The sequence below is a fragment of the Arvicola amphibius genome, chromosome 6 (genome assembly GCF_903992535.2).
Source record: "Arvicola amphibius chromosome 6, mArvAmp1.2, whole genome shotgun sequence".
NCBI classification, from domain to species: Eukaryota; Metazoa; Chordata; class Mammalia; order Rodentia; family Cricetidae; genus Arvicola; species Arvicola amphibius.
The window spans coordinates 145,315,976-145,604,333 of NC_052052.2; the positions used below are offsets into that span (position 1 = coordinate 145,315,976).

A 288,358-nucleotide genomic window follows, 5' to 3' on the forward strand; every position below is an offset into this window, starting at 1 on the left:
GGGCAAGGTATGCCAGCCATACCCTGTAAGAGGTAGGGGCTGAAGGATGCTGGGAGAACCATGGTGGCCAGCCTCCGCTTGGATATATTAATAGACACCTCAGTTTGCCATTGTCCCCAGTCTGAGACTTAACAGAAACAAGACACAAAAATTATGTTGTGTGGTCTGTTTACACAGATGTTCAGAGCTGGGAGTTCCATTGAGGAAGCAGGATAGTGGGCTGTCAGAGGCCAAGGCAGGGTGGGATATCTACTGATTACAGGGTCTTCTTTTGGGGCGGTGACATTTTTTGGTCTTAAACAGTGGTGTTAGTTCCTCAGCCTTATGAATGTCATATAACCCAGTGAATTCCTTTCTTTGAAAAGACACAGGCTGCCAGGTGTGGTGGTTGCTTGTCTGTAATCCCAGGGATTGGGGGGGGGGGGGGGGGTGGTGAGACAAGAGGATTTTGATTTAGAGACCAGCCTGGCCTACATAGCAAGGCCTCCCTGTCAGGTCTATTTTATGATGTCTGAATTGCGTCAGAATCCTAAAAAGATTTGTTTAATGTGAGAGCATGTTGGCTCATTTCCGAGCCACACAGGACTTCTGGCAAACCCCAGTACGATGGTCAGCATTTCTGCCCCATTCCCAGGCATGTTCCTCGTCCCAGCCGAAGCCTGCTCTCTGCAGTGTACGAGGCTGCAGCCAGGGACTGACAGGGCATCGGGGGACAGGGCCGTTCCCTGTCTTAGGGCTGTGATGTGGGGTAGTAACACACACAGCTGTGTGTTGGAGTCTGGGAGGGGCTTCACACACCTGCTAGACCGGTGGGTTCTCAACCTTCCTAATGCTGTGACCCTTTAATACAGTTCCCCATTTGTGGGGACCCCCAACCATAAAATTATTTTATTGCTACCTCATAACTGTAATTTTGCTACTGGTTATGAATTGTAATGTAATATCTGTGCTTTCCGATGGTCTTAGGCGACCCCTGTGAGAGGCTTGTTTGACCCCCAGATGGACTCATTGAGAACCTCTGTGCTAGAGTTTAACTTCCCTTCATGCTCCCACAACACAGGCACATTCTGTGTGTATTTGTGTGTGTGTGTGTGTGTGTGTGTGTGTGTGTGTGTGCTTGTAGAGGTCAGAGGTCAACCTTGGATGGTGGTCTTCCCCTTCTGCTTGTTTGAAGCAGGGTCTTTTGCTGCTATGCTGTGTACTTCAGGCTAGCTGGCCCTGGCCACTTCAGGGATTCTCTTGTTTTTGCCCAACATTTTCACGCATGGGTGCTTGGATCCGATACACGCTTCAGTAACCAGCTTTTACGTGCTTCTGGGGATTTGAGCTCGGGTTCTCACACTCTCACAGAAAGTCCTTTTTTACCTCCTGAGCCAGCTAGCTCCTCAGGCTGACATGGGCAGGTTCTTAGAACTCCGAAGTTGAGAGTGTGCCTTGGAGTTTGAATATATTCCCCTGAGCCTAGAGGCAGGGTGTGTATGCATGCATGAGTGCTGCCGGAAAAAAAACAAATCCCCAAAAGGAATGAAGCCCCATGTTTGCAGCCTGCCCTCCTGCAGGCCCACCCAAGATACCAGCTTTCAGCAGTTTTGATGGATTTTGCCTCATCGCTGGCTATGACCCTCTCAAGGGCAAAGGGAGCCTGTGAAGACTAGTCTTGGGGACCGAGGCCATGCAGAGAGTATGCCATAGTAGTGTGCCAGGGCTGGAGCCTCACAGGTGGCCGCAGGAGATGAGAGAAGTTGCTGGCATCTGGGCTTGACTCCCAGCGTATCTCAGTAGGTCGCTCATGCTGCTCGGGTCCCTCCCCTCCCCCTTCCCTCTCAACTCCTCCTTTCTTTCTTCTGTCTCTCAGCACACTGCTGGTCCTTTTATTCTCTCAGATCCCTGCCCTGCAGATGAGGAGGGGTTCTCCCCATAGTGGTGGGTGAGGCCTCCCCATAGATAGGAGGTGTGAGTACAGGGTGGGCTCAGCTCTCCCATCTTGTTCTAGAGTGGTCAATCAGCAGGCTGGGAACACAACCATGAGGATAGCCTGGGCTACATGGCAGACAGCTTCTTGTGGTACTGAACCATGAATGTCCCTGTGCCTCCTTCAGGGCAGCACCCTCACCCACCAGCCCAGGGTAGCACCACCACCATGGACTGGGTCCTCCCCCAGTGATCATTAGTTGAGAAAATGCCTTATAGGTAGAAATCATGGAGGCATTTCCTCAACTGAGGCTCCTTCCTCTCTGATGACTCTAGCTTGTGTCAAGTTGACGCACAGAAACCAGTCTCCGGTTGTACTGTCTATGATAGCTAACTGATCGTCACCTATCGGACAATAACACCTGCCCCTCTTGCCCTCCCCTGCCCTGATTTAAAGGCCACTGTGAGGAGGACAGTCGCAGCCCGTGTGTTCTGGGAACTGTGGTATTATTGCACCATGACACCAGGCTGGCCCCCAGCACCCATGGGAGCCTTGAGATACCCTGAGAATACCTAGACCTGAATACCTGCACCTAGGGGGTACTCTCCATTGGCATTGGTTCATGAGATGGGAGAACCTGTGGTCTCTGTCACTAGGGCTGGCTGCCTTGACAAACATGGAGCTGGATGCAGGCAGGCTTGGGTCCCCTGCTGCCTGCTGCTTGCTGTTGGGGCTCCTTAGAAAGTGCCTGGTGGCCAGTAGAGTAGGGCAGTGGCCAGTGGGGACTAAGATGCCATCAAGCCTTCTTCCACCACCATGGTCCAGGAGACAAGGAAGGAAAGGGTGGTTAGCTCCTGTGCTCAGCTGTCTGGGTACAGAAGGGGAAGACTCGGGGGACGGGAACAGAGGGTCCTGGCTCCGTGGAGATTGCAAAGGCTAAGGCTATAGCCTGGACCTGAGACATTGGTCCCAAGTTCTAGAGACATTGCTTGTTCTTTGTGTGTGAGCAGAGCCCAGGTTCTGTATACAGAGGGTAAACTGAGGCTCCATGGCCATCTCTTCCTTAGGCAGGTGTAGCTATCTTGGCCTGGCCCTGAGTTAGGACTTAGATCGGGGCCCATTGGGCCCAGAGGGAGGGCACATGATGGAAGGCCACTACTCGACCCTGACTTAGGCTCAGAGGTCATCTGAAAAGCCAGGCAGGTCTCCACATAGCTGAGACCCAGGAAGGTGGAGCCAAAGTGATTTGCCTCTAGTGGCTCAGGTACTGGGGTTTAGGTGCTCTGTCTGACCTGGCACGGCCTGGGGGTATCGCAATGTTCTGTGGTAGTGGTGAGGGTATGGGATCAAGGCTTTGGCCAAAGAGGTTACAGGGATCACAAAGGGAACTTCTGTGTGGCGGGTAGCTTTTGAGGCACCGAGCAGGGGAGGGCATTGAGAGAAGAGAGAGGGGTAGATTCAAGGTTCCAACAACACCCTCAGTGTCAGCTTCCCTGTACATCTGCAATAGCTACATAACAGGTGGGAAAGGAGCCCACTCCAGTTGGCAAGATGAGGGGCCGGGACTAGCCACATGTACCCAAAACTCCCTTCTCCCTCCTCCCCCCAATCAGAGTGACCATAGACTGCATCCTCAGCACACGAGGAAGCGGCCTTACATTCAGCTTATGGCTGTCACCTGTCCTGTGGGAAGGTTGCTGCGTCCAGGTGAACTTCTGTGTTCTGGTTGTTGCCCTCCCCCCGACATGGACAAGACTTTTGCGGGAGTTCCAGAGCTCAGGGCAGGGGTGGAGACAGGTCAGTTTGCATGAACAGTTGGCTGGGAAGGGATGTAAGAACAGCCCCTGACCCGGAAATTGCCTGCCGTGTTTCCTGACATGGAAATTGCCAGTTCTTCTCCTAATCCCAAATTCAATTATCGCATTCTGTGGGCAGTACTGTGGGGACGGATACTCCCTGCCTTGCTGGCACAAGTGCCAATTGGTATAACCTCTCCCAAAGGGCAATTTGGGAAAAATCTATATCAAAATACAGATGCATCAAGCTTTCAGCTCGATAATCCTGCTTCTGAGAATTCTTCAGATGGGCTCAGCACGTGTAAGCCACAGACTCACTGCAGACAGGCAGGTGACTTAAACCATTGTCTTTCTGGACAGCAGAATATTCTCAGCTATCCAAAGAACTGGAATTTACAGTGGAGAACACAACATGAGGACAAGCAGAGAATTCTGCCTGTTCTCTCAGGTAAACAAAACAAAATGAACTAACTAGAGGTGGAGCTGGGGCGGTGGGTGGCAGTAAACCTTTAATCCCAGCACTCAGAAGGCAGAAGCAGGCAGATCTCTGTGAGGCCAGCCTGGTCTACAGAGCTAGTTGCAGGATAGGCTCCAAAGCTGCAGAGAAACCCTGTCTCAGAAGACCCAAAAGAACAGAGGCGGGGCCTGAAAAGCTTCTTACTTTTGCAGAGGACTGGAGTTTACTCTCCAGCATCCATGTGAGACAGTGCTTAGCTGTCTGTAACTGCTCTTCCAGAGACTCTGGCTCCCTATCCTGGAAAAAAAAATAATAGTATAATTGTAAGTCCCAGTAGGCACTCAGGAGTCAGAGGTAGGCAGATCTCTGTGAGTTCAAGGCCAGCCTGGTCTACAGAGAGAATTTTAGAACAATCAGCCTACTAAGTGAGTCCCAATAAGGACCAAAAAAAGTTTTAAACAAACAAACAAAACAACCACTAGAGTCGGTGCTGTCTGCCCGTGGATATATAGTGGATATATAGTGGGATATACAGTGGATATACAGTGGATATACAGTGGATATATAGTGGGTATATAGTGGGTTATATAGTGGATATATAGTGGATATATAGTGGGTATATAGTGGACATATAGTGGATATATAGTGGATATATAGTGGCACACTGAGTGGGGGGTGCCAGAAAGGAATCTCTATTACCCTTTTTTGTATTTTGTCTTTGAGCCATGTGAACTATCAATGTCTATTAGAAATTTAACATCAGTGACAGTAATAAGTGGAAGATTTCTCCCAGCTTCTCTTGGACTCTGGGAAAATTTTACAGCAGATGTTCAGTGCTGTTTATGAACACATAGAACAAGGTGCAGCTGTGGCAGTCTGTCTGTAAACACCAGAATAGCACACAGGAAGAAAATAGAACCCCCACACACAGGAACAAGCCTTGCTGACATTCAGTGCTTGGTCCTATAACTCTTGTCTCTGAGATCATTCCTTTTTTTAATATTAACTTTGTTTTATTTCTGCGTGTGTATGCCATGCATGTGTGCAGCTACCCATGGAAGCCAGAAGAGAGTGTCGGATCCCAGAGGCAGGACTTACAGGCATCTGTAAATCTGGTGTGAGTGCTGGGGTCTGAACTCCTGTCCACTGAAAGAGCAGTAAGCACCCTTAACAGATGAACCATCTTTTCAGCCCTGACATCGCTTCTTTTCTTTTCTTTTCTTTTTTTTTTTTCAAGACATGGTCTCACTATGTAGTTCTAGCTGTTCTGAAACTCACTCTGTAGACCAGACTGGCCTTGAACTCAGAGATCCACCTGCGTCTGCTTCTTGAGTTCCTGGATGAAAGGTGTGCACCACTACACCTGGCCTGAGATCATTTTTTTCATCTGCCCCTTTGACTTTTTCCCTCCATGGAGCTTTTCTTGTAGTGCCAAGAGCCCAACTCAGAGTGTATCAGTTAGTGCTTGCTGTGTAACAAATGTCACACACACACACACACACACACACACACACCTATGACTTAGGGCGGGAACAGTTTACTTCTGGTACACTTTACTGAAGGGCCATATGATAGCCACCGTCTGTTCCTGTACCTTCCCATCCCAGAGCCCAGTTTGAGTACAGTGGCTAAGATAAATGCCAATGATGTCATAAGCTCTTATAGACTGGGTGCACAGCCTCCAACACTCAGATTGCAGGGAACAGCAAGGGTCTTAATTGTCTCTTTTGCTGAGTTGAGGAGCATCTGCCTCAGAGAGGGGCAGCTTACGAGTGGATGACAAGATAGAATAAACACCCCCCTGGAGGCAGGGCAGTCAGCCACTCTGTGACCCCACCTCAGAGAGCAGGAAGTCCAGCGTATTCCGCTCTTTAAATCACAAGCGTTCTGTGCTCTGACCAATTCCCTCGCCTTGAGAACTCAGAGGTTCCGTGTTCCAGCTGTTACGTGTTATCCAGCTGTGAGAATTCCTCCTTTCCCTGAAGCCTGAAACCACTCCCCACCTTCCAATCCTTTGAATAACTTAGGTTTCACTACCTTATGATTACATCTTTGCCTCCTCTGAGGTAAATCGCTAGAGATGGTGAAAAGAGCAGGCGCGGCTTTTACCAAATGGCTCTCCTAATGAATTTGCATGCCTAGGTAGCTCCCAGCCCTGTTAGAACAAGATGCTGAGTTCATAGGTGAAGACACTGAGGAGCCGCCTGGCCTCGGAACACCGCCTGGTGAGACCGTAGGGCTGTGAGATCTCAGCGCTGTCTCCAGGGCACGGTGACTGTGGAGCTTGTGTGTGCATGTCCTTCATTGAGCATTCCGGTTTCCACTGTGGAGTCGCACGAACTACAGGCCTGTAGATTGTGATAACACCCTTTCCCACCCCTTCCCTCTGGAACTGACGTTACACGTAGTTGTGAGACCAGCACTGTGGGTTCTAAGAACTGAAACTGGATCCTCAGCAAGAGCAGTATCCACTCTTGTCCTAAGCCACCAGGGCACGTGAGCCTCGTTCTTCCAGTCAAAGCAGCTGAGACTTGCTTACGGTGATTGGCTCAGGGATGGTCACTTCATCTAAGTCAGTGAATGAAGACCTCTGTTGGGGCTACTCTGATGTGTGGCCGATGGAGGGGCATTGTGAGGCTTGTGTCTAGCAAGAGTCACTGGAACCTGCGCCCCTTTTGCAAAAGAAACTGGAAAAAGAGCAGAGAGAAGGAAATGCGAGTCCGGGAGCTGTAGGAGCTATGCTTAGGTGCCTGGATCCAGCTGTTCTTGAAAGTGCATCTGTTGTTTGTTAAAAAATGCTATAAAGTCCCAGGCGCCAGCTGTAGGCAGGCAGCGGACTCTGGGAGCAGCCAGTCCCAAGGCAGAGACAACTGTGGTCCCGCAAGATCCCCGGGGGCCATGTGAGCAGGCAGTGAGCAGCAGGTTGGGAGAGCCACCCAAGCGGGCGGTGTGGACATGCAGCCGGTAAAAGGCACATAGACACAGTAGGCAGGCGATATAACTGGACATTTATTACTTAGAGGAGAGAGGGAGAAGGGGAGAGAGGAGGGGAGGCGGGAGAGGGAGGGGAGAGAGGCGCACCAGCCCGAGAGGACAGGAAAGAGAGGGATCCAACGATGGCGGGCAGGAGTGGGGGGGGGGGGGTCTGGGAGTGGGCGTGGCTTGCCCCTTAAAGGGCCAAAAGAATAACAGCATCTTCCTCGAGTCTCTATGAAGAGAAAGTCCCCCCTTTTAGCTTCAGCTGGCTTGAGCCAGTATTTTGTCATATGCAGTGAGTATCCCTTCGAAGGGGGCACATCTTGACTCAGGCCGGTCTCCATGGGAGAGCAACTGAGGCCAGCTGGAGACCACAGTGGACAGAGGTAGGGACATCCGAAGATAGTCATGACTATTGTTATGGGACTCTTGAAGAAGAAGAACTCCCACGAGGCCTGAATAAATTGAATGGAGTCTTTATTAACCGTCAGTGGAAGGACTGTCCCAGCAGATTGGCGGAAGTAGCCTGGACCTCCCAGCTCTAGTTGTTAAGGAAAAGCCAGTAATTGTGATGGATACAGAAAGGCAGCTCTGGATACCTGCAGCAGGCAGTGTTATTTACTGAAGCTAGAGTTAGTACTTAGGTGGTCAGACAGTTAACCGTTTAGTTCAGGGTCACTTGTATAGGAATTACATCAGTTTACCTTAGGAATTTAGGGCTGATCTAAGTTACAGAAACCAGTTTTTCCCAAGATAGTTTTAGCAGTTAAAGTATTCTTAGGAATACATTTCTTGAGATGACATAACTATAGTTCAGTACCTACTACAATATTGCAGGCTATGGGAGTACTTGGAAAAAGAGCAAAACGGTTAAATATCTTGCAATATCTCGCAAAAGAATTTATCATATTATTATTTCTCCTTGGGCCACCAACCAGCTTCCAAATCATGACATGGAAACTTATTATTAGTTATGAATGTTTGGTCTTTGTTATGCTTGTTCCCACTAGCTCTTATAACTGATTTAACCTGTTTTTCTTCATCTATTGTTTTGCCTTGGGGCTTTTTACCTTTCTTTCGGTCTGTATATCCTGCTTTCTTGCTTCCTCTGTGTTTGTCTGACTGCTGGCTCCTGGTGTGTTCCTGGCATCTTTCTGGCACCTCCCTGGCATCTGCCTGGCATCTCCCTGGTGTCTCCTCTCCCTCTGCCTCTTGTTCTCTCTTCCCGAACCGAGATTCTTTCTCCTACTTATTCTTCCCCTGCCTGCAAGTCCACCTGTCCCTCTACTTGCCTCACTATTGGCTGGTCAGCTTTTTATTATAGACCAATCAGGTGCCTTAGGCAGGCAAAGCAACACACCTTTCCGTGGTTAAACAAATGCAGCATAAACAAATATAACACGTCTTTGCCTAGTTAAAGTAATATTCCACAACATTATTATTAACTATTATTACTCTGTGTGTGTATGTGTGTGTGTGTGCGTGTGTGTGTGGTGCGCGCGCGCGCGCGCGCGCGCACTCACGTGCAGGTGACTGCAGAGGCCAGTAGTAGAGGGCAATCGGATCCCCTAGAGCTGGAGTTGCAGACAGTTTGAGTGACCCAAGTGGGTGCTGGGAAATGAGCAGTGCCTACTATAAGCACGGAGCAGTCTCTCCCAACCTGCAACTTTTCTTTCGAGGTTTGAAAACCGTTCAAAGGAAGGTTGAGGGGAGGAAAACAGAAGCAAAGCATCAATACCGTGGCTCCGTTTCATTTTCACTAACCCTATAGAATCTTGTTGGGGGGCTGGGGGGGCTGCTATTTCAGGAGCCCTGCCCCACACTGAACAGCCACACTTAAGCAGCCTTCACTGGCCAGAGCTCAGTTCTTCCCTAACCTGTGAGGCCCAAGGAGCTTGGTAACGTGTAGAGCTGTGTAGAGCCTGGCTCAGAGCCATGCCCTCAGCTTTTGTCTGTTCCCTGGGGGCCAGCATGTGACCTGGGTGGTGATGGCTTGTCACATAATCTGGCCTTGTTGTCACGTCTAGAAGGCAGACATGAGGTTCTACTTCATGAAGCTTTTGCGGGACTTTAGGTCAGCGCAGGGACCAGATCTGGGCAACCCTGGGTCAGATGGTGCTGGTCAGGCCCTGCCTGGACATTAGAAGAATACCCCCTATGCACTGGCATCTGACTGGGACCTCCAGGTTGGGATGCAGAGCACCTGGGCGAACTCTCCTAGATCTACAGGCAGAGCTAGAGGGGAGGAGTTGGATCTATCGCTTAGCATTTGTGTGGAAGAAAGAAGCACACCCTACCCTGGCCTCAGGGCAATGAGCTCATCCTGAAAAAGCCTCTTTCTGGAACCACTCCCTTCCCCTGCTGCACACCTGTGGTTCCCTCTGGGTCACTGGACCCCACTCTCCACTAGAGACTCCCAGGTGGTTGGGTTAAGGCTGCCTGAGGGTAATGTGTTGGGCTCCACCCCACAAGTCAAATGCTGCCCAGACACCAAGGTTAGCGTATGTCCCCCAAAGTCGTGGGCTGGAAACTTAGTCTCGGTGCAGCAGGAAGGAAATGGGCTTTCTGGATGGAATGGCTCCTGAGGGCTCTAGTTTACACAAGGTTTAATCACTCAGGGATTAATGGAGACTGGGTTGCCAGAGGTGTGGCTTTGTTAGAAAATCACTGTCTTTTGCTAGCTTGCTCAGTTTTGCCACTGTTGTGACACAACAAGGCCAGCATCTGTGGATGCCATGCCTGCTAATATTCCTGCAAAAAAAAAAAAAAAAAAAGACTATGAGGCAATATACCTCTTTTTAAAATACCCCAACTTGGGTATTTTGTTACAGCCACTGGAAATGGATCAGAAGCCTGGAAGTGAGGGTACGGAGACCACGGAAAGCCCCAATGTATGAACTCCAAGAACAAGATGAAGCCCGGGAGGCAGGGAAAGGTTTGGAGTGGAATCCTCCACTGAGCCCAGTTATGCAGGTTCCAGAACACACTTCTAATGATGGGGGCCTTGAAGGCGGGGGGGGGGGGGGAAGGAGAGGGTCATTTGTGACTTTCAGTGTTCATGGGTGACTACTGTCCCTCCCCTCTCCAGCAAAGGATGGGTGTATCCTAGCCTTCTCCCAGTGCTCTCTCTGCTCAACACTGCAGTGTAGAACACAGCACCGCGGAGACACCCACTATAGGTTCAGTGTGTAACTTTCCTTTCATGGTTAAGTTGTACTTTTTAAAATGTCCATGCTTAGGAGCCTCTCATATCCTGTCAATTCTCTGTCTCCATCCTCTCTTCTCTGAGAAAGTCTTAATCTGCCTGGATGAGAATAGGACCATTACCACAAGTTTTTTTTTGTTTTTTGTTTTTTTTTTTTCGAGACAGGGTTTCCCTGTAGTTTCTAGAGCCTGTCCTGGAGCTCTTGTAGACCAGGCTGGCCTTGAAATCAGAGATCCGCCTGCCTCTGCCTCCCGAGTGCTGGGATATTTAAAGGCATGCGCCACCACCGCCCGGCCTACCACAAGTTTTGAGTCAAATTTGAAACAAGTTTTATTAAATTACTGGCCAGGCCCATTCCCGGGATTCCCAGAGAATGTCTTCAAATTACATTAGTCAGAGGCTTATAAGGGTAAACCCACTGAGCTATGGATTTCTGCCTTCGTCCAATCAGCGGCTAAGCATACATCCGACGTACTTCCTGCCTATGCATCTCCCTCCTGTGGTCAAGGCACCTCCTGTGCAGCTGTAACAACCGACCTTGTTTACAGAAGTGAAGAACTGGGTTTGTTATCTTATGTGAGCATCAGCCCCCAACATTGCAGGAAGTTACCTGTCCGTGGGCAAGTGGGGCTCACAGGTTAGAGCGTTTTTGTTTATAGATCTCTTAAGCACAGTAATTAAAACTTTAAAAACAAACTTTGACCATTACAGTTCCTCCTAACACCCATAGCCGGTCTTACTGTCCAGGCAGTTTTGCCCAGGGCCACAGACAAGCTGTCAGCCCAGCTGTGAGAGGCAGACTGACTCAGACCTGGGCCAGCAGGGGTCTCTCAGCCCAAGTTTCCAATTAGAACCAGCGACCTCCAAGGCTGCTGCATCCTCCTCCTTAAGAAAGCCGAGGGGTTTTTTTTCCACTTGTATGTGTGTAGCTGCCTGGCTTCTGGTGTTTTTCCAGCAGATTCAGTCCCAAGTGCCCGTGTCTGTCTCTGGAAGCCCCAGCTCACTCAGCTAAAGCTGTGTGAACATAAGGCCTTTGTCACCAACAGGTCTCCTGTGCACAATGAGTAGGTCATATGACCGATCACTTGGTGGGAATCCCTTTGCCTGGGGCAGCAGGGATGCTGTCCAGAGAAGACCTTGGGGCCCCAGATTGGGAGACAGCGAAGATATAAAGAGTTGTCCTTTTCTAAAGGATCCAAGTGGGAGGATAGAAGAAATGGCTCAGCAGTTAAGAGCACTGGCTGCTGCTCTTCCAGAGGACCTGGCACCTGCATGGCAGCTCACAACCATTGTAACTCCAGTTCTGGGGGTCTCTCATTATTCTTTTCTGGCCTCCAAGGGGCACTGCACATGTGCACAGGCATGCAGGCATCAAACACTAATAAATAGATAATAATTTAAAAAAATAGACAAATGGAGTGGAGGAGGTAACTCAGTCCGTAGAGTGTTTTACAAACGTATGTGAAGCCCTGAGTTGATCCCTGGGGAAATGCATGGGATAAATGGAGATAGTGCACACCTATCATACAGACAGCACTTGGAAAGATAGAGGCAGAGGATCAAGAATTCTAGGTCATCCTCAGCTACACAGGTCGTTTCAGGCCAGTCTGGATTATGGCTAAGTTATGTTTTAAGTTTTAATTACTGTGCTTAAGAGATCTATAAAACAAAAACGCCTCTAGCCTGTGAGCCCCCACTTGCCCCACGGACAGGCAACTTCCTGCAATGTTGGGGTGTTGATGCTCACGTAAGATAACAAACCCAAGTGTCTCACTTCTGTAAACAAGGTTGGTTTCCCAGCTTGCACAGGATGTGCTTGATCACAGGAGGGAGGTACATAGTCAGGAAGTACGTCAGGATGTGTGCTTGCCTCTGATTGGACGAAGGCAGGAAATACATAGATAGCCCTGTGGGTTTTACCCTCATATGCCTCTGACTAATATAATTCGAGGCCATTCTCTGGGAATTCTGGGTATGGACCTGGGCAGTGTCCAATCGTCCTGGCCAGTAATTTAATAAAGCTTGTTTCAAATTTGGCTCAAAATTGTGGTAATGGTCTTATTCTTGCCCAGTGGGATTAATAGACCTTGTCCTAGCAGGTGCTGAGACTTGTTGCTGCCTGGCTTTTTCTGCTTTGCACATACACTCTGCTGGCTTTGTGGTGACCATGTACCCCAGAGTCTCCATGGGCCTCCACGTGTTCCAGAAACAGGGAGATAGAGGTTTGTCCCCTGGTACAGTGGATAGTTCTTCTGAATTGGTGACTAATCATCTGTTTGTGGGTAGACCTGGCCAGGAAGAAGAGGGCAAGAGAACCAGTGTGCCCTGGCCAAGGTCTGAGTTTGCAGTCAATGAGTTCAACTCAGTAAGCATGGACTATTGTGGAATATTGCTTTAACTGTGTAAAGCTGTGTTATATTTGTTTATGTGGCATTTGTTTAATTATGTAAAGATGTGTTTCTGTTTTACCTTGCCTGCCTAAAGCATCTGATTGGTCTAATAAAAAGCTGAATGGCCAGGCCAGTAGCTAGGCAACAGAGGGCTAGGTAGCGCTGGTTGGCAGAAGAATAAATAGGAGGAGCAAGCTAGACTTGGGAAAGAGGGGGGAAGAGAAGAGCATGAAGAAGAAAGGAAGGAAGACGTTTGTCCTGGGCCAGAAGTCAAACAGCAAGCAGCCGCCAGCAAGCTCCACACAGAGGAAACAGGAAAGTATGATGTACTGAATGAAAGATAAAAAGCCCTGAGCAAAATGTAGATAAAGAGAAACAGATTGACAAAGGGCTAAGATAAGGCTGAGCATTCATAACTAATAAGAAGTCTCCATGTCGTGATTTGGGAGTTGGTTGGAGTCCAAAAGAAAGCCTGCTCCAGTGGCCCTATGCTGTCCCCATTACACGGGATGCCATCTCCGCAGCAGTCAAAATCAATTCTTCTTTGTTTTATTATGTGTGTAGAGGGATGAGGATGAGTGCGTGTGTGTGTGTGTGTGTGTGTGTGTGTGTGTGTGTGTGTGTGGTGTGTTTACACGTAGAGATCAGATATACAACACTGAAGAAACACTGCCTGCCTCTTTGAGGAAGGGTCTCTCATCGGCCTGGAGCTCACCAATTAGATTGGACTAGCTGGCCAGTGAGTTCCGGGGATCCTCTTCTCTCCACCTTCCCAGCACTGGGATAGTAAACCACATGTCTGGGGTTTTATGGGGGTGCTGGGGTACTGAACTCAAGTCCTTGCACTTACCATCAGAGAGCCACACACCCAGTCAGTCCCTCCCTCATGTTCTGAGCACTTTAGGGGGTGTTCAGAATTCCAGGGGGTGAGAGTCAGATCACTCACAACCTCAGTTGTCCCTGTTGATTAATGAGAAAGCAGAAGTTCCGAGGAACTGATGAATATATCCAGAGTCACAACTAATGGGAGGTGCCGGGATCCCATCCACGAGCCTCCACTCCAGTCTTTGGGGTATCCACTGCTCGTTATAGAGCATCCTACTGCATTTCACCTCTGGCGAGAGACCAACTTCTCCTTTTCTTTTTTCTTTTTAAATATTTATTTATTATGTATACAACATTCTGTCTATGTGTATGCCTGCAGGCCAGAAGAGGGCACCAGACCCCATTACAGATGGTTGTGAGCCACCATGTGGTTGCTGGGAATTGAACTCAGGACCTTTGGAAGAGCAGGCAATGCTCTTAACCTCTGAGCCATCTCTCCAGCCCCCACCTTTTCTTAAGACACAGACTAGTACTGCTTTGACCCAAAGTGCAGTGATCAGAAGCATTGGTGGGCAGTACACTGCGGTAATCTCTCCTAGCTCCCCATCCCATGCTGGTCACCTCCCACTTTCTCATCGCAACCTCCACAGACAGCACTTATAGGGCTCGGACATACTTGATCGTTGTGAACCATTTTTCCAGCTGTGGCTCCTGATGATTTCCAGGGCTTATTATAAATAATCCTCCTGTGAGTGCCTTCGTCTATCACTGTGTATCACCGGAGCAAATTCTGCAAACGGAATTACTGACTTAAACGGTAAGAACCGTATTCGGATGGACTGCTGCCCCGGCTATAAACTGTTTTCCAGAAGGCCTGTGCCAGTCTGCACGGCTGCCTCCATTTAAGGGCAGTGGTTACAAGACAGAGACCACATGACAAGCTAGGGCTGTGTCAGGCGGCAGGGCTAAGGGGAACTCACACAAAAGCAGTGCTTTGCTCTCAAGGGCAGTGAGCAGGTGGAGTCGCCCGCGGTCAGGGTGGGACTGAGGGGTCACCACGGTTTGTCTGCCTGTCTTCAGGAGAGAGCACTGAAACAAAGCCTCCAGGGAGCTAAGGGTTTCTCTCAGCAGCTTGGGGAGGGCCCTGTGGCCGCTTCAGGGTGGTGTGGCAAGCCCTGGGTCTTCAGGTATACACCTGCTGGGTGGTGTGCTTTGTAGGTGGGTAGCTACTCAGTGCCTTGCTCCCTCCTTATGCCTGTGTTATCTCTAAGTGACCCTCAGGCTGATATGAAGGCTTTCCCAGAAAAAAAGAAAAGAAGAAGAAACTAGCTCATCACCTGGCCCGTCTGAGTGTCCGGGGAGTGTTGGCTGTATTTATTGTAACTGTTCATTCCCTGCTGCAAGACTCACTGGGTTCTCAGCACTCCCCCTGGGCTCAAGATCTCTGGATTCAGTTCCTGGGAAAGAAGCTGCCTGGTGCAATCCTGGGAATAGTAAGTGGAGGATGGGAGCACAGTACCTTCCATACCTCAGGTGCCCCTTCAGCAAGAGTTGTGGGTGGGAACCTGAAACATTAGCTCATCCTACGTCATTCAGGGGTTAAGGTCTTTCACTCTATACTGAGGGTGAGGCTGGACGCATATATGGTTCTAGATTTAATGTGTGCCTCATTAGCTCAAATTAAATACCTCTGTGCTTAGGGGAAAAGAGATCAATTACATTTGCCTGTTTGATAGGCAGTTGCTGGGCATTGCCCGTGGGTCAAGCTGTCTGCAGATAGAGTGTGGCCACCAGAGCCCATGCAGTGGGAATCACTTTGGGTAGTGACACTGTGCACAGCTTAAATTTATTGTTTTATTTTTTTTTTATTTTGGAAGTGCTGGGGATGGACACCGGAACATCACATAGGCTAATAGTCTACCCTTGTGCCTCACCCCCAGCTCCCAAAACATTTTTATTTTATTGATTTACTGTAAATAAGCATGTGCTTACAAAAAAATAATCTAGACCAGGACTGGAGGGATGTCTCAGTGGTTGAGAGTGCTCGCTGATCTTCCCAGCATCCTCATGGGATTGCTCGCCAGCTCCAGTGGATCTGACATCCTCTTCTGGCCTCTGAGGGCACATCCACTCATGTGTATTTACTCCCACAAGGGCATATATATTAAAATATCAAAAACACATACTTTGAATTTAAAAAAATCAACACAGGAAGCTGGTGAGATGGCTCGGCCAGACACAGTGGAACCATGCTGAGAACCCGAGTTCCATCTCTGGAACTCAAACTGTAGAAGAAGAGACGTGGCTTTCATAAATTTTTCCCTGACCCTTACAGGGTGCACACACAAATAAGCATAATAGATGTTTAAGGAAAACAACAGAGGGCCATTGAGATGGCTCAGTGGGTAAGACACGGCCACCAAACCTGATAACTGAACTCCATCTCTGGAACCCACATCAAGATGGATGGAGAGACCAGGCTCCACAGAGTGGTCCCCTGACCACACATGTACCTTGACACATGAGCCTCCACCACACACACTGTGTGTGTCTGCACACACATACACAATAATAATAAATAAAACACTAAAAAACAATATGTCCCTATATAATACTCAGATATTGTTCAAGCAGGAAGGTGGCCATGAATACTGCAGCACTAATGAGCCTGGTGACGTTGTGCTCAGTGAAGGAAGGACAAGTGGCCAAATGCTATGATTCCACTTAAAGCATCCAGAGGAGAAAAATCTCTTGAGACAGCCTTTGCTGAGATTGCTGAGGGCCGGGGGCAGCAAAGGGCAGGGTACTACTAACAGGATGTGGCTTCTTTGTGGAGCAATGACATTTTCTGGAATCAGAGGTGTTAGCTACACCACGTTGTAAATGTACTAAAAGCCCCTGATGTATAAGCATGAAAAATGAATGACCGTATCTGATGGATATCTCAATAAAGCCATTTTTAAATTCTGCATATATTTGTTTTTACTTATTTTATGTGTTTGCCTGCATGTATGTATATGCACCACATGTGTGTCGATGGTGCTATTTTCTTAATAGAATCTTTTATGTTTTTACAATTTTACACATATAAACAATGCATCTTGATTATATGACCCTAAAGCCCCTTCCAACTCCCCCAAACCCCCCAAACCTTCCTTCCACTCTTCTCAAGCACCCCTAACACATCTTTTCCCCCTTCACATTCTCTCTTTTTCTCTGGATAAAATATTACTTTAAAAAATTAATGTTAAGAGGAAATTATTTTTTAGATTGGTTTAGTATATGTGTGTGAGTCTTTGGCCTTATGTCTGCATATGTGGCATGTGCACACCTGGTGCCCACAGAGATCCAGAAGAGGGCATCAGATTCCCTAGAACTGGAGTTACAGATGATTGTGAGCCACCATGTAAGAGCTGAGACCTGAACCCGGGTCCTCTGCAAGAAGGACAAATGCTCTAACCACTGGGTCATTTTCCTAGCTCTCAACACACTTATTTGGGGAGGGGGATGGCAGAGTCTTCAGCAGCCAAGATAGCCCCTAACTCATTATGTAGCAGAGAATGATCTTGCACTACTGATCCTCCTGAACGCTGGGGTTCCAGGTGTGGAATCCCACTAGACCCAGTCCATGCATTGCGGAGGATCAGACTTGTGTATATGAGACAAGTACTCTACCTGACCTTCCATGTTCTTTTTAAATTACACTTAAAAAGAGAAAATAAGCCCCTGTTCTAGAATGTTCTCTCTCCCTCTAGACTCAGTCACTGACTCCACTCACAGGTTGCCCTAGCCACAAGAACCAGTCCAAGCCAGGTTCACATCCTTTTCCACTACAATGCACCTGGAGCTCCCTCTCTTCTGGGGTTCACTCTCTCATCTGGGCTCAGACACAGCTCTTCTGCCTCAGCCTTCTGGAGTGCTGTGGTTGTAGGTGTGTACACCGTGCTTGGCTTATGCTTGTATCTTTGGGTGCTTTCCATATACTTTCCAGTGGTAGTTTCAGAGTCTCGCATCTCAGAGTAAGGTCTTTGATCCATTTTGAGTTGATTTTTTTAAATTCAGGATGAAAGATCCATTTTTATTCTTTTGCATGTGACTATCCAGTTTCCCCAGCATCGTTTGTTCAAGAGACCTTTTTCTCCAGTGCATGCCTTTGACGACTTTATAGACGATCAGGTGGCTGTGGCCACGTAGGTTTGTTTGTTTCTTGATCTTCTATTCTATTTCATCTCAGCACTGTGCTGGTTTTGTTTTTTTTTTTTTTTTTTGTTACCCTGGCTCCAAAGTATAGTTTGAAATCAAGTTTGAGGATATCCCTGCCATTATTTTCTTTAGGATGGCTTTGGCTTGTGTGTGTGCTTCCGTATGAACTTTAGGATTGTTTATCCTATGGCTGTAAAGAAAGAATGGTATTAGAACCTTGATGAGGATCATGTTGAATCTGTAGATGTCTTTTGATAATATAGACATTTTCAATGTTTTGTTGCCCTCCTTCCTCCATCCTCGAAACAGCTAGGTCTGGAACTAGCTCTTGTAAACCAGGCTGGTCTTGAACTCACAGAGATCTGCCTGCCTCTGCCTCCCAAGTGCTGGGATTAAAGGCATGTACCACCACTGCCCGGCCATTTTCAGTGATTTACAGCTTTCATTAAAGAATTCTTTTACCTCTTTGGTTGGGTTCATTTCTAGGTATCTTGTTTCTTTGGGGCTACCATGAGTGGGGTTCTTTTTCTATTTCTTTCTCATCGTGTTCAATATAGATCATTATTTATTTTTGCAGGTGCTAGAGAGCAAGTCCAGGTCTCTGTGCTCATCAACTAAGCATCTTACCACTGAGCTCCACCCCATGCCTGACATTCCTGCTTTAAACTCTATCATCTGCCCATCAGAGCTGTCACCTGAAACTTACTTGCCCCTAGGATCACAAAGAGAGCCAGCCCTACCTCGTAATCAGTATTTACTCAGAAGACTTTTGGGCTATTTTCTGATTTATATGCCTTATTCTAGAACTTTATTTTTCTTTGTCTCCATTTTTTTCTTTTCTTTTCTTTTTTTTTTTGATTTTTTTTTTTGAGAAGGGGCCTCATGTAGCCCAGGCTGCTCTCCATTTGCTATGTTAGTTAAAAATAGCCTCAAACTTCTCGTGGTCTGTACCTCCTGAGTGTTAGGATTACAGGTAGGCACCACTATATCTGGTTAGTGCAATTCTATTTTGCTTTCTGTGGCTATCATCAAACACCAACCAAAAGCAACTTGGGGAAGAAATGGCTTATGTGGTTTATAGGTTACAGCCCAAAACGAAAGGAAGCCAAGGCAGGAGTTTACGGTAGAAACCTGGAGGTCGGAACCAAAACAGGAGTCACAAAGGAACACTTCTTGTTTGCTCAGCTGGTGTTCTTTTTGTTTGTTTGTTGTTTCGAGACAGGGTTTCTCTGTGTAGTTTTGGAGTCTGTCCTGGAACTTGCTCTGTATTCCAGGCTGGCCTCGAACTCATAGAGATCTCCTGCCTGTGCCTCTGGAGTGCTGAGCTTAAAGGCATGCGCCACACAACCTGGCCAGCTTGTATTCTTATATAACCCAGGACTACTAGCCCAGGAGTGGCACTGCCCACAGTGGACTGCCAAAATAAGCCATCACTGCTTTGTTTCCTGTTAGGTGAGCTTTCTACCAACAGAGTTACATACTCAGCCCACGGTTCAGAGAATTCTAAGTGTGCCTCATTGTTGGGAGGAAGCATGATTCCTCACTCCTTCCTGTAGCAGGGTAAGGTCATTGCAGAAGTGGTGGGTGACCCTGTGCCACCCAGTCCACTTCCCAAGGCTCTTCCCAGGAAGAATGCCTATCATGGAGAGTGAGATGCAAGCCCGAACAACACTGTGGCATGGCCATGCCCTGCTATCATCCCCCAGACTGAAGCTCAGGCCCCTACCTGCCCCCATATTGGGTCACTCACTGTTCAATGGTTGTTCTTTGTCCTGCCTCATCCCTCCTCAGATCTCAGGGAGGGCTTCCTGGTACCCCTGGCCACTTGCTCTGGCTTTCTGGGATCTGTTCTCCAGAACTGTCTCCTCCCATCTGCTGCGACTACCAGCGTGTCCTCTGAGATGGTCCCAGGGAAGACTTAGAGAACTGGCTGTGCTAGACCTGAGTTCTAGACAGACCGCTACGCCTGTACAGTGAGACCTGCCCCAGACCCGGCCACCTGCTTCCCACTGGCAACACTCACTCCTCTCTCTAACTAAGGCTTCATGGGCTCTGGTATGAAAAGGACAGCAGGATTGGCCTGTCCTCCTATGCTCCTTCCCTTATTTGGAGTTTGATGAGCACTTACTGTGTGCTGACAGTGTAGGATATGACCACTGCACTCACCTGTGGGTGAGCAGATGGCATGTCCTCTGCATGGAGCAGACATATCTTCAGGTGTCTGGCCTTGGGCTCTTGTCACCTGGCGGCTCTTAGGCACTGAGGTCGTGAGGGCTGAGGAGGCTTAGGTGAAAACTACAGAGCGAAGTCACTATAGTCCTTCTTGGGTCTTGAGCAGTGATAAAGGTGGGACTGCCTGGGATCAGCCTCTGAATCCTCATTGTCAAGGGGAGGGAACCTCGAATACAGTTCTCATTGAGCATTGAAAGCAGAAGCTGTATCTAGTGCCCCAGGTTGATGCTTTCTGTAGGGTATCCCCATGACCTTGACTTGTGAGCCCTAGGAAACCCAGCAATGCAGTGGGAAGTACTTAGGATCAGGTAGACAGAGACTCAGAGATGTCCAGGGACCTGAATTAGGGTACGAAGAGAGCCCCTGGCTTCTAAATTCTATACAAGGGACCCCTTGATTCTATATGTTGGAATTCCAGGGCCTGTTAGTGACACCAGTCTGAAAGTCCTCGCAAAGAGATCAATGGCTTTATCCAGTAGTTTCATAGCTGTGAACGCTGAAGACCAAGGGCTGGCATAGGGAAGGAGTTCTTCATCATAGGAGGTATATAAACATGGCTGTGCAAAAACACTCCCAGGAGTTAGACAACACATGGTATCCAGTCAGACCTAGGCTCCCCCTGACCAGCCTCAGCCTGGATTGTGCTCCGGGTTTGTGGGTAGGGTCCTAATTCTTCGCATACATCTATGAGGGTGTGGGGGGCAGCAGCTGTAGAGATGGCTGAGGTTTCTCTGTGTAGCCCAGGCTGGCCTCAAACTTGCAGTGATCTTCCTGCCTCTGCCTTCTGAGTGCTAGGGTTTTAGGCATGCACCACCATGCCTCTACTATGTGTTGTAAGTGGCTGGTTGCTTTCATCGCTAGTCACCCAGCAGGTATATGCCGCAGGCTTTCCCTGTGTTCTGTTGGAAGCAGGAGACAGGCAGATTAGTGACTGTTGACCCCAGCATGAGCTGAGCTCCTTCTACCGTGATTTCTCTTACATAGTCCTTCCATATACCTTCTCTGCACAGGCCAGTACTCAAAGGGACTTTCCTGGAGGGATTGGGCAGTCCATTCTGTAGGCTCAGGTTAGGAGAGGCAATGCTGGGGTCTTTAGCCTCCTTAGGGAAGATGTAAAGGTCCTCACCCAGCCTGACACCTTCGGGGAAAATAGGGCCCCTCAGGGTCCACAGTCCTGCGGACGATTATCCAAAGATCTCCAGGGCCAGGCGTTTGTCTGGGGCCAGAGCCGCAGGTGGAAGCCTTGGGGAGCATCCCGCAGGTGTCGGGGCTCAGGCGCAGCCAGGTGGGCGTGTCTGGCCCCGCCCCGCGCGCAGGCCTTGGGAGGGTGGGACGAACGGAAGCCCCGCCCTCCCCGCGCTCTTGGTCTGAGCCGGTGCGGAGCGGAGGCGCGCGGAGCCGGCAGGAGCACGCGGGAGCGCGGCCCCGCAGCGGCCCGGCCCGAGGGAGCAGCACGCAGGAGCAGAGCGGTCTGGCGACCCCCGCCCCAGCGAGGACTCCGCCCCATCGCAAAGAGGCCTCGAGAGCGGACTCCGGCCCGGAGCGCGGCCTCGCCTGCCTCGCTCGCCCGGATCCCTGGGCTGCGGGCATGGACAGCGCCCCGCTCGCCCTGTGAGTATCGAGCCCTCCCGCCCGCCGCCTTTGTGTGCGCGCCGCGCCACCGCAGCCCCCTCCCCGCGCGCCCTGGGCCCGCGTCCTTTGTGGAACCGGCTCTTATCTGGTGCTTCCCCCTGCCCCGGGCCTCCTCGTCCCCTCCGCAGCCGCCCGTGGGACAGCCCAGCAGGGTCGCTCCCGGGCTAGCCTTGACCCCTTTCTCCAGTCTCTGTAGCCCTTCCGCAGCTCCTGTGGGCCCTCTGGGACACCTAGCAGGTCGTCCCTCCTGGAGTCTCCGGGATAACCCGAATCAGGCCGTGTTCGTGGCTTGGGGCTGAGAAGAGCAGGGCATCCCCTTGCCATCCGCGTCTCGGGGTCCCGTCTGCAGTCCCTCTCCCCGGAGCCCGGAGCCCGCGGGGGACCGCCCGGCAGGCCACTTCTGCGGCGGGGCTGGGCAGGGCGCGGGCCCAGGGGCGGCGCTGTCTCATCCCGCGGCCCAGGCAGGTGCGGCGAGGCTGGCGCTCACGCGGGGCCCGTGTGTCCTTGGCCCGCAGAGATGGACGGCGATGGCGGCCGCCGAGACGCCCCCGGCGCGCTGATGGAGGCCGGGCGCGGCACGGGGTCGGCGGGCATGGCGGAGCCGCGGGCGAGGGCGGCGCGGCTCGGGCCCCAGCGCTTCCTGCGGCGCAGCGTGGTGGAGTCGGACCAGGAGGAGCCGCCCGGCCTGGAGGCGGCCGAGACGCCGAGCGCGCAGCCCCCACAGCCCCTGCAGCGCCGGGTGCTTTTACTCTGCAAGACGCGCCGCCTCATCGCGGAGCGCGCCCGGGGCCGCCCCGCCGCGCCCGCGCCTGCCGCGCCCGCAGCGCCATCTGGCTCTTCGGGTGCCCCCTCGGACCCCGGTCCGGAGCGAGCGGGCACGCAGGAGCCAAGCCCGGATCCCACCACCGCCTCAGCCACAGCTGAGCCGGTCCCCGACGGCGGCCCGCGGCAGGAAGAGGCGCCAGCCCCAGCCCGGGAGGACACTGGAGCTACCGAGGCGAAGCCCGAGCCCGGGCGCGCACGCAAGGATGAGCCTGAGGTAGAAGAGGACGACGAGGACGGCCTCAAGGCCGTGGCCACCTCCCTGGATGGCCGCTTCCTCAAGTTCGACATCGAGCTGGGTCGAGGCTCCTTCAAGACGGTCTACAAGGGGCTGGACACGGAGACGTGGGTGGAGGTGGCATGGTGTGAACTGCAGGTGAGTGTCAGTACCCACAGGTGGGCTGTCCGCAAATGCGTCCTTGGGTGTGTCCTTGCTCTTGCGCAGGGCTTTAGCAGCCCTGGGGATGGTGGTGACTGGTATTGTCACCTTCTGTGTGGGTGTCCGGCAAGACATGTGTCGTGTGTATGGAAACCCTGTTGGTGCTGTTTCTGGACCTGTGCACAGGTTTAGGCTTGTCATCTTGGAGGGCAAGGCTGGCTATGTGCTGTGCCAAGTTGTGCCCACGGTGACAAAGACACTGTAGTGGGCGGTGGAGCTAGGTCCTGTTAGCCCCTGCCCCTTGGAGGTCCTCAGAACCCACTTTTATTGACTCCGTAGAGACTGGAGGTCGTGAGAAAGAAGGCAGTGTCTGGGTCCTTCTCTAGGTGGCCTGGAAGCTCCCAACTGTCCTCAGATTAGCATCTTCCTTTGCCCTGTAAGATGTAGGTGTGATAGCTGCAGATGCCTGCAAGGGCTTCCTCTGACTCAGGAGTGATGCTTGGTGGCTTTGGGCCCTGCTGGCCAAGGCCTAGAAGCCCGGTCAGCAGCTTCCTTGTGCTCTAAGAGCCTGGTTTGTTCGCAAATGAGATGTGTGAGTGAAAACCATGAAAAATGCCTGCCTTCTCTCTTTTTTTCTCTCTCCCCCTCCTTCTCCCCTCCCCCCTCTCCCCTCCCCCTTCTCCCCTACCCCCTTTTATTCCTTCCATCTCTATTTCTATCTCTGCCTCTTTTTCCCTTTCTTTTTGGAAGCAGAGGCTCAGCATGCATTTTTCATAACCTTGCCCTCACGTTAGCTGTATCAGGCCTGGCCCTGAAGATTATATAAACCGCAACCCTAGCCGTCCTGGGGCCAGCCTTGGAAGAGGAGGCAGCTCCTGTCACAGGGGGTGTTTACAGCCCCTCCCTTACTGGGAGGGAGGGGCAGCTGTCAGGCAGGCAGGGGCCAGCTGGGAGAGTGCTGGCTGGCGGTGGTGTAAGCTTACCCTGCTGGCCTGTGAAGTTAGCTGGCCTTGCAGGGCTGGTGCATCCTGGGCAAGCCTGGGTGAGCTGGGTGCCAGGGCTGCCATCCACTGCAGGATGCCTGCACTTTGGGCCCAGAAATGGGATTCAGGCGCCGTGTTCTTGCGCCTGCAGGGTGCTCGGCATGTGTGTATGAGCTGGGCTCATTTCGAAGGTGTTTGAACTATCAGTCATTCAGAGCCCTTGTCTCCTCACTGCCCTTCGATTCCGTCATGTCAGTACAGCGTTTCATGAGAGAGTCAGTGGTGTCTTTGGGGACTTTCAGCAAGAGTTGAGGTTCTTTCTCTCTCATGGTTCCTATGAGAATCACCCCTGTCCTTTGCCTGGCATGTCCTAGACCTTGCAGAGAGGCAGCCTTGATGGTGCAGAATGGGTGTGGATGGTGGGGGGCATGGCGTATGGCCCAGGATCTGGGAGTGTGCCCCGTGCCCCTGCCACCTGAAGAGGCACAGAGGAGAGGGTTCAGAAGGGGAGATGATTTTCTGTTCTGGAGAACGGCATGATTCTTGGCTCCCCATTTTTCTGCTTTGGCCAGATGACCGGTGTGGTTCTCTGAGCACCTGCTGGTGCCACTACTATGGAATGTCACTAAGGGTAGAGGACAGAGAAGGTGCTACCGTAGGCTGGATAGGAGATAGACTTCCATAGTCCAAGCCTGCCTATCTGACCAGGGCATTGCAGAGGCGGGGGACTCTTGTTAATTCCCCTTCCCTTTAAGGTAAGACATGTCAGTCTTGACCTTGTTGTGGGCGGGGCAGCAGAAGGTGGGACCTGACTGGTGGCCTAGGGTCTTTGGATACTTGGCTCTAGGTAAAAATGGGGTAGCTTTTGGACTTTAGTGCTGTCCCTTGCTTGGGGAGACTAGAACCCCCCAGTAGGGAGGGAAACCGTCCTCACACCTGTTTCAGTGAGCGATGCTGTTCATGTTCAGCTCAGGCTGCCATTCATGATACGGGGTCACCTTCCTCTATCTGACCTACCCTGGGAACGCTCGCATGACAGAGACCTCGACCAACTTAGAGCCCTCTAGATGAGAGCCTCCACATCTTAAGTCATATCGATGATGGGATCATTGAATGACTGCTTGATTCAAACCAGTAGGTGGCTGGATGTCGCAGGATTTGGGAGGATGGCAGAAGCCTGACTGAGCCTTGGGAGAAGCCCACCCAGATGCCCCTGTGTGGTGTCCTGGGCTGAGGAGATAGTGGGGCAGCAGGATTCTACAGATACCCAGATCAGGGTACAGGTTAGGAACGGGGAGCCAGAGTCCTAGTCCTGGATGGGGGTGGGATCCCCATCCATCATATGCGGAGCACGCCAGCAGGGTATGGGCTATAGGTTTCCTGGCATTGGACCCAGGAGGGAGCCTTGTTTATCCACCATGTACTGGGTTCTTCTCCAGTGTTTCCTACTGTTGGGGAGGGTTCCTGGACTTTGGGTGGCATGATGAAGGGAGGGTCTGCCAGGACGTTGTTTTCCTCCAGGGGAGGTTAGTCTCCACTGCCTTCTCTGGACACCCAAAGGGCTTCGGGCTGTTTACCCAGGTGCCTGCTGAGTGACTGCTTCCTTTCCTCACCCCCAGTGGTGGGCCTAGCGTGGCCTCCACAGTGGTAAACTGCTTGAAGTCTCTTTCCAGGGTTCCCTGCCAAGGGGCGGAATCAACACAGTCACAGGCCTTGTGAGTAGCTTAGAGGACACTGGGTTCCCTTTAGTGACTCCGTGTTGAAAGGGTTTGACAGGGAGAGCGGTATGTGCTCGTTCCACATCAAGGGCAGGAAGATGGCCCACCTTCTCAACTGCAGACATGCCGGGCTGGAGCCTGGATTTTTTTTTTTTTAAGCTGGGGGTGGGGAGGCATTTAAAATAATTTTACCCTGTCGTCTATTGTTTGAATGCACTTTTACTCCTGCTAGCAGAGCTCCTTACAGTGGCAACGGAGGAAGCAAAAACGTGTCCATAATCCTCCTTCCTCAGCCTTTCTCCCTGCTTTCTGGAAGCTCAAGTGTCCCCTGCTGTGTGCCCCAGTCTGCCCCAGAAGTCCTGCTGTGTGCTGCTATTGCGGGGAGGGAACTGTCTCTCAGAGGGGTCTGAGCCAGGTGTAGGTCCTTCTGGGAGGTGGAGGTGCGCATCCCTTGGTCCTGGCAAGCCCAGCTTGCCCCTAGCAGAATGGTATGAGGCCTAAGGAGGAAGTGTGGGGGCGGGAGGCTTTGTCTTCTCAGCCCTGCCTAAGCCTTGCTTGCTAAGCAGGGAGAAGACAGCCTCAGGGTGCTCCGGCCCCTGAGTGGGTCCTGCTGTGTGTTATGGGCACCTAGAAGAGCTGTGTGCTCCCACCTCATGCTCTGGCCAGATGTAGAGTGTCCTCAGCTGCCAGTGCTGGGAGCAGGTGTCACCCAAGGGCTCATCCTGTGTGGCTTATGCGTTGGAAGACAACTCAGGTGCCCCTAAGGCTCGAGATGGAAGTCCCAGGTCCAGGGCTGGGAGAGCCCCCAGTGTCATGCTGTGCAGTGATAACCTTGTGCAAGAGGCCTGGCTGCTAACACACCTGCTCTCATCCCTGGCTCCATGGTGTGGGAACAGGAGGCAGTGAGCCACAGTCCCAGCAGGCAATGGTGCTTGTAGGGAGAGGACACTCCGAGACAGCATGGCCTGATTTGGCTGGCGGTCACCTGGTCTTCTTCTTCTCTCTCTTTTTTTTTTTTTTTTTTTTTTTTTTTTATCCCCTGAGTGCCTAATTTTGTTCGAAGAGCTATAATTGACAAGTGGTCTGTTTTAGCGCTGCGCTCACCTCCTTCATGCATGCTGACCGCAGCCTTGGTTCGTGGGAAAGGTTGGCTCTGGCTGCCTGAATGGCCTGTGGGTATGGCTTTCCCATCAAGTATAGAAATGTGGGCACCTGTACTCGGGCCCCTCCCCCCCATCCTCACTCCTGAGCGGTGGTGCGAGGTGTGTGCGGCAGCGAGCCATGTGGTCGGCTTTGGTGAACAGCAGTCCAGGCTGCAGCCATCGTCCCTGGAGTGTGAGGAGGCCAGGCACCCAGAGAGGCAGGTGCTTCGACAGATGGATGCAAACCTGATGGGTGTTCTCGCAGGCTCGGGCCTTTGCAGGTGCCCGGCTGAGTCTGATTTAAGGCCAGATCTCTGTGTGACTCAGGCACGATGGCTGTTTCTCGTCTTAGTCCCATTGAGGACCTGTCTCACCCATGAGGGTAAAACGGCACATGCCGTTTGTCTGACCTGCTGTCCTTGAGCTGGTGTTGCTACAGCTCTGGTTACCCAGATGCCTGTGAGGCAGCTAGATCCACTTCCCGTGGCGCTGGCCTGGGACACTCTGTGCAGATAGTCACATCTCTCTCTGCTCTGTCTGCGTGTGTCCTCTAGGATTGCTGAGCGCTTGCACCCCGGATTATTTTCCTCATGTTAAACATGAACAGGATGTGCAGTCATAAGACTGAGGCCCAGACAACCTAAGGTGGTTACTGGGAGAGCAGATAGGCCAGGTGGGGATTTGGGGAGGAGCCACTGAGAGCTGAAGGAGTTCAAGGTGATTGACTGGTTCCTAAACTGGGAACAGCCACATAGCCTGGGTGTGGGCGTGCTGGTGGTGAGGATTGGGCTGGTGATTGCAGGGTCCAGAGACGTCTGAGGCAAGGATGGCTCCTGTGTACTTGGCCATGTGAGGACCGGGCAGGCTTTGAAGCTTCATGTTTGTAGGGTGCCAGGTAGGGCAAGGCTCTGCAGATGAGTTGCTACCCAGGAGATAACCTCAAGAAAAGGGAAGATGATGGTCTTGAACATTGGTTCTCAACCTATGGGACATGATGCCTTTGGGAGGGTCACATATCAGATATTTACGTTACGATTCATAGCAGTAGCAAAATTACAGTTATGAAGTAGCAACAAAATAGCTTTATGGCTGGAGTTCACCACAACATGAGGAACTGTATTAAAGGGTCACAGCATTGGGAAAGTTGAGAGCCACTTTTCTAAAGAATCTGAACGACCCTGGTCAGAAGTGCAGACTTCTATGCTCATTGGTCAGGTTGGCTTTTGTTCAGTCTGGCCCCTGATTCCAGGCCTGGGACCACCCCAGTGAATGGATCAGGTCATGAGCTGGGAGACACAGAGAAATGTCTGCAGATCTGAGAATGCTGTGGTGGGGACTTGGAAGACTTGTGGGAGGGAGGAATGAATCATTTGGACGGGACACCTGAGTAAAGGCCCAGAACAGGAGTCCTTGAATTGGTGGCAAGGCAGTTAGATGGGTCCCAAGGGCAGCCTGGAGGCGTGGTCAGGACTTTTGTCGGGGTGTTCTGAGCAGAGGAGAGGACAAGAGTACATGGCAGGGAGCCAGCCAGGAGGGTAGGGCGGAAGGCAGGGTCAACTCTGGTGTACTTGATTGTGTTAGCGCGCGATTTGAAGGTGGAGAAGGTGGGAACAGAGGACATGGTGGGGACTTGGGCCAGCAGAATACAGGACCAAATTTTGCTGGCAGAACCTGCTTTTGGGAGCTTCAGGTGTAGATGCAGCCATGGAGCGTGGGGTGGGAGGTGGTGGTGTGGTGTGTGTGGGGTGTCTGAGCTCTAGTGGAGGCCAGGCCTGAAGGGAGGTTCTTAGAGGCCCTGCCTGTCCTGGTGGCGCCCCAGGACAGGTGTGAGTTCTGTCCATTGTCATACAGGAGGGGAAAGGGTTTCCTCACTGCCCTTGCTGTCACAATAAGGAAGTACATATACTGTGACCTCTGTTGTCATTCTCGTGCCTTCTATGTTGCTAGCCAGCTATTTAAGACAGTTTCACAGTCTGAGCGGTGCTGGGCTGTTTGGCGTGTTCAGTGCTGGCTGCTCACCTTCCAGAAAGCTCAGTCTTACTTGTGGTTCCTCTGTGCCCTGTGGGTGTCTCTCAGGGCTTGTGGCTTGGACCTGGCTTTGGGCCGAGGCTGTAATGTGTCCAATGTGAGTGCACAGGGCCCAGGTTACTGCAGTAATGGAGGAGAACTTGACCTGGTCCAGCGAAGGTTTAGGCTGTTTGTCTGGTCTCCTTTGTGGTCTGCCCTGGGCCAGCAGCTGTGGTGAAACCCTTGTGTCTTTTTGCAGAGCTGAGATAGATCCTAGGGCCTCAGCCAGTGCTGCCCTGAGCCGTGGTAGAAAGGGGGCTTTGGGAATGTATAGCCAGGTAAGATATGCCACCAAAGATTCCGGCCCTATACACATAGATACTGTGGGGGGTGGGGCTTGCCATCTGGTGGGTACCTGCTACTGAGAGCCTTAGTGTTTTTACCTTGGGGTAGGGGCATGATTCTGGCCAGTTCTCAGAACTGCATCCCATAGAACATATGGATGGACCTGCAGTGACTCTCTTCCCACCTTCGTAGTAAACAACAGTTTGTAGCTATGCAGAGCGAGTTGATCCTGGCAAGGCTGAGCCCCAGTTCCCACCTTGGGGTGGGGGAACAGAGCCTGGGGCGCTGGGCTGTACCAGCCTCAGCATCCAGGTTGCAGATAAGGGCCGGGGCATGAAGCACAACAGCTGGGGTTTCCGAAGGCAAATCAGAACCTGGATATGGCCCCTGATACCCCAGAGCTGCAGGCTTCTGCAGGCTGGGGCGGGTGGCTGCAAACTCCCTGCTTCCCAGCGTTTTAAAGTCCAGTTTTGTTCTTGGTTCCCAGACTATTGGATTACTACTTCCAAGGTAGCATTCATTAAATATATGTAGCAAGTCTTTCTCTGTCCTGCCACCCAGCTTCCAAATAATGACATGGAGACTTATTATTAATTATGAAAACCCAGCCTTAGCTTAGACTTGTCCCACTAGCTCTTATAACTTAAATTAGCCTTCTTCTATTAATCTATTTTTTTTTTTTTTTTTTTTTTTTTTGGTTTTTCGAGACAGAGTTTCTCTGTGGCTTTGGAGCCTGTCCTGGAACTAGCTCTTGTAGCCCAGGCTGGCCTCGAACTCACAGAGATCCGCCTGCCTCTGCCTCCCGAGTGCTGGGATTAAAGGCGTGCGCCACCACCGCCCGGCCTATTAATCTATGTTTTACCGTGTGACTTTTTTTTTTAATTTTCCTTCATTCTGTATATCTGACTTCCATGTCTCGTTGGCATCTTGCTGACGTAATTTGCATGCTTAGATGATGCTTGCCCGGTTCTCTCTCTGCCCGGAAGTCTCGCCTATACCTCCTGCCCAGCTATTGGCTGTTCAGCTTTTTATTACACCAATCCCAACACAGCCGTACATCTCCGCACAGAGTACAAATATCCCACAACATATATACATATTAGAACTGTGGGAAAGAACAAAAGAAAAGCAATCAAGAAAGTGTGGTGTTGAGAGAAGGGTAGACAGATCAGAAGAAGAGAAGAGAGAGCCTAGAAGGCCCACACAGAGAAAGGTGATGGCTCTGATAAGGCAGTTCTTTTAACAGAGTAGTGAGAGGCTTTCAACAAATGGTGCTGGGGACAGGTGGGCCTTCAACCCAGGGCTGTGGCTCAGCACAGTGCTTGCCAGGTGAGGCGCTAGGATCCATCTCAGCTCTGCAAAAAGACACAAGTAAACAAAACAAAGGTTAAAGAAAGAACATACACATTTGAGACCAACAGCAAGCCACACAGGACCTAGAGTGTATGCCCTTCTGAAGAATCAACCTAAAAAGGATCACATCTAAGTCTAAAATGCTCAGAAGCTAGACAAAAACCCAGGCGATCTTGGTTTTGGCCATGACCTTTTAGATGCCTCACCTAAGGTACAGCCCATGACAAATAATTGATAAGCTGAGCTTCATTAAAATTAAAATCTCGTCTGTGACAGACACTGTCAAGAGGATGAAAAGAGCAGCCACGAACTGGAAGAGACTGTTGACCAATACCTCAATAAAGGAATCCAAAACACACAGAGAAGTTTTCAGAACTCAGCAATAAGAAAATGACCAGACTGAAAAAAAATAATAAGGTGTTGGTGGTACAGTCAGAAGGCAGAGGCCAGCCTGGTCTACAGTAGGAGTTCCAGGACAGTCAAGGTTACACAGAGAAACTCTGTCTCAAAAAAACAACAAAAAAATAAATTTTATTAATTTAAAAAAAGTAGGCTAAAGGCCTAAATAGACACCTGTCTGAAGGAATGATCATACGGCCACTGAGCATGAAATTATGCTTAGTATCGTGTGTTGCCAGGGAGATGCAAACTTAAGTCTCAATGAGAACACACCGAACCCCTATTAGAATGGGCAAAGCCAGAATAGCTGACACCACCACATGCTAATGAGGACATGGAGCAACTGGAGGACTCCCTCATCACGATGGGAATGGAAAGTGGTGACCCAGCAATCTTCCTCTTAGTATTTACTCTGTCTCGAAGCATTGAAAGTTACAAACCCACATTAAAAACCTGTTCATGAATGTTGGTGACAGCTGCGTTTGTAAGTGTTAAAACACAGAAGCACCCAAGATATCTTCCAGTAGATGAGTATATTTTGTGGTATGTCCAGAAAGTGGAGTATACCTCAGCACTAGAAAGAGCAGAGCTGTCAAGCCATGAAAGACGGAAGAATCTTAAATGCGTATGGGTAATGAAGACACTGACCTCTGATGGATCAACTTCATGCATGCTGTAAAAGGCAAAACCAAGGCTGGCAAGGTGACTCAGCAGGTGAAGCATCCAGATTTACAGAGAAAACTGACCCCTGACCTCTGACCTCTTTATGTGTGCTTTCTCCTAGTAAATAAATATAATTAAAAAAAATAAGCTTAACAAAGAAGGCAAAGTCATGGAGGTAAAATAAAGATAGTAAGTGGGGACAGCCAGAACACAGTGAGGCCGTTCTTGGGGACAGCCAGAACACAGTGAGGCCGTTCTGTGTGACAGTGTTGGCTGCAGGTGGCTTTCACTTGTCTGAGGGTACAAGGTGTACGGGAACTGTCAGCCTTGACCAGTGTTTCCAGGGAATAATGACATGTCTATTTTAGCTTGTTGCTTGTAATAAGTGTGCCATTCCTATGGAAATTTTCCAGCACAGGGAACTCCAACCTTCCAGAACCCAGCACTTCTCTACGAAATGGGGTTTATGAAGAGAGAGGAGCCTCTCTACATCATAAAAGGTCACAGAAATAAAAAGCCACCTACTGTCCAACAAACACAGCTGCCTTGATTGTTTTACCTTCCAGTGCTCTGCACGCACGCAGGGTTGACAGGTGTCAAGTCTCTCTTGATTTATTGTTGTTGCTGTTGAGGGCTTCTGCTGCTCCATGATTTTCACCTGGCTCAGGGATACTGCCCCGGTCCTGAGGAGATGTTTCCTGAGAGTGTAGCTCAGCTCTCCTCTGGGTAGGTAGATGGACCAGCAAGGCAGCCCTGGCTCAGGGATTCTCTCAAACAACTGTGGCCCTCACCTTAATGTTTGAGTGCCAGCTATGTCCTCGAGCCCTGGACCTCGATGTTCTGGCCAGGAGCACGATCCCCACCGGAGGGTGAGGGAAGGTGGTGAGAGAGGCTCAGGGCCTGTAGTCCTGGAGGCTTTGCTCAGGGTGGCTCCAGGGTTTTCTTCAGCAGGGAGCCCTTGGCCCAGGCCTCAGCTCTACAGGATCTGAACATATCAGCTAGGCTGTGCATGGTCACAGGCAGGAAGGAAAGGCTTGGATTTGATGGGAACTCCCTTGGGTGCGGAGATCCACCTATGTGCCCCTCAGTCATGAAAAAAAACTTTCAGAGATAAGAGAGGCTCAGTTGGAAGGACCCTGTGAAAGGTCATTTGGCAGAGCAGTGTCAGATGGCGCCGCCCACAATATCTCTGTTGCTTGAATGTCTTGCCTGTATTCAAAGCGTGGCTGCAGAGAGAGGCCTGGGGAGTTCTGGGTTAGCCAGGCATGGTTACTGCAGAACTTCTCAGAGCCTTTAAAATGCCCACTATGCTGTGAAGTGCTGGGCTGTCTGGGAGACTGTGGCTTACCTACCGTCTTCTATTTCTGTGCAGGGTGTCTCCTGGCCAGGGTGGGGAGGAGTTGTGCACTGGTGGAGGGGCTGGTGTTGGAGGTATTCTTGTGATATTTCCCTGCATCTCTGCAAGTGTGTGCTGTCCTGCACGAGTCAGTGGTGCCGTTGATAGCATGCCTTGGCCTTGTGACCCTGTGTGTCTCCCTCCACTGTCGTTCGTGTCTGACTCTCAGTGTATATGCTTTTGAATGGGTTGGGAAGACTTTCAACTGTGAGCCTACTGCATGCTAATCCTAGGCCATGCCTGGAATCTGAAAACTAGAGATAGCCAGATTAAGGGCAGTTCACCAGTGTTGGAAGGGGGCATAAGACATTTCTTCTTTCTCTTTAACTCTCCTCATCCACGTTGACATTTGACCTTTTTTTTCAAGGCAGACTTTCTCTGTGTAATAGCCCTGGCTGTACTGGAACTCACTCTGTAGACCAGGCTGGCTTAGAACTCGCAGAGATCCACCTGCCTCTGCCTCCCGAGTGCTGGGAGTAAAGGCGTGCGTCACTACACACACCACTATACCTGGCTTGTGTTTATTTAATTCTTACAGGAAAATCTTCATAGGTATCTTCTTTGATCTTTCTGGCTGCAGGAGAATCTGTGGTCTTCACTGCTGCGGGGGTGTCTGGGAAAGGCTTGATTTGCATGACTGTTTTTGGTTTGTTACCTGAGACTGAGTACCCCGGATACCCAGGATGGGGTTTCAGGCTGGGAGTAATTTCTCCCTCTAGGGGAGTGTTGGTACTGTGTGCATAGGAGCCCTCATCCATCTGGGTAGGTCCCAAACAGAGCAGCGCACCTGCTAGCTTGCCTGTCTGGCCTTATTCACACCTGGCCCCCGTGGGCATCTGCAGGCCCTAAGGCTGCTGCTCTCTCCCGCATGCCCTGCTTCTTGTTCTTCATCCCCATCTGGGCCCCATTGCAACTTTTTCCTCCTCCTAACTCTCTAGTTTCCATTTCTTTCTCACTTTAAATTTCCGAAAATCCCTAGCTACTGGCAGAGTGGAGTGTTGAGAGTCTCCATCGCTGCATTTCTGTGCATATTATCTGACCCACTTTGGGTTCCTCCTTGAATCCTTCGGCAAGCCTCTCCTGACAGGAACAGGGACAGGTCCCCACAGAGCCTCTGCAGGGTCACGCCCAGGGCCCAGGTGGGTGGATCTGTTGAATGTGTCTGGTGTGTGGCTTTGTGATTCTCATGATTGCTCTCTTTGGGTTCCCTGTTTGCTCCTGGGATCTCATCTGTGAAGAAACTGGTGTAGTGTTTGATTATCACATCTATTTTAATCTAGACTGATGGTTTTCTACCCTCTTAATGCTATATGATCCTTTAATACAGTTTCTCAGGTTGTGGTGACCCCCCTACCATAAAATTATTTTGTTGCACTTGGTAACTGTAATTTTGTCACAGTTATGAATTGTAATGTAAATATTTTATATACATGATATCTGATATGCGACCCCTGTGAAAGGGTCGTTTGACTCTCAAAGGGTCGCGGCCCACAGGTTGAGAACCATTGATCTAGAACAACCGTTTTTCCCTTTATCACCCCCAGTTAGCCTTTCAGTGTATAGCGACCCCGCTGGTTCTGTCTGGTGTTTCTGCTCAGTGGAGTTGGACTGTATGTCTCTGGAGCAGCTGCCACGGGGTGCTGCACGTGCAGGTCACAGGGCTGGCCAAGCTGCTGTCCCTGCGGAGACCTGAGCACTTCTAGCCCAGAAATAGCCGTGCTGACACCCATGGACGCCCTGTACCCTGGAGACTAAGCAGCTCCCATCAGGGACGGCTTCCATTTTCCCTTCTGAGGAGGAAGCAGAGGGACATCAGGGTGGTTGTTCAGTCTTACTTCAGGTACCTGCCTTGAACCCAAGACTGATGGAGCCTGCTGGGTAGCAGGCTGCTGCTGTTCTGGGGTCGCTCTGTTCTGCGTTGACTTTTGGGTAGTGCTAGCCTCCTGGCACTCTGAGCTCCTGGTTAGGAGCCCTGGATGAGAGATCTGCCTGTCCCGGTCCAGTGACTACTGGTAGCACCCCTGTGGCTTCACAGGATGCCTGGCCCACCTGATCAGGGCAGAATATGTCTGAGATGGTCCTCTTCTATCATCCCTGGACCTGCTTCATTGGGATGACACCCTAACAGAGGAGCCACAACCAAGAGGGGCTCTCTCTAGGGAAGGATTGTTTTTTTGGCACCTACGACCTCCTTCCATGCTCTGATGTGACCGTTGTCTGATGTCATCCTCCTGGAAAGTCTTTCCGGGTCATGCTTATTGCATCTTTGCTGACATACGCAGAGGTCTCATTAATCACCCAGGGCCATCTCCACCCACCCTAGCCCCACCTCCCACCTGAGGTTGGTTGAGCAATGTGGGTCCACTACATTGTAAATTATGCCTGGGCCATCCTTACCTGTTGTCACCTTGCTGGGGGGCCAGGGGTGAATTAGAGACTGTGCTTAGCTCCTACCTCTGCCTTTCCATCTGACCCAAACTTCTGTGCTCTTCCAGGCTGGGCCTGGACACGAGGAGAATTTCCTCATCTTCTGGGGTATGGTCTCCGCCTGACCGTGCCTCTAGAAAGATGGCTAATGTCTAGAGTTTGGGGTGTCTCCCAGCTGTTCTCATGCCTTCAGGGTCTCAACGTAGCTCCTGTTCTCTTGCCTGAGCCCAATCCTTGGACCCCATCACCCCCTTTTGGCAGTAGGGTTTGTGCTTCTGGCAGTCAGGGTGTACTGTGGGGTGCTATTACATCTTTACTTCAGGAGGCCATCTTGCTGGGCCAGTCCTCAGCGAGCTGCCAGCATCGCTTCAGACAGGCCCGAGTGTTTCTTCTCTTTAGTAGTTAGTTTTGGCAGAGGAGAGAGTTTGGCCTCTTTGGATGTAGTGTGGAAAACACAAGGTTGGTGGGGAGTGAGGAGGCACAGGGGTCTGTCACTGTCCCTCACCCTTGGGGTAGAGTTTCAGAAGCCCTGTGATCCCCAAGCCTTTGGACAGTGTCGGGGCTGGCCAAATGCCAGAGCTGACAGGTCATTGCTGAGTGAGGTTGCTTTTCTATGGAGAGACTGTGGGGCTAAGAAAGCACGCTGAGAACTCTGCCTGCTGCGCCCGTGTGGGCACCTTTGTCTCCAGAAAGCCAAGGTCCACTAATACTGTGCTTGGAGGTAGGAAGAGGGTCTGTGTTCTGTTTGCTGGCCTGCTGTACTGGCCCAGTGGGTGTGGTAGGTGCTGTGTGTGGGCCTCCACCCCAGGAATGGAGATGCTACTGCCTTTTATAGGAAGTCTCATGTGGACAAGTTAAGGTAGTCAGGTGGATGTTGGGACACCATCAGGGCTTTGAAGTTTGTCCTGGGGTTTCTATATCATTTGCCCATCTTTGTGGAGTTGGGGACAGATGTAGTGGTGGCCCATAGCCTATCTCATCTGGAAGTGAACGTTTATCTTTGGAAGTTCAAGGTGAAAGAGAATGGTGGGTGCTGGGGTTGTAACCCAGTTAAGAGAGTGTTTGGCTAGCATGTGAGAAGTCCTGAGCTCATTTCCCTAGTATGGAATAAACCAGGTGTGGTGTGTATACCTGTAATCCTAGCACTCAAGAGGTAGAAACGGGTGGATCAGAAGTTCAAGGTCATTCTTGGCTACATGATGAGTATGAAGCCAGTTTGAGATACATAAGACCCTGTGTCCCACATGCCTTCCCCCCCTCCCAAAAAAAAAGTGTCCCTAGGGTGGTCCTTCCTTCACAGAAGAGATAAAGCAACTGTAACAGATTGAGGAGCAAGTGTTGCAGGAACCTTTGGGGGAGGTGCTCCCTCTGAGTGCTCTCTGCAGGTGGTTTATGCCCTTGTCACTTCCTCTCTGTGGCAGAACTCATGGGAGCAGGGCCAGAGTGCCTGCCCCGCTGGCTGATAGCCCTGGCTGGGTACCTTCTCCTGAGAGCTAGGACCTAAGCCCCAGGTGAGATGTTGGCTGAGGCCCAGAGAAAGCACCAGCTGGAGTCTCCCCCTTCTCCACTCTGTGTCTGCCTGCATCTGTGTTTACTGCTCCCCCAGCTCTGTCTCCCCTTGCCCTAGGAAGAGCCTGAGAGGTTCGCTTCTGGTCTGTCTGAAATGGCCTGTCAACCTCTGTAAATATTTGATGACCGCAGTGATAGAAAGACAAAGACCTGCTCTGTTCCCTGCAGGGGAGTGAGATGGTGACATTGGAACGTTCCAGCCCCACTGGCTGCTTCCCTGATGGCTTGTGGATGGTTTTCAGGCAGGTTCTTTGTGTCTGTTCACCCTAGGCCAGAGGAGAGCCCCTCCGCCTGCCAGGGCGAGCAGTGGCAGCTGCCAGCTTCCCACCTGTAGTGCTGACTGGGTGAGGAGGGGCTGGGCCTGGCTCAGGGTCTCATTATTCTGACTGTCTGGCCTTGCCCACTGGGCTAGGTTTAGGAAAAGAAGTGGTGACCTGAGCATAGCACAGCCCCTTGGCAATATACAGGGGCCCTTGCTCTGCGGCTGCTCCTGGCCTCCTGTGTGTGTACCACGCTGCTTGCACACATGTGCACACATGTATGTATATGCCCTCTCCTTAGCTTCCTTGGGAACAGACCTGCCTTGGGGTGCTTCCGTGGTAATGAGGAGCCTTTTCAGGAGGCTTTATGGAGGGGCCACCTGTCCCATGGGCCCAGGGGACACTATGTGTGGGGAGGAGCTGGAACTCCTTGGAGGCCCTGGGGCTCTGTAATGGGAAGGTGAACATTGACACAGCTGACAGTCTTTAGACAAAAGCCTCTGCGTCTTTTCTCTCATCTGCTGCTGAGGCTTTGGCAGGCTTCCTGGTGGAGGCTGAATCACAAGGGTTAAAGCTGTGATTGTGAATGGCCAGCCGGCTTGTCCTCCCTGCTCAGCAGGAAGGTTTTCCGGGCTTTGGGGAACAACAAGGTATGTGCAAGCTATTCTTGGCAGAAACTCACAGTTGGAGGGGGCGCTGCAATTCTGCAGACTGAGTAGTGTTGGGATTCACGGTAGGGATGGTTCTTGGCTGCTCTGCTCTTGTAGGGTTCCTATAGGAACTGTGTTCTTGTCTCCAAGGACCATATCTGATGGCATTTGCCAGGTGTCCAAGCTGGTGTTCAAATGGCAACTGTCAGGGCTATGTCCTGGTGCACAGTGCTAAGGTGGGGGCTGAGGCAGGGCTTCCATCTGACTCGGATTGGGAGCCTAGAGTGCCTTTTGCTAACTTAGCTGCCTGAGGATTCAGGGCTCTACATAAATGCACAGAAAGCCCAGCAAGAGGCCTGGCACAGGGAAGCTGCAAGAGCAAGGCAACCTCCCGGAAGGCAAGTACCTTCCCTGAGCCTGAGGCCTGAGTGTTGCAGAGAAGGTGACGATGGGTGATGGCATGTGCTCTGCGACATGGACTGGGAGTGGCAGCATGTCAGGGCCCAGAGAATGCCACCAGGAGGGCACGGCATGTGGTAGGCATGTCTGACCAGTGTAGCAGGGCTGTAGGGCTGAGGAGCTGGCTGGCGTAGCCCACCTTCCCTCCAACACTCCCAGGCAGGGCTGCAGAGCTGTGATCCTGCCTTGGGCTGAGATCAAATCAGAGCAGGTCAGGGGCTGGAGAGATGGCTCAGAGGTTAAGAGCATTGTCTGCCCTTCCAAAGGTCCTGAGTTCAATTCCCAGCAACCACATGGTGGCTCACAACCATCTGTAATGGGGTCTGGTGCCCTCTTCTGGCCTGCAGGCATATACACACAGACAGAATATTGTATACATAATAAATAGATAAATATTTTTTTAAAAAAAATCAGAGCAGGTCAGGCCAGCTGAGGCCAGCTTAGGCTTGGTGGGTAAGGGAGCAGGGCTGTCTGAGAGAAGCCTGACCTGCTAGGCTACCGTCTGAAGTGTGCTGACAGATGAACATTGTGCTCGCCCTTCCATCCCCCGATCCTGTCTCCCTCCTGCTACTTGGCCATCAGATTCAGTGCAGAGCCGATTCCCCATGGCTTCATTAGCAGATCGTTTATACCAGCGTTTAGGGGATAGATACAAGTCATGGTTGAGAGGGCTCTGTTCCTCTTCCCAGGGTCAGGGGCTCTCAGCATATTGTGTAAGCTGGCCACTGCACCCTTTGGCCTCTCCGGGGCTTGTGGCTGTGATGAAGATGGCATGGATGAAGCCCTGTGTCAGAAAAGCGAATGGCTATGGTGGACCAAGACTGACACTCAGGCTCTACCTAGAACCTTTGTCACTTGGGGAGACTGCCTGAAGGCCAGCCTCCTCTGTACCCTCCAGTTCCCTTTCCATATAGTGTTCCATTGACCCCTTCAGCTATAGGATTCAGGCCTCTCCCACCCCTGTCAAACCTGCCGATTCCCCTCCCCCTCCATTCTCTAACTGCTCTGACCAGCCCTTCTCTGTCCCTCTGTCCCTCCCTGCGGCCTGTCTGGAGCCTGGTCTCCATAGCAACAGTTGCTGCTGTGGAAGCTGGCGCCCGCTGAGTCTCATCCCGTGGGGAGGTATTTTTGGCACTGCTGAGGGATTTTATTTTATCTTTGGTGTTGACTTTTACTCTGGGTGGCACAGAGCTGGGGCAGTGCTAGAGGCATCTTGATTTGGGGGCACCTGGTCTTGGAGCGCCCCCCCCCCCTTTTTGTGGCACTTGCATAGGCCTGATCTCTAAGGTTGATATGGATATATTTGGAGGTCTTGGGCCCTAGAAATGGGTGCATATTGATGAAAAGAGGCACTGGGGTGGGTCTGATCCCTGGAGCAACCACAGCCTTGGGTCATGGCCCACTTCACAGAAAAGAATATGGGTGCCGTGAAGAATGGCATCCTGCAGGGAAGGCAGATCTCAGAGCTGCTCTGATGCCTCCCTGCTCTTCAGCAGGGCTCCTGTAGGCATGCTCTGTGTGGTGCTGCTCTTTGTCCCCCACCAGGAGGTCATTTCTGCAGAGCTGCTCCTTTGAGATTGGTGGAAGTTTTGACAGATGGAGCGAGAAGAGAAGGGATGTCATATGGTGCTTTTGAGCCACCAGCAAGTGTATGTGGGCCAGTGGATCTAGGGACCCTCCAATCTCCATGTATGTTGAAGGAGGCTGCTTGTTTGTCCCGGCCACCCGGAACTGAAATAACCACACAGAAACTATATTATTTTAAACACTGCTTGGCCCATTAGCTCTAGCTTTTTATTGGATAACTCTTACATATTAATTTAACCCATTTTTATTAATCTGTTGTATTGTCACATGGCTGTGGCTTTCCTTGCCAGAGTCTTGTCTCTGGCAGAGCTACATGGCTTCTCTCTGACTCCGCCCTTCTTTTTCCTAGCATTCAGTTTAGTTTTCCCCTCCCCCACCCCATCCTCTCCCCTGTAGCTCTGCTATAGGCTCAAAGCAGTTCCTTTATCAACCAGTGTTATTCATAGCATACAGAGGGGGAATCCCACATCACATGTACCCTGGCCTGGGGGAGTGAAGGCTAGGCTAGACCATCTTGGTTCCTCTCCTCATCTGAGTTGCTAGTGACCGCCCAGCTTCTGGTTCATCATGAGGATGATGACCTTGTGGCTGATGAGGAATAGGTGAAATGTCCTACAAGGTCCTAGGTGGATGCATGCCTGCCCACCCTGAGAAGCTGGCCCCAAACATAGTCCACTATGTTACTATGCCCTGTGGTGAGCCCCTGGAAGGTGTACAAGAGGGGCTGTCCCTTCTGAAGAGACATGAAGAGTCTGTCCTGGGGCCTCCCTTTGCCTCTCTTCCTCATCTCCCTGGGAGACGCATGTGGCAGCAGTTGGCTCTAGTGGAAGCCTAGGGTGCAAGAACTGTGTATCCTAGGGTAGGGATTGGGAACAGCAGTGAGCCGTATCAGATTTAGGAAAGACGAGGTACCCCCTAGTCCTCTCTATCTGTTATTCTGCTGGAATGGAGGCCATGGAGATATTCACAGTCCAGCTCAACCTTTTCCAGACCCTCCCTAGACTTGAGGAGGCTGTCCATACATGGATTGTTTAAATCAGGTGGACTAGCCAAATGAAGAGCTAATTGAGGGCGTGGGCAACAAGTTCCTCTATCTTGTCCTAAGACCCTTAGCTCAGGTAACACCCTCCGGTTGTTGAGTGATGGGTTCAGCCTGTCTTCGCCTGCAATTCCTCCATAAGGAGGGGATCCCCAGCTCAGCATCCTCCCGGGGCATGTCCCTTGCCTTTCACAACCCATTCAGTAGGAAGCAGGTGCTCAGTCTATGTTCATGGCAGATGAGGCCACCCCCTCCTTCTCAGCTCCTCCAGGAGTAGCCTGACAGGTGGCGGAAACTTTGGGAGAGGCGGTCACGCTTCGCAGAAACTGCAATTCTCTTTCCAGTGAGTATATTGGTACAAACCCCGAAGCCATTTATAGAGCAGATGCCAAAGGGAGCACTTGAGGAATTAAACTCCATGGTAACCTTGCAGTGGAAATGAAAATAGTCCCGCTGTAAACAATCCTCTGCTGCCTGGGTCATGGCCTAGGTCCTCACACTCCTGAGGCACTGGAGGACGCCTGCTCCCCCGCTCACCAGGTGCTGTCTTAGATTTCACCAAACTTTGCAGATGGTAGAGAATTGGTGTGGGTGGGAGAGAAGCCCTGTGCATCTGTGGAAGCTCGACTGTGACTTTGCTTTTATGTATGAAGCTTGCCCTGCACCTTCATGCTTGTTGTCCACCTCCCCATCCAGGGGCATCATGAGGGTCCCACGGTCCTTTCTCAGTTCTCTGCTGGGCCCTCTTAGGTATCTGGTTCATTCTGCTCTTGTAAGTATCACTACAGGGACAATTCCCAGGCAAGACCCAGAGCAGCATGGTGCCTGAAGGTTTTCCCAGATGAGCCTGGAGCTGACAGTCCCAGGTGAGGGTATACCTTGGTGATAGATGTCTTATGTCTTTGTCCAAGTGCCCCCACTTTGGACTAGGATGGGAGGTTTTCTTTCCGAGAAATACTTTTGAAAACAATAGAGGAAATGCATTGTCCTCGTTGTCAAAAGTGAGGACTTCTGCCTACGTGTCTGGCCATTGAGTTGGTTCCTCTCCCTGCGGTGTATGCTCTGTGCTCTTGTCACAGATGTTTGGGGAGCTGTTCCCCACTGAGTCTGCAGTGATTGTGGTTCTGGAGGAGCCTGGTGCCAGCCTGCTTCTGGAACTTTCCTAGCTTCACTAACCCAGAGCTGCAGCAGCCTGACTGCAAAATGTGGCCCCTTGGAAGTAGCTTTTTTTCTTTCCAGTGGCCTCCAGGGAGAAGCTCTGGAGAGCTGGCGTGTGCATGAAGACCTCTGATCTGAGGAGGCTGGCCACAAGGCCAGGTCTGTCCCGGGTGGGATGGGGCTGAGCTGCTGTAGGACAGTCATTTGTTACCACGGTTGTGTTTGCCCACAGTGGAGGATGAACCTGAGCCTGGGTCAGGACGTGCTGGTTCTCATGCCCGTTGCCCACTTGGAATGTGGACGGATGATGACCTGACTGAACTCCACTGTACTTTGCTGCCAGTGACCTGGGATGTGGCGGGTAATCGTGGCCTTACAGTCACCCTTGGGCTTCACTCCCTGGAAGCAGACTTTGTAGTCAGCTCCAAGCCTTGGGGACCTCAGTTGAGAACAGCCTGGGGTCCCCTTGGTCTTGGTTTGTTCCTACCAATGGGTTGTACTTAGGTCAAGGGAGAACTTGCATTGTGACAGAAGGGGGGCCCTTGTGTCCAACCACAAGGTCTGCAGCTAGTCTGGGCATTGTGGTTACCCCTGGACCCCTCAGGTGAAGGTGGAGTTGAGTGAGTGCCTGTTATACCAAATCTTTAAAGTCTTTAAAATTACATTTACACATTTATTTATTTTGTGAGTGTGTGTGCTCATGCCACCGCATCCATGTAGGGGTCAGAGAACAGTTTATAGGAGTAGATTATAGAGCCAGGGGATTGAACTCAGGTCATGAGGCTTGGCAACAAGTGACCTTACATCTCCAGCTCTGATTTTTACCAACTCTTACCAAAGATTTGATTTTACCATAAAGGGGAAGCTAACTGTGCTTGAGGAGGTGGTGACGTAACCTGATGTGTGGTGTGTAACCCAGGACTGCAGCCAGACATGTGCAGTTGTATGCTGTGTGACATATAGTGGAAACATGGGACATTGTAGTATTTGATGGAGCTTCTTAAACTGTGTTGTGGCCTCATGCAGATCTGACTTACTAGATTGGGGAAAATTTGGTAACAGTTAAAGGTTTCTGGACATGAAGTGACAAAAAATTAATTCAAAATAAAACACGAGTCCCAAGTGTTTCTGGCAGCCCTCACCTTTGTATCGAGTAGTTTTGTACTGTTGATGCTTTCACGTTGGGAAATGAAGCAAAGCCCACCTAAAGTCCCTTGGTTCAACTGTGCTATTGAGCTGCATGACTTTTCTGTGGTACAAAGTCTCTTGCTCTCGTAGGCTGCTGGAAGACCTTGTTATGCAAAAAACAAAACAGAAAAAAAAGTGCTGTTTGTGTTACTAATAGGAGTTTCACAAAAAAACTGTTCAATGAATTTTGGCTTCAGGCTGGGGTAGAATTTCCAACTGTTTTCTGAAAGGGCTTTAAACACACTTCTGCCATGTTGCGCTGTGGAGTTATGTGAACTGGCATTCTCAGCACTGACAATTATAAAATCAAAATATCCGCTGTGAAAAATGCTGAAGATACTCTATCCCTTGTAGCATGGAATCTTCAGCCAAGATTTAATTCTATGTGTAAAAATAAACAAGCACCCATCTCATTAGTATGAAAACGTGCTTTTTTGAATAAATATTATGTACACATACATATATATATATATATATATATATATATATATATATACACTGTATGTGCATAGACATACCAACCAAAGGTTATATATACACATTTATGTGGGGGGTGTTTGCAGGCAATTATGTCTGTGTCTGCACTTATGTGGGTCAGATGTCTGCATCAGGAGTCTTTTTCAATCATATTACACTTTATTTTTTGAGACAGAGTCACGCACTGAACCTGGAGCTCACTGATTTGGCTGGGCTGGCAGATGAGCCCTAGGGATTTGCCTGTTGCTGCCTCCCCAACACTGGGATTACAGATGTTCATGCCATGCCTGGCTTTTACTTGGGTTCTGGTAATTTGAACTTAAGTTCTTTTAATTATCTATGCAGCAGATACCTTAGCAGCTGGACCATCTCGCTGGCCTCTAAAGAATTGCTTTAAAATGCAGTTTCTTATGACTTATTTTCAGTCAGTGTAAAAGATTTGCAGGCCTGTTTTTTGTACCCACATTCCCGGAGTCACGTGACAGTTTCTCAGGCGGAAATGGGTTAAGAAGCCCTGGTATGTGACATATGCCACGTGGTGTGAGTTGTGACATGTGTGTAGAATGGAACTTGGAATGCAGGACAGGTAGGCAGCTGCGGAGGTTCCAGACTGTATGGCTGCCTGGTGTTCTATAGCCTTCATTTGCAAGGAGGGGAGTCTGGGATCTAGGTGCTGACTCTAAACCTTGCTCGTTCTGTGCTCGCCTGAGGGTACTTAGGGAGGGGGCTAGGCTCCGCAGCGTCTCAGTCACCCGCCCACTCACTTTCTTTTTCGTTCAGTCACCCACTTACTCCTCCAGCACTCAGTTACTCATTATTTACTATTCCTTCACTCGCTACATTCACTTATTCATCTGCCCGTTCGTTTGTTCATTCATTCACTCAGTCACTCAGTCACCTGCGTATTAATTTAGTGAGCATTTGTTCACTCATCTGTTTTACATATCATTTCCTTGTGCATCATAACTCAGCTTCATCCGCTCGACAGTCATTTATTCTTCATTCTCCATTCATTTACTCGGCCACATCTTTGGCATTCAGTGCCATCTCATTTATTATCCATTCTCTCTTCTGTCGTGCCTCCATGTTCACTGGCTCATTCACTCATGGTGTCTTCATTCATTGAATCACGTGTGTTCTCACGCTTGAGTTGCGAGAGGCACCCCGAGACGGCGCAGGCAATGAGGAAATGGAAAGGTCTTGAACTCTTCTTCCTGGGTTCGTGTAAGCATCGGTGAAGTCAGCAACTGGGATAAAGAAAGGTTCTCTCCGTTCATTCTTTGGGCTTGGTGTGGCATTCCTGTCTAATGGGTCGTAATGATTGCGGATGGCCCCAGCAGCACCAGAGTCCCAGAGAGACTGCCCTGTGTGACCGTGTGGACAGTGTGCCTGTATGTAAGGCTGCTGGACTCTTGTTTTTTTGATACTTGCTGATGATGTCATTACAGCCAGAAACACCCCTCCAAGACCCGGGGAAGTGGTGCATGCAGGGCTCTGGACCATCTGTCTTGTTACACAATGTGGTACAGGCAGCTGGAGTGAGTTTGCAGGGCTCAGGTTCTGACCTGACATCTGCTGTTGAGTCCCTCTAAATCTTGTTTCTCAAGCAGGACCAGCGTCAGCTTGCATATAGGGCTGAATCCTGAGAGCAGAATTCCTATCTCCAGGTCACTTAACAGGCCCAGGGCATGCATGACCTTGAGTAACCGGTTAAAGTAAGAGAGAAATTAGGCACAGGGGAAGGGCCATTGAGTGAGAAAGAGTCCCCTAACCCAGTTTTTCTGACATGCAGTCACGGCATGTTTAGATTGAGAGTTTCGCTGCTGGGTATCAGAATGTGAAATGTCCTAGCCGGAGGAGGAGCGGCACTTTCCAGAATCTCAGATACAGTTGGAGGTAGAGGAGGGAGGTCTGTGGTTCACTCAGGTACCAACCTCCTTCCAGGAAGGGGACATTGGCAGAGCCCAACTCTACATCACATGTGCAGTTAGTTACTCTGCATCCTGAGGAGGGAATCATGCTCTTCGGAGAGGACTGGAGCAGTACGGACCGTGGGCATGCCCTGGGGAAGGCAAGTGCTGAAGACGGGCAATTTAGTACAGCAGGGTAATTGGCATGGTGGCTCTGAGAGCCAGTGCTGACTTCATATGTCGTCTCATCTCATTCATTGTGTCTGCGCAATTTGGAGGTCATTATTTCATCACATGCTCGCACACGCTCGCAGCGGCAATCTTCACAGCCACTTTGTCTTCACAGGCCTGGGTGCCCTTTAATTAAACAAGCAGTTCTTGGGGCGTTGGGCCCCAGGAAGTTCTGAGTTTGTACTTAGTTTGTTGTGGATCTGTCATTACATTTTTTTTTTTTATTCCAGTTATACTAGAGATTACACTGCATTTCCAGAACCTCCTAAGGCTTGGTATAAACTCACACTTTCTAGGCACCTCCCAGGCTTTTTGGGATTAATCTGCCATGTGTTTTCTTCTTTTAATGTGTGCACATGTGTGTACATGCATGTGGAAGCCAGAAGTCAACCTCAGGTCTCATTCCTGACTTCCTTGGGAGCCCAGGAGCCATCTTGATATGTGTGTGTTATATATGCTTATGTGTGCCCGTGTGTGCGTCATGTGCTGTTTCTGCATGCAGAGGCCAGAGGAGGGTGTCTAGTATTCTGCTGTCACTCTCTTTCTTATTCCCTTCAGACAGGGTCTCTCACTCAGGCTGGAGCTAGGCTGGCAGCCAGTAAGCCTCAGGGATCTTCCTGTCTCTGCCCTACATAGCGCTAGATCCAGGCATGTGCACACATGGCTTCTTACACAGGTACTGGGGATCCAGACTCTTATCCGTAGGCTTGAGTAGCAAGTGCTCTTACCTGCTGAGCCCTCTCCTATCTTATCTTACTTTTCCACAACAGGGACTCATTAGCCTAGAGCTTGCCCTACAGGGTAGACTGACTGGCCGGCCATAGAGCCTCAGAGATCCCGGTCTCCATCTGCCCAGTCGGAGAGGTGCTATGTGTGCCATTCACCTGGCTTTTAAACTATTTTTATTGTGTTTGTTCTTTGGCAATTACATACACATATAGTGCATTCTAATTACTTTCTCCCCCACCCTTTTGTCCCCTTCTTGTCAAGCCTTTCTCCTCTCTTCCTTAGTCCCTTTCCTAGATTTATGACTTTTTTCACCTCATTTCTTTCTTTCTTTTTTTAACTTTCATTGATTCTTTGTGAATTTCACATCACGCATTCTGATCTCACTTTTCTCCCCATCTCTTCACATCTGTCCTCTGCCCTTGCAAGCCCCCCCCATCAAAACCAAATTTAAAAGAAATTAAAAAACTAAACAAAAATAAAAAATAAAAACAACAAAAAAGAATCTTGTCATGGAAATTGTAGTGTGGTCCATTGAAGCACAGATTACCCTTTTGCCCATTCATCTTTACTTGGAAGTGTTCATTGCCTCAAGTCATTGGTCTGGCTTGAGACCTTGGGTTTCTGCTGTACCATTAATAATGGGCTCTCACTGGGGCTCCTCTTGGATATCCTGTCCTGTGTCATGGAGACCCTGCTGTTTGGATCTGTAGGTTCGTCTGCTTCACATGCTCCCACGTTCCTAGATGAGGTGGATGTTGGGGTGGGCCAACTCATAGCCCTGGTTCTGGGCCTGGGTGGTAGCCGGGTTGGCCATCTTGCTTAGCTCTCCCTCATTGCCTCTACTGGGCAAGCTCGCCAGCTGTCTTGGCTAACTCACCCAGTGCATCCTACAGCAAGGAGCAGGGCCGATTCTCCTGCTCTCGGACCCTCAGATCCCGGTCCCCCTTGGTCACATCACCAGGGCCAGCTCTGTTCATCTCAGTTTTTCATGTGGTTTCTGGTGACAGAGCTCAGGACCTTGTGCTTGCACTTTACCAAGTAAATCATGCCTCCTCCTGTAGCTGTGCACACCTGTCTGGTCTCTTCTGTGACAGAATTGTTCTCTTATGTACTCAGTATTAGTTATGAACAACTGATGTGTTCATCCATTGCTTTTAAATCTTTCCTGCAGTTTCCTGACATTCTTTGTTCTTTACCTGAAGATCTCTTCTTTGTATTCCATTTAGTATCGTTTGTCAGTGATGTCTGTGTCTAAAAGCATCTTTATTCTTTTTTGTTTGTTTTTCGAGACAGGGTTTCTCTGTATAGCTCTGGCTGTGTAGGAGTTCACTTTGTAGACAGGCTGGTCTCAATAAGAGATCCGCCTGTCTCTGCCTCCTGAGTGCTAGGATTAAAGGTGTGCTCCACCGTCGCCTTGTCCAAGATTATCTTTTTGGATCTGAGTTTTTTAAAAAATTTTAAATGGTGGGTTGGAGAGATGGCTCAGCGGTTAAGAGCATTGCCTGCTCTTCCAAAGGTCCTGAGTTCAATTCCCAGCAATCACATGGTGGCTCACAACCATCTGAAATGAGATCTGATGCCCTCTTCTGGCCTGCAGGCAGACACACAAGACGGAATATTGTGCACAAAATAAATATTTATTTATTTATTTATTTAAATAAATAAATATTAAAAAATTTAAATGGCACTGTACTCTAGTGTGATATTCTTTTTATCTAATCTTCTTGGGTTTATATATCTATTTTTAAATTAGAGATTCATTTTTTTGGAAAATTGGATGGCGTTGAATTTTGCATATTTCTTTGATTTCATTCGTTATGCTTCCTACTTCCAGAAACCCATTTACAAATAGGCTAGACATTGCCCACTGTCTTCTGAGTCATTAATTTTTTTCTGCATATTTCTGTCCAGATTTCACTCTATGTATTTTCTTTCTCTTTTACATATGTATATATGTGGTATGTGCGTATATGTATGCAGGTTCATGTGTGTGGATGCATGTGTGAAGGTCTGAGTTGATGTTAGATGTCTTCCTTGATTACTCTCCACCTTATGTAGTGAGTCTGGGTTTCTCCTTAAACCCAGAATTCTCTGTTTCAGCTGATCTGGTGTCTTAGGATTTCTATTGCTGTGAAGAGACACCATGACCACTGCAAATCTTATAAAGGAAAACATGTAATTGGGGTTGCTTTACAGGCTCAGAGGTTTAGTCCATTGTTGTCCTGGTGGGAAGCATGGCAGTGTGCAGGCAGACATGGTGCTAGAGAGGGAACTGAGAGTTCTACATCTGGATCCACAGGCAGCAGGCAGAGAAAGACTGTCCTGGTTTGAGCATTTGAAACCTCAAAGCCCACACCCAGTGACAGGCTTCATCAATAAGGACACACCCACTCCAACAAGGAGATACCTCCTAATAGTGCCACTCCCTGTATAACCCATGGGGGTCATTTTCATTAAAACCAGCACATTTGGAAAGCCAGCTTGCTCTGGGGGTCCCCAGTCTCTGGTTCCTACACTCTGGGATTACAGACAGGTCACCCTGTCCACCAACTTTTACATGGGTTCTGTGAGTCTCCGTGCTTGTGGAACCAGCTCCTTCCCTGCTGAACCATCACCTCAGTCCCAGTCTGTGTATTTTCTATGACTCATCTTCCAGTTTGCTAGTTCTGTCCTTGCCCATATCAATGTAAAACCTATGTATTGAATTCCTAATTTTAGTTTTTAGTTCTATATTTTTAGATTCTTTTTCTACAGGTCTTAGTTCTGATTTAATAATTCATTTTCTATATTTTCCTTGCCATATACGCAGGCAAAATACCCATGTGTGCGCACACACATACACACATGTTCACCATGGCATACAGTGCCTGGGGAAGTCAGAAGAGGGTACCGACAGCCTGACACTGTAGTTAGAGATGTTGTGAACCACTATGCAGGTGCTGGGAATCAAACCTTAGTCATTTATTTATTTATTTATTTATTTATTTATTTATTTATTTATTTATTTTGGTTTTTCGAGACAGGGTTTCTCTGCAGCTTTAAAGCCTGTCCTGGAACTAGCTCTTGTAGACCAGGCTGGTCTCGAACTCACAGAGATCCGCCTGCCTCTGCCTCCCGGGTGCTGGGATTAAAGGCGTGCGCCACCACCGCCCGGCTAAACCTTAGTCATTTAGAAGAGCAGCCAGAGCTCTTTTTTTTAATGGAAGATTTATTTATTTATTTATTTATTTATTTATTTATTATGTAGTCAGTGTTTTGCCTGCATGTATGTCTGCACATAAGAAGAGCACACCAAATCTCCTTATAGATGGTTGGGAGCTACAGTGGTCTCATAACAGATGGTTGTGAGCCACCATGTGATTGCTGGGTATTGAACTCAGGACCTTTGGGAAAGCAACCTCTGAGCCATCTCTCCAGCCCTGCAGCCAGAGCTCTTAACCACTGAACTCCCTCCAGCCCCTAATCCTGGTTCTTTTTAAAGTCTGTGTCCATTATTTGGGATTATTATTACTATTTTTTTGTTGTTGTTTTGTCAGTTGGTCTTGTTCCCCTGTATGGTCACTTATTATTGATTTGTTTAACAATTGTAGATAAACTCAAGCTCTGGGTGATCTATCTCCCAAGCCCTCTCTTTGAGACAGGGTCTCATGCCTCAGGCTAGCCATGTACTTTTTTTGGTAGCCAAGGATGACCCTGAGCTCCTGAGGCCCCTGCTTCTACCTCCAGTATTCTGGAATTGCAGGCCTGTCCCACCTGCACTGGCTAAATTTTTCTTTTTTAGAGATTTCCTTTGCTTCTAGAGGTGGTAGAATAAGAAACCATCATCTTAGTCCAACCTAGAATTGAACTGTTCAAGGCTGTAGCTCAGCCTCTTTGAGGGCCGTTGTCTCCTGACTGGAGTCCTTTGGAAGGGCAAATCTGCATGTTTACCAAGGCTTCCATTCTTTGAGAGGTCCCGGGTTCTGGTTTCGCCTTCTCAGCCCCGGTAGGCTGGTCTAAGCCCAGACCCGGCCTCCACCTGCTGCCTTTGTGCGGAAGTTCTGACGTGGCACCATCCTGTGCAACTGGAGTATGAGCTGTGCCATTTTCATTGAGTGACCGCGTTAAAGGCATAAAAAGAACATGTAGAATACTTTTTGTTATATATACCATATATATATCCAAAATAGTCTCTTCTAAACATATGATCAACATGAAATCATGAAGTGGAATTAAAGAATTTATACTCCCCACTTTTGTGATACTGGACATCAAACCTAGGACCTTGCATACTTATGGCAAGTGCTCTACCAGGGAGCCATAGCTCCAGTCCAAGAAATTCTTTTGAAACCACACTATTTCTAGCTACTGCATATTACAGTGCCTCTTGGTTTGCCTAGCCTCGTTTCAAGGGTTCACTATCCACAGGTATGTTTTGTTTGGGGACATACAGCGTTCAGAGGATGAACAGTGACAAATGTGGACCACCCTTCCCTCCAGGAGTCAGAGCTATGACATCACGATGAGTGGAGCTGATGGCTTGTCTTCCGAGCATGTGTACTGCTGTGTACTGCACACCTGCTGTTCTGGACCTCACGGTCCTTACAGATACTAGAGGCCAACAGGACTGGAGAGCAGGCATGGGTAGTGGGTCCTTTCTCAGCCCACAAGGGCTCTCTTTGGCTTCTGTAATCCTGATTGATGTTGCTGGAGACCATCTGCCCACGTCTCTGCCACTCTGCCTGCATCTTAGGGCAGTGTCTGCCTAGAGGGACACCTTGGGTGGTCATGCTCAAAGACGTCCTGCTTGAAGCCATTCCATGGTTCTTGGGTCCTTGCAGCCTGACCTCCAACAGCCATCTCAGGTATTGGTGGGATCACTGAGACCTCTCAGGAACTTTGGAGAGGGGATAGAATACAGTTAGCTTCCTTCTGGGGGGTGTTTTTGTGCAGGGCTTATTAAATTTTGTATATTTGATACCCTGGATTCATAGATATATAAAACATATATATATATTTTATAAAGAAATTTCTTTCAGCCTGGTGGTGGTGGCGGCACACGCCTTTAATTCCAGCACTCTGGAGGCAGAGGCAAGTGGATCTCTGGGAACTTGAGGCCATCCTGGTCTACAGAGTGAGTTCCAGGACAGCCAGGGCTGTTACACAGAGAAACCCTGTTTTGAAAAAACAAAATGAGAAAAAGAGAGAGAGAAAAAAAAATTATTCTAAAATCTTTGGTATGCCTGTAATTTTGCCATTCATCAAAGACAAAAACCATACTTAAACCCTGATGAGATGGATGTACTTGTTTGATTTTACATAATTAAGTCTTGATGAGTGTTTGATACTGCAGGACACAGAGCACCTTCAACACTTCTCAGACTTGACCAATATGATTTTATAATTATTGATGCTGAGAAGCACTATTTTACAAAAATATATAGTAAAAAATTATGGAAATATGCCTATGGCCTTTTCAGAAATTGTTAGAAATTCTGTTTTAACCTCAGGCCAGAATTCATTGAATGATTTTTATTATTTCTCTTATTTTTGAGATTATAACATAAATTATATCATTTCCCCTTCTTGCTCCTCCCTCAAATTCTCCCCTGTACCTATCCTTGCTCTCTTTCAAATTCATAGCTTCTTTTTTTATTAATTGTTACATGCATATATGCATATACATACATACTCCTAACTATAACCTGCTCAGTCTGTGTCCTCTGACTTCTAAGCATGTTTTCAAGACTGACCATTTGGTACTAGATAACTAATTGGTGACTCTTCCCTGGAGAAGACCTTTTCCCCGTCTCAGCATTCTGTAGCTGCCTGTAGTTCTTTGTGTAGGTGTGAAGTCTTGTGGTCTTCCCCCCCATCAACTTTGGCGTGTCTCTTGTCCTTGCACTGCTCTTGGTTGGGTGGCCATGTTGGTGAGACTCCATGGGTGTAGCTTCTGACGTTGCTGGAAACACAATCTCACAGCCAACCTCTTTATGCTCTGACTCTTCTTGCATTCTTTATTTAAAAAAAAAGAAAGAAATACAAGTCAGCAACTCAAACAAAAATTTTAAAATCAAACATTCAAATACAATGTGATCCAAAAAGATGCTATTTTGATACTACTTATATGCTAAGGAGTGACAGAAAATATTTAAAGTCACCGTTTTCCATAATTAAACCGCTGTGTTTCTGCAAGAGCAGAAAATTTTGAACGTACAGGGAAAACATTGCAGTTCAAAACATACTGTAGTCTGTTAGCTGTGCACAGAATTGGTGGTTGTGGCAGCAGGCGCAGTGCATAGTGCTTGTGCACTGTGTTCAGGACCAAGACTGAAGTCTTGTGAATTAACACCAGCAAATGCACTACTGATTCATTGGGCATTGGGTTTTGAATCAGTACATGGCCAGTGCATTGTAAGCCTTTTAAAATTATCTTCCTATTTTTAAATTATATTTATTTTTGTTGTGTGTGTGCTAAATGCAGGCACACACATGCCAGAGCGTGGCTGTGCAGGTCAGAAGACAACTTGGAGGAGCTTGTTCTCTCCTTCTGTAGGTTCCAGGGAACTCACTTGTTGAGCATCCCACTGGCCTCATAAACCTTTTATTGTTGCCAGATTTCTGCCTCCTCAGTCCTTCTTCAGCTGCCCCATTTGGAGTTGTCACACAGTTTAAGAAGTGGGGTCTTAGAGAAGTGATCCAGAACTGGGCTTGCCACAGCTGCAGATACAACGTTTCCCAGCCTTTTTAAAAGCGCAGAGCCTATGTCTGGCCATCAGCTTGTATAGAAGGGTGTTGGCGGTGTTTTTTTTTTTTTTTTTTTTTTTGCATTCTGGCTGGAGCTCCACGGCTTCCCGTACAATGTTAAGACCCTATTCCACTCATCCTTAGATGCCCTGAAGTTTGGGACCTGGTATAAGGATGGGGCAGCTGCCTGGTAAGGTAGGCTGCCAGAGCCCAACCCCCAAGGGAGTGGGGCAGTCCTGCCAGCCTGGCGTCTGAAACTGGCTGAGCAGAATTCCACAGCCTCACCCTGAAGGAGCTGTCCCTGCTGACTGAGCTGTGCTAATCCTGCTGACCCGTGGCTGTGATGCCATCCAAATCTATCTTTAGGTGACCCTGCAGGGGAGAGGCTATGAGATGGGGCCTCCCCTTTCTAGAAATCAGATATATGATATGTGGTGTGGTCAGCTCAAGGGGAACCAAGCCCCTCAGGTATTAATCAGCAAGGTACAAGATGGGCCTCAGGAAGGGTTTCCAGGGCAAGGGGAGTCTGTAAATTTTTTTCCATGTCTTTTTTTTTATTTTAATTAATTTTATTTATTTTTAAATTTTATTTATTTGTTATGTATACAACAATCTGCCTCCATGTATGCCTGCAGGCCAGACGAAGGCGCCAGATCTCATTACAGATGGTTGTGAGCCACCATGTGGTTGCTGGGAATTGAACTCAGGGCCTCTGGAAGAACAGTCAGTGCTCTTAACTGCTGAGCCATCTCTCCAGCCCCTCCATGTCTTGCTTGTACTCCCAAGTCCCTATCTTTATGACCTTCCTGGTCTAAGCAGTGTCCAGGGGTTCCAAGCTGCTTCCTGACTTGAACGTAACGCTGACATTCCCTCAGGAAAAGTAAAGTCCTCTTCTATGCGTGACCCTCCTCCATGGTGGCCCTCTTTTGTGATCCCCCCAACACAATTGCCCTCCTTTGAAGTGACCTCCCTTTATGGCGGCCCACATGTATAGTGTCTGTTTCTGTTGTCAGTTGCCTGCCCTCAGTGCGGGGCTTCCAGTCATGGCCAGGACAATTTATGGCCGACATTCAGGATGGGACAGCTATGCTGACTTCCAGTCTAGCTTTGAAGAGCATTGAGTCTTGTTGAGATCAGGGTGGTGCTAGAGATCAATGCCCTCAATCTCTTTCTCACAATAGCCTGGATAGGAAGGGTCCCTAGATGTCCCTTTAGGGGTTGTGGTATATATGTGTGTCCCTTTCATCTGCAGGCAGGGTTAGGATGGATGGTTTCCAGAGAGATGACTTTCTGCCCCTTAGCTGGCCTCTCCAAACATGTTTGTATTATCTGTTCCAAGGATGGATTACTTATATCCACTTACACCCTGGTCCCCATTGGTGAACACACTGCAGGTGGGGCTGACTACTCTCCCAGACGGCCTGAGGTAGCTCTTGGTGGCAGTGGGGCTAGTTTCTCCTCATCCTCTGTCTCCACAATAGCACACGGCACCATGAACGCTTGGTAACTTTTTCTGAGGGCAGCAGAGATGTTTTCTTCTAGAAAGTGGCTGTGGGTGGCAGAGTCACCTTTCACTTCAGAAGTGTCTGTCACTCCTAGGCTGGCTCAAGGCTTTCTGCTTGTACTTGTTACTGATGATGCCAGTCCCTGGGAAGGTGGCCAGGTGGCATTGCTCAGGGTGAAGTATGGGCTGTGGCTTAGGTCCTGTAGGGCCGCCACCGGGGGGAGAGGAGGCCTTTGGGTGCTGTCCTCAGGAGTGTGAACGCGCTCTAGTTTTCTCTGGAATTGTAGGTCGACTTTGTAAACTGTAACACCTTTACCTGGAAATGAAACGCCCACAGGCCATGTCTCCAGCTCCACCTGTTGTTCCTGGCGTGTCCACCTGTTTCTTTGCTCAGCTGCTCTGTTATAGCTGAACCGCAGGTGCACAGGCTCCCCACTGGCACCTGCCCTCCCTCCCCCAAGAGTGGACTCATCCCAGCTAGTGCTATACTCTTCCTAGATGTGGGATCACTGCTCATCTCTTGGTATTGAGGGGATTGAGCTGATGGGTCACCGTTACCCCATCTGCTTCCTGACTGCAGGACTGAGGGTCTCCCTTGTTTAAAGGAGTTGTTTGTAGGGTCAGGTCTCTCGGGTTTCTTTGGTGAGGGAGAAACCTGGTCCAGGGCACATACTGAGGTTTGTTCTATTGGATGGGGGCTTTGATCTGACAGAGAGTACCTCATGGTAATGTATCTCTTATTTCTAAAGAAGGCAGGGAGTCCTTGGAACTCTGGTCCACTCTGACTGCTGAGTGCATCTCGAGCTTTCACTGGGAGGGTTGTAGCATTTGGGTATGGGCTTGTAGGCTAGCATCAGCTGTCTGGTATTCAGGAGATAAAGGATGGCTAACTTCTCTACCTGCTCTGTCTAGTGTGGCCTCAATCACTCACCTGTACCATTTGAGAAGGCCACAGTGAAATGAAAGGTTGTCTCTAGGCGTTATAGCTGCCTCTCAGACTTACTGGGAAGCCCAAGTCGGCAGTATGTATTGGACGTGTGACTAGGTGGTGTCACCCACAGGCCCTCTGGCCTCCCTCTGCTTCCCTGCTCCCAGTCATTCAGATAACACCTGAATGTTGCTTCTCCCTTCAAGGACTGCTTATAGATCAATTAAAATGTCTGTTCCTTTCCTGTCCTCCCAAGCACTTGGTACTGCAGTCAGCTCTGCCCTGACTCCATAGTGACTTGACCTGCTTATGGAATGGAGATTGTATGGAGTGGTATACAGATGGATTCCCTGTGTAGGTAGAGAACCTCCACAGATGGCATCTGTGAGAGAAAGGCTGGGTATTCACTGTTGCTTCTGTGAGGCCCAAGGCTACTAGGGAAGTGTATGGAGTCAGCCATGCCTGTGTGTCTCCTCAAGAAGGCTCATGTCTCCCATCCACTCACTTTGTGGTCTAGCAATTGGTGCAGACAGCACACAGCTTCATCACCTGGGCCACATTATGGGCCAGGTCTCAGAAGAGCTATTGTGTCTAGATCACCATTCATGTCCTATGCCATCCCCTGCTAACTTTTGTTCTCCTGGTCTTCGTGTGTCCTTCTCTGGACCTTTCCTTTCATGCTGGATGGTGACAGGCCTGCTGTTACCCACAGTGGTCCTCTCTGCCCTGTGACAACTTTAATTTAGGAGATGGTGGCCTCCTGTCCTCAGTGTAGGGACAGTAGTAGCCCTCAGGCTGCCCCATTGTGCTCAGGGCAAGGATGGAGGCTTCCTGATTGGTGAGGTGACTACTGATCCTGGCGTAGGATGTAGGAATATAGGTTCCAGGTCTCATAGTTCTGGGAAGGAGTGTGAAGCCCCTCCATGGCTTACGGACCTCCTGTCTTCTGATTGAGTGGAGATGTTCTCAGAATCTGGGGACATAGGTCAGAAGACAGACTTGTGCCAGGCCTTGATTCTCTCCTGAGATAATTAAAATTCCCCAGTAGGTGCCTGGAACAGCTGGGAAAAGCTCTCCACGGTACAGAAAAGACATCTTTTAAATAGTTTGTTTTCTGTTTGGTCACCTGTGCATTATTAATTCATAATGGTCGTCCAGTTCTAAAGAAGCTCCTCGGAGCCCAGAACAATAGGTACACAAGAGTTTTATTTGTAGAACTGTGTCTCAGAATCTACAGCTTTGTGCTTGAGAGGGCCGGGAGAGTGTCAGAAGAGATTCAGAAAACGCTGCATTATCAGGTTTTGCAGAAGTGAGACTGTGGATTCAGTGGAGTGGGAGGTGACCTTGCGAATGGACTAACTTATGAAGTGGATGATGTGAGAGCTCTCTGACACTTTGATCCCATGGGAGACATTTCACACCGAGACAGACTTGGTATTTCCAGAATGTCGGAAATGGGAGAGGGACCTTGATCAAACCACTCCTGATACCCAAACTTCTGGATTTATTGCTTGCATGAGCCAATAAGTCATTTAAAATAGTAAACTTAATAAGTTGGCATTTTGGTGTTTATATTGATAATTAATCTAAATTACTCTATAGTAGGGCTTGCTTCCTTTCCTTCAGTGGCTGACTGGAGTCCTAGGATCAGGAGCTTAGAGAGAGCCAGGCCTCAAGTCACCTGACACCTGTCATCCTCTCTCTGCCTGTCCTCTCTTCTGAAGAAAACAGCATTATTCCCGAAGGCAGCAAGGCGCCAGACATCCAAGTACAAGATTTCTGCGTCAGATAACCGAACTTCTTGGTGCTCTTGACAAAGAAAGCTAAGTTTGAAAAGTGCCTGCTGGTGCCTTTCCTGAATCTTGAACCCTCAGATTGAGCACATGCTGGACTCACAGGGTAGATAGTGGGACATGGGCACTGACGGCTGGCATCTCTAGGTACATGTCACCCACTGCCTGGATTTCTGGGTCATAGCCCATTTTCTGTTTCTGTCTGGTAGCTGTGAGGAACGTTTTGACCTTGATGGCAGTGTCGTTTCTTAAACGCGGGTTGGGAGGTACACTCTGGCTCCTCGGTGATACGCGTGACTGTTGCCAGGACAAGGCTAAGAGGGGCTGGAGTTCACCCTTGCAGCTGGTATAGGGAGGAGCAGAATCGGGAGCTTTCTCCGCTGGCTGTAGGGGTACCAGGTGTCGGCTGCCAACCCTTGGGAGTATGAGACTAGTTTCCTGAGCCATCCACAAGCGGGCACCCACTGCTGTCCAGAGCCTGTCCCCAGCCTGCTTGCAATATGGCTTCATTTCATCATGTCCTTCCAGAGGCCTCTTTCTGCTGAGACTCTGCCCCTGTCTGTGCCTTACATACAGTGGGGATCCCGGTTCTCCCAGGCTGTCTGCAGACAGGGTTCTGTTGGGGGCCTGGGTGGCATTGACCATTTGTCCCTTCAGCCGTATTTTTGTCTCAGTGGGTAATTACACGTTTATTTTCTCCCTGTTGGTGGCTTTCCCCTCAGGTTTCTTGCTTGCCTAGATCCTGGCTTAGAACAGAGCTAGGAGGACAGAGTAGCTCACCCTCTCAAACATTGTCCCCTCTCTACTCACCCAGCCCACAGACTTCTAGATCACACACCTTCACCTGCTTCAGATCGTGAGGGAAGCAAGCATGCCCTGGCTCCAGCAGGGGTAGTAGACCTGGTTCAAACCCTGGGAACCTAAGAGTGGATGAAGGCCCCGTTTTCCAGGATGGTCTGGAGTGGGCAGGGACACTGAGCCTTCCTGGAATACTGGGTACCTCAGGAAGTGAGGGGGCAGAAGAGACACAGGTGTGCAGTTGCAGCTTTGTGCTACCTGACCAGAAGCCTGCTGGCGCCAGGATGGTGGCACTACTGGGTGTCACACCACTGGGTGTCACACTTAGTGACCCGAGGGAGAGGAATCTTTGAGTAGGCCTGAAGCTCTTCCAGGGACCCCCAGCCCTATTTTGTGAAACTAGTTGGAGCCCAAACTGGGTCTAATCCTGGGTCTAATAGGATAGCTCTAGACCCAGACTCCAGAGCCTTTATTTGCTTTTAAAAAAAAAAATTATTGGGACTAGAGAGTTGGCTGAGCAGTTAAGAGCACTTGTTTTTGCAAAGGACCGGGTTAATTCCCAGCACCCACATGATGACTCACAATGATCTGTAACTCCAGGTATAGGGGCTCTAACACCCTCCTCTGACCTTAGTGGATACCAGGCTTGCACATGGTACACAGACAAACATACACAGCAAAATACTCACACATGTAAAATGAAGAAATTATTTAAAATTTTAAAATTTAAAAATTATTTACTGGGTTACATGAGGTCATTTTCATGGAAGTATATGATACGCTTTGAGCTTATTTCCCCCATACTTCCCTTTGGGGCCCCTTCTCTTCCCAGTGGTTCCCTTTGTTCTCCTAGACAGTTTTGCTTCTCCTTTTCTCTCACCTGTGTGTACATGATTTTATGCGTCTGCATGAATTTGAGCACCCACAAAATGAGAGCAAACCTGTAATACTGTCTTTCTGTGAAGATATAATTCTATGACTATTCTAATTAGATCAGTTTTCTACAAATAACATACTTTCATTCTTCTGTATGGCCTTAAAAGAATCCTCTCATGTTCCTTTGGTTTGACTCAGACCATAAGCACATCCTTTGGAAAGAAGCTTGCCAGCAGTTGCACTGAGCCAGTGTTAGCCAGGGCTAGCCAGCACCCTGCCACACAGCCTGAGTATGGCTCTCTCACCCTCTCTTGGTCCTCAGAAGGCTTGGTTCTCTTCCCTTGCTACAGAAAGACACTGAGCTTCAGGAACAGTAGCTGTGTCCCTCTTGGGCCTGACTCCCTCAGCCATTACCCACTGGGGCTGTTGTGATGGCACTGTGGCCCCGGGCTGCTGCAGGAGTGGCCCTATAGGTACTCTGCACTTTCTAGGCAACAATCTTGCAGACAGGGTTTCTCTGTGTAGCCCTGGCTGTCCTGGAACTTGCTATGTAGACTGGGCTGGCCTCAAATTCAGAGATCCACCTGCCTCTGCCTCCCAAGTGCTGGAATATTAAAGGTGTTTGCCAATAACCTCTGACTTTCTTAATACCAAAAGCCCCCTCTGGTGTGTGTCTCCAGATTGCCCTGAAGCGTGGGTTAAGCCCATCAGACCTGAGCACCCCTGCATGACCCCCTCCCCACCTTGGAGACTGCCATTTTGTCTCTCCTTTGCTTTACCTACCAGTGGTGAAAGCAGTGGAGGAGGATGACTTGCATAATGCATTGAGAGTGGGCCATGCTCAGAAGAGCACGTGAGATCCCATCTTAAATGACCAAGGGGCATGGCACCTTGGTAAAACTTTCTGGTGGCGTGAAACGTATAATATGGTCTCTGCCCCACTTCCTGTCTCACTCCTAGAGGCACCGTGGGTAACAACCTTTGACTTAGGTGTCTTTAATTTATCACTTGTAGCTATTTGGCATCCGTAATAGTGTGCCGGGCTCTGGGTTCTGTAACTAGCAGCACATGCATGCACACACATGCATAAACATCCATACATGCATGCACACACATGCTCACTCACATGGGGAAGGCAGCAGTGGAGACCGTAGGCTACGCGAGGCACCGTCTCCCACTTCCTATTTGAGTTAGTTTCGTTATTTCCAACTTGGACATTGCACTTTGAGCCATATGCTGTTGTTGGCCAGTGTCGGATGCTGTAAGATAGCTTAGACTTTAATGGTGCTCTCAGGCTGCTCTCAAGTCACTAACTAGGCCCATGGGAAGCGAAGTGGAGACAGACTGTTGCTGCCCTGAGAAGGCTTTATGGGGATGTCGAGCTGGCCCAGGATCCACCGTCTTCTCAGCTGCCTCATCAGTGACCCCGAAGATCAATTTGGCTGCATTCCTTTTGTATGTGTTTGCATATGTGTGAGTGGGTGTGGTTTCTGCATGTGTGTCTGCATGCAGGTGCATGTGCCCTTGTAGAGCCTGGAGGAGGATGTTGGGTGTCTTGCTCTATCCTTCTTTACCTTATTCACTTGAGAAAGGATCTCTCACTGAACCTGGAGCTAGGCTGATGGACAAACGAGCTTTTTAACCCTCCCATAGCATGGTGTGTAAGGGGCCCGGATGCATACAACCATACCTATCCTTTTACACAGGTGCTGGGGATTTGAACTCATGCTTGCAGAGCAAGCCCCTTTGCCTACTGAGCTGTTTCTCCAACCCGGACACATCCATTTCTGTTGGCAGTCGCTCGGTTCATGTAGAGGGCATGGGAAGTCACCTTTGAGTTCCTGCACGTGGGAAAGTGAGTCCGGATAGGTTTGCCTTTGGCTGGATTTAGAATTCCTCGTCGGCACTTTGAGGACGCTGCTGCCCTCCCTGCAACCAGTATCGCTGATTCCACTCACTGTCGCCGGGGCCATTTCTTTGCAGATAGGAAATTTTTCAGGCCTCAGGATTCTGAAGTTTCACTGGGACAGATCTAGAGGGTGGGTCAGTTTTCATTTACTGACCTGGCCTCAGTAGGCCCTTTCATCCTAAGTCATTCTCCTTTTAATTCAGGGAAATGCTATTCCACTGTGTATATTTCAGGATGTCTACTCTTAGAGCCACAGTTACATAATTGTCTCCCAGGTAGTTCTTGCATGGCTCTTAATATTTCTCATTTTAAAAACTCTTCCTTTTAGACTTATTTTTCTCATTTGGTCTTTGGATAGTTTTTAACTTTTTAATTTCATGTTACATTTTAAGAATTGAATCGCAGTTTATAAACAGTGAAATACTCATGTTAAAAATTCAAGCTGGGGGCTGGGGAAATGGCTCCGCTGTTTAAATACTCGTCCTGAAAGCGCTAGGAAAAGAGTCTACATCTGTAGTGTAGTGGTTAGTAAGTGGGTGGGTGGGACAGCCTGCTTTTAATCTCAGTACTTGTGAGGCAGAGACAGAATCCCTGGAGCAAGCTGCTTAGCTAGACTAGGCAAATCAGTGAGCTCTGGGTTTAAGAGAGAGAGAGACCTGATTGGGAAAGACAGCCAAGGCCAGATGGGTGTAGTAGCTCACCCCTTCAGTCCCAGTGCTCACAGAAGCAGAGGCAGGCAGATCTCTGTGAGTCTGAAGCCAGCCAGGGCTACATAGAGAGACCTTGTCTCAACCCACCCCACTCTCAGAAGAAAGTAAATGGTTTTCATATGCTTGCATACCTGAACACATGCACATATACATGCTAAAGGAGCACGAGTGGGGCTGTGGCTGTGGCTGTAGCAGAGTGTTGGGGTACCTGAGTCAGGGCTTGCTGCCTGGGAATGATTCCATCCCCAGTTCTTCCCAAACTAACGGAAAACATCTTTCACCACCCCATGCCTGCCTTCCACCCGCCAGGTTCTCAGTTCCAGATCCTGGCCACTCCAAAGGCAGCCCCTGTTCTGAAGGTAACCCCATCGTTATTAGTGTTCCCTATGGATGGTTTCCCACCAGATACACACTTATGTCTGACTTCTTTAGTTCAGCCTGACGCTTTTGAGATTCACACAGAATGTTTTTTGATCAGAGTTTTTTCCCTTCCAGTTGCTGAGGTGTAAACTGTTGGAGTACCGACCGATGTATTTCTGTTCACCTGGTGGGATCCTTCAGCCAAGTGTGGGTGGGGCTGTGGTGAAGCTGTTTGTGTGCCCATCTTTTGAGGACTCGTGTTTCCTTTCTCTCTGTGGATCTTCTCTAGGAGGGGGATGATGGAACCCAGGGCTGGTAGGAAGCTACTGAAGGATCTTGGCCATTTCTGTAGGTTATTTGGTGAAGCATCTGTCTGTCTGCAGGAGTTATGGAAGCTCTCTCTCCATGCAGGAGAGATGCTGTGTATTGTGTATGGTTTCTCCCAGTGTGTAGCTTTGCTTTCATTATCTTAGACAAACAGTGATTTTAACGAACAGAATAGGTTGCCATTTTATTGTCTAGATTAGAGATTAACTTTTTTGTACTTACATTTCATTGGATTATGGGATGTTTTATATATTAAACAAGGCAAGCCCAGCTTTCTGGATGGTTCCTTTTAAAATAGAAGTTTGCTCTTGTATATGCTGGTCTGCTTCCTGGGTCTTCATGGGAAGAGCATTGATTACATGTTTTTGAAGTCTCTGATTGTCTTTCTGATGCTGGCTGCAGTAATGATCTCTCTTGTCTGTTTGGCTTTGTTGATGATGGCTACTGTCTAGTCCCACTGGTGAGCCAAAGGGTCAGGCAAGGGTCTGTGCTGTGGGGCAGGGGTCTGACCGAATGGGTACAGCTGCCATTTCTTAACACAGTGACCCTTGTCATAACCCTGTGGACAACTGCTTCTGTTGGACTCTGATGACATTGTTGGGCCTTCCAAAAGGATTCTGGGGATCTTTGCTTATATTTCCTTTCAGCTCTGATCATCCCTGGTCTATCTCAAACCACCTGCTTCCTGTCTCCTGGAATTCCTCCAGGTTTCTGTGTTTAGTTGTTTTAACAGTTTCCTTTGGAAATAGAAACGCTTCTCTCTTCACACTCCCGTGGCTCTGAGGGGTGAGGCCGGGGAGGCAGGACTAGAAGGTGACTTTAGGCATCAGTTAGGTGGAGCTGAGGTCTCACTGTGCTTCTACAAGTAGGAAGAGGTAACCCTGAGGCCCATGGCCAGAGGCATCTTAGGAGATGAGCTTGGAAACACAAAGCATCCCGTAGGGGCCTGTGAACTCTTTGGGTTTGTTTTGAGTGAGAATCCATTGATGGATTTGGGAAAGGGAAGGGCCAGGGTCTAGGTAAGCTACAGGAGCTAAGAGGGCAGAGTTCACACACCTGATGAAAGTTCCAAGACAGCAATGAGGTTTGTTTTTGTTTTTTCCCTTTAATTGGAGACAGGCTCTCACGTAGCCCAGCTTAACCTCCAGCTTGCTATGTAGCTGAAGATAACCTTGAACTTCTGATCTTCTTGCCTCTAGCTCCCCAGTACTGTGTGGGCCACCAGGCCACGTTCATTGAGTGCTGCGGGTTAACAACAGGGCTTTGTGCGTGGCAGGCAAGCACTGTGCGCACTGAGCTCCATCCTGAGACCACAATGATATGTGTTTACTGCTCTGTTGTAAACTTTGGGACAGCAGATTAGTTCTGATGCCTTGGCCAGGCACCATGGCCCAAGGCCAGGTGGAGTGTGTTTCTTCCTGCTCCAAGGGCCTGGCTGCCTGCTCTCGGGATTGGCTTTGCCAAGTCGGTTCTCCATCATCTTGGTGCTGGTCTCTGGCATGTGTCATCTCCCGTCCACTGCGGCCTCCTCCCCCTACTTGTGTATACTTTAGAAGCAAACTGACCTCTCATTCCTTTAAGAAGTACCCTGAGAGTGAGTGATCACTACAGAGAGCAGAGGCCTCCAAGGTGTTTGGAAGGAAAAAGTGCAAAAGCTTGGCAGCATGGGTCATGAGCTGCTTCTGGCTTCCTGGAGCTATCTCTAAGGAAGGGGCCCCAGGCAGGGGCTGAATCTGGGGTTGTGGGACTCTGGGGGCTAGCAGTGGTGTGTCACTTGTCACTGTGGGTAGAAAGGAAGGGTGGATTCTGCTACATGTCACTGCTGGGGGACACCATTGCCTCTGAGGCTTCTCCTGCTGCCCCCCTCCACATCTTTTGCACTCTCCTGGTAGGAGGGAGAGTTGGCAGCCAAGGCCCATAGCTCCACCCACCCAGCGCACCTGTCTCTGGCTCTAGGACCGGAAGCTCACCAAGCTTGAACGGCAGCGGTTCAAAGAGGAGGCGGAGATGCTGAAAGGCCTGCAGCACCCCAACATCGTGCGCTTCTATGACTTCTGGGAGTCCAGCGCCAAGGGCAAGCGATGTATCGTGCTGGTAACAGAGCTGATGACCTCGGGGACACTGAAGACGTAAGTGCTGCACGCATGCGGGCTGGGGTAGCCTTGGGTCCAGAGCTAGGACAACTAGAGTAGCAGAGGTGTTGGAACGCAGGGTCCATTCAGAGTATCTCTTTTGAGTGATATTCTTTCTCTGGGCCATGGGAAGCCTGTTCCCCAAGTGAGAAGACACAAACCGATTTGCCTTCCTGGCATTTGGCATTTGGCTCCCTCTGGTTTCTCGTGACAAATGAGATTGGTTCTCATGACCACATGACTGTTCCCACTCTCCCTTCCTGTGTGGGACACTGGAAGGCTGTTTACTTCCCAATGACATGGTTCTTTTGTCTGCTCTGTCTGGGACCTTATTTCTGGCCAATGCCTGTTTACCTAGAGGCCAGCCTGGCACGTTCCAGTGTCCTGGAAGCATAATGCCGACGTTAAGGGCCAAACACAATACAGCAAGGGGTTGGGAGCTAGGTGGCCATGCCAGTTTGTCATTCTTCCCTGATGTCTGTACTATGGAGTTAGGGGATGTCCCCTCTGGGAGGCCACAGCTTGGGTTCCTCTGAGAGGCCCTAAGTAGGACCTTGATGTCCTCTGCATCTGGGCAGTGTCATTCTCAGATGAAGATTCGGTGAGGGAGATCCTAGTTCCCACCTATCACTTCCTCCTCCGTGAAGCCAGGCTCGTCACACAGGTACCTTGTAGCCTGGCCTTCTTGACCTTTGACTGTAGGTATTCCTCTGTCACTCATACTTTAGTCTAGGACCCTGCCACATTTGGTGGCCTCTTATCACATCCAGGAGATTAGGGCTGTGCTTGGCATGGGTTTGGTAGCAAGGTCTCCAGTGCAAAGAGCCAGTGGAGGGTGGTGATCCTGGCTCAACTGCCTCTTCCAGGCCTGGATCCTGCTGAGACACCCTGGGTAGGGGAAGAGCTGTTGGCGTCTTCCCTTTCCCTTCGCAGTCTGTCCTACGCAGCTGCCAAATGCATGTCACTGGGCTCTGCCAGACAGGGGCTTCCCAGAGTATCAGCAGGTGAGCTGCTCAGTGAGCTCTACCCTTCCCCCAGGTACCTGAAGCGGTTCAAGGTGATGAAGCCCAAGGTACTGAGAAGTTGGTGCCGGCAGATCCTGAAGGGCCTGCTGTTCCTGCATACAAGGACACCCCCCATCATTCACCGAGACCTCAAGTGTGACAACATCTTCATCACTGGACCCACCGGCTCCGTGAAGATTGGTGACTTAGGCCTGGCCACCCTTAAAAGAGCATCATTTGCCAAAAGTGTGATAGGTGAGCCTGTTTCTTCTCCCTAGACCCAGAGGGGAACCACATGGCATTTGAGGAGCCACTGTTAACTGGTTTTGCTCAGACCTGGTACAGACAGACTCTCTAAGCAGTCTCAGGATTCTGGTAACTCAGCCAGAGGACCTGCCTAGTGGGAAACACGCTTCCAGCTTGCCTGGAGATAACTGGCTCTATTTCCCACTGAGACCCCTTCTGTCAGACTCAAGGCTGGCGCAGTCTCTGCACCATATTCCTGGCTGTGTTGGGTACCGCCAAGGGTGGTGGGCTAGAGGCCAACTTCAGAGCTGTGGCGGACACTGCGGCTGCTCAGGAGGAGGAAGTAGTATTGCCACAGGAATTACACTGCTTGTGGCAGGTGGCATTGGAGCTGTTCCCAGCAGTCAGGGAGAGGAGTACCCCAAGGCTGTGGGATGCAAAGAAATGACAACTTAGTATGTCTGAGCAGAAAGATGGATCAGAGGCCCAGCATGATGTCTACATGGTGTTAGAAGGTGGTGCTGGGAGTTTGGGTCCTTGGCTCCAGGCCTCCCCTCCTCTGAGAGATATCCCTGGCCAACTTTTGGGGGATAATAGCCTATAGCTGTGTGCAAGGATAAGGGGGTCTGGATCATGTGTCCCCAACTTTGAAGTGACTAGCCTGGCATTAGTATCTACCAGATACTGGGGAGGGTTTCGTGGTCGTTAGAACATTGTAGAGGGGTTGCAGTAACAATTGCTTTGGGACTCTTAATTGTCTTGAAACCAGGTGTGCTGATTACCATCAAGGCTGATTACCCACATGAACAGGATAAGGAGTGGTTGGCCTCAAGGCCCCATGAATAGTTTGGGGAGCTAAGGTGGCCTTAGTTCTTGGAGAACTGCTTTATTTGCAGAAGTGTCTTTGGAATGTAATATTTAGGGTAGCTATCTGGGCAGTGGTCCTTTGGAACCTAGATCTCTGGTCTCCTTATCCTGGAAGAATAGAATGGTAGGGAGCTGGGACTGACCTAAGTCTCGGTTTCCTGTCTGTGAAAATAGGTGGGACTAGGCTGGGAAGATAACTAGTAAGAGCCCTTGAAGCATAATCATAGGGACCCAAGTTCAGACCCCCAGAACCTAGATTTAAAAAACCAGGCATTGGGCTGGAGAGATGGTGCAGCAGTTTAAGAGCATGTATTGCTCTTCTAGCGGACCCAAGTTTAGTTTCCAACACCTGTACCAGGTGGCTCACAACCGTCTGTAACTACAGCTCCAGAGGTTTTGGCTTCTGTTAGCACCATCACACATGTGACGCACACACACAATTTAAAATAAATAGTATATGTATTTTTAAGCCAGACATGGTTACATGTACGGCTATAACCCTAGCACTTCAGCAATGTGAGAAGATTGCTGGGACTTTCTGGCCACCAGCCTTGCTCCAGGTTCAGTGAGAGATCCCATCTCAAGAGACAAGGTGGGGACTGATAGGGTAGGACACCAGACATCATCTTACTCTAACCATACACATACACCACACACACACACACACACACACACACACACACACACCATGCACGCACGCACCATGCACACACGCACGCACGCACACACGTACACATACTGGAGACTGATAGGATAGCACACCAGACATCATCTTACTTTTGTGTGTATCCATACCATATACATACACTGCATGCACGCACACATGTATACATACACCATACACATATACCACACACGCACGTATGTGCGCTTCCCTTCACATACAAAGAGAAATGGGTGGGGGCTCAGGGCTGTGGGGGTGTTAACCCTGGCTCTGAGCTCTGCTGAGTTTCTAGCCAGGTTTTATTTTGCCTTGGATGTGACTCCTGATTGCAGGCTTTAGACTCTGACAGGTTACCACCCACCTCAGAAGTAAACATTCAGAGCAAGAATCGCTCCACGTAAGGAAGCTGAGTCCCCATGTCTCTGTGAGCTCTGCCTTTTGGGAAACAAGGCTTCCTTCCCGTTCTTGGGTGATAAGAATAAGTTGAGATGAAGGCCGGGTATTTCTGGTAGGACCAGGAAGGTGCCTCATGAGTATGTGACTGTGTGGGGTGTCCCTTGTCACCCTGGCTTTTGCTTATCGAAGTCCAGGAAGCTAGAGAGGTTAGCATCAGGAGGGTGCTCGGATACTTCTGTGGGGCAGGGGGAAACAAGGCTTACTTACGGGGATTCCCATGGGCACTGACTGGGGAGTCCTGTTCCCCACAAGTGCTAGCATCTGTGCAGGCTGAGGCCAGGTGGGGGCTCCCCCAGGCTTGTACCCAGGTTCTGCAATGGAGCTTCTCCTTCGGGCTGTTAGAAGGAGATGAACGCTGGTTCTCAGGTCACTTTCTCCTCTTACATAATCTAGGGTGCCAGCCCACGGGACGGTGCTGTCCAAATTTAGAGTAGGCTGGACTCAGTGAACTCAATTCGGAAACCTCTTCACAGACATGGCTAGAGTTTGTCTCGGGTGTGTGTATGTGTGTGTCACCCTGGAGCCATTGGTGCTGCAGACCTGTTTCTGCCGCAGCCTTTGGCATTTCCCCTTGCAGGCCCTTGGTTTTTCCCTTGAGTGCTCAGGTTGGAGCCAGCGTCTGCCTGCTGCTCTAGGAGTGCTGTGTATTGTCCCTAAGTCCAGGTGCCATCCTCAGCTTAGGACTGCGATTACCTCAGGCTACTATTGTCTTTATTTTGTATTTTTTAAATATATAGTTTTAAAAAGCCAGATCTGGTTACATACACATCTGTAAACCTAGCACTGCAGGCTACATGGGCTCACACCCTCACAGTGCATTTCTTGCTGCTTTGGAGATCCCCTTGGTCCCTTTGCATGGTCTGAGAATGAAGCGGATACAGTAGTGCCTGTGTTATGTCCCAGGCAGAGCCCTGGTGCTGCAGAGGTGTTTGACCCACAGGGGCCTTCTTGGAGGTGGTAGGGAGCAGGAACTGACTGAGACCTTGCTTTGCTGATCTCTGAAATAGTGGAGCCAGGTGAAGGCCTAGGTATTCTATTCTGGAGACCAGGGCTCAGGCCTCTGTGGGGAGCACACCCTGGTCTTGACCTCTGGGCAGTTTCCAAGCAGGTTTTGTAAATTTGCCCTCGAAGAGTGACATGGGAAAGAGGCCAGTGCGAACTGAGGATAGCCATTCTCAAAGGAGCCTCAGGTCAGTCCAGGATGGGCATGGCATTCCAGGTGGAGAGAAGGGAGGCCGGGCTGTTAGGTACCATGTGGATGTAACAGTAAGCACTTAGGAGTTCCAGGCAGCGTAGGGTCCACCTAGGAGATGGGAGGTGGATTCTGTCTGCCCACTGAGGAGATGGGCAAGGGCCAGTTGTTAATTTGCTCTTGTTATAGAAAAAAACCAAGAAGATAAAGGAAATGTAGGAAATAGAGCTTTTGAGCCCCATGAAGGGAATAATTTGTCTTTCATTACAGACAGGATACAATTCTCATGGGCTATAGGGCTATTGTAGTGTTACGATTAAATGGGTCCCTATCTACTCCACCTCTGCCAGGCTTCAGCATACGTTCTCCTGTTCCTTAGGGGGCAGGGATGCCATGAAGCCACAGCTGAAGTCACTTCTCTATTGGAAAGGAGAAGGTGGCCAGGGGCTGTGCCCACAGGGGTGTTGCCTGACTCTGGCTTGAGGAGCTTGGAGAACAGTGGTGTAGGAAAGTTCCCTAGCATCTGGCAAAACAGCTGGGCCTAAGGTGGGGGTGGGGACTGCCACAAACATCTGCCGGGACCTGGGGATTCCTGGCAGATGTGCAAGGCAGCCTTGGGCCGAGGGTGAGGTAGGTTCTCTGCAGCTGAACATGAAATGGGTGGGTGGGACAGACACCTGGACAGTTGCAGATGTGTATGTGCATGAACACACAAACTAATTATTCCTAAAATTCATATCTAATTAAGTGAGACGAAAAGGAACAATGAGTCAAATGTACCAATGTTCAGGAATTATTGGGGCCTCCTGTCCTGGATCAGGACTAGTTCCAGCTCAACCCGATTCCAAGAGCCAGGCTGTCTGGGGTCCTTGGTTCTTGCTGGTCCCTACAGAGTTCAAGCCCAGGGATACTGCTATCTCTTCACCCTGATGCCATGTGGTCAGCTAATGAGTAACTTCTCTGCTGGAAGAGTTGGGGGTCCCTGCATGTGCTAAGAAATGGCTGGCCCAGCTCCAAGTCCTGGGAGCCTGGCTTTTGTCACAGCCCTCTCTAGGGCCCAGGACACACCCCTGCAGTCTCTTTGTTGGCCCCTCTAGCAGGAAAGGGCTTTGTGGTTTCTCCCTTGTTGTCACAGGACAGCTTGTCCCACACAGTCTCTGGCAGAGGCATCACAGGGTGGCATTATGGGAAGTAGAGGTGGCCCTGGGGAGGGAGCCTTTCCTTCCTGCAACTTGGGGTTTCCGGCCAAGTCAGTTGCCCTGTTCACTGTGTTCCAGCTGCCACTATGGTGGACCCTTCTCAGTGGTCACTGTGCTCAAGGCTCATTAACCCCTCAGGATGTGCTGGGGTCCCAAAGACATATGAAGGAGTGGGGAGGGCCTGGGCTCTGATCCATTTGTAGGCCAGGTAGAGTGGCAACCTGTCTGTAATCCCATTAGCTTTGAGGCAGAGATGGGATTCTCAGAGCATGCAGGCTAGCCAGACTAGCTGAATTTTAGTGAAAAGGTTTTGAAACAAATACTTGGTTACTGTCTATCTCTGGGTTCACTGGCTAACTAGTCTAGCTTCTTCAGCTCCAGAGGCGTGAGAGACCCTGACTCAAAGGTAAAGGAGAAAAGCAGATGCAGGAGACTGCACCTGAGGAATGACGTCATGAGATTATCCTCTGGGTTCCACGTACATGTACATACATGCTCATGCACATGGTGGCCACGGCAGGCATCACTTCACTTTCCTTGTGTTTGGTGTGTTACGAGTAGTCCTTATCTCAACGTCTCTGTGGGATGTGTCAGGTGGATGCCATTTGTTCACTGACAAAGTGATGGTTGCATGCCACATTTATTGTTAGTTAGACCCAGAAGACCCAGTCATTTCCCTCTCTGGGGATCCTCAGGGCCTTCCTGGGTGTTTGCAGTTAGAGGCGGCTTTGGGGTAACCTTTTTGTCATCTCTGGGGGGACTTGAGAAATGGCTGATGTTATTAACCTGTTTTCAGAGGTACAACTTCCACACACAAGCCAGGGTGTGCTCAGAGAGTAGGTATGCCCACCAGGAAGCTATGTTTTCTAACCCCATGGCTTGAAATGGCACTGAAAGCCGGTGGCTGGCCCTAGCCATACAGTGAGGTTTTGGACGCTTCAGTTTGTCGAGAACATCTGCTTGAATCTTTGGGGGCTGTCAACCTTTCTGGTGTCCTGAATGTGCCACAGGACCGATGAGGAGGAGGCTGGGAGCATCTCTGTGGCCAAGGGGTCTGATCAGTAATTGCTGTGTCTGCTGCTCCTGATGCAGGTACCCCTGAGTTCATGGCGCCTGAAATGTATGAGGAGCACTACGACGAGTCAGTCGATGTCTACGCCTTTGGGATGTGCATGCTGGAGATGGCCACCTCAGAGTACCCCTATTCGGAGTGCCAGAACGCCGCCCAGATCTATCGCAAGGTCACCTGTGTGAGTCCACTCAGCCACCTTGTTAGTAAGGACACAGCCTTGGTTAGTCCTTTGGGCAGTTGTGTAAGAGAAAGGGTGAGCATGGGCACCCTAGAGTGGGGATCCCAGACTTGCTTGGGTGAGAAGTCCAGCAAAAGGATGGTACTGTGGGTGATCCTTAGCCCTGGAGGCTGTTACCTGTGTGGAACCAGGAGACCCAGGAAGAAGAAAACTGAGACTTGAGAGACCGTAGCTCTGCTGAGGCCTCCGTTCAGGAAGTGAGCCCCATATTCCTTATCTTAGAATCCCAGTTTGTTTTCCTTTTTGCCAAACCATCATCTTAGCCAAGCATGTCTCTGGGCAGCTGTCACCACCGGGCAGCCTGGAACCTCAATCCCTGCTCTGCTGTCACTGTGATTTCTGAGTTGATTTGAAGGCTTCAGCTGTGCAAACAGATTGGGCTGTCCTTCTTCTCTCTGGTGACCCTTACGCTGGTGGAATAAACACAGCCTCTGAGGTGGAGCAGCTGGGTCAGGGCTCTGCTGTGCTGGCTCTCATGGTGTGTCATCTCTGCGCTCCTGGAGAGGCCAGCAGGCCCTCAGGGTATTCTCTGACCTTGCTTGTTGTGATCCCCAGTCCTTCCTGCATCCTCCTCAGGCAACCCAGTGGGACCCTGTACTTTGTCTCCCCTCCAGGTGCCTGTGTGGTAGAGGTTACCTCTGCAGGTGTGTGTGGCGCCATGCATGGACTAGGCACCCTTGTAGCTCCATCGTGGGCCCAGCCACCTTAATGAGCCCTTTTGCAGATGGTAGGCAGCTCTTGCCTTTTGCTGTTAGATCCAGCATATGTCACTTAGTTGCCTTGAGCCTCCCCTGTGTGCACTATAGATAGGTGGTGACAGGCGAGAGTTCTTGGCTAGAGCCCCGGCCCAGAAGCCCACACAGGTATAAAGTTTCTCCAGGGAGGCAGGGGCTATCTGCCAAGCAGGGTGTTGAAGGCCTGAGAGATCTTGGTGGTATTTGTGTGTCATGTGGGAAAGGAACCTTGGGCTTCAGGCTTGTCCTGTACACAGTAGGTGGCAGTTTGTCCTCTGGCCTGGGGTCAGGAAGGGGCATCTTAGGCAGAAAACTGGAGATGCCCCTCATTCTGGATAGCAGACAGCACAAGGCTGGTCCTTCTGGGCTTCTTTACTCTTGTCTGCCCCAAATGGGACTTCAGCAGCCAGGCTCATTTCTGTAATTTCTGTCCTTTCTTCTCTCATCTCCTTCGTTCTCCCTCCCTCCTTCCCCTCTTCCCTTCCTTCTTTCTGTTTCATATTTTCCAGATAAAACAAAAAGGGCAGGGATTTTAAAGGCTGAATCTTGCCGAAGGAAGAAGCATGGGAGGGTTGACGCTTTCAGTGTATTTTATTTTTTGTAATTAGTTGCTTCCTTCCCCCTGCAACTGAGCAGATTGTAAATGAACCCTGCCAGCTCCTGCTTCTGATAGGGGAAGATATCTCTGCTCTCTGAGTGGCCACTGGTTCCCTCCCCCTCGAAAATCTCTTCCTGGCCTGTGGCCAGAAGCAGTGGCTATAAACAGTGTTCTTGACTCCCTGGGGAGGGGCTGGTGCAGAGAAGAAGCCCAGGTGTGGGTTGAAAGGCCTGACTCTGTGGGAAGTGTGGAATTCACTGTAGCTGAGGCTCTTTACCAGGAGGAGAGGCAGCTTGTGTGGTAGGGCCTGGGGGCTCTGCTCCAGAGGCCCCGCAGCCAAGCCGAGGGACAGCTTTGTAGATGCTCACTGCTGGATCTGAAGCATCAGCATTGGCATCTACATGGCAGGTGAAGGCTGCGCTGTGTGGTTTTGCCAGATGGTGATCCTAGTGACAACACGGATGGGGGGCCTTGGCCTGAGTTTGAGCAGGGGATGCTCTACACCCCCAAGATGTCCTCTGTTCAGACCCGAGTAGGAGAAGCAATGGCTACTGGCCTTGTGCTGAAGGGAAGAGCTTAGAGGGTCACAAGGCTTTTCCCCATTCTGCTTTCAAGCCTAGGGCTTGAGTGTGTTGCATCTACAGGCCTGGAGTTTCTCCCCCACTCCTCTGTGTGTGTTCACCTATGTAGGCATGTGTGGGGCCAGAAGTTACCAATGTGTCTTCTCAATTGGCTCTCCACATTATGTTTGAGACAGGGTCTCTTACTGAACCTGGATCTGAGGACTGGTTGGCCCATGAGTTCCCGGGATATGCCTATCTCTGCCTCTGCCAGTGCTGGGGTTATAGGCATGTGCCAACATGCCTGACTTTTCCTCGAGTGCTGGGCATCTGAACTCAGGTCCACATGCTTCCCCAGCAATCATTGACTGCCTAAGCCATACTCTGTCTTCAAGCACGTCTCATTTTCCTTCACCGCCTCCCATCCCGTCCTTATGGGGGCGTGCTTTTATATGCAGTATGTGCCGGCCTGCACCTCATTAATGTCACCAATTCTGAAGGGAAGGGAACAGAACTGTGTGTCTGTCTGTCTCTCTGCTCCATGCCCAATAGCTCCCATTGCCCTGCCTTCTCTTCTGTGAGGTTTCCATCTATAGTTGGTCCTTTGTATCTATAATTTCTGCTTGTCACCAGACGTTTGGTTCCACCCTCCCCCCGTCTACTGCACAGCTGCTATGAGTTTTACCCCTACCCCATACTTTCTCCCCCATCTACTGCACAGCTGCTATGAGTTTTACCCCTACCCCTTGTCTCCAGCTTGCAGCGTGCTCTCATTTCTGTTGACTTGTTTTTCTGCTGTGTGAAGAGTTAGTGTCTTCTTGCATCCTAGCATTTCCAGTAGTTTCTGTTTGATCGTGACACACTGTACCATTACAACATCCCTGCTCCGTGTGAGCTGTAGGAATGGCTCAGCTGAAGGTCCTTAATGTTTCTTTGCCAAGATCTGTGGTGCTGACTAGGTTCTCATCTTGGTTTTAAGCAAAAGCTTGAGGAGACTGTAGACATATGGGCTCTTTACCACTCTTTCCTTTCCAGAACTCTGCCTCATGGCCTCCTCAGTTTCCCTGAACATAGCTCCACCCTCAACCCAGTGAGGCCCCAGGCTCTACTGGGTCCCAGAACTCAGGCTGAGAAGTGCCCTGGATAGCAAGCTGAGCCTGGGGAGTCACTGGGTTGTGTTGATGGTTCCTCCAGCTCTGGGTCGTGCCAGATAACTCTGCTCTGTTCTCAGGGCATCAAGCCAGCCAGCTTCGAGAAGGTGCATGATCCCGAGATCAAGGAGATCATTGGCGAGTGCATCTGCAAGAACAAAGAGGAAAGGTGAGCTCGGCACACATGGGCTCGGGTGAGCTCCGGTACCCTGGCCTCTGGAGAGCTTGGCACCCTGGGCTCGGTTGAGCTCCAGCACCGTGGGCTTGGGTGAGCTCCAGCACCCTGGGTTTGGGTGAGCTCTGGCACCGTGGGCTCGGGTGAGCTCCGGCACCCTGGGCTCGGGGGTTCTCCAGCTGGCGTTTTGGGCCGCATTCTCTGTGCAAACTTCCCAGGCCAGGCAAGCTGGCTCAAGCTATGTGACACCAAGCTTGGGAGTTGCTGTGAGCCGTGTAGCACTCAACATCCTTTCCTGACTCCTAACCCAGCCTCAAGTGCTGGGGCACCCAGACCTTTGCTCTGTCCTTTGCTTTCTCTCTAGTTGTCCCCACGTCCCCTTAAGGAACATCTCCATCCCAGGTTCCTCATGAGCCTCAGCCCCGTCAGCCCTTCTGAACAACAGGTTGTACATAGGAATGTACTCTTTGCAGCCGTCTCTCAGGCTGCAGATTTCACCTCTGAACCTCCCCCCCCCCCCCAGTTGTTCTAGAAACCCAGTTCCTCTTTGGAACAGGATTGCCCTTCCCAGCTGGACAGCCAGGAAGCTAGGGTTGCCTTTTAGCCTTCCTAGCCCTCAAAACAATCTGGGATATACTCACCCATCCACGTGACATTCTCAAGGATTGGTGGGGACGGGTAGTTGGTGTTCATTGCCATCAACACGATGCCCAGAGGAAGCCAGATTTATGATAGAGGATGCTGTATGATTAACTGCATTTGTACTGGAGAAAAGTCCAGACACAGTGGTTAGGGACGTGTGTTAGGGAGGTGTGACTTTCTGGACCTAGAAGTGATCATGTAGCAACACCTAGCTGCCAGATGACCTGGCCGGCTGGGTGGAGCCTCCTGTGGCTGGGTTCTGGCTCCAAACCCCTCAGTCTAGCAAGTCCTTGCTTATCTTTGTCTGCCTCTCTTCTTCCTCACTCCTTCCTCCCTACCCACCTCACTGCAGCAGCGAGGTCCAGCGACCTTTGTGTGTTCCTTGTGTGTGGGGGATTCTACTTCCTCTCATTTACCCTGAGCCAGGAGTCTCTGATGAGGATTGAACACTCACCTGTACCTCAGCAGGATCCATTTCTAGCCTAGCAGGTGGCCTGGCACAGAGTGTGATTTCTTTTTATCTTAAAACATGATTGCAACAAGAAACAAAAGCATATCAGATCCTAATTTCTCAGCATCTCCTGGGGATTAAGGAATGCTCATGTGCACACCTGTGTCCTACCCCTGGGGGCTGAGGCTGCCCACCAGGAATGAAGTGGAAGAACTTTCTAGCATAACCTGCTCAGCGTGCTGGGTGCTGACCTGATACTGCACCTGTAGGTGGGTGTGAAAGCCCCTTGTCCTGAGCCCTGCCTGGGAGTCACTTTCTCTCCAGGTATGAGATCAAGGACCTGCTGAGCCATGCCTTCTTCGCGGAGGACACGGGTGTCCGGGTGGAACTTGCAGAGGAGGACCATGGCAGGAAGTCTACCATCGCCCTGCGGCTTTGGGTGGAAGACCCCAAGAAGCTAAAGGGCAAGCCCAAAGACAATGGAGCCATAGAGTTTACCTTTGACTTGGAGAAGGAGACCCCCGATGAGGTGGCCCAGGAAATGGTAATGTGCATACAAAGGGGCTCAGGATAACTGTGGGCGAGTTTGGGATAAAACAAAATTGAAAAAACAAAAATCACAAATCAATTGCTTTTCCAGAAGGGCATGTGTCCCCAGGGGAATGGCCAGCATGCATGGGAGGGTTGGGGGCAGTCCTGAGAAAGGGCTTGGGGTCCCTGTGGTGCGGTCAGGTGTGTATGTGTACAGTGGCAGGAAGGCTAAGGCTCTCCACTGCACAGGCCCTGGGAGACAAGACGAGCATCTGGCACACAGTCCAGGGAAGGCATCTGATGCAAAGGGGAGAGAGTGACAGGCCCTGATTGCCTTGACCAAACTCTCTGCCAGTTTGCTCCAGGACTGCGGCTTTGAACATGGGGTTTGTCCCTCCTGCTTTGGAGGTATTCTTGTTTTGTTTTGGGTTTTGGTACTTTAACACCTCAAGGGGTGATGGGAGAGCACAGGTGTGTCACACTGCCTGTGGATGAGGAGGGGAGACCTCTTTTCTGCTTGGAATGTCAGACTGGGCCTCAGGAAGGGACATTGAGCCTGGTGAGGTGCCAGGGAAGGAGAAGGAACAGAACAGCCCTTACAGGGCAAGGAGTGGCTCGGGCCCAGGCTCTGCAGCACTACTGCGGTACCCTAACGTCCAAAGAGGTGAGTGGCCAGGGCGTACGAATTTCTAGGGCCTGGATGCCAGACTAGATTATTCTACTCAGTTCTCTGGGCCAGCAGCATCCAACATGGTAGACATGATGCACAATTACCTTCTAAGATTTAGGTGGTTTAAAATTAAATTGCAGTTTAAATTATGGTCTCATTGGCCACATTTCAAGTGTTTAATACCATACAAGATGGGTGACTCTTCAACAATATGGGACATTTTCATTATAAACTTGTGCCACTGACATGCTGCTCTGGGTCTGAGGGAAGTCAGAGAGAGAGAGGGAGAGGGAGAGAGAGGGAGGTGTGTGTCTGTGTGTCTGTGTCCTTACCAGGTTGAGGAGTGTGTTTGCTGGCCATGAGGCAAGGCACAGAGGTGAATGCCTGGTCGCCTGGTTTCAGGCAACAACAGGCTGAGGGCACCATGCTTGGCCAGGAGACCAACATAGGTGCTGTTGGTTACAAGGGATGAATCGACTTAGATAAGAGGAGAAGGATGCAGACATGAAGATCTGTGTGGAGCTAGTACAAGCAGCAGAAGCACTCCACAGGGGACAGGAGTCCAGAAAGGCCTCCAAGGCTGCAGTGAAGGAGGTGGCAAATAGAAGTTAGGATGCCACTGATATCCAGAGGGAAGACAGCAGGCATGAACCAGAGCCTCACATGGCTGTCACAGAGGTTCTTTAAATTTATTTTAAAATAAGATTTTTTTCTTTTCTGTTTTTGGTGGTACTGGGGACTGAACCTAGACCCACTCGGCCTCTGAAGTGTATTTCAGCCCCTGTTTTACTTTTACATCCCCCCACTCCCCGCTAAGGTTTGAACCCAGGGCCTTAGAATCCAGTTAGGCAAGTGTTCTACTACAGCGCCAGGCTGCCTTTTGACATTTTATTTTGAAACCCTTCTCACTAGTTTGCCTAGGCTGACCTTGAACTCACTCTATCCCAGACAGGCCTTGAACTTTTGATCCATCTGTCTCAAGTCCCCAAGCAACTGGGATTATAGTCTTGCCCCACTGTGCCCAGCTCCTAAATGAGCTTTCTACTGAACAGAGCACATCTGTTGAAAACTTAAGTCTCAAGTCACAGAATGATGGGTTCCTTGTTTCTCCTGTCTGGAGAAATGGGCACGTCCCTGTGAGGCTGGTTTCCATGGAATGTGTGAGTGCTCAGAGTCAGAAGAGAGGGGCTCTGTGAGCCTTGCATCCACTCTGCCTTAAGACTACATTTTTACAGCATGTGGCCCAGGGTACATGGTGGGCTTAGTTTTTGTACAGAGGTCAATGCAGGAAGGAGAAATGGCTTGGCAGCAGGGCCTCGGCATCCATGACTCCAGGGGAGCTGGGGTGGAAAGGAGACACTCAGGATGAGCTTAGGTCCTGGTGCCACAGCCGTAGGCTGGAGTGCTCCTGGTGGACCCTCTCGATGTGCCCTTCTAAAGTACAACTGAGTGCAGGGTCTCACTTCCAGCTTCTGGAGGGAAAACAGACCTCCAGGGCTGCCAGTGTGCTAGACAGGGCTGTATCTCCCCTGTGCAGCAACTGTGTGGTGTAGTAAGGATGAGGATGGATGTGACGCATTATTGCTGAGCTGAAGTCTAGGCTGGCTTCTCTGGGGCAGGCTGTATCATCATCTCAAAATGCACAAAGCAGTCACCCGTGTGACCAGGCCAACCCACTCTCTCAAAGCTTGCCTCAGATCCCATCCCAGGCAGAAGAGCTTCTGCTGTGAACACATTCCACAGGACTCTTTAGCTCCATGCTTCCTGAGGGTCTTCTGTGGCTCACACTGGTAGCCAGTAGTAGCTAGATATGGTACACTGTGTTTTTCCAATTCAGTCGTCAAGAGTGACTGTATACATTCAGCCGGCTACCAGCACACGTTTCTATTCACTGATGCTAACGGCTGTCATTCCATGCTTTTTATTGAGAACAGTAAGCCTCGTGTGAAGTGGCATGCCCCCTACAGACAGTGTGGCAGCTGGAGTTAAGTGTCAGCTACTTCCTGAGAGCTTCCTGTGGACACTGTGCTGGCCCTTGGTACTGGCCTGTGAATGATAGACATGGGAAGGATTGGAGGGAGAGTCTCCTGTGTGTGTCGAAGGAAGAAATCCGGGGGAAACCATACTGCTGGCTTTGCAAGGAATGTCTGTTGAGGCCACCAGAGTAAGAATGGGGATCATAATTGGTCATTGTAGTTTCAGTATGACAGAGTCTCTTTAGGTAAAATAACACGCTTGCCTTCATAAATGAGGCCAGCGTTGCATTGCAAATGTGCTTCTGCCTGCTCTGAACTGGGCCAGGCAGGGCATGAGGTATTTGGGAGCAGAGCCTTGGACCAGGGGCTACAGGATATCTACAGTGTGATAAGGGGCTGTTGGGGCTCAGTGTAATTGATTCCAGCATGGATGGTCCTTCCAGGATGATGCCCAGGATCCCCAGCAGGTAGATTCTGAGTATCTGGGCTTCACCCAGACCTCAGCTTCTCATTTGTCTTCAGTTACCTGAAAGACAGTGTCCTAAACCCAGGTGAACCCTGTGTGCCCTGCCTGGATGCTGCTTCACTGCTTCCAGAGCAGTTGACACCCAAGGCTCTATCCTGTTCCTGCTTGTCATCAGGTGGGAGACAGGACTTCCCACAGGATAGGGCTACTGTGGGTCAGTCACCTTAGCTGGTCCTTGCCTTCTGGCTGAAGTCCCAGGCTATGTTCCTGTATTAGTTCCAGGGAAGTTCCTGGGCCCAGCACCTTCTCGTGAATCTTCTCCCCTCCCACACCTTATCACCATCTCCTGCCTCAAACTGTGTTTTCTTTCCATTATAAGGCATGGCATCTATAAAAAGGGCACCCATGTAGAAAGGACATGACTTGTATCAACTTAAAGAATAATAATAAATGCCAGGTGGTGGTGGTGCACACCTTTAATCCCAGCACTTGGGAGGCAGAGGCAGGCGGATCTCTGAATTTGAGACCAGCCTGGTCTACAGAGCAGGTACCAAAACAACCAGGACTACACAGAGAAACCTTGTCTCAAAAAATAATGTAATAGTAATAATAATAATAATAATAATAATAAATAATTTAAAAAAACAGTGTGTATCCCCACTCTGACAAGCCTTGTTGCCACATGTTGCAAATTGAAAGCTCTACATTTCCCCTATGAGGGCTCTGTTTTGTGAACAGCCACACATGGCCCATCTCCTAGCTCTGCCGGGCTCTTACTGGGCCTTAGGATGGGTCCTGGACCCTAGGAAACTTGTCAAGTTTCCAACTTTGCCCTTCTTCATTGTGCGTATTTAAAACCCTAAGGTCATTACTGTCCAGGCCACTAGTCCCTCCCTGGGCTGCAGAGAGAGTCACCAGGTAGCAACATGTGAGTCTGGCTAAGATCCTAGACTCCGGAGGCTACACAGGTGTGAGGTGCCACAGGCACCCTAGAATCCAGATGAGACCTGGAGCTACCAGGAGGGGGATGAAGATGAAGATGTGTTATAGGGTGGGGATGTAGGTCCGCATGGCAGAATGAGGTTAAGTATGGCAGGTTCTCGGGGTACTGGGCAAGAGGCAGCTAGGCCCATCCTGGGGATGACGGGAGTGTTGCAGAAAATGGAAATAACTGTAGCGTATGTGAAGGGCGTTCTCTTTGCCAACCCTGGTCAGGTAGTCCTTGCCCAGTAGAGGCATGGCACCTCAGAGCAAACATCCTACAAAATGGCAGGAGTGGCCAACTGTCTTTAATGTGAACTGAGGCTGCTTGGGATTTTGTGGATGGCATGCTTCCTGCTCTGGCTGCCTTTGTAGACCTGCTCCAGGGATCAGCAACAGTTATTACCCGCCGTGGGCCACTCACTCTGGATCACAACTGACTTGGGTCATTCTAGCCTGTCCAGCCCCAGCTGCCTCACAAAGGTCTCTGTGGTCGGACTTGAAGTCCTTGGAAAGAGGCTGCTGCTGGTTCTAAGGACAGAAGACCCCTCATTTGGTCTCCCCTGGGGCCTCATCTCTGGGGGTGTGGACTGTCCTGCTGTTGGGAAGCTTCTCCCCCAAGATGGCGGCTGAACCACAGGCCCTGAAAGTATGCGGATCCCACAGAGGATTCTGTGTCCTCTGGCCTCCCCTCTTTGGACTCTTTCCTTGGCCACGTACCCAGACTGCTTATGCCCATGCTGGGGTCAGTGAGGCTTTCACCTGGGACATTTTCCTGGGGAATCTCTCTCACCAGCACAATTGTCTTTCAAAATAAACAGCGTTGAGATGACCTGGACCAGCTCCCTGGGAGGACTCCCACCTCCACCACGTACTGTTTGAGAGTGAGCTGCTGCTTAGCACCCGTCACCCCGAGTACATTCCTGCCTGTTGTTTCCTAGGAAGCAGGGGTTTTCCTGCGTTCAGAACCTAAATGTCATCAGCACGCCACCACTATCCCTTCCCCGGGCTGCACAGATCTTTGGTGTCCAAGCGTTGGGCCACTATTATGGGGCTCCTCAGGTCTTCAGTCCCCTGCCTTCTGTGGCCTGACACTTGGGAGGAACTCAGATGCCCCCTAGGGTAGGTGATACATCCTAGGAATCTCAGAGAAGGAGCCTCTTTGTCACTGCGGCCTGCCTGGGGCTTATGCTTCTGTCCACTCTGTTGTGGAGGATACTTGCTCTGAGGGAACACAGTACAGTTCTACTTAGATGTTAACAACCTCACAGCAGACTACCCCAGCCATACTGCTCAGAGTGCTCCAGCCTATGCAGTCCTCAGTCTGGGGGAAGCGGGTGGCTTAGGGCCTCTCATGAGGCACAGTCAGGTGTCAGCCAGGGCTGGTGGCCCGTGTAGCAGAGTTCCCTGCTGGTGGGTCTCCAGAGAGAGCAACTCATGATGTGGCTTCACCCCGAGCAGTAATGCCTTGAGAGAAAGGGGGTATAGGAGGTGTAGGGACATGCAAAGAGACAGTCGTGGAAAGAAAGAAATAGAAGGGGTGAGTGAGACCCTCCGTACTTCCCTACCTGATTCCAAAGGATAGATACCCTGTCCTTCCTGCTCCCACAGGTGGTCTGCAAACTGTGTGCTGTGATTTGCAGGAATGCCCTTTACAGCATCACCGTGTTGCTGCTCATTCTGATGTTCCCATGTCCTGGATTTGCCCCAGTACCAGCTCCCATGCCACTTTGCACGTCCCTGTCCTTCCCTGAGCGTGTCCAGGCAGTTGGCTCATCTTCCTTGACCTGCCCCAGCCCTGAGCTACCGTGCCAAGGGCAGCTCTGGTTTCCTGTGGCCTCTCAGGATTGTGGATGTTGTTATTGGGCCCTCAGGGTAGACACACTTGACGGGGACATGTTATCTGCATGTTCATACACAAGTGCCATCCATGTGCCTCCGGGTTCATCCATGACTGTAGTGTGGGGACCAAGCAGTACCATGGGTCTATTCCACATTCCGGCCTTTCTGTGTGGGAGGAGCCTGGCTGTCTCACGCTGTCACTGCCCTCTGACTGTGCTGCCCATCACACGTGTTCTTTGTATATCCCAGTTCCCACACTAGGACACCCCTGTATCCCTACCCTGCAATGTTCCAGTCAAGAGCCCATCTAGTCTTTTTAAAATTTATTTATTTTTCTTGTTGGGCATGGGGGTGCACACCTTTAATCCCAGCTCTCAGGAAGGAGAAGCAAATGGATCTCTGAGTTCAAGGTCAGCCTGATCTACATAGCTAGGGATACACAGTAAAACCTTGACTTTAAAAAAAAAATTTATTCTGGGGCTGGAGAGATGGCTCAGAGGTTAAGAGCATTGCCTGCTCTTCCAAAGGTCCTGAGTTCGATTCCCAGCAACCACATGGTGGCTCACAACCATCTCTAATGGGGTCTGGTGCCCTCTTCTGGCATGCAGGCATACACACAGACAGAATATTGTATACATAATAAATAAATAAATAAATAAATAAATATTAAAAAAAATTTATTCTTTTTTTCTTTTAAAAAAGATTTATTTTTAGTGTATGTGTCTAGGGGCAGGGTGGTGGCAGTAGCGGTAGGTAATACATCCATGTGTGCAGTGCCCCCAGAGTCCAGAAGAGGGTGGTGGATCCCCTGGAGCTGGAATTTCTTGTGAGATTGTGAACTCTGGTCTTCTTCATTGAGTTCTCTCTCTCGCATCCCCACAAAGTCTCTAGTACTGAGGTCTTCATGAAGGGAAGGAACCTAATCCTGACTCTTCACCAGTCCCTGTCAGCCCCTGTAGTCCAGCTAACAGAGCTTTAGTAGGGACCTGTCTCAGGAAGTGACTTTGCCACAGATATTCCCAGTGAGCTCACTGTGTTTCTTGGAGATCGTGGAATACTCTGCTGGTGGAGGGGGTTTAGGGTTTTGCCAGGCCCATATGGTCCCCATACTGCTTTCCAATGACCAAATGGGTCTCCTCTTCCCAGGTCAGGGTTTATGAGGTCGGTGAATATTTGCTGGGCATGAACTGCCACCCCGCACCTGGAGCCTGTAAACCTCAAAGGCAGGCGTTGGGAGTCGGCACTCATGAGGGAACTGAGAACGACGGTAGACAGTAGGGTAATCCTAGGCAGTAGGGTGTGTACGTGTGTGTAAGTGGTGCGTGCAGGATGGCTGATCCCCAGGATGCTTGACTGTGTGTCTACCTTTGCAGATTGATTCTGGATTTTTCCATGAGAGTGATGTGAAGATTGTGGCCAAGTCCATCCGTGACCGGGTAGCACTAATTCAGTGGCGGCGTGAGAGGATCTGGCCTGCGCTGCAGTCTCAGGAGCCAAAGGACTCAGGCAGCCCTGACAAGGCCAAGGGTCTACCAACACCCCTGCAGGTCCAAGTGACCTACCATGCACAGAGTGGTCAGCCTGGACTGCCAGAACCTGAGGAACCTGAGGCTGACCAGCATCTCCTACCCCCTACCTTGCCAGCTAGCGTTACCTCCTTAGCCTGTGAGTACCTGGAATGGGGTCACCATGGCCAACTGTGTCCTTCCTTCTACCACAACCAGCATAACCAACTTCAGGGCAAAGTCAAACAGAGTCCTTATCTTTTATTACTACACTCTGTGAGAAAGGCAGGTCCCTGGTAAGCTCCTGCCTCAGTCTGGTGAGCCCCAGGCTGTTCTCAGGTAACTGGGTCTATTGGTTTTAGCTATAGGTGGTCCCCTGAAGCTTTGGTCTCCTGTTCCAAGGTCACTTCTTGCTAGCTACCTTGGTGCCAGGGGCACATGATGATCTTTTAAGGGGCATATCAAGGGGCAATAGGGCTAACAGATGGCCCCCAGGTGCTAGGACACATGGGGGCTGGTTCCTTGGCAAGCCCAGGCTTGTTCCCACTGCCTGCCCTATAGGGTTTGGATGATTGTTTCAGGGAAAAGATTGGGTTTTCAGTACATTTCTCAGTGATTCTTGACCAGAGGGGTTAAAGCTTGCTGGAGTCTGGCTTCTCAGGTCAGATGTGCGTGGCCTCGTAGGCTCTGAGGGAGCCATTTCCACCTCGGCTTCACGTTGTCAATCTGTGGGCTGGCTACTGGCTCTTTATTCTCTGGGAGGATCAGTTCTGGCCTTGTCAGGTCAAGCGAGGTGCCATCACCCAGTCTTTGAAGTGGGTGACTGCAATGGACTGAGTGGTAGCTGTCTTTTCTAGGGTGCTTATCACTGGGACTCTTATCTCTGCTACTGTCTTCTATAGAAACCTCTGAGACCGTTTGTCCCTCCACAAAGTGTTGTTTTTCTTGAGGTAGATTGGATGCAGACTTCATGAGAGGATCCAGTACTTTTTCAGGATAGGCGGTCAGTGCCCTGCTTGCCTTCCATGTTTGAAAACTCAGCAGTGAGCTGAGACAGGAGACATGGCTTTTCCCACTCTGTGAACTAGCCTGGAACAGATCCGCAGGGCCCAGTGACCTGCCCAGGCCAATATTTGAGATTGTTCATGTGGAAAGACTGAAACCCTGTTTATTTAATATGCAGCCCTCTTCATTCATGGCTCCAGTAGCTTCCAAGACAACTACTTAGATGCAAATGAGCAGCCCTCACTTTGAAGTGCTTTGCCCACTATTTACTCCGTTCCAAGCTGAGCTCTGCCTCTCATACCCAGTTTGGGATCTCTAAACAATGTCCCTCTTGTGGTTAGATGCTGAAGGTTGGGGTGACCCAATATGAGAAAATCCCACGGAGATGGAGAGAAGGCCATGAATTCATGTTCGGTGTAGGACTTCTCTGCCACCAGATCCCTTTCCTATGTGACTCAGGACACCCAAGGGCTAAGTACAGAGGCCATGGCTGGCCTTCTCAGAGGGCTTTTGCTCACTTACTATATTTTCTTTAAAATAGATGGCTGGTACTTATCTTTCAGAATTTTAAACCCCTAAAGGTTTGCAGGCAAGTCACTTACCCTCCCAGAGGCAACAGATGCCGCAAGTCTTTTAACTGCTTTCCAGAGGTGATCTGCATGTATCATCCACATGTGGACACACACACAGGCAGACAGATAGCATGTATGTACAGATGCATACCCAGTATGCATACCCTTATATACAGATACTCCACGCTTATAAAAACATACATACATCACACATCATACTGACACAGACATAAGTGTATAGGCATTCACATACACAGGTGAGAATATGTGTGCACCTCCACACATGGAAATATTCATGTGGACATGCATGAATATACTTGCTAGGCGGTAGTGGCACACACCTTTAATCCCAGCACCCAGGAAGCAGAAGCAGGCAAATCTCTTAAGTTTGATACTAGCTTGGTCTACAGAGCAAGTTCCAGGACAGCCAGGGCTACACAGAGAAACCCTGCCTCAAACAATAAAAACAAACAAACAAAAATGAATATACTCATCTGTCCTTGCATGTGTGATATGAAGATATAATATGAACACATACATGCACACCCTCATTCCCATTTCTTTAGTCATGGACAGCACCCTCAAATGCCCTTCTGCATTTTCTCACCTGGCTACAAGAGTTTGACCTTTCTGCAAGTGGCTGACCATTCTATGCTTCATGGCTGATAAGGGCGCCAGACAACACATTGCCTGAGCAGGACCTGCACTCTGCACTTTACAGGCTGTCTCTCTCTCTCTCTCTCTCTCTCTCTCTCTCTCTCTCTCTCTCTCTCTCTCTCTCTCACACACACACACACACACACACACACACCTGTGTTGGGCGGTACCTTGCTACGTGAACTTTCACTATTTTTTCCACCAGCAGTCCCGCCTAAGCTGAGCAGGTAGCTTCTACTGCCATAACACTTGTGTTGAGGACCCTGACAGTACAGCTATTGTAGGGGGCAGTAGCCATCTCCAAAAATGAAATTTTAATTATACAAGTCATCTGTACAAATCACTTGCGGTATTTAAAGTGTTGCGCACATGGCGAGAGTTGGTGCCTCTTGAATCTTGTTAGCCTGACGGTCACCTTCTTTTCTTTCCCACTTCCCTCTTCCACTCCCTTTTCTCCCCCCTCCTTTTCTGTCTGTCTAGGTAGAAATGGTCACTCTAATGAGCAGTTGGCTCATTAAAAACTAGAGCCGCTTGTCTAATTGGTTTTGCCCAATTAAACATCAGCATTCCTTATGTTTTCTCTAGGTTAAAATCACTCTTTGGAAAAATTAGTAGTGCAGAGCCACAAGACTTACCCTTCACTTGGCTTAAATTATCAGTGGACAGAGTACTCTCTCTGAAAGGCAACCCCTTGTGCAAATAGCTTCGTGTTTTGGTGGCAAATTGTAAAGCCTGTGGCTTTTGGAATCTGGAAGCAGTAACCTCAAAGTGCTGTTTCAGATAGGTTTCCGGTTTTCATTCTTCACTGGATGACTATGTGGGCAGGCTGTCTTGCCAAGTACCATCCGAGAAGGGCAGCCTCTGCACCTGTAAACCAGAGTGGGCAGGGAATGACAGGATTTGTTTCCAGTGGGATAGCTAACCTTGCCTACCAGAGCTTCAGGCCAGGGGCACAGGAGGCCTGAGACCTCCCGCTGCTGCCTAGCAGGTAGCAGTTTAAACAGTATTCATGAAAACAGCCCAGACCTAGTCTTGATGAAGGAATCCAGGAACAAGCCATTCTGCTTGCCTGAAGCGCCAGGGAGATGACATTTAGAGGTGTACACACTAACTTCTACTTTGGTCCCCTGCAGCGGACAGCACTTTCGACAGTGGCCAGGGCTCCACTGTGTACTCGGACTCCCAGAGCAGCCAGCAGAGCATGGTGCTCAGCTCCCTTGTGGACACGACTCCAACCCCAGCCTCGTGTGTATGCAGCCCCCCTGTGAGTGAGGGGCCTGGCCTGACCCACAACCTGCCTGCACTAGGGGCTTTCCAACAGCCGGCCACTGTGGTAAGTTTGAGAGCCACCCCTGCTCTGTCCTCTTTGCCTCTTGTCTGGACCGTGTTATGGTCGGGTTAGAGTACCCGATAGTCAACTCCCAGCCACATTTCCTTTTGCTGGGAGCTGAAGAACTGTAGGCTGAGGGGCCTTAGTTGTGAAGAACCCCTGGATAGAGAGTGTGGAATATCTGGAAACAGACCTTAGGGTACCCGTGACTCGGGGAACTGTGGTAGAACCAACCAGCCTTATCCTGAGGTTGTCACCAATACCACACAGGTGCATGATGCTGGCACATTGGGGTCTTTTCTGGTCTATCCCAGAGATGACAGAAATGTATCATTTGTGATAACAGAGCTTTGGAATTTGTCTCTGTCCATTGTCCTAGGGAATAGCTGAGACCCCCTGGCATGTCTCCCTTAGGTAGCAGAGCTGTTGAAAGTTGGGGAGGAAAATGGGGTTGAAGCAGGAAGGCATTTTCAGTATTTGCACAGGGCAACAGAGGCTCAGGCTTTGAGGATGTCTGACAGGCCGTGTGAGATCTGGGAAGTGGATGATGGAGGAGGGGTCAAGCAGGATATTTATTCTGTTTTATGTTTGTGTCTGTAGCGTATGCAGGTACACACACCCTTGCATGTACACGTGGAGGCCTGAGACCCATGTCCGGAGTCTATACCTTACTTTTTCAGACAGGGTCTCTCACTGAGCTTGGAGCTCACTGGCCGGCCAGCAGGTCCTGCTGTCTCCCATCTCCCAGCACTGAGCACAGGTGTACTCTGCTGCCTACCCTCTTACCTAGGTGCTAAGGATCCAAACTTAAGTCCTTGTGCTCCCATGGCAAGCCCTGTCTTTGATTGTTGGCTTTTTTCTAAACATTGAAAAATGCTTGTTTCTCAACTCTGAGAGCTCAGCTTGAGAATTTGCCTGTGACCTGGGTGGTCGAGCTGGGTCCTCAGAGGGTGATTTAGACCCCCCGCCCCGGTGGGTCTGTCTTCCCGGGTCACTTGGGAGCCCCCCCTCCCCCCCGTAAGCTGGTAGCCCCTGTTGTCGCACAGTCTTGGACTGTGGTAGCTTCTGGCACAGTCTGAACACTCGTGCTGTGATCTCTGTCCTCTGCACACGCAGGCGCTCTTCTTCCCCATGTCCACGTCGGATCAAGCAGTTAGAAAGGCCCAACAGGCCTTTTGGAAAAGCAATTGACACCGTGGATCGTGTCTGCCTCTGCTTCTCTGAGCCCTGGGATTCACCGTGATGCACACATTTGCAATTTTATTTGCAATTTTATTCATTTCCCAGAATGAAATGAGGTTTGATTTTAAATGGCCGGAAGACCTCATGCAATAGGACTTGCTGCCCCAGAGGCTGCTCGGCTAGGGCTGAGCCAGAATGTCCTGCCTGTCTCTCTCAAACCTTCATTCATGGTCAGCGCTACCTTAGGCCTTGGGATGTACTAGCTGCTCTGGTCCTCACCCCATCCACGTTGTCCTATGCTTCCTTATCGATCTAGCTGATCTTACTATCCACATGTTAATCAGGAGACTGAGCAGAGAGATCACAGCTGCAGACTCGGGTCAGAGTTCTTGGTTCTCTTTCCCCGCCTCCTGATGTAAAGACAACTTGCACAGGAAGGATGGCTTGTGGAGGGTACATCCCCACCTCTTGGTGTTTCTGGAGAAGGCCACTATGGCGATAGCTTCGGGATCCAGTGGGGTAAACAGACAGGGGCAATGAGGAGGAGGAGGAAATGGAAGACCATCAGGAGTGAGGGGTCACTAGACCCTGCCTTAGCTCCTGAGCCATGGATAGTGGCCGGAGCTCATAATGGACAGTCTCTCCTGGCCTGGTCTAGTTGGACCGACTCATCTGTCTATGGTTTTAGGTGAACCCAGCTTTGAGACGGGATCCCAAACGTGCCTGCTCCCCACATTCTTGCACAGAGCACCAGGAAAGGGGAAGTGAGAGTGTGTTTTAGAGATCCCTGCCTCTGTGCCATGCAGCACATCTTAAGAGAAGTCCGCTGGAGAGCAGTGGACATCAGTCCCTCTTCCGAACCTGAACTTGTGTTCAGATATGTTCCCCACAGCCTTCCACTGCCAGTGTCCTCATTGTTGTGAAGTAAATCCTGCACAAGCAGAGATTTTCCCATAAGTACTACAGGGTCTGTCTCTGCACAATGAATATGATTGGAGAGCTGAACTTAGTAACATGGCACTGCGGAGGACATGAGGTTTGTTCCCAACACTCACATGGTGGCTCCCGACCATCTGTAACTATAGTCCTGTGAGCTCTGATACCCAATTCTGGCCTCCTTGGGTACCAGGCATGCGTGTGGTACATAGACATACATGCAAGCAAAATATCATACACATAAAATTAAAAAACAAAACAAAGTCCGAAAAAAAACCCACAGAATATTGACAAAGTAGCAGCAGTCCCTTATCCTCGGCATTCTTGGGCTGATTTCCTGTTCTTTTGCTAGCTGCGTGGACCAGTGCCCTCCCCATGTGCTGCACTGTTTCTGTCCCCTTGTGACTGAGTCTCAGAGGGCCTCTCCTTGCCAAGGGCCTTACTGTTCTAGTTTTGTTCCCATGGCTGTGTGTTCTTCCCAGCAGCCACAAACTGTGATCCCATCTCTCCACACGTATTGGCTCATCCTTCTTAGTCCTAATCATCACTGTAAATGAACTGCCCACAGTCTATAGCCTAAGGAGTCTTTCTCCACGGTGCTGAAAAACCTCTATGATGATCTTTTTACATGGTTGCATAATACTCCATGGGGCTTGTGTTCTAGAACATTCCCTGGCTGGGAGCTGTGGCCATATGTGGCTTTTCAGTCTTGTTGATGGCATTGTAGGGCCACCATACCTGGCTTCTGTTGAGTCACCTTTCTGAGAACAAGGTTCCTGGTGGCGAGGGGGCTGGGCACAGGGACAAGAAGGAACAAAGGCAGCCCCTGAATATGACCTCTATATTCTCTGCAGCCTGGCCTGTCAGTAGGCCCTGTGCCACCCCCTGCGCGCCCTCCACTCATTCAGCAGCATTTTCCAGAACCTCCCATGAGCTTCACTCCTGTACTACCACCACCCAGTACCCCTGTGCCCATGGGCCCAAGCCAGCCAGCACCCCAAGTCCAGCAAGTAAGTGTGATACTTCATTTTGTTCCCTTATGAGGGATATAGTTCTGCAGCCAAAGCCTATAGTGGCTGGCATGGGTGAAGGATGTACCTATGCAAGCATTAGTGTTTGTGTGTGTGTGTGTGTGTGTGTGTGTGTGTGTGTGTGTGTGTGTCAGAGAGACAGAGGGGGATAGGTAGAGAGAGAGAGAGAGAGAGAGAGAGAGAGAGAGAGAGAGAGAGAGAGAGAGAGGGAGAGATCTGTAGTTTGTAATGCAAGGCCTGCACATGGAAAACTCTGCTTATTCAGAATGTTTTTACAAGCTGGCTCCGGATTAGCAGGAGCTTGGCGGTCTGCGTGTGTTTGTGTGAGCAGTGTGTAGATGTATATTGTGACTGTAGTTCACTGTGTGTATGAGTGTGATGTGTGAAAACGTGCAGTCGTGAAGTTATGTGGTTGTGTTTATGCAAGTGATGTGGCTGTGCGTGTGAATCCGAGTGTGTATGTGGGAGTGTATATGCAGATGAATGAGTGTGAGCATATGAGCACACATGCGGGGGTCACTGTGGATTTCTTTTGTGTCTGAGCACAAGGCTCCCTTTCTTCCTCCAGCCTCTTCCAATGGCTCAACCACCTACCCTGCCACAAGTCCTGGCCCCGCAGCCCGTGGGCACTGTCCAGCCAGTGTCCTCTCATTTGCCTCCATACCTGGCTCCAACCTCCCAGGTAGTGGCCCCTGCTCAGCTGAAGCCTCTCCAGATGCCGCAGCCACCTCTGCAGCCTCTCGCTCAAGTCCCTCCGCAGGTACCTCTGGCCCATAGCCTGCTCACCTTGGGTGGGTACCAGGACATGGGCTGGGCCTGTTTATGCGTGTCACCAGGGGCTACTGGCTAGGGACGTAGACTTGGAGCATAGTGTCATACCTTGTATATTATATGTCTAGTGCTTCACGTCTGCTCCTGTAACTACTGCAGCAGGCCAGGGACCCTGGGGACAGCCTCCTTTGTCTGGTTTCCTTCCTTGGGCTTCACCTCTTCTCTACCCTGGCAAGCTGTCTTCCCAGGCTGAGATGCCTCTGTATGAGGGTGGTGTATATAGGGTCCGTCCCTCAAGGAGTGGGTGGGACAGCTGTCATTTCGCCATCTACTGGATTGCCGTCCAGGATGGGGGAAGGGCTAGTCCAAGCCAAGGACAAAGCTTTCCTTGTGACCATTGAGTGGGCATAGGAAGCAATCTGCTTCAGATGATTGTCCAGCAGAGCTCTGGGAAGTAAGCTAAGGGCAACTCCTTACAGGTGTGCTTATCACTGCGGGTGGCATTTAGCTGTTTGTCATGTGCATCACAGTGGATTTGCACATGTTTGTGCCCTCATAATTGTACAGAGGGGTAGTTAACATGATGCTTGTGAGCAAGCAGAAAGAAAGCATTGCTTAGGGGATAGCTATCGAGTAGAAAGTGTTTAACCCACCACGCCAGGTACCACCTGATACTGTGAGAGATCAAACAGAAGGTTTTAGATTATCTGCTGTTGAGAGGCTGAATGCCACAGGGAGTGGCATTGCCTCATCTATCACAGAAGGTTATACTGAGAACTCTCCAAGGGGCTGGCTTCCATGGAGTTCACAGGATGAGACTTCAGGCTGATGAGACACTGGGTGACTGGTCCAGCCCGGGAGCTTTGATAGTCTCAGCCTTCCCAAATGAAAGTGCTCCGAAGCACCAGAGCCCTGTGGTCCTTCTCTGGTTCCTCTTAACTGAGCGCTTCTGACTCCCTTGGAGCCACCAGCCCCTTGGAAACCTGGACACACCGGCCCCTCCATGCTGGTGCCAAGGGAGAGAGTCCAGCAGGCAGGTCGCCTGTTCTGCTTGAGCACATTTATGATGCTGTACAATGACTTGTTGAGATCACCTCATCGCCAGCAGCTGTTTGGAAGACTGAGCCACTTCCCGCTGATGCTGTGGGCCCCTGACTAACATGCCACTGTACCTTTTACAGATGCCTCAGATGCCTGTGGTTCCCCCCATCACTCCCTTGGCAGGACTCGATGGCCTCCCTCAGACCCTCACTGATCTGCCAGCTGCAAATGTGGCCTCCGTGCCACCACCTCAGTATTTTTCACCTGCTGTGATCTTGCCAAGCCTCACGACACCCCTGCCCACATCACCGGCCCTGCCTCTGCAGGCTGTCAAGCTGCCTCACCCCCCAGGAGCACCCCTGACTGTGCCCTGCCAGACCATCGTGCCAAATGCACCAGCTGCTATCCCCCTGCTGGCTGTGGCCCCGCAGGGTGTGGCTGCACTGTCTATCCATCCAGCAGTGGCCCAGCTCCCAGCCCAGCTCCCGGCCCAGCTCCCGGCCCAGCTCCCGGCCCAGCTCCCGGCTCAACCTGTGTACCCAGCAGCCTTTCCACAGATGGCATCTGGAGACATCCCACCCTCACCCCACCACACGGTGCAGAGCTTACGGGCCACCCCTCCACAGCTGGCCTCACCTGTGCCTCCTCAGCCTGTCCAGCCCACCGTCGTCCATATACCTGAGCAGGCTGCTCCAACTGCTGCCTCAGGGACCCAGGTAATTCACCTGTGGGAGTGGACTTACTACTCACTGCCTGGAGACCCTCAGGGCCAGGTTCCCTTTACACAGAGCTATGGCTCTTGTTAGTACCCAGACTCAGGGACAGTTCTGTCCTGTGGTTAACCTTTAATCTTTTTTTAAAAATTGTTTTTAGATTTATCTATTTAATTTTATGTGTATGAATGTTTTGCCTACATGTATGATGTATTTGTACTCTCTGTGTGCCTGCCTGGTGCTGGCAGAGGGCAAAACAGAGTGTCACATTCCCTGTAACTGGAGTTACCGATGGTTGTGAGTCATGGTGTAGGTGCTAGGGAATTGAATCCAGGTTCTCTGTGAGAGCAAGTGCTCTTAACCTCTAAGCCATCTCTCCAGCCCCTGGTTGACCTTTCTTATGAAGAGAATGTTGGGGCAGAGGCCTGAACCATGGTAGAGCATCCACTGCCTTCTCAGGAGCTGTGAGCATCAGAATGGCTGATGTGTTCCATGCTCCTTCCCTGCTTCTGCTTTGTGGCTGAGCACTCCCTCACCTCATGCCAGTGCTGACAGTCCTGTTGACCTGAAGTGGCTCCTCTGTGGATACTTGTGTGTACCCCAGGCTATCCTTGACCAGAAGACAAAGCAAGGCAGAATGGACATTCCAATTTGAACAGAGAGGAAACAAAACAGCAGTAAGGGGTATATGTGCCACTGGGCTGCCTGCCGGGTGGGATATGATTCTAGCAGGACAGATAATTGCCCTGGTGTTAGGTGAGGATCCATACAGTGTGCCAAGTTGCCAATGAAGGGATGCTGTGGAGTGTAGGGTTATGTGCCTTGTATCAGGAGGCCTGCCATTGTGGCTTCACATACCTGCCCAGGACATTCATGTTTGGAGTTCCTGGTCTGTTCTGTTTAAACCCAAATGAGGGCAAGGAAGAACAGACCTGATGCTTCCCACTCGAGTCCGCTCGTCAGAGGCCTTCTTTACTGGGGTGTCTCCCAGCAGGTACCGGGTGAAGATGCTCTCTCCACCTGGCAGCGCCCCCCCCCCAACACACACACTTGAGCATCTATCTTCCTGCCTGACAGTTTTATCTGGGCAGGGGGCAGTCTCTGAACCTGATCTCACCTCAACTCTAAGCTCTGCCAGCTCTGAAACTGAGGCATAGCCCCGGCCACTTGAACCTCAGGTTCCTCTGATGTGAACCAGCACCTCCTCCTGGCTTTGCCGTGAAGAGTGAATGGTCCAGGGAGCACCCGAGTGTCAGGTGCTACATGACTCAGTTTTGTGCTGCTCAGCTTGGAGCTGCTCGCTCAGAGTGTGTCCTCTAACTCCAATGCTTGGAGATGGGGTGGGAGTGGTGTTTATTGGCCAGCAGAAAGCATCTGTCTAAAAAGCCGGTGGGAAGAAGCATGCTGGTCATGTGTTCTCATGGAGTGAGCTACTAGAACGAGAAGGTGTCAATGACCACTAAGCTCATTGATTAGTTAGGATGAGGCTAAGCAGCAAGAGAGCAGGGTCTAGCACCATCTGTGTGTTCTGGGTCTTGTTTTCTGCTGCTGGCCTTTCTGGGTTCTGCGGTTGCTACAGACTGGTGAGCTCTTCAAGTGGTTGGCTGGTAGAACTTCTAGAAGGTTTTTTTTATCTTTTTTTTTGAGACAGGGTTTCTCTGTAGCTTTGGAGCCTGTCCTGGAACTAGTTCTTATAGACCAGGTTGGCCTTGAACTCACAGAGATTCACCTGCCTCTGCCTCCCAAGTGCTGGGATTAAAGTGGTGGGCCACCACCGTGACCCAGCAAATTTTTTTAAAGATTTTTTTTTAAAAAATATTTTTTTATTTACTATGTATACAATATTCTGTCTGTGTGTGTGCCTGCAGGCCAGAAGAGGGCACCAGTCTTCATTACAGATGGTTGTGAGCCACCATGTGGTTGCTGGGAATTGAACTCAGGACCTTTGGAAAAGCAGGCAATGCTCTTAACCTCTGAGCCATCTCTCCAGCCCCTATTATTTTATTTTTAATTTTAAAAAATATTTATTTTTATTTTTAGTTATATGTATGTCTGTGTTTAGGTATTTTCATATATATGAGTGGAGGTGGCCACAGAAGCCAGAGGCATTGGATCCCTATAGAGCTAGACTTACAGGCTGTTGTGAGCTGCCCAACATGGATGCTGGAAACCAAACTTGGGTCCTTTGCAAGAGCAATATGTGCTCAACTACTGAGCTAGCTCACCAGGCCTGGTTTTTTATTTTTGAATTCCATTTATTTGTTTGTGTAACGGGGGGAGCTAGCTGCTCATGTGTGTCGCAGTACACATGCAGAGATTATTGGACAACTTACACAAGTTGGTTTTTTTTTCCTTCTACCATGTGGGTCCTAGGAATCAAACTCAGATCTTCAGGTTTGGCTGCAAGGCCTTTACCCACTAAACCATCTTGCTGACTGTCTTAATTAGGGTTACTATTGTTGTGATAAAACACCATAACCAAAAGCAACTTGGGGAAGAAAGGGTTTATTTGGCCTTCACTTCCACATCACTGTCTCTCATTGAAGGAAGTCAGGACAGGAACTCAAACGGCAGGCACCTGGAGGCAGGAACTGATGCAGAAGCCATGGAGGGGTGCTGCTTAACAGCTTGCTTCCCTTGGCTTGCTCAGCCTGCTTTCTTATAGAACCCAGGACCACCCGCCCAGGGATGGCACCACCCACCATGGGCAGGACCCTCCCCAAATGATCACTAATTGAGAAAATACCCTACAGGTTTGCCTCCAGGCTGAATTTATGAAGGCATTTTCTCAACAGAGACTCTCTCCGATGACTCTAGCTGTGTCAGGTTGGCATCAAACTAACCAGGACACTGACCTCTTTCTAAAAAAAATTTTAATTACATTAAGCTTCAAGAAGTTTATTGATGAGCTGGGCTGGCTGCCCCACAGGCATCCCTTCCAGCAGAGGGGATGTGTCCAGAAGAAAAGTGAGCTCTCTGATCCTGCAGAGGCTGTTAACCAAGAGTAGTCTAAGTGAATGTTGCTGTTCCTCTTCCTGAGAGACAAAAAGACTGGATGCCCAACCTCTCGGCCTACCTGGGGCCGTGGAGGGTGTGTTCTCGCATTGAAATCTATGAGCCCTGTTTTCTCTTGTTCTTACTTTTTACACCCACAGGGGAAAGTCAGACAGAATTCCAAATCACCTTGTGAGAGATGGCAGGTGTTGAACACGCTCAGGGTGACTGGGTATGGCTACCCCATGCTCTCAACTAGGTAGAAGGCCAGGGAAGCAGGGTGCTGATGTCCCAGGGAGACAGCCAGAGCCCAGTCTAGATACTAAGTGTGTGTTGCATTCTGACTGTTTGCCTGGGCTTTTTTTGCAGTTTCTAGGAGTGTGGGTCTGTCTATTCGCACATAGAGGTGTCTGAGGAGGCTCATGCCTGTTTACCTCTTCCAAATTCACATTCCAGATGTGCTCTAAGACAACGATTACCTTTGGGGAATGTGTGGATCGGAGAGATAGTCCTTATCCTCCCAAACCTGTGTGCTCACTGATGCCTCTGGGCACAGCCTCTGCCGTTGTTCCCTGGTACCCAGCCTGCATCTTATCCCTTCTGCCCCCAGGTCCTGCTGGGCCACCCTCCTTCGTACACTGCGGATGTCGCTGCTGCTACTCCAGTCTCTGCTGTGTCCCTGCCGCCTGCTGTCCTTTCCCCTCCTCTGCCAGACACTCTGCTGCCTCCTGCCCCTGAGCTCCTGCCCAAGCTCCCCAGCTCCCTGGCCCCCACAGTGGCCTCCACCTCTCAGAGTGTACCCACCCAGACCTCTACGCTACTCCCGCCAACAAACCCACCTCTGCCCACTGGTCCTGCGGTCGCTGGTCCTGCCCCCGCTGTCCAGCTGATGGTGGAAGTGGCTCAAGAGGTGTGTGCCCTTGTTCCCTGCTCAAGCCAGCGGGGGGGCTCAGCTCTAGAGGTGAGGGAGGCACAGTGTACTCTGGGGACAGCTACTCCAAGCTGCTCGGCCTCTTTGTCTACACTGGCCCACATCAGGAGGGAGAACATGAATTTCAGAAATGGGTTTTCCTCAGAGAGTTTATACAGGTTGCCCAGGGCTTTCACAACCCTGTGTGTTCTTTTCGGGGGAATGATCAAAGTAGGTTAGCGATTTGTGGAAGGAAGCCACCCTGGGTTTCAGGAATCTGCTTGCCTCTAAGCCTTTCAAAATCACGGCAGCCACACACTGGGCCCTGTGTGGAGAGAGCCTCAGAGGAGGTGGGGAAGCAGCTGCATGCTGTGTCTGACCTCACTGAGGCGAGGTAAGGTAGGTCAGCACAATGTAACCCTGTTCTCTGTACTCTGCTTCTTATTTTAGGAGCAGGTTTCACAAGACAAGCCCCCTGGCCCCCCACCAACGAGTGGAGAGGTACTGTTCTCCCTTGCTTCAGGATGGATTGTGGGGGGCGCAGGCTCAGCAGCCAGCTCGGCCCTGCCCAGCACTGCTTAGCATTTTTACTCAGGTCCTGCTCCAGTTTGCCAGGACACCATCAGGATTTTAATAGGTGTTACCCCCCCTTTTCCAAATCTGACCCAGTAGTGGTTCAGGGACCCCTTGTTTGTTATCAGCCCATGCTGAGCTATGCTGCCTGGTCAGTCCAGGTTGAGTTCTGGTTATTGTTGGTCCCTGCTGAGCTGTGCATCCCGGCACTAATCCTTGTGCCGAGGACATTCCGGAAGGGGAAGGCCATGGGCAGAGCCTCAGTGCCCTCGGGTGTGCCCAGGTCCAGGTGTTCAGGCTTCTCCTCCTGTGCTCTGGGGTGGCAGTGTCGTTCTTACAGAGGTGGGTATGGATCCCGTCATCCCAGGGGACTGGAACGTTGTGGATACAGGAAGCTTAGCAGACTCCACATCCTCACAACAGCTTAGAGCTCCTGGTTCCTTGTTTGCTCAGATGGGGGAAATGAGGCATGTTAGACCCCTTTCACAGGCAAAGGGCCTAGAGAATCAGGCCGTACAGCCCACCAAAGGGAAGGTATGGGTGGTACAGGATGGGTACTGGAGGAAGAGCATCTTGGGATCCCCTTGTAGGCTGGATGCCATCTCTGCAGGTCCCAACTTTAGTTCAAACCCCAAGGCTAGACTGCCTAGAGTGGATTTTCTGGTTCTCCAGGTGTGCTGTTAAAATTTTTGGTTTTTCCCCTCAGCTTTGGAGGTTCCGATGTCACCTCTGGAAGAGACCTGAGTGATAGCTGTGAAGGCACCTTTGGAGGGGGCAGGCTGGAGGGCAGGGCTGCCCGGAAACACCACCGTAGGTCCACTCGTGCACGCTCCCGGCAGGAGAGGGCCAGCCGGCCTCGGCTCACTATCCTGAATGTGAGTGGCTGTGGTTTGGGGTACATGGGTGTGAAGTCCTCTGCAATCTGATCGTGACTTCCTGCAGGTGTGTAACACGGGGGACAAGATGGTGGAGTGTCAGCTGGAAACACATAACCATAAAATGGTGACCTTCAAGTTCGATCTTGATGGGGATGCTCCCGATGAGATTGCCACATACATGGTAAGGCTGGGTCAGGGGATGAGGCCACCTCCTTGAGGTCCTTAGACCCTTGTAGGAATTAACATGTTGAGTTTAGTCCTGCATGGAGGTGTATGGGTGGCCAGTGCTAGGCCTAGAGCATAGCAGCTATCCCCAGAGCTGTGGGTATCCAGGTAGAACATCATCTATGGGGGAGGGGGGTTTCTGTAGGTTCCTTCCCTAGGCTCCTGTGTAGGACAACAATTCAGGGATATTAGCCATACCTTTTCCTGTCCTTCTGAGGAAAAGGAGGAGCTTGCTGGGTGCCCTGGATAAGCAAATGGAAAATGTGTTCCCGGTGTTTAAGGTCCTGTGCTCCCTGCTTCGAGTTGTCTGTCGGCCTCCCCAGCTTCTGGAAGTATAGACCCAGGCCCTGGACTCCTTCCTTGATCCCTGTAGCATTGCCAGCACCCCCACCTGGCGCTAGCCCATCCTGCTGGAGAGAGCCTCTGGGAACTCCTTCTTACCTGCAGACTTCTTTAGATTCCTTACCTACGTTCCCAGGAAATACTGCTATCCCCAGCACCTAGCTCTGCCAGAAGAGGGGAACTTGGATCTCAAACTGTCTATGAAGACAGAAGACATTGGCAGGAAGGGCCCATCCGTATCTACCAGACTCCCTGAACTATCTATGACCACAGACGTCCTACAGCAGGACATGTCCTAGACCCCCAGTCACATATGTTCATGTGCTCAGGAAGCAGCTGGCATTGGGCCACCATACAAGTATATCTAGTAGGATAGTGTAGGGTAATATGAAATTTAACTTAGTATAAATAGCCCCACTGACTAGTGACTACTGCACAAACAACTTAGATGTCAGCAGTAAGTGGCTCTGCCTTTATATCACCTGGCCACCCTGGCCCTGGCTTCATTCAGTGTGGATATGAGTTTCTCAGGAAAATCCTGCTGTCTGCTCCCCAGAGATTCCTCTGACAAGCTCTTCCTCAGGCCAAGGCAGACCACAGTCCCCTCAGGGTGAGAGAAAAGATGATTCCGATGCTTGCCACCATGGTTGGGAAGGCTGGCCAGAACTTTTGCAGCACACAACAGAGAACAGATTCGGCTCTGAACAAAGCAGGAATGGGGGCGGGGGGGAGGGGGGCAGGACGTACCGCTCAGGAACAGGGTGAGCATTAGGAAAGTAAAGAAAACACCAGAATACCAAGGCCAGCTGGATGGTCAGGTTATGAGAACACTGAGCATGTGTGCCCAATGTTCCAGCCACTGATGTCCAGGATGGTCAGAGAGGGTCACCTGGCCCCCTCCTGCCTGGAACAGATGCCCATTCACACTGCCTGCATCTATTGGCTTCAAAGGTGCCTCCACAGCTGTCAGTTTAGACATGGCAGCCAGGGGTCTCTCTTGACTGACTGAGTGGGACTCTTGCTCTAACTGAATTAGGCCCAAAGCAGAAGGGACCAAGGCCTGGTGAGGAGTTATAGGAGATGCCTGAATCTAGTTTGGTTAGAGAGGGACCCTCAGACAAAGTATCTGACTGGTTTCTAAAAAGGTCCTTACTCTAATACCCAAACTTTGAGACCACACATCTCTCTTGACTTTCGTGTGTGTGTGTGTGTGTGTGTGTGTGTGTTTCACTAAATTTATTACAGATAACCTGTAATGAGGATGATTTTTTTGTGAATTTCACATTGAAGTTATCTTCATATAAACCCACTATAAGGTAAAGACAGACTATCGGAAGACTTTAACAGACATCCCACCAAACAGGGTACCTGTGACAAATAAGGGTATGAGAGAATTTCTCAGTTCTTGACAAAAATGACATAAGCAAGGATTGGATTTGATTGGCTCATGTTTTGTAGGGTACAATCCCACCTGATGGGGAAGTCACCACAGGCAAAGCCTGAGGCAACTGGTTGCAACACTGTCTTCAGTCAGAAAATAGGGAGAAGTGAAAGCTGGCACTCGGCTTCCTCCTTATAATATAACCCAGTCCATTGCAAGGTGACACAGCCCACAGTTAGGGTGGGTTTTCTCAACAGTGTATCATGTGACTTTATATGTTGTCATGGGAGCTTTTCCTGGGAAGACATGAACAAATATTCACATACCCCCGGTAGGGTACCAACAACAGACCCAAGGCTAGTTTGGCAAACTGAAGGATGTATTAGGCATACTACAGAATGGGTGATCCCCAAACAGCACATCACTAGATGCCTTCCCCGTGGCTCTTAGTTAGCCTTTTATACACCACTTCCCAAGGGCATGTAGTGGTTGGGATGCAGGAAGCTGAGTAGCCAAAATCTCAAGGTTCTAATGACCTCCCAAAACCTTCCTAACATGCGGGATGTAGACCGGCCCGATCATTGGAGAGACTTGTGTGCGTAGTCACAACCGCTCTTGTTAGGATGGAGGTGATTGTTACACTGAGAGGACAGCATTCCACAACATACGTACATACGTGTTATTTATGCACGTGTGCACATTGGGTGTGAAGACCAGAAGACAATTTTAGGTGTTATTCCTTAGGCACCTCCTCAACAGCGGAATTACAAGGATGTTTTTTTCTGTGTGGGTCCTGGGTATCAAATCCAGGTCTTTGTACCTGCAGGGCAAGAACATTTCTGGACTGAGCTGTAGATGTATAATAATAATAATGACGCAGATGCTCCTGAAGTGGTCCCCAGCCTGCCTGCTCCCCACTTACCCTGCTTCTGCCCTTCCCTTCATGCTCACACAGCACAATGATTAGGAATTATGTATCCACGTGTTTATGGCATGTTTTCAGTAGCACGCTCCCTGTCTCTGTCTCTCTCTCTGTGTGTCTCTGTCTCTCTCTCTCTCTCTCTCTCTGTCTCTCTCTCTCTCTCTCTCTCTCTCTCTCTCTCTCTCTCTCTCTCTCTCTCTCTCTCTCGTGTGTGCGCGTGCGTGCACGCATGTGCTCTCCAGCATACACACACACAGCCCCTACACAATTTCTCAGCCAGTTATTATTTTGTTGAGCTTTGTAAACTGCATCTTTTTTGATCTCAGGTCCTCTGGATACCCTGACCCTCCCTTCTCCCTTCTCTCTCTCTCTATTGTGCTTTCTCTTAGAGGATTGAATCACATATTTTAAAGTCAAGTTATCTGAAAGCTTTTCTCCAGCTAAGCAGGATGTGCATGCACAGACGTTCTGTGTGCAGTCCCTGCTTCCTGATGGCTCTCTGCCTTGCTGCCTCCCTGCTTCAGGGCTGGAGGCGTCAGGAGGCTGCAGGGGATGCACGGGTGTAGGTGGTGGACAAGGGTGCTGTGTTAGTTACCTGTGTCGTGGCTATGACAAAATACCTGGCAGGAGCCAGGAGGAAGTGTTTAATTTAGCTCACGGCATGGTGGGGAAGGTCACAGCAATGGGAGCTGGCCACATTGCACCCACAGTCAGGAAGCAGAAAGAGATGAATGCTGGTGCCCAGCCAGCTTCTTCCTTTGTGTTCAGTCTGCAACTCCAGTCCATGGAACGTGCCTCCCACATTTAGGATGAGTCTTCCCACTCAGTGAACCTGAGGTAGGAACTCCATTATAAACGTGCTCAGAGGTTTGTCTGCTAGGTGATTCCAGGTCCTTTGATTCAATAATATTAATTATCACACCTGTGTTGATTAATCAGACGAACATTGCCCCGTCTGGGACCACCTCACCACATGAGAGACGCTCCATTGCTTGGGTTGTGGGCTCATTACCCTGGCAGACCATATGTTTGAATTAACTTCACTTTGATTTAAGTTTATGCTTGAACCCTGAAATTTTAGGTTTATCTCTTTTTTTATTTTCAAATTTATTTTTGATCTCTTCAATTTCTTTTTTAAAAGAAGAAACATATACCTATCAGGGAGCTATAGAGAGCTTGTTGGGGGCTTTCATTTAGTTTTGCACAGATTTAGAACACTTCACATGCTCTTGCATGCCTGTGTCACACCTAAGTGCTCTGACTGCAGCCACTGCACTCTACGCTCAGGCAGCTTTGCACGAGCAGGCTGCAAGCCACGCCTTCTGCGCCAGTAGCTGTGCTCCTGGGGGTGTTGCCTAGGTGACTGGAGGAACCCTGCTCTTCAGCCATCTTGTTATAGGCGCTACAGGCCCACCCACAGAAGGTAAATGGTTCAGGTGTGTGTGAGGCTACACATTTGTAGGAATGGGGAGAGATGCTGTGGCTAGAAAGGGCAGGTACCGGAGATCCCTGGGAAAGAGGACAGCTGACTCCTCTTCCAGAGGTCTTTGTACAGGGAGACTAAATCATACCGAATTTTCCTGAGGTAGCTAAGACACAAGGTCACCCACAGGAGCATTAAGTAAGGACAGTGACTGTATTTTGGTGATCCCTGTCTAGAAGCCCTATTATCCAGGCTATGATGCAAACCTTCTCGTCACTCCACACTCCAGACCTGGGCTGTTCTGTTGTCCCCACTGCTGGGTGACGGGTGGAAAACAGTCCTTCCACAAGAGTTCCTTGGCCATGAGGAGCCAGCCAGTGGAGGCAAGGCAGAATCATGGGTTCCTGGACTCAGTCCTGGCCTGCCAGGAGGACAGTTCTGACATGAGTGGATGCTGGACAGCCCTGTGTTTGGCCCCCAAGGTCCAAGACCATTAGCTGGAAAGACGGCGGTGCTGTTCTTAGCAGCACCAAGTCTAGGACCAGGCATCTACCTAGAGTGCCAGTTCACCTTAGTCCAGCTTGGCCAACTTTGAAAGATCTGTCTGGACTTAGCATTTAGAAGAGCCATGTGATTCTAGGGCAAGAGCTCTGTGAAGAAGGTGAATTGGAAAGATTTCTGGGGAACCAGTCATGGTGGTGCGTGCCTTTAATCTCAGCACTTAAGAAACAGAGGCAGGGTATTGAAGTGAGTTAGAGGCCAGACTGGTCTACATGGTGAGTTCCAGGATAGCCAAGGCTACTCAGTGAGACCTTGTCTTAAAATAATAGGTGTGGCTCACTGTCTAGTGCTGTGTTCCAATTAGGCCTTCTCCCCTAGACCCAGTTAGTAGTGGCCCTATCTTTCTTGGAGATTGTTGGGCTAGCCTGAGGTTCCATGACCAGCTTTTGCTCCAGGAAAGCAGTCAACATGGAGCTGTCTGGTTGTGTGGAGTAGCATTTTCAGCCTCAACATCATTCCTGTGTCTCTGGGGCCATTAACTTTCTCCCTGACCAGGGGACACAAACTTTGTCGTGACTTTCTGTTGGATCTAGGGCAGGATAGAGTATCTATATCCCTGTTAGAGCCCCCATACACCCATGATCTATGGAAGGTTGTCACCAGCAGTCCCGTGTCCCTTTGCAGGTAGAGCATGACTTCATCCTGCCTGCTGAGCGAGAGACATTCATCGAACAGATGAAGGATGTCATGGACAAGGCGGAAGACATGCTCAGCGAGGACACTGATGCTGATCATGGCTCTGATACAGGGACCAGCCCTCCACACCTGGGTACCTGTGGTCTGGCCATGGGGGAGGTGAGAGCCCAAGTCCCCAGGGCATGCTGGTAGATGCAGCAGGCAGGAGGCTCAGAAAAAAAAGCTCTCAGTGAGGCTGCTGACCTGCAATCCCTTTCCCTCATGCAGGAGAATGGACAGTCTCAAGCCAACGCCCCTGTCTATCAGCAGAATGGTAAGCCTATCCCGACAGCTGTACCTGGCCAAGTAGCCAGCCTTAGGAAGAGCCATTCATTTCCTTGTACCCTCTTGCTCTGAAGCAGGCATTTGACTGAAGGTCCCTGTTGAGCATAACAACAAGGACTTTGGCCACTGCCACCAGGATTGTGGGAGTGTAATGAGGACTCTCAGCTGGTAATAGCTACCCTGTCCCACTAGCTGCTATCTTGGGGGCCTACAGGCACCCCAAGGATGAATAAGGCTCTTCTGAGAGTCTGTAGCTGCCAGTGAGGCCCCCTGGTCTGGGTGTCCACCCTACGCCCTTCTGGTTGAGAGGAGCAGATGGAAGGCCCTCCCTAAGGCCTCATTTGCTAAGGGCTTGGAGGGTCACCTGAGTCATGGAATGAAGCCATTTCGGCTTATAAATGAGAGCGTGAGCCCCCTGCCTACTCCTTTCTGGAGAAAACTCCACAGGCGGAATGTGCTCTCCAGAGCTCCTTATGGGGTCTGGTTACAATAGTAGGTTCCCCTGGCCGAGAGGTACTGGGTCCCTCTCAGTGCTTTTTATGCTCTGTTTCTTAGTCTTGCACACGGGGAAGAGGGTGGTTTATATCTGTCCAGTGGCTGAACACCCAGCAACAGACACTCTGAATCATCACCCCCACTTCCTCCAAGCTCTTTGCAGCCAGAAGCCAGCCAAGGTAGGAGTACACAGAGCCCAGACCCCCTGCCCCGTAGCAACCTAGAAACTTCCCTCTGTGCAGCTCTAGAATATGTTGGGTACCTGGCATTGTGCAAGGGGCTGCTGCCCCATACTGTCACCCCAAAGCTCAGGGCAGGCGACAGGGCCATGTTACCATTTCTCCCTGTTTTCTTCTGGATCAGCCACCAGGCAGCATTGGCTTGAGCTGGCCCTGTTGTCTTCACCACTCAGGTGATTGTGTGCTGATGGGCTCTGGGCTTTCCTACTCGGTGACCCAGCCTGTCTTTGTCACCTTGAAGTACATCCATGGTGAACAGCTCTCTGAACCCTGCTTTGCATGGGATGGTGGGATTCTGAGACCACCTGATTCTCAGTTGTCACATGGATCACGGTACTCTTCACTTGCTCCTGAGACTGCCTGCATCTATCCCCACAGATGTCTGTAAACCTTCAGCACTGTTGACTTTTTATGATATTTAGAAGGATAAAGGAGTCATTGGAACAAACTTAAGGTTTAATTCCTTATCACTTGGCAAGAAAGAGTTGATCATAAAATAATTTGGTTCTCCATCATGCTACACTCATGAAAAGGATATGTAAATCAGTTTTTCTCATTATTATATTTTTTGGTGAATACCTTCATACTTTTGGAGATTTGTTACCACTGGAAGAAGGTCATCTTAATAGTAAAATCCAGTGACATATATGCTGGAGGAGCTGTGTTCTGGCCAGGAAGATGTGCTCAACCTAGCCTGAGAAGCCAGGGTCCAGTGACCTTACCTGGAAGGCTTACCTTCAAAATGAGGGTCTCTTTACACATTCCATTTTCCTTGTCTTATACACACTCCCTGATCCAAGGAAAGCCCTGTTACAAGGCGGGTAAATCTCAGTGTGCCATGGTATGTCTTAATGGATAGTGATAGGGGCTAAGAGCACAGAGTTAAACCCTCACCTTTCATCTACATGCTGAATGACCCTGGATACTATTCACAGCAAGTTTGTATATGGTAGGGGGGCTGGAGTAGAGAAATGGGTGACAGATGTGTTAATTTGAATTAACTATCCACAGAGAAGGACCAAAAAACTTGATAAGTTATGAAAATTACACTTTGAAGGCACTGAAAATCTGAAGATAGTCAAAATGTATCAGATCCTAGTTAGTAGGGAACAGAAACTAGATATAAGACCAGTCTTGGCCCCTTTGCCACTGAGAGCATGTCCCATCCTACAGGAGTGTTTGAGTGGGGTTGCAAGTGTCACACTGGAGAGAGAAGTGATAAAGTCCAGGCCCTCTGTGTCTACTAAGAACTTAAATAGTATGTATATGTGGGTAAACAGGTGGATGAGGGCTGGAGAGATGGCTCAGTGGTTAACGAGCACTTGCTGCTCTTGCGGAGGACCCAGGCTTGGTCCCCAGTACCCACACAGTGACTCACAACTGCCTGTAACTTCAGTTCCAGAGATCCAACACCCTGTTTGGCCTCCACATACACTAGGCACACACATTGGGGTTTACATCTGTGTTACATGTGGGCAAATGTATACATAAACTTTAAAAAATAGTTTAAAAAAAGGAAGGTTGTGGGGCTGGAGAGATGGCTCAGAGGTTAAGAGCATTGCCTGCTCTTCCAAAGGTCCTGAGTACAATTCCCAGCAACCACATGGTGGCTCACAGCCATCTATAATGGGGTCTGGTACCCTCTTCTGGCCTGCAGGCACACACACAGACAGAATATTGTATACATAATAAATAAATAAATATTAAAAAAAGGAAGGTTGTGGTAGAAAAACTTGAAAGGTTGCTGTTTTAACTTCACACAAAATAGACTCTGAACAAAGAAATTATCAGTGCTTAAAGTCATGATTCACATTCATTAAAGGATCGCTTTCCAAAGCACATTTAGAATCCTAAACACGAGTGCATCTAGTAACAGAACTTTAAACCCTAACAGAACTAAGCCTGGCATAGTAGCACAAGCCGGCAATTCTAGCTCTGAAGTCTGAGACAGGAGATCACTAGTTTGAAGCCAGCCTGGGCTATATATTGTAGTGCGACCCTACTCAAAAAAAAAAAAATCAAAATAATAAAAATCTTAACAGGAAACAACCCCCACCAGAACTAAAAGCAGAAGCAGACAGTCTGCCGCTGTAGTAGAGACCTCTACATTCCTCTCTCAGGAAGAAAAAAACAGCTGTGATAGCCAGCTTGACCTTCTTGACTTTATAGATCTTCTATGTGGGTGGAATGCACTCTTTTCTCGGACATGTAGAGCAATTATCCTGAATTATAAAAAAGAATCCAACATGGAAAACGTCAACATTGTACTGATTACCGTCTCTGACAGAACATAACTGAGAGATGAGCGACTGGTTATCTACGGTGGAAAAAAATAGTCCTGAGGAGAGTCAGGACAGTGTGGAATGAACACAGAATATAGGCTAAAGTTATAAGGAAATATTGTAGCACTAAAAAGTTTAACAGGACAGCCTTCTGCTTTTGAGAAATGAGGACAATGAATGCAGAATAAATCCAAAGACAGCGAAGCCAGGACAATAAGAGCAGAAGTCAGGTGACATTTAAAATGAACATGAATACAGGATAATCCAAAGACAGCAAAACCAGGACAATAAAGAACAGAAGTGAGCAACATTGAAAATGAACAAAATAAGTGAAGCAGATAAAATCAATGAAGCCAGAAACTGGTTTCTTTGGTGGAAAATTAGTAAAGTTATAAACTTCTAGTAAAACTGACAAAAAAAAGATATAAAATATCAATCTCAGGACTAAAGAAACATTGTAGATAAGGATAAAGGGTGTTCTTGGAGATATAGAAACAAGTCCACAGATAACGACCCAAACAGCTGAAATGAAAAGGACTAGTTAATTCTGCAAAATCCACCAATTGCTAAAACTCATCTACTCTGGAAAAGTTATACCACCTATTAGGAAGGAGAGAATCTATAGGTCACATTTCCCCCAAAAACTTCTCAAGCCCAGGCAAACACCCCCACGCGCTAGCAAGATCTAACGCGAGTTCTATAAAATCTCTTTAAGAAATATCACTGAGAAGATCAGCATCATCCTCAGTTCGGTTTACAAACTGAGAAATGGTTCCTGCTTCATCCGGGGCAGTCTTTCAATGAGGATGCTGAATAATGACTTATTCGTAGACTAAAAAGTGAACCTTGACATTAAGCCTCACGTCATATACAAAAAATTAATTATAATAAATCAAATATAAAATTTTTGTGTGTGATGTTTATACTCGCAAGTTCTTATTTTATTTAATTTAAGTTTTTTTTTAAAAAAATCTATAAAGTACAAAACTCTGTAACTTTTAGAAGAAGCAGAGAAAATCTCTCTCCTCTTGAGGATTTCTTGGCTCAGTGCTGGTCTAGAATGCTAACAGCCCTGGGTTCAACCTCCAGGACTGCATTGTACCAGGCAGATGTGTAGCGCTCCCTGCAATCCTAGCCTGCAGAAGCAAGGGAATGAGAAGTTCAAGGTCATCCTCGGCTATCTAGTGAGTTCAGGGCCAGCCTGAGACTCCCTCTCAGAAGAAAGAGAAGGAGAAGGAAGAAAAACGAGAAGAAGGGAAAGAAGAAGAGACAAATCAGACAATGTCAAAATGAAAGCCTTTTACTCTAAATGAGGAAATCCACAAACCAGAGAGAAGTTACCAGCAGCGCATACGACCAGCAACGACTCCTACCCAGCAGACATGAAGAGCTCTAACAGAGGAAAAGGCAAACCACGGCAGCTCAGTTGATGGGCAGGTGTGTCAAAGGAGATGCTGGATGACTCGTATTGAGAAGGCATTCATTTAGTCACATGAAAACACAGTTCATGATGACTCAGTGGGTATACGTGCCTGTCACCAAGCACAGTGGACCCAAGTTAGATCCTGGACCCACATGGTAGAAGGAGAGAACTGACTTCCGTGCTCGTGCCACAGCATGTGTGCGTGCTCACACCAGTTGTAAAAATAAAACAAAGTTTTGGCAAGGATGTGGAGAAACGCGAAGCCCTCTGTACAATCGGTGAGAGTGTAAATTAGTGCAGATATTATAGGAAGCAACATGCAGGTTCCTCAAGAAGTCAAAAGCAGAACTCTTCCATGATTTAGCAGTCCCATATCGGGGTGTGTTCAAGTGAAATCGAAAACAAATTCCGGAAGAAGTGTCTGCTCTTCTGTGTTCATGCAGTGTCATTTGCAGTAGTCAAAGACGTGGGAACAAATGGAATGTTGGCAGATGATTGAACAAAGAAGAATGTGTATACCCAGTAGACTGCTGTTGAGACACTAAGGAGGAAATCCTGCCATTGGCAACAACATGAATATGCCTGGGGTGTTATGTTGAATGAAATAAACAGTTCACAGAAGCACAGATACGTTGCAGTTCTACTTGTAGGAGGTTTCTGTATAGTCAGAATGAGAGAGCAGAGTAGAGATCGACAGGGCAAACAGTGGCTATGGATCAGGTCTAAGATTTCATTTGGTTACACACACCAGGACCATGCTGTGTATTTGAGCATTAAAAGAGTTGGTTTCGGGGGCTGGAGAGATGGCTCAGTGGTTAAGAGCACCACCTGCTCTTCCAAAGGTCCTGAGTTCAATTCCCATCAACCACGTGGTGGCTCACAACCATCTGTAATAAGATCTGGTGCCCTCTTCTGGCCTGCAGGCAGAGCACTGAGAATACTGAATACATAATAATAAATAAATCTTAAAAAAAAAGAGTTGGTTTCATGTTAAGGGTTACCACAATCAGAAGGTCTTTCCACTTCCTCAGGGAGGAGGGAAGGAAGGTTCATGAGCATTGAGAGATTGCCATAGAAAGGACCACCATACCCCACTTTGGAGGTACCTCACCACCCTCCTCTATTGACACCAGAGGTTCTCTATGGCCAAGCAGCATCTTTGGGGTGTGCAACTGAGGATGGACAAGGGTACCACTGTATCACTGCCCATGGATAGAAGAACCTTCTAAACCATGGAAACATGTATGTTCTTTAGAAGACATGCCAGTACCATGAAGACAACAGGAAGGAGAACTTGTCAGTTATTGACCTTTGGTGGGGCAGGGATGGAGGATCTGCATGGGTCTGGGCACAGGAGAGGGCTTTGGATCCTGGTAACCAGCCTACTCCCACTGCCTTTTTATGGTTTTCATTGTTGTGTGTATGATGAGACTGTGCAAAGGTATGATGTTGTACATGTCCATGTAGGAGTCTACCTATGTCTGTGTGTGGAGGCTGGAGGTTGATGTTGGGAGCCTGCCTTGGTTACTCTCCACTTTTTTTTTTAAGGCATTTCATATTATTTTTTGAGAAAGGGTCTCTGATTGAACCTGGAACTTTCCAGTTTGGCTAGATTGGTTGTTCAGTGAACTCCAGAGAGCTACCTGTCTCCCCATACCCCCAGTGCTGGGATTATAGGTGCATGCCACCATGATCAGCTTCTGGGTAGATACTGGCAATCTAAACTCAGGTTCTTATGCATGACTGGCACTTTATCCATGGAGGCAGCTCCTTAGCTACAGTCTTCCAAACCATTATGTCCTGTAAATAAAAGGGCACGGGCTTCTGTGAGTAGAGTGAGAAATGATAAGCTTCAAACAATAAAGGCTTGAGACATACCACACCCTATGCCCTCTCTTTAATTCCCATCATAGTCCCCTTGTGACTGCCTTTAGGGCCTGGGTGCTCTAGCCAAATACTGTTGAACTGTGTCTTCATATGATCCCCTGTAGGCAGAGTTTTTGTTGGAATTGCCCGGCTCCAAAATAAATGCAGAAACTTAATTATAAATCGTCAGCCAATAGCTCAGGCTTATTACTAACTAGCTCTTACAACTTAAATTAACCCATTTCTATTAATCTGTGTATTGCTACATGGCTCATGGCTTTAACTATTTTCCAGCCTGTCTTGCTCCCTCTGTGCCTCCTGGTGACCTCTCAGACTCTGTCTTCCTCTTTCCTAGCATTCTCTCTGCTCCAAAAATCCTGCCTAGCTATCAGCCAATCAGCTTTTTATTAACAATGAGAGCAGTACAAATTTACAGTGTACAAAGACTGTTCCACAGCAATCCCCAGGTCCTTCACTCCCCAAATTCTCTTCCAATTCTATGTTCTGAATGTACCAAACACTGGGCATCTGATGGATTGGAAGGTTCTGGCTTCCTCCTTGCTCTGGTGCATGGATAACTCACTGCTTCCCTTAACCCCTTCACTTTCTAAATTCATGTTCCAGTTTTGTCCAGCATAGACAGACAGGTGGTAGAGAAAAGACCATGTCTGACAAGTGCTACAACCAGATGGTGGGAAAGGGATGCTATGAACACCATAGGCTACTCTGTAGGAGCAGAGATCCGTAGGTGAGAACCATCCCTTCAGAGCTGATGACAGTGGTCATGACGGAACTGAGTGGTAAACTGGAACTTGGCCTCTTGGAGGAACAAAGATGAGTTTTCAGGAGCCCCAGCCCACAGGTATTCAGTGTAGGCAGGGAAGAACTGGTTGAATAGGATCAGGGTAAGTGATGCCAATCATTCCCTTTTTTCTTCTAGACCCAGCGCCCTATCCAGACCAGCTGTCCTTGAAGGACAAACCCAGTTTCCCAGCTGCTCAGCAGCTCCTGAGCCAGGCAGGCTCAGCAACCCTCCTGGTGGAGCCTCAGCCCCCTTGGCCCCATCTTCCCCTCCTGTGACTACTGTAATCCCGGCAGCACCAGCCACCAGCACCGTGCCAGAGTCAGCATCAGGGACTGCCGTGCAGGCAGGGGGTCCAGGGACTCATCAAGGACCAGCCAGTATCCACGAGCCCTCCAGCCACTGGTCGAGACTCACCATACGCAGTGTGCTGCCAAACCCCTCAGTGCTGGTCAAGGACCTTGCACCCCGGCTCCAGAAGCTTCTCGCTGCTCCGCAGGTCTGGGGGAGCCCATCTCAACCAGGGATGTCAGCACTCTAGGGGAGCCCTTGCCTGCTTCAGTGCCAGAGCCCAGCCCCCCCATTGGGGCCGGACAGCCTGTACAGGGTCAGCCACCACCCTCACTGCCCATCACGGTGGGAACTGTCAGCTTGGCAGCTCCCCAGCTCCCCAGTCCCCCTCTAGGGCCTACTGCTCCCCCACCACCACCCTCAGCCTTGGAATCAGATGGGGAAGGGCCACCCCCTAGGGTGGGCTTCGTGGACAACACCATCAAGAGCCTGGATGAGAAGCTGCGGACTCTGCTCTATCAGGAGCATGTGCCCACCTCCTCGGCCTCGGCTGGAACTCCCATGGAGGCAAGTGATAGAGACTTCACCCTGGAGCCCCTGCGAGGAGACCTGCCCTCAGCTTTGAGTGACAGGACCCCAAGCCTCACCCAGCAGGCCCAGCCCTCAGTGAGTAGCTTGACTCACTCCAGTATCCCCTCACTGGCTAGGACTGGATGTGGGCAGGCATCCCAGCTATGCAGGGCCTGGCTGGCTCTTGGTGACGCACCCGTGGTGTGTGGTGCCAAGCGACTCAGCTCAGTTTGTTCCTATGGAAGAGGCAGGCAGGCGAGGACAGTTCCGGCCATAGAGCGGTCACAGATCAGTGGTTTAGGGTGTAGTACCTAAGATGTTGATAAGCCAAGCTCACAGTTCTTCCATTTTTCTTCTCCAGTTGGAAAAGTCAGAAACGGGCCCCTGCAGGATGGGCCCTGACCCAGCGGGAACAGGGCTGCGTCTCCTCCAATGACAGGTAACAACTCAAGGTCAGAGTAGTACAAGCTACACTCTGCAGGTGCCGCAGTCCTCCTGGAGCCCAGAGCCTTCGTGCTTTGGGGGATGAAATAGCCCACAGAAGGAGCTGCTCTCACCGTACCTGTCTGGGAAAGTGAAAGAAAGCTAGAAGAATAAGGAAGTGGGGTGCTAGCTGGACAGCTAAGGTTATGGAGAGCAGCCAGACCCCACTGCTTCCCTCTGTTGTCCCAACAGCTGAACCCCTTGAGGGGGATTCTTGCCCAAGTTCATGGTTTGTGTGGTATAGATAGAGGTCAGAGGTTAACTTGTGGCAATGGCTTCCCTCCTTCCATCATGAGAATCTTGGGTCATCAGACTTGGTGGCAAGTATCTTAACCCACTGAACTATCTCACCAGCCCTTTTTTTTTCCTTTTGAAATAGCTGTGTAGCCCAGGGTAGCCTTGAACTTGCATTGATCCCTGCCTCAGCCTTCCGAGTTCCTGAGATCACATGGTTCTTGGTTTGTTACCAAAACATTGAGACTCCACCTAGGGTCTGATCCACCTTCTAAGGTGCCAGATTTCCTCAATCTGGTTTTTCTTAGGGATTGGTAAGGTAAGAGTTATTGTCAGTATCAGGTGGCCCCTCAGGTCTAAACTGTGTTCGTAGTGAGAGGTGCAGTTCAGCTCCACCTGGTAGACCCAAGGGGCAGCTGTGTTGATTCCTAGGCCAGTGCTACTGTTGCCCTTAACCAGCCTTGAGCTGAGGTCAGCATCCCACCTCAGATCTTTCGTAGAAGATATGAGAGCCTCTGTATCATATAAGGGGTGTTACCTTATATATAGAGTGTCACAAATCCATATGCTTCTCAGAGTTCAGAAGTCATGGTAGACAGTAGAGGAATTGTTCCAGAAGACTGACTCATGATTCACGTCCAATCAGGTGAACTTCATAACAGGAATGCAGTTGGCAGTCAGCCCCCTGTCTCTGAAGGTATACAAAGATGAGGAAGGGGATTAAGTCTTGCCTATAAGTTGAGGACATAATAGAGACTGGATTCAGGTCTCCCAGAATATACAGTATACAAAGCACACTTGTGTGAGTCTGTGTGTCAGTTTATGGTCTGTCTTGGTGTGTGGTGGCTCCCCAGTCCCCCTGGAGGCTCATTAGCATATGTGTACCCCCCAACCCCTGTAGCATGTGACCCAACTCTTTACCCGCCCCCGCCTGTGACTTTCCTCTACTGTTGAAAGGGTCTCTGCTCACGCACGCTTCTCTCTGGACTTTTCTCCATAGCTCTTCATAGCAGCCCGAGAAAGCTTGGCAGAAACATTTGTACTGTCCCACTCTGAAAACGGGAGTGGGGTGTGTTGTGTGTGTGTGTGTGTGGTGTGTGGTGTGTGTGTGTGTGCGTGCGCGTTAGTATGTACACGTGTGTAGCAGGTATTCCCTAGCTAGACCCCACAGATGTAGGGCTGGGATCTGCTCTACTGTATCCTCTGAGATCTAGAAACAGTTTCAGCCAGCAAAGTCAGAGTGCCCAAAGCAAGAGTGCTCCATCCCACACCTCTTCCCTTCCCCAGGCTTGTGGATGTCCTCCAGGATGTGAAGTCCCCAAGATAGGGCACCACAATTGCATTCTCATTCTCAGACCCCTGGAATGTCACCCCTCCCTGCCCAGCAGCCGCATTCTCACGGCGTGGGCCTCTGGGCTGTAAGCCATCCTTTACTGTTTTCTCTCCAGCCTCAGTAATGCTGTCATGTTCCTACAGCAGAGTCATCTTCCAGCAACACACTGGGCTGTGACAGTGACACAGGGCAGGTGGCCTCAGACTCCCCCTCAGCACCCAGTGCACCCCAGGTAAAGGTGGCTCAACACTCACTGGCCACAAGGGGGCAGGGCTCTCTAACCTCAGCTGGTTCTCATGCACTCTTTTCATTTCCACTCTTTCCTAGGATGCCTCTGCTGCTTCCATCCCTACACACGTGGATCCCAAAGATCAGAACAGTAATGTTCCCAGAGAAGCCTTGGTTGCACCCGTGCAGAGTTGCCAGGGGACCGTCACAGAAGGCAGCCCAGCCCAGATGCGTGGCGCTCGGGTCTCCGGGTCCCCTCATAAGCGGCTAGGACAGCCAGACGGCAGTTCTCCAGCCAAAACTGTGGGCCGCTTCTCTGTGGTCAGCACACAGGATGAGTGGACTCTGGCATCGCCTCACAGCCTGCGGTATTCTGCCCCACCCGATGTCTATCTGGGACGAGATCCCTTCCAGCCCTGATTGTGAAGCTGGCCGTTGCGGCGGGTGCAGGACAGCCTCCTCCATTGAGGTTGGCGTTGAGGAGCCTTGCCTCCAGTGACTCTGGAGATGAGTGCCCGAGAAGGAGACCAGGTGCAGAAGCAGTCCTCCCTGCCGGGTAGTAGCGGTGTGGCAAGTGACTTCGTGAAGAAGGCCACTGCCTTCCTCCACAGGTCTTCAAGGGCTGGCTCGCTGGGCCCTGAGACACCCAGCAGGGCAGGTGTCAAAGTCCCTACCATCAGCATCACCTCCTTCCACTCCCAGTCATCCTACATCAGCAGTGACAATGACTCAGAGTTTGAGGACGCAGACATAAAGAAGGAACTGCGCAGTCTGCGGGAAAAGTACGTTTTGGGGGGCATGGCTCACCCCGCCAGGTGTGCATGTAGGGAGCTCACCTGGATAGCTTGAGGGGCACAGCTCCCTTGACCAGTATGCAACAGTGAGGCTCACCGTCATTTGGGGGCAAGGCTCATATGGCTAGAGTGGGGCTCACCCAGCCAGCATTGGGAGGAGATGGTGGCCACAGGCCAACATGCTTAGGGACGGCTCATCTGGCCAGGCTGAGCCTGGTCAGTAATGTTGGCTGAAGTTTAGTCCTGGCCATGAAGTGTCCACTGGTGGGTGCTAATCAGAGCAAGGGAACAGTACAGAGGCCTTCCACCTTCCAAGCTAAGGAAAGAGGCCCCATCTAGGATATCATTGCAATGGGACAGCCACGCTCTGCCACTTGCATGATTTCTGACTCCTCTGGGTGGCAATCACCCCTCCTTTCTCTGTCACCTCCAGGAGAACATGCTAGGAGTCAGGAAACCTGTACCTTCTTTCAGCCTTTCCTCCTTCCTTCTCTCTTGATTGCCTCCCCCATCTCATAATCGGTGTTCTTCTCTGCTTGTCTCTCACCCAGAAAGTACTCATTCTGCCCCTCTGAGGTCAGGAATCACTAATGCCCTAAGCTCTCCTTTGGGAAGGGAAGGTGGATTTTAACAGGAGCTCCTGTGGTGGGGCCCATGAGACCCCACCAGTGACTGAAGAGCAGAGGTTTATTGCAGCTGTCTAAATGAGCTCAGGAACTACAGGTACCCTGAGAGGAGGAGACAGTAAGCCTACAAAGTTTGTGCAAGATTGTGGGGGGGGGGGGCAAGGCATGAAGACTGCCAGTCTTGGGACTTGTGGCAAGGTCATCCCAAGTGACCATAGTGGAACTTTTGTTGAGGTGAGAAAGTAGAGGAGTGGATGCCACCTGAGACCCCCAAAACAGATTCTGTGCTCAGAATCTGGAAGAAGGAGTCGTGTCCACTGACCCAAGCAGCCCCATAGGTATCCAGTCTTCCTCTGGAAATAGTGCTGTCTCTCTTCGCATTTTCAGGGAGAAGACCACCTCCACTTGGTGTTTATTGGTTGGTTTGTGTGTGAGTGTTCATGTGTGTGTGTGTGTGTGCACTCGTATGTGTTAGTGTGTATGTGTGCATGCACAGCTCTGTGTGCAAAGGAAGAGCTCAGAGGTCAAAATCAGGAGTCTTGATCACGCCCCCCCCTTAGCATTTCACTGAACCTGGGGTTCACAAATTTGTCTAGACTGCCTGACCTACAAGCCACGGGAATCTTCCTGTCTCCCCAGTGTGGGATTGCAGGTGTGCTGGCAACCCAAACACATGTCGTCATGCTTGCATGGCAGGCATTTTACTGACTAGATCCTGGATATTTTATTTATTTGTTTGAGTGTGTATTTTTATGTGTGGGTTGGGTGTTTGTTTTTTTCATTCAGGTATTTTACTGACTAGATCTTTGATATTTTATTTATTTGTGTGGGTTTTTTGTTTGTTTTTTGAGCTAAAGTCTTTTTAAAAATATTAGAAAACTAGGCTTAACACCTCTTCTACAATTCCAGTACCCTGGAGATTGAGCTAGGAGGATTGCTGAAAGTTCAAGGCTGGTCTAGGCTGCATATTGAGCCCTGGGCCAGCCAGGAGTACATAGAGAAACCCCCTCTTAAAACAAAAGGTTGGCCATCACTGAAATTACAGAAGAGAGGTTCGAAGTTATCCTCTTAATTTCAACTGTGAAAAACACCTGTTTCCCCAACACAAGAGATGGAAGAAATAGTCTAGGTCCCATGTTGGGGATGGTACCAGGCCTCCTAAATGCAGTGAAGTTCAGTTCCTTCAGGAGAGTGGCAAGAGAGGGGGCCACTGAGTCCTTCCCTCCAGCTGGCCTAGAGACTTCCCTACCTACACCTTGTTTCTGCCTGCCTTCCACCTACACCCTAACCATCGCGGTAGCCCTCCGCAGTAGCCCAATGGAACTACACGCCAATCCCAGATCTCATGTGATTCCATCCCTCCTCCTCTAAGTCGGCTTCCTGCTTCTGCAGTTGCCTTGCGTGGTGGAAATAACACACCTTGCCCTAATAAACGGGCAGGCCAGCTGTGCATGGTGCCACACACCCGTAATCCCAGCACTTGGGAGCTAGAGGCAGGAGAATCAGGAGTCAATAAGCTTATCTTTAGCCACATAACAAATTTGAGGTCAGCCTTGGGTACGGGAGACCCTGTCTAAGAAAGAAAGAGAAAGAGAGATGAAGATTTGATTCAAGGCATCTACTAATTTTCCCTATCTGCTCTGATAGGTTTTCATTGCAAGTAGAGGTGTGGGTGCGGAGTAATGCCTGCCTCCTTGACTGTGGAGACAGTTCAGTGGTCATGATTCTGGATGTCTGAACTTAAACTATGTCCTTCACCTTGTTCCCACCTGGCTTAGTGCTGTTGAAAGCCTGCAGACAAGGTAGCCCCACCTTTCCCCACAGAGGAAGCCCACCTACCCTGCATCCTTTCTCCTGCTCCAGGCATCTGAAGGAAATTTCTGAGCTACAGAGCCAGCAGAAGCAGGAGATCGAAGCCCTGTACCGCCGCTTGGGCAAGCCACTCCCTCCCAACGTGGGGTTCTTCCACACAGCACCTCCCATGGGCCGCAGGAGAAAAACCAGCAAGAACAAACTGAAGGCTGGCAAGCTACTGAACCCACTGGTGCAGCAGCTCAAGGTCGTGGCCTCCAGCACAGGTCTGCTGCTTCTAGGGGAGGGTGTACCTGGGCTGAGGAGGGAGGGTACTGGGGGACCCCAAGTTAGCCTGAGAGGCTAGCTATGGGTTGGTGCAATATCTCCAAACCTGCAAGAGTGTGTGGGGTTTTCTTTTTCCTGGGCCTCTTTTACTGGAGCTGAGGGTCTCTGCGAGCCTACGGAAGCCCCAGGCCTCCACACTAGTGCCAGATGGAAAGGCCCGTATGAGAATAGGGGGCTATTCAGAGCCAGGTCCATTTGGAAGGAAGAAGCCAGTCCTGGGCCATGTTGTATCTAGGAAGCCCCAGGGCACCCCATCCCTGCACTTCCATGCAGGATACAACCTGGAATGGATGGAAGTGACTGCTTCCTCTGACCCCGTCACTCAGGCACACATTAGCTCCTGCTTAGTGGATATCAGGTGGCTGCCTTCGTAGGCAGGGAGATGATGGGTTGTTCTCCAGGCTTTGCCATAGTAGTACCCAGTCCCTGGTGCTGCAGAGGCTGGGCACCAGTCCTTGCCCTTTGCATGTTGGGATTCCTTTGAGGCTTCCAGAGCTGTGCTGCAGGGTATGCTCTGAGCGGGGAGGATCCATAAGCCCCAGTACCATCTATGACAGATGGGAAGGCGTTAGTGAATTACCTGCAAGCACTCCCTGATTTGAGCCACCTGTACAAGTGATACAAACCCAGTGCCGGTCCCAAAGCTAAGAGGGGGCTCTGCAGTGACTCACACAATGGCTGCTTTGAGCCCACATCTGTTACCTGCCACTTACTCGCACAGCATAGGTCTGGCATGGCACTGGGATTTAGTGAAGGGGATACTTTCTTTGATTAGCCCCAGCACTTTAGACCAGGATCTTGTCTGTGTACTGGTTTTCTTAAGAAGACTCAACTTCCTCAAGGTCACCCAGCCAGAGAGTAGGAAGCCACCCCAGCCATACCCTTCCCTGCCCATTGGCGCCTCATGGTGCCTGTCACCTCTTCTCCCCCCCTCGCCCAGGTCATTTGTCTGACTCCAGCAGAGGCCCTCCCACTAAGGACCCTGCCCACGCCAGCACGCCCCCGGGCACCAAGGCAGTTCAGACCCAGCAGCCCTGCTCCGTCCGGGCCTCCCTGTCCACAGACTTCTGCTCCGGTTTAGCCAGTGATGGAGGCGGAGCGCGTGGCCAAGGTGATTTCCAGCTTGCCTGTCTCCAAGCATGTGCCAGCCACGTAGGGCCTCAGTGGTGTCCCAGAAGCACGCCTGTGTGTGTAGAGGGGGCCAGAGCTTTATAAAGAACAAACGAAAAAAAGGAAAAAAAAAGTAAAGGTGTAGTCTTTGGGCACAAAGAATGGAATTGTCCTGCCATGTAAGCGGCTCAGAGGCAGGTGATGGGTTTGCTAAAGTGGACCTCAGGAAGTGGCCGGGACCAGGAGGGATCAGCCCGATGACTGGGGAGGGAACAGGGCCTGGCATCTTGCTGTGTTGTGCGATGCCCATTCCTAGGCCCTGGCTACCCTGCCCTGCCTGCTTCCCACAGCAGAGCCAGACGGTGGTAAACACCGGGTCCTTCCAAAGTCCACAGGACGGCTAGGGGACGAGGGCTCAGCTCTCAGGCTGGGATGTCTGCTCATCACTGCCGTGGACGGCGGCAGCTGCTCGATAAGGCGTTTTCCTGTCCTCACCATCTCTGTCCAGAGAAATCATGGTGACTGATAAAGGTGCCCCACCTGCCCCACCCCTCCTCCTCCTCCGGGCCGCTTCTCTTCCGCTCCTACTGTTGCCTCCTCCCATTCTGTGGTCAGTGGCTTTGGTGCTTGGGCTGGGCTAGATGGAGCCATGGATGTTAAGTTACAAGGCTGGTGTGGCTGTTGGTGTGGAGGAGGAATCGCAGCAACCTGTACTTGATAAGTGTCTCTCTGTTTTCTTCCCTTTATATTCATTTGCAGGCTGGACGGTTTACCACCCAACGTCTGAGAGAGGGGCCTATAAGTCTAGTAGCAAGCCTCGTGCTCGATTCCTCAGTGGACCCGTATCTGTGTCCATCTGTCTGTATTCGTTCTTTTGTATTTTCCCACCTCCTGGCCCTTGGTTTCTCCCCTCCCCACCCCGTCTTCATTACCTCTCATACATTTCATAGGATGCCACTCCAGCCCTTGAAGTCACCTCCTCCATGTAAACAAGGTGGATCCCACAAGCCTTTCCTACCACACACAGTGTCCATAGTCACCCAGCTACAGTCAGCTGTGTGCATGCTCTTGGCTGCGCCCAGGCACCAAAATCATGCGCAACAGCATACCTACCTCTCCCGTGGCCCCTCCACCCCACATACACCAGGGCATTCTGCACCCTTCCATCACCTCATTTCTTTTCTTTTCTTTGGATGTTGGACGTAGTTTTCCGTTGTAATTGTGGCCAGTATACATGTCTGCTGTCTCCCAGTTCCAATGACAACAAAAAGACAACCCCAACCTTCTCCAGATACCCAGTGTGTTACACACGTACCTGGACTCCCACAACGTGCATGTAGCAGACCGATGACAGCCCTGATGTCCCTGGAGGGTGTGACTTCTGTGTAGGGCCAAAGGCCAGCACCCAGCCCCATCTCCACCCTCTTTCCCACTCCCTGCATGTGGAGATGCTAAGAATGTGCTTCAGGGGTCTCGGGGGGTATAAATCAGTGGCACAGCCCTTGCCTAGCATGCAAAAGACAGGCCCCGGGTCCCATCCCCTGAACTGCGAAACAAAGGACTTGCTCCAGCTAGGGCTTCCTGGCCCTCTACCCTACCATGCAGGGTAGTCCCCTCTACCATCTCTCCCTACCCTCTGCTCACGCCAACTCAGAAAGATTAATAGATACCTGCCCCATTCCACATAGTTTATACATTGGAGCCTGCATTCTGCCTGGGTCCCTGTTCTTTCCCAGCCAGCTGGGGCGCTCTGCTCTGAAAGTCTTCAGCTGACCCATGTGACCTTCCACCAGACTCATACCTAGTGCCAGCCTCCCTCACATATACTGGGACATGTTTCTAGTACCCAGGATGCTCACCTGCTGGGACCAACTCACCCTGGTGCGATTTGTTTTTAACCCTCACAATGATTGGCAAATCAACCCAAAGTTATAGAGCTTTTAGGGTTTTTATCTTTTTTTTAACTGAAAAAAAAAAACAAGAGTTTTTTGACAATTGGATTGGAGATGCTGGTTTGGGGCACATGACTTTTTGCTTGTACAATAAAGATACATTGTGCTTGTGGGGACCCAGAGACCATGTCTGTGGTAGGTGACCATTGCCATTCCCTATTCCCTGCATCAAAGGCCCATGGTGGGCCATCCTTCTCCAGGTGGACGGGTCAAGGGCACATGGCTATGTGGAAGTGCCAGGGGCTTCCCAGCAACTTCTTTTCTGTTCAGTAGTCTGCCCGCTGTGGCACAGTGACATCTGGCTTGCAGTGCGTCTCTCTAGCTTCTGGTCAGTTACTGAGTTGAGGATGAGAAGGGCTGGGAGGGCTCCCTTTGTGTGTCCCTCATATTTCTGCTGCAGGCGGTCTGTGTACCCACCCGCCTGCAGCCTCATTCTGGCCCCTGCTTGCCTGGTGCCTCTTCTGACTGTGCCTGGTGGGCACACAACTCATAAGAGGATGGTCACTAGGTGTGACAGCACCTGGAACTCTGGGTACGTTCTGTGCCCAGGGCAGAACACGTGACAGTTTGTCACAGCGAGCACAGTCATCCTTCTGAGAGCAGCTTCTCTGGTTCAGGTCATGTTTTTTGTTTCTTTGGTTTTTTGTTTTTTTGTTTTTTTTTTTTTTTTTTTTTTTTTTTTTTTTTTTTTTTTTTTTGCTTTTTGAGACAGGGTTTCTCTGTAGCTTTGGAGTCAGGTCATGTTTTTGAATGGTGTTCATTGGTTTCACTGTGAGTTACTGGCCTGAGACTAAAAAACAGTGGGGAGAGGGGACCAGAAGGAGGGGACATCTGAGCAGGATTGGCTGGGTGGTTTCAGTTGTTACACTGCCTGCACATGGATTGCTGGTCCACAGCCTGGCCTATGAAGGCAGGCTGGGCTGGCTCAGCATCCCCTGACCCTTACATGTTCTCAAGTGGCTGCCAGGCAGAGCTTAGGTGAGTCCCTACTCTGGCACCTCTCACTGTGGTACAGTGTGTGGAGAATCTTGGGCCAGTGCACTCTGGAAGTGAAGCCCTAAAGGCTCTTTTATCCTGCAGGTGCTGGCCTCTGAGTTTTAGGGATCTAGCCTCTCGTTGAGACATCCGTTTGTATGTCTGTGTGCTGGTTTCTGGGTAAACTGCAGAGTGTCTTCAAGAGGAGATACGAGGCCTGTGAGAATCGAGCATGGAGTATGAGTACTGAGTGGGGGGCAGGGGCCAGTGCTTCATGAGTGTGAGAGGATAAACAATGGAAGGGAGGAGCCTGAGAGGAGAGAAGGGCTCTCAGGGCAGATGCTGGAGTCTGCCTGCCTCAGAAGCTGTATGATCCAGGTGGCCTTGATCAAGCCTGCACGGTATCAGTTCGTGTCTTTGGTGTGGGACACCCCTACTTCCTAGAGAGAGAAGGCTCTAAGAAAACAAAATATTCTTTAAACTTTTAGTACAGAAATATCTGAGCTTCCATGAAGCCCAGAGAAGGAAAAAAAGAGCCCCAGGAGGGTAAGTTGAGCTCAGGTCACTGGATGGGCTGGAGGACCTGTCTCAGGTGGAATCGGGCAGAGCATCAGAGAGCTCCAGAGGCAGAACTGGACGTGAGACAAGGGGCAGGTGGAGATGGACCGTGGGTGGAAAGGCCTTGTCATAGAGCTCTATTGAGACACCATTGACCACAGCAAGTCTTATAAAAGAGAACATTAATTGGGGGCTTGGTTATAGTTTCAGAGGTTTAGTCCATTATCATCATGGCGGGGAGCATGGTAGCATGCAAGCAGATATGGTACTGGAGAAGGAGCTGAGAGTTTAACATCCAGATCCACAGGCAGCAGGAAGAGACTGAGATATGAGGCCTGGCTTGGGCTTTTGAAATGTCAAAACCCATTCCCAGTGACACACCTATCTCCTAATCCTTCTCAAGTAATGCCATTCCCCGATGACTAAGCATTCAAATATATGATCCTGTGGGGACCATTCTTATTCAAACCCATCATAGGCCTCCAGGGAGTGTGGATCCTATATCAGTTCCCTCCTCCCAGTCTGGACAGGGTCCTGGCACAGACCCAATGACTCACTTGCATGTCCCTTCCTATGGTAGACAGTGGCATTCAATCAGCCATATTTATTCTAAAAAACAATGGCCATGGAACTGAGGAGGAAAGATTCAAGTCAGAACCCAAGGCTGAACTTGGGTGTCTGCTGGTGAGAAACTGTGGGTACAGCCGATTGAGACACTTGTTTTGTGTCCTATCCTACCCATGCTCAGGCAGGCATGGGCACCTCTTGTTTCTTGCTGTGCCATAGGAAACATGAGGTCTCACAGTGTGTTGTTACTTCATCCTGTTCTCATTTGCCTCCGATCTGGTGTGGGAACCCTCGGAAGCCTTCCCAGCCTCTTCCTCTCTGCATTGTTCCTATCTCTTGCTGGTGGTGAGAGAGTCCAGTGAGGTCCCCCAGCAGGGCACATGGGAGACCCCTTACACACTCTGTAGCCTAGGCTTGCCATAGAGGGATGTGAAAGCAGGCGTGTTGGCTCCAGGCTCTGTAAGACCCAGGATTAAACAGCTCAAGGCCTAGTAAAAATGGTTTCATGATGGACTAAACCATGATACCTCATTTCTGAACTGATGCATCCTGGGTAGTTTTTTAGTTATTGTCACCACTTGAGAATAAGGATTGTTCAATATAGAAACAGCTCTGGGGGTATATTAACCCTTGACATCAGAATGGGGTGGAGGTTGGGGGCGGTTAGTGGTCTGTAGTTAGAGCTGGCCTGTGGAAGGTTGGGATGGGGATGAAGCTGAGACACTTGGGCTGGCTATAGGGGACCTGGTACCAGGAGGGCTGACTCCCCGAGGAGGCTTGTTCTATGAACCTCATCAATGTTTGAATACTGGGATGCAGAGAAGAGATGTGAGGCTGGAGCCCCTCTTTTAAGTATTTGTCCTTCTCTTTCCTCCTGACCTTTATATCTGCCATGCTTGAGAAGTCCTTGTTGTCAGCTGAGGTCCTCAGGGTGGTAACTGTGAGACTCTGGAGAGGATGTGCTGTTGACCCATGAGTGGTTCATGGTTTGAACCAAAGCATTATGCAGAGACCTCACCTCATTGCAGGGACAAATAGGATATCCAGGGAGATCAGGCTGGGACTGGTTGAAACCATCCTGCCTCTGGCTGGTTTGATCTACTCACCTAGTGCTATCCTGAGTAGCAGGAGGCTGCAAAGTACCTATCCTGGCATAGTAGTGACGGGGGCCAAGCTTGTTCATCAGATGCCCCAGGTAGAGACCCTGTCCGTTGGTATATTGGGAGCCATCTAGGGATATGCAGGACTTTCAACATGGAGTCCTAGATGTTCCCCTAAGACTGCACTAAGCCCTGCCAGAGAGCAGTGTGGCCTAAGTGTTGACATAAAATGACAAACACCGACTGATTTGTCCAAAGACTAGCATTGCCTACTCTGGTCAATCCAGGGGCAATATGGAAGATGGGAGCTGATGGCCATGGTCACCTGAGTCTGGAATCCAAGAAGGCCAACCACAGCAGTCCCTCTGGCATTCTACCCGGTGTGACAATAGCCACACAGGGTCCCGCATCCACAGCCCCCTTTCCTCCAAAAGTAGACTTAGATTCCTTCCCCCACAACACACAGTATCTTCCAAATCCTTCCTGTTTATCCTCCTCTTTCAATTTGAAAATTGAATTACTCAACAAATACCCCATTGCCCCACTGTAACCTTAGAAACCGTACAGAATAAACTAAAGTGAGTAAATCCATTGCAGCTGTGCTTCAGGTCTGATACACGGGCTAATTCCGACTGGGGTGTGGCCAGCGGTTATGCACTATCCTATCCCTCAGGGCAAGAGTACCAGGCCTGTGAGCCAGTGCCTTGTGTGAGAGCACCCCCTTCCTGGAGCATGTGTTTAGGAGAAGGGAGATGGGGCTGGAATACAGACCTACTATGCTAGTGTGGCTTTGCCAAGTGACCTTGGGGAAGTCTGAGCTCTTCCTTGCCACTTGTGGCTCCCGGAGTGGCTGTAGGTTAAGATAGAATCACAGCACATGCTGTAGCCCAGGCTAGCCCTGGGTCACTGGGTCACTCTACCCCTCTACACTGCCAGATGTCACATTCTGTAAGTTGCCCACGGGACCCCAGACAAACTCAGGACAGTGGGGCTAGAGCTGTTGTAGTGATGGTCCAGTAAGCCTGCTTCCCATGCCCGTGGGGAAAGTGAGTTGGCAGAGAAGAGGCACGATGTCTCCCCAAATCCTTATCAACCCCAAGATAGACTCACTAATAACCCTTCTAAGATGCTCATCTGACCTAGTCCAAGGCAGCCATCTGGGATCCAGAATTGGCCTCAGACCTGCAAAACAATGTATCTTTTTGCACTTGGAAAACCTCTGGTGGCCTTGGTGGCCAGCCCAGGCTGAGCCTGGCTCCATTCGGGGACCCCATGGCTGACTTTCAGTGGGTTTCCCTGCCTCAACCAGTGGGACTCACAAAGGCCTGGTGTTTGAAACCCATGCGGTGTGCTTTGCAATTTTTTTTTTTTTTGGTTTATTTTTCTGGTTTTTCTTTTTTCTTTCTCTTTTTCTGGAATATGCTTTTAGAGACAAAACACTTCTCCCTGAAGCTTGGGGGCTTTCCCTAGCACCTCCGCCTCCTCAGCGAAGGCCATAAGAGCCTGCACACGACCTCCGGGGATGTCACCCCTTCTCCCAGGCCAGGCTGGCCTCCCTCTCCGACTGCTGCCTGTGTCTGTCCCTCCCTGCACACTGATGACTTTTGCTTACATGTGGTGTGTGCTGTTCTGCCTAACCCTGTGGTCTTGTGTCCTTTGTTCTTCCCTTACAGGGTCAGCCCTGAAGCGTCTCTGCCTAGGCAAAGAACACAGCAGTAGTAATTATCTGGTTTTTGTGGTTTTTTTCCCCCCTCTGTCCCCTCTCATCGCATGGGCTTTGTTGTGGCTAGTGCGTATCAGGGCCTCCCACGGACGTGTGGCCTGTTCTGCCCCTGACCCACAGGGTTCTGCTTCGCTTCTGCCTGTCTGGATAGCTGCTTCCTCCCAGCTCCTCTTTGTGTCTCCATGGTTCCTAGCGTTTGTGCCATCTTGCCAGTCACTTCTTAATAGGCCGGTCCTTCCGTAGTGTCCACATATTAGTGTTTATTAATTGGGTCCTTCCAAAACCTTAGGCAGCAGTGCTTCTTTGAAGTGTTAATGATGAGTGCTTCCCAAGGAGAGATACCCAGACTGGAAGGTTGTTGGTCGCCCTGGGCCACTCACACACATCCCTTTGCACTTCCTTGTCTTTTTGTTTTTTAATCCCCTTCATCTTTTTTTTTTTTTTTCCTGGCTGAAAACCTCATGTAGCAGTAGCTGTGTGTTGAGTCTCATCACTAACGTGTGACCCTTTGTTTATGCTTCCCCATTGCTGGCCACTAAAGTTCACTACATTTTGGAACAGCTTGTTTGAAGAGATGGTCATTAGCTGTCTGGGTTTTGTTTTTTTGTTTTTTTTTTGTTTTTTTTTTTTTTGGTGATGTGTATAAACATTTTAAATTGGCTTATTCAAAATTGCTAGGTGGAATTACGTGCATGGGTAGGGGAGGAAGGGAGGAGGCAATTCAATAAGTCCTGTGTGGGCCATAAAAACAATCTCTCACAGAAGCAGGCAAGCTCTCTAGTCTGCAGAGTGACTCCTGGCTCCCAGCCTCCCAGTATCACCAAGCTATGGCTTGGAGGGTGTGGAGCCCACCCGAGGGACTCTAGGTGTGGTATCTTTTATTACCACCTTTCCAAGTGCTCGGATAAGCAAAGGCACCATTTTCTTGTCTTGAGTTCCAAGCTAATAAGCAGCTAAAATACACAGGAGCACAGTGAACAGTCTGCCCAGGGGGTGCTGGAAGGCTGGTGGTGGCACTCACATGCTGAACATTCTACAAAGTAGGCCAGAGAGTACCCTGAGATTCTGCCTCTGCCCCTGGGATGCCAGTGCCCATGTGTGTCTGGCTGTGCCATGAGTTCCCCATGCTCTCACATGTGTGGGTCTCGTGGAATATGCTGTTGTAGGGCCAATGGGAGACTGTTAATGGAGAATGCCACCTGCTCAGGGTCGTCTTCCTGTCCTGGCTTAAGAAACAAGTGAGGCTGCCTGGCACAGCCCAGTCACCCATAGCCTACACAGAGCCTCATGGTGCCTAACACCGGGCAGCAAGGCCCACTGATGCAGACCGCCTCTTGAAGCAAGGTGTTGCTTGGCCAGAGTGAGGCCATTGATTGTCCCAGCCATCGTGTGAGAATGACTGCGGCCAGCCTGTCCATGGTGCTGAGTGAGTGTGTGGCGTCACCAATCCTGGCCTGTATGACTCCCCAGGGTCTTCCACCAGCAGCCTGGCCCCAGGCCCTGAGCCAGGTCCCCAGCCCACCCTGCACGTCCAGGCACAGGTGAACAACAGCAACAACAAGAAAGGCACCTTCACCGATGATCTGCACAAGCTGGTGGACGAGTGGACGACAAAGACGGTGGGGGCGGCGCAGCTGAAGCCCACACTCAACCAGCTGAAGCAGACGCAGAAGCTGCATGACATGGAGGCCTCAGGCGAGACACGGGCTGTGAGTGAGCAAGGGCACAGGCTCTACTGGGAGGGATATGGTAGGCATAGTAGCTGTGAGCTGTTGCTGGAATCCCGTGTGCCAGATGACCATCATGCTAAGGACTTGACTTTCATGATCAGGGTCCGTCTCCTCCAAAAGAATTAGGCCTTGCTGGGTGGTGGTGGTGGCACATACTTTTAATCCCAGCAATTCACGAGGCAGAGGCAGGTGGATTTTTGAGTTTGAGGTCAGCCTGGTCTACAGAGTGAGTTCCAAGAAACCCTCTCTCAAAAAGAAAGAAAGAAAGAAAGAAAGAAAGAAAGAAAGAAAGAAAGAAAGAAAGAAAGAAAGAAAGAAAGAAAGAAAGAAAGAAATAGGCCTTTGCCCCTGTGGTGAGTAGGAGGTAAAAGTGACTTCCTGTGGTCCTTGTGGCCAGCAGGGAACAGGCTGAGCCTGTGACCCTAGAACTCAGGTACAGCAGAATCCTTAGGCAGTCCCAAGTAGGCCACACACCTTCTTTGTGGACAGACACACCTCCATCTGCATTACGTCCACTTGTCTCCAGGCTATAGGAAGGGCAGGCGTACCCCTCACTCCTGAGTGGCAGCTGTATCCAACTGGAGCCAACATGAGGCAGGACAAGTAGCCACCCTTGCAGGTCTTGGCACACATTACGATTTTGAGAGAGCTAGCTGTAGGAGTGTCCCCATGTCTCCAACTTTCTGGAGGAATTTGTGGAAGATTGGTTGTTATTTCTACCCTAAACGACTCCCAAAGCTCATGGGTGAATCCATCTAGGCTGAAGTATCTTGTGGGTGCTGTTTTCAGTGTGGAAAACATCCCTCTGTGAACTTATGCTTTGAATCCTCCCAAACACACAAGGAATTGGAAGCCTGCTGTGAATATTGCTTGCTACCTCCTACAGTAGGTGATGCTGGCAGAACTCATCACACATCTATCCATCTCTTGGGGAAGGCTTTCCTTAAGAATCTGGTTTCTTTTCCAGTCCTAACGCCGTTTGAGTGTTCTGTCTTGACAGTCTTGTTCAATTCTGCTTCCCTAGTAGTTACTACTTCTTCCCTAAATATGTCTAAACTTTCAAATCAGTTGCCATTTAATCGCTCTAAAGCCTTTTGTTGCTGTTTGCCCGATCCCCAAGCTGTGTGTCGTACCTGGTATTGGTAATTTATGCCCCACTTCCTTCTGTGTGTTTCTGTCTCTGTTCCTCTGTGTGTCTGTCCTTCCTTCCCTTCGTGCCGTTTGTCCTTATATCTTAAGGTTTTGTTAATTTCATGAGCCACTTCAAAGAACTTTATTACCTTTGATGATATTCTCTGCTGTATATTTCCTTCATTTCTAACTCTTACTATTTCTTTCTCTCTCTGGCTTAATGTTCTCTAGAAAGATTCTTAGGTTTGACTGTGAATTGGTGGCAGAGTGTTTGCCTAGTGTTAGTGAGGACCTTGGGTTGGGCCCCCAGCACTAGAGTAAAACAGAAAAACTTCTTAAATTGGCCAGGCCACTAATTCTATCCTTTCTGACTCTTGCAGAGGACTCAAGTTCAGTTCCCAGCACCTATGTCTTGAGGCTCACAACTGCTTGTAACTCCAGCTCCAGAGCATTGGGGGCCCTCTTCTGCCCTCATAGACACCTGCACAGAGACACATACACACACACACACACACACACACACACACACACACACACATAAATAAAAAGTAATTTTAAAAAAAGTTTAAAGTTCTCAGCCAAATGTCTCAGTGATGCATCTCATTTACAGTCTCTTCTGGTTTCCTGGTTTCCTTCTTCCCACAGCTTTGCTCCTTGGTTCCTTGTCTCACCTTGTGAGGTTGTTATATTGTGTGAAGGATATTGTGTTGGAAAAAAAAATTGTAAAAATAATTTGAGATCTAGACTTTAATTGTCTTGATTTGTCTTTGAGCACACATTCTCATTTTTAACAGGCATCTTCTGTAGAGTGCCTGGCCAGGTGTGTGTGTGCGTGCACATGCATGTATGTAGTGTATTGTATGTGTGCACGTGCTTATATGTAGGCATGTTTATGAAACCAAAGGCCAACATCTAGTGTTTTCTCTTTCCTTTGCTACCTTCTCCTTTTTGAGACAGGGTCTCCTCTCTCTGAGCCTGGTGCTTACCAATTAGCTAAACTGACTGCCTGGCCAGTGAGCTCCAGGCATTCACCCTTCTCTGCCCCTCCCCAGTGCTAGGGTCACAGATATGTACTACCACACCAGACTGCAAGCACTAGGAGTCTGCGCGCGAGTCCCCACACTTCTACACAGGAACTCTTACAGATCTCCAACTTCCTCTTCTACTTTTTGGTAGTAAGCATGAAGCAGAAGACTTTTAGTTTTTTTTTTTTTTTCTTCTAGGAGTTTTGCTGTGTTAGCTGTTGTCTGGGCCATAGCTTATCCACTTGTTGCAGTACTTTCCTTCCAGTCCCAACATCATGGGAACAACACTCTCATTGCCCTGCTGCAGCTTTGCAATAAGCTTGTTATTTGGTGGGCTAGGACATCCACTGTTGAACTGCGAGAGTCTCTTGGGTTTCCTGGGTCCTAAATGTTTGCAGTCCTTAAGACAACCCACTGGTGCTTCTCTTAACAATGAATTAAGTCTTTCAATGAACTGAATAGGTTCGCCATATTACCGGTCTTGAGTGTTTCTTTACATCTTTGTAGGGTGTTAATATCTCTCATCAAACCCCTCCCGAGGTGGTTGATGATTGGGAGTGCAAACTGCAGTCCTGAAAATTTCATGTCCCCATTGAGTGTTTCTAGTATGCATAAATGTGACCAATTCTGGTGCCTAGAAGCCTGTGGTCCTGTGAAACTTGCTAGTTCAGCCTTTCCTGTGGGTTTCTCTACACATAGTCTTGTCTTCTGCTATTATACGGTTTTTCTTCTCTTGTCTCACTTTGGCTGGGTCCCCTCACAGTGTTGACCGGAAGTATGAAGGCACTTTGGGGAAGCACCTAACGTTACCCCCTCTGTAGGTATGGCTGCTGGCTCCATGGAGGCCTTCACTGCTGAGCGTGCCTCTGTAAAGGGTATGGGGCTTGATGAGTCTCCATCCTGCCTTGTGTGGAGAACACTGGCTAGGGTGTGTGTTGTCATGTGTATGTGTATGTGTGGTTCAGAGGATAGAAGCCAGGGCCTCATATGTGCCAGGCAAGTGCTCACCAGGGAACTCCAGCATAGGCCTTCCAGTAGGGCTTCTCCTGGAGTAGGTGTCTTCTCCTGTCTCTGTGAGGCAGCAAAACCCACTGGACTGGAATGCTAAACTTTTTGTAGTTACTGTCTTCGGTTTCCCAATTATTTCTGTGTAGATGTAGATGCTGCAGACTGCCAGTTCTTGATCTCTCTCACTGTAGTCACGTCCAGTCCGGACATCAGAGGTGCTGGTTCTGGAAGCCATCAACCGCTCCTTTCCCTGCCTCTAAGGCCACTGCGCCTGACTGGGAGTACAGAGGGCTGCCCCAGAGTTCCTGCTCCTGCACGCCTCCTGGGCTACTGTAGGTGCATAGTGGTTACTAGGCCATGGTGTCACCTGGGTGGAAGTGTGCGAGTCACTCATGTACCCTTCCACACCCAGCAGGTTCTGCTCCAAACCCCGTCTGGCTTATGGACAGCTGGAGCATATGGCCCACAGGTGCCTAGCCCCCAGTGTAGTGATCAGGGGCGGGAGGGCAGCTGCTTCCCACATCAGCCCTTGGACTACACAGGAGACCAACTGACTGCAGCCCCCTGTGCCTTCCTCTTTGTTTCTGTGTCTCATAGACAACTGTGCCTCGAGCAGGAGGGGGGACACCGTGTTTGGCCCCAGCACCCGGCCCTCTGTCCACCACAACCATTCCTGGAGCCACCCCAGCCCTGCCTGTGCCCATACCAGGTACTGTCCTCTCCAGCCTCTCAGGCCCTCCCTGTGCACTGCCTCTGAGTCAGTATGGAGGCCTGCTCCCTGTTCCTGTGTCCTGGGGGCCCTGGGTGGCCTCAGGGAACTCACAGGGCGCTTGGGGAAGTCAGAGCCCTCCTAAGGTCCCTGTGCTGCCAGTGTTTCTGCGGCCACCTGTTATCAGCACGCCAGGCCCCCGGCTCCACATCACGTAGCTCTCTGCCATGCCCTGGCCAGATGGAGCACTCGGAAGCATGTGGTTTGGCCTCCTCATGGCTCCTTCACATGGGCACAGGGCAGAGAGCTCCAGCCCAGGGGGCATGAGAGGGCAGCAAGACACTTCCCCCGCTGCCTCAGACCCCCCTCACCCTTAGGTCCCTGCAGTCAACACAGGCAGTCTTCACACCCCATTGCCTGTCCTTGATTGAGGATTAGAACCTCGTCATCCCCCCTGCAGCAGCCCAGTGCCTTGAATTCCAGCTTTTCTGTTTCCTGATGGAAAGACATGTTTAAAAAGGCCACTGATCCAAAAGCAAAGGTGGATCTCATTACAGTTGACATGCGCGTTGCTGTCTCCACTGTGTTATGTTGCAGAGATGGGAATGGGGTACAGATATGAAGTGGATAGTTAGTTCTAGTGTAAATGCCTAAAAACAGAAACTAAAGTGAACATTGACAATGTGACCTGTAAATGCTGGATGAACCTTGCTCAGTCCGTGATAGAGTGAGGTCACCCTGGGTGTCTTCAGTAACAGAACCACAGGGCCCACCTGAAGTTGACACTCCCTGTGAGGAGGGTCAGCAGCTTTGCTGAGCCATGAGGATCCTGCCAAGAAACAAACGGGTGAATGCCTTGATAGCCAGCAGGCTGTTAGGAGCCCCGTACAGGCAAACACCATCATTCAGCTCAGGGGTCCCCACTCACTTTCTTCCTTATCCATGGTTTTCATAGAAGTCTGTGCTCTGCCCACGCTTCCCTGCAAATTCCTCTCCAGGCCGTCCTCAGGCCTGCCTGCTGAGGGGTGGAGCATTTCTGGAGGCTTCCATGATACTTGTCCTGAGGGGAGATGAAAGCCCCTGACTCCCTCTGAACAAATGTTTTACGCCTCCGATTGGAGGGTGGGCTGCCTGGGGTGACCCTGCTGTGAACTGTACAGTTGAGCTGTACTCCTGAGAACCAGCTCAGTTATTTTGGTTTAAATACACTATTCCATCAATTCAGTTAGAATTGAATTTTCAGGGGGCTGAGCAGAGTCATCTGCCGGGCCACAATACTGCAATAAGAGATTTCTGTTCTCTGTGTCTGGTCTGAAAACCACACAGGCCCACTTCCTAGTGAAGGGGAGCCTGCCTTCTCTCACTCCTCCCGCGCCCAAGTCCTTTCCTACTGTGAGAACGCTAGTGGCATGGGATCTCCACGAGACTGTATGTGCGAAGGAGAAAAATAAACGTTTGCTTGAAAATACTGTGAAATGACAGCTTTTTTCTTGCCCTCTGTTCATACCAAAGCCAAACTATGGCCTTGTAAAAGATAGGTATGGGTCGTCTAGGTGGGCCTGCCCTGACCTCTGCCTGGAGCCAGCAGCCATGCGTCCTGTACCCCGGAGGGTGGAACTCATAGGGCTGGGAGACAAGAGCCAAACCTCTGGTGAGGTTGCCTGTCTCCCAGCAGCGCGCCTGCTGGGTGTGGCCCAGGCCCACTGTCACCAGGCCATTACCTCAAGCCTGGCATTGCAGCCTGCTCTGCAGACTATTGGCTGGGCTGCAAGCCAGACTGCATCTGCATTGCTTTCAGAAGTGCAGGGAGAAAGAGTGCGTCTCACAGAGAGCAGACTGCATTTCCAGTCCCATCAGAGCTGTCACGAGGTCCTAGAAAACCCCCATGGTATGAGTCCTAGGAGCTCCTGGTTACCGCCTTCCTCATGGTTGGGGCTTCTCTTCCAGGCTCTTGGGTTTGCTGAGTAAAGCTGGGCAGGCGCCGACCACAGTCATATGAGAGGCACTGGCCTTCCAGGGAGCCCAGGGCATTATGGAAGGTGATGGTTTAGGGAGAAGACTGCGCTAAGTGGTCCAGCAAGCACTTCACGGACAGCCTTGTGTATGTGCGCTGCAGACCTGGCCCTGACAACATGGGGTACATTCTGCTAGAGGTGGCTGTCCTAAGACACAGCACTAGGCTTCCTTCCTCTGCTCAGACCCCTGCAGCTGTATCATTGTACCTCATCTTGGCATGGGCCCTATTCAGAAGCAGAAATTGAAGGCTACTGTTTTCTCCCAGGCCAAGGCCAGCTCAGTCTAGGATGGTTCAGCAGGACAGGGGTGAAGCCTCGTCTTTCCAGACTTAGGCAGTCATTGCTGAGTGACTAGCTGTTCCTTAGAAGAAGACAACCAGGTGACAGTCAGCCCTGCTCTGTGCAGAGAATAGAATGCTGTACAACGCACAGTCTCGTCCTGGCATGGCTCTGGCCCCATGGTTCTACCTTATTTTAGTAGCTCCTGGGAAAGGTGCCTAGGCAGGGCTGTGTGCAGGGGCATCAGGGCCCAGCCTTGGGTGAGGCCAGTGCCTCCGAGGCCTGTAGTGAGCTGTGGCCATTTTGTTTTCTAGATCCTGAGAGTGAAAAACCCGACTGAGCCGGCCTCTACGCCAGGCCCACAGTGCATCATCCAGGCGAAGAACTGACAGACTCCAGGGCAGCCACTCCTAGCCCACTCACGCTGTTTTGTAACCACTTTCTAACCATTTTTTTATTCACAATTGGAAACACAAATGTAATGCAAGAATAAAACATATTTTGGGGGAGACAGGACTTTGGTATTTCAAACTTCCTCCTTTCCACTGGTCATCGGGGCAGGCAGGAGATAGATGGGGTGGGGAGGGCAGTGGGGGAGGGTTCAGCCCATTCTCTGCCAGGCCCTGGAGGCTCTCATCACCCAGTGCCCCTTCTCAGACACAGATTCAAGGGCCCTTTTGCTTACTCAGCTCCTTGTCACATGATCTTTTCTCTGGCCCAAAGACACCAAAGTCATCCATTCCCATTAAAGGAAGAGCATCGTCGAGGTCTTTTCGTGAGCCTGCTTTCCAGAACTCGTGGGTACCACCAGGAAAGGACTGAGCAAACTCGGAACCTGAAGCCTCCTGGGGGTGGAGGACAGGACTGCTAGCTTCAGGAAGAGTTATATTCCCCATGGCAGGGTATGTCCAAAGCTCACATGGAAAGCAGAAAAACAGGCTGGGGAGGTGGCTCAGTCAGTAATACTTGACCTGAGTTCAATCTTCAGAACCTATATTCAAAAGGTCAGGTGTGGTGGCCTACCTTGTAATCCCAGTGCTATGGAGGTAGAAACAGAAGGACCCCCTGGAAATCGTTGGATAGACAGTCTAGCTTACTTGGAGAGTTCGAAGCCAATGAGAGACTGCCTAGGACAGATAAGTAGGCCTAGGGAAATAGCTCAGTGGACAACATGCTTGCTTATACAAGCTTATGTACCTGAGTACAGATCCCTAGGGCTTGCTGTGATCTGGCTGACCCAAAATGCTAAACTAGGTTCAGAGACCTGTCCGAACAAATAAAGTGGAGAGCCATAGAGAGACAGATAACCCGGAGTTGACCTCTAACCCTACAAGTGCATCATCTCACTAGTGCACGCGTGCGCGCGCACACACACACACACACACACACTATATACACAAGAAGAGAGGTGGAGAGGACTTGAGGAATCACCTGGTGGTGTCCTCTGGCCACACACATGAATTCATGTGCACTTTTAAAGAAATGCTGATGACCTCTGAGTTGCCTTGACATGTGGAGATAATTTTCAGTAGCCCAGCAACTCACAGAAATGGGCCTCGGACAGAGCTCCTAGGGTTTTGAACATCAAAACACGACAAAACTGGACCCGGGTGTTGCTAGTCTGCAGCTGCAGTTCAGGGCGTGCTCCAGCCAAGCATGGGAGCATATGTTCACAAATACTCAGACGTGTCACCACTGGGGACCGCAGACAGTGCTAGGACATTAAGGAGGTTTCTGACATCTCTAGATATCACTTATATCCATTATGACTAAGTGCTCAGCCCCTGAGATTTAAAGTATGCCTTGTTGGAGATCTAGCTGATTCTCTAAGACCCAGGAAACCTCGGCATACAGAGCTTCACATTCCGCCAACATCCCCAGTAGTCAAGGTCACGAGACTACATCTGTGTCGTGTACACCAGCAACTTGGTGCCCTAGACTGGGAGCCCAGCCTTGACTTGCAGGAAACCAAAGCAAATGGTGACTTGGTCATTCAGAGTTGCCATATAAAATACCATAGACTGGTTAGCTCGCTTGTGTATCACTCACCATTCCAGAGGCTAGACGTCCGAGACCAAGTGCCTACGTAGTAGCTAAATTGTAGAGCTGCTCTCTTGGTTTGTACATATTGCCCATCTCACTCTGTGCCCCCATGACCCCTCTCTCTGCACAGAAAGATTCATTTGTGCTCTTTATAGGATATTAGTCTTAGCAGATGAGGGCCCCACTTTTTTTTTTAAGATTTCAAGGTTTTCATTTTATTAAAAATGTGGCAACATAATAGCAGCCTCATTTGATGGCTCTTTACTAGTTTCATGTAAAAGTAGTTCAAGGACCTCACTCTTAGGATTGCATTTGATCTTCATAAAGTCCCTATACAGTTACAGGGGGATTGGGTCCTCAATGTAGGAATTTAGAAGAATATAGCTTTCAGTATATAGAATATGGCTTACTGGTCCTTTGTAAGGTGGAGACTATCTGTACTTACTTGTCTCTACTTGTACCTTAAAGCTAACAAGTGAATACCAACCAATTCTACAAAGAGAACAGAGGGAGGAAGGAAGAAATCCAATGGTAGTAAACTCGGAGCAAGGAGCAACTTCTCTGAGCCCCCACATAGGCACATGAGGTAGAGCCCATGCAGCCTCTTCCTGCAGAATCATAGACTACACAGGACCATGGACAGTGGTTACCCACTCAGCCAGCGGCACATGGGTCAGTTGGCCAGACAGGCACCAAGGGCTACAGAAGTTGTTTTAGAATTTAAGGTCACAGGGCCACAGGAAAAGAGGACCAAAGAGTAAACAAGATCAAAATCAAATAGCAAGGTGATGGGTTAGTAATGATCAATTTTGGAATTACATACATATATATATATATATATATATGTATATATACCAGTTGTAAGAAATTGTCATTAGATTTAATAAACAGCAGGATTCAGTCTGGTGGTGGAGGTGGCGCACACCTTTAATACCAGCACTCGGGAGGCAGAGGCAGGTGGTTCTTTGTGAGTTTGAGGCCAGCCTGGTCTACAGAGCAAGTTTTAGGATAGCCAGGGCTACACAGAGAAACCCTGTCTGGAAAACTAAAAAATTTACAACATGACTCAGACATGTTGCCTATAGTTTTTAAAAATGCCTCAAATATAATAAAGACAAAGGATAAGGTAAAAGTGAACACGGGTTCACCATCCCAACGAGAGGAAGTGGAAGTGGCTCTGGTAGAGATGGACACACGAAAGTAAAAGGCGATCATGGCCATACCATCCTAACACTAACCAAACGGAGGAGGCATGAGTGGGTCTCATCAATGCAGTTTTGACAGTAACTCTTATTGCCAGTTAAAAGAACCATTCCACAATGACAAAAGGGTCAACTCGCTAAGTTCCACATGCCCGTGTGCCTCACGACAGTGCTTCGAACTATGTGAGCAAAACTGACAAACTGCAAAGAGAAATCCGTGATAATCATTTTGGTTTCCAGTTTAATAATGAACGGGACAAGAAGAAGACACACCAGACCAAGAGTCTGGCCCAGTGTCTAATGCCTCACCCCTTCCTTCTTTCCTTCTGCCACCTATCTGGGAAGGCTGAGAGGATAGCATGACTGTTTCTTCCATTGGTAGCAGTAAAGGATCCCATCAAATATGGCCCCCTCCTATGTGTCCTCAGCTTTCCCTGACCCGACCATTGCGAAAGCCCATAGCCAGTATTTTATCCTTGTCCTGTCAACTTGGGATCTACTAAGAAGGCATCCTGTTCTAGAAAGCCTCATTCTGTGGGTTAACAAGCCTCTTGGTGTCTTCTTGGGTGTGTGTATATGTGGTCACCACACTATCCAGACAGCATTTGGGTGGAGAGCCATCCTGTGCCTGGGAGTGACCATGGCTGTCTCTGAGAATATAGAAGACTTGAACACAACTTCTGACCTTACACATAAAAGCTTTATTGATATTTCTGGAATGTTTTTATCGCAGACACACTCCCACTTCCCCTCCTTCCTTCCTTTCCTTCCCCCTTTCCCTCTACTCTTCCCTACTTTTCCTTTGGTTGTTGACTGAACCCAGAGCCTCACCCAGTGGCCAATGCTCAGTCACAGGTGTGTACACTCCCAGCTGAGCACAGTGTCTCTTACGTTCACATGACCTATGTATGAAGATAGATCATATTCAGGGGCATACAAGTGAATGGCACATTAAATATTTCTGATAACACATTTTAAAGAAGTCACGTCACATGAACAAATGTTCTCTGACTAATAGAGAGTGAAGTTTAAAACAATAATGATTCACTATAAAATACCCAAATATTTGGAAATGAAATAACGCACTTCCAAATTGCCTATAAACTGAAGAAAACAGGAGCAAAAATAGAAACAAAAATAAATTCATTAAAATGAAATCAAACTCTGCTACTTGTAAAGGCCTAGAATCCCAGCAGACTCTAGGGCTAAGGCAGAAGGATCTCAAGGTCAAGGCAGTTGACGTGAAAGACTGTACCCCGAGTACTCGGTCAATGAGGACAGGAGGGAGGGACCTGCGTTCAGGGTTATAAATGCTCCCTGTGCTCGGTCCTTGCCAGTCGTTTGTCTGCACCAGTGCCCACCTTGCAAGATCATAAAATAAGCTGCCTTGCTTTTGCTGCTCTGAGCCTCTAGTGCTCACCATTACAAAGCAGGGATCCTCATTCTCCACAAAACGAATGTTCTCATGAACTGTGATGACCAAGAACTGGAAACAATTTAACTATGCCAAAGGTTGGCGGACAAAGCCATGAGCACATGGCGGGCCAGCCTTACATGCCTATGCTGTGCAGCAATGGGAGAAATGAGCTTCTGACCTGTGCCACAGACAACACTGTCAATCTCGAGAGAATCATATCCAAGTGAAGGAGGCCCCACTCAAAAGGGTCCCGTGCCTCAAACCCCTGTATGTCGAGTAAGAGAAAATACAAACTGATTGTGCTGATGAGAGCTGATCCGAAATTGTCTGGGAGGGCTTGGGGCAGGAGTGACAGGGCATGAGGATGCATTTGGAAGAGAAGGGGAAAAGTTGAACTTGGACGTGGTGAGCTTTCTCCCGTGCGTACACATGTCAACTTTACCAAATGGTACATGTGGGTGTTATAGCTTGTATGTGTTACACCTCAATAAAACGGTCACCCTTCGGCATCCCACACACACCTTCAGGGTTGAGTCCAGAGCTTTGTTTCTCTCTGTTTCTTGGTTGGTCTGTTTGCACGTCTGGCTCTAATCTCTTCCTATAAAGATGCCAGCCAGATGAGATAGGGCTTTCTGTAGTGGCCTCATTTTGGCTTAGTTCTTCAAAGCCTGTCTCCAAATATGTCACATTTTTGTCTATGGCCACATCTCCCTGAATTCACTTGGCTTGTCCAAATACTTCACATTCTGAGGGACGGGGGGTCTGGGACTCCAGTGTATGAATTGAAAAACATGAATCAGGTCATTACAGATGATAGAGAAAGCAAGTAATAATCGCCAAAGCCCTGGGGAAATCAACTTAGATGGGGAGAGGGCTTATTTTGGCTCTTGGTTCTAGATGTTGCATTTATGACAGGGGTTCCAGGCTTTGGGACCTGAAGCAAGGTAGATGAGGAACATATTGAGAAACAAAATGTCTTATCTCTGAGCAGCTGAGAGGAAGCGTCCAAAGTCTCCTACAATGGTATACCCCATTGACCTATAAATTCCCATTGGAGTGGGGAGTTGACTCAGTGGGAAACCTGCTTACCATTCAAGCATGAGGACCTGAATTTGATCCCCAACACCCATGTTAAAAAAAAAAAAAAAAAAAAGCTTGGTGTGGCATGCACCTGTGGTTCCAGCACTGGGAAGGCAGACAAGAGGAGCCTGTGGATCACTGGCCAGCCAGTCGAGCAGAATTGATGAGTTCCAGGATCAGTGAGAGACCCTCTCTCAAAAAGGAAGGTGCAAAGCAACTGAAAAAGGCACCCCGAATTGACCTCTGATACACACATACATGCACACACACACTCTTCTGCTAGGCTCTGTCTCCTAAGGGCTCCATCATCTCCCAGCAGTGCCTTAGGTGTAGCAGTTAATTTGTCGTGGTGCTCGAACCCTAGACTGAAGCTACTTAAGAGAGGACATGGTTGTTTTTAATAAGTTTCACGGCAGATAGAGCACAGTGGCTAAGGCAGCTTAGTCTGTGCCCATGGGCACTTCGTCAGGATGCTCGCTCATGCCATGGTAGACAAGACACAGAGAGCTTGGGCTGGAGTCAGAAGTAGATATCACCTTCAAGGCCACCTTTAGTGACATTCTTCCCCAAGTGACACCATAGTCCCAATTACTGAAAACCTTAAAGGGCCTGCTTTAAAGGCTTTCATTTGGGGTTCAAAAAGAGAAGTCAGAGTAAGCATAGGAACTAAAGTCTGATGGCTGTAGGAAAAGAATCTCCTCTCACACATTCTTTCTATTCGTGTGCTCTTTATTTCTTTCTCCTAATTATTTTTAATTTCTTTGCTCAAATTCTGTCTCAATTCTAAATCCAATTACCTGTTATAATACTCTGTTCCAATTCATTCTTGTTCTGATTACTCTGCATCCCTTCTTCTCCTTCTTCTCCTCCATCTTATTTCTTCTCAATCTATTTCTTCTGCCATAACAAATTTTCAAATATATATCCATTAGCAATTTGTAATATAAAAAGCTACAAGGAGGGGCTGGAGAGATGGCTCCAGAGGTTAAGAGCACCTGCTGCTCTTCCAGAGGTCCTGAGTTCAATTCCCAGCAACCACATGGTGGCTCATAACCATCTAGAATGAGATCTGGTGCCCTCTTCTGTCATGCGAGCAGAACACTGTATACATAATAAATACCTTTTTTAAAAAAAGCTGCAAGGAAAATTCTCAGGGACACAGACATTCTTGGAATTATGTAGCAAAACTTATCAGCTAGTTTGTAGCTAATCACAGCAGCAGCTGTGAGGAGATCCTGATCATCTTTTAAAGGGACCGCTACAGGTTACAAATGGAGGAAACTAACCCATTGAGAGAGCTAAGGAAAAGGCAAAGAGGGAGTGCATTATTTTACATTTCTTAAGTGGATTACTAACATCTGGACATGGTTAGTCAGGTAGGTGCTATTGGTCTCTTGAAGGACTAAGACAGAACAAGGACAGACATCTGCAACACCACCCTAATTTATCATAAGTCCTCTGAAGGCTTACGTCTTACAAGGCCAGATGCCTGCAGTTTCATAAGTCAAAGTTCCTTTTGTGATTTGACCAGAAGGATGCATGTCTGGCCAACTGGCTCTGTCAGTAAGGCTAATGATAGAGAACAGGCTTCTAAGTTTCTCACTGTAATGTGGAGAACTTAGTGTAGAGAGAAGCCATCTTTTTGACCATCCACAAGTATGGGTGCCCATAAGATTGAGATGTAATCATGAGATTACATGTACACATTACATGAAAATGCATAGTAATGGTGAGCTATCATAGCTGTTATTACACAAGCGAAATTACAGATGAAAGCAGCAGTTTTCAGAGTCTGCCCTGCTGGCTTTGCCAGGCAGGGTCCCCCCCATCTGAGAATAATTTCTCAGGTGGGTTGACAACTGAGCTACCAATTGCTATAAGCTATAATTGTATCATGGTCCACCATAGCTTGTCACCCAACGGTTCCACAATGTCCTAAGCAGCCTGCACCACCAGCTGATAATCAAATGTTCACCTGCTCAGGCTGTGGGGGACATTCCACATTCCAGCCAGAACAACAGGAACACGTCTTAAACATAAATACCTTCAGGAATATTCTAGAGTCAAACTATAACAGGCCATTAGCTGGCCATAGTCAGAACTTGTCCTTGAGTTCTCGGGATTCATCATTCCGTGATATTCTTTCTCTAGATTGTATCTATTTGAACAGTTCCCTAAATAGGCATGACATTGTTTACAGATCAACGCTGGTACACCAGGCCTCTGTGTGTGGCCCCGGCAGAGGGGCACTGCATTCCCCATGGAAGCCAGCCCAGCCTGCAACTCTGGCTGAACCATCAAAGACTTCATGAGGTTTCGTCCCGTGCTTTCTTTGGCCAGAGAGACACCTCTCATTCCTATACAGAAATTCCTTTGCTTTCTGTGTGATGCACGTTCCAAACTGTCATAACCAGAGTGTGGACATGCCTAAGGGCACCCACAGTTATCCTCAGGAATCCCGTGGAGGAGATGTTGCTCTTGACAAAACATCCCTCAGGGACTGATGTCATTTCTTTCCAGAGGTGTTTGGAAAGGACTAAAAATAATTGCAGAGTATATTTTGAAAACTTCTCGAAAGTGCGGGAATGGGCCTGTAATTATCTTGTCCTTACAAGCTGTTGCTCTTTTTTGTGCAATTATGTGGTCAGCAGTTAGCAGGAGAAAATGATGTGTTTGTGCTCGGTGCCTTGGAGCCATTATCAAAAGCAGCCCCTTCCCCCACCAGGAAGAGTCGATGCTAATCAAGTAAAACAGTAATTGGATTCTGTTTCTTGTCAGAGGTGGGAGTTGGGCTGTTAATCGCCCTGATTTCCAACACTGAAGGTTCCTGGGAACCCTATGGGCTGGATTCTCTGCCAGAACTGTCTGCTAGAAAGGGCAGAGGAAAGCACTTTCTGTGACCTGGGCTGACAGGCAGGTTTCCTCTACCTTCAAGTCATCCCACTTGAAGGCATCAAAAATCTGCCAGCTCGCAAATGCTCCAGCCTGAGCCTGGCTGGGATCAGCTGACAGAACTCCAGCAGGGATAGGTCAGCTGTGTCCATCTCCTCCCCACTCCCACCCCCATCCCCCACCCCATCCCCCACCCCCATCCCTCACCCATATCCCCCACCCCCACCCCCATCCCTCACCCCTATCCCCCACCCCCACTCCTATCCCCCACCCCATCCCCCACCCCATCCCCCACCCCATCCCACTACCCCACCAACCCTCACCCCCACCCAATTCCACCCCCTTCCTACCCCTCACCCTTACTACCCCACCCTTCACCCTACCCCCATCACCCTCACACCCATGCCCCCCACCACTCACCGCAGGACTGAAGGAGATGGTCAAAGAGAGTGATGCCCAGGCTGGTTAGATCACAGAACAACTCATTTCTTGCAGTGCCTCTGCATATCCAAGTAATTGCTTTTGACATAATAAAAGATGATTGAAGGGGTTAAATTTTTGTTTAAAAAGGAAAAGCTGGCCTTGCTATAATCTGTTGTATTATGCTGCCTTGAGAACGCTTTCTTTTAAATGTCTGTAGAGCTTTTCATTATGGATTCTCAGAGTAATTCAGAAACATGAGTTAAGCGGCTGCCAACTGCTGTGTGGTCCAGGAGGATAAACACAATCTATAGAGAGGGACTTAGGAAGCAGAGCGGCTGGTCTCTGGCTTCTGGCAACGGGTCCAGCATGTGGGCCAGCACACTGTGGCTGGGCAGTCACTCTGCGGTGACGCCGCAGGTGTCAGCTTCTCAGCTCCCACACAGACTCCTAATAAAATGTTGCCTTCAAAGGGAAAGTCACTGAGTGGATAACCCCCATAGGAGAGGCGCCAGAGTGGCCCTGTGATGCTGGGAGTGAGTTCACGGCGACTCTGGGACAGCCAGAGCCCAGACATCCTGTCCCTGCATTGGAAGTGAGAGTTCATGAGTTCAGCAGAGCAGAGTGGCTCGTGAGGGAGGCTTGCATGTGGCATTCTCTGGCCGCCAAACACCAGCCCCCACATAATTCCGATTTCTCTTGCCTCCACCCCCGCCCCCAGAGACTAACAAGGCAACAAGAGAATACCTCATTCAACTGCTTCTGTGAATAATATGAACTTTGTTCATTACACTACTTCAAGCTGGTTAGACCCGAGACTGGGGTGTAGCAAAATGCTCAGCTAATGTACAAGGTTCAGCTCCCATCTTTAGCACTCCCAAGAGAAAAAACATGGTGCGTGTAGCATACACCTCACTCAGTATCTGATCCAAAATGAAAGGTAGAAGTAAACACAGCCATAGCCTTTATCCCAAGGGTGCACAGTTCAACTACAGGAGGATCAAGAGTTCAAGGACCTGGGCCTGTGAGTTGGTTCAGTGGGTAAAATGCTTGTCCCACAAGTCTGACAACCTGAGTTTGGTCCCTTACAGGAAGAGAGGGGGACTTCTGCAAGGAGAGGATCCATTCTACAAGTTGTCCCCCACTTGGCTACCTCTAAACTCATATCATATCCATACACAATAACAGTAAATAAAAATGAAAAGCATTCAAGGTCATATTTGGCTACATAATAGGTCTGAGGCTGGGCCGGTCTAAAGGAGCCCTTGTCTCAGAGGAAAAAGTATGTAATAAAATTTGCACTTTATGGTCATTATTAAATAAAATATGGATGACTTTAACATGCAGATGTGTTGCCACAACAATCAATCTAATTGTACACACGACTCTGACATGACTGACGGGCAGGTATCGCATACAGCATGGTCACACTAGACAAAAGAATGACTAAGTTTAAATGGGACAAGTGTGAAACTTCATCATACCACTCAGATTGGTGGACAATTTCAAACTCACAAATTGTTAGCTTCTGCAATTTACCATGAAAATTTTCCATTTTCTGACCAGAGTTGACCACAAGTAACAGAAACCATGGAAACCTGGACAAATGGGAGGCTATTAGCAAAGACCAATCTAGAGGCAGCATGGAAGAGGGAAGGCTCTGGGTGATGTGAGAACCCTTGAAGGAGAGGGAATAGACTGAGTCAAAGACAGATGCCTAGAAAAGCACTCTGTCTAGAGACAGGAGCGTGGCTGAGACAGAGGTTGCTGATGCAGCTGTTCAACAGAAGCCCGTCCAATGACCTCCTTATCTTATGATTCCCAGAGACAAACAACAGCCATGTGGGTGACAAGCTCTTGGGGAACACAGCTGGCTGGTCACAGATGGTCAGTAGCTGTCAACAGGAAAGGTACAGAGGGCGCTCATGTCAGAAAACCAACTCAGAAGAGCCCCAGCTCCTGCTCGCTCTCTCCTGGAAACGGGAGGCACAGAACCGCCCCCCCCACCCATTCCGCCAGCTCAGTGGCCAAAGGTGTTCAGTGCCACAAATCTGATGAGCACCCCAGAGGCCAGTGGGAATGACTGGGCCAATCAGAAGACAGACCAAAGAGAGAGACTGACTAGTGAGGGAGCCTGACTGGTAAGGAAAATGAACCGTTAGGGAAAGAAGCCAAGAGAAGGCACAGTAAGGGAGACTCATCCATGAAGGGGAAAGAAGGGGGAGAGGAAGAAGGGGAGAGGGAAGAAGAGGAGAGGGAGAGAAGAGGGGGAGAGGGAGGGAAAAGGGGGAGAAGGAGGGAAGAAGGGGAGAGGGAGGGAAGAGGGGGAAAGGGAGGGAAAAGGGGGAGAAGGAGGTAAGAGGGGGAAAGAGACAGACAGAGATGGCCAGAGAGTAAGAAGAGACTGACCAACAAAAGTAACTGAGCCCCCTCTGGCCCGTACACGGTGTCTGGCTGTGATCCTGCCTCTGAATCTCAGGTTCTCTTGCCATGCGCGGGTCAGGGTGTCACCTGGAGCAAGGGGCAGCCACCCTCCTCTGCAGGGCCAGCTGTAGGCAGAACGTGTCCGCTTTGTATGAGCAACAGTTCACCCTGTGGGACAGAGTATGAAACCATATGGGTTCCTATGTCCAGACAACTTTAACTTGGACCAGGCAGGCGTGTGTGTGTGTGTGTGTGTGTATGTGTGTGTGTGAGTGAGTGAGTGAGCGTTACTCCATCTGGCAAGATAGCTTCTCCTAGGAGACCAGTGGCGAGAGAAGGAGCCAGCCACAACCTGGAAAGTCCGTTGCCTGGTGCAGGCCTCAGGTCAGTAGTGAGGAGCAGTTCAGGCTGCTCCCTGGCTCCTGCCTGCAAAGCCACCTTTGGGAGCATCAGTGTGACAGGTCACTAGGAGCTGCCTCTCCAAAGCAGCTCCCCAGATGGTGAGTTTGTATTCTTCCCAGACTATTGACAGTTGTTTGGAATGTTATGGTGGGGTCACCACAACGTGAGGAACTATTAAAAGAGTCGCAGCATTCAGAAGGCTGAGAACCACTGTGCTAGAAGTTGCATTTTTTAAATAATATTTAAAATTTTATTTTATGTTTATGAGTGTCTTGCCTGTATGTATGTTTATGTACATGTGAATGCAGTGCCCACAAAGGCCAGAAGAGGGCAATGGGTCTCCTGGTTGTGAACTGCCAAGTGGGAACTGGGAACCAAACTCTGGTCTCTGGAAGAATGTCAGTGTTCTTAACCTCTGAGTCATCTCTCCAGCTCCCAAACTTGCATTTTAAAGAGTCCACAATTTATGATACACAGAGAGGTGTAGAGCCTGGACTTCAGGTAAATGCGAATGTTAGGCGTTTCTTTGTTCTGATTCACATACTTGAAAATGAATGATTTTAAGAATTTTTATTCTATAAAATAGGAAGCACACATAAAAATAGATAACAAAGTGAATCCTGCGTCTTGTCATTAGTCACCTTTTCCCAGCTTCTCTCTGTGCCACATGTGTGTCATGTCCCGCCCCATCTCTGTGCCACGTGTGTGTCATGTCCCGCCCCCCCATCTCTTCTTTCTTTTCTGTTCTCCTTTTTATTTGCCATGGATTTAAGCAGCCAGCACCAGAAGTTACAGCGTTCCACTTAGCACGTACGTGCTGGAGTGCGAATCTCCAGGACAGACAGTGTTCACTGCTTAGGATCGGATCGCTGATCACGGCCAAATCTCCTGGTTCTCTCCCCATTCCATGGTGCATTGTTCCAGCCCACTGGAAAGTAGACTCACAGCTGCTGTGCTCACGTTGTACATAAACATACATGCAGGCAAAACACCCATTCACATAAAATAAACTCTTAAAAATTAAAATAATGCAAGTTTGAACTTCTAGCCCAGTGAGTTTGCAGTCCCTCTCCTCTGAAGGAGGTTTTTCCCTTCGCTTTTTCTTTCCCGGTCCTGTAGGTTGAGGAAACCAGGACACTTGTCCCATGTAAAGACCCCCATTCTGGAATAAGCTGAATGTTTCTGCCCAGTGTCATTTATCATGTCCCTCTGTCCCCACATGTCCCTCTGTATCTTAGTTAGGTTCTATTGCTGTGAAGAGACACCATGACCACGGCTACTCTTATAAAAACATTTAACTGGAGTGGCTCACTTACAGTTTCAGAGGTTCAGTTGGTTACCATCATGATGGGGGAGCATGGCTTCGTGCAGGCCGACGTGGCACTGGAGGAGTAGCTGAAAGTCCCACATCTTGCAGGCAACAGGAAGTTGACTGAGACACTGGGTGGCATCCTGAGCATAGGAAACCTCAAAGCCCGCCCCCACAGTGACACACTTCCTCCAACAAGGCCATACCTATGTCAATAAAGCCACATCTCCCAATAGTGCCACTTCCTATGAGATTTTGGGGTTCAATTACATTCAAACTACCACACTTGGCCAGCACAGCACCATGTGACCCCATGTAGCATACCATCTAAAACCATCTCTCAGGCGATATGCCATGTGCTATGTGCAGAGATGCTAATAAGGTGTCAACCTGATTCAAGTTCTTACAAAGTTGATAAATCACGGGTTAGCGGAAGGACTAGAATAATCTAGAAGGTAGTAAGAGTTGGTAGCGGGGACTGATGAGGTGGCTCAGTAGATAGAGTACCTGCTGGGTAAGTCCAGGACTTCACAGACCCACTGCAAACCGTAAAAATCTAGGCAATTCGACTCATATCTGTAACCCCAGACTTGGGTGGGCTGAAGCAAGAGGTCCCTGAAGTTCATTGGTGATGGAGGATTCCCATTGGCTAATAAAGAAACTGCCTGGCCCATTTGATTGGCCAGCCCTTAGGTGGGCGGAGTAGACAGAACAGGAGAAAGGAAGTGAGGTAGATGGCTCAGAGAATTGCCACGCCTCTCCTAAGTGAGGCAGACCGCCTTGCCTCTCCTCAGAGAGATGCCAGATGCGATGAAGCCAGCCACCAGGTCAGATGTGCTGAATCTTTCCCGGTAAGACACCCTTTGTGGTGTTACATACATTATTCGATATGGGTTAGTCAAGATGTGAGTAAGAGGCTGAAAATAATGGGCCAGGCAGTATTTAAAAGAATACAATTTGTGTGTCGTTATTTTGGGGCATAAGCTAGCCGGTGGCTGGGAGCTGGACGGCGGGAACGCGGCCCGCAGCTCCACACTACAGAATGGCGCCCAACGTGGATAACTGAATCCACAGAAAGCCTGAGAAATCTTGGGAAAGACTAGAGTAAAGCATGTTTTCTTGATAACAGCAATTTCTCGGGTCTGAGCAAGCACTCTCATCTAAGAGAGGCTTCCTGACTCAGCTTCAGCTGCAAAACCCTGCAGCTCATTAAGAGGTCCTGCCACAAAACACTTAAATGGTGTTGATGAAAAGCTTTTCAGTTTTCAGCTGTAGCAGGAAAAAAGTTTTGCTGTTTTAAAATGCCAGCTTTCTGGGTCATCCTACCAGGGCAAACTCTGACTCTTTCAAGCAGGCGGTACTGACTATGGAGCTTTTGATTGTTGTTTAACACTGTTGCAGCTTGCTTCCTGGCAGGGACCTTGAAACACTGTAGAATTGTGGCAATGAACATGGCTCCTGCGGGTACCTCCGCCATGAGGCTAGAAAGCTAAGGCATGGGCTAGATCCAACTGCCAAAGTTACGGCTTTAGTTCTACCGATTTTGGTGGGTAAATTAAAGACTTATGTGGTCACAAAAAGAGAGATATACAGTAAAAGAAAGATTCAGTGTCGAAGAAAACATCAAAATGGTTTACAATGTGTTGAAAATATATGTAGGCTAAAGGTTACAGTTCTTAAAAGTAAAAAAGAAAAAGAGAGAAGGAGTAATTTGGGTGTGATGGTACACACCTTTAATCCCAACACTTGGGAGGCAGAAGTAGATTGACCTCTATGACTTCAAGGTGTGGTAGCACACACCTTTAATCCCAATGCCTGGGAGGCAGAGACAGACAGATCTCTGTGAGTTCAAGGTGTTGTAGAGCACACCTTTAATCCCAGCACTGGGGAGGCAGACGGATCTCTGTGAGTTCAAGGACAGCCTGGTCTAAAGAGTTATTCTAGGTCAAAGATATACAGAGAACCTGTCTCAAAAAATAAAAGTAAAAATAAAAGAAATAGAGGTTAAAGTAAAGTCACATAAAGATGGAAAATACACAGAAAATCTTGATACTGTATGCTATTATGCTCTCTTTGAATTGTTTGAATGCTGAGGAAGAAGCAACTAAAAGATATTTGTTTATAAATGCTGCTGAACTAATCCAAGAAAGATATTTTGAAAATACCTTGACTTCAGAATTTGGATCTAAGGATATGATACTTTGGAAAAGAGATTCTTCTTTTGTTTTTTACAGAAAATGAGACCGTATGGATTGCTTCTATCCCAATATGGTATGATAGACCACGCCCTCCTGAAAGGTTGTCCTGAGCACCCTCAAAAAATTACTTCACCCAACTGATGACTGAGATGAACCTGGCACACAGGTCACACCATGAAAGATCTGATTAACAGCGCCCCCATTCAGCAGGAAGCAGTTTGGAGAGAAATAACTGCGCCCATGTTCCCAAATATTGTTTATACATGTTCTTTTACATTTAAAGGGGGATATGATATAGATATGAATAATTTGCATTGGTATAGATTTTGCTTTATTGATAGAGATTTAAGGTCAATCTTGTTATATGTATTTCTGATACTGATTAAGGTATTGTGATTGTGTAGTTCATTTTAAAAATGTAATGTATAATTAAGAAATATAGGTTGTTAATGGATAGTCATCAATAATAGTAAAACTTGTAGTTATGTTAGATTTTCTAGATATATAGAGAAATATTTAAGTTAAATAGGCATTCTTCATATCTTTCAAAGACTACAGAATATCGCATTTTAGATGTTTTAATAACTTAGGGCTTTTTATGACAATGAGACACGTCAGCTCCTGGCAGCACCAGCTACTTCAAGAGGAAGATGGGCATCGAAGAGGAACCTTATGGAGTTTGATAGCCACTTGGGCAAGAAACTGCTCTTGCCTGGACTGTTGGCATAAACTGGACACAAAGAACCCACAGAAAGAGGACTGCTGAACTTGCCTAAAAGTGAGATGATCTTTCAGGTTTCCTGATTCATGAAAGAGTCTGTGAGACATTCTACAGGACACAGCAGATACTGACTGAACTGCCTTTGAAATTTCCTGCATCATGGAAATGTCTCCTGGAAACTATGGGCCTGTAGGCCGAAGATGGATGCCCCAACAGTACAAAAGAACTTTGGGTGACTGTCCAGGCAGCGAGATGTCTCTGTCATTTCTAGAGTTTGGAAGTTGCTTATTTCTTGTTTACTTAGGTAATATTATATCCTTCTGGAGTCTTTGATGGAGTTGAAGAATGGATAGATATAGTTTTCCTTAGTTATGATAAAAGATAAAGTAGATATAAATACTGGAACTGTAATTCTTACTTGATAACTGTTTTGTTATATGTAATTTTACTATGTTAAAGTTAAAGCCTTTCTTTTTTTTAAACAGAAAAAGGGGAAATGATGGAGGATTCCCATTGGCTAATAAAGAAACTGCCTGGCCCATTTGATTGGCCAGCCCTTAGGTGGGCGGAGTAGACAGAACAGGAAAAAGGAAGTGAGGTAGATGGCTCAGAGAATTGCCACGCCTCTCCTAAGTGAGGCAGACCGCCTTGCCTCTCCTCAGAGAGATGCCAGATGCGATGAAGCCAGCCACCAGGTCAGATGTGCTGAATCTTTCCCGGTAAGACACCCTTTGTGGTGTTACATACATTATTCGATATGGGTTAGTCAAGATGTGAGTAAGAGGCTGAAAATAATGGGCCAGGCAGTATTTAAAAGAATACAGTTTTCGTGTAATTATTTCGGGTTTTAAGCTAGCCGGTGGCCGAGAGCAGGGCGGCGGGAAGCCGCCTGCAGCTCCACACTACACATTGGCCAGCTAGTCTAGCTGAATTGATTCAGTGAACAACTCTATCTCAACATACAGAGGTTGAGGAGGGGCTCGTGTGGCCCTGCCCTTAACTGAGTAACTATTGAGAATTGACGGCTGCAGGAGAAGGGAGTCAGTTTTCTTTAAGGCTGTTGTTGTGCCTGATAGGTTGGCCATGCTCCAGTGTATGGCCCACATCCATGAGTATGTGGGAAGAACAAATTGGATTGTTAAAAAAAAAAAGGACATGGAGTTGGGGGAATAAACGGCAGAAGTGGTTCTGAGAGGAATTAGGGAAAGAACATGAGTAGATATGATCAAAGTACATTGTATACACATGAAAGTCTAAAATAATTAATAGAAACATATTAAAATAAAATAGAGTTTGAAGAGAAGAATTGGTGGTTAAGAGCACTCTGCTGCTGTAGAGGATTTGGGCTTAGTTCCCAACATCTATGTGGCAATCCACAGCCATCTGTAGCTATAGTGCCAAGAGATCTGACACCTTCACAGGCACTGGGCACACATAAACAGACATACCACCATAAAAAGCAATTCTTTAAAATATTTTTCTTTTTTGGTTTTTGGAGACAGGGTTTCTCTGTAGCTTTGGAGCCTGTCCTGGAACTAGCTCTTATAGACCAGGCTGGCCTCGAACTCACAGAGATCCTCCTGCCTCTGCCTCCTGAGTGCTGGGGTTAAAGGCGTGCGCCGTCACCGCCTGGCTCAAATATTTAAAAAATTTTTAATAAAATTGTGGCTGGAGAGATGGCTCAAAGGTTAAGAACACTGGCTACTTTTCCAGAGGCCCTGAGTTCAACTCCCAGCAAGCACATGGTGGCTCACAACCATCATATAATGAGATTTGGTGTCCTCTTCTGGTGTATAGGCACGCATGCAGGCAAAACACTATACATAATAAATAAAATCTTTAAAAAAAGATGTTCTCTGACCTTTACATGCATGACCTGGTATCCACACACCACACCAATTCTGATTCCACCAAAATCAATAAAGTCAATGTAATAAAAAGGAGTCTTCCTTGTCATGCTTGAAAAAAAAATATTTGCCCTGGAGATTTAGCTGAGTAGTGTGGAACTTGTCCAGTGTGGTTCCTAGCACTCAAAAAGGAAAAAAAAATCTTCATGAGTTGGAGGCCAGCCTGGTCTACAAGCGAGTTCCACAGTGGTCACACAGAGATACCCTGTCTCGAGAAATTAAAAAACAAAACCAAAAAAATATTTACTAAAATAAAGATTGCAGGTATGATGAAGGCAAAACACCCAGCTTCAACCTTCACCTTCACAGGCACATGCTACACATATACAACAACACATAGACATACAAATTTAAAAATCAGATAAAATAGGGGCTGGAGAGATGGCTCAGTAGTTTAAGACACTCATTGTGCTTGCAGAGGACCCGGGTTCAATCCCTGGAACCCACATGCTTGCTCACACTGTCTGTAACTCCAGTTCCAAGAGATCTGACGCCCTCTTCCGACCTCCAAGGACACTAGGCATGCATGAGGCGCACATACATATATGCAGGAAGAGCATTCATGCACATAAGAGAAAAGTCTAAAAGTAAAACAGTAAGAAGGAATAGACAGTAAGAAGGATTAACTGAATGTTCTTTCCCTGGACTTTGCTTTCAATGGTTTTGATATTTATTTGTGTGAATTTGGTCAGGATGTAAAATATATTTAATAAAGGCTATGGTGAAACAAACAAAAACCTCTTAGACCCTCCCTCAAGAGCTCTAATGTGTGTTTTTAAGTAACCCTGAGGGAAGGTCTCTTGAGTAGGAGTGTAGGTGGGGTGGCAGACTGGCAGTTTGGAAACATATCAGAATGTTTGGAGTGGCAGCTGTCACTCAGAATAATCTCCAGGTCATGAGCTTCTGGGCAGCTGCAGATTGTGGGGCTTAGGCAACCAAGTCCCAGCTGTCCCCAGCAGTGGAGAAAGGACAGCCACATGTCTCTGGGGCTTAGCGCCCTCCTGCCCCTCAAGATGCTCCCTGGCCAGCTTGCCATAGGCCACCTCTGCTGTGTTTGGAACTTGCAGAGTCATTGCTGAGATCTGATACAGAGCTACTGACTGCCAAGGACATTAATAGGACAAATGGCAAAATGTGAATGGGTTCTGAGAACTAGGTGTTGTGACTTAGCACTGTGAATCTCGACTGTTTTAAATAGTAGAAGAAACTGTCCTTGTGTGGGGGAAAGAGGTATTAAATATTCAGGGTCAGGGAGGAGTGTCATGTGACAGGGTATTTTCAAGTGATTCAGAACAAGCTTTGGAGCCTGTCCGGAACTAGCTCTTGTAGACCAGGCTGGCCTCGAACTCACAGAGATCCGCCTGCCTCTGCCTCCCGAGTGCTGGGATTAAAGGCGTGCGCCGCCACCGCCTGGCGGAATTGTTAGTCTGTTGTGAAATATTTGTTTAACGAGGCAAATATGTGTTATATTTGTTTATGCTGCAGAATATTGCTTTAACTATGTAACGGTGTGTTACGTTTGTTTATGCTGTGTTTGTTTAATGATGTAAAGATGCGTTGTTTTGCCTGCCTAAGGCACCTGATTGATCTAATAAAAAGCTGACCAGCCAATAGCTAGGCAGTAGAGGTAAGGCAGGGCTGGCAGGCAGAAAGAATAATAAGTAGATGAAAGAGAGAGAATGAGAGAGAGACACCTGGGGCTAGTCACCATGCAGCTGCCAGACAGACGGACACAAAGTAAGACATACAGAACGAAAGGTAAAAGGTCTCAAGGCAAAGCGTAGATGAAAAAGAACAGGTTAATTTAAGTTATAAGAGTTAGTGGGGGCCGGGCGGTGGTGGCGCACGCCTTTAATCCCAGCACTCGGGAGGCAGAGGCAGGCGGATCTCTGAGTTTGAGGCCAGCCTGGTCTACAAGAGCTAGGTCCAGGACAGGCTCCAGAAACTACAGGGAAACCCTGTCTCGAAAAACAAAAAAAAACAAAAAACAAAACAAAAAAAAAGAGTTAGTGGGACAAGTATAAGGTAAAGCCGAGCATTCGTAACGAATAAGAAGTCTCCATGTCCTGATGTGGGAGCTGGTTGGTGGCCCAAAAGAAAGCTATATACTGGGGCTGGAGAGAGGGCTCAGAGGTTAAGAGCATTGCCTGCTCTACCAAAGGTCCTGAGTTCAATTCCCAGAAACCACATGGTGGCTCACAACCATCTGAAATGGGGTCTGGTGCCCTCTTCTGGCCTGCAGGCATACACATAGACAGAATATTGTATACATAATAAATAAATAAATAAATAAATAAATAAATAAATAAATAAATAAATATAAAAAGAAAGCTAAATACTGTTCAACCAAAATTGAGGAGCTTTACAAAATGATGTCTCCCTGGCTAACATGAACCATTGACATTCCTACAGATTTCTTCATAAGTTATTCTGTTGTGGAATATTATTTTAAAATGTATTACATTTGTTTATGCTGTGGAACATTTGTTTAATGATGCAAAGGTGTGTTGCATTCTTTCATGTTGTATTTGTTTAACTCTGTGAAGCTGTGTTACTTTGCCTGAAAAAACACCTGATTGGACTAATAAAGAGCTGAACGGTCAAAAGCAAGGCAGGAGAAAGGAGAGGCAGGGCTGGCAGGCAGAGAGAGGAAACCAGGGGCCAGCCACCCAGCAAGCCATGGAGTAAAAAGTAAAGAAAGGTATATAGAGTAGAGAAAGATAAAAGCCCAGAAGCAAAAGGAAGACTGGATAATTTAAGAAAAGCGGACAAGAGCCGGGCGGTGGTGGCGCACGCCTTTAATCCCAGCACTCGGGAGGCAGAGGCAGGCAGATCTCTGTGAGTTCGAGACCAGCCTGGTCTACAAGAGCTAGTTCCAGGACAGGCTCTAAAGCTGCAGAGAAACCCTGTCTCGAAAAACAAAAACAAAAACAAAAACAAACAAAAAAAAAGAGGACAAGAAACAAGCCAAGTTAAGATTAGGCATACATAAGAATAACACTCTGCGTGATTTATTTGGGAGCTGGGTAGTAGGCCCTTGGAAAGCCCAATGAGAGTAAAAAGTAAAAGCAGCCAACTATGTTTTTCCTTTCCTTGAACACACACGTGGTGGTTTGAATGTGGCCTGTCCTTCACAGGTCCAAGTACTTGAACACTTGGTCCCCAGCTGATGGCTCTGTTCTGGAAGATTGTAGAATCTTCAGGAGATGAAGCCCCGGAAGGAAGCAGCCACTGGGGATGGGCCTTAAAGTCTCATTATTCAGCCCCATTTCCTGTCTTCTCTCTGCTTCCTGCTTCAAGATGTGAGGCCTCAGTTTTATTCTCTTGCCACCATGGTGCCCCATGTACAGTGCCTTCCCCTTCAGGATAGACTCTAATTCCTCAAACTGTGAACACAAAAAAGGAAAGGAAGAGAGGGAGGGAGGAAGGGAGGGAGAAAAAAAGGAAGGAGGAAAGAAAGAAAGAAAGAAAGAAAGAAAGAAAGAAAGAAAGAAAGAAAGAAAGAAAGGAAAAGAAAAACCTTTCTCCTCAAATTTGTCAAGTATTTGGTCACAGCAATGAAAAAGCAATTAATACAGAAAGGAAACTTCAGAAGAGAGGTTTTGCAGCTTGAGTTCTCATTGTTGGTACTGCAGCATCTTTGCACCAATATTCTTGCACATTGTTGTCTTAATATAATACAACCAAGTTTGAATATATGAATATGCATTTACATATATGGCCTGTATAGAGTCATTTTTTATTTTGAAAAAATTATGAATTTGCAGAATAGACAAGAAGCAGATTTTTATAAAGCTTGCCCCAAAGCTGGGTGGTGGTGGTGCCCGCCTTTAATCCCAGCACTCGGGCAGCAGAGACAGGCGGATCTCTGTGAGTTCGAGGTTTTTAGAGTTAAACTAAATGCTTATTTATTCGTTTTAATATATACAAGAGGATTTATGAGTTAGCCCCGCACTCCTTCCAAGTATTTAACTCTTATTTGTTGTCCCAAATGCAAGCTGTGAGCTGACACGTGACTTCACAGTTGGTGCACTTGTAAAAATAAGCCAAGCCTGCTGAGCGACCCAGGCATGACAGATACAAGCTGTAAGCCATGTACATCCCAGACACAGGAAAGCCAGGACTGCCTCAGGCTCTGAGCCTGCTGACTGCCTGGCCCTCGAGGGTGGTGGGCAGGCAGAGCACTCTTTGGTGGAGGCTGAGGGCATCACTAATGCTGCGGCTGGCGCCGCCCCAGGAGCGGGGGCGGGCGGGCACCGAGGCTGGGCTGGCCTGGAAACTGGCCCACCAGATGGAAAGCGCGCGTCCCGGACTAAAGGCTCTTTATGCACAAGACAGCCTGGCACTGGGAACACTGTATTCGTTTTCTCGTAGCTGCCTAGCTGCCCCATCGCACGTGCCAAGAGAGAATTAATGTCGCACAGCACGCAGACTGCCATGTCTTCATGTTTTATTTTCTCCCAAACTCCCTCTCCTCCTGTATCAGGGCTGCCCAGGGCCTGCTGGAGGCCAGGCATTAAGAACTTGCACTTGACAGAGAGACACATTCCCCTTTCCCTGACAGAGGCAGAGTGCTTTCGGTCCTTCCGCTTCAAAGCTGAGATCAATTTCTAGCGTGTGCTGTGCCAGCAAAAGCTGCGCGCCATAGTGCAACAAAATCCCTTCCTCCTCCCACCAGTACTGTGAGCTCTAAGGAGAGGAAGCACTGTGCGTGGCAAAGCAGGATTCTGCCACTAGTGAGCCACTCGGCTCTGTCTCCAAGGCCACAGTACAAAAGCCACCTCATTAGGAGTTTCCAGCTAAGGACTTGAGCCCTCAGGGGCCTAATCTGCAAAAAAGCAAATGTCTGGGCTGGAGATATGGTTCATCAGTTAAGAATGCTTGCTGTTCTGGCGGAAGATCTGGGTTTGGTCCTAGCACCCACATCCATATGTTCACAATTGTCTGTAACACACATATATGAACGTGTGTGTGTGTGTGTGCACAACACACACACGAACTCAGGAACATGTACAGACACAAAAGAGTTTTTTAAATGAGTAGCACATGAATAAGCAGTGTGAAAATTTCCGGCAGAATAATTTGCATGTAATTCCCAGCTGCTCTGAGGAAAACGGGCTCCTTCCCACACTGTGGAGCCTGCGGGTGGAGGGACTTAGTGGGAGGAAGATTAGTGGGAGGGGTGGGCTCTCAAAGGGAATATCGGGACACTCCTGTATGCTCCACTCCATCCTCAGCCACCAGGAGGTGAAGAGGGCTCTCCTACCATTACTATCTAGGGCTCTTGATCAAGTTCATTTTCTCTATCAGTTAAAGAATTAAAAGGTGAGGGGGGGACTGCCGGGGGGTGGGGAAATCTCAAGGGCAGCAGATAGAAATCTGACACAGCAGGCAGAATCTGCTGGTGAAGATAGGCTTTTAACTGGGGGTGAAGAAACACACAGCCGAGATACACAGAGAAAAAGACAATCTGCAATGGGGGTAGGGGTGGGATGGTGCTCTTGGGTAACTGAGGCCTGGTCTCTGTAAGGGATAAAGTTTTATGGGTCTTCCCGAATTTAGGGCTGGTCAGGTTGAACAAAGACAGGGAGACTCATGGGTCCACAAGTTTGGAGGAAACATATCTGATCTGGCCTTGAACTTTGTTGGACCAGTTCACAGTCTATGGGCACGGGGCCTTTGTTTGAAGTTGCCAGGCTTTTGTTTCAGGTCAGGAGGGTGAAGAAGTCAGCCATCTAGCCGGGCGGTGGTGGCGCACGCCTTTAATCCCAGCACTCGGGAGGCAGAGGCAGGCGGATCTCTGTGAGTTCGAGACCAGCCTGGTCTACAAGAGCTAGTTCCAGGACAGGCTCCAAAGCCACAGAGAAACCCTGTCTCGAAAAACCAAAAAAAAAAAAAAAAAAAAAAAAAAAAAAAAAAAAAAGTCAGCCATCTTGGAAATCCAGTATCTTTATTATCTAGTCATGGTCTGTCTTCCTGTCTGTCTAACTCCTAATTGAATGTAACTCCTAATCCCTCATTGCCACGTATACCTTGCCATGGTGTTTGGTGTTCAGCCTTCACACGGCCCCTAGACAGCAAAGTCAATGGACTATGATTGAATTCCTAAAAACACAAGTCCAAGTTATTTTTTCTTTCTTTAAGTTGTTTATCTCACATATATTGCCACAGCAACATAAAGTTAGCACAGTATTCCCAAAAAGGGGAAATACTTGGAAAAAAATCAGAACTGAAATATTTTTAATTTTTAAAATTGATAAAAATTGTAAACCCACAAAATGTAAACATCTGACACACCCTAAAATCAAGAAAAGGACAGAAAACTGTATCAATACACAGCATAATCAGGTTTGCCAAAATTAGAAAATGTGAAACCTGCCTCTGAATGGGAATTCATGCCAGCAGGAACATAACAAAAACTCTGTAGACAGAAAAGGCAACAGCACCTTGGAGCAATGGAAGGAGTCAAAACCAGGTGAAAGTATCTTTCAGAAACTAAAGTGTGAGCCTGCCCTGGTGGCACAGGTGCGTAATCCCATCAGACACAGGAGACCAGGGCCTCCAGCCAGTCTGGGGCTGGGTCTCCTTCTCCAGAAACCAAGGCCTAAACTCAGGGGCAGAGCATTTGCCTAGCCCGAAACTGTATCCTCCAGCACAGCAAGAAAGAAACAGAATAGCAAAACAATCAAGGTAGGACTTCCTGTTTCCGGTCTAGATCTTGACAGTCAGCACTCTTTCCTAACAAGCGGAAAAAACGTTTCTTTTTTTATCTGCTCCAATTGAGGTTGCGAGGCAAAGGGGTGGAGTGAAGAGCAGACACTGAGCATCGCAGCAAACAGGAGCTAAAGCCCATCATCGTCAGAAAATCCCACGGGAAGTGCCACCTGGAAGGAAACCACAACCAGAACTGGTTTCTGGGAACGCGTCACGGTGGGTGAATTGGGAACGGTAGCGCTGTGGACACTGTCACGGCACACCCCACACCTGTATGTGATTTCCCTGCTGGGGCACCACCGAGTCTCATTTTTATCTCAGAGCAAAATCCTTTCTCACCTCAGGCAGGGAAGATAAAGAGAACTACGGGGGAAAAAACATGGCTGCGGCTCTGCTCTTAACGTGCTCTGCCCAGGAGCCACTCCCCAAAACAAAGGGTGGCTCTCTGAGAAGAGAGGCCACTCATGGAACCTGCCTTCACGCCAATTACTGATTGTCATGGATCAAAAGAAATCCTTTATACAAAGAAGTATAAAATCAAATTCCTGTGGTTTAATTTAGAAACAAGGCATTCATTCTGTTTCCTTGTGTTTCATAGATTAGAACAAGTTCCTGGTAACTAATACAATGTTTTGACTTTTGTTTTAGGATGTTTTAATACAAATATCCAGGGACGGGTTCTTTAATTGAGTACATCTGAGAGACAGGCTGTTCAGGCATGTATTTGGATTGTCAGCTGCTGGAGAAGTCTGGGCAAAAAGCCCTTCAGTAAGTGGACCCTAGGGATGCTGCTGAGGGATGAAGCTGGGAAGCCTGGGTTTCTGCCCTGCAAGCATCGCAGTTACTGCTCAGCTTGTATTTGACACCTCAGGTAAGACAGAGTAGAGGGAGGGGGCCAGATCTGGGGACACCCCTTCCCCGTGGTGGGCCAGGGTTGGTGAGATGGTTTCTCAAGAGGGGGAGCTTCCTGCGGCACTGCACACATGTACTGCACAGATAGACATGCAATCAAAACAGCCATACACATATAATAAAAATCAATCTTAGGAAAAAAATCCACCGGCTTTCCATCCCTCTGGAGACTCACCGCACCTGCATCTGCTAATGCAGGGAGAAGCAACAGTAGCAGGTGCTCTGATCAGCTGACCCATCCCTGGCACCTGAGGAGACTGCCAAGCAGCCACAAGGGGGAAATCAACCTAAGATGTCCGTCAACAGATGAATGGTAATGACGGTATGGTATATACACACAGTGGAATATTCCTCAGCCTTTGAAAATAAGAGAACTTGCCAAGCTTGGGATCCATGACAGACAGGACTATGTAGAGAAAACTGTCTCAAAAAACAGAGCCAGGTATAGTGGCTCACACTTTTAGTCCCAGCACTTGGGTGGCAGAGACAGGCTGATCTCTATGAATCCAAGGCCAGCCTGGTCTACATAGTTCCAGGACAGCCAGAGCTACATAGATTCTATCTCAATTCCCTGCTCCTCAAAGAGAGGATTCTGTCATTTGTGGCAATGTGGATGCGTCTGAGGGACAAGTCGCATTAGGTAAAATAAGGCAAGCATAGAAGGCCGAGTCTCATACAGTCTTACTTATCTATGGAATATGAAATATAAACTGATAAAAGCAGAGAATAGAATGAGACTCTCCAGAGGCTGGGGACAGGGTGAAGTGGGGGTCAAGGGAGGCAGAGTGGGTTCTTCAGGTTGAGCTCCACTGAACAGCAATAGAACATGTCAAAGAGATATGGGTACATTTCTCATTTCTCCTCAGAAAAGGGGTAAGTGATGTGTTAGACCTGTTAATTAGCTTTGTTTAAGGATTCCAGTATCACCCATCTGTGAACCCTGCAACCTTGTCAACTACTTTTTTTTTTTTTTTTTTTTTTTTTTTTTGGTTTTTCGAGACAGGGTTTCCCTGTAGTTTCTAGAGCCTGTCCTGGAACTAGCTCTTGTAGACCAGGCTGGCCTCGAACTCACAGAGATCCGCCTGCCTCTGCCTCCCGAGTGCTGGGATTAAAGGCGTGCGCCACCACCGTCCGGCTGTCAATTACGTTTTTATATTCCATGTTTTTGGGCCAACAAGATGGTTCAGGAATGCAGGCACTTGCTGCCAAGCCTGAAGATCCGAGTTCAATTCCTGGTACTCACATAGTAGAAGAGGAAAACCCACTCCCAGAAGTTATTCTCTGACATCCAAAGGTGTGCCATGACACATACCTGAATATACACAGAAGAGATAAATGTAATTTAATTTAAAAAAGAAATCCACATTGTACACTTACTCTCAGAACATCAGATTGTATTCCCCAAATAATGCACCAAATAATATTAGATTTTAAAACTACAGAAGCATTTGTACTTGAAGATACCTTCTATGAGGAAAGATAGAGGACAAAACACATACATAGAAGCACCAAAAGAACTGAGAAATGAAGATCTCACAGGAAACATTAATCAATACCTACTAATGGTTGGAAGTCACTAGAGGGGACAGTGAAGCCACTAGTAATTTGTATGTTGTATATAAAACACATTTGATACACATTTATATCTGTAGAGGTGGGGCCTTGCTGGAGGAAGTACATGGCAGGGAGTGGGCCTTAAGGTTGTAAGGACCCACTTTCTGTTCTGATTCTGCTCCTCAGGGCGGTGTGGCATTCAGGCTCCTGCTGCTGTGCCTCTTCCCTGCCACAATGGCTTGTGTCCTCTCTGGAACCATAAGCCACAATAAACCCTTTCTCCCTGAATTTGCTTTGGTTGAGACATTTTGTCCCAAGATAGCACTGCACCTTTTTTTTTTTTTTTTTTTTAAATGGAGGATGTCTCACTGACCCTGGAGCTCAGCAATTAGCTAGACTGTGTGGGCAGCAGCAAGCTCCAGGCACCATCCGTCCCTGCCTCCTTAGCGCGAGGATAATAGGTGCACACCTTCCTGCTTGGCTATTTAGAATCTGAACCTGGGTCCTCATCCTTGCCCAACAGGCTCCATACCCGCTGAGACATCTCCTCAGCCCTACCTATGGCCCTAATGATTCCTAGGACTTTTGCTCTGCATTCCAAATGGCATCACCTTCTGCCCTCTGATCTCACTCACAAAGCTGCACAGAGGCAGACTCTAATCTGCCACCTTACCCTGGCAGTTGGCGCATCCAGCTTCGAACTCACTTCCTTGCTGTTTGTGTACTCATCTTTTTTTTTTTTTTTTTTTTTTTTTTTTTTTTTTTTTTTGGTTTTTCGAGACAGGGTTTCTCTGCAGCTTTTTTAGAGCCTGGCCTGGAACTAGCTCTTGTAGACCAGGCTGGTCTCGAACTCACAGAGATCCGCCTGCCTCTGCCTCCCGAGTGCTGGGATTAAAGGCGTGCGCCACCACCGCCCGGCATGTGTACTCATCTCTTATTGTGATCTTCCCTTCTCCTTTTAGACCAACTGAGCATTTATGGTTTTATGATCCAGTTTTCTCATAATTCTACCCTTATTAGTTTTGAGTCTGGATTTTTTTTTTTTAGGTGATACCTCATGGTTTGCAATATGCATTGTAGTCTATATTTGCCTGACTTGAAATAGTGTTTATGCCACTTGGTGTTTGGTAAAATAGTTTCATAAAACTAGGCATTCATTTCCTGTCTCCTGGCCTTTTGGCTAATGTTGTGCAACTTTATTATGCATATGTCATAAACATCATGCCATAGTTTTATTTTTGCTTTAAATATTCACTTCTACTTTGGAGAACTTTAAACAACGTGGACATCTGTATGTCATTTAGCATTACACTTCCCACCTCTCTTCACCAGTGTCCAGGCACGGGGACTGTCCCCTGGTACTGATTCTCTTCTGTGTGGAAGTCAGGAAGCCACATCCTCTCAGGACAGGCCTGCTGCTCATGAAGCCACCCTGCTCAGCATGCCTTGAAAAGTCTGTAGTATGTCTTCACTGGAAAAACATATTTTTTGTTAGTTACAGAATTCTCGGTTGATAGGTCTGCCTTTTCCTTCTACTGCTCCTAAATTCTCTTTGTTCCTTTGAATTTAAAGTGCCTCTCTTTACTCAGGCTACATTTAGTATGTCCTTGTGATGGCCCCTTTTAAGCAATTTGGCCGTGATGTCCTTGGCTTCGTTTTCTTATTTCTTCTAGTCTTTGGGGTTTGTTGAACTTTCTGGGACTAAGGGTTTATATTTTCACCAAAGTTGGGAATTTTTTTAAATTATGTCTTCAAAATAGCTATATCCTCCCTTCCTGTGGGAGGAGGGAGCTTGTGGGTTCCCAGCCGCCCAGCTAGCTTAGACCCGAAATAATCACACAAACTGTATTAATTAAATCACTGCTTGGCCCATTACCTCTAGTTTCTTATTTGGCTAACTCTTATATTAACTTAACCCATTTATATTAACCTGTATATCACCACGTGGCTGTGGCTAACCAGCTAAAGTTCCAGTGTCTGTCTCGGGCATGGCCACATGGAGTCTTTCTAACTCTGCCTTTCTTTCTCTCAGCATTCTGTTTAGGTTTCCCTGCCTATCTATTTAGTTTATCATCTATTTGTTTAGTTCTGCCCTACCAACAGGCCAAGGCAGTTTCTTTATTCATTAACCAATAAAAGCAACACATAGAAGGACCTCCCACCGTCACCTTCCTTTGAAGATTCCAGTTTAAATGTGCACTAGCACACCCAGGTCTCATAGCCCCGTGCCACACGCTCCTCACTGTTCTCGGCTCCATTCTGACACGTTCATTTCCTCTGTACTGTAGAACTGGCGCTTGTCCTGTTCTCTTGGGCTTTTATCTCAGGCTTTCATTTGGAATGTTTCTCAAATGCCTTTTCTTATGCTTCCATGTCTTCCTTTAAGATACTGAATCTTTCCTGTCTTCTGGAACATGTTGCGTGTATTATAGTATGTATATATATATATATATGTATGTATATGTATATATACATATATATAGATAGATAGTAGATAGATATTATAAGTATATCTTTAAGCAGTTTTTAGTTTATATATTTTATGTGTGAGTGTTTCACCTGCATGCACACATATGCACCATATACATGCAGTGCCTGGGGATATTAGAGCCCCTGGGACTAGAATTAGTTATGGATGGTTGTGAGCCACTGTATGGGTGCTGGGAACTGAGCCTGGGTCTTCTCAAAGAGCAACAGGTGCTCTTAACCACCAAACCATCACTCCAGCCCCTAAATATATATTTAATGTCATTATCTGTTAATTCCGTCATGTCTTATTTCTGAATCTGTTTTTATTGGTTTACAAATTTTCCTGTCTCTTTCCATGCCTGACAACTTTTAGTCGTATGCCAGCTACTATAAACTTCTACTTTTGGGGTGCCCATTATGAATTGTTACCTTTTTGAGGTGCCCACTGTTTTTGTGTTCCAGTAAACATTGCACACTGCTTGAGGGTGCAGTTGATTTACTTAAGCCAGGTTGACTCTTTTGAGACTTTTTAAAGATTTTACTCAGCAGGAAAATAGTGGTTAATACTGTTCAGAGTTCAACACAGACTGTTTGCCTCTACGTCAGCGGTTCTCAGCCTTCCTAATGCTGTGACCCTTTAATACAGTTCCTCGTGTCGTGGTGAGCCCCGACCATCAATTTTTTTTTTTGTTGCTACTTCATAACTGTAATTTCGCTACTGTTATGAACCATAATATAAATATCGGATATGCAACCCCTCTGAACGTGTCGTCCGACCCACAGGTTGAGAGTCACTGTTCAAGAGGACGTATTTTAATGTCTGATTATTTCATCCATCAGGTGAGGGCTATTGCTAAGGTACCCAGTGGGTGGGAGCCTGTTCTGCTGTGAACATGGCTGTGGAAGGACAACCACCACAGTGAGGAGCTGCCCAGCCATGAGACCAGAATGGCCCCAAGGCTAAGGTTCAGAAACCTAAATGCGGAGCTCATTTTTCTTATCCGCTCAGACGGTTCCTTCCTGCTGCCCCCTCCCTGGATGCGGGAACAGAAACTATCCGTATTCCTGTGCAAGCACCAAAGACGGTTTCTTGTGCTTCTTCACCTCTCTCATGTCTGCGCACTGACTGGAACTCGGTTGGAGATTTAACCATTACTAGGGTTGTACCCCCACCCCACCCCTCTCTCGTGTGTGTGTGTGTGGTGTGTCTGTGTGTGTGTGTGTGTGTGTGTGTGATGGTGGCATGCTGGGAGGTCAGAGGACAACTTTCAGAATCAGTTCTCTCCTACCATGGGCTCAGGGGCTCACCCTTACCTGCTGAGCCATGAGTTATCTCATTGCCTCTTTCCCTGAATCTCTAGCGTGTACGGGGTGTTAGTGTGTCCATATTTTTGCCACTACCAGAGGACTTTTAGTTGGGTAAATTAAAATCTATAAAGATTGTTTCGTGTTGGGAGGGTGCAGGGGAGTGGGCATGCCTGTGCCATGAAACACTGGTGAAGGGTCCACGGACAAACAACCCTCAGGTCTTCATGCCTCTGCCTTGTTTGAGACAGGATCACTTGGCCACTGTGTGAGTCAGGCTAGCTGGCCTTTGGACTCCTGTCACCAGCAGCCTCCTCCAGCTCCTTCCTTTAGGCATCTGAGCTCAGGTGTTCAGCTTTGTACGGGGTGACAGCTATTCTTCGTTGTCAAGTTCACTACACCTGGAATTAGCTCCGATCCAAATGGAGAGGGCACACCTGTGAGATAATTTCTGCTTGGTTTGAAGTGGGCGAATCCACTTCTAGTCCAAACCTTTGAGATTGGAAGACACACCTCTGATCTGCATCTTGAGGCAAGAAGACACAGGCTTTTGATCTGGATCTTGAGGTAGGGAGATACACACCTTTAATCCAGATCTTGAAACAGGAAGATATGCCTTTAATCTGGGCCACACACTGTTGGGAGGCTATATAAGGATATTGCTGCACAAATTCTAATTGGTCTTAATAATAAAATCCCAGAGTCACATGTTAGGGGTGAAAACCAAAAGATCAGAGAAGCAGAGCAGCTAGCTGCTAGTTCATACCTCTATGAAATCCTCAGATGGAATGGGGTATCCTGTCTCTATAAGTCCTTAGACTGAATGCCTTGAGCACCTGTCTCCTTCCACCTTATATTCCTCTCTCTGCCCAGCCATATCCCTTCCTGTCTACACTTCCCTAGTGTTGTGGTTAAAGGCATGTGACTCCCAAGTACTGGGGTTAAAGGTATGAGCTATCTGACTCTTTCTCCTTGAAAATGGATCACTTTTGTGTAGCCCAGGGTGGCCTTGAATTTACAGAGTCTGCCTCTGCCTTCCGAGTACTGGGATTAAAGGGATGTGCCACCACTGCCTGGCCTCTATGGCTAACTAGTGGCTCACTCCACACTCAGGCAAGCTTTATTTGTTATAGCACATAAAGGATATGGGAGAAGAAAGCTCTTGCTCTTTGCCTGCTTGCCCCGCCTTGCTAGTATATCCATTCCTCCACTGGCATTGGAGTCTACTTCTTCAGGATTCCAGCATACAGGAAAGACCAGCTGAGACATCAGCCTTGCGGAACTGAGCAACTACTGAATTCTTGGACTTTCTATTCACAGTTAGCCATTGCTGGATTAACCTAACTGCATGCAGCCTGTAAGTGATTCCAGTAACTTCCCTATGTGTGTGTGTGTGTGTGTGTGTGTGTGTGTGAGAGAGAGAGAGAGAGAGAGAAAGAGAGAGAGAGAGAGATTCCTTCAACAAGTGACTCTAGAGAAGTCTGACCAATATAATGACAAGCATTTTTACCCCCTGAGGTGTCTTCCCAGTCCAATATGTAGTTTCTAAAATCAACTCACAGGAAACGGCCTTTTATTTTCACCAAATAAAAAAATTAAATATATAAAAAGCAAAAGCAAAACAAAAAAATTACTTTTAAATTTTAAAAGGGGATCAGCAAGATAGCTTAGTGGTACAAGGCAGCTGCCACCATGACTAACCTCTCAAGTTCAATCCCAGTACCCACATGGTGGAAAGAGAGAACCTGCTCCTTCATAGTGCCCTCTGACCTCCTCACACATGCTGCAGCATGCATCTGTGGACAGACAGACAGACACATACACACGAAAAAAACTTGAAATCTCAAGTGGAGAAAAATAAAAAAAAAACAAGAAACCTAACAAGAAACCATGGGACAAGGTCCTAAATTAATCTTTGGACAATGGTACTAACCTAATGAAAATACTATATGCTTTGGATGGCTTGGAAATGTTGCTTAGGTGTTGGTTTTTATTTTTATTTTTTTGCACTAACCAAAATATATTCAAGTCAGTTCACCTGTAAGGGTTACTCCTGGCAGCCTAAGGCATATACAAAGTCTACACCATCTTAAACTTCTCTGTCCATACCAAACCTCAAAGGTGGCTTTAGTAACAGGAGTCATTTATCTAGTTAAAAATAAATTACTCATGAGTGGTGGCAGTGCACACTTTTAGTCCCACCACGTGGGAGACAGAGGCAGGTGATCTCTGTGAGTTCGAGGCCAGCCTGGTCGACAGAGTGAGTTCCAGGACAGCCAGAACTCACTGAAACCCTGTGTTATACACAGAAATCCTGTCTCAAAACCAGAGAGAGAGAGAGAGAGAGAGAGAGAGAGAGAGAGAGAGAGAGAGAGAGAGAGAGGAGAAAGGAAGGCAGGAAGGCAAGAAGGCAGGAAGGCAGGAAGGCAGGCAGGAAGGAAAAGTGCTGGGAAGACCACAGCAGGTAAAATACTTGCCTTTACCAACTTCAGGTGGGAACCTGAATTTGATTACTAGAACCATGGCGACACCTGCTTGGAATGCCAGCTCTGGGGTGGAGACAGGGACAAGGAAAACTCTGGGTCTACCAACACAGCAGAACTGATAAACCCGTGGCCAGGGGGGAAAGGCTCAGGTAAAAGCAGGTACTGTGTAAGCATGAGGATCAGAAACCCCAGGACCCACATGAGAAATGTCTGTAATCCCCAGCACTCGGATGGGGGAAACAGGAGTCAGGGACAGGAGAAATTCCAGAAGCTGGCCTGGCTCACACAGTAGCAAAACAAAGGGAACCTGCCTCTAGGGAAACATACCTTGTTGTCCTCTGACCTCCACATGCATGCTGTGGCATGAATACACCCACATTTACAGAATGAATGCACGCGCGTGCACGCACACACACACACACACACACACACACTACACTTACATGCACAGGCATAGTAAGTAAATAGAGTGGGTGGCCCCTGAGGAATCACATCCAAAATTGACCTCTGAACTCTTCGTGTACTATGTACTCACACACACATAACACATGTGCTCCTGCATAAGTGCACACACACTCAAATGTGTAGTGACTGAACATGGTAGCACACCTTTAATCCCAGCACTTCAGAGGCAGAGGCAGGCAGATCTCTATAAGTTTGAGGGCCAGCCTGGTCTATATAGCAAGTTCCAGGATAACTTGGATGACATAGAGAGACCCTGTCTCAAAATACATAAATATTCTATCAAAGCAAGAATTAGGGGCAGGCAAGGAGAAATGCTTCCTTTGCCAGCAATTTTGGCCCTACAGAAAGAAGTGCGAGAACCCTTGGGTGTGTATGTCTGAAGCTCTTGCTTGACTTGGAAGTCTTGGCAGTTTCCAAGGAGTTTCTTTCTTCAGCTCTCTGCAGCCCTCCTCTGCATTGCTTCTGCTCCCTGTGGTTTCTGCCCTGGCGGTTCTCTGGGGCTCTTCTGTGCCTCTCATGGCTACTACCACCGCCACTGACCCTGCCACTGCCTCTGTCAGTCTGCTTCATTTCTGCCATCTCTGTGTACCAGCATACTCTGCTAATAATAAAGATTCAAAGTAGGCAGCCGGGCGGTGGTGGCGCACGCCTTTAATCCCAGCACTCGGGAGGCAGAGGCAGGCAGATCTCTGTGAGTTCGAGGCCAGCCTGGTCTACAAGAGCTAGTTCCAGGAGAAAAAAGAAAACAAAGTAGGCAAAAAAAGACCCATCCTAACACCAGACACCAGCACATAGAAAACACACACAGAGAGACACACACACACACACACACCACTTAGCTGCTCCCAAACAGTGATTTTCTAAGTATGTCTATCACTCAGCAATGTAGACCACCTCACACCAGATGTGGTAGCACACACCTGTAACTCCAAAACTTGGGAGGTAGAGGCTGAAAGATTGGAAGTCTGGGGCCAGTCTGGACTACATAGTGAAACCTTGTCTCCAAACAACAACAAAGAGAAAGAGTTTGTGTGAGGGGAGGGAGAAGATGTACACACATCTGAGGAGGCCAGAGGGCAGTCGTTCCCTCAGGCACCATCGTGACAGGGCGGCTTATTGCTGTGCTACGCACTGAGCCCTAGGGATGTCTGCTAATAAAAGGAACCAAACAGAAACTGTTCCATCCATGGAACCTTCTGCAAGGCTGATTAACTGATGGGTTAACCCAGTGCCCCTGGAGAGGTTGGGATGTTACAGGTCCACAGCCAAATTACAGTTTCTCTTGAGCCATCTCTAACCGCCCCCATAGCCTTTCCTTGCTGTTCTGAGTCTGACCTAGCATCCTGTGACTACCAGGTGAAACCTTCTGGAATGTATTAACCGACAAAACCAGTTTCTACTGGTCAGAAGGTTAGGATTGTCATCAGATAGCATCTGGAGCCTCCAGCCGAGATGTCTCTGCTCTCCTGTAATGTCTCCACCAATGTACGTGTGAATGTCTTGATGGATGACGTCTTCGTCCTGTTACTATAAACACTTCACGGACCGGGCCCCCTCTGTCTTCTCCACCCTGGGAGCAGTTCTCCTGCATTGGTCCCTCACCTGTGAAAATGTTTGCCTGCTCCAAGTTCATCTCCACCAGATCCTCGGCCAGGAGTGCCTCCCAGATGCTGAGTTATCTGCTGTCTGCAGTGGAGCTGAACCGACTACAGATGTGGACAGATGAGGCCCTCAGCAGCTTGGCGGTCCCTCGTCCTCTGACCGCACTCATCCCTAGCCACCGTTTCCTAACCAGTGTCATTTCCAGGGGCATCGACACAGTCACCAAGTTCACTGGTTACAGTTGGGATGGTTGGCTCTGGGGCTGGGATTGGGACTGTTTTGGGGGAGCCTCATCATTGGGTATGCCAGGAACCCTTCTCTGAAGCAGCAGCTCTTCTACACAATTCTGGGCTTTGCCCTCTCAGAGGCCGTGGGGCTCTTTTACCTAATGGTGGCCTTTCTCATCTTCTTCGCCATGTGAAGCAGCTGTCTCCCATAGTTCTTTTGTGTCCTGTCTACCCTGTATGTTCCTTTTCCTGTACCTCCCCAGGAAGTCTGGGGAAAGTGCTTGCTTGGCTCAGGGTTTGACAGAGAGAAAACAAAATACGGTATTAATAAGAAAAAAAAAACTTCATGGAATGGTTACCACATTGGAATATGGAGCTTGGGGTAACCTGAACCTGTGTTCTGGGCCATGGTCACTCATATTTAGCTTCAGAATAAGCAGTCACTTCTCTCCTTGGAGGCGAGAGTTGTGTGTTCGCACTGGCTTACCATGGCCAGATCTCTGTGCATGGCTCTGGTCATCATGTTTTCTAGGCAAAGTATTTGACCAACTGAGCCATTTCCCCAGATCTTAATTGTTGCTGTTATTATTTTACTTTGAATAGTTTATGATGTCTTTGATTTTGGGTTTGGGGTTATTTATTGGACCATGGTCAAATTACCGGTGACTACACCCCAAAGAAGAAGGACTCCCCCTCCCCCAGCAGCATTAACTGGACAACTCTTTAGCTAAGGGGGCACCCCACAAGCCCCTCTTCCACAAATGACGTGTTGAAGGGCTCCGTCTGTGCAGGTCTTGTGCAGGTAAGCACAGCAGCTGTGAGTTCCTGAGTGCGGTAGCTGTGTCGTCATGCCGTGTCCAGGGGACATCATTTCACAGAGCTCCTCCTTGCTCTCCAGCTCTTACGTTCCTCCCAGCCACTCTTCCACGACTCCCCAGAGCCTTGAAGGGCTGGTGGATGAAGACATCCTGTTCAGGGCTGGACACTCAACGATTACCTAGTCTTACGTGTGACTAGTCACTTGTCTTGGCGCTAGCCACTCTCCACTGCGAAAGTAAGCTTCTGTAATTAAGCTTGAGAGTAGCACAAATCTATGGGCATAAACATAAGTCTGTAGAAGGCATTTTTACATTTGACAAGAACAATGTCCATTTAGCAGAACAAAGTTAATAGGTTTCCCACTACAGCCTATGCTCTCCCCAGCTATGGGCTTTTGGCCAGTACCAGGCATGGATTCCCTACCATGGAGTGGGCATCAAATCCAATCAGAAAGCAGTGGGTTACCCCACGAACAGTCATGCCACTATTGTGCAGTTGGCACATCTCTTTGTTGTTGTTTTGTTTCTTTGTTTTGTTTTTTCAAGACAGGATTTCTCGGGGTAGCCCTGGCTGTTCTGGAACTCGATCTGTAGACCAGGCTGCCCTCAATCTCAGAGATTCACCTGCTTCTGCCTCCTGAGTGCTGGGGTTAAAGATGTGCACTGCTTCCGCCCGGCCCGTTGGCGCATCCTGTGTACAGTTGGCATTGTCGCATGGAGGACACGCTGCTAGGAGAGACGACTGATGATGGTCCTTCCCTAGAGGCCCCGGAGCACTTGCAGCGCTAGGAAAGCTGCCCAGCAGGGAAGATGGTTCTGGCTCGCTTCCAGCTCCTTTTTTCTATGTCCTGCCACCAAAGTGTCTGCTGTCTTCAACCAAGAGCAGTGACAACGGCCTGTATTGTTTTGGGAGCGTCTAGGGTCGCAAATGTTGTGATCTGAACCTATGAGTTTGACATGAACTTTTCTTTCGACGTTGGACAGATTGCAAGATTGTCACCACATCGTGCCCATCTGTGTTTGTGCCTGCGAAGTGGCGCCCAGTGAACTGAAATGCATCCAGAGGCTGTATTGAAGGAGCTCTGCCCCGATGAGCTTGGAAGAACCCGAATACTCTTTTATTCACACAGAAGACCACAGCTCCACCTCTTGCTTATTCGGGGTCAGACTTTTCTGTAGACAACCTATTTAATCCTCACCCTGCACCTCACAACAGGTACTTCCGTTAGCCCTTTTTTTTTTAGAGACGAGGATTCAGGTAGCTTGAGTCCAGGTGTAGACGCACAGCCAACTGCCTGCAGGATGGCAACTGTCTGGTTGCCCCTACCTGCTGGCTGCTCCCCATGAAGTCCTGCTCAGAGATCTCAATCAGGGCTGTGGTTGGGGGTTCAAGAAGAAAATACGCCACAAGGTGGCGGTAGAACTCAAAAACTCGAGCCGAGTACAAGGAGGTTCCTTGGACTGCCGGAGGTTGGGGAGCACACTGAAGGAGAGAGACCCTTTAGGCTGGGGGAGTGCTGAGTGCTGGCTGGGCGATATGACTCAGCAGCCTGGAGGGGGACACTCTAGGTCACAGAATCCCAGAGGCAGTGGAATGACTTAGGGTCATCACAGTTTGGGAGTTAATCTTCACTTTAGCAGATGCTGGGCAGAGGTTTTCCCAGTATGCAAACAGGCAGGTTCCAAGGGCCTTAATCTGTTTATCTGAAGGATGTTTACAACAGGTGGGTGTGGGCAAATCTGAACCTGGTGTTGGTAGGCATTTGGCCAGCCCATCTCAGCTCACTATGAAGAAATAAAAACGCTAGAGACCCAACAGTCAGAAGCCACTCCTGACTCACTGGCTTATGTAACAGACAAGCCAGGGCTTCTTTCTTGTGAATACAAACTAGAGGAGCTAGGCCGTGAGGGGGAATTGTGGGTAGAGACACTCTGCTACTCAGGGTGGTGTCTGCATAGGCGGTGCCATCTCCCTCACTAGTCTCCTTATGCACCTGGGCACGCGGCTGTGGTTGAAGGCAGGGAGTGCCTCTCCTCTGCAGATGGGGAATTCTGTTTTCAGGGCGAAGGACAGAATGTAGGGCTTCCTGTGTGCCAGGCAAGTGCATCGCTGTGGATGGAGCTAGATAGATCCCCGTCCCCAAACATTTTTGTTTTTAAAATTTTTTATTGTATGTATATGGGTGTTTCACCAAAATGGATGTCTATGTGTGCAGTTCCTGATAAGGCCAGAAGACGGCCTTGGATCCCCTGGAACAGAAGTTACAGATAGCAATGAGTTACCATGTGGAGGCTGGGAATTGAATCTGGGTCCCCTACAAGAGCAGCCAGTGTTCCTAACCACCAGGCCACCTCTGCAGTGCACTCAATATAGTTTTTTTCTTTTTTCTTTTTTGAAGTTTTTAGTAAAATATATACAATGTAATATCTACCATTTAACCCTTTTAGATTTTAAAATCCTGTGGCTTTAATGACGTTAATAGTCTTGCACATGCATCACAACTGTTTCCAGAAACTCATCCTTGTGAAGTTCTGTTCCCGTTAGCCCTTTCCTTAGCCTGTTTCCCCTCTCTGCTTTTCCTCTACCAACTGACCAGTTCTAGATATTTCAAACTCACCGAGCCACGCCATGTTTTTCCTTCTGCGGGAGATTTGTTCCACTCCATGCTGCATCCAAGTGATGAGTTCACTCTTAGCCAGGGGAAGACATTGTTAGGAAGTGAGGCCTCCCGGAAGGTGGGCCACTGAGGGTACAGCATGGCTTACAACTCGGGCCCATGGGGACCTGATAACCTCTTCTGACCTCTGCAGGCAGCAGATATGCTCATGATGCACATAAATATATGCGGACAAAACACTCATACACACCAAATAAGTATGTATAAACAATTTTTAAAAGATTTATTTATCTATTATGTATACAACATTCTGCCTCCATGTATGCCCGCACGCCAGAGAAGGGCGCCAGATCTCAGTACAGATGGTTGTGAGCCACCATGTGGTTGCTGGGAATTGAACTCAGGACCTCTGGAAGAGCAGCTAGTGCTCTTAACCTCTGAGCCATCTCTCCAGCCCTAAACAATTTTTTTTGAAAAGAAGTTCAATGTCATTCTCTGATATGTGGTGATTTTGAGGCCAGCCTGGGCTAGAGAATTCATATAAATAAATAAATGAATCTTTCATCTCGTAAATTTATTTTCTAATTTTCTTTGTTCCCGTGACAGAAAGCTGGCATGATTTATGTAGTCTTTGTGTCAGAATCCCCTTCCTCTTCTTGTTAAACTAGCCATTACACATATCTGTGGCGCCCGCTCTTATTTTTACTCACCTGTTCATGGGCAAGCATTTGTGGTCTTCCCTTCTTTAGCTACAGAGAATAAAGCTTCAGTGAACATTAGCACAAAGTGTCTGTTTTAGTATCTGCTTCCAGTTATTTGGGGGAAGTGCGCCATATGACAGTTCTAAGTTTAACTTTCTGCAGAGGACCAAGTGGTTTCCCACGGCAACAGCACAAGGTGGTTGGTTCTAATTGTCAACTTGCTGCAATTGAGAATCACCTGGGGAGAGTCTCAGTGAGGGATAGTCTAGAAAAGTTGCCCCGTGGGCATGTCTATCTTAATTACAATAATTGATGTAGGAAGGCCCACCCAGTATGGGTGACACCATTCCTAGGCAGGAGATCCTGGGCTGTGTTAGAGTGGAGAGAGTGAGCTAAGCACGATTGCAATGCTGTCTGCTTCTTAACCGTGCAAGCAACGTGTCTAGATACGTGACGTTCTTGCTTCTTTAGCTTTCCTGCAGCGAAGGACCTATAACCCACACCTGTGAGCTAGAATTCTTTTCTCCTCTAAGGTGCGCTGGACAGAGTGTTTTTCTCCCAGCAGCAGGAGATAATGCCTTGTGTCACGTTGTAATTGGCAATACCGATGAGTTTGTCCCCACTTCCCATCAGCAGCTGTGCTGTGGTCTGGGTAGGACTGACTGTGGCCTTTAGAAGCTTATGTCTTCCGAACCTGGTCTATCGGCTGATAATGTGTCATTTAGTCATGAAGGCTTCAGCGGTAGCTCCATGAGTAAAATGCTTGCCAAGAAGCCTGGTTTGTATCCTAAGCACCCACAAGAAAGCCAGGCAGTATGTCTGTTACCCCAGCACTGGGAAGAGATGTACAGACCAGACAGATTCCTCAAGCCTGCTGACCAGCTAGCCTAGCCACATTGGCAAGCTCTGGCTTCAATGAGAGACCCTGTCTTTAAAAATGATTAACACTATTCTATAAGTACTTTCTTTATAGAATTAATGTTCTAACTTAAAATGTAAAGAAAAATTTAAATCTCAAAAATTTTTTTCCAAGTCATGGTTTCTGTCTGTAATAGCCCTGGCTATCCTGGAACTCACTCTGTAGACCAGGTTAGCCTTGGACTCCCAGAGATCCGCCTCTGCCTCCTGAGTACTGGGATTCCCAGAATGTGCCACCACCGCCCAGCTAAGTCTCACATCTTAATGAAGCTAGCCTTACCACTTAGCTGCTGCTTTGTGCTTCGGGTTCAGAATTTAGTGAACTCCCAGGAAGATTTTAGTGGTTTTCTCTTACTACTATGAAGATGGTAGGTTTTTAAAATGATATTTAGTGTATGTGGGGGGGGGGGCAGAGAGACAGAGAGAGGGGAGAGGAGAGGGAGAGAGAGAGATTCATATACCACAGTGCTCATGTGGGGGTCAGAGGACAACTTGTAGGAATGGGTCCCAGGCATTAAACCCAGGTCTCCAGGCGTGGTGGCAAGCACGGTTATCCTCTGACCCCTTGGAGATGGCAGTCTCGGCAAAGTCTTGTAAATAAAACATGCTCATCAAATTCACATTGCTGCTTTTCACTTTGATCTCATGGAGTGGTGGCAGGGGTAATCTTCCAGTGGACGGGAGTTATGGGCTGGGGGGAGTTGAGAATGGGCCTGGGGCTTGTTTCTCAGATGCGTACTTCAGTCTTCCGCTTGGTTTCCAGAGGTGGTTTCCTGTCTCTCTATTCATGCGTGCCCTGCACCCGCTCTTTCCTTTGTAGGTTTGGACAATTCGCAGTGTGCTTTGCTGTGCAAAAGTCCTGGTCCAGGAAGTACTGTTGCTTAGCAACAGGTTAACAAGTTCTTCCTCTCTGTGGCCCATGACAAAAGAGCTGAGCAGAACCTCCGCAAGCTCTTATTTGTCCAACAAATAGACAAGTGGTCTCTTGTGGGGGCTTATGGATGAGCGGTAGAATTTTGTCTGCCTTTAGCTACAGCAGGGGTAAGAATGTATACTTTTAATCAAACATTTATTGAAAGTTACATACTTGTTTGACTTGACTTTTTTTTAAATTTATAAGTTTATTGTTATTTGTGTGTGGGCATATATTTGTGTGTGCTTGGTGTATGTGGAGGGCGCATGTTCCATGCAGAGGTCAGACAACTTTTTTAAAAACATATTTTACATTAGTTTATTTAGAGAGGAGAGGTAGGGGTAGAGGGGAGAGAGAGAGGTGCCTACCTACCACAGAGCACTTGTGGAGATCAGGGGACAGTTTGCAGGAATCAGTCCTGTCCTTTTCATCATGTAGGTCCTAGGGATTGAACTCAAGTTGTCAGCAGGGAACCATCTTGACACCCCCCTTTGATTAATTTGTGTGTGTGTGTGTGTGTATGTCTGTGCGCGTACCACACGCGAGTGCATATACATGAGTCAGGCTGAAGTTTCTTGATGGAGGAGGGTCATCTGTCTATGTTACTTTCATTGGTTAATAAAGAAACTGCCTTGGCCCTTTAATAGAACAGAAAATTAGGTAGGCGGAGTAGACAGAACAGAATTGTGGGAGAAAGAAAGCAGAGTCAGGCAGACGCCTCAGGCAGGTGCCATAGCTCTCCTCTCTGAGATGGACGCAGGCTAAGATCCTTCCCTGTAAGCCACCACCTCATGGTGCTACACAGATTACTAAATATGGGTTAAAGCAAGATATAAGAATTAGCCAATAAGAGGCTGAAACTAATGGGCCAGGCAGTGTTTAAATGAATACAGTTTCTGTGTAATTATTTTGGGTGTAAAGCTAGCCATGCTGGATCCGGGTGGCAGGACACAGCCCGCCGCTCCTACTACAGTTTCTTCTGCAGTTTTTGCTTGGAAAAGAGTTCTTGTCTAAAGGCACTTTTAATTCACGGTGCCCTTTTCTGGTTCTTTCTGCTGAAGTCTGTTAGTTTTTTCCTTCATATGTCTACATTCCCTGGTGTTTTCTGTTGCCAGCTTCTACTGTATGGCCTGAGCACCCAACACAGCAAGGCCAGGCCTACAGAGCTGCACCCTTCTGCTGTGCCTAGGTCCTGGAGTCCCTATCAGTCCAAGTTCTCCCTGCCTTTATGTCCAATTACTTCTGATGTTTGCTTTATAGGCAGTCTTTTTAGTCTACTTAGCAGAACAGGAAAAGCTTCCTTGACCCCATCGTTCTGGAAGCAGGTTCTGGGTGTGTAACCTGTGCCTTCACTTCCTGCAGCTGTTCTTTGTGTTTGATTTATTGCTTGTGTCCTTGACTTTCCCTTTCTTCTCCACATTTGCTTGGATCACGGTGGTATTTGTGTGATCTGGCCATTGTCCTCTGTGGTTTCTGTGACTTGTATTCTTTGCTGTTCACTTCAGCGGTATAGGAAGGTTGTCATGTCCAACAACTTTCTTTCAAGAGATACTGGAGACTTCACGCACAGGAGAAGCTGTGGCAGTGTGTTTCCATGCCTCTCGTGAAGCATCTGTTGTGCTCTGGTCATGTGTATGTGGGAAGTTCACTTCTGCAAATGCTACAACTGTAGTCGGATGGACCGGACTGTGCTCTGGCCTAACTGTGATTGGATTAGAGTCTGTAAGGAGGTAAGTAAGGTCGGGAGTAGTCTTTTCTTTCCCTAGGTGACTCGGTGTCAAAGCAGCCATCACCACCCAGGAAAACAGCCCTCACCAGAACCTGACCTGCTGGCTCCCTGAGTTCCCACTTTTAGCTTTACAACTGTGATAAAATAAATGTTCATTGTCTAAGTCACCCAGTCAATAGTTGTTTGTTAAAGCATCCTAAACTAATACACATGATTACTATTTGGGTTTAAACATTTGATACATAATGTCTTAGGGTTTCTGTTGCTGTGGAGAGCCATGACAGCAGCAACTCTTAGAAGGGACAGCATCTAGTTGGCTGACTGACAGCTCAGAGGTTCAGTCCATTGTGCCATGATGTGACACGACAGTGTGCAGGGAGACGGTCGCTGACAATTCTACATGGTGTGCAGGCAACAAGAGGTGGTCTGAGACGCTGGGCGTGGCTTGAGCATACAGGAGACCTCAGAGCCCACCCCACAGTGACACATTTCCTTCAACAAGGTCATACCAACTCCAACAGAGCCACACCTCCTAATATTCACTCCCTGTGAGAATATGGGGGTCAATTACGTCCAAACCACCACAAATAGTTTATAAGTGATCTCCTGAAGAGACCTGTTTGTTGACAGTGTCCAACTATGTAGTTCAGGCTGACCTTGAACTCATGATCCTCCCACCCCAACCTTCTGAGGGTTGAGATTGCCAGCTTGTGTCACTGCACACAACTTTCCTCAAACAGTTTAAATAAGAATTTTAGCTACATATGGTGGTGTTCCCTGTAAGCTCAGCATTCAGGAAGGCTGGGGTAGGAGGATCATGAGTTAGAGGCCAGCCTGGGCTACCATGGTGAGTTTCAGGCTAGCATGGGGCTACATGGCAAGACTGTACATAGCAAAACAAATTTAAGGGGAAGAAGGAAGTTAGGAGAGCGGAAAGGTGGGCTGGCTTCATCTACCTATGCAGTATTGTTTCTGTTCTCTTTTGTGTAGGCACGGCTTTCCATCTGGTATGATTTTCCTCAGGCCAGAAGGATATTATTTAACTTCTATTTGTGACAGGGTCTTAGTATGTGCTGTCCCAGCCTCCAAGGGGTGGAGTTACAGGTGTGAACCACTGCGACTGGCTCATCTAGCGTTTGTTATGGGGCCAGTCTTTTTCTATTTTATGCTTGAAAGGATCCTTATATTTCCTTTGTTCTCGAAAGATCCATGTAAAGGTCATTATTTTGTGTTTGTGTGGGGCACATGTGCACACACCCCAACCTGTGCAGGCAGAAGACAACTGTCAGGACTCCATTGTCCCTTTCCATTGGGTGACCCTGGGCTCTAACTCAGGTTGTCCAGTTTGCATAACAGGCACATTTACCCACCACGTCATCTTCTTGGCCCTTGAAACAAGACTTTGCTGGGTAAATAGTCCTTGGTTTTCAGGAAGTAGGTGGTGCTGTCTCTGATGGCAATAGAGTGTCATTCCTGTGCTACTGTTCAAAGGCGACAAAGGCGTGGGCACCTGTTACAATGTTTACTTTTGGAGGTAAACTTTTAAAATCTGTTATTGCTGGGGTGGTGGCACTCACACCTTTGATCCTCAAGCAAGCCCTGAATCCTAAATCATTCTCTTGTTAATTCAGGAAAATGCTATTCCACTGTGTATATTCATGAAGCCTCCCTCTTCTCCGAACCATGGTTACAGTCAGAGGTTGGTGTCAGATGTCTTCTATTACCCATCCATATTATATATTGAGGCAGGGTCTGACCTATTTGGCTAGTCTAGCTTACCAGCTTGCCCTAGGGATTTTGTTTGCCTTCCTTTTTGTAGGCAGGCTACCACACCTTTTGGAGTGCAGTGGGATCTGAATTCTGGTCCTCATGCTTACTGCAAGGGCTTTACCCGCTATCATTTCCTCAACTCTTGTCTGTTATTTTAAGTGCATCAGGTGGGTGGGGGGATTCAATGCCTTATCATGGCTGGGAATGAAAGGGTTCGATTTAAAATTAATTTGTTGAAATAAAATCTTTTAAAAATCTATTTCATATGCTTCCTAAGGTAGGAACTAATTTCTTTCCAAACACTTTAGAGCATCTACTAAATAGATGAATTATTGTACTAATTAATGCAAGTTTTATACGGGCCTATTTTCCCTTTAGTGGACTGGAGAGTATGAACAAATATAAGTTACAGTGCAGTGTTTTAAAAATCTGAATGCTCTATTATTGGTTTCTGGGCAGAGATAAGTCTGGAGGTTCAGTTTCTCCAGGTGGTGCAGGTTGGTGGCAATAGTCAGAGGTCTGTGTGAACGGGGGGGGGGGGGGGAGTGCGTACTGAGTTGCAAGCCTTTAGATGGGAGAAAGACGTGGGTGCCCAGGCCCCCCAGTGTCAGAATCATCTCCAGGCCAGCAGATTTTGGCAGACTGTCAATAAGTCTGTACTGGATACTTTTACGTCAACTTAACATAAGATGAGAGGAAGGAGTCTCAGTTGAGAAAATGCTTCGTGACTGACTGATGTTGGAAGGCTCGGGTAGGGACACCCATGGGCAGGTTGTCCTGGCTGCTGTAAGAAAGCAGACTGAACAAGCCACGATGGGCAATCCAGTAAGCAGCATCCTTCCAGGTTCCAGAGCTGCTTGATTTCCTGTCCTGACTTCTTTCAATGACAGACTATGACGTGGAAGTGTATGCCAGGTAAACCCTTTCCTCCCTGTAGTGATATTTTGTATGTAATCTAACAAATAAAACTTGCCTGAAGATCAGAATGCAGAGCTAAGCCACTAGAGGCCATGTGGTGGTGGCACACACCTTTAATCCCAGCACTCAGGAGATGGAGGCAGATTGATCTCTCTTAGTTCAGCCACCCTGGGCTTATACAAGTTTGAATCAGTCTAAAAGAGAAACAGAGCTCACACTCTTGTGATCGATCACATGCCTTTAATCCCAAAAGAGAAACAGAGCTCACACACTTGGGATCACACGCCTTTAATCCCAAAAGAGAAACAGAGCTCACACACTTGGGATCACATGCCTTTAATCCCAAAAGAGAAACAGAGCTCACACACTTGGGATCACATGCCTTTAATCCCAACACTAGGGGAATGGAGATAGGGGTGATATGGCTGGGCAGAAAGAACTATAAGGCAGGAGGAGACGGGAGCCCGAATGCAGCCTGAGATGCAGTCTGAGAATGCAGTCTGAGGATGCAGTCGGAGCATGCAGTCTGAAGATTTGTAGAGACAGGATTGCCCTTTCAGTCTGAGGATTCGGTAGAGGTAAAAGGTCTCTCTAGTGGCTAACTGCACTGCTTCTCTGATCTCTGTTTTCACCCCCTAATATCTGACTCTAGGTTTTTATTATTAAGACCAATTAGAATTCGTGTTATACCTCCCCAGTTTGCTTTTGATCATGGTGTTCCATCATTAGCAATAGTAAGCCTAAGACAACACCCCAGGAAGAACTCTCCTGAGGAAGACAGATCCGAAGGACAAGAACATCCAGGTGTTGGTGAGACTGGATGGGAGGAAAGCTAACGACCATCAGGAGTAGGATGTGATCACGCACAAGAAGAACTTAGTGTACCAACTGTAGGACTCACAAGAACTCCAGGAAAACATTGACTTTTGGTATGGTGTTTGGAATATCTACTGAGCAAATTGACGTCTACCGAAGTGATGTTTGTCCATTCTAGATGAAGTTATTATGGGCTATAATTGGAGCATTTTACAGACTGGCACTGGAAAAACTTTTACAACAGAAAATGAAAGGTCACCTGGGAGGAAAATGACCTCTTGGCTGGGACAATGGTTTGCCTGGGATGGTTTCACAAATTCACCTAATTTTTAAGAACCTTACTGATAATGGTACTGAATCTGCAGCCAGTGTCTCTTCTGGATCTCTATAATGAAGACTTTTGATATTCTTCGTCCATCTTCTTCTGAGAGACTGCTTCGCTTGATGATCCTGTGATAAGAGGGAGTGATAATAAAAGGTTCAGAGGGAATTACAGTGCACAACAAAGGTGAATTCTACCAAACACTGGAGAAGGGAACAGCTAGGAGGACAACCGGGGCGAGTTTGATGAACGCTTACTCCTGCTGCTCTGTTAGACTACACATGGAAAGGTACTGCAGCTGGCGGAGAACAGCTCGTTAAAACTGGAAAGCTGCATTGGGCTAATCTCGCAGGAAATGAAAATTTGGCCATCCTGAAGCTACTGACATAGCATTCAGGATGCTGTAAGTATCAATCAGTCCCTGTTGACTTTAGGAAGAGTTACTACTGCTCTTGTGGAAATAATACCTCATATTCCTTTTTTTTTTTTTTTTTTTTTTTTTTTTTTTTGGTTTATTGAGACAGGGCTTCTCTGTAGCTTTGGAGCCTGTCCTGGAACTAGCTCTTGTAGACCAGGCTGGCCTCAAACTCACAGAGATCCACCTGCCTCTGCCTCCCAGGTGCTGGGATTAAAGGCGTGCGCCACCACCGCCCGGGTGCAGCTCTCATTCTTGAGGAACCTGTGAGTGCGTTAGAATATGATCAGGGCAAAGAGCATACTGGGTAAGCCTGGAGTTGGTCAGAATCCCGCCACAGAACCCCCAGGACTACACAGAGGCGATGGAGTGTGTGATATGAGCTCTCGCTACAGCCCATGAGGGAAATGGAGTGTGCATCTCTGTGGAAAATCTTAGAGAGCCATGAACGGAAAATTAACTGTTCAGAAACTAAATTGTTGAACTGGCTGAAAAAAGAATCCGTGTCCTTGAGGGCTCAGTAGGGCCACAGAGCTATCTGTGGACGACAAAAGTAAACTTCACCTCTGGAAATCTGAGCTGCAAATAAGGCGCGTGGACTTGAAGCCACTCAGAAACATTCACAAGAAAGAAACACACTGACAACTTACTAGAGAGGAATAGGTCTCTTTAGCATTGCAAAGAATGTGGGGGGAACTTCATGATGTCACTGGCAAGGAAATGTCTCAGATTTCTCGCGTGCTATGAGAAGAGCGATCACTAGCTACACAAAGTAAGCCCGCTGTTGTGCAGAAATGGGTTAACGGATTGTGACTGACTGTCCTGGCTCCCTGAGGGCTGTCTCACCCCCTGGTGTGGCGTCCATACTGAAGCCCAATAGACAACTGCAGCATAGTTTTGGGGCTTCATTGACGATGGTTGAAGGCAGAAGACAGGAAGTTTTTTTTTTGTTTTTTTTTGTTTTTTTTTTTTTTTTGTTTTTGTTTTTGTTTTTGTTTTTCGAGACAGGGTTTCTCTGCAGCTTTTTTTAGAGCCTGTCCTGGAACTAGCTCTTGTAGACCAGGCTGGCCTCGAACTCACAGAGATCCGCCTGCCTCTGCCTCCCGAGTGCTGGGATTAAAGACGTGCAGACAGGAAGTTTTTGTTTGTTTGTTTTTTGTTTTTAAGTTTTCTCAGTGTGTTGTATAACAATCTACATGAACTCTAAGAAAATATAGTTTCTTCCTTAGTGAAATCACAAGAGACTTGTGGAAACTTGAAGACTTGAAGACAGCGTGGAGACCCATCCACAGAAAGCTTGTCAGTTAATCAATAGTTGGATGGAGAGATTCTGCACTTTGGCGGAAAAGTGTGAAAATGGCTGGAAACCACTTAATAGGACTCAAGAACATACAGAGTGGAAGTCGACAGCTCAGCCAGTAAAACAACACACAGTAAAACCTTGTGGAGGTTGAAGAGACAGCGCAGCAGAAAAGAACACTGTCTGCTCCTTCCAAAGGACCTGGGTTTGATCCCCAGCACCTAGCTGGAGGCTCACAACAGTTTGTAAGTCCAGTTCCTAAAGGATCCAGTGCTCTCTTCTGACCCCCCGAGAGCACAGTACACAGTGCACGAATGCATGTAGACAGAACACTCATTCACATAAAATAAACAGAATTTAAGAAATTATTGCTAGGCCAGGTGTGGTGATGCATGTCTCAGCAGAGGCAGGAATAGCAGAAATCTAAAGCTTAATGAAACTATAAAAACTGGTTTGAATAACCTTAATTTCTTATTGCTGAAACTAGCTATCCCGACAGGTTTGGCACCTGAGAGAAGTTATTTATATCAGCACTGGTGAGACCGAGCCATGGAAACAGCTCCTTGATCAGCTGTAAAAGAAACAGCCCAAGCTGTCATTGATGCTAAATTGTTCAGAAAATGACAGAGAGACCAGTAAAGACATAGATGAAGAAAAGGGGCTTCTGGCGCAATGTATTGAAGAACTCCTACCCCAAGAGTTCTTTGTATGTACGTACCAGTGTGGCTTGCTCAAGTGTCAGGGTTCCATTTTCCCGCACAAAAACACAGGAGTTAACCCAGTGAAGATGTCAAAATTGAAGAAACCTCACACACAGCACTCCTTTTAAAAGAGCAGACCACAGCCCGGTGGTGGTGGTGCATGCCTTTAATCCCAGCACTCGGGAGGCAGAGGCAGGCAGATTTCTGTGAGTTTGAGGCCAAGCCTGGTCTACAAGAGCTAGTTCCAGGACAGGCTCTAAAACTACACAGAATCCCTGTATCAGAAGACCAAAAAAAAAAAAAAAAAAGAGCAGACCACATTACAAGCCTGCAGTAAATTTAAGTAAGCATCAAGATGATTATTTTATTTATTTATTCATTCATTTATGTGTTTTGTTTTTTTTTTTTTTTTGGTTTTTCGAGACAGGGTTTCTCTGCAGCTTTAGAGCCTGTCCTGGAACTAGCTCTTGTAGACCAGGCTGGTCTCGAACTCACAGAGATCCGCCTGCCTCTGCCTCCCGAGTGCTGGGATTAAAGGCGTGCGCCACCACCGCCCGGCTCTTTTTTTGTGTGTGTATGTTTTTGTTTATGGTTTTTTTTTTTTTTTCGAGACAGGGTTTCCCTGTAGTTTCTAGAGCCTGTCCTGGAACTAGCTCTTGTAGACCAGGCTGGCCTCGAACTCAGAGATCCGCCTGCCTCTGCCTCCCGAGTGCTGGGATTAAAGGCGTGCGCCACCACCGCCCGGCATGTTTATGTGTTTTTTTTAAAGAGAGGGTTTCTCTGTTAAAAAGCTCTGGCTATCCTGAAACTCACTCTATAGATCAGGCTGGTCTTGTCTATAAACTCACAAGGATTTGCCTGTATCTGCCTCTCGAGTGCTCGGATTAAAGGGTGAGCCACTGCCGCTTGGCTTCTTTTATTTATTTTTATGTGCATATTTTTCCGTGTGAGGGTGTTGGATCCCATGGAACTGGAGTTACAGATAGTTGTGAGCTGCCATGTGGGTTCTGGAACTTGAACCCAGGTCCTCTTGAAGAGCAGCCAGTCCTCTTAACCACTGAGCCATCTCTCCAGCCCCAATTACTTATTTTAAGAAAAAAAAAAGTCCTGTGATGATGGTGCATATCTTTAATCCCAGCACTTGGGAGGTGGTGGAAGGTGTTTCTCTGAGTTCCAGGCCAGCCTGGTCTACAGAACTAGTTTCAGGTCAATGCTACTCAGAGAACAGAGAAACCCTGTCTCAAAGAACCAAAACCAAAAACTAAAACCTGCCATGCCATAATTTGAGGCTCTGTACAGACTGAAATGGGATAGACTATATCAACAACACAGTTACCGCAGTTAAACTGAGTGGCCTTCTTTGCCAGCACTGCAGTCCAAGTGTGCAGGAAGTCGGGTTTCCTCTGTGAGTATACTGAGAACATACGTTCCTAGCTTTTTACATAAAGTAGGCCTTCTATAACAAGTGAGCATTTTTCTTGTATACTATTAAATATCAAACGTATGGAAAATGTGTTGTTCTAGGCTTGGGCTAGCGTAGAGGAATATTGCCAGCACTTAGCTTTGAAAAGGGCCATCTTCTTTGCTGTTTTGTTCTGAGTTCATGTATTTTTTAAGCCTCTAATGATATTTTTCTGTTTTGCCTTCTCAGCTCATTTCTCCCCTTTCATCTGTTACCATGCCATTTGTAGAGAGCGACAGGTTTCCTTATGAGAAATCCAGGGTTTTACCTCAGAATCTTAAGCATGTTTCAGTGGTTAATGCTACAATCATTGTCAATAATAAACTTGACCCTGGAAGTGTATACATACACATGGCATGTGTGCACGCACACACACGCACGCGCGCGCACGCACACACACACACCATGCTTAAAAAGCATTGATTTGATGGATTAAGTCATTGAACTACTTGCCCCAGCAGCTTCTAATCTCTTAAGTGATGGAAACGGCATGCAGTGTTTCCACACGTAGAGATGCTTATGCATCTTTATTGAGAGCCTTTGTAATAAATGCAGACATTGGGCTTTTAGTGTAGTTTGTGGTGCTAAATTCAAAAAGGAAAAAAGGCAAATGAATCAAATTATAACAGGATAGTTTTTTTTAGACAGTTTTCTTGGTGGCAAACCAATTTATAATCGAGGGCTTACTATTTTCAAGGCACTGTCTGGTTTGTCTAAGGACTGGGTCTACACAAATCTTACCATGTGTCATAGACATGTTTTAACATTTAATTTTTTTTAGATTTACGGACATGTTTTACCTTCATTTATCTTTGTGCACCATATGCCTGCCTCATACCTGTGGAAGATAGAAGAGGGTGTTGGATTCTTTGGGAACTGGAGTTAGGATGGGTATGAGTTACCATGTGGGTGCTGACAATCACACTTGGGTCCTCAGCAAGAGCAACAAGTGCTCTAACTGCTAAGCCATCTCTCCAGGCCCTAAAACTTTGATTAATTAGTGTATGTGTTACTGAACCAAAAGAGGACAACTTTGTGCAATTCTCTCCTTTTACATTTATGTAGGTCCTAGAGTAGGGGTCCACATCCTTCCTAATGCCGCAACCCTTTACTGCAGCACCATGTTTCCTGCCATGCTGATAACAGACCAAACTTCTAAACTGTAAGCCAGTCCCAATTGAATGCTTTCCTTTATAAGCGTTGCTGTGGCCATGGTGTCTCTTCACAGCAAAGAAACCCTAAGACGGGGGGTTTGATTTTTCAAGACAGTTTCTCTGTGTAACAACAGAGGTTGGTTGTCCTGGGACTCTGTAGGCCAGGCTGGCCTCAAATCTCAGAGATCCATCTGTCTGCCTCCCAGTACGGAGACTAAAGGTGTGTGCCACCATGCTCAGCCTAAGGGTGGCTTTACACAAAGGACTAGGTGTCATGTAACTGTGATGAAACTCTGGTGTGGAGGGCCTTATGTGGCAGATGATGCTCCAGGCCCAGCTCTCCCGCTCTACATTCTGGGGACTTTTAGGGGGCAGTAATGGTGAGCAGGGGAAGGGCAGTTCTTCAGTCTCAGAGTCTTAGGGTGGGGCTTTGCCATGCTGTCATAGGTCTATCCCCATTGCTTTCAGGATTTGAGGCAGAACTTACTGTTTTCTACATGCACTTTGTTCTTGTAGCACAAGTAACCCAAATCTCTTTGGCTGTAGACCCAGACCTAAGCAGGGAGTCTCCACCATTCTCAGGATGACTGTGCTTTCCAGAGAGAAGCAGGCTTAGGTTTCCAGCCTGGACAGCTTCTCAGACTCTGGTGTAAGGGCTGTGATTTTTCTGGATACATTGTATTGTTTGCACAAGTGCAACAGATTACTAAGTAACTAATCTAGAAATGGCCAAACCTTAAAATCACTTTGTACTTGCATGAATTTCTTAAAAACTTCTTTTGGACTAGGCAATGGTGGCCCACACCTTTAATCCCAGTTCTTGAAAGGCAGAGGCAGGCAGATTTCCCTTGAGTTTGAGGCCAGCCTGGTCTACAAAGTAAGTTCTAGGACATCCACGGTAGTTACACAAAGAAACCCTGTCTCAAGAAACTTACAAAAAAACAAAAAACAAAAATCTGCATTGGATTTCTATCATACTTGAAAATAAAATTTAATTCACTCAACCGTTCAGTAGCTGAGGGTGGTAGTGCACTTCTGAAACCTTAGTACACAAAAGGCGGAGGAGGCTGGAGGATCAGGAGTGGGAGGCCAGCTTCGGCATTATAGTGAGTGCTTTTCTCCAAAAACCTAGAGATTTCGCCCTACATTCTATCAGGCAGCATTTATGGAATGACTAGAAAGTTCTTTCTCTAAACAGGCTTACGGCACAACAGCTTCCACTGCTGCCTGGGTCACCTCTTGCAAGTTGCCTAGGGAACATACACCCCTCATTTCAAAGTCCTCAGCAACTCTTCTCTTGAGCACAGCTATTTCTGATTTGGCCCAGAGCCATCTAGACACAAGTTTGGATAGCATAACGGCTAATAAACAAGAGAACAACAAAAGGAACTGGGGATGTTGCCTGGGGACGTGCTTCTGTACAAGTATGAGGACATGATTTCTGGTTCATGGTACCCACATAAAAACTGGGTATGGTGGGAGCATTTGTCATCCCAGCATGGGATGGGTACAGACAGGTGAATCCTGGGGTCTCACTGGCCAGTTAGCCTAGCCAAAACAGCAAATTTCAGGTTAAACGGAAGTAGCCTTCTTAACAAAAGAGGATGAAGGTAGACAGAAGACAACCCATGCTGACATCGGCCTCCACACACGTGTGCAGGGGCAGCACACACTCTCCACCCTCCTCTAAAGAAAATGTGTAGCATGAATAATAAAAACCCAGAGACAGACACTGGGGTTCAACCTAAAGATCAGAAAAGCAAGGCAGCTAACCACTACTAGAGAGACCTTTTACCTCTACCAAATTTTCAGACGGGGCAATATCCTGTCTCTACAAACCCTCAGACTCCACTGAGTTCCTGTCTCTCCCCCTTTATTCCTCTCTCTGCCCAGCCATATTGTTCCTGTCTCTGTTTCCCTAGTGCTGGGATTAAAGGCATGTGATCCTAAGTGTTGGGATCACCTTTGTGTGAGCTGAGCTGTTTCTCTTCTAGACAGATTCAATTGTGTGTAGTCCACGATGACTTTGAACTAACAGAGATCCCTCTGCTGGGATTAAAGGTGTGTACCACTACTCCCTGGCCTCTATGGCTGCCTAGTATGGTTACTTTGCCCTCTGATCTTCAGGCAAGCTTTATTTGTTAAAACACAAATAATATACCACTATAAAAATGTCAAAAGCAGGCAGTGCTCTCATGTAAGATGAAACCCTGAGAATCTACGTCCAGCAGCAGTGCTGGCTGCTTTCACCCATGTGGGGGGACCTGTCTTACTCAGCCTGAGAAAACAGTGTCCCTGTTTGGTTAGTGACACTAGTGATCTTTCTCAGCAGAGTCAGCAGCTATAGCTGACCTGTTGGATAGGACCTACAGATCTGGCTACTGATGTATGAATCAGTGTCTTGCAATATTTGTGGCTTTGGAAATGAGCCTTGGTGTTGGTGAGTAGGTTATTTTTGTTTGGTCCTGGAGATATTTTGCAATTAACACAACAGCCTCTGGAAATCTTAAAGAAAGAAAAGGTAATTGACATGTCAGTTGTTTGTAGTATGTAATGCATGTTGATCAGCTGTCTCCATTCATGCTAGCTATCACAGGGCTGGAGGACCAGCCAAACAGAACTGTTAGCATGCTGAAAAGGCGCAGGGGACCAATTACAGACCTTTCACTTCCTATGCAGTTCCAAAGTTTGGAAACAATTTAATAATCTAGGGCTAGGAGTCACTCTCCTTTCTTTGTACTCCCAATATGGGATGTGGGAGGAAAACAAGAACATGGTTCTCGAAGGACAGCAGCATACCCCTAAATCCCATTCATTATTCGAGGGGAAAAGGCAGAGGCTCGTTGATTCAGAAGATCTCACTACAATCCTGGTTACAGTACAGACACTTCTGTTCTCTCCTTTGTATCCTGTCCTATAGAAATCGAAGTTCAGGAGCACTGGGTGGGAGTCCACAAGGTATGATGCCCGGACCTCCAGCTTCAGTAAAGAGGAATGTTGGAGAGGTTGGCTTAAGATGGCAAGAAATGGGATAGTGGACACACGAAAATGACACCAAACAGCCTCCACTAGTACTGACAGGCGGGTAAGGAACACCAGCAACCAGGGAAGTGCAGGGACCTTCGGCTGAGTTGGTAAATAACCCATCATATGAAAATCATTTCACGTGTCTGTTCTTTATCTGTGCTGTGCTGGTTAGTACAAGCTAAAGCCATTTAAGAGGCGCGGTCCTCAATTGAGAAACCCCCTCCACAAGATCGGGCTGTAGGCAAGCCTGTAAGGCATTTTCTTAATTAGTGGGGAGGGCGCAGCCAGTAGTGGGTGGTGCTGGAATGTGTAAGCAAGCAGGTTGAGCAAGCCATGGTGAGCAAGCCAGTAAGCAGCTCTCCTCCACAGCCACTGCATCAGCTCCTGCCTCCAGGTTCCCGCTGTTTGAGTTCTTTAAACTGGAGTGCAAGCAAAATGAACTCTTTCTGGGCCAAGGGGCCCATGGTTACAGTGTTTTAACACAGCAAGAGAAAGCCTAAGACAATTGTCCAAGTTAGAGTTTATACAATCTAATTTTACTTTCCTACTGGCTTGTAACTTAAAACTTTTAAAATGTATTTTAAAAATAGCTGAAAGGGAAAATGAATTCATAGCTGTGATGAGAACAGCATTTTTAACCTACCTAACTGAGGAGAAGAAAAGGCCTCCTAATCCCAGAGTAGCAGAAGCCCCCAAACAGGAAAAGCCCTGAGACTGCAGAAAAAGCCTGTGCTCTGTGGGGGCTCTGAAATAATAAACAATCAACAGGTCAGGTCTAGGCAACACTGCAGATTCAAATCCCAAGCAGGGACTACTGTACCTCTTCATAGTCACAGGGTCCAGAGTTAGCTGTGGTCTGGGGTTTCTCTAATCTTGGTTATCGACCACATGGGTAAGAAAGAGGTCTCCACCACAGTTATTGTCAATATTTTCATTAGGCATTGTGTCTCACACCTGAAATCCCAGAACTCTAGAGACTAAGTCAGGAGTATTGCTGGAAATTGAGGCTGGCTGGATTTCATAGTGAATTCCAGGTTATCTCAGGCTATGAGTGAAACCCTGTCTAAAGAAAATCCCCCAAACCCAATCCAAAACTCCCAAACCAAAAAATGGCAATATTCTCCTGCTTTAAGTTGTAATGAATTAACCAATCAGAAATAAATTAAAATGGAAAAGTTAAAGGCAAGCATTTCTCTCACTGGCTTGGAAAATTTTCCACGCTGTGGTTGGCTTTCTTTCTCTATTAATATACTAATTATATATGTTTCTTTCTTTTTTTTTGAGACAGGGTATCTCTATGTAGTAGTGGCTGTCCTGGAACTCATTACATACATCAGACTGGCCTTGAACCCACAGAGCTTCACCTGCTTCTGCAACCTGAATGCTGAGATTAAAGGTATGTGCACCCTCGCACAGTCAGTGATCTTACTTTTATTTGGTAATTCATGTGAAGCCTATGCTTACGCAGTTTTTAACATTTTTATTTTTTGGTTGTTTTTTTTTTCTCAATAGCTTGGTAATCTCTTCATGGAAAGTTTCTCTAATACAGCCTAAAGACAAAATGAAGAAAAAAGTCTTTTAATCATGACCTAATCACATTGTATTCCCAAGCATATAAAAAATTGTAGCATTTTTAAATAGGGCTTACTTTTACCTTGATATTTAGAGAATTTAAGTTTTATTTACAGTGTTGTTAGCCAAACATTCCCCCCATCACTAATCACGGGAGTAGAAAGTGAGGACAAATTCAATATTATTAGCATCTGTAGAACCTGGGAGGTCAAAGAAAGCCAGGGTTCTCCCAGGTAACGTGATTTTCAGAAGGACCAGAGAGGTGGTGACACAGATTTAATGGCCCACCTCCAGAACCTTGGCATTCCTGTCTTAAGATGAAAAGTACATTTCCAGAATCATGAATACTAGCACAAATGGGTTTTTATCCTCCTTTTTTTAAAAAAATAATAAAAGCAAGAATTTTAAAAGAAATAAAAACAGGATGGGAAGTCAGCGGTGGCAAAGGCTGCCGAAGCATGTGCAAGGCCCTGGGGTGTCCACCAGCTCTGCCCAAACAGACCAGCAAACAAGAATGAACCCAAACCTAAACAACTGAATGAAAATATGTGGGCTGTAACCTTGTTAATGAAAATACAATTGACGGAGACTCATGCCCAATCTTGTACACTAACCATGAATTCCAAAACATTTGGCTATTTCGGGGGTGTTATTATTTAGCGAGGCTCTAAGTGCAACTCCACTTTCTACGTAACATGGAATCCTGGCCCCATCACTAATTTCATCCGTAAGCGTCATAACTTTTCGGGCTTTAAACATCCATCAAGGTTCCAACAGCGTTTTATTTACGTCACAGGGGCCCGTGCTTGAGGTGTTATGATCGCGTTACATTGTACACACGTACGAAACGGTCAACGAATAAAAAATATTCTTTAAGGGGGGGGGAACCCTACAGAATTCCGTTTGCCTCTTCTCGGAGACTGACGAGGGCTTTGGGTCCGCGCGGACTTGGTGCTCAGCAGTTCTGCGCGATGGGTCACTCCTGTGTCTGGTGCACCCCGCTCCAGCACCGGCTTGCTCAGAAAAAGAACAGATGAGGGGCTGGAGGTAAGCAAAAACGCTCCTTTAAACTGTCTTCTTTTCTTTTCTTTCTTTTTCTTTTTCTTTTCTTTTCTTTTTTTTTTTTTTTGGAGACAGTGTCTCCTGTAGCCCAGACTGGCTTCCAATGGGACGGAGATGACCTTGAACTTCTGCGCCTCCTGCCTCCACTTCCAGAAGGCTGTCGAGCCCTGCGCTTGTGCCTGCCAGACAAGCACTGTGCCAGCCGAGCCACATCCCCAGCTCCTTCCAGACTCCCAGACGCACTGGCAGGAACTTCGCTTTCAGAACGTTTGGTCCCAGCACTGCGTACGTACCGTCGCCGCGAGGGTTGAGCGGGATCCTCGCGGCCTTCTCAGGCACCCCCGAGGCAGCGCACGTCCGGCCGTCTCCGGAGGGCGGCGCAACGCGGGGAGGCTTGCGGCTCTCGGGGAGTCTCCTTAACCGGGCTCTGACGCGAGGCCGTCAAGTCACGGCCCGGTCCCGGGAGCGACGCCATCTTGTCGCCCCTGTCCTCCACAGCGACTCGCACTCTCAGGTTCCTGGCTCGCTCGCCCGGGCGCGCGACACACGCGGCTGAGGAGGAGCGCGAGCTGCCGGCCACGCCTCCCGAGCTCGCAGCCGCGCGCGGGGCGGGGCCGGCCTCGGAGGCCCGTGGCCTCGGGGCGCGGCCTGCACGGGCGCAAGCGCCTCCCCGAGCCTGCCCGGCCGCGGCCCCCTAAGGGCCCGACAGGCCAAGCCGCGCTCCTCCTTCTCCGCCCCGCCGCCGCCCCGGGGAACCCGGCCGCGGCCCGGCGGCCGCCTTCTTCCGCCTTTCCGCGTCCGCGCGGGCGTGCCCGACGTCAGCGCCGCCCCGCCCGGCCCAGCATCGGCCTCGGCCTCGCAGCGCGGCGGCGGCGCAGGTCCCTCCCCAGACATGGCCCTGGGAGGGTGGCAGCACATGGCGGGCCGAGGCGGCCGTGAGCGCGCCCCCGGCCAGCCCCCAGCCCGCCCTGAGGCTGCCCGCGCCCGCCGGCCGCGCCACGGCCCCCGCCGCCCCCCGCCCCGCCGTCCGCCGGCCCCGCCGCCGCCCGCGCGCGCCCGCCCCGCCGCCGCCATGGGCGTGCAGGGCTTCCAGGACTACATCGAGAAGCACTGTCCGAGCGCCGTGGTGCCGGTGGAGCTGCAGAAGCTGGCCCGGGGCAGTCTGGTGGGCGGCGGGCGGCAGCGGCCCCCGCAGACCCCGCTGCGCCTGCTGGTGGATGCCGACAACTGCCTGCACCGCCTGTACGGTGGCTTCTACACCGACTGGGTGAGCGGCGGGCAGTGGAACCACATGCTCGGCTACCTGGCGGCTCTGGCCAAGGCCTGCTTCGGCGGCAACATCGAGCTCTTCGTCTTCTTCAACGGCGCGCTCGAGAAGGCCCGGCTGCACGAGTGGGTCAAGCGGCAGGGCAACGAGCGCCAGACGGCGCAGCAGATCGTCAGCCATGTCCAGAACAAGGGCACGCCACCGCCCAAGGTCTGGTTCTTGCCACCGGTCTGCATGGCCCACTGCATCCGCCTGGCGCTCATCCGCTTCCACGTCAAGGTGCGCCTAGGGCCGGCGGGCCGGGGTCTCTCAGGGATGGGTCTGGGGTCCCTTTGAACCCGAGTCAAAGTCGGGCCTGGTGCCCTTTGGACTGGGATCCCTGCGGGCTTGGGTCAGGGCTAGGGTCTGGGGTCACTTGGGCAGGGGTCAGAGTTGAGGTCCGGGCCTCTTCGTGCTTGTGTTTGGGCTGGGCCTGGAGTTGATTGGGTAGGGATCGGAGTTGAGCCTGAGGTCCCTTGGGCCAGGGTCAGAATTGGGCCCGGAGTCCCTTGGGGCAGGGTTCAAGGCTTGGCCTAGGGTCCCTTCGGGCTTGGGTTTGGGTTGGGCCTGTGGGACTTTCTTGGGCCAATATCAGGGCTGGACTAGTTCCGGGAAGCCCAGCCTGGCCCAAGCTGAGTCTTGGGTGCCCCTGCCTGTGGAAGGCCAGAGAGCAGGTCTCAGGGGCTCTCAGGGGGCTCCCTCGGGACACTTGCGTGTCACCGCCTGGAGCAGGATGGATGTCGGGCCCTTTAGGCCCGGCGTGGTTGAAGTCCGCCCACAGCCATTCCTCTCCACTTTCTCTCTGGTGTGCTGTGGGCCCATAGACTTGTGTATAAGACAGACACATAAGTTGGTGGACAGACCCCCACCCAAGTGGGACTGGTGGTGTCATCTCCAACCTCCTCAGTCTCTTCCTTTTTGGAGGCTGGCAGGCCACCCGCTGGTTTTAGACTTAATTGTGTATGCATCTGTCGAAATTAACCCGCTCTTTCCCAGCAACAGGTTTATCTTGGAAGCATGTAGAATAAATCGTGACAGTGGATCGCCAGGGCCTTAGGGACAGGCAGATGAAAATAGTGATTGCCTCCAAAGCTGTGCGAGGGGAACCCTGTGTCTAGGCCCGTACTGGTCTCTAATTCTGAAGGCGGACCCCCCTGCTCCTCTACCTCTGAAAAAGATATTTGGAGAAATTGTCTATGGTAGAATTTTGGTATTAGATTTTGAGGTACTGTAAAATTTGATGAGATGGGATCTTGTCAGTTCTGTATGTCTGATGTGAAGGTGGTGGTTCAGAACCAGGAAGAAGAATTTTGGGCATAGGCACAAGATTTTGAGAGCCATTTTTTTCTGCTGTACAGGAAGCATTCGGTGACCTTCAGCGGGCCCCGATGGGTGGGTAAGGAGAACTGCACGTTGTCAGAAAGCTCTGCAGCCAAAATTGGGCCAGAGGAGAATTTAAGGGCCCAGCAGCTGACTGAAAACTGAGCACCTAACTGGTCTTCAAAAGTCTGGATAGCTTGCATTTTCGTGTTTTCTTTAAAACACTTATTTGGGGGGGCGGGAAGGATGAGGCTGTTTTAGTTTTAACACTTGCCTATGTCTTCCAACTTGTTCCTTTCTTTGGAAACTGAGCTCGAGTTGAAAGTTTTAGACTCTCCTCTTCCTGATCATCCCTGCTGGCAGTGATGAGATGGTGGTAGTTAAGCCTAAAATGATTGCGGAAGTCCCGCCCGGGGTCCTGCTGCAATTGGTGAAGTTGTGTTTAAGTCTGTGGGTGGAGGCGGCTGGGAGAGTGGTGATTGGCCCGGGAGCGTGGCAGATACACAGCATGTCATTTCTCAGCTAGTTCGTGTGAGAGGTAATGTGTGCCTCTCACTTTTTCTCTGTAGCCTGGGGCTCTTGGAAGGGGAAAGTGGAGCCCTCCCTCTGTGATCCACCTCTAGTGGATAGCTTGAAAAAGGTCCTGGTTTAAAGTTGTTTAGTGCTGGGAAGTAACATTTAAGACAGTGAGCTTTATTACCTGTTTTTGCTAACAACACAGGGCTTTCTAACATTCAAGAAAACATTGAATATTCAGATTAGAATCTGTGTGTGTGCGTGTGTTCTTGTGTGCTTTTACCTTTTCGCAAGAAATGTTGAATTCTTCTAGATTGTAACTTTTTTTAAAACAAAACACCCCCCTCCCCCCCAGGATCTCATTATATAGCCCTAGCTGGCCTGGAACTATCTATGTAGACCAGGATGATTTCAAACTCACAGAGGTCCTTTTGCCCCGCCTCTGCTCCTGAGGCTGAGATTTAAAGGTTACACTGTCATAACTGGCCAACTGTAACATCTTTGGGCCCTTGTGAATGCCTCCCATTCCAAGTAGGTACTCAGGATTTTGACCAATATAGTGGGTGTTTGGAAGCTAGATTTAAGCCACATTTAAGACAGTCTAGATGCTTTTGATGGGACATGCCTGTTGTCCCAGCGCTTGGAAGTTGAGACAGGAGGATCCTGAGTTTGAGGCTAGCATGGGCTTCAGGGTGAGAACCTGTGGTCTTCCTAGCAACCTCACCGTTTTGAGAAACACGTAAGAAGTTTAGCTTTTCAAAATTTCTTAGCAGCCAAGCTGGGTATGTAGGACATTATGTAGAATGACAGGAGAGTAGTATTGTCTTTTCTGCCTGAAGGATCCTTCATACTCCCTCTCAGCCTGCTCTAGCCTTTGCCATGTAATTCTAGCAACCCCGGTTGTCCATTTTCTCAGCTCTGCTTGAGGAGAGAGCGGGTGAAGAAGAAAGTCTGCCGGAGGTAGGAGCACCATTAATAGCAAAAAGTGACAGCAGAGAGATGTGAAACTGCAGAAAGCAGACAGAATTCTGTCTATTTTTAAACAAGAAAACAGCCCTGTGTAGTTTGGTATCCCTGAAAGCAGTGCAGCATTTATTCTGTGAGGATGATTTTTGAGGGGCTGGGAGATTGCAGGGACCCACCCGGATTTGATTCCCAGTATCCTCATAGTGGTTTCCAATTATCTATAACTCCAGGGATCCAGGGGATCCGACGCCCATTTCTGACTTCTGCAGGCACCAGGTGTGCGGATGTGGTGTGCATAGATACAAGCAGGCATAACATTGACACACATAAATCTAAAAAAAAAATTTTAAAGTAATAATATACATGTTTTAAAAAGGATGATTTTTGAGTCATAAAATTACCTTTAGTGTTCTCTGTTTAAGGGTGTGTGTGTGTGTTGGATTTTTGTTTTTGGGATTCTCATAAAAACTTGAAACAGTATGAGCTATCACTACATAACTGACAGAGTGGGTGAATAAGAAAGGCTGTCAGTACCAGGTGCTAGCAGGTTCTGAGCATCTGGAAATGGGCTGGCAGTTTAGTTTATTACATGTATGGCTGGTGTCTGTGCACCACTTTTGTGCCTGGTGCCTGCAGAAGTCAGAATAGGACATTGGATTTCCTGGAATTGGAGTTACAGATGGTTGTGAACCACTATGTGGGGACTGGAAATTGAACCCGGGTCCTCTGGAAGAGTAGCCAGTGTTCACTACTGAGCCTTTTCTCTAGTGGTAGTTTCTTACTAAGCATACATGTTCTAGCAAATCCCATTAATGGGTGTTTTCTTAATGAGACTTTATTCACATAAACACTAGCATTTGGCCTGGGGGTGTAATCAGTTACTAGAGCATTACCTCATTTGTGTGAAGCCCAGGGGCCCATGCCCAGCATTGTATAAACTGGACATAGTGGCACATACCTCTAGTCTCAGTACTTGGGAGGTAAAAGCAGGAGGTTCAGATGTTCAGGGTTAACCTTGGCTGCATAACACTTAGAGGCCAGCCTAGGCTCTGTGAGACCCTGTCTTGGAAAACAAAACAAAACAAATAGCAGTTGGGGAAATGGCTCAGTTAGTAATGCCTGCTGCACAAACAAGAGGCTCTGAAGTAGGACCACAGCACCCATAGGAGAAGCTGAGCTGGCCCCGTGCAGCCATAACTCCAGTGCTGGCAGAGTGGGCATGGGAAGATCCCTAGGTTGCTGTTCCGTGAGAAACCCTTTTCCTCAGAGATAGAAAGTACTTGAGGAAGGCACCCATCATTAACCTCTGGCTTCCACACATCATATGCATGTATGTGCATGCAGATGCATGCGCGCGCGCACACACACTAAGCTAGGCTCACAAAGTGTGATTCTCTTTATATGACCTTCTCTGAAAGAGAAAGCCGTAGGGATAGGAGTCTAGGAAGTAAGTGGCTGTGAGAGTCAAGCTCTGGAGAGGAGAGCGTGTGAACACTGAGCGACCTGCTGGGAGATAGGTGCACAACTGTGGGAGTTGTGTTTGCTATTCTGGTGATGATAACATTTAAAAATCAAACTGTACACCGAAGCTAAATAAAAATGAATTTTGCTGTATGATAATTACTACTTTTTTTTGTTGTTGTTTTTCGAGACAGGGTTTCCCTGTAGTTTCTAGAGTCTGTCCTGGAACTAGCTCTTGTAGACCAGGCTGGCCTCGAACTCACAGAAATCCTCCTGCCTCTGCCTCCCGAGTGCTGGGATTAAAGGCGTGCGCCACCACTGCCCGGATAATTACTACTTTTTAAAGTTAGATAAATATTGGTAAAGAAATTGATATGAATACCTATGCATATATTATGTTGTGTAAAAACATTTCTATTGCAAAAATACAAAAACCATCTTTTTCACTTTTTTAGTGTTTTTTTAAACAGGATATCTTTTATTCTTTGACAGTTTCATATTTGTGAGCCACTCTTTTGGTCATCTCCACCTCCCTCTTTCCACTCCTCTGCCTTTGCTAGTGTTTTATAAATTAGTGGAGAGCTATAATTTCCTGTCATATTTATTTAGAGAAATCCTTTTTGATTTAGAGAATGCTTCTTTGATACAGTAATAACTATGTTTTTAAATTACTTTCAAATTTATTTGTTTTGTGGTGGTGGGTCGTGTGTGTTGGGGGCACATGTGGAAGTCAGAGGATAATTTGTTTCTCTCCGTGTGGGTCCCTGGATAGACTTGACTGCAGGTGCCTTTGTTTGCTGAGCCACCTCGCCGGTCCTAGCTGCATGTTTTGCAGTTAGTGGATCTCTGTGACTATTAGAAGTTGGCTTATACTTGAGATAATTTTCTTGTGGACCTTACACAGCATTACTTGAACTTGGCATTTGCTGGTCACTGGGAGAGTCCTTTGTGTGCCTTGAGTCATGGTAACCTTTGAAGCCTCAGGGAGTGACTTGTGTTTATTTGAAAATCTTGGTGACATTAATTCACTGGCATTGTCTAAACACCTCTCCTACCACACTGGAGGTGTAGGTGTGAAAGTTTATCCTGAGGTTCCTCAGACCTCATCCTGAGTTCCTTCCAGTGGGGCTTTGGTAATTCAGTGCTCTGGTCTGTTTACGCAGAGCTTACACAAAATAGTGTTCCTGTTTTCAGCCAAGCCAAGAAAACACACTTGTCTTCAGGGCTGATGATCTTGTGGCAAGGAGTAACCAGTGTCAGCTTGGATGCTTACTGGTCCTTGTTCACATTCGCTCTGTTGTTTAGTACTCAGTATCTTACTCGCCATTTTACATGGCGAGAAGCAGCATCTACTGGCTCAGTTACAGATGGGGACTGGGCACCCTGCAAAGGGAAGTGCAGGCTAAAGTCAAAAGTCCAGTTCCATTGTATGAGTACTTTAGGGGTGTGCCTAGTGCTCACGCCCTGGGAGCAGGTTTTTTGCAGTTACAATAGGAGCAGCAGGATTTCTATGTAGAAGAAAATCGTGCATCATTAGATCCGGGGAACTAAGAGCAGTGCTCAGGGACCTTTAAGTAAACAGGAAATACAGTACAGAATTCACTCAAACTGGTCATCCATTAAAAATAAATACTTTTCTCTAGTATGTCAGTTTTGTAACTAGCTCTGTGCTACTTAACGACAGGTAATTTCTTGAAATATTCTTAAACCTAACTGGTGTAGCCTACAGGCTGTTTATATGGAAATCTGTACAGTGTGTGACTGTAATGAACACTGGAGGCAGTTTAGCATACTGGTACTTACAGCTCAAAACAGAAAGGGTGCAGTAGAAAGCTAGAGATAGTATATGCTAACACTGAAATGTTCCAGGGCACATGGCTGCAGCTTACCACTGCACGGGTCAGTAATTTTGTAAGCTAGACAGTATTTATTTCATTTGTGTGTGATACATATCCATAGCTAGACATCTGAATTTCTCCTGCTTTTTGACTATTATGAAAAAATGAGTAGTGTTTCTATGAATGTGGTATGCAAATGGACATGTTAGTGGTATTGGGTAGTCAGGACTTCATGCTTGCTAAGCAAGTACTTTATTGCTAAGCTACATCCAGTCATATATTTAATTATTTCAAAATTGTTTTATTGTTATCACAGTGGTAACCACAGTTGATTTTGTCACGTTATACTACACATTATCAGCACTTTTTAATGTGTAAAAAAATCTTTTTTGTCTATATATTTTTTAATTAATTAATTAATTGAGACAAGATCTCTCTATTTAGTTCTGGATGTCCTGAAACTCACTATGTAGACTAGGCTGGTCTGGAACTCACAGAGATCCTCCTGCCTCTGCCTTTGCTGAGATTAAAGGCTTGTACCACCATGCCCCCGCCTGTAATTGTCTTTTTAAAGTAGTGGTCTGTAGTTTGCCTTCGCAGTTGCTATAACTGCCCTCCCCTTTTCCTCTTCTCTGCTCCTCACTTGTCTTGCCTTTTTACTTTTCTCTCCTCCAGATAGGATATCACCGTATAGCTCAGACTGGCCTGGAGCTAACTGTATAGACTAGGCTGGCCTCAAACTAGTGGCAGCCTTCCTGCTTCAGCTCCTGGGATTATAGACATGAGCCACCACATCCAGTGGTATGAAAGTCCTGCAGAACTGTGCATCCACATTTCCAGAAAGCCAGATTTTTCAAGTAAACCAGAAATCTACATTTCTCTTTGAAGTTATTCTATTTAAGAACTGTCAAGCCAAGCAGAACAGTACTCTAGGCTAGATGCAGTTCTTCAGCACCAGTGTGTCTGAGCTCTGCTTGTTATCTGTTGTTGTCCTCATCCAAGTCTCTTTTCCAGAGTCACACTGTCTCTTCCCACCTTGAGCTCTCTTCAGTGGTCAAAACAATTCAGAGACTCCCTAAAGGCCAAAGGCCGTGGGGTTTCCTTGTTACATGTTCTTTTTCCTGGTGTCCAGTGTCATGTGAGGGGTATCCCATCCACGTGCTCATAATGTCTGACACAGGCCAATCTCTCACGGCATGTCTTGTCTCCCTGCCCTACAGACCAGTGGTCCCCTTCCCTCTTCCACCAATCAGATTTGTTCTCCCCACCAGCTATGTCTTTAACTTGCCTCTTGGCTTCTCACTCTGAATGAATTTCTGATTTCATTGTTGCGCTCCCAGAGCTCTGACCTGATAAGAAGTGCCAACCCCTCCAAAGCCTGTGTTCTGTATTCTTTCTGGATGTCTTCCCCTTGCCTTCTATGTTTCCTTTTCCAAGTCTGCAGTTTTAATTTCACCCATACAGGTTTGAGCCTCAAGATCACTCCCACTTCAGAGTCACCTGACTGTTCCATCTCCTCCCTTCCCCCCCTCACAAGTTCCTACACTAATGACACGTGTAGCACCACAGTCTTCCTCACCTCTTCCTCTTCCTCATTCCCAGCATCCCTGACACAGAAGGCTACCACACAGCTTCTCTGCAAACCCGTTGGCAGGTTCTGAAACCAAATTTTTGGCTATTTATTGGCATTTAAGAAGTGATATAGTCTCATATACAACCAGAATCTAGAAGTGTGAGACACACTAGGAACCAGTAGCATTTCCTGTTGGTAGGTCAGCGTGACCTTGAGCTTCCACAGTTACCCCAGGTCATTCATCGTTCACGCCCTGTAGAGCAGCCTACCACATCTTCAGGAAGGCCTCTTGTCATGTTCAGACTTGACGAAAGCCATTAAGAGTCCAGCTCTGCTCAGACTTGTAGACCCTTCTGCAGCTCTGGCCATTATACCTCCTGCTTCATGGTTTGTACCATCCCTACCTTATTTATCTGTTTAGTTTTGGTTCTGTCACCCATCTTTCCTGATTTCTGTCTCACTTAAGTTTGTCAAACTTCTACTCTCTTCAAAGCCTGTCTCAATATCACCTTGCTTCTTGGGGTGTGTGTGTACCCATGTGTGTGCATTTGGAGGCCCGAGCAGGACTTGGGTATCTTCCTGTATTAGTGGCCACCTATCTGCTTAGAGACTGGGTCTCTCAGTGAGCTGGCAGCTTGTTGTTTTGATTAGGCTAGGTTGGCTCATCTTTGCCCTTCAAAACTGGGTTACAGATGTGTGCAACTGTGAGTCCTGGGGATTTGACCTCAGGTCCTTATGCTTGCAAAACAAGCATTCTTACCCACTGAGCCATTTTCACAGTCCCAACATTCACTTAAACAAACAAACAAACAAAACCAGGGTCTCACTGTGTAGCCCTGGTTGGCCTGGAACTCCCAGAAATTTGCCTATGTCTGTCTCTGGCGTGTTGGAATTAAAGGCATGTACCACTATGCCAGGCTTTGTTTTTTTCTATGTAGAATTGTCTGGTCCAGAACTTGCTATGCAGACTAGGCTGATGTTGGCCTCACAATTGCTGGGTTAAAAGTTTGTACCACTGCTCCAACATTCACCTTTTAAAATTAAAATATTTACTATGTTATTTTATATAGCCAGAAAAATTTCATTTTCTTTCAATATTTGGATCAATATCCATTTATTAAAATGTGTTTTCTTACGTGTTCTTTTCTGTTTCCAAGGGCTTAATTTTATTTAATGTTTACTTATTTTATGTGTATGGATCACTTGCCTGCATTGTGTGTGTGTGTGTCTGCCTGCCTGCCTGCCTGCCTGCCTGCCTATTTATCTATCATCTATCTATCTATCTATCTATCTATCTATCTATCTATCTATCTATCTATCTATCTATCTATCTATCTATCTATTATCTGTATACACACACCGTGTGCGTGTCTGGTGCCCACAGAAGCTAGTAGAAGGCATCAGATTCCCCCAGGTCTGAAGTTACAGATGGTAGTGAACTGTCTTGTGGGTACTGGGAATCTAATGCCTGATCCTCTGGAAGAGCAGCCAGTGTACTTAACGACTGACCCATCCCTGCGGCACTGAAAAGGACTTAATTTTAGCAGCTAACTAAGTGCCTGTTACTACTTGTCATAGACAGTGAAGGGAATTGAGAATTAGGGAAGCCTTTGGAAAGCTTGTACTGGATTGAGCTAAGTCTTTCATGTTAACATTTAGAACTTTTTTCATGCCATGAAATGACATTTTTGAAGGCTTGGAGTAGTTCTTAGTTAGGGTTGACAGATGAGTTAGTTGGCAGTGTCATCAGAGCCCCCAGGGCAAAGGGTGTTAACTGGGTAGAGGCCAGGGATGCTGCTAACATTCTGCAGTGTCCAGAACAACTCTCTGTAGCAGAGAGTTATCTATTCCCAAATACCAGTAGTGCTAAGTCAAGGAAACCCTGATGCAACCAAATCCAACGAATCTAAGTTGTAGGGCTTTTGGGGCCTTTGTACTCCAGGAAGAGAACTTGCAAGTACAACTCAAGTTTCTAAACTTAAATATGCATTTATAGATACACCCTATATTTAAGATATTTTAGACCTATATTACCTTTTATTTTAATTTACTGAAATTTATACTAATGGAAAGAAGCTAATTAATACACAGAACACATTCTAACTTCAGTAAGCAGTTAACTATAGGAGTAAATGTCAAAAGACTGTATATAAGGAAAGGTATTTTAGATTGATTAGGCTATTTTCTTGGATTTGTAGACAGAATTTCAAAACAAGAAACAAACAAAACAAACCAACAAAAACCCCCCCAAATCAATTAGACATAGAAATGAACCAGAGTTTGGGTCTGGAGCCATGGCCCAGTGGTTAAGGAGCACATACTGTTCTCGTAGAGGACCTGCATTCTAATAGCATTCACATCTAGCAGCTCTCAACTGCCTGTAACTCCAGCTCCAGGGCATCCAACATCCCTCTGTCCTCCTCACTCATGCAGGTATATACATGTATACATAAATAAATAAACAAAAATAGCTTTAAAAATAGATGAACCAGAGTTAACATACAATGTTTTAAGATTCTCCAGATGGCTGTGTAGCTTATCATTTATTTTGCTTTTCCCCTCCTCCCCCTATGGAAAGTAAGTTTATGAGGACCTTGGCTGTCATCAAGCTCCTAGAACAATCCTTGGCTTATTGTAGTTGTTTACAGACTACCTGCTAAGTGTGGCACACCCAACACTGCAGCTTCCTCCAGCAGGCAGTGTGATAGGAGGAAGTAGAATTTTTTTCAGCCCCAGAGTCAGTTAATTCCAAAGGTGACTGACTGAGCTCATCCCAGCCACCTGGTGCCTGGGTTTTATCTTACAATAATCCTTTTATGCTTCTTAACTCAAGATGTACTCTGTTGAGAAGGCATAAAAGAGGACTGTGTAGGTAAACTGGCTTCTGCTGCTTTCTTGTTGCTCCTGATTTGAGGCATTATGAGGGAAGTATGGGCTGAGCTGCCATTGAGAGACAGCTCCATTTGTGCCCTGGCCATTTGGTATTTATTTTGCTGTTGTCTCAGAAAAAACCAAAAACAGAAAACAAACAAAACAAAACAATAAAACCTGGTTTTTTTTTTTTTTTTTTTTGAGAAAGAATGGATCCGCCATATTCTTGTCGTTTTGCCAGTTAGTATAGTGCAGTAACAGGAGGTTCCAGCCAGAGGGCTGATCCCTGAGGTCCAGTGTGCTCTGTCTTTGGAACTAGAGCCCATTCACGTCCACTGAGACAGCTGGGGCTTCTCTAGATCCTGCCCAGAGTGTATGACTTTGCAAACATTGCTATGGTAAATTGTATCAATTTAAAATTCTTTTTTTGGGACTCTTAAAATTAGTTTTGGTATTTCAAATTTTGAATGAATTTAAAATCTTGTTATTTATTTGTTTATCTAGATACAAGATGTTGCTATGTTATAACTGAGTCTTTAGGTGCATGTCACTGTGCCTAGCTTAGAGTTAGTTTAACAAAAATTCTATTAAGTTTTAGCTGAGCCATTTGGAGGTTTTTATAATCGAATATTTTAAATAGAATCCTTGTGAAAATACTATGATGTCTCTTGTCAGGTTTTTTAATTTTTAAAAAATAAAAAATTTAACTTTCATTTCTTTTATATCTACTCCCTTGGTTTTTTTTTTTTTTTTTTTTTTTTAAGAAGGGAAAGGAAGCAAATTTATTACCACATAAGCACTGAGTCAAACTGTAGTTGTGTAACAAACAACCTGCTAAAGGAATTGAAAGGGGGAAATCATACCCTTTGGTTGTCTTTTTACAATTATAGTATGGTACACATAATTTGCCACTTTAACTATTTTTTTTGCATATACATGTGTGTAGTGTGCATTCTTGTGTGAGCACATGTGTATGTGTACGTGTGAATGCCAGGTGATGTTGAGTATCAATCATCCTTTACTGATCTTCACCTTCTGTGTTGAGGTGCAGGCCGTCTCCCACTTGAGGACTCCACTAGTCTAGCTAGCCAGCTTGCTCCAGGAATCTTAGCTCCACATTCCAATCACCGTAATTACACATGAGCCACCATGCCCGCACACAGTTACATGGGTGTGGGAGGTGGGCACTTGCCAGGCAGGTGCTTTACCTCGTGAGCCATCCCCCCAGCCCTGACGTTGTGTCTTTTTGGGGAACTGCTATGTTGTTGTTCACGCTTGCTGTACCGCTTTATGTTCCTATGCATGCTTGCCTGTGCTTCTTGTCTGCTTTATGTTCCTATGCATGCTTGCCTGTGCTTCTTGTCTGCTTTATGTTCCTATGCATGCTTGCCTGTGCTTCTTGTCTGCTTTATGTTCCTATGCATGCTTGCCTGTGCTTCTTGTCTGCTTTATGTTCCTATGCATGCTTGCCTGTGCTTCTTGTCTGCTTTACGTTCTTATGCATGCTTGCCTGTGCTTCTTGTCTGCTGTATGTTCTTATGCATGCTTGCCTGTGCTTCTTGTCTGCTTTATGTTCCTATGCATGCTTGCCTGTGCTTCTTGTCTGCTTTTGAACAGCTGCCATCCTACTTAGTATGGTTACTTGGGTGTAGTTTGCATTTCCCTAATAACTTGCCAAAGTTACTCATCTTTTTTATGTCACTCCTTTTGGAATTCTGGCCTGACTCAAACAAATACTTTTCATTGCTTTTAGGACCATTGCCTTCTATTCTTGTGGAATAAATGAGGTCTGTAAGATCTGCCTGGTCAGTTGTGATTGCTGTTTCCCTAGAGGGAGAGATTGGAACGAATGCTATTACAGTTGTATCTCCCCTTTAAAGTCAGAAACAATAACCCACCTCACCAGACTGGAATTGACAATTGGATTCGATTCTTGAGTTGGACGAGGGCAGGAACAGAAGCCAGGAGTGAGTTTCACCACCTAATACTTACAGGCTGGACTTCTGTGGGCCTACGTCAAAGCTTGTTGCTTTATCTTCTAAGCAGAAGAATTCAGGTTCATCAACATCCTCTATGACCAGGCTAACTTGTATCTTCTCGGTTGGCTGGAGGATGGGTTAATTATTCTGTGAGCTGTCATACACAGTGTGTTTCTCTATGACATGTCCTTGTTTACTTAAGAAGTTCCTGACACATTTCAAGTGTTTGTTACCTGAAATGATTCTGTGGGGTTCACATGCAATGTGTCTAGTCATCCCAGCTTCCCTGTGATGAACACAGAGGTACACCAGTGTTAAGTGGGCAGTTTACCACCGACTTAGCAGGGGCCTAAGACTGTGCTTTCCCTATAGTTTCGGAGCTAGTGACAGCGCTGCCCCCAGGGCTGTCTGTGTCTGCTTTTCACAATTTATAGTAATAATACTTGCTAGCCAATCTTGGAAACTTTAAATCATTGTTCTTTATAAAATCAACTTTGACTTATTTGCCCCTCTTGTTTTAATGTGTTTGTGTGTCACTTGTGTGTTTGGTGCCCGTAGAAGCCAGAAGAGGGCATTAGATCCTCTGGAATGGGAGTTATAGACTGTTGTATGTATTGGGAACCAAACTCTGGTTCTCTGGAAGAGCAGCCAGTGGTCTCAATATCTGAGCCATCTCATCAGCTTATTTATTTTTTAGTTTGTTTAGTGCCATATTGACATTAAAAAAATTAACCCAAAATTCTTTAGTAGATTGATAGAATAAAAATAATCATCCTAAACTAAGAAGGTACTTTTCTGAACAACGAAACCAGTACATTTTGCTGCTACTTAAACCTTTTTATCATTAGCCTTGCCTGCCCTGTTTCTTGGGAGGGTTTGTAACTCTTACCTGCAGGCGTCTTGGTGTGGGTCACTGGCCTTGCACTCAGCTGGAGTTGAAGAAGACTGTTCCTTTGAGTGTGTGCAGGAGTTTTGGATTGGAGTTTCACTTCCTTGGTGGGAAGCTTGCCCCACTTCTAACACAGCAGGTGGTCTCAGTGGCTTCTGGCATGGGATTTCCAATGATGAAGCAGCTCAAATCCAAGTCTGATAAACCTTAGAGATGGGTTCTCTCTGAGGAGCTCTGAAGGCTTAGTTCTTTGTTTTATGCTTTCTGGGTAACAATATTTTCAACGTTGCATCTCATAGACTTCTTTGTTTGTTTATTGTTTTTGTTTTTTTAGAGACAGGGTTTTTCTGTGTAACTCACTCTGTAGACCAGGCTGGCCTCAAACTCTGAGATCCACCTGCCACTGCCTCCTGAGTGTTGGGATTAAAGGTGCACACTCCCTCCCCCACCACCTGGGTTCTCATTATTTATTAGTGTGTGTGTGTGGGGGGGTTGAGTCAGAATTTCTCTGAATAGCTCTGGATATCCTGGAACTCACTTTGTAGAACTCAGAGATCCACCTGCCTCTGCCTCCCAAGTGTTAGTTTTAAAAGGGTACACCACCACTGCCCAGTGGAGCCAGCCGCCAGGTCAGACATGCTGAATCTTTCCCGGTAAGACACCACTTGTGGTGCTACACAGATTATTAGAAATGGGTTAAGCAAGATGTGAGAATTAGATAATTAGAGGCTGAAATGAATGGGCCAGGCAGTGTTTAAAAGAATACAGTTTGTGTGTTGTTATTTCAGGGCGTAAACTAGCCAGGCAGCTGAGAGCTGGGCGGGATGAAAAGCAGGCCTGCCTGCAGCTCATCACTACAGCCCAGCTAGTTATTATTTTTTTTAAGAAAGGGCCCTGCTATGTAACTTAGACTGTCCTTGAACTTTCCATGCCTTGGCACACAGAATGATGAGATTATAGACAGGTGCCACAAACTTGGCCACATACGTTTTCACCGTGTTGGGATTTGAGTATCTGTGTGAGTATGTGCTCAGGTGTGTGAACCAGAAAAGCATGTTGGTGCTTCCTCTAAGTACTCTGCCTGTTCATTTCCGAGCAGGGTCTCTCCTTACACCCGGGTCTCCTTGGCCAGGCTAGAAACCAGCAAAGGTCAGCAGTGTTCCTGTCTCTGCCCCACTCTGCCCAGGGTGGGGGGTGGAGTTAGGCTGCAGGCACTTGTGGGATGCTGGCTTCTCATTTGGGTGCTGGGTCCAACTCTGGTCCTCACTGTTGCGGGGCAAGCACTCGTCACCACTGAGCCGTCTCTGGCCTCAAGCTTCACAATGTTTATTCGCTCCTAAAAATGAAATTAACAAAGTTATGAAGCTATAAATATACAAATTTTATTGTATTGCTCCCAGGCTCATCCTGGGAAGAGTAAAAGTAGGAGAAAAGGAAAAAGTAATGGAGTCCTGATCACCAGAGGAGGATGGCTCCTGCTTGTCCTACTCTGGCTTCAGAGCACTGAAGCTCTAGAACTTGGTTTGTATTTGTATGTACATATGTTTGAGTATGTGTGTGCATGTCGAGGCCAGTGGTCTATGTTCAGTGTGTTCCTTTTGCTTTTGAGACAGGGTCTCATTGAAGCTAGCGTTCAACAATATGGCTGGTGAGCTCCCGAGCATCCTCCTGCCTCTTTCTAACTCCCTAGTGTTGGAATTACAGAAGTTCTGTTACATGAGTTCTGGAGATCCCAGCTCAGGATCTTGTGCATGTTTAGCATGCACATCACTGGAGCCACCTTCCCAGACCTTAATTTAAAATTTTACAAAAATATAATCCTATTTATTTAGAGACAGCTGAGGCTGTCCTTGATCTCTTGGTTGTCCTGTTACCACTTCCCAAGTGCTGGGGTCACAGGCGGATGGCACTGTGCCGTTTCTTCATTTTTATGTTTGGATAAATGACTACCTGTGGTGCGGCACTCTTTCTTACCCCTGTCTGTGCTGTTTTCACTCTAATCACATCCTCTGCTAGGTCTTTTATCAACCACCATTACCTTAAAGCTTGAAGAATTGTGTATTTGTCCACTGTGAACATAATTATCCTTTCATTCATCAGTCAGTCAGTCCTGGTTAAAGGCTGGAAGCAGGTAGTGGGGTAAGGGCCTAACATATGCAAGGCCCTGGATTCTATCCTAGCACTACTACAAAAAAGAAAAAGAAAAAAAAGAAAAAGAATAGTCCTATTAGAAAGAAATTAGAAGCATACACTTTACTCCACTCTCTGCTGTCAACTTTGTGCAGATTCTTAAATTTTATGGGTCTGTCTCTACAAAAAATAAGGACCTCTGCTCTCACACACATTTTGTGTTAGAGAAGGCTTGTTGCCTGACACCTGGGAAGCACTGAGACTGAGAAATGCCATATCTTCTGAGTTCCCAGGGATTCTTAAGTTACAGATTAGCAGGGTGGTCTCTCCAGCAGCAGCAGCTGGCGCAGTGGCAGGAGTGATTGGCAGTAGTTCCCCATTAGTGTCTTCCTCCACCCCAGCAGAATTCTTTGTTCTGAACACTGGTCTTTAGATTAGCATTTAAAAGCAAAGTACAGCTGGGTATGATTATGTAGGCCTGCAATACCAGCACTTGGTAGGCTGAGGCAGGAGGATTGCAAGTTTGAGGTTATCCTAAAAAAACACAGTGAGATCCTGCCTCAAAGGAGCAACAAAATCTAGTGTATTAAAAAGTGCACAAACTTTAGTAATCCACCCCAACTCTAATTTGCAAATGATTAACACTATTGTAATTCTTCCACAAAGGCAGATAAAGCACTAAACAAATAGCCAGCTGCAGCAGATGTATGATTGGCTGCAATGGATGCTGTATGAATGTGGAGGTCCTTGTCTTTTGTAGTGGGCTGCTTTCTAGTGGGACTGTTCTTTTTTTCTTGTTGTGGTAGTACTGGGATGGAACTGAGGGCTTGCACAGGTTACCTTCATCCAGCCTCCAGCCTTCCCAGGCCTTAACCAGGCTGTTTTTGTGTTTTTGCCCCCCCCCTCTCCCTCTCCCTCTCCCTCTCCCTCCATCCCTCCATCCCTCCCTCCTTCTCTCTCCCCCACCTCAAAAAGTTGTGCACACATATTTCCACTACCCTGATACAACCCTATTGGGTCTTTCCCTTTCCAGTCTGTTTCCAGACACAGTTTTGCCTATCTATAATTAACATTATATTGTGTTCTAATATGATTAATGTTTTAATGAAACTTTCCTCAAGTTTTTCCAAAAAACATTGTGGTGACTCTTTCATAATTTTAGTTTAGTTTTCTCCTGTAGGAGTTATTATTCTTTTCATGACTCAAAAATCTAATGATTTTTATTTGGTAGATTAGCTTTTAAGCTATTTCCTGGAGTAGCATTATTAGGCAAAGAACATGAAGGTTTTACAGCCTTTAAAATATATAGCCAATTGTTTTACAACACTCACAGCATTGTTTGAAAGCTGACAAGTTAGACCTGACCCCTGCTGACTCAGTCTTCACCTTCCACTCTCTGGCTTCTGACCCCACCCAGGTGAAGCTTTACTTCCCTATCTTTGATTTTACCTCAGATCTGTGTGGGCATGGCCTTGGGAACCCATCCAGAGCTGCCTTTTCCAGCTTTTGGTTGAAAAGTCTTCCTTAGAAGAAGCCCATCCTTCCTGTCTTGGGTGAAGCCCATAGTTAGGGAGCTCAGAGAGGGATGAAGTCAGGAGTTGAGCCTAGCCCTCATGTTCCTAGCCTTGGAGATGGATCTGCTCTCAGTTTTCTGGAACAAGGATGCTAATGAACTAACTGCCCACAGATAAAAATGTGGACCGTGCAGACTCCCTGCGCCATCTCCTACAAGCTCATGAATCCTCTAAGATGAGTGGTCTCCTGTTGTCCTAGGAGTCTCTTCCCTTTATTGTAGAACCTCTTCAGAGGGGATGTCTGGGAAACAACCAGTAATTTCTGTTCATTTAGCAATACTTTAAAAGTTCTTTCTTCTTTTTTTCACCTTTGAAGTTTCTATGGAAGAAAATTATTTGAATAAAGAACTCAGACTAGACTAAGATTACCATTTCTAGATAGAATTAATTTTTGAGCATTTTTAAAGTTACTTTTCTATGTTAACTGATATGTTCCTAGATTAAGGATGAGGTAAGTTTCTCTTCATCTATGGAAGACCGCTACCTGAATAATTGTAGTTTTGCTTTTTCTTATACCATAATAATGTTTTATTAAATTTTCTCCCCAGGAGAATTCAAAAATTTATTTTTCCTTTAGCTAGTATCATTAACAGTTTGCTTTGCCTCTTGGTGAGATTTCATTACACTAATTTTCAGCCAGACCTGGAAACCACTTCCATTGTGAAAGCCAGCAAGGAGATTAGCTTAATGACGGCCACCACTGAGGAGACAAATGTTCTGTGTCACTTAGTGCAGTAGGGTAGCTGCTGGTCCCCTGGCAGTTGGCTGCTGGAACTTAATTTTAAATTTAATTTAATTTAAAATTTCACCCATTAATCCATACATTAGGTTGTAGTTCTAGAAATTTCAGGTTAAAGAGGACATGCATCTCTCCTTAGTCTCTGGAGATTTAACTGAGTCCCCTGACTTATTATAAATATTTTTAATTGGTTTTATTGAGCTATACATTTTTTCTCTGCTCCCTTTCCTGCCTCTTGCCTCCCCTTCAACCCTCTCCCATGGTCCCCACGCTCCCAATTTACTCAGGAGATCTTGTCTTTTTCTACTTCCCATGTAGATTAGATCCATGTATGACTCTCTTAGGGTCCTCATTGTTGTCTAGTTTCTCTGAGATTGTGAGTTGTAGGCTGGTTTTCTTATGTTTAAAAATCACTTATGAGTGAGTACATATGATAATTGTCTTTTTGGGTCTGGGTTACCTCACTCAATATGATGTTTTCTAGCTCCATCCATTTGCTTGCAAATTTTAAGATGTCATTATTTTTCTCTGCTTTGTAGTACTCCATTGTATAAATATACCCCATTTTCCTTATCCATTTTTTGATTGAGGGGCATTTAGGTTGCTTCCAGGTTCTGGCTATGACAAACAATGCTGCTATGAACATAGTTGAGCACATGTCCTTGTGGCACGATTGTGCATCCTTTGGATATATACCTAAAAGTGGTATTGCTGAGTCCTGAGGAAGGTTGTTTTCTCAATATAAATTCTAATCTCTAAAATACCTTCACTTGTTGAAGAAACAAATAGCTTCCTAGAATTTTAATTGGACAGAGTTTGAGAATTGGCAAGAGAGGGAAATCAATAGTTTGGGATTTGAAGTATTATACCTTGTTTAATTTTAAAAAATGATTTGGACTTTGGTTTTAACATTTCAAAGCAGTTTTCAGTGCTTATGGGCATAGGACCGCATCCTCCCTGCCTGCTTGTCAGTGAGCCTCCAGGCTAGGTTACTGTGTGTAGTTCCGGTAGTTCCTGGTAGGGGTGCAAAGTGAAAGTGCTTGGGCTCTTTCTCTTCGCAGACGTGGCTCACAGACGTGGCAGTTAGCATGTAGTGAGTCTAAGTTGTAGTTCTGATGTGGCTTGCTCAGGGACTTTAGGGTTTTCATGTGTATCCCGAGAATCCCTGTGATGAATGCCTTAGGAACATAGACTGGGACACAGATAGATGCAGGCTTTTTTTTTTTAAAAGGAGAAAGTGTAATTCTGCTTTCCTACATTTTTGATGTACTTTGAAGAGGTTGTGTTGGCTATGCAAATGTGGGTGTCTCCTTTGTCTTTCTGCTTTTATTTCCCCTTTTCATCTTCCCCCACCCTTTCCATTTTCCTTTCTTCTAAATACTATCACAGGGACCAGTCAGATTTGCCTGTTTTTAGGCAGGGTGAGTTTTGAATTGTCACGAGTGGGAATTAATTTGCAATCTAGATGGGATGGTATATTATTGACAGGTGATTTGAGTTCAGTTTCCCAAGAGATTCCTGTTGGAGCACTGTGCTACACACTTGGTCCTGGCACTTTTGGATCATTTGCATGTTTATGTCAGTAACTCTTTAATGCTGTTGAGTACATCTGCCTCTTGAGCCTGCTGCTGCAGTTAGAACATACATCTGATGGTATTTTCTTTTCTTGTGCGTAGGTTGCACAGAGCATTGAGGATCACCATCAAGAAGTGATTGGCTTCTGCAGAGAGAATGGTTTTCATGGCTTGGTGGCGTATGACTCTGATTATGCACTGTGCAACATCCCCTACTACTTCAGTGCCCATGCCCTGAAACTGAGCCGCAATGGGAAGAGTCTCACCACAAGCCAATATCTGATGCACGAAGTTGCCAAGCAACTGGACCTGAACCCAAATCGTTTTCCTATTTTTGCTGCTCTGTTAGGTAGGTGGAGTAGTGTAAAAACTGTTTTCTAAGGGAGTGGTACAGTAAGCATACTGATGTATCCATTGAAGATTTTCTGCCTGAATGCTTTGGTTTTCTATCTGATATTTACATTTAAGAATGAAAGAATGGGTTCTTCACTTGTATTCTTTTGTATATTTTCTCTTTTTTTGCTAGTAACGTATGGTTCTTGTTTCTAAATTTTTGTTTATATATTGTTCTATCCAGGCTGAAAAACTTATCTCTGTGATAAACTCCAAGTTTTAGAAAAATAACATTTCTGAATCACATGTGCTAACACGTGCTAACTATGAAAGATGAAAGTGGTAGTGACCGTCAAACTGGTAGTGTAAATTGTGCTTATAAAAGAAGAAAATAACGCGCTGCCTTTGAGCCCCCGGCGCACCTCCACGTGGCGCAGGGGGTTACGCTGCAGCGCCATATCATTGCTAGCGCATAACTGGGGCTGCCTGCCCATCGCTGGCGGTCCTTTTAACTGCTAGCTACAGATCGAAAAAAAGAATAAAAAGAAAAAATAAAAAGTAAAAGAAGAAAATATGTGATTGGCATTGTGACACAAGCCTATAATACCAGCACGCAGGAAGCTGAGGCAGTAGGATCGCCACAAAGCAAGTTCAAAACCATTCTGAACTACCCAGTGAGACCCTGTCTCAAAAAAAAACAAAACAAAACCAATGGTCTTGAGAGATGACTCAGCTGTTGAGAGTATACTGCTCAGAGGGCTGGGGAGATGGCTTAATGGTTAAGAGCAATTCCCAATTCCCAGCACCCACATAGCAGCTAACAGCTGTCTGCAACCCCAAGATACGACACCCTCACACAGAGATACATGCAGGCAAAACACCAATGCAAATAAAATAAAAATAAATAAATTATGAAAAAAAAGAGATTGTACTGCAGTTGTTGAGGATTGAGTTCAGTTCCCAGCACCCATAGTGGGTGGCTTGCCTCTATAAGTACCTGCACACAGAAACACACACAGGCTGGAGGAGATGGCTCAGTGGTTAAAAGCATTTGCTGCTCTTCCAAAGGACCCAAGTTTCAATTCCCAGCACCCACATGATAGCACACAACTGTCTGTAACTCTAGTTCCAGGGAACCTGACACTCTCACACCGAAACATAGGTAGGCAAAACACCAATACACATGAAATAAAACGTACACACACAGTTCAAAATAAAACTTTGATTAGAGAGATGGTTCACAGATTAAGAGCACTTGCTGTTCTTGCAGAGGACCCCACCCCTACCCCTAGTTTGATTCCTAAAACCCATGTAGTAGCTCACAACCATCCTAGAGAGCCAATGGCCTCTTCTGACCTGTAGGCATCAGGCACACATGTATGACATACATACATACATACATACATACATACAGGCAAAACACTTGGACGCATCCAATAAAATAAATAAGCTTAAAATTAGAAAAAGTAATTGCTGGGCACTAGTGGTGCACACCTTCAGTCCAGTACTTGGGGAGGCAGAGGCAGGTGGATCTCTGAGTTTGAGGTCAACCTGATCTAGAGTGAGTTCCAGGACAGCCAGGGCTGTTACATAGAGAAACCCTGTCTCAGAAAACTAAATGGAAAAGAAAACCACACACACAAAATCTAAACTCAAAGAAAATATGCCACAGGACTAAAGCATTGCTATGATTTCTTTCCCTTTGCATGGTAGCCATTATTATAAAACAATTGCCTTTTTGTTTTATTTTGTTTTGAACTAGAGTTTTTATAGGCTTCCAATGACCTTGTTCAAGGATGAGCTTGGACTTTAGGTCCTCCTGTTCTTGCTGGGATTATAGGTGCATGACACCATTCCCAGCAGAAAAACAACTACTTTAAAAGAAAAACACCATTATAAGTAAATAAAAAAAATCTCATGAATTATTTTTGCTATATTCCCAGAAAGGATATATTTTGTATATTAATTTATATTTCTTAAATAAGTTTCAAGAGGTAACATGTACATGTGCACATTTGTTTGTTTGCTTTTTCTGTTTTTCGAGATAAGAGTTTCTCTCTGTAGCCTTGACTCTCCTTAAACTTGATTTGTAGATCAGGTTGGCCTCAAACTCATTGAGATCTGCCTGCCTCTGCCTCCTGAGTGATAGAACTAAAAGTGTGCACCGCCACCACCCAGCTGCACGTGTATGCCTTTTACTTTGTGTTGTTCCTTTCCTGTTAGCGTACCCTTTCTGTGTCTTCGTATGTGTCAAGCTACTTTAAAATTCAATTCTAACTTTTTTTTTTAATAATTGTATCCAAGTAGAAATGCATGGTTTTTTGAGTGAGGTTTTCCTGTGACTTAACTCCTTGGTTCTCTGCTTTAGATACTCAGGGCTCTTGGGAAGCTGCATGATCTCTAGTGAAGTTAGATACTGTGCTTTCTGTGGAGTTAGCCCATTCTGGGAAATTAGTTAGATTGTGGATTATTTTTAGAAATTGCTAGTTACCAGAAAGGTAGGTGTATGTAGGTCAGAGGTCATTCTCTAATGACGTTCCTCTGGACAGCTGTCTACTTTTGTTTTTGATTTCTTTTGTTTTGAGACAGGCTCTTTCACTGGGACCTGGGGCTCACCAGTAAGTGTAGGTTAACTGGCTAGTGAGCCCTAAGGAGGTTCCATTTGTGTTTGGCACACATACCCACATGCACCTCATGTTGAGCTTGTAAAGGATGTGCCATTATACATGTCTTTTTATGTGGGTTACAACTTGGGTCTTCATGCTTGCAAGGTAAGCATTTGCCAATTGAGCTATTTCTAGCTCCAGATCTATATAAATAGTACAAAACACTTTTATGTTTTGTTATATAAGAACAGAATATTAATTTTACAAGTTGTCTTTTTGGATCTAGTTGTAAATATTGTTTCTTATGGAATTTTTGTGTCTTTAGATTTGGAAGATTAAAATAAATGAAATATATTTTTAGAAGTTATAATGTAAAAGGATACTTTTTTTGATGTCTGAAGCATGTGTTGAGCTGGTCATACATACTCAGCCCTGGAAGGCTGATACAGGAAGATTGGGAATTTGAGGCCAGCCTGGGTGACATTGACATGTTCCAGACCAGCAGAGTTGTATAGCATATCAAGAACCTATTTTATAGCTGGGCAGTGGTGGTACATGCCTTTGATCCTAACATTTGGGAGGGGGCAGAGACAGGCAGATCTCTGTGAGTTCATACAGAGCTAGTTTCAAGACAGTCGGGGTTCTTAAGAAGAAAAACCCAACAAACCAAAAACCTATTTTATTACAAAAGTCAGTAGGGAAGTGGCGCATTACATAGATGATCAGTGTTTACTTAAGTGCTATGCAAAATGTCTTTTGCCTAGAATTTGAAATATGGATGAATACTTGATCTTTTGTTTAAGAAACGCTGAATATATTTCTTTGAGGTAATATCAACTCATACTCTTCTAGATAATTATATTATAAAAATTTGAAATAAGTGAAGAAAAAAATCCAAGTAATACTTTAGCTAGATCTGTATGTTGTTACTCTGGAGAATGATGCAAGAAGATCAAAAATTTAAGTCCTTTTGGGCAACTTAGTAAGGCCCTGTCACAAGACAAAAAAGTAAAAAAAAAGTAAAATGATGTCTGCCCTATGTTCAATTCCCAGAAGTTTAAATGTCATCCAATTAATTTGAGGTATAGAGTCTCGTCTGTTCAAGAAGTTTAGATAAATTATAAGTAAGTTTATTTATTGTAGATTTTGTAAAAAAATTGTTGTCTTCAAATAAAACTATTTCCTTCTCTGTAATAGAAAGTACAGTTATTTAAAATGTTTGGGAAGTTGAGTGGAATATTCATTTAAAAATATTTGAGTTGAGTTTTTACAAAGTCTATTTCTGATACTGAAATTAACTTCATATTTCCTTCCTTCCTTCCTTCCTTCCTTCCTTCCTTCCTTCCTTCTTTTTTTTGGGGGTGGGAGTTTCAAGGCAGGATTTCTCTGTGAAACAGACCTGGCTGTCCTGGAACTCACTCTGTAGACCAGACTGGCCTCGAATTCACAGAAATCGACCTGCCACCTGCCTACTGAGTGCTGGGGTTAAAGACATGCACCACCACCACCCAGCAACTTCTTATTTTCCTAAATTGAATCTTTAGAATAACTCTGAGACTTTGTATTTCACAACAAGATTCTGTGCACTCACAGCAGTAAGCAGCACAGAGCCCATTGTGTGCACAGCTGGGGCTTATTTGTGCTGGTCTGGGTGTCCTGGGGTTCATACTGTGTGTTTGGGATAATAGGCTGTAGCAGTGCTGCCTGTGTTATTGCCTGTTAGTAGGTAGTTGACGGGTCTGATGTTTCAATGTAGAAGTGATTTAGCCAGGATACAAACATCACAGAGTTGCTTAGGAAATCACTACTTTAAAATTGCACTGAGCACTTGGGAGGCAGATGCAGGCGGATCTCTGAGTTCGAGGCCAGCCTGGTCTACAAGAGCTAGTTCCAGGACAGGCTCTAGAAACTACAGGGAAACCCTGTCTCGAAAAACGAAAAAAAAAAAAAATTTGCAGTGAGTAGCAGCACCCTAGAGATGTGTTTCGGGCCCTAGAACCCTGCTATGAAAGAACACCCTTCAAGAATACAGTTCCTGCTTGTAGACGGGCATAGCCCTAGCGGTTGGACAGACAGCTCAGATATTATAGTCTGTGCTCTGTCACAGATACTGGTGGGTGGTGAGTCACGCTGTAACACAGTTGTTGTTATTTCATCTTCCTAGGGAAGATTTAATAACCACGACTCCACATCTGGCTATGTCATTGTCAAGTAATTTTGAACCATAGGTGTTTCAGGAACACATGAAAACTTAGGTCTCGTCCCTGTGTGACTTCCTGGAATCCTTAGACTGAAGTTTTGCATACCGCTGGGAAGTTGATTCGGTGTGTAGTTCTATGAAATCCTTAGTACGAATGGTGTCCAAACTCTCTGAAATTCCCCTGGTGCTTGAGTCAACTGTCAGGACTGCTGTGTGTTGCTTTATAGTACAATGTGAAGAAATGCTTGATTCCTCTTGAAAGAGGAATGCGCATTAGCTAGCACACGGTGGTGGAGGAGTCTGCCGTGTCACTGCTCTATGGCTCTTACGTTGTCCACATTTCTGTTCTAGGAAACCACATACTACCTGATGAGGATCTGGCTTCCTTTCACTGGAGTTTACTTGGTCCAGAACATCCACTCGCCTCACTGAAGGTACAAATGTCACTTGGTTTTCCAGCATTTGACTGACCACTGTGATTTTATATGTATAGTACAATGCACTATGTACTTTACTGAAGAAGGGGACATGCTGTGTGGGTAGAAGTGTCTTGTGACTCCGTCTTAATAAGTAGCCTGCTTCCTCCTTATTTTCAACACCTGTGTGATAGGCAGGCTTATGCATTGCTTCAAAATGCCCTTCAAAGAATGTCCTGTGCCTACTTAGACAAGAACTCTTTGACCTGCAGTTTTTATAGATTGACATTTTTACTTAAAACACTAATTTTCTTCAGTAGGTAATGTCATCTGTCACTTAGAGCAGTATCTTTTAGTACAGTCTGAGGATTTAATAACCTTTCCTTTTCTGCAGTTACGAAATAGTCTGTTGTAATGTTTCTTGAATGATGGGAGAATGGATCATTGCACTGGTTTATCTGCACAGTGTTTTCTTACTCATTTCCCGTTTGGTTTTTCTCCATTTGTGATAGTAATGAACATCAGAAAAGAAACATTCACTAGGGTGTTCTGGAGTGAGGAGGTTGTCTGTTCGATGTGAGCCTAGCAGAAATGTGGGATTGGTGTGGGCCATGAGGACACTAGCTGGCACCTGTCAGTGACACTGTGACTGGCATTATCGTTTGTTAGGTGACTTAAGAAATGCAAAGGTGGGCACTTGGACACTGTGTCGAGCTCCATCTTCCTGAGAACAAGGGAAAGGCTAGATTGGGTGGTCTCCATAGCCGTGTGCCACAAAACCTGAGTTCAGTCACAGTGACCCTTCTGCCGTGAACAGTTGTAATTGATCAGTTTCCGAGTTTTTCTTTCTTTGCATTATTATTGATTTCCTGAGGGGAACTCTCTCATATAAGATTTCTTTTTTTATTCCTTGCTACTTGGAACCTCTTTTCCCTCTCTCATCTGTGTGCTCTGAAATATTCTCTTTCCACTGTCATAGTTCTTGCTTATGATCACCTTCAACTTCTCTTGAAAGTTAATCCCTCTCCTTGTAGAAAACACATGTTTTCCTTTTGCGCTCAACAGAGTAAAGCTTTCCTTTTGCTGTTGGTGATAGAGTGTCTCCTGTGTGAATGTAACAGGCCCTGATCTCCTGACTCTGAGTGCTTGATGATAGCGAGTGGAGTGGAGGCTGGGATGGTGCGGTCTCTAACAGTTAAGCATGGGGTTTTTATAAGTGGGGACATTTGTGGTTGCTTGCTGTAAGGGATTTGAGTGGGACTCTCGAGACCTCCTGCTGTGTGCATATACACATATATATACATATATACATGTATGTGTGTGTGTGTGTGTGTATTTTCACATGTTCAGCTGAGCTATCTTTGCCTAGATGTGAAGAATTCTTGGAAAACCAGCTTAGTAAGTACATGTAATGCTGAAAGGATAGAGAAATGCTTGTCCAAATAGCCACCATCTTGGTTGAGTACTGCGTTACACAGACATATCTGTGTCTTGTTGGGAAGTAAGCTGCAGCTGTCACAGCACTCCCCCGCCCATGTTTCACGGCATCACTGCGCCTCCTGAGGACGCGCTCTCAGTGTCTTCGTGTCACACAGTGATTCCCAAAGAGAAATGTGAGTATTAGGTCTTTGTGTCATTTGTTTCCTTTAAAAAATATTTTTTTGTGGTGTGAAGTTGGGAGGAAAAAGTGAGGGAGGTTAGAGGAAGAATTGGAGGGGAAGTAATGGGGAATAAGTTGGATCCAAATACACTATAAGTTATGAATGTTAAATAACAACTTTAACAGTTATTTATTTATATGTGTGTGTGCTTGTACATACACACTCATCTCTTGGAGAGGTCAAAGGACAGCTTGCTGCGTTTCTTTCTTTCCATCATGTAGGAATCTGGAGATTGGAATTAATTTGTCAGGGTTGAGGGCTAGATTGTTATCCCTGCTCAGTGATCCCACTGGCCCCACATTCAGGTTTTCCAGCACATCTAGCCTGTGCTCGTAACTGTTGAACCATCTCTCTGTTGTTATTGGCTACTTTTTATGGTTAGAATTCTTTGTAGGCATTTTCTGTATAGCACTGTCTTAACCATCCTGACGTAGTAGGGAGAGCCAAATCAGATGATTTTTCTCTTGAAACATTACTGAAATGTATCCCAGCTGCTATTTTAATCTTTCCCATTCTTCAGTTATAAAATCAATTCTATCTTTTGAAAATTTGAATACTTGTTGCTTATCTCCATCATGCTCCTAGAATTTTAATTGGTTTTAAAATTGATATTTAGTTTTGAATTTAAGTTTTCCTCCCTATATTTAATTTGCAAGTTCAATGAGACCTTGCCATCTCCTCAGGACTCAGGTAGAATTCTTTTACTACTTGTTTCAGCTTGCTCTTTGCTATTTAAAACCCCCTTTCTCTTTCATCTTGTTCCAGTTTTCCTGTGCCTTGAGTTGCTTTGAGTTATTAGACAGTGTATTCATCTAGGACTAGCTCTCTGTGAACAATAATGTAACAAATTTGATTCTAGAAAAATATGCCAAATGTGGTGTGATAAAAGATTTGAATAGGTGACGACTCACACTTGAGCATACAAATTGGAAATCTTTAAATCTAACACAGCATGCTAAAAAGAAAACCAATCTTGAGAAAGTTTTATCTTTTTAATATCTGATAAAGAATCACAAATATCATGGATGAGAAGCTAGCAGTTCATAATTTATATGGCTCAAAATCCTCAGTATGCTTGCAACACTAGGAATCTTTCTTCTTTCCCTATTCCTCTCTTCCCTCTTCTTTCTCCTTTCACTTTCCTTTTACAAGTTTACTGTAGCCCAGGCTGGTCTTGAACAGCTGATTCGCTCATGGATAATAGTTGCGAAGAGGATGCCTAAGTGGGAGGTTGTGCTGCCATGTTAATTCGTGGCTGTCTTCATCACAAACTCTAGTGCTGTCCTGGGCATATTCATCACCCAGCACTTTCAACATTTTAGGTCCCTCCCCACTTTCTTTTTTTCAGACTTTAGTCTTCATTTTATTTGACAAATTTGAAGTGAAAACACAGAAACAGAAATGAGGTAAACGGGGATTGTCACCTGACATCATTGAGAAACATCATGGAATTGGTGAAAGGAAAAATACATCAATTTAGTTTGTGTTATTTCTGTTGATCTTATTTTCAAATACAGAGAAAATCTCTGCTATTAAGTTTTGTAAAAGGGCTTTAAAAAAGTTTATAAATATAATGAGAAACTTTTACATGACTCTAACACACTATCCTTGATCAGTGGGCTGTCTTCTTAATTGCCCTATAATTTTGGATATGAATAGTTTTTAGTAGTTTTGAAACAGTCTTACTTATTCTCATTTTCAAATTGTAATTATGGCAGCTTCTGTCAAGGTAATTAAAACATCCTCTTCTAACTTTTTTAATGGATGGATAAACATATTACACTTTTGCCACATTTACATATATGAGTAGCTAACAGAGGAGACGCTGATCTTTTCATACAATAGAGGTTCACTGTATTGATAAAACAAATTTTATTCGTGTTGGAGGACTTAATGTTTAGCTCAAATATTATGAAAATATAAATAAGATGATGGAGGACTCTCATTGGTTAATAAAGAAACTGCCTTGGCTTTTTGATAGGGCAGGATTTAGATAGGTGGAGTAGACAGAACAGAATGCTGGGAAGAAGAGAAGTTAGTCAGATGCCATGCCTCTCCTCTCTGAGCTGAGACAGTCGCCATGAAGCCAGCCACCAGGTCAGAGATGCTGAATCTTTCTCGGTAAGCCACCACCTTGTGGTGCTACACAGATTTTTAGAAATGGGTTAAGCAAGATGTGAGAGTTAGCCAGTAAGAGGCTAGAGATAATGGGCCAAGCGGTGTTTAAAAGAATACAATTTGTGTGTTGTTATTTCGGGGCATAAGCTAGCCAGGCAGCCAGGATCCAGGCGGCAGGAATGTAACCCACCGCTCCTCACTACAATAAGACTCTTAATTTCATATCAAGACCTTTTAAATATTTCTCAGCCATAGTTCCAATTAGTATAGTGCCATTAGTATAGTTAAAATAGCCATGCCTATTTTAACTACTTCTTAGTATAATGAATAATTTTTAGAATATGCTTATAAAGTACTGAAATTTCTTTTTACATAAAGGCTTAATCTTACAAGTACTAAAAATTTTTATAAAGAGTTCTGTAAATATTTTAGTACAAAACTATGTAGTTTTTTTAAGACGGTTTCACCATGCATGTAACCATGGTTGACCTGGAATTTGCTGTTTAGATCAAGATGACCTTGATCTTAAATTATCCATACCTGCCTCTACCTCCCAGTTGCTGGGTTGTACACTTTCTCAGTGGCATCACAATTCATTTACTATAGGGTTTTGGCTTTGAGGTCCTTAGCTTCAATCTTAGAGGCCTATTGACTGGGTTGGCCCTGTTAATGGGGATCCTGATTCAGAAACAGTAACCTGGGGCAGGGTAGGTGACTGGAGGGGTTGATCAGACTTCAACCCTGAGACTGTTTGTAAGTTCATTGGCTGTAAAAACAGAGTATGCCAGGGAGGGGAAACTGTGATCCGCCTACCTCTGCCTCCTGAGTGCTGGGATTAAAGGTGTGTGCCACCAACTCCTGGCCCTTTGCTCATTTTTAATTTACCCATTGAATGTTAATTGGAATGCTTTTAAGTACAAGACAATGCAAAGGCTTTCTGTTTCTTGAAAATAAATGTGGGAAGTGTTGCAGCTCTAAGAATTTGCTGCAGTCTGTTGGGACTCAGGCCTCACTCTCTGCCCCTGCTTTTTAGGTTAGGATGGGCTTCCTGTCATGATAGAAAGAGAGGGGCTTGCTCTTCCATGTGGCAGCTGTTCAGTCTTAGTGATAGGTCTGTAATAGATTTGGGATGGAATATGGTATTTCTGAGAACCCTGGGTAAAATCAAGAGGAAAGGCAAAAAGGGAGGCTCCAGGTTAGTGTTTGTACCTTCCATACTTACCTTGCAATGTTCTAGTTTGAAATAACAGTTTAATGACTTTAACTCGTGTCCTGTCTTGTTGAGTCCATAGCCTTGACTCTGTTCCAAACCAAGTGGGCTCCATTGCTTCCTTCTCTGCACTCGCCTTACTCTGAAAGTCAGGACAGTGCTGGGGTGAAGTAGCATTCAGTGCTGTTTTCTAATTTCTGTCCCTGCCAACTCCTCACCCCAAGCAGATGGCCAGCACTGTTGTTACACTAAAGTTCCAGGGCAGTTCCGACCCTAGACAACATCATTTAAGACTAGACCACAGGTCTGGGGATACAGACAGTGCTTCTGTCCTTAACACTGTGGGTGTGTTGAGTTAATGCAAACATATTTTTTTAAGACTATGCTTAGGTTAGAAACGGAGGGTGTACCAGCCCAGCTTTGCATGCTGACTGGCTTCATCAAAGTCTCTGGCTTAGGCCTTGTCCAAGTTGGCCTCTCTTGTTGGCCTTTTGGAACTAGTGTTTTCCTCCGTGAGACATTGCCTTTCCCATGGGCTATGTTTAATACAGCTTTCTATTTAGGATTCCCCTCACTTTCTTGCTCAGACTCAGGCACCGCTGGTTCCCATAGCCAATTCTACAGTAGCCCCGTTTTCCCTTCAGTAACTGCTGTAAGATGTATAACTCACATATGGTCAAATCCAGGACTTTGTACACATGAAGGGTTTTAACATTCAGAGCTGTGAAACCAACCTAGAATATTTTTGTTAACTCTAAAAGAAATTAGGTGCTTAGAGATACACCTCAGTTCCTTGAAAATAAGCTCTGTCTCTTCATTATGAACAGAAGAAAACACTATACCATTTTTTCTGTTTGGTTTCCTTTCTCTTGACATAATGCTTTCAGGGTCTGCTGCTACTGTGGCATGTCTCAGCACCACATTCCATTCTGGGGCTGGGTGACACCCCATATATGATTATGCCACCTTTTGTTTGCTTGTCAGCCTATTGACTTTTAGGTTGTTTATGTTTTCTGGTGAATTCTGTTGTAAGCCATTGGTGGCACACACCTTTAATCTTAGCACTTGGGGTGGCACACACAGGCAGATCTCTGTGAATTTGAGGCCAGCCTAGTCTACAGAGTGAGTTCCAGGACAGCCAGAGCTACACAGAGAAACCCTGTCTCAAAAAACAAAACAAAAAACCAAAAACAAAACATTAAAAAATTAAATAAATTCTATTATGAACACATTGGCACACTTTTTATCCATTTCATTTTTCCTTAGTGTTAGGCTCTGTGCTCATTCTATGCTTGGTGTTAGGCTCTGTGCTCATTCTATGCTTGGTGTTAGGCTATGTGCTCATTCTATGCTTGGTGTTTTGAGAGTTCATCACACCATTTCATGCTGTGCAGTGGCCGTACAATTTCTGTTCTCCCAGCAACATGTGGAGGGTTAGATTTCTGCATGTCCTTAACGCCCAGGTTACTGCCTGTTCTTGTAATTAGTCATCATGGTGGTTAATGAGGTCTTCATTTTACTTTCAAGTTGACTTTCTCTAATGATTAATGATGGTGCGCATCTTTTCCTATGCTCGTTGGCCATTTCCCTGTCTCCTTTGGTTGAAGGTCTACTTGGATCCTTTGCCTATTTTTAAATTGAGTCATTTATCTTCATCAAATTAAAACAGATTTTAATATATTCAGATGTAATTCTTCTGTTATATATATGATTTGCAAGTGTTTTTTCTTTTTGATTTTTGAAACAGAATGAGCCACGTTAGCTTCCAATTTTTCATCTTCCAGCCTCTGTTCCTTCCTCTCGAAAGCTGGGATTACAGACTGCTTTTTTCTCCTTCCCAGTGGTGTCCTGTTAATTTGCACATCACTAACTTGGTTACATTTTGTCATTTGCCCTATTCCCACCCCCTGCAGCCCTTGGTCCTCTTGTATTCTACTGCAGCCTCCTGTCTCTAGAGCCAGGAGCCAGATTTTGTCTTCTAGAAGTTTCCACTTAATGACTTAATTCTAAATAATTATTTCTACTACTATGACTTTTACCTCCAGTACTGAAACAAGAACACCCAGGGAGCTCCTGATGAAGCATGATGCACCCACTACCCATGCTCTGTCCCTGGAGGGTATAATGGTTCTGCTCTCAGAGAACAGGTGGATGTCATTGTGGAGACATGGTCTAAATTAAAGAAAGGGTCTGTGAGCCCATTGTCAGAATGTCCTTTCTAATCACAATTGCAGCAAGAATTTCGGTACACATTGATTTAAGAATGCATATGTAACTTTAAAGGACTGAAAGTAGCAACCATTCTCCTCCCCCTTTTTTCTCTTGTGTTGGAGTCTAAGTCCAGGACCTCGAGCATGTAGACAAGTCCTATACCACTGAGCTATTTCCCCAGCCCCAAATACAGTTTTCAATATGAAGAACAAAGTAGGATGACTTAACCCTGTCAAATTTTAAGACTAAAGTTACCACTGTCAGTCAGGATGACCATAAAAATCAGTGGAAGGAAACAATTCAGAAATAGCACATACGTATGGCCAGGTATTTTCATCAGAAGTAAAGTGAGAGTCATCTTTACAACCAATGCATATCCATATGCATTAGAAGAAGGTAGCCAGGTGGTAGTGTTGCACGCCTTTAATCCCACCCAGCACTTTGGAGGCAGAGGCAGGTAGATTTCTGTGAATTTGAGGTCAGCCTGGTTTACAGAGTGAGTTCCAGGACAGTGAAGACTATTACACACAGAAACTCTGTCTAAAAAAAAAAATAAATCAACCAACCAACCAACCAAACAAACAAACAAATAACCAAACAAAACCAAAATTAGAAGACCATCTTTATAACTATCCATTATACAGATTTAGTTAAGAGAATGAAAAACAACCATACTAAGATAAACTGTTTGCACAATAGGATGTGTCTAATAAGGGATTTGCACCCATAATACATGGGGAGTGACACAAGAGTCAGATTTGGGTCAGTCATTATACAGAATGCTCAGAGAGTACACAAGAGGTACCGCAGTGTCATGAGATGATGCAAATTAAAGCAATTATGACAACTTCTAATCAGTATGGTGGGCTAAATGAGGGTGACTGATGGATATTGTCACGCAGTTGCAGCTCTGCTGCTGTGGAGTGTGGCACTGGAGGAGCAGTCACTCAGAGGCCAGTGTGACGGCTTCTCCTGAGTCAGACACACCCTTGCTGTGCATCCGAGCAGACTCCTTGCTGAGCATTTAAACTGGAGAAATAAAAACACCATGTTGACACAGACTCCTACCTGAAGGTCCATAGCAGCTTTATTATTGCTTCAGATTAGAGATAGTTCTTACTAATAGAGGACAGGTGGATAAACAGCCACAAAAGGAGCACAGTTAGATCATGGTTAAAGACACAGATCCCAACAGCATTATTTCAACCCAAAGGAGATAGATTCTTGTGAGTCTGTAGAGAAGACAACTGTAGTGACAGGAAGCAGGTCAGTAGTAGGCTGTGCTGCTTTGGGAATGACCTGGAAGTATTCTGACAAATCAAAGTTGTAGGACTGCAGTTTCTTATAAGATACAAATATTTAATGTAAAACTGTTCCATAATCTCTAATAGTACATTTTAATAATTCCCCGAACAAAACACCAAAGGAATAATTAGCAGCAAGAGAGTTGATAAACAAGCAAACAAACAAACAAATAGAAAACAACTTGCAGTCCTTTTGAACAAAACAAACACGTGGCATGATTTTGATTTGCCTCATGAATTCAGTATTTGGATTTTTAAAACTGTTGGGTTTTCTGGGCAACTTTGTAAGGAACTGTTTAAAGACACAAACTGTTTTTGCCATGAAATGAGTATACCATGAGGCATAGCACTGTGACATCAAGTGTGTCCATCTTCCATTTTAATATCAACTTAAACAGTTTAAAGGGCACTTAGTTAGCATTTTTACTAAAGCCAGATATCTAGCTGATTTGTATTGATTGGGAAAACCTTGTATAATGAATTGCTCTCCTCATCTACATACCAGCACACACCCAGAATCTGGTGAGCCACAAAGCTATTTACTATTTCACAGGCTTCAATTTGTAAACAGCTCTGTTTTTTTTTCTGATTTCTGTCCATATAAAGAAAAGTTTGCAAATGGCTAAAAATCATATATTCTAGACGAGGAGAAATGCCCAGTATGAATATTGCTTAAAGAAAAGGTAAAACGGCGCCTTTTTTCTGAACCCTACGTGCTGACACTTTTTTGTGTTTCTCATTTCCAGCAGTCTTCCACAGCTCCCAGGGTGAGGGCACTCACTCTTTGTGTCAAACAGTTCAGTGTATACATGTGCTCCTCTGTTTTGTGGCCAGTCTAATGTTGGAGTTCTTTTTCCTTAAGATGTGACATATATGAGTGACATATATATGGTCTGGTGGCAAACTATGGGTGGCATTCTGTTGAGTGCACATTGTGAGTTCTTATCCATTGAGTAAATGGGAATCCACAGTGGTTTAAAGGTAAAAGTAAACAAAGAAAACAAGAAGTTTGAAGAGGAATTTTGAAGTGGTGAGGATTGGTGGCACACACTTGGAATTCCAGCATTCAGGAGGCTGAGGCAGCAAGATCACAAGGCTATGTATTGAGAGGGCTGTATAGCAAGTTTCAGGTTAGCCTGAGCTACATTGTGAGATCCTGTCTCTAAAAGGGGAGTGGAAGCAATGTTACCCACCATAAGTACACATAGTTGGGAAAGTGTCTATTTTCTGACTTAATAAACACAAAATCCATCCTATTCTGGATGAAGTGTTGAGACCACTTAGAATTGAGGCAGTGTCTGTCTAAAGTGGAGTATAGTGCAGTCAGTGATTGACCTCATAAAGGAAGTATTCCTGATTAAAAAAAAATTGATGTCTCAGTGTCTATCAGAAACAGTATTTTTATTTCCCCTAGGGCTTTGTGGGATGCAGCTCACCTATAAGCTTCATGTGCAGCGGAAGCTATCTGGGGAGACGGACTCTGAACCTCACCCCTGCACAGAAGCATTATATTTGTGTCGTGTGAAAGTTAAGACTACCATAACATTTCTAATAATGAGTTTTAGAAAATTTTGGGAGGTTGGGTGGTTTTTTGTTGTTGTTGTTTTATTTTGTTTTTTTTATATGGTCAGTAATATTTGATGAGTCTTGGGTTATAATGGAAATATCTGAATATTGTGATATGCTGGACTTAACCTAAAAATTGGAATATAATATAATGACATTATTTAAATGAATTTAGAACTGTACCGTGTAGTCAAGACTAGGGCTACAGGGTTATACATAGTGAATAAATGTGGGTGGAGTTTTTGTCCTGACCATCTGCTCCCAAATAATCACTCAGCGGCTTAATATAAATTATAAATGCTCAGCCAATAGTTCAGGCTTATTACTAACTAGCTCATACATTTTAAGTCAACCCATGTTCCTTATATTCTGCAACGTGATGGTACCTTTATTAGCATGACACGTTTATCTCCTGCTTCCTCTGCATCTGTCTAGCGACTCCCCTGATTCTTCCCTTCCTCATCCCATCATTCTCAGTTTGGCTTTCCTACCTAACTGTTTCCTGTTCAGCTGTGGGCCAGCCAGCTTGTTTGTTTGTTTTTCAAGACAGGGTTTCTCTGTGTAACAGTCTTGACTGTCCTGGAACTTGTTTTGTAGATCATGCTGGCCTCGAATACACTGAGATCTGCCTGCTTCTGCCTCCCAAGTACTGAGATTAATTAAAGGCGTGCACCACCACTGCCCGGCCCAGCTTGTTTATTAAAGCAATCATAGCGACATACACAGTGTACAGAAGGATTATGCCACAGCATAAATGCTTGTGTAACAGATGCCATTGGTATTTTGTCTTACCTGGAAGAGATTGTTTACTTTGTACCTTGTCATTATAGTGTATTGTTTCTTCTTGGCTTTCTTGAGATGTCCCTTAAAATCACTGACCAAAATCATTGTAAAGAATCAGGATCTCTGGCTGTAGAGCCCACTCACTTCCAAGATCCCTTCAAGAACCCTGTTGCTAGAGGCTGTGGTGTAAGTACCATCCCTCACTGGCCACCACCTTATGTGTATCTTTACATCCACCCCTAGGAAGAATGAAAGCAGCCCTGGAGCTGCCAGCTGCTGGTGGTACAACTGAACCTCAAATGGCATAGACATAGTATTTGTAGAGGTGCCTGCTCTGGGGCCAGGCTAAGGAATGCAGCCAGCCAGTAGCCACACCACCGATCCAGCCCTGGTGCTTGGGTCTCCTGGAGAATTTTTTTTTAAATTCAAATTAAATGTTGTATTATTTGCTTTTCTACTGCTGTGATAGAATATTTTGACAAAAGCAACTTTGGGGGAGAAAGGGATTATTTTGCCTTATAGTTCCAAAGGGGCTAGAGTCCACCATGGTGTGGAAGGCATGGCAGCAAGCACATGAGGCTGGCTGATCGTATTTCAGTTGTGCACAGGGAACAGAGAGAGCAAACAGGAGGTGGGATGAGGCTGTGAAATCGCCTGTTCCCAGTGATGCTGGTCCTAGGAAAGTGCCACTGCCTAAGTTCCATACCCCTCCCAAATAGCGCCACCAGTTGGGGGAACCAAGTGTTGAAACATAGGAGTGTGTGTGTGTGTGTGTGTGTGTACACACGTGTATGCATATTGCATGTATGTGAGTGTATATGTGTGTATGTGTGTGTAGGGAGGGGCATTTCATATTCAAACAGAGGTCAAAGGACAGAGTTTATGTTGGGTGACATGGGGGAATGGGGTGTCTTGTCGTTGACCGTAATCTGTCATTTGGGGCTACTCTGGCAGGTCATTGATTCTAGTGTGGCGGTTCTGCATTATAGCTACCTGTCACAGATGTATGGAAGATCACAGCACATAGTTTTGAGTAGCAAATAGTTCATTTTGGGAAAACATAATGCTGAAAGTGAAAATTGACATTGGGACCTTCCCCACCCCTCATCCCCAGATAGAGTTTCTCTATTAGTCCTAGCTGCCCTGGAACTCTGTAGACCAGGCTGACCTTAACTCAGAGATCCTTCTGTCTCTGCTTCCTGAATGCTGGGATTAAAGGTGTGTGCCATCACCACCCAGCTCACATGAGAATTTTTACCAAATATGATCTGTTATTTAACTTTCTTGCTGGCAAGGGTAAAATCCTGTGGGTCTTTTATACTTCCTCCTTCTTTTGAGCAAAGTGGTGATTTACAATGAAACCTTTCACAATTTCATGACAAAAAAAACTGATCATAAACAGTTTTCAACGAAGCAGAAATCATCCACTCTCCTCAGAAGCAGGTAATTGTTCCCAACTTCAGAGTCACTGGAGTTTATTTGACTTTTGTTTTTTTCCTAACTTTGTGTTTTAAGCTAAAATTTAAAAACAGAACTAAGAAGAGATGGCTGTTGCTCAGCCACCATAAAGATTGAGGGTCTGCTTACTGCACCACCTGCTCAGGTCAGGACTCTTGAGGCAGCAGCCTCCGAGGTGGCAAGGGATAGATGACAGCAGGGAGGTCAGACACCAGCCATAGGGCTGCCTTTGCTCTTGAAAGAGGCAGTCAGGAAGTCATTTTATATCCAGTGACTTCTGTTCTTGCCATCTTGAGTTATTGTACTTCAATGTATAAAGCCACCTGTGAAATGACCAGTGTTTCAGACACTGTGTAAGCATGGGGAGATAGTCATTAGTGCTGTGTCTGGTATTTGAGTGGCCAGCTAGCCACAAACACCTGTAGGGTTGAACCTTGGGATTATAATTTGAAGCCAGACCATGAGGATATTCTCCCCAATCCCCCAACCCACATGCTGCCCTTGCTGGCGGGGCACTCACTGTGAGCAAGGTGCCTAAGTGTCTGTTAGCAGGAACTTGAGAGTGAAGTGGTGTGGGTTAGCTCAGGATTTCTGTCCTGGCCTTACCTCCTTGGCTGCTCTAGTGATCTCACTTGCCTTGTCCTGGGGTTGTTGAAGCATCCCATATGACACAGAGCATGCTCCTTCCATCTAGAGTGGTCCAAAGCACTTTTGCTCTTTTGCTTGTTTACCAGGAGCATGAGTGGCAGTAGTCTTTTGCCATGCACTGAGGGCCGTTAGGCTTCTAGGAGTGTGCTGATGGTCAGCGCAGCAACTACCTCAGCCACACTTAGGGAGCCCTTACACTGTTCTCCCTGAACCAGAGTCTACGAACTGAGCGGAGAGTGCTGCTCTTAGGGTGAAAACAGTGATCCACGTGGAAAATTCCACTTGGTCTAGGGGGAAAAACACACTACCTTTTACCCTTTTTTTTAAAAAGGGAAATTTAATGTAGCTTTGGTCATCTGGAAATTTGCATAGTAATCTTAACGTGTAAATGGATGTATTTTTATTTTATTTATTAAGGTTAAAGTTTTCTTAAGTAATCCCCCTCCCCATACACACATACATCTCTGATTTTAAAAAACACAAACATTATCTCAGTGTTAGAGAGACTAGAAGTCCAAATGGATCTCGCTGGGCTGAAATCAAGGTATAACAGGCCTATGTTTATCTGCAATCTCCAGAGAGAATTCTCCCTGAACTTTTCTAACTTCAGCAGCTGCTCACATTCCTTGTCTTTTGGCTCCCTTCTCTGTCATCAAAGCCAGCAATGGCAGGTCCTGTCTTTCTCATGCTGCCTCACAAACACTGTTCTCTTGCATATAGGACCCTATCATTACTCTCTGCCCATCCACACAATCCAAGACAGTATTTTTTTTTTTTTCTTTTAAGGTGAGCCAGTTGGCAACCGTTTTTTTTGACACAACAGTGTATGTGTGGGTTCTGGGTAGCGGAATGGTGACAGTAGCGAGAGTCGTTGTTCTTGGGTGGTTTTGCTTTCCTTCTAATTTACTAACTCGCCTTCTGGTAGCAGCTGTTCTTGGATAATGAGCGTGCCCCACTTTCATTATTGGATATTAGACTACATTTTCTTTTTTTCTTTTCTTTCTTTTTTTTTCTTTGTTTTTTCAAGACAGGGTTTCTCTGTAGCTTTGGAGTCTGTCCTGGAACTAGTTCTTGTAGACCAGGCTGGCCTTGAACTCACAGAGATCCGCCTGCCTCTGCTTCCCGAGTGCCACCACTGCCCGGCTTCTATTCCTCTCTTTTCAAATGTGCCCTTCAGTGGGAGGTGGTACTCTTGTCAAGCTCATAGATAAACTTGGTGGGTGTGGACAGTTGGTAACTGAGTTTATCCTTCAAGTTTCGGGGAGCCTTGAGTACAGGTTCAAAGATCATACCACACCACCCAACCTGTTGATACAGAAAGATAGAAAGGAAGCTAATGGCTTCTAATGGGCCTGCTCAGTTTGTGAGGTGTAGGTCCTGTTCTCAGAACACTGAATGATGAAAGCCCAGCCATGCTCTTTCAGCTTCATAGGGTTTGAGCAGGTGAATTGTGTTTTTTCATCTGAAAGAAAAAGCTGGCTGTAGACTAGCCTTTCTTAGAGATAGAAGTCCAGGCCAGGGTCTCATGGGTGGGAGGTAGGCAGGTCCTAGAAGGCCCAGTAGGCATACTTTTGGAATGTCTGGGCCCTATATGCAGACTTACCCATCTCTGAGGCTCATGCCTACTGCTGACATGTGCGTTTGTCCTCCCAGGTCCGAGCCCACCAGCTGGTCTTGCCACCTTGTGATGTAGTGATCAAAGCTGTAGCTGACTATGTCCGCAACATCCATGACACCTCTGACCTGGATGCCATAGCTAAAGATGTTTTCCAGCATTCGCAGGTAACAACACAAATTGGAAAAGGTTTGGGCTTTTCATGGGCTGGTCCCAGGATTTTAGGCTGGAAGCATGTGCTTGGGATATGAAGCTGTAGGATTGGAGGATTAGGGTAGCCAGAATGTCTTCCATCAGCTAGGTGATCTGAGCCACTTCACCTTGCTTATCAGGTGAACAGGAGGGGAATTAGTGTAGGTAATGCTGGGGTCTGTGGTACTCTGTGTTCATAAGATGTATGTGCCAAAGGGTTATTTTTGTTGGTTTATTTTTCTTTTCCTCCCCCCCCCCCCCCTCGATCCACCTGCCTCTGCCTTCTGAGCGTTGGGGACTGAAGTCGTGTATCACCATGCCTGGCTCATGCCAAAGTTTTCAAAAGATAAACTGCATGTTGGTCATATGGTGTTGTAGATTGCAGGTTATGTTTGGGAAGTAAAGAATGTAGACAAGTCTGCTCAGTAGAGCAGATGAGGGTTGAGATGCCCAGGCTCTTCCTGAAGAGCCTAAGCCAGGCTCTTGTTAGCCTCCCTGTCTATGCTGTCCATCCCACCTGCTGTGGACTGGGAGGTGCTGGGGGGTATAGAGAAGGTCAAAAAGCCTTGGAAGGTCAGAGACCAAACAGAGCTGGTCAGAGAAACCAGTTCCTATCCCTGATGCCAGCTGAGAAATCTACTTTCTGACCACATTGCTTTAAATTTACATTAATTTTTTGGTAATAATTTATTGTGTTTGATCTAAGGTTTTCATGTCATTCTCTGTTCTTATCTAACCTGAAAGGTTATAAATTGTTCATGTGCTGAATTATGATAAAATTATGACCAGTGGCATAACTAAGGCTTTCCTACGTCTATTTTAGTCTAGAACAGATGACAAAGTCATTCGATTTAAGAGAGCAGTTGGATATTACTCAGCAACTAGCAAGCCTATGCCATTTCACCCTCCGCATTACTTAGGTAAGTAAACAAAGCCCCCATGTGATTGCTATTAACTGTAGAAATTCTGAGATTTAATTATTCCCCAGAAAATTTCATATGTTTACTAATATTTTTTTGAGACAAGGTCTCTGTATGAAGACCAAGCTGGCCTTGAACACAGAGAAAGCCACCTGCCTCAGCCCCTCTGTGCTCAATTAAAGACACACACCACCACGTGTAGCATCTTTGTTCTTTGAATGTACTAGTTTCTGCCCTTACACAGATGTGGCCCACTTTCTTAGTAGTTCCTAAGAGGGACTGTATCAACTTCTAAGAGAAACTTAGGGGCTACAAGACAGCTGCAGGTCACAGCAGGAAAGTCTCCTGAGGACACAGATAGTGCAGTAGATGACAGTAGCTCCTCTTCTGCTTTCTTCTCTTCTTTTCTTCTCCCACTCCCCCTCCATAGCCAATTTTTTTTTTCCTTGCATAAGGGCAGGTTCAGCAGAGATAAGAAGAGTCTTAAGAAGTGGCACCCCAGTCTGTTGATGTTGTTTTTCATGCCAACCATTAGCAAAATAGGAATATTCATTAGATATATGTGGGAATTATACTTTAAAAAAGTTTTTATGTTTGTTTGATGTGCATGTATGGGGGTGGGCCACAGTTCGAGACAATTCTCTTACTGAGAGAGCTCTGGGGCACAAACCTAAGTTATCTGGTTTGTGTGGAAAGCCCCGTTACCCACCACCTAAGAGCTGTTTGTCAGGCATTGGAAACCTGGACCAGAGGTGCTGGCCTAGGCATGACAAATGGGAGGTGGGCGAGTCAGTGCAGCTGTGAGACAATGTGACTGAGGGAGGTGGGGTTGAAGGACTAGGGGTGCCTGGCCATCTGTTCACCCAGTTCTATACTGTACAGTTCATTTTCTCAGAGCAATCAGAGTAATGTTTCAGAACATGAACGATACTGCACTGGCTTCCCATCACACTTGGCCTGACTCCCATCTCTTTGCTCCGCTTACACCTGACCCTGCACAGCCAGTAGCCCCGCCTGCTGACAGCTTGCCCCTCAGGCCCATGGCACGGTAACATTTTGTCGAGAGTGGACGAAGCCAGCCTCTGGTGTTGGCCTTTGCACCAACTACTAGGTCTGGTGTTCTTCTCCCTGACTGCCTTGGATTTGGGACAACTGGTGTATGAGACCCAAATGTGAGTGTCTGTTCTCTGGGGGCACTGAGCATTTTCTGTCAGTAGCTACAGTCCTCACAGCACTTTCTTCAATGCTTGCTGAGTCTTGTCTCACATCTTCCACCTGCAGAGAGCAGGAACCAAGGGAATCAGGACCTATTCTGCATCTTCTGTGGATAAACACTTGACTGAATGAATTAAGCCACTAAGATTTTAAGTCAAGGGAATGAAGTAATATATTGTGTTTTGGCATTATTCTTGGAAAAGGAACACAGTTTATAGAATGAGACAGGTGTACATTGTTTTGTCCGTTAGGGTATATCTGCTGTATACTTTACACACAGGAGATGTTTCATAATTGGGGTGATAGAGGGCATGAAATCAAGACTAGCCTGTTTGTCTGGGTCCATCTAATACAGCCACTTTCTGGCTTTGGGCTTCGTTTTCTGTTGTGGTGGCTTCACTGCATGAACATGAAAGAGAAAATGTACGTGAAGTGTTTGTTATAGGCAGAATGGCCTAAAGGGCATCAAATGATTGACTCAGTGATGGAGTGTTGGAATGAATAATCAGGAAGCCTGACTGCTAAGGAAGGAGGATAGGCATCGAGTGCCAACATTTGGCTCCTCTCTCTATTACTTTGGTTTTTACTGTTAATAACCAAATATATGAGACTGGGCTGGCAGGATGGATTATAGGTAAAGGGTATCCCTGTTGACCTGATGTTCCATCCCCACATCTCACATGGTGGAAGGAAAGAACCAATGCCCGTAACTTGTTCTTGGACCTCCACATGCATATTGTATCACATGTGTACACTAAATAAGCAAATAAAATAATTTTTAAAATGTTTATTTAGCTGAGACTTCTGGAAACTCGGGCCATGGCACTGGAATCAGCTCAGCTCTGATGAGGACTTCATAGCAGATGGGCCACAATGGTAACTCTACTGTAACAAGAGAGCATACTGTGAGACTGGATGTGAGAGACAGACTGGGCTCCACAAGCCCATCCAAGGGTCTTTAGGAGTTCCCACTGTGCTCCAGCTCTTGAAGGTTCCATCCATCACCCTCAGTATCACCAAACTAAGGACCAACTGTCTATCACATGAACCTTTTAGAAACAGCATATACTGACCCATGGGACAGTAAGCAGCAGCTACTGTCTATGCAGTTACCTAAGATTATGTGAGCAGCACGATGCCTCAGTGTATTAAGGACAGGAAGTAAGGAGAAAGGTAGTGTGAGCCTTCCATATCTAAGTTCCTAGAATGCTTGTAAAGGAAACCGTGTGAAACATATACTGATCTTCCCCTATCATTCCTCCCCCCAAATAATGCAATATAGCAACAGATCATTTTTACCTTGCAGTTAGTCGTTGTTGTTCTTAAGTCTTTTTATGTGAAGTACATATGAGGGTACACACAGGTTCTGTATATGGATTCTCTGTGTACAGGTTCTGTGTGTGGATTCTCTATGTCCAGGTTCTTTGCAAATAATACATAGAAGGCACTTGGACACCCATGGATTTTGGTATCCACTGGGATAATGGAGTTACCAGAATACCCTTGGAATACTTTGGGGATACCGAGGGATGACATTGCATTGATCAAGACTGGTGACCATGTTGAAGGCATTTTATGTAAACAAGGTCAATTTTAAATTAAGTTAATGTCTGTGAAGTGCATTCATATTTTCATATTGAAATATATTTCAAATGATACGTGTTTTACGGATAGAGTTGACTGAGAATTCAGTTTCATTTTCCGTATCAATCCACTCAAAGGACAGCACACTCACCTTATGAAGGACCTTTTTCTGGACCTGACCTGATAAAGGTCATTTTAGAGTTTCAAAACTCCTACGCTGGGGGTCTAGAGAGACATCAGTATCCAAACATTCTACCAGTGAGCTAGATTTGTGGGGTATTGTTGAAGGATTAAAAAAAGTATGTGTTCAGATAATGTCTTTATGCCTTCTCTTAGATTTTAAAAAGTAAGTACAGGGGATGTTGAGATGGCTCAGTAAGGCACCTGCTGACATGCCTGTCCTCTTGAGTATGATTCCCCTGTTGCAAGTTGTCTGTTAACTTCCACACATGTGCTGTGCTGCGTGTTAGTATACACATACTAGGGATGGTGTGATTTGTGTCCCAGCACACTGATAGCTACACCTTGTCATGAATCACCACTCTGAGTACAAGCATGAGAAAGATTTAAGCTGAGTTCTCAGAATTTGTGGTTTAAAGTGACAGATGACACAAGTACTAATGTCCTGCTAGTTACGTGAGCACAGACTAGTGTCTGCATGGGTGACACCAGATCCCTCCTTATTATCTTAGCTACCTTTCTGTTATGTGAAGAGACGCTAGGGCCAAGGTGACTTAGAAAAGAAAAGGTTCATTGGGTAAAAAGTTCAGAGGGTAAGGTCATGACCATCATGGCGGGGAGTATGGCAACACGCAGACTGGGCTGAGAGTTCACCTGAGCCACAGCTGAGGGTGCTACTGGGGAATGGCACAGGCCTTTGAAACCTCAAAGCTTGGCCCCAGTGATACACCTCCAACAAGGTCATACCTAATCCTTCTCAAATAGTTCTACCAACTGGAGACTATGTATTCAAATCTATGAGCCTATGGGGGCCATTCTCATTCAAACCACCAGTTAGGAAAAATAAATGAGCTCTTAGTACACTCTTGTCCAGAAGAGTCAAAACTGTCAAACGCTGTTGAGGATGCGAAGTAACAAGATGTCTATTGCTGCTCTTGGGATGATTCAGCAGTTAAAGGCACTTCCTGCCACTCCTGACTATCTGAATCCAATTCTTGTGGCCCGTATGAATGAGGGAGAGATGACTCTCACAGGCTGTCCTCTGACCTCCATGCACATGCTGTGTCATGTGTGTGCCTGGTGTCCACACACATGCACTCACACAAAATTAATGAAGATATAATAATAATAATAATAATAATAATAATAATAATAATAATAATAACAACAACAACAACAACAACTACTTTGTCTCTGGTGAGAATGTAAAATGGGATGGACACTTTATCAGACAATTTGGCAGCTTTTCACAAAGCAAAACATACTCTGACAGTATGATCCAGCAGTCATATTTGTGGATATTGCCCACACAGAAACCTGCCATGCATGCTCATACCTACTTAATTTGTATTTGTCCAAATTTGAAAACAACCAGATGTGCTTAAGAGAGTTATGTGGATAACTATAGCACTAGTATAGTGGAGCACTGTTCAGCCACGTGCAGTCACAGAGAAAACTTAGGTGCACATTGCTGCGTGAAAGAAGTGACACTGAAGGTTCCATACCACGTGATCCCAACTGTGTGGATTATACTTCCGTATTTCCATAGGAAAAGACAGAACGTGCAGACAGTGACAAAGATCAGTGGTCTTGGGGTTGTAACAAGGGAGCAATGAGTAGATAAAGTCTAAAGCACTTTCAGGACCCAGTAAATGTTCCCATTGAAAAGAGTGTTCAGTAATTATAAAATAATCATTGAAAGCTAATGTCAACAACAGGAGTTATATTGTTTTGTTCTTTGAATCAAAAATTCCAAAGCTCCATTTTTAACATCCCTAAAAAAGTAAGATATATAGGTTGTCTTCCTCTTGCTTTCTACCTTATTGCCTGGGGACAAGACTTCTCATAGAGCTGGAAGCTTGCCTTTTCCATTAGGCTGGCTAGCCGACCTGTGCTGCCTGATGTTGAGGTTACAGGCATGTGGGTGCTGGGGATGTGAATCCAGGTCTTATTGTTTACAGAGTAAGCACTCTTATCCACTGAGCCATCTCCTAGTTCCAGAACATTTAGAAGTTTACTGTTACTATTTTTTATTTTGTTTAATGTAGCATCTCTGAGTTAACAGACAAGCCTCTGTTAGGTTGGGCTGGGAGTAGGGACTGGACTGTAATGTCTGCCGTTATCTGGAAGTGGTCCTAGTTTAACACCATTCCTTTAAATAGGTATCTCAGTTTAATATAGAGCAAAAGCTAGGCAGCTCTGTGGGCATTGCGAGTCACTGGGGTGGGTCATGGACCTGTGCTTGGGGTCTCTGGGAGAAAAGTCAGTGAACACACCTCAAAGGCTGTATGTGCTGCTTCCTGTGCATTCCTGAAGAAGTCTGTCATACTTAACACTGTTTTAAGTTATAAAAATACTCTACATTCTGTAAACATTCTTCCTGCATTCTTTTTCTCCTTTGTTGTGCATACTTTGCTAACAAAAGCCTGCCTCTAGATGTGGTGGACAGAAGGAAATAGGAAGGCAGCAGGATTGCCTCTACACTGGGCCCTATATCCCTTCTGAGACACTCTTGTCATCGAGAAGTGAACCATGGTTTTCTTCAGCTGCTACACTGGCATGGAAAACAAGAACCAATTTAGAGGGAAGCCTGTGGTCCCCTGAGACAGGTCCTGAGTGATCAGACATTTTAGGAAAATGCAGACGAATTCATTCAATCACCACAGGACTGACATATGAGAGAGCAGTAGCTTGCTCTGTGAAGACACGGGGTATGTTTGAAGCCATTGTCTACAATGTTTGGTTTGGTGGGGCTGAGAGATGTCTCAGCAGAGGACTTGAGTTAGATTCCCAGCACCTGTGCGAGGCAATTTCAGGGGATCCAGTGATGATCTTCTTCTGGCCTCCACAAGTTCCTGCACTCATATGATGGACACACATTGTGTACACACAAATAAAAACAATAGAAATACAACTTAAAGAGAATCTTTGGTTTTATGCTATATTGTTTTATTTGTTTGTGCTTTTTGGGGAGGTGTTAGTTGTTACAGATAAAAGGAGCACAGCACAGTGCTCATCTCCACCTAAAGGTGGTAACTATAGGTTGGAAGTCTAGACCTTGTTGTATTCAGAAGTTAGGCAGCCGTGGGCAGTGTTGGTGCACGCCTTTAATTCCAGCACTTGGGAGGCAAAGGCAGGTGGATCTTTGTGAGTTTGGGGCCAACCTTGTCTACAGAGCTAGTTCTAAGACAGCCAAAGCTACACAGAGAAGCCCTGTATCGAAACATCCCCCCCCCCAATAAAAATGAAAAGTTAAATAGAAAAGGTCAGCTACCAGAAATAAGCAGGCTTTCTGCAGTGATCCCAGTGACAGTGTTTCAGCATTGCTGGACTAGGTAGCATTTTATTGTTCATACTCCCGGCTGTGATTCTGAATTATCATAGAATATCTTTAACAGGTGCAGTGATTTTTACCTGACACTTGGAGAGGAACTGGTAGACTTGTTCCTTATGTGCAGGTGCATGCACATTTGGTGTGTCTGCATGTGTAAAATGTGCCCTTTAAGCACACGTGCTGACTGACTCTTCCCAACTGTTTGTGGGGCAGTTCTCTTTGTTCAGTACAAAGGGGGAAGCTGTGCCAGGATTTCTAGTTAGTGAGAGCTAAGATCAAAGACCTGTTGTGGCAATTCAGAGCTGAGAGCTGCAGGCTCTTGGAGATGAGAACGCTAGAGAGATAGATGGCAGCTTGTGAGGGTCCTCATGGAACAGGTCTCTGCTTTTCTTCTAGTGTTTGTGAGCTGCACCATGACTCTCAGGAGACCCTGTGCCTGCCAGATTGGAGCAGTAAAGCTAGTATTGCATTTGTAGTCCTAGTCTGACCCTGAATTACCCCTACAGTTTGGTATTGGAGCTTTGCTTTTAGACAGGGAGAATGAGGAACTCTGGGAGTGGGGTAGGCTTCTTGTCTGGAAACTGGGTAAGAGGTGTTGGTCACGTGTGCTCCCCCTGCCCAATGCTGTTCAGAACAGAGGCTAGGAAGCCCTCTGATCTTAAGAGAAAACTGATTTTGGGAACTCTGAGCTTGGTTTGTTTCCACTTTTAAATAAGATGAGGAAGTCATGGCCTGTGAAGCCACATGATAAATCTGAGTTTTACAAGTTTCTAGGAAGTGAGGTGTCTAAAGCGGGCAGGGCACATGGGCTCTGGGCTGACCCCAGGGATGTCTTGGAGATATGTCATTCTTTTCTCAGTTGTCTTATTATTTTCTTCCCATTTGACAAAACAGCCAGACCAAATCCATTTGGAATGCCTGGGATGGTGCCACCATATGTTCCCCCTCAGATGCTCAACATTCCACAGACTCCTCTGCAAGCAAAGCCCGCGGTAAGGTACCCCTGAGTCAAGTAGAGCTATGGCCTTGGATATGAACATCCTTAAATTCTTAGGTTGAATATAAAATAGACGCCTATTTGTCAAATTAAAAAACGACTGAAGAGATACAACCAATACAGACTTGCTTTAAGTCCTTCTAGCCCTTTGCACTGACTTGTGTTCTGCACTTCAGGTCCCACAGGTGCCTAGCCCAGGGGGCGGCCCAGGCCAGGGTCCATACCCATACAGCCTCCCTGAGCCTGCCCTTGCCCTGGATACTAGCGGGAAGAACCTGACAGAGCAGAACAGCTACACCAACATTCCTCATGAGGGGAAGCACACACCGCTGTATGAGCGCTCCTCGCCCATCAACCCAGCCCAGAGTGGCAGCCCCAATCACGTGGATTCGGCCTACTTTCCTGGCTCTTCTACATCATCATCATCAGACAATGATGAGGGCAGTGGCGGGGCAGCCAAGTGAGTATGCACAGTCACAGATGCTCTGGGTGCGTGACCTGAGGGCTTCCTTAACTCCATAGCTACCTAGGGTCTGTGCCAAAAGTGGTCTCCCACAGGTGGGTGCTTTTGAATCTAGAGGAGGTCTGCCTAGTGCCAAATCTTGCTGTTTAGCCCTGTGGCTGGAGATCCTAGGAACCTGGGAGTTTAACAGTAATTCATGTATGTCACCTCTTAATATGGGGGTTGCTCTACGGTACCATGGGCCCATCATGTGCACCAACTCCTGACAGCATTAACCAACCTCTGGGCTCCCTGGAGAAGGGTGCCCCGAATTACTCCTTTAAACTATGCAGCTCAAAGCACCATTCTTGAAATAGCACCATTTGCCAAACGTGTGGAATGCTGCCTGGTTCAGATCAATTCACAAATGCACAGTTGGTTAACATCGGATGGCAGAAGTCATCACTGTATCCTCTCTTGTCCCCTAAAGTGTTCTGTTGGAAGGTAGGAAAGGACTAATTGTCTTTCCTGCGAGGCCATCTCCTTACTGTGAGCACCACTTCATGCGGTAAACAACCAGCAGGCTACTACTGCATGGATGCCAGCATGGCTGGTACCTGTTATATTTACCTTTGCCCTCAGACACGAGACATTTGAGAGGGTGCAGTTTCCAGCATTAATGCAAGTTTTCACTGATGTGTCTACTTGCAAAATGGAAGCAGATGTCTGCTGACCTGGATCAGTGTTTACTGAATTTGCACACTTTGTTTGGACCAGAGAAGTATAAAATTGATAATCATTGACAGGATGTGTCAAGTCCAAATGAAGTTAAGAATTTTTTTTAAGTATTTGTACTTTTAAATGAGTTGTTTACCAGGATGATAGATTTATGATCTTTTGAACCAGAATTTTTGCCACCCCAGAAATCTGCATTTCAAACAAGTACCCTGTAATTCTCATCAAACTTGAAGGCAGATGGCAGGTGGTCTTAGAAGTTCTGTCTAGAATTCTGGAACATTTCACTGGGTCAGTAAGAGCAAGGCATCTATTCAGGGGTCATTTGTTGTCAATTACGAAACACTTACAGAAGGCAAAAGAAGAAAGCTTTTGACTCTGAGCCTCGCAATGGCAGAGTTACAGAAACCAAGTCCAGGCAGTCACTTGGACAGGGTAGATGGTGACTGGATGTGGAGAACGGGCACTGAGAAGAGTGCTGCTGTCCGGTTGGGAGGAGACTGTCTTCAGCTCTTTGCTGTTGTGAAGACTCTGGCTGGCTGCTCCCAGGTTCTCAGAACTCTCTCATGAAGTTCCTGTCATCTTTCCCCAGAAATTACTATTTCCTGGGCATCTTGTTCTTGCAGAGGGATGTGAACTGCTCATTCTGGCAGTTCTTGTTCTGTCATTGTTGTAGAGAAAGTGTCTTTCAGGAAGTTTGTTACATACACAGACTCATGTCAAGGTTGGACCTGAGTTGTGTGACTCAGGAATTTAATTGCTTGAATTGGTTGCCTCATTCAAGACAATAAATATGAAACTGTGTTAGAAATGTGAGGACGGTGGCAGAGGACGGAGGATGCCTGTTCCAGAAGCCCTGGACTTCACGCTTTGCTTGTGGAAGATGCTGTGATACAGTTTGGGTTTATGAATGTGGTGGTGGGGGTCACAGTCCTCAGGGAGGATTGTAGGCTGTTGAGTAAGTTGCATGTAGAGTGTGCTATGTGCAGCTCAAGTCTACAAATGAAAACAGCCTTGCGCTCTTAGTTGCTCAGCACCCTGGTCAGTAATGTTGTTGTCCCAACTATTTAGAAGACTGAAGCAATATGGTCTTGTGAGCCTGAGTGCTCAGGCAGCCTGTGTAGCATGATGAGACTTTGTACCCAAACATAAAAGCAATACCAGGTGCAGTATTTTACACCCATAATTCCAGCACTTGGAAATCTGAGGCTGGAGATTGCTATGGGTTTGAGGCCAGCCTGAGTTACATAGTGACTCAGGCCAATCTGGACTATATAGAGTGAGATCCTATTTCTAAAAACTCAAGCAAAACAGAAACAAAATTATTAGTAGCAATAATAAATAAGTCAGGATTTTACCTTTGATTTGGGCTTGACCAACACTATGCTTTTAGGAGAGTCTTGAGGGAAAGGAAGTTATCTGTTCATTTGCCCAGGAAATGCTTGAGCACTTCTTATTAGAAATGGTTGAGGAAGTATGCTCTGATGGTATTCTGTGCTGAAGGACAGTCTGCAAATGGCAAGTAGGGTCCCACAAGATGACTATGTGAGGAAACCTAGAGAGCAGAGGACAGATTAAGTGCCGCTCTCTAGGTCTGGCCTTGCAGAACTGAGTGGTCCCTACCCTGCAGAGATCTGCTGTTTTTGCTTGTTTTTAGAAAGGAGTATACTCCCTTTTTAATTACATTTGCCTTTGAGACAGACAGTTGAACCTCAGTAGTCTTAATTTTAACTTGTTCAACATAGGGCTATCAACCCTTACAATTTCTATACTATAAAATAGCAGGGAAGAGAGTCCTTCCAATTCCCTCATAATGTGCAATACCACATGACCCTCCATGCCCCCTGTGACCCCAAAGACTACTTGGCTGTGCTTATGGACACATACAATATAGTCATTATATACTCACTAGTTAGAATGAAATACTGTGGCAGAAAGCATACCATTTCCTAATTTAGAAACATTTCCTTTAGTATAAGTTGTGTGATACAGTATGGGGGAACAGCAGTCAGATTCTGGTATAGAATGACCTACTGAGTAAATGGTTTAGTTCCTCCGACCTTAAATCAAGTAATGGATGATTGGGGACTGTTACAGAAGAAATAAAAACGTAAGAGTTTCCTGCAAATGATAAGGTAAATATTTTTAAATGATAAGGGTCTAGAAAGATGGCAGTTAAGGGTGAGCTTCTAGAGGACTGGGGTTACCAGCACTCCTATCAGGTGTTTCACAACCACCTCTAACTCTAGAACCAGGGAATCCAACGCTTTCTTCTGGCCTCCATGGGTATCCACATACATGTGGTATGCACACAGTAAACACGCATACACATAATAGTAAAATATCTTAAATGGCAAAAGATAAGACACTTACGAATTGGCAGTAACACTGATATCAGTAAATATGTAAAAGGAAGGTTCTTTTCCATGAGGGGGTGAAAATGTAGCTTAAAACCTTTAAACTATCAAATATTTGCTCTTAAAGATAAATCAAATCTTAAAGAGTGGAATACAGGCGGGACAACTCCTGGCAGATCTTCGCCCTTTTTTTGCCCATACTTTGACAAGAGCTGCTTGTTATGTGCAGGAAGCCGAGTGTGGACCACTGTCAGCAGGGCCTGTGCTGCAGAGATGTCCTAAAGAACTGCAGTACCCATGAGGCCACGGGGTGCAGATGCTTCTAGCTGACTCCTGGGCAGATAGGCAGGCCGTGCTGCCAGGTTTTTGGCTGTATGAACTGAGCAGTCCCCGTGCTTCCCTCTTTCATTGCCCTTCACTTGTTGAAGGCTTGTCTAGCGTTTTGGTTTCTCCAGTTGACTGAATGGTAAGGTGGCGCTGTCCCACCTTTCCCTTGGAGTCTTCTGTGATGTGTGTGGCTACTTCCCACCCAGCTCAGCCACCAGAAGAGGTGGGCTGCATGGGCATGCTGATGAGAAGTCTAGGCCTGGATTTTAATTGGTGATTTCTGCACAGACTTGTTCTTTTCTCATGCATTGTTTGTGGAGGAGAACAGGCCTGCCTAGGCCTAGGACAGGTATTTGAAAAAAAAAAACCTAAAAGAAATGTTGTACTTTCTAACTTATTCCCGACCATCAGAATAGCAACAGAGCATACTTGGTGTTCTCTTTTTTGTTTAAGTTGCAATTTTTTTAGGTTGGTATTGTTTTTCTTCCTTTCCTGGCCTCTGTTGAACCTTTGTAGTTAGTTTCGGACTAAGAATTACAATTGGGTCTGTATTGGAGGTGTTTATTTTTTATTGCTTTCAGAGGTTTATTTGGGCTTGTAAGATTTAAATCAAAGGAGACAAATAACTTGGATGTTTTAAATTATTCATTATGTATTTTTCTAATTACAACCTTTAGAAGGCAGAATTATGTAGCGTTAAAAGATTAGAAAATACAAAGAATCCTGCACAATTCCCAATCTGGATGGTAACCAGCCAAAGCTTATGAATGCACCTTATTTCTCTGCATTTACCATATACTGTATTTTATAATAATGAGGGACAGCTTGTCTTTTTTCTTTTCTTTATACTTTTCCTATCCTTTACTTGATATTATTTAAGCATATCTGTGCATGTAAGTATAATGTATGAATACTTTATATTTAATAAATAATGTGCACTTGATAAGTATTGCTAACTTTTTACTGATGTTTTTAAGTGTGCATATAAAATTTCTTATTTAGAGAAGATGAACATTTCAGTTTTGTGACTTTGTACAGACTTGTTTTGTTTTCATGAACATGGTTGTATGTCTTCCATGGAGAGAAGAGTCCAGTGTAATATGCAATATGTATTGTTGATTTTGAGTTACAGTGTCCTGGTAATATGGTAGTATTTCTTGCATAAGCTCTCCTCTACTAATTCTAATAGCACACAGTTCCCAGAAGATCACATCTAACCTGTGAAAAATGAGTTCAAGAAGATGAGTGCCAATGTCCAAAGGCCTGCAGGGGTGCTTTTTGCCCTGCAGGATCTGGGTTGGCATTTTAACTATGGTTATGTAGTTTTCTTCTTGCCAAACGCCAGCACACTCAAATGTGGATGGGGGTATATGTTGCTGAGTTGTTTATGAATTATATAAACTAAGATGTCTGGAATAAATGGCAACTGTCACACTGTTCAAAAATTAACCTTTGGAGTAATATAAAACTAAATGATTTGGTTTTTATGAATTACTAAAAGGTTTTGTTTACCTTCTTGACATAGTATTTGAGGAAATCGATACCTTAAATTTATTATTCATCCACCCACCCACCCACCCACCCATACATCTTTTGGTGGCTAACAAAGAGAATTCATGTTTCCCTACTCTGGCGTTCAAGGACATTGTGGACATGGTTGAGGAATGGCTTGCTGTGTGCACCTGATAAGCCTTCTTCCAATGGTTGGGCTAATGTGCCAGAATTTGCATTTATATTTGATTCTTTTAACACATTTCTGAGGTCTTTCCATTGAGGCAATTCAGAATTTTATGTGTTGGGAAAATAACTTTAATCTTTATTCCTACAAGAGAATCTATGTTCTAGCTGTCTGCTGTTTCATATTAATCTTATCACAATAGAGAGCTCACAGACACTGGTGTCTTGGAAGCGTGAGCCGTGTCCTACTGCCACACGGGAAAGACTGCTTATTCTCTGAAGGAAGACCTTGTGTGGAATAGGATTGTTTATGTCTAGAATACACTGCTACCTTCACCAGGCGCTTGTGATCTAAGCATCCCAGTACTGTGCTGCCTACCAGCTCTCTGATAGTCTACAAAGCTTCCCTGCCTCACTCACTGGCCTTTCCCTCTGCAACTGTCTCCACAGAGTCAGGTGGAAGTGACTGCTTGCTTGCTGTGGTTTGCATGTATATTGCGCTGCATCTGCAGGTGACTGTCCTGTCGCAGTATGTGACGCAGTCTGGAATAATAGGCCCGGGTCTGAGTCCAGTGCCTTTTTCTTGGGGGCTGAGGGAAGATTTCCTTCTGAGCCTGAATTTGATCATCAAAGATTTATCCCATGGGAGTATGGATGAGATTCAGTGATAGCTAATGCTGGTTGCTGAGACTTCTGGTTCTAAAAATAAGTTTAAGGTGTTACCAGGTGTGTCAAATGAGTTACAGAATGCTGAACTACATCTGTTCTTCAAAGCACAGTATTTATTCTGGCCATATACTTTGTTTTCTTACATCGTGAAGTAATGGACAGCCTCTTGATGTGGATTTGGTGTTACTGTATTTCCAACTTGTTGGTATGTGTATAACCAAACAGGCACATGTAGGTTCTCTGGGGTGTTAGGTGGTATAGAACTCTACCTCAACTGCAGAGCCATCAGAGAAGTAAGTTCCCGTCAGCTTTCTTTCTTACTGTTGGCACTCAGTTTTGGGGTAACATCAGGCACCCCAGGAACACTGCATACACACTTGTGGGTTCATTTAGCATTCCAGGTAATTCTCCTGCCTAAGAGCAGATTCACAACTTGCTGTTTTTATGTTACATAAGAAATAAGCCAGGTCTGTTACTTGGCCGTATACTGAGTGATTGATTTATCATTCCCTGTGCCTCCCTATGCCACCTGTGTCACATCTCGGCATTCTCAGCAGCTCGTTTACTGATGCCTAGCTGGACAATATGCACTCAACAAGTAACTGAACCCTCCTTTGGGTCTCTATGGTTTTCAGTGATGTGCCCTTCACTTCCTAGAGGTGGTTGTGTTCATTTTGCCTTTTGGTCATCACTGTGTGTTTAGTCATGACTGAGTTTTTATACACAGTGGTGACATATAGAACAATGGTTTTTCTGACCCTAGGAACCTAGACACAATGGAAGTCCTTTCCTTTTTTTTTTTTTTTTTTTTTTTTTTTTTTTTTGTTGATTACAGTCTGGCTAGAAGAACCTGCCATGTAGTGAGTGGGATCAAGGAAACTCTGGGGTGTCACCGTGTGGAACAACACTCTTGATGTAAGATGGATGGGACAGTCCTTAGAATACTTTCCTTACCTCTTGGAAAAGACTAAAATGGTATTGATTAGTGGGTAGAAGAATTAATGAATATTTTAATCTCTCCATTTGCCATATGGATCAGTTAGAAAGGCAAGCAAGTATCCTGAAGTGGCATGTTCTGGAGTCATTAAGAGGTAATTTAGGCGTAAAGGGCTGCCAATGAAGGATGGATGGATGTTGGACCATGCATCCAGAGCAGCCCAAGTGAACAAAGGATTCATGAAGTAATGCTTACCCAGACCACTCATCTCATCTGCTGCATTTCAGATTTTAAAGATACTGTCTAAACTCACTAAAGTGTTTTCGGAGGCTGCAGACAGCTCATGAGTCACCTGCAGTTTATCAAGTGCTGCTTGAAATATGTCCTCCTGGTATCCCATCTCATTCCATACCCTGTTTTTCTGCTTTGCCAAGCTGTTTTCCAAATGGGAATCTGTCCTTATTCTCTGAACTTGAGGTCATCTATCTCCTCTGCCTACACCCCACTTTCCTTCCCTGCCTCACGAAGGTGGGATAAGAGTGTTATTACCTTACACTTAGAAATTATTCCAGAGACCATTGAACTTCGTCCTGCCTAAGATGTGTTGCTGGAAGTGTGGGATGCTTGATTTCCTCTCGTGATGACTGTCAAGGTGCCTTGGGGCCACAGCCTGCCTGTGTCTCAGCACTCTTCTGTGAGCACACCTTTGAACTTCTTGCTCATGGCTTAGTGCCTGATATCCTCTTTCCCCTTTGAAGCAGGAGAAAATAGTCTCGAAATAGAACTATGGGGAAAATATAAGGCCATTAGAACCTGAAAAGTTATTGCTACTGAGTCACTTAGTTCACTGAGTGACTTAGTTCAGACCCTTCTTTTCATTGTGAGGTGGTTTAGTCTATATAGTATTCACTGATTCTGTTCTTTTATGTTTAGCCACATCGGTGGGAACAAGATTACCTGGGAGAAGACAGGAAACCATGCAGAGCCACTGACACGGGGAGACCCAGGAGACCAAGTGAAGGTATACAGCCCACACCTTCTGTTGCTTAGTTTCTGATTGTGCATGTGCACTGGTGCCCAAGTTAAAGGAAAATCCTTTCTGAAATGTGTGGTGAGCCACATGTTTTCCAGAGGGCTCAGGAAGGGAAGGAATTGTTTAAACTGCCCCAGTCTGCTTACTCAGATAATTCAGAGTATGCCAGGGCACCTGCCTCTGCCTCTCTTCTCCCTGACACCCTGCCTGGCACTGGTGCCATCCTAAGTTAACCCATCGTGGTTCGGCTTTCCGGCCTGTGCCTGCTGTGTGTAAGCGTTGTTAACAGAATGAGCACTTTCCACCTAGGACTACATTATTATTTGTTGGCCTTTATAGGTCTGAGTCTGGTTTTTTTTTAAATGGGATTACATTGGTTTAGGGAGAGGATTTGTGGTGTCCTGCATTGTTGCTGTTAATATTTTTGCTGTTAATATTCTGTTTTACTTTTGTCTCCGTATAATTACATAGGGGCTTTTTTCATGACTATAGAGAAAATTTTAGATGGAAATTTTGTCCTTGTCAGACCTGGTATGAGTTAAGTTTTTTGAATTACCGATTATAGAACAGTGGTCAAATGCATAGTCTCTCTGAGTGCTGGTTGCCTAGTGAGTAAAATATTAGCAAGATCTTAAGGACAACAGAAGCACAGAGAGCCAGAAACACATAGTGATGATCATGATCAGAGAGCTGGAAACTCCATGCAGGGAGCCCAGGGTTGGGAGAGCTGTGGCTGCTTCCTGAGATGAGTATTCCAGTCCCCACACTACAGGAGGCAGTGTGTGCTGGCCTCCTTGGCACAGTGTGTGTTGGTGGCATTTTTCTGCATAAGGCAGTCTAAAGAGAGGTGAGTGTGTTTCCTGGCCACCCTGCCTTTCAGTTGGCACTGGATCTGACCACTCAAGGCAGGGGTCATCTCTGTGCTCTCTGTGGATTTTAGGTGGACAAGGACCTTGTATATTTGAGGTAATGAGATGGGACATGAACGCTTTCCTCCACTTCTGCCCTTTGCTCTGTAGGCAGAAGGTTCATCCACTGCCTCTTCGGGAAGCCAGCTAGCTGAAGTCAAAGGGAGCCATATGGGCACTGTCCAGCCAATCCCGTGCCTCCTGTCGATGCCCACCCGGAACCACATGGACATTACTACACCTCCTTTGCCCCCCGTTGCACCTGAGGTGCTGAGAGTGGCTGAGCACAGGCACAAGAAGGGACTGATGTACCCCTACATCTTCCACGTCCTGACGAAGGTATTATCCAGGGGCCTTGGAGTAGCTTCAAGTATTGCATAACTTTTTTTTAACTTTTGTAAACTTTTTTATTGTTTTTCTAAAGTAGTTCCTGTTTCTAAACATTAACAAAAGATAAAAATTTGTACCTATAAATGCAATTTAAAAGCAAGTTACTTTCCTCTTTAATACAAGGTTTTGTTTTTTAAACTAGTGAAATAATGAAATATTATGTTGTTTTGTGGCTCATAAATTTTTTTCTTAGTAAAAGTAAAGAATTTTTTACACCATATTTATGTTGTAATATCACATTAATCATAATGTCATAAGTGATATCTGACTTCTTTATCATTTGTCCTTAGGCAATAACAGCTCCTTTTGAATGGCTTATTGTAATTGATGCATTGACTTTGTTCTTCTCTTTCACTGACTGCAGTTTTAATGATAGGACCCAAATGCAATACAGGATTTTGTTAAAATGTACATATTTAGAAATCATTTTTATAGATTGTCATAATTATTAGTGCCTTACCTAATGTGTAGCAAAATATATGCATATAGTTTGCATTGTTTTTTAATCTTATGTCTCAGTGTATCTCTGTGTAACTAAATTTTCTCAGTGATTTATGGTCTTTGTGTTGGCACAAGTCTCTTCAGTGACAAATTTGTCATAAAGAATTTGTTTATCACTATCAAATTATCAACATGTTTTCTTCATTACATGGGCCCTGCCCCCTCGCCCCCACCCCTCACCCCCCACCCCCTACTCCCGATCCCATCCCCACCTCTATTTTCTGCAGTCCGTTTGTGGCTTGTTTTAAAATGGAGTCCGTAAATGCAAAAGACTCCTTCTTATTTCACAGATCACATGAGGTGGACTGTTGACCAACTAACTCATCCAAACACAGAGAATATTTAGCTAATGCTATTAACTCTTAATTCATTTATTTTTTAGTCGTCACTGCCTCCAAGTCTCGTCTTACTGTTTAATATGCGTGCATGAATAGCAGTGGTCAGACTGTGCTCGTAAGACAAACATTTTAGAGAATCACCCAAAATTATGAAAATGCAAGTTTTGTTATGGTATAGTTAAGTGTCCAAAATTTTAAAAGACATTTTTCAAAGGAACATGTATAGAGATGGCGCTCTTTCCTTGTGAGACTGTTTGAGATGTAAGAGGCACCGAAGCCACCGTCTGCATTTGTGCTGCCAGCCTTGATGCTTGGGCAGTTGGGTAGGTTCATGGAAGAGTGCAGATGGTACTAATAGCTTTTTGTCTGTTCTTACAAACTTCTGGGGAAGATTGACAGAGTGTCCAGGGTTGGGAACAGTAAACTCAACTGTCTTTTCTTAATTTAAAAATGCTACTTTGGATTTTTCAGTATAGGGAACAGTTTAGACTACAATGCATACTATTTCTTGTGAGCTGAATAGCCATGGTATGCTATTGTCAAGGCTGAGACATTTGCAGTCATGTGATGCTTCCTAGTAATGTTGATAATCGCTACAAGAGGAACGTTCCTTAAATGAATATAGTAGAGTACGTTTAACCCCTGGGTAGCGAAGAAGAAAGTGTTGAGGATAAGGACAAAAGCAATTTTGAAATTAAATTTGTGTGAAAGAGCAAATATACAAGATCGTTATTAAGAGAACTTACAAGTAATGTTTAATAGGCATTGAAGGTCATGTGTGTGCTTTGTTACAAATAAACATAAATAAAATCCCTTGAATATTTTGATGTATTGGGATGCCATGCAATAGAAGTTTGGTAACAGCCTTAGCTGCTGCACACGACAGTTGTTTGTCTCTTGGTGGCATGTTCTTGAGTCAGATGCAGGTCTTGCCATGTTGGGACCTGAGCTGGGGATGGAATGCTTTCATTTTCTGTCCTATCAGCTGTCTGTGGCCTCGACCATGGTGAAACAATTGGTAAGCACCTACTGCACTGGGAAGAAGCCAAGGACATGTTTAAAAAAGAGTTCTCTTAGGGAGATCATTTTTAACATGTGGTAACATTTTATGGAAAAGCTTGGTAAAATATGACTTTCATTTCAGAATATTGCATTCCTTGGATTTTGTTACGGTCATTGAAAATTACAAATTTTATTACATCTGACCATCTTGATCCATGAATAAAAGTTGTAGATTCTTCATGCTTTCTTCTGTATTTATTGTCTGACGTTGTCTGTGTAGAATGTTTTAAAAGACTTGGCTCACCTATGTGGTTTTGGTCTGTTCTTGGTTTTTGGGTTAAAGATAAAGTAATATAGGATTAATTTTGAGTCTCTGGACATACATTTGGACCACAGACTGCCAGTGAATTCTCCTAAACATCTCACTGTAGGCAAGTTGTAAAACCATTGACTTGGAATAGAATAGCTATGTCATTAATGGAGATGATGCAGTATATTGCTGTGAGTTTCTTGTAAATTCAACATGAAAAATGTGCAATATTATTCTGCTTTCTTCCATGCAAAGGGTGAAATCAAAATTGCTGTTTCTATTGAAGATGAAGCCAACAAAGACCTGCCTCCGGCCGCCCTGCTCTATAGGCCAGTTCGTCAGTATGTTTACGGAGTCCTGTTTAGTTTGGCAGAAAGCAGAAAGAAAACTGAGAGACTTGCTTTTAGAAAGAACAGACTTCCACCAGAATGTATGTACTGTAACAATCCATTGTTTGTTTCCCTCGGTACCTCGTAATCTCTTGTGCATTTTCTAAAGCCTTAGAAGAATCATGGCTGAGTTGCCTGAGACCCTCCTTGTGTAGGAGGTGGGATGTTCTTGGGGCGGTAGGCCAAGGTAGAGCCCTCAGAACAGTAGGAGAAGCCATACTTGGTACTGTCTTAGTGATTATGTTTATTTGGTAAAAGAATAAAACAGCAGGTTTCCATGTTAAACTTGATATTTCTCTGAAAACATCTTAAATGGCCATCAGTCTCTGTAATTAGCGTGTTTTATACCCAAGATGCATATGTGTCTGGTCTATGCTCTTGAGGCACAGATCCATGCTCTCCAGCCCCTCAGAATTCTGGAAAGCAGGTCTCATAAGGCTCTACCACCATAGTGGACTTCTCAGGACTACCATGGTTTACCTGGGTACGACTGCTTGAGCTCATCAACTTAAACGAGGAGAGGGGCACTGGAAAGTACTGTTAGGAGTGCTGGTCAAAGTCCAAGTCCAAAACTTTGTCCTTTGTGAGGCCTGGGTCATGTTTTGGGGAAAGCCACCTTTTCTTTCCAACATTTTTATCTGCTAATTTAAGAATGCAAAACCCACTATATGTGCTGGGTAGTGGTAGCGCACTCCTTTAATCCCAGCACTTGGGGGACAGACAGGCAGATCTCTTAAGTTCAAGGACATCCTTGTCTACAAAGTGGGTTCCAGGATAGCCAGGGCTACACAGAGAAACCCTATTTGGGGGGAAAACAAAAACCAATAAAAACAAGATTCACTATGTGCTAGGAAGTACAGAATGATCTTTAAAACATGGAGTCTAAAATCAGAATGTTGTGAATTCATAAATTCCTGGACTATTCTCTCAAGCAAGGATCTTTGGCTGTAACTGACTGTGGTGAGCAAATGTTGGCCTCAGTGGGTGGTGACGTATAGCTGTCACTTCCTGACTGACTAGTTCTGAGCATGGGGACTTTCAGCTCAACCTACAGAATCTGGCCTAAATTCACAGGCTGCCCTCCTGCCTCAGCCTCCTGAGGTCTGGGATGATAGGTTATGCACCAAAACACCTGGGTTAAATTCAGTAGATTCTTAAATTTTCCTTTTGTTGTTCTTGTGCCAAAGTTATGATCAGTAATACTTTTTAAGTGCTTTCTTAAACCTTTTTGTAGCTGGCGGATGTGATGCCAGCCCTTCTTCTCTCTACCCTTATGTGCCAAAAGGCTAAGGTCTGTGTGCAGCCCTTCATCATCAGCTCCAAAGGACTGGATTGCTTTCTCAGTAGATGTTCTTTTGTTTATTTGCTTATGTTTTTAAAAAAAGGGCTAGGCTACTCTTTGAAGAGTTTCCAGTAATCATTATGCCATCCCAGAAAACTGGTGTAACTGACTTCTTCCCCTTACTTTCATGTGTGTTGCCATGCCAGAGATACTCAGAGAGAAATGTTGACCTCTTATGCCCTGCTGCACACCAGCAGGCAGCAAGGACAAGTTTTTGCAGAGCTGATGTGCAAAGTACATGAGAAATGGGGGTGTTAGTGCCACACAAGCCTTTTTCTTAGAGATGCCTATCTATCTGCCTCTAACCTTGCTCCAAGCAGCCTTGGAAACCCCATGGAATGAGCCATCAAGGAAAAAAAGATTGGGTAAGGAAATATGAAGTGACTCATGCAAGTACCTCAGATGTGCAGGCTGCTGGCCTATTTGAGAGAGAAAGGAACATGGGAGAATGTGCACGGATGGAGATGGCAAACTGTTCCTAATATCTTCTCCTCAGACACAACTAAGATGACAACAAGGCCCTGACGTAGGACATGACTGGGGCTGCCTTTTCCCTTCTTCCTTCATGAAGATGGAAAATTAAATACCTTGACTTTTTTCCCCACTAGGAAGGATCTCTAGAGAGAAAATATATGTGCTAGAGAGTAGAGATGAAAGTATAAATATGGACCCGGTGTTCTGGACTCAGATGGAAGAGGCAAGAGGTGTCCATTCTTGGGAGCCACTGTTCCTGGAAAGGATAGGAGGAGCTGGGAATGGCAAGGTGTCTGGGCTTGGTTTGGGAAAAGGAACCAAGTAACAGTTTGCCAAAGAGTAGGGCCAGCCAGGTAGGCCTTGGAGCGAAGGGCCTTTCTCATACAGCAGTGAGACAGCCTCTTATCAGCTGTGGCCCTGTCCTTAGGTGGCAGGTGTTTGAGATCAGTTCCATCAGCATGTCTCATTGCTGCTGAGTGTGTGACTTCTGCAGGGGTGTCTGACAGGCAGTCACAAGGTGAATGATGGCCAGGTGGTGATGGTGTGTGTGTCTTTAATTCCAGCAAAGGCAGAGGTACACAGAGCTACACAGAGAAACCTCGTCTTAGAAAAGAAAGAGAATGAATGAATGAATGATACCAATGCATGGTTAAGATTTATTGAGGTGAATACACGAGTCTTTTATTCTATTAGGAAATTAAAGTCCCTGGGTAAGAGAGCATGTAATTACTAAGGGTTTTTGAAGACTCAGTAGTGGGGCACCCCCTCCTCATGTTTGTGCTCTTTGTTTTTAACCTTTGTGTAGGAGTAAGAGGGTCGGTCATTCCAGGTTTGGGGTCAGTGCTGCTGCTGTGTAGAAAGTTATGATGTGGGATAGCAGTGTGTATACTGCCAAGACAGATGAGGCCTGTGTATGGTAGAGAAGGGGTCTCTGCAGACAATTAGCTAATGAAACCTCTAACATTTCAGATGTTTGGAGAAATGTATTATTTCTGTGCTAACATAAATAGACTTTCTGAGTGGAAATGATAATGTTATTTTGATCTTTAGGGTTTAATATTAAAGGATTTTTTAGTATTGTAAATATGAAGTGAGATTTTTATGAGCCACCAGTTTGGAATCTAGACTTCTATGGAGAACTCATAAAATGGAAAAGATTTAATATTTTCATCTGTCAGTTAATTCACAGGAGAAGAGAGGGGAAGAGGGTAGGTGGACAAGTCTTATTTTTTAAAATATTTATTTGTTTCTTTGTTTGTTTATTTATTATGTATACAATATTCTTTCTGTGTGTATGCCTGAAGGCCAGAAGAGGGCACCAGAACTCATTACAGATGGTTGTGAGCCACAATGAGGTTGCTGGGAATTGAACCAGGGTTCTCTCTGGAAGAGCAGCCAGTGCTCTTAACTGCTGAGCCATCTCTCCAGCCTCTCCCCAAAAGCTCTAATTGCATTTTTTAAACAAGTCTTTATATTTTTATAGGTCCATGTGGTGACGCCTATCTATAATCCTAGCACTTGGGCAGAAGTAGGAAGATTCCTCAAGTATGCAGCCAACCTGGCCTATCTAAGTTTCAGACCAACTAGTAGTATATAATGAAGCCATTCTCTAAGTCCAAGTAAAAGAAAACACTGTCTATGGCAGCAGTTCTTCCCACCAGAGAGCAGTCTAATTGGATTTCAAGGCCTCAACAGAGATATTTTTGTCCTTATCACCTGAACATTTTTAGTCTGAATCCTCTTCTCTTGTTCAAACTGTATGGGAACTTAGCGTGTGCCTGGCTGGCACAGTCTTCCAGTGTGCTTGGAAGTGTCTCTTTTACACTCAACTGAGTACTGACTCTGCCCTGAGCATCAGCTGGGGCTTCTTATCTGCAATAGCTAATTGCTGGCTGTAGCCAGGAAAGCAAGCCATTGTGCTGTCATGAAGCACCTAGCAAGGCTACTCAAGAGTGCTTATTTGCTTATGTAATGAAACCATAACGATTTCAGTCTTGTTGACATGCCATTCTAACTTGTGACCACTCATGAGTGACCTGTAAGGGTATATGATATTACTGATAAGTGGAAGGAGAGCCATACCACAGAAAGTGTCCCATAAGGGCAAATCCTTGTAGCCTGGTTCTTTCCATGGTATGACCCTTGTGGGTGGACTCCAGCTGGTGCAATGTACCCTCAGAATGCACAGGGATAAATTCCTGTCAGTGGTCACCATGGCAATAAAAATTTGCAAAGATGGCCTTAATAGCAGAGAAATCTATCCAAAGTATATAAATAAATCTTATGCCTTATTTAAAACGCTCTCACTAGATTTAGACCTATAATATACCTGTTTGTAAATATAGTCCCGTGATTAAGGCATGCAGACATGTTCATAATTTATTCTTAGTCTTTGAGTGTTTTGTTTAAGGTTCACTTACCTAAAATTAATTTAAACTGGGATATCAGTCAATTTATACATCTCAGCCTTGACTTGAGTGTGACTGAGTGAAAGAACACTTGCCTAGCATGTGTGAGGCCCTGAGTTTAATCCTAGCACTGCAAAAAATGAAGATGAAAGAAGAACAAAATCACACCAGCCTTTTAAAAGTCATTGCTTTGTCCTGTTAGTTTTTTCCTGTTTGTTTCCATTTATGCCTCAACTCTGTAAGGTAGCTTTTAAGAAATTGATCAGAAAGCAAGCCAGTGAGATGTTCGCAGGTAAGGAAGCTTGCAGTCTGATTCCTGGAGTCCACACAGTGTAGGGAGAGAATTGATGCCCGAGAGTTGTTCTCTGACTATTACATGTTTGGATGGATGGGATGGACAGATTAGATGGGGACGGACAGACGGACACACACACACACACACACACACTTGTCTCCTGAAGGTTTGCTCTCTGACCATTACTTGTTTGGATGGGGACACACACACACACAACACACTTTTTAAAAATGTAAAAACAAAAAGAGAAATTGTTCAGTGAGGTCTGGGTTGTAACCCAGTAGCGGTGCCCTCATCTAGTGTGCGGTGACTTAGTTCATACTGACAAACTTAAGAACCTTTGCTGATTGCAAGTTTTTCAATGAGCTTCTGTTCCCCATTGGTGGAAGAAGTTAAAGTGTTCCTTTATGTAGACAGTAACCTGGGGGGTGGGGGATATCCCCGCACTGAGGATAGAGACAGTGCTTCTGCTGTGATGGAGGCTGGAGCCTGTTTCTGTTGCCTAAGTCATAAAGTGGGGCTTCTATAGTAAATTCCTGGCCAGCCTGGGCTATATAATGAGACCTTGGCTCAAATAAGACAGAGCAGAAACCACATTCCATTTTATACAATTGACCATTGATTTCTTCTTCATGTTTCCTGAAATATGAAATCTTCCCTAATATCTCAAAATGACATAAAGGAACTAGGCTTATTAAAGGATAAATGTGGAGACAGGGACAATGTAGCTTAGCGGTAGTGATAGAACATTTGCCCAACGTGCCCAAACCCAGGTTTCAGCCCCAGAACTACCAAGCAGAAAGGAAAAAAAGAAAGCTTCTGGAGGAGTGTGTGGGACATTAAGCACATACCTGTAATCCTAGTATCCAGGAGGTTAAATGCTGGGGCGGGGAAATATGAGAATATTTTGATACATTTCAGAATTAGAGATAGTTTTTGTGTCCATCTGGTTTTATTTGTTTTGTTTTTACTGAGAAAGAATCCTGCTGTGTAGCCCAAGCTGACCTTGAACTTAATCATTTTCCTGCCTCTGCCCCAAGTATGAGATTATAGGCCTGTGTGCCCCATCACCCAGACATTCCCGTGGCTTCTGTGAAGGCTGTTTACAGATCCCTCTGAGTCTCTTTATTCCGCACGGCTTTCTAGTGCTAGCCCAGACATTTTCCCACAGACTTAGATTAACCCGCACATGACCAGCACCACCACCAGTCTGGTATGTCTCTTTTGAATTGATTTTTATTTCCTAGTCCTTGACTTTTTGAGTTTCTAAAATGCCAGGCGCTGCATTCCCGAGAAGGACTGGGCAGTACTCGTCTACTTGTCTTTGCTAGTGTGCCTGCCATTGTGCTGTAGCCCACTGAGCATCTTCTCTCTGTGGGCAGTGCCAGCTCCAGAAATCAGTTTGAAGAAAAGTCTCTTAGTTCCTACCCCCTTGAGGATTGTGGCAGTGCTCAGAGGAAGGAGCTAGAGTGCCTTGCTCCTCACTGCTGGGAGTGGGCAGCATGCACGAAGAGGAAAGAACAGATGTCATAGTGTCCAGTGTTTTTTTTCTATCCTGAGCTGAAGTTGTTTACATCACGTCCCCTGGGCAGCTTCTCCCCAGGGCACATGCGCATATGCACAGGTCACAAGTTCAGGAAACCGCTCCTTTTGTTGCTTCTTTCTCTCCCTTGTAAAGGTGGTGAAGCATGCTGCCCCTGCAATGGTACTTCTGTGACATTGCCAGCCAGTAGAAACTCCTGCATGAAATGAACTGTGCTTACTGTTCTTGGCTTGGGGGTAGATGCCCAAAGTCTTTAGGTGTTACATAGTAGGCATGATATAAGGACATGATTAATGTCTGATGGCAAACACTGGATTTTTATTGACAGCTTGAGTAGGGCAGTGTTTTATGGCTCCAAATTTTATTTGAGGGTATGCTTTCTGTAAGGTAAGTGTATTATAATTGAGCTTCTAATCCCATAAACACTTGATGTCCTAGAACTGGTTTGTGCTAAGGTAAAGCATGGGTTTAGGGTAGGAAAGATGATGTTAATGCCTGTTGAGGAGACAGGTGATAGTTCTTCAGCTGCGTGGTCTCTTTGGTACTGTTCCTCTGTTGTGAAGGTGCCGCATGAGCCTGACTTCCTGCAGTGGTCCTACCACTCGTCCACACTCCAGGCCAGACAGTGCCACCCTGGCAACCCTGCGCCTGTCACCCTCTGCAATCTGTTATTTAAAATGAATTTATGGAGAGAGGTAGATGTAGGAGTAGTAGTGGGTAAATTTGCTAAAAATACGTTGTATGTACTTCTCAAAATAATTAAAATGTTATATTAAAATTTACAAATTTAATTCTAATCAATTAATGTAAGTATAATCATAAATTGAAGAAATATTATAAGCTATGATATACAGTTTTCCCTTCATGATGAGAATCCTAGGTGTATTTTATGTTAAAAATTAGCATTTTGTTGCATAGCAGGGTTCTAGTCCTTTTTCTTAGCCCTGGAACCAGGCCAGGACTGAAAAGCAAAGGCATATGCAACTGCACTTGTTGCCACAACTGTCTCTTTTGTCCCACCTCTGCCTGCCATATTAAGTACCTACTATATGTGTTTAGTGATTGGCCAGCAATTGCACAGCTATTGAGTGGTGATGTACTCAAAAGGTCTCCAAATACTAGACCGTTTAAAAACAGCTGAGCATCTGGGAAAAACAAAAGAAGTGCTGAGCACCGCGGCCTTTTGTATGCTTATTACGCCTGTTAGAACTGTGCTTATCATGAGCATTGCAGGTGGACGACCAAATACTTAATGCTATGGGAGTGCATAAGCCTCACCCATCCCTTCTGCATCTGTACCCATGGGGTTCCCAAAGTATAGGGTCTATAATATAGCATTAGATGAGGCAAATTCAGGAGACTCCTGACCCTCCAAGTATTAGGGTAGAAAGCCGTTGGTTCTGAGGTTGGAGGAACTTTTTTGGGGGGCACCAGGCAGGCAGTGCCTAGAATGCATAGAAAACCCCGTCAAATAAACAATTGCTTATTACTAAGACATGGACCTACTGAGATCTGGTCCCCAAAACAAGTAAAACACAGCGTGTGCCAGAAAACGATTAAAGATAGTCTAGAAACAGCTGAGGAGGGGAGAGTATGGCAAAGGTAGGTGAGTTAGAATGCCTCTCTTGTGAAAACCCCGAAAGACTCAACACAGGAGATCTGTCTTTTATGATGCACTGGAATGCATACTGTGAGCAGGGTGTGTTTTTGGATTGTGTGTGGTGTGTGTATGGATGGGGGCGGGGGTGGGAGAGTGCACATGAATGAACAAATGAACACGGTCACAGGAATTTGGCCAGAAGCTCAGTTTGAAAGGCCTTGCCTGTCTTTTCCTCTCAGTACCAGGCATCCTTTGTGGTGGACACAGGAAGGAGGAGACAGGGAGAGGAGTGAGCTTCCAGGATGGCTGTTTGTGGGGGTGGAGGTACATGTTCTGGTGCTGGCACAGATGGGGAAGCTTCTGGAAGCCAAGCTGTGCTGAAGCTCAGTGGGAACCAGGTGGGATGTGGTGATGCCTTAGATTGTGCGTCCACGGACAGGTCCTACTTGCCGATGGCAGTTTTACTGGTTCTCTCGACTCCTAAAATACTCAATAAAAACAAAAAGTATATGTTGATATATACATGAGTGTTCGTTCTGAGTTGATAAACTGTCATTTTACGTTGTCTCAGCTGTCCTCACACTATTCAATATTAGATATTCTTAAATGTGTTAATACTTATATTTCCATCTAAGAATCTAAGAAATGTAAATGAAGTAATTTGCCTCATGACAGCAGTACTTCTTGTAAAAGGGAAATTTTCAATGACTGTCTGCACATGTATTCCTGCTTGTCCTGCTGGCCTGCATACCGCGGGGGTGGGGGATGACTGGAACTCTCACTAAAAGTGTGCCTCTGACATTCCCTGTATGTGACACTGTTATGTGTTGTCATTGAAATGTGTTCAAGCATATTTTTTTTCTGTTACTGATATATTGTGTCTCCCAGTACCTAATCCTTGGCAGTTTTCATTATATTTGAAGAGATTATTATATCACCCAACTATATTTAGACTCAGAGTGGAACTGGAGTTCAGCCAGTTACTTGGGTGATTCTCCCACCATTTTGGAGTCTTGTGAATCTCCACAGCTTAGGTATTTCATTAGGGAAAATGAATCTCGGTAAAGGTTATTTGGATAGGCTTTCCTTAGCCCCATCCTGGTTTTCATGCTGGATGGAGCCTTGCGTACAGGCCTGCTCTGTTTCTGTTTTTCGCTGCTTGTTGCTTGTGAAACACACACCCAGATCTCATCATCAGATTGTTATCTCAGTGGAGCTGAGGATTTGCAGCTTCCCGACTGCAGGTTGGATTGTCTTTCTGTTGCCACTCTTGTAGATTTCCCTTGGTGTCTTTGAAGACTGGGACTATGCCATGTTTCTGTGTTTGTAAGAATGGACTCCAGCAGGGGTAAAACCCTGGATGTGAGGTCATAATCTGTTATGTGTATTTAGAACAATTTGCCTCTTTCAAAATGAAAATTTGGAGAATTTTGTACAGTCTTAAGTCCTGCTGAAGATAATTGCTATGATCTGCTACCACCTGGGATTTGGAAGTTGGAATGTTACTTCTACATGGTCATACTGGCTACCTTGTAGTGCTTACTGCCTGTTCAAATAGGAAATCCTTAAGTAAAGCTGTTACAAAATGTAAATGGCTTCTCTAGTCTGACTTGTGGAACTATTTCTAGAGAAAAAGAGAGTGTATAATTTGGGTTAAAATGTTGACATACCAGAGAATCACCAAATCTAACATCTGTGGTGTATACATTCAGCAAGTGGAGAAATCAAGTCTTGATCTGTCTGGGAAGTTTATGTGTGGCCTGACTGAAGATCTAAGTGAGCTGTTAATCACATAATAGAGGGTCAGACAGACATAGGCCCTATGCTTAGAAGCTTGCTAAGGAAAGAATGCCTCATTCTCTGTGAGGGAGGCCCGGTGCTAGAGCAGGTTGTTTTTGTGCAGGCTGGAGGGCCAGTGAGCAAGCTGCAATGAGCCTCTTTGTGTTTTTCCTCTACAGTCTCACCAGTGATCATTAAGGAATGGGCAGCTTACAAGGGGAAGTCTCCTCAGACCCCGGAACTAGTGGAAGCTCTGGCCTTCCGGGAGTGGACCTGCCCCAACCTGAAGAGGCTTTGGCTGGGCAAGGCGGTGGAAGACAAGAACCGCCGGATGAGGGCCTTCCTGGCCTGCATGAGGTCTGATACCCCAGCCATGCTCAACCCCGCCAATGTGCCCACTCACCTCATGGTGCTCTGCTGCGTATTACGGTGCGTGACCACTCATGGGATTAGGAGTGATGCAGGGCAGGGCACAGTCACCATGTTCAAAGTCTTCTAGAAGAATAACAAGCTTACTGTATAGGAATTGTTCTTTCTGTTGAGATTTGTCTTAGATCTGTGTATGTATAATATAGGGATGTAGGTCACATAAATGCAGCAACTAATTATACTACAGAGTGCATCTAATAGAATAGATATATTTGAAAAAAACACATAGCTTGTAAATATATGATTGTGTGAATGTGTGTGTGCGTACACAACCTCTATGTTGCACACACATACACAGGAAGTAAAATCTGTACACTTGGTGATCATGAACAAAAGTGAATTTGGTTATTGTTTTGGTCATTTCTTTGTTGCTATGATAAACACCAATATGTAGAGCAGCAACTTGGGGTAGGAAGGTTTTCTGGTTTGTAGGTTATAGTCCATCAAGGGCAACTATAGCAAGAACTTGAGGCAGGAACTAAAGCAGATATTATTGGAGGGGCTCGGCTTACTGGCTTGCTCAGCTACATTTCTTAAACAGCCTATGCTCACTTCTTCAGAAATGATACAACCAATAGTGTCCTAGGACTTAATTAGCAGTCAACCCTCACCCCTAACACGTGCGTGCACGCGTGCGCGCACACACACACACACACACACACACACACACACACACACACACCCTCACACCCTCACAGGCCAGTCTGATGGGTACTGTTCCTCAGTTGAGTTTCTCTCTCCCAGGTATGTGTAGGTTTGTGTCAAGTACAATCAGTGTATAGTCTTTGTTTCAAGTGTGAAATGATGTGTAACACTTGACTTGTCCACTGTCAACACTTGTATTAGGTGTCACACTGGACCACATATGATATATAATTTGTGGTCGCTTCTGGGCAGCACACAGGCACATTTATTGGTTATGGATGAGGGGTGACATTCACATTTTTGTCTGCCTTATGGACAACTTCATGCTTTCTGGACTGATGAGTCTTATGTCTTGTCTGTTTATTCTCTTGGCCCCTCAAAGAAGAACGAGAGACTCATTCTTTGCCATTATCTAGGACATGGTGAGGTGGAGGAGCACAAGTATCTCTCTGGCCTCTGCCTTTCCATGTAGATCTTCATTTATCCCTGACATCTTCATCTACTTAGACAGAGAACCACAGTGGGTGTGGCATTCTCCCATTCTCCAGAGACAGCTTTTGCCAATGTTCTCAGTCTCTACCTTTGGGGAAGGTCATATTGGGCATTGCCATGTTATGAATGTCATAAAAGGACAGGTAGGTAGAATGAATAGGGAGCATTGTTGGTCCATTCTCTAGAATCCAGGGCAACAGAGATGAGTGTGAACAGAAGTTGATGTTCTGAGGTGTGAGGAGAAGACCAGAAGGTTTGTTGTCATGCCACACAGACTAAATCTTCACTTTGTTTGAAAGTGAAGAGACAAGACCTCACGCAAATGAGTATGACTTGGGCTTAAGTCAGTATGAAATATCAGGAAAGAGGCTGCATGGGTTGGTGCCTACCTCTATCCCAGCACTAGGAGAGCCTAGAGGAGGAGGGTGAACAAACAGTTCAAGACCAAGGTGGTCTATAAAGTAAGCTCTTACTTGGAAAAGCCAAACAATCAACCACATATACATGAATATTTTTCAAGGAGGAAGGGGCCAAGGTCCCATCTCAAGGCTCCAGCTGTCTGTGTTTAGAGATACTTTGGGCTTAGCCAGGAATGTTCTCAGGATGGTGTCAAAACCACCTTTCCTCCAATTTCCATGTTAGTAAAGGGCAGACAAGCCTCTGAGGGCGCTAGAACAGTTTAGACTGCCTCTTAGCCTCTGGTAGAACAGAGGGGGATATAAACAGCTCTTCCAAGTCTATTGCTGCAAACGCACCAAGTATATTTTTGTTATTTGTTTTTTGAGACAGAATCTTAGTATATAACTCTGTCAGGCCTGTAACTTGCTATGTAGTCCTGGAACTCTTGGACATAGAGATCTCATGCCTCTACCTTTTGAGTGCTGGGAATAAAAGCATAGGCTTCCATGTCCAGCTTTAGAGTAGTACTTTTTGTTTGTTTGTTTTTGTTATTTGAGACAGGGTTTGTCTGTGTAGCCTTGGCTGTTCTGGAACTTACTCTATAGACCAGGCTGGCCTCAAACTCAGAGAGATTTGCTTGCCTCTGCCTCCCAAGTGCTGGGATTAAAGCTCTGCATCACTACTGCCTGGCTCAAGTATTACTTTCATTCTCTGCTCAGTTAATTGCATGAAAAGAACACTTAACCAGAAAAAAAAAAAATCTTCAAAATATTTCTTAGGTGAATTGGTAATGCAAATAGTATCTGAAAACATTCTAAATGTGCAGATAAGACTCACTGAATAAATGAGATAGTGCAATGAGTTGCTGTTTCTGTTATCTGTGGGCTCTGATCCTTGTCTTCATGGACATGTTTTCTTCATCTGTCTCTATCTGAGAAGAGCTGTAGGTAACTAAATAGAAGGGCAAAGGCAGGAAATGCACACATTGACCAGCAGGGTTATGAATTCCTGCAGCTGTACTGAGTTCTGAGTCTCCTTCCAGAAAAACAGAAACACATTTAGAACTATGGCTATGATCATTTTCTGATCCATAATTAAAGGGAACCTAGAGACAGACAGGGTAGAACCTGAAAAGTTAGTGCTCATGGGTCATAGTTTCCATCTAAGAGATGAAAGGAGTCCAGTAGGGGAGTTAGGCTATAGGACAGTGGGAATGGATCAATGCCACTGGAGCCAGCAGGTTCACAAATGGACACTTAGTATAGGGAAGTCTGTGCTGTATGTATATGTATGCTACAATAAATATATAGTTACTAATAAAAGAATATAAGTATATATAAATAACTTATGAACAAAAGGAAGAATATAAACCATGGTTATTTAAGGAAAAGAACACTGTATATTGTTCATAATCTCCACAATGATAATTTTTCAGTCAATATTTAGGACTACTGTCACTTTACTTGTTTTTTCTACCAAGCTGATTGAACCTCAATGGGACCACTGTGTATGACTTCTGGCACTTAGTTGCAAAATATGCACTAATCTGCTTATTTATTTGAGACAGAATCTTACTATGTAGCCTTGACTGAACTGGAACTCCTCATGTAGACCAGGCTAGCCTGAACTCACAGAAATCCACCTGCCTCTGCCTCAGTGTTGGGATTAAAGGCATGAACCACCATTCCCAGCCAAAGGATATAATTTTTGTCAGTTCAAATATTGATAGTTTAATTTACATTTATTTAAGTGCAGTAGAAATATTTTGTATTCATTCCCAAGGATATTTGATTGCCCATCTACTTATGCTACATAATTGTACTATAAAGTGTATATCTATTTTTTACTTTCCTCATCTTTGATACAGGATGCTTACTCCTGCTTCAGAATTGCTAGGACAATAGATAAGGTCCTGTCTATAAAATATGTAGAACACTGTCTGTCTCTTAGTGAGCATATGAAATTCCACTTTGCTTATTGATCTCCTTAGAATCCACCCGTACCTTCTCTTAGTGTACATCCCCATGGGTGAATGCTAGCTCTGGTCCTGGTTTTAAGCCTGGGGATGACTATTCAGCAGGCAAAAGTGGAATGAGTATTGTTTTTCATGTCATGACTCCCTGTACTCCTTTGAGTTGTTCTCCAGTGCTGACAAAGCAGTCCGTCTTCAGGAGGGTTTTGTTTTGTTTTGTTTTGTTTTTTAAATGGTAGCTAGAAACCTGATCTAGTCCTCTGTAAGGTTTGTTGGGTATAAAGAATCAGTACTAGTGGACTTGAGGGTTTATGGCTATTGCAGTTAGCCATTCCCATTCCCATACATGTAAGCTACTTGGGGTTGTACTGTGTAGTGATGCAAGCTGTTGATTGCTTGTCAGATCTGTCCTAGTGGAATTTGATTCTCTTCAACCATCCACACCAGGATGTTCCAGATGTGAAGGTGCCCTCAGTGCATTGAGTTACCCTCCTCCTCGTGGACACTCCTTGCACCATTCCCATGTTCATCTGCTGCTGAGAAGTCCTCAGTCAAATGAGACAGATCTCACTCTGGCCCTGGGTGGCCTGGAACTCTCTGTGCAAACAAGGCTGGTCTTGAGCTCACGGAGAACCACCTGCCTTTGCCTCGTAAATAGTGAGAATAAAGCATGTGCCACCAGGCAGGTCTGGTAAAGCACCTTATTTTTAGTGGCTATACACAATATAGCATTCTAGCATGCTGAATGTTGATCAGGTGTACTTTTCAACTGACATTCTCTCATGGAAACACAGTGGCTGAAAGAGAGTACAAAGGCAGCTTCCTGAGTTGCACCATTTTGGATTCTCTGAGAACTCAGTTTTTCCAAGCACTGCCTGACAGCTTCAGTCATTCCGCTCTCGTTTCCTTCCTCACCAGGTATATGGTGCAGTGGCCCGGAGCTCGCATTCTGCGGCGTCAGGAGCTGGATGCCTTCCTGGCTCAGGCATTGTCCCCCAAACTCTATGAGCCGGACCAGCTGCAGGAACTCAAGGTACCAATCAACCTTGTTTCCCTGTCCTGGGAAATCTTGCTTTGGATTTTGGTATAACTTTGCTAACCCTCGCCAGACAGTTGTTTGGGCACCAAACTAATGATACTAATGTCATATGTGTCAAAGCCTTCAAGGCAGAGGGGATATCCTGTCTAGGTATGGCTGTGCCATCAGGGTTTGTAAGCAAGAAAACAGTCAATTGCATATTTATCAGATTTTACCTGTTTATCAATGGATTTTTAGTCTTGTTTTTCACATCAGGAAATAAACTTCTCTTTTTTATTTTACCAGGGGATTCCAAGCCCTGGGCGGGCTCAATCTTAGGAATTTTCTAACATCTAGCTAGGATTCTTTTTCTTATTTCATTCCATTGTTCCTAGCTGCAACTTTAGTTTTCTCTAAAGCGTAATCTTTGCCCTTCTAGTGTTGCACAGTCCCTTTTAAAAGAACCACTTGAAGAACGGTGTTAGACATCATCCCAATACCCCTTTACATGTTCCTTTTGATTTTGCCTTCTAGCACTCCTTTGTTCTTTGTGTTGGCAGTGTTTATTTCTCCTAAGTTGGCCCTGGTTTGTAGTGACCTCCTTTTCACTGCACTCATTAGTTGCTATGTTCATGTTTATAATTGCTTTCTGATTTCTGTATTAAATGTTAGAAAGTTCAAGACCTCAAGTTTAGCTGAACTCACAGCTCTGCCTTTTCTTTTTAAGGTTAGGGTTTTGTTTTTCTTTGCCATCCGTTATTTAATTTTTTTATCGTTTGATTTAAAATCAGCTAATCTCTTTTGATAAAATTGCCTTCGCTTTTAGATCTTTTTGCTGTTCTTTATGAACACATCTTATGGCACACAGTTTAGACTAGCTCTGTATTTGTTTTTAAATATTTTTTACGTATTTGATAGGTGGTTCTCAATAAATTTCTGGGTTTTTCCTAAATTATGGTTTTAAATTGTCTATTTTGGTGCTAACTAGAACTCCCTTGAGGCTTCTGATGACTTTTGAAGCAAGCTGAATACAAAACCAAAGTTCAGCAGAATCCCCTTCAAACTGTATTCTTTACTTTGTGGATCAAGCTTTTCTGTTTGTTAGGCAGAAATTGTTACTGTCTTTAACACTTTTGTTTTCGGTGTCAGGCAGTGTGGCGGACCCAGTCAGGTCCTCCCGCGTGTTCCCTGGGTGCCCCGTCACCACCGTCCTCGCCGCAGGCTGTGCTTCAGGGGGTGGAATCACTGCCCTAGAGTGTGGTGCCACCCTCTACCTCTCCTCCTGTTTCTCTTGTGTAGATTATTCCTTCAGTATTGACATCCCAGTTCTGAAAATCAGACCGCCAGGGACCAGGTATGCCCACCAAGCCTTATTCACCATCAAGTTACTTTAACCAAAGTCCATCTTCTCTCCCATATCCTTTTCATTTTCGGATCCACATGCAGGATGTACCTTTTGAATACTTTCATTTTGGTTCTTTTGAGGCCTTAGTGCTTTCATGGTTTTCTCCTGGTTCTTCATCTAAGGCGAGACATTTCTAAAGATGTATCAGTGAGATACATTCCACGAACAGGGGCCTTCTGTCTGACTCGTCGCAGCCCGGGTCTTCTTGTGTCGAAGTTGGTGGTCCTGTTTCACAAGCACAGTCCACACTGTTCATTGTCCAGATTAGTGCACATGTCAGAAGAGCTGTGAGGAAAGATAGATAGCATGTGATTGAGGGGAAGGCAGTTTGGTTTGTTTTGTTTTGTTTTTTGTTTTGTTTTTTTTTTTCAAGATTAAGCATCGTCTCAGCTATTGAATTGAAAGTTAATAGAAATATTCTTATTTCAGGCTACCCAAAATTCCCATTAGAGTTCAGGGTTCCAGAATTCAGTGGAGAAAATTTTTAAAATTGCTTTCCATTTAATCATTAAGGTTCTGACGGTCAGAAGCAGCGACGGCGCTTCTCTGTGAGATGCTCTGGCTGTCCCTGCTGCTGTGCCGGCTGGGGCCGTCGTGCTCTTCTCCCTGTCAGTGTCTGACGCTCGCTTTGCCGTCAGGAGGAAAGTAGAAGGCAGGTCCTGCTTCTGCCAGTTTGGACTCTTGCTACTAGCTTTTCTGAAGGGAGTTTAGTGGGAAAAGACACTGCACCATGAGCTAAAATGAGTTTTTAAGAATTCATCTCATCCATGCTTTCTCTGTCCACCATGTCCATGAATAATTGAGCATGTTCTGTGTGGTTCCCTGAGTACCTGTGACAGTGACTGATGACCCTCATTTTCTTCCCTGTTATATTTTCTGAGCCATTCTTCTAGGTTTTGAGCATGAGTGTAATTGTTAAAGTAAAATTAGCACTGAGCCTGGGATTCAAAGTGGGTGGGTGAAGGACGAGGAGAAGGAACTTTTACCATTGTGATATTTGTCTAGTTTCTTCTCCCTTGTTCTTGACATCCCTATAATTCTTTTAACAGTTTCACATGCCAAGTGCAGAATATAAAAGATGGAAAATGAAGAGCTTTAAAGACAGTATTAGGGGCGTTCTACATGTCTGTGATACCTGTAAGAATTGTTTTGCATATAGGTAAATATGACATAAAGTAAGAGTCTGTAGCCCCATAAGTAGAATCAAATAAAGTCACCTCACTAGAATTGGTTCTTGAACTAATTGGGCAGAGAATAAATTCTGCAGCTGTATTTCTTGTGAAGCCAGAATTTTTCTATCTGTTTCTCTACTTGAGGAACTTTGGATAATGTTGAATATTTTATCTCCATTGGCATAAGACAGTCAGTACAGATATCTGTACAGTTCAATGTTCTAATTAGCATTTAAAGAGACTGGAGAGATGGCTTAGCAGTCAAGAGCACTTGCTGCTCTTCCAGAGGACACGGATTTAATTTCTAATACCCACATGGCAGCTTACAACTGTAACTCCTGTTCCTGGGAATCCAACACCCTCTTCTGGCCTTTGTGGACACTGGGCATTTATGTAGTGTACATACACATAAATAACTATCTTTAAAAATTAACATTTAAGGATATAAAAACACTGCAGTGTGAATTTTAGGGAACTTTTGGGCAGGCATTTTGGTACATGCTTAGGAGCCAGAGACAGGAGAAGCAAGAGTTTAAAGCCATCTGGGGTATATACTAAGCTGTTATCTCTAAAACAATAAAAACATTTTGAAGGAAGTCAAGTATACACAGTAATAGAAATCTTATTCACATACTCATGTAGCTTTTATTTCAAGAAAATTTGCCTTTTAAATTAACAGTAGTTGTCATTACTAAAATTGAAAATTATCTTGAAAGTATACTTTTTATCTTCATTGCTAAGGATTGAACTCAGGACTTCATGCATCTAAACTAAGCAAGTTCTATACCACTGATCTATATCCTCGGACCTAACATCGTGTTTGAAATCCACAGCTGCAGTCCCTCAGTGGCCAGTGAAACTCATATATGAATGAACGCACACAGGGTCTTGCTCCATTCCTCCCAACAAACTCAGAAATAAGTAATTCTAACAAGGGTGATTCTGTCTTGTATATCTCTGTTATACTCTGTTAAACTTCACGTATTGTGATATGGCCAGGATTTTAATCAGTGGGACTTTGTATCTGGGCATGACCAGTAGTAACCCATAACCTCAAGAGTTGCCACAGTTGTATCCACAGACAGGCAGTATGGTATTTCAGGAAGACATTTTCATACAGGTAGAAACCTTTAAAGTGCCACTATATCTCCCCCTAAGCTGTGATCCTGATTTTCTATTCTCTGATATAGGGCACAGAGGATATGAGCTGGAAGCAGTGGTCCAAATCCAGATGAGGAATTCATAGCCACTATCCCAATTTGGGGGCAGGGGAAGGGGGATTGACCTGTGTGCAGGGCTGGCTCTGCCTTTTTATACCCACCACTTTTGCTTGGCTGCTCTCCAGTAGGCTCACTCTGTGGTGAGGATTCTTCTTCTTTCTGAAGCTCACAGATGGGATCTCAATAAAGCATATGCATTCATTGTTTCAGACTGACCCTCTTTCTCTTTATTGCACATAAATATGAAAATGCATTTAATTCCATCACCCCAGTCCCTCATGCTTCTCACAAGTATATGACTAGTGAAGCACACTAGGATCCAGAGCTGTAGAAACAGTATTTGTAAATTTATGACCTGACTCCTCTAGGCCTTGCAAGTTTAATTGCATAGACTTACAAACTTTAAAAAAGATGGGCAAGAATGTTAGTTGATGATGTGATATATTGTTACAGTGGGAAATAAATAACATAATCCTAAATTCATTTTAGCATTTGGCACTGAAATGTTCTTTTTTTTTTTTTTATGTTTCATACAATGCCATTTTCCAAAAGTCATTTTCCCTGCCACAGTGTAGCCTTACCTGGACTCATACCCACTAAAGACTTCATTCTTGAAAAACCATTGAGGTGAGAAGAAAGAAACCAGAGCAGAATTAAACCTGTGTCCTGGATAATCCACAAACTAGGCCCTTTGCACACAGGTGATCAAGAGTCAACTGGACTGTCAGGTGTCTTGCCCTGCCTGTTGTCTGTGAGAGGAGAGCTCTGGCCAGGCAGGGCCAGTGCTCAGCCTAGGAAGACACAACTTTTGGGAATACAAGTAAAGCACAGTTCAAGTGCACTGTTTCTCTTTTTGAATTCTTTTGTTTATGGACTAAAACATGCTGACAGTTCAATTAAGCTTCTCTGAAACACCATATAAAACAACAAACATATACTGCAAATTTACTTAAAAATGAAATAAATGATGCCAAGTAATTTCTTAATACAGGTGCTTGAAAAATGCAGGATCTTAAAATGTTTCTTTTGGACACCCTTCTGTTAGACCATGGCCGGTGTTCAGATGTAGGCTCTGAGCCATGAAGGAGACTGAACCTTATCATGTTGACTCTTAGCGCAATTTTAACCATACTGTGTGGTAATCTACAGACGCAAACTCAGTGTATTCATAAAAACATGCTCCCTACTATTCTAGTAACAAAAAATGTTTTCTTTGAGTAAGAACGGGTCTGCTGGTACTCTTGTGAGGATTGTGCTCTGTTAACTTTGGGGAGTTTTAGTGCAAGGGTGATACTGTATTACTCCTCCTCCATAAAAATTACTCTTTCAATTTAAAGATTGAAAACCTAGACCCCCGAGGAATTCAGCTGTCAGCTCTCTTCATGAGCGGAGTAGACATGGCATTGTTTGCCAATGACGCGTGTGGGCAGCCCATCCCCTGGGAACACTGTTGTCCTTGGATGTATTTTGATGGGAAGCTCTTCCAATCCAAACTTCTCAAAGCCAGCCGGGAAAAGACCCCACTCATCGACCTCTGTGATGGTCAGGTATGTTGGGGACAGGGTGGCCATCTTGAACTATAGTGGAATGTTAATAAGCTAAATCTACTATCTTAGCTAGGGTCACTGTTGCTGTAATGAAACACCATGACCAAAGCAACCTGGGGTGAAAGGGTTTTTTAGACTTCCACTATCATGTCACCATTTGTTATTGAAGGAAGTCAGGACAGGAACTCACACAGGGCAGGAACCTGGAGGCAGGAGCTGATGCAGAGGCCATGGAGAAGTGCTGCTTACTGGCTTCCTTCCTCTGGCTTGCTTAGTCTACTTTCTTATAAAACTGAGAACCACCAGTGCAGGGATGGCCTCACCCACAATAGACTGGGCCCTCTCCCTCATCAGTTTGCTAATTAAGAAAAATGCCTTATAGGCTTGCCTGCAACCTTGTGGAGGCATTTTCTTACTTGAGGCTTCCTCCTCTCAGTTAGCTTTAGCCTGTGTCATGTTGACATAGAACCATCCAGTACACCTGCCACTTCTTAGCTGAGTATCCTTAATAGGTCTTTGATTCTCATTGCTTAAGAGAGTTAGTTAGGTCCTAGAAAGCTCCTTGCACACCGAGTCAGCGAGTGTGAACTGCTGCAGCTGGAAGTGAGAGCTAGGTTCCCATGAGGTACTGTTCACATTTTCATTTGCATAGCCTGTACTCTATGGCTTCTCTTCATAGGTATTTCACTATAGATAGATAGATAGATAGATAGATAGATAGATAGATAGATAGATAGATAGATAGATAGATAGATGATAGTGATTATTGAGCCTATAGCCAATGGGACATGCTTTTGAGACATCAGAGCCCGGTATGCTTTTTTAAGCCCTACAGAACGCTTCAGCACTGTGGGACTATCTCAACCAGTGCAGCCATCAAAAGGGGAAAAATGCAACACTAGACCCGCAGGATTCCCCGTTTTCAGTATGAGCTGCACTAAGTAGCAGTGTTGTCCCATTGGAGCTCAGTTAGGATCTTTGTCGTGTCGTACATCCTGTATCTCTAGGTCTTAGAGTGACCAGAGAAGCACCTGACTGTTGATTTAGGTGTTAAGAATAAGTAAGCATCAGGAGTAGGTGAGGGGCTGGAGAAATGGTTCAGCAGTTAAGAGCATGTATTGTTCTTGCAGAGAACCCAAGTTCAGCTCCCAGCACCCTCATAGGCAACTCACAACCACTAGCACCAGGGAGGGAGGCTCAGACCACTACTCCACAGGCACTTCACACATAAGCATGTGCCCACATGGAGACAGATAATTAAATAAATATTAAAAATAAAAAGTAATTAGGAAAATGCACAGATATGGACATAGTAGTTCTGTTTTGTTAGTGACTGCTCAGATGTATTAAAATGAGGATGGTGTTTTTACCTGCCTATCCCTTAACTTTCAGACTGAGCAGGCGGCCAAGGTGGAAAAGATGCGCCAGAGCATTCTAGAGGGGCTCAACTTCTCCCGGCAGAACCACCCACTCCCCTTCCCACCACCTCCTGCTCTGCCCTTCTATCCAGCATCTGTGTACCCTCGGCACTTTGGGCCAGTCCCACCCTCACAGGGCAGGGGCAGGGGCTTTGCAGGTGAGTCATATTTTGGGAATCTGTTAGGTGGGGGCAGAGTGTGTGGTCCTTCTCGTGGCATTGTAGCTTGCCGTATGAAGACCCTGTAATAATGGGTTTTAAGGAGTCAACATTATGGCAGTAATTCTTCCGAGGATGAATGAAAGAGTAAGATCCTGAAGGAGATGCGGAGAAATTAAAAGGGAGTCACCTTGATTTTAGTTCTCTTTCATATGTACGGGGAAAGTACGTCCCTCTGGGTCGGAGGGAGCTCTCTTGTGGAATCACACCTCCAGGGTCTTTAGGAGTCCACAGCCAGTACCCTATTGAATGACTACTGAGGGAGGCTGGCCTGTAGTGCTGGCCTCTGGCTGTGATAGAGTGGAATACTGAAATAGCAAGAGGGTCTGGGAGACCCCTTCCCAGAAGTGGAAAGAGATATGGATTCTCCTGCCTCCTTTTATGAATGGGAGGTCCTTTCAATTCCTTCTCTCATGATTTTCCTATTTCTCTCTACTCCGGGTCCCACAGGAGTCTGTGGCTTTGGAGGCCACTATGGGGAAACAGTAGCAACAGGCCCTTACCGTGCCTTCCGGGTGGCAGCAGCATCGGGACACTGTGGAGCCTTCTCAGGCAGTGACAGCAGCAGGACTAGCAAGTCCCAGGGCGGTAATTATTACCCACACCCCTCCCAGACTTCTACCTGCCAGCATTTCTTCTGCTCCAGCATTTGGCACCTTTCTTCCTTGGCTGTCCTTGGAAGCCATCTCTAATGTAGTGCCTTTTCTCCTGGGTCCCTAACTGACCCTCTGCCTGTTTGTCTGTGCAGTGGCCCTGTTGTAGCTGTCCTTTCTCTCCTTCCAGGGTAAGCCACTAAGTGTCCACCTAGAAGAGAACTTGTCTATGTACCAGTATGACCTGGCCAACACCTTGTGCTCATGGGCTAGGCTGCCAGCTTTGCATAGTGGTGTATCTCATGCAGCCATTCTGGTAAAGGTGCTGTACTTGTGTAGAAGATGCCAGCGGGTGCAGAATTCCTAGCAGACAAAAGCTTCTGATAGTTTGTTTTATAGAAATGTTTCTAAAGAAAATTTTAATATAAAGTTATTTATTTATATTTATCTTTGTTTGTGTTTGTATTATAAAAGGAAAGAGTTTTGGAAATAGATTATTGTAATTCTTCTGTCACTTGAAGCCATCATGTTGCAGGATCGGTCTGATACATAACTAAATTACTCAGAGGATAGGCATTCCTTTCAGAATGGTAGTGTTTGCCAACACAGTTGCTCGATCTCTTAGAGTGGCCAACAAGAGGCATGGTATATGGGAAAATGTGGCTAAGAATCGGTTGTCTGCAGCCCCAGTGGGCCCTGACACTCCTGTTCCTCAGCCTCTCGAGGACTTCTGTGCCTTGTGGCTGCTCCTGGAATTCTTGACCCTGAGGTGTTCCAGCTCCCTCTGGAGTTGGACTCTGATGCTGTCTGTCCTGTGGCTGGGGACAACCAGGGGAGAGGGGTGCTGTCTGGGACAGAGTGGGGAAGTAGGCTTGCCTCCTAGCCGTCCTGTTGACACTTGTGCACGCCTGAAGCATACCAGCCGTGGACCTGGAGTACAAGTGCATGCAAGGTGTTGAAGACAAAGTAGATGTAAACTAGCTCAGGAAGTTTTCAATCTCAGTAGGGTTGTGGTAATCCCAGCCCCTAGAGGACAGGGGCAGTCCCTACAAGGGATTTCTCCATCAAATCCGCCCCCCTCAGGGCTCAGGGAACCCTGAGGAAAAGCAGGCAGAAAGAGTGTAAGATCCAGAGGGGATGGAGAACACCAAGAACACAGGGACCTCTAAATCAGCATGATCAAAGCTCATAGGAACTCAGAGACTGAGGCAGCATGTACAGGGTCTGTACAGGTCTGTACCAGATCCTTTGAGTATATATTATGGCTTCTGTTTTATTGTTTTTATGGGATTCCTGAATGTGTGAATAAGTGGATCTCTGTTTCTTGTGTCTTCTCTTTGGCTCTTTTCCTTGTGTTTGTTTTGTTTAATTCCAATGTGTCAGTTTTTGTTTTATTTTATTGTATTTTATTATTATCCCTTAGAAGCCTGGTGTTTTCTAAGAGACAGAAAAGGAGCAGATCCAGATGGGAGGGGAGGAGGGGAGGAATTAGGAGGAGTAGAGGGAAGAGAAATTAATCAGGATATATTATGTGAGAAAAAAATCTATTTTTAATAAAAGGGAAAAAATAAAGTAAAATAAAAAGAAGATGGGGCAGGAAAATTTCCACAAGTTCAATGCTAGGCTGGTGTACATGGAAAGTCTTGGATCAGCTAATACTATATGGTGAGATTGTGTCTTAGAAAAGTTATTTATCTTAATTACCTGGTAAAATAATATTTTTGATGTAAAATAAGCTGTTATTAAAACATATTGTCTGGCTGGGTGTGGTGGCACACTCCTTTAATCTTAGCAATCTGGAGACAGAGGCAGATTAGAACCCAGCCTGATCTACATAGCAAGCCAAGGCCTGGCTAAGACCCTGTGTCAAGAAAACAAGAACTGTCTTGTCTGTTTCTTTATACTTTTCTCATGTGGCTACAGGAAATAGAGGCCTCTCATAAGAGGGTGGTAACTTGGTAGGCAGACCTGTTTCCAGTACTTCTTCAACTGTGTAGGTCAGTCATAGACACGTGTTTTGACACCAGGATGGCAGGGAGCATATGCTTAGAAGTAAGGTGTTCATGCTCATTTGTTTGAACAGTTTTCCTGTACTTAATAGTTTAAGAAATGTCTTAGGTTAGAAAGCTAGAATATTCACATTGTCAGTGATATGAAATGCATGTAGTCCACCTGTGATTCCACCCGACAAACAGAGCTAGAGGGCTAAGAGGTCATGGCAAGCCTGGATTGCACAATGAGACCCTGTTTCGTGAGGTCTTATAGAGTCCAGATGTAGCGTGCTTGCCTAGCCCGTGCACGGCCTTGGGTTCAATTCCTTGTACTTTGAGAGTGAGAGAGGAAGGGCTGTTTCTAGACTTATTAATTTCTCTAATGTTTAGATAATGCTGTAAATATGGGAGTGTTTACCTAGAGGAAAGTGTACTGAGGTTGCACAAGCCCATCTGGTGGTGAAGGCAGGCCAGCTGCATGCAGCTACATTTCACTGTGAATTTCTCTAAATAGGGGTTTCACATTGGCAGTTGGAATCCAGCTCAGTTGCAAATCCATTTGTTTGTTTTATATTTTAAACATCTATTTATTATGTGTATGAACATGCTACAAGATATTTATGGAGGTCAGAGGGCAGCTTGCAGGAGTTGGTTCTCTCTTTTAAACATGGATCTCAATGATAGAACATAGATCATCTATCAGACTTGGTGGCAAGCATGGATGAGCCATCACACAAGACCCCCAAATTTATACAGAGTCTCCCTCTGTACTCCAGTTGGGCCTCAAATCCACAATCCTCCTGCCTCAGTTTCTCAAGTGTTTTAATCACAAATGCTTACTACCATACCTCTATTATGGGTTCTTTTTTTTTTTTTTTAAGATTTATTTATTTATTATGTATACAGTGTTCTGCCTGCAGGCCAGAAGAGGGCATTAGATCTCATCACAATTGGTTGTGAGCCACCATGTGGTTGCTGGGAATTGAACTCAGGACCTCTGGAAGAGCAGCTAATGCTCTTAACCTCTGAGCCATCTCTCCAGCCCCATGGGTTCTTAACTATAGCTTGAAATCACATGGTGTAGGGCCGGGCATGTCTATAATCTCAACACTCAGGAGGCAGAGGCAGGTGAGTTTGATGCCAGCCTGAGTTCTAATCTGGAGAGTTCAAAAACAAACAGTGCTACATAGACAAAATAATAATAAAAAATTGCATGGTGTGTACAGAAGGTTTTCTGTAATATAATCTTCACAAAGCAAGGTAAATAGCTTCTTACTAAATTGGAAAAAAACAAGAGTTGCTTTGTTTGCTTTCTCTTTGTTGGTCCTAATGATGCGATTGACCTTGTCTTCTCGTGTATTTATTTTTGTGCAGGAGTTCAACCTATTCCTTCTCAGGGAGGGAAGCTAGAAATAGCTGGTACCGTGGTTGGCCACTGGGCTGGAAGCAGGCGGGGTCGTGGGGGCCGAGGGCCCTTCCCTCTGCAGGTGGTGTCTGTAGGAGGACCGACAAGAGGGTAAGCTCTGGACCTGGATGGTGAAAACAGTCTTTGTCTGGCTCCTCCTCTTGAGCAGGAGTCGTTCCACCTCACTCCACCCCCTATTCCCTATCTCCCCTCCCCCTTTTTTTTGAGACAGTTTCTCTGGGTAGCCTTGGTTGTCTTGGAACTCACTCTGTAGACCAGGCTGACCTCTGCCTCCCAAGTTCTGGGATCAAAGGTGTGTGCCACCACCACCTAGCAAAGGTCTTAGTGTTACATGGAATCCTGTTATATAACATTCTATAATTGTTTAATTGACTATTATTAAATAATTAATCATGCATTATTCAATTAATGAACTGACTTTTAAAAAGTACTTAAAGTTTTAGTTTTGAAGTCATATGTCTTGAATGTGAACCAGAAAAATGATTTCTTGAGTTTGATATGACCATGCTTAATACTTAATACCCGGTACTTGCTGTCTCGCACAGTGTAAGATCTATTTGAGAGTATTTTCAGCATAATCTTTGATAGATTTAAGTCTGTTTGGTCTTGTCTTTTTATATTGACACAGGCGTCCAAGGGGAGTTATTTCCACTCCAGTGATTAGAACATTTGGAAGAGGTGGAAGGTACTATGGCAGAGGCTACAAAAGCCAGGGAGCAGTTCAGGTAATTCAGCACAGGGTTCCTGTCACTCCTGCCCATGTCTCCCCTAGGCTGAGTTTCCCCTGCTGTGTTGTGACTGTAGGGCAGTTTTTAGTCCTCTGACTTGATACCTGGCCCATAGGTGCTTTCCATGTTTACATAAAACTTCCTGTGGGCCCAAGTCATTTCCTTTCATTCAGGAACTTCATCTGTGTAATACCTGTGGTGTTGGACCTCTTATTTGGACCAAATGAGGACCTAGGCTCCCCTGGCTATTGTCTTCTTAGTTTGCAACTTCTTAAATGAAAAATGGATTAAAAAAAAAAAAGTCAGGGTCTCACTGTATAACCCTGGCTGACCTGGAACTTGTTGTGTAGACCAGGCTGGCCTCAAACTCACAGAGATCCACCTGCCTCTGACTTCTGAGTATTGCTGCAATTAAAGGCATGCACCACCATCCAATTGAAATGAGATTTTGAGACTATAGGCCTCATACCAAGTTATTCAGTCTACAGGTTAAACATGTACATATGATATATGAGATGATGGTTTATGTGTGTGTATTAAGATTTGCTTATTTTTCAGTGGGGTGGTGATGGTGCATGCCTTTAATCCCAGCACAGATACAAACGGATCTCAAGTATGAGGCTAGTGTGGTCTACAAAACAAGTTCTAGAACCTTGTCTCAAAACTAACAAACAAACAAAACAAGACTTGCTTATTTTTATTTTGTGTGTGTGTGTGTGTGTGTGTGTGTGTGTGTGTGTTTTGCCTTCATGTTATGTCTGGGCACCATGAGCCTCAGATCAGAATAAGAAGATGTTGGAGTCCCTGGGATTAGAGTTAGAGAAATTCTATGCAGGTGCTGGGAGTCCAGCCCAGGTCCTCTTAAAGAGAGGCCAGTGCTTTTAACCTTCTGCCCCACTTTTTTTTTTTAATTTTTAAGATAAGATCCTCATGTATACCTGTTGTAGCTATGTTTTTCTTTGATCTCTGTCTCACATATCCTTTTCCCTGATTGAACTTCCTGTAGCCTTTCTTTTCTTTCTTTTTTTTTTTTTCTCGAGACAGAGTTTCCTGTAGCCTTCTTATGGATACCTGTATCTTGTGCGTGCAATATAGAAACAGTGTGCTGTCACTCCCTGTTCCAGTAAAATACTTATTGAGTTCAAACATCAAGTATTTACTAATACTCTATTTCTAGTGTCTAAATGTACTCTTACCCATCTTGGAGAGTCTTGCTTCAGGAGGAGGTGATTAAATTAACTCATCCCATAATTAGTCAGTGCTTTGTCACACATTGCACACCCAGGCTTGGTACCTGTTCACAGAACAGCTGGAGGTGGAGGGCATGTTTGTGTGTGCCCCTGCGTTCTTACACCACTCTCTTCTGAAGCATTAGCTGTGCTATTCTCATTTGTTTCTCAGGCCGGGAGCCATGATTTTGCCTCATTTGTCTTGATTCTATAAATACCTTTTTGTCCCATGTCCCCTTTAGGCTCCAGGCATCTGTTCTGGTCTCTGAAGCCCTTTCCTCGGTGGGTTCTTGAAGAATTGCCCCTCAGGAAGGGCTGAAGGAAACTGTTCGATGTAAAGGTGTTTTCCTAATCAGGACACTGGCTTGCAGACTTTCCACCGTTTTCTTGATTCCTTCATTTTCTTCAGCTTACCTAATGTTATTTACATTGAACTCACCTGTGTGCGAGACCTATGTGCCCCTATTGGTTTTGGTTTCCCGTGAAGCCTTGCTGCCTTTCCTAAAGCCCCTGGCACTGCTGTTCCAACCACACACTCAGAACAGTGAGCTTAGACCTTGTTCTTCAGGAGCTTGTCTCCAGTGGGCTGGCAGTGCTGCTTGGCTCTGGCTCAATTCCTTTTCTTTGCTGCTTCTTTCTTTCTTTTTTAAAAGATTTATTTATTTATTATGTACACAGTGTTCTGTCCACATGTATGCCTACAGGGCAGAAGAGGGCATCAGTCTCATTACAGATGGTTGTGAGCCACCATGTGGTTGCTGGGAATTGAACTCAGGACCTCTGGAAGAGCAGCCTGTGCTCTTAACCTCTGAGCCATCTCTCCAGCCTGTCTGTTGTTTTCGTCTTCAGTGTTCCAGTGGCCCTCTTGCTGGCTCTTCTATGCCTACCTTTGATTTTTGGCAGGCTCTTCATTGCTTGTCTTCTCTCTTCTTTTTTGGTTTATAACTCGGGCTACAATTCACCTTTATGGTTTTTATTTTGTTTTCCTTATTTTTTCTTGTTTGGTTGTTGTTACTCTTCTGAGACACTCTCACTACATAGCCCTGGATGATCTGGAACTTGCTATGTAGGCCGGGTTGATCTCAAATTCATAGAGATTCCCTGCTACTGTCTCCTGGGTACTAGGATTAAAGTTATGGATCATTGTGCCATATGGAGCACTATGCCACACCTTATGTATTCATTCGTTTATTATTGTGTGTATAATGTTATGTGTTAAGCATTCATGAATCACAATGGCCACGTGGCACTAAAAGCTCAACTTTGTGGCATTAGTTGTTATTTTTTTTTTTTGAGACAGCTTGAGCACTCAGCCCCACCATCCTTCTTGCTCCCAAAGAACCATATTGACAGTCACTCCCCACCCTGTGACCCTTCCTTCAGCTTCCATTTGCCATTCAGTTTCATTTGTGTTAAGGGACGTTTATAATCCTGGATTGTCATGACTTACTGACTTAGAAACTTGGTTTCTAAGGGGAGAAAGAAGGCTCACAGCAGAAAACTGCCAGGCCACAGTCTCTGTCACATATCAGGGTGAAGGCATCACCACCTCAGAGAGCCTTAGGTTGGGAAATGTGTCAGACTCAAGGTCCATTGTTTTCAAGGGAAATTATTTGTCAGCCTGCTTAGAGGAGGAGGTGCACTCCAGAAGAGGTCATTTCCAACCCTGTGCTGTTATTCATGCAGCCTTGCTTCATGTTGAGGGTGCCTGGCAGTGTTTTTGTAAAGATGGGGCATGTGCATTCTGAGACCTATGCATTTTGGAAAGTATGAGGACAGCCTCCATTTCAAAGAAGACTCACTAAAAGGTGCTTATAACTTTAAATAATTAGGTACTATGTAAAATTGTTAGATAGAGCACTCCAAGTGGGCCTTTATCATTTTAAAACAAATATTACCAGCAGAAATGTTGAGGCAAGGGGCTACAGAAGGAATTAGCCAAGACGGTTGAAGGCCGAGCAGAACAGAGGTGGAGGGCCTAGCCTCTCACATTTTCCTTTTGAATTCTCTGGCTGAGGCATTATGGCCAAGCCATGTCCCTGTCCGTCCATGTTGTTCCCAGTCTAGCCCTGCCTCTTCCGTACCTAAAGTTCTTACCACCTCTCCTTCTCAACAGGGCCGGCCTCCTTATGCTGCTTCAGCAGAAGAAGTGGCCAAAGAACTGAAGTCGAAATCTGGGGAATCCAAGTCCTCTGCTGTGTCCTCAGAAGGGTCCCTGGCTGAAAACGGAGTGATGGCCGAGGAGAAGTCAGTGCCCCAACTTAATGGGAGCACAGGCGACACCAGGGCCCCCAGCCACTCTGAAAGTGCCTTGAACAATGACTCTAAAACGTGCAATACAAATCCTCACTTAAATGCACTAAGTACAGACAGCGCCTGCCGCAGGGAGGCTGCTCTGGAGGCAGCTGTCTTAAATAAAGAAGAGTAAACTTATTTTTTATAGAGGGTGAAGGATGCTGGAAGGGTAAGGATTTAGGAATACCTGGAGAGAAAGAGAGCCTGCAGTTATGTACATTTTGTCCTTTCCGTAAGAGAAAAATGAGGACTTTGGAAATTCAGATCCCTCTTTGATATCAGAGATTCAAAACAACACATATTTTTTAGTTTTAACCAGTTGTAGTCAAAATGCTACAATAAAACAAAAAAGGAGAAAGAAAATGAAGAGCATTTGACTCCCGCACTTAAAATGAAGTACACAAAGTTTTAACTGGTTATGACAAAAGCCTAGAGTTGTGTTTCTTGAACTATAAAGAAAACAAATTTTGGCAGTCTTTAAGTATATATAGCTTAAAATATAATTTTTAGCATTTGGCACCATATGTATGCCATTATATTTGATTTTTGCATTACTGTTTCACAATGAAGCTTTGTTTTAAGGCTTTGATTTTTATGATTATGAAAGAAATAAGGCACAACCACAGTTTTTCTTTCTTACTTAAATTTCATCACTGTTGATGTGGTTCTTTTGTGTTAAAAAAAAGTGCAACTATCAAAACTAAAAAAAAATTATAGAGTAAACTGCTGTTGTGCTGATTTTGAATACACAGTACATCATACATACTTTACAAGCAAGTTCAATGGAGATAAAGTTGAAATCATAGAAGATGCAAATGACCTTTCAAAATCAACACAATGTGTTCTGAAACTTCGTGACTAATACACCATGCATCTGTGATCAATGAGCTATGTGGTTTTGATCGGATGTAGACCATTAGTGCTACTACTTGAGCTAAACTTCTGCATGGTCCATAATTTTTAAAGTGTGTAGTTAATATTATGCATGTTATTGTCCTTTCTTCCATTCTTACCAGTATGTGCCCATTTGCAAAACAAAAACGCTAATAATCAGTAATAGTCCTATAAAAGATGTTAACTCTGTTTAGTCATTGACTGATCTTGCTCTAACCTTAAAATTTTGTGATTATTGACCTCTGTTGCATTTATTCTAAACCCCCAAAATTATCTAGCCGTTTGGAATATCGACATTACCCTGGTGTACTCACTGCTGTGTGCATTACTGTTCTTTGTTGCTGTTTTATGCCTTCATATTAGCAAAATATGAAATTCTGTGAAGAAAAAAACCCCTTTGATCTTAAAAAACAAAACACCCCTCCCCTTCTGTAGCAGGAAACAGATTGCTTGTTCTTGAGAAGTTTCCCATCAGGAATTTAGTAGAAGCAGGTATACTTCTATCATTTTGATGTTTTGTTACTGTTTCCAAACAATGTACTTTGAATCAGAATCACTTCTTACGTTTCATATACTTCCGATGCTCTTCATCACATTAGTGATCAGAAATGAGGTGTAACTCCCCAGCCCCTGCCCGCAAGAGCTAAGTAGGATTTTACTGTAAGTTGAAGGGAGTTCCGCCCTAACTCATGGATTGTGAAGAATGAACTGCTGTTGGGTCTGATTGACTGTCGATGGATTGTGGTGTGGTGTATCCGGAGGCTATTGAATGCAACTTACAATGCTTAATAAAAATCTTTATTCTTTTAGTATAAAGTATGGTGTGGCTTTTAAATTCACTGATGAAAGCATAAATTTAACAGAGGTTTAATCCAAATTGCAGTAGCTCATGAAGAGTTCCGTCAGATAACAGAAAGTTCAGAAATACCGTGCCCTGTCAGAGTAATTCTAGAGGGACATAAGAAGGGATTAATTAATATGAAGATTATTCTGAGCACAATGTTTTGAGCTCCATTAAAGACATTCTCCGACCAATCAGGCTAAGTCAAAAGTGAGTTTTATAAAGGCCTAAGAGGGTAAGATCTGGACTAAACCTTTCTTAAACTTGGAGTTACAAGTGTGGCCGCTTTTTTATGAGTCTTTACCTTAATCTCCCTCAGCCTGGTTTAGGTGTGCCTGGTTTAGTGGCCAGGAAGTGCCTGCAGCGCGTGCTCCCAGCCCAGCCTCTGGCTGGGCGGGTGGAGCGGGGCTTGCGCAGCAGATGCGCGCGCATCTAGGGGTGGGGCCGAGCCGTGCCCAAGGCCCTGGCCCCAGACGCTACTGCGCCAGGGCGGAACCGCGTGATGAGGCCTGAGACTGCGCCTGCTCGGTTGGTCAGGCCCTGCTACTTAAAGAGCCGCGTCTATGGCCTTACAACCGCTGGATTCTGCTACAACTCGTCCGTAGGCCTCAGGAAGGACCCGAGACCCAGCCACTGGTATCCCGACCAGTCGGCGTCTTTCTACTATGCCGTGGCCTCCAAATCACGAGGGAGAATACCTCCCGTCCGATTCTGTTAATTTGGTCTCCAGGGTGTCGGGGACAGTGAACCTCGGTACCTGTTGCCCATACCAGGGGTCCAGAACCTTTGGCTGTGTTTGGTAGCCAGGCCTATACAAAAGTCAAGGTCTCGGTGGCCAGTGGGAAGCAAGTCCAGTCCACTTTGGATTCCAATAGAACAGCCCAGCAGCACAAGTAGGGGAAGATTGTTAACTCTGAATATGCACCCTCGCAGAGTCTTAGTTACAAACCTCACTATTCTGGATCCTCCTGCCGTGGGGACAGCTAACTGACCAGAATGGCCTTCTGGTTTAAACTGAGGGGTGGATAGTTTTGTGCACCATAAAGTCCCAACGACAGGATCTCAGGGATTTCCCCTCTGTGGCATCCTTTCCCCTGCTTTCATATTACTTGGATTGCATGTGTTTAGAGCCTAAGATACCATTCTTGGCTCCAGGGTAGGTTTCCACCTTAACAACTGGAAGTTTAGGCTTGAGCATAAGAGAGAGCGTTCTGGATATGGAACTGAACCCTCGCTTTGCTGGAGACATACTCACTGTTCCTCACACACCACTGGAATTTCAGGGGACTTTGTTCATATGTGGCGCTGGCCAGAACTCACGAACAAATCTGAGGCTTTGTACACACCAAAGATGAACTCAGTCTGGTGGTGTTCCTGGTCAGATGGCAGATTGTGGTTGGTCTAATGCTCTTGGTAGCATCTTTTAGAAAGAAACTTTTATGACTTTTGCTGGAACTCTGTCATCTTGAAACAACTATTGTGAACACTGGGTCTTCTTTTTAATTGTCATATGTATTTTCTTTTTCTCTTCAGCACAGAGGGGACATTCTGCTTATGAGTTTAAGGTTCTCGTGTGGCTCCTTTACCAGGCTTTGCTCTCCCCTACAAGGGACAAGGCACAAGGCCTGCACCTTGAAGCATTTCCATTAAAACGGGAGCAACACAAGTGTTCACATTTAATAAGCAAACTATGAGGACAGGAGATGGAGTGAGGGGTGGGTATGCAACTCGGTAGGTGAGTACTTGTTGCTTCTTACCCCTGGTAGAGCTGTTTGTATGAACAGGCTCAGCTGCCTGTCAACGCCAGTCTGATGGCGACTTGCCAATTTTGACAGGCAAAAATCGGCCTTCATTTATATGACCTTGATCCTCGGGAGGGTAAACATCTTGATGGTTATGGTTAATGTAGCCTCATTCTTGTGATAGAGAATGTTGGATAATTCCTGTCTATATCTTCAGCCACACGTCACTTAGATGGACAAAAGTCAGCCTGTCCCTGGATCACTCAGTTCAAGGCCAGCCTGGTCTACAGAGCGAGTTCCAGGACAGCCAGGGCTACACAGAAAACCCTGTCTCAGAAAAGAAAAACAAATTTAAAAAACCAACCAAACAAAAACCAAAAACCTAACCAAAACACCGAAAAACAAAGCCTGGCTATCCCAACTCTCCTTGCAAGCCCTAGTGACCAGCTCCGAGAATGTGCTGATTTATTGTTCCCCTCTCTGCCTACCTTTCCCCATGATATCTTAAAAACATGTTTTCTGCTATTTAGCCCTTCATGTTGTGGAGTAGAAAGGGAAGAGGTCTTTTTCTCATGGGCCTGTCCCTAGTGGGTCTGCCAACCCTGCCTATATTCTCCACACATGGCTCCCTGAGTGTGGGTACTGCTTTGCCATCTCCTGAACCACATTAGGGTGCTCAGGCCCTTGTCACCTTATGAGCTCTTCCAGGAAGTTATGGATATGGCTCAGACTGAGGTAACCTGGAGGCCCTCAGGTGAAGCCATGTGGAAGCCTTTTGTAAAGATGTAGCACCCTTTATTAGGGTCTGAACCATGCCCCCCTCTTCCAATTCATTGGACAAAGACATGACTCCTAGGATCTCAGAATGTGACCTTATTTGGAAATAAGGCCTCTGCAGATGCAGTAGCTGAGGAGTTGGGACAAGGTCATGTTGGAGTAAGATGGGCCCTTATCCAGTATGACTGGTGTTCTTATAAAAAGGGAACTTGGACACAGAAACACAGGGCCAAGGCCTGGGAAGACAGGAATGACAATGTCCTAGGCCAAGAAGCTATGAGAAGGTGGACAGAGGCCAGACATAGATCCTTTTCCGGTACCTCTAAAGGACTGCAGCCCTGCAAACCCTTAATTGGGGACCTTTGGGTTCCAGAACCAGAGATGGTAAATGTCTGCTCTCCAGAGCACCCAGTCTCTGGTCCGGGATTTTCATGCCTGGTAAGTAGAAGTTTCTGAGCCCATAGCAGGGTCACTTCTACTCATCCAGGGCCTACACTTACTCCTCTGTCCCTGGCATCTGGAATTGGAAATGGCCCAGGGTAGAATGGTTGTGGTCCATGGACAACGACTATATCTAAGGAGCCAGAGCCACAGTGGGTCGTGCTTTTGTAGATGGGGTTTCAGACTGAAGGTCTGAACCAAGTAACACAGTGAGTTGCACAAAGCACCCCTAAAACCATGCATCTGGATCAAAAGACCTGATTTTCCCTGTGTAGAGAGCAGCCCATCCAGTCTTTATGCCCTGTCAGCTCACTCCAGGAGAGTTACAGGGACTGGCACTGAGCCTGCTGCAGAAGGCACCGTTCTCTGGGGCTGAGACATCACCTGAGTGGGGAGAACAGGAGCACAGTTATATAAACACACAAGTTAAAAGGAATCTATGTAAAAACATGAGCTAGAAGGGGCGGAAGGTTCCAGGAAAAACAGCAGAGTTAGTGAAAACTTCCCAGGTACCAGGGGAGCCACACTAGGGGATGATTTGGAGTTAGGCAGGGCACACGCATCCAGGATAGCTCTAAACACTATACATGCATGTGTGTGAACCCTCACACAACACCTTTTGCTAAAATACATGACTTTGGTAAAGAACAATATACAAGATCAACATGGAAAGTCAGTTTTGTTTCCAAACACTAAGAATGAATAGCCTAAAATAAACAAATACATGAGAATTCTAATGCTAAAGATGTAGCTCAGTTGGTGAAGTGTTTCCTAGCCGCATGAAGTTCTGGATTCCAGTCTCAGCACCCTGAAAGCCAGGTATGGTGGTACATGACTATAAGCTATACACTGAAGAGACAGA

The 288,358-nt window shown here is 46.7% G+C and overlaps 2 protein-coding genes, 1 long non-coding RNA gene, 1 other non-coding gene and 1 pseudogene across 4 annotated transcripts; 4 read left to right on the forward strand and 1 right to left on the reverse strand.

Moving 5' to 3' along the window:
- The first annotated feature begins 22,145 nt into the window (after positions 1–22,145).
- On the forward strand, positions 22,146–134,343 carry Wnk2 (WNK lysine deficient protein kinase 2). The gene is given in 37 exon segments (XM_038333561.1): positions 22,146–22,826; positions 64,407–64,579; positions 65,621–65,841; positions 71,303–71,460; positions 74,644–74,732; positions 76,156–76,375; positions 83,671–83,962; positions 87,170–87,369; positions 90,339–90,494; positions 91,084–91,275; positions 92,468–93,043; positions 96,645–96,944; positions 97,395–97,450; positions 98,224–98,392; positions 98,460–98,576; positions 103,874–104,044; positions 104,153–104,198; positions 104,765–104,827; positions 104,830–104,883; positions 111,455–111,535; positions 111,538–111,705; positions 111,708–112,273; positions 112,539–112,556; positions 112,558–112,596; positions 112,598–112,616; positions 114,371–114,459; positions 114,555–114,851; positions 114,853–114,942; positions 114,944–114,981; positions 114,983–115,237; positions 117,739–117,953; positions 118,955–119,125; positions 119,884–119,982; positions 125,950–125,994; positions 127,470–127,708; positions 131,491–131,602; positions 134,211–134,343. Coding segments are annotated over 37 exon segments (6,501 nt in total). The 3' UTR covers positions 134,237–134,343.
- A 35,080-nt stretch (positions 134,344–169,423) lies between these two features.
- On the forward strand, positions 169,424–169,839 carry LOC119818062 (annotated as a pseudogene).
- A 21,722-nt stretch (positions 169,840–191,561) lies between these two features.
- LOC119817991 lies at positions 191,562–192,438 on the reverse strand. The gene is made up of 2 exons (XR_005285981.1): positions 192,155–192,438; positions 191,562–191,840 (listed from the first exon to the last, which is right to left on the reverse strand). It is a non-coding gene; the product is annotated as an uncharacterized LOC119817991 (long non-coding RNA).
- Positions 192,439–192,897: 459 nt separating this feature from the next.
- Fam120a (family with sequence similarity 120A) lies at positions 192,898–284,511 on the forward strand. Its single transcript, XM_038335496.1, has 18 exons — positions 192,898–193,407; positions 212,700–212,946; positions 218,088–218,170; positions 232,765–232,893; positions 233,742–233,838; positions 241,046–241,143; positions 241,325–241,608; positions 249,226–249,313; positions 250,345–250,572; positions 253,030–253,204; positions 262,784–263,033; positions 267,460–267,574; positions 272,694–272,903; positions 274,296–274,479; positions 274,990–275,127; positions 278,498–278,639; positions 279,178–279,274; positions 282,623–284,511. The coding sequence occupies exons 1-18, from the start codon at positions 192,934–192,936 to the stop codon at positions 282,932–282,934; spliced, it is 3,351 nt and encodes a 1,116-aa protein (XP_038191424.1). The 5' UTR covers positions 192,898–192,933; the 3' UTR covers positions 282,935–284,511.
- LOC119818166 lies at positions 213,327–213,457 on the forward strand. Its single transcript, XR_005286070.1, has one exon. It is a non-coding gene; the product is annotated as a small nucleolar RNA SNORA76 (small nucleolar RNA).
- Positions 284,512–288,358: the final 3,847 nt, after the last annotated feature.

Coding starts and splice junctions, on each gene's coding strand:
- Fam120a (XM_038335496.1), top strand. CDS start 192,934: ATGGGCGTGCAGGGCTTCCAGGACTACATCGAGAAGCACTGTCCGAGC. Junction 241,609..249,225: donor GGCAGTGGCGGGGCAGCCAA/GTGAGTATGCAC, acceptor TTTTATGTTTAG/CCACATCGGTGGGAACAAGA. Junction 250,573..253,029: donor TCTTCCACGTCCTGACGAAG/GTATTATCCAGG, acceptor TTCCATGCAAAG/GGTGAAATCAAAATTGCTGT.